The 288,358-nt window shown below is 42.9% G+C and overlaps 4 protein-coding genes and 1 non-coding gene across 11 annotated transcripts; 1 reads left to right on the plus strand and 4 right to left on the minus strand.

Annotated features, from left to right (window-relative positions):
• Positions 1-59,740: 59,740 nt before the first annotated feature.
• NHLRC1 (NHL repeat containing E3 ubiquitin protein ligase 1) lies at positions 59,741-60,928 on the minus strand. Its single transcript, XM_028107571.2, has one exon. The coding sequence runs from the start codon at positions 60,926-60,928 to the stop codon at positions 59,741-59,743; it is 1,188 nt and encodes a 395-aa protein (XP_027963372.1).
• An 8,709-nt stretch (positions 60,929-69,637) lies between these two features.
• Positions 69,638-94,159, minus strand: TPMT (thiopurine S-methyltransferase). 3 transcript variants are annotated; one of them, XM_028107573.1, is made up of 9 exons: positions 94,099-94,159; positions 88,830-89,013; positions 87,494-87,586; positions 83,322-83,454; positions 80,351-80,403; positions 79,664-79,738; positions 73,665-73,750; positions 70,926-70,970; positions 69,638-69,969 (listed from the first exon to the last, which is right to left on the minus strand). In XM_028107573.1, the coding sequence occupies exons 2-9, from the start codon at positions 88,967-88,969 to the stop codon at positions 69,857-69,859; spliced, it is 738 nt and encodes a 245-aa protein (XP_027963374.1). In that variant the 5' UTR covers positions 88,970-89,013; positions 94,099-94,159; the 3' UTR covers positions 69,638-69,856. The 3 variants fall into 3 exon arrangements, with proteins under 3 accessions (XP_027963374.1, XP_027963375.1, XP_027963376.1); XM_028107574.2 differs by lacking the exon at positions 94,099-94,159 and adding an exon at positions 93,931-94,016; XM_028107575.1 differs by lacking the exon at positions 87,494-87,586.
• A 228-nt stretch (positions 94,160-94,387) lies between these two features.
• KDM1B (lysine demethylase 1B) lies at positions 94,388-149,873 on the plus strand. Of its 5 annotated transcripts, XM_028107381.2 has the most exons (22): positions 94,388-94,498; positions 94,811-94,854; positions 97,943-98,042; positions 99,488-99,615; positions 100,314-100,403; positions 100,961-101,072; positions 105,874-105,990; positions 117,728-117,766; positions 121,325-121,529; positions 123,527-123,711; positions 126,592-126,768; positions 127,166-127,240; positions 130,850-130,987; positions 131,954-132,125; positions 135,015-135,142; positions 136,239-136,370; positions 136,896-136,970; positions 140,328-140,444; positions 141,366-141,491; positions 142,322-142,444; positions 143,973-144,125; positions 148,011-149,873. In XM_028107381.2, the coding sequence occupies exons 3-22, from the start codon at positions 97,956-97,958 to the stop codon at positions 148,092-148,094; spliced, it is 2,463 nt and encodes an 820-aa protein (XP_027963182.1). In that variant the 5' UTR covers positions 94,388-94,498; positions 94,811-94,854; positions 97,943-97,955; the 3' UTR covers positions 148,095-149,873. The 5 variants fall into 5 exon arrangements, with proteins under 5 accessions (XP_027963182.1, XP_087880257.1, XP_087880260.1 ...); XM_088024131.1 differs by lacking the exons at positions 142,322-142,444; positions 143,973-144,125; positions 148,011-149,873 and adding an exon at positions 141,630-142,315; XM_088024134.1 differs by lacking the exons at positions 142,322-142,444; positions 143,973-144,125; positions 148,011-149,873 and adding an exon at positions 142,062-142,315.
• Positions 145,227-145,360, minus strand: LOC114212644 (small nucleolar RNA SNORA1). Its single transcript, XR_003610026.1, has one exon. It is a non-coding gene; the product is annotated as a small nucleolar RNA SNORA1 (small nucleolar RNA).
• Positions 149,874-150,239: 366 nt separating the features above from the next.
• DEK (DEK proto-oncogene) lies at positions 150,240-183,796 on the minus strand. Its single transcript, XM_028107412.2, has 11 exons — positions 183,616-183,796; positions 183,081-183,240; positions 180,075-180,176; positions 179,713-179,822; positions 178,558-178,652; positions 177,022-177,142; positions 172,278-172,466; positions 157,133-157,268; positions 156,752-156,900; positions 152,167-152,235; positions 150,240-151,710 (listed from the first exon to the last, which is right to left on the minus strand). The coding sequence occupies exons 2-11, from the start codon at positions 183,229-183,231 to the stop codon at positions 151,699-151,701; spliced, it is 1,134 nt and encodes a 377-aa protein (XP_027963213.1). The 5' UTR covers positions 183,232-183,240; positions 183,616-183,796; the 3' UTR covers positions 150,240-151,698.
• Positions 183,797-288,358: the final 104,562 nt, after the last annotated feature.

The raw sequence follows: 288,358 nt of genomic DNA on the forward strand, positions 1-288,358 counted from the left end.
AACATTTAAAAAATCTACTCTTTGAGCAACTCTCAGTACTGTTACAACCATCATGCGCTGAATATTGGATCCCCAGAATTTATTTTTCTTACAACTTTGTACCCTTTGACCGCCTCCCCATTACCTGCATGCCCCAGTGCCTGGCAGTCACAGTTCTACTCTGTTTCTATGACTTCGGCTTTTTTAGATTCCATATGTAAGTGAGATGATACAGTATTTGTCTTTGTCTGACAGAACCAGTCAAATGGAGTAGTTGCTGAGCTTCTCAGCATTATGGAGCTGTTTCTGGGTCTGTAGCCAGGACCACGGTCAGCCGGTCAGGTGTCTTGGCATGAGCCTGCTTTCTCAAAACAGCTCTTCCTGCTCTTGGATGTACTGGGGTTTCAGAGTCTCCCACCTGGATCACAAAGCTCCCAGAAAAGCCCTTTTGTTCATGGATAGATGCCCGGTTATTGTTGTTGAGGAGGAATACTAGCAAGGAATGTCTTGTTAGGCCATCTTGCTGAGGTCACTCCTAACCCCTGAGATTTTCTGAGTTCCTTAGAGCATGGGACCTACTGCTCATCCTTTGCAGGCACACAAATTGGTTGAAATAGCTCATCCCCAGTTGTCGCTGTTGCCTTTCTCTTTGAAAATTTGTCCTTTTTTTTTTTTGGTAGCTTTCATTGAGTGGTTGTAGATAACAGAAGTCTTTTTTTTTTAAGATTTTATTTATTTGAGAGAGAGAGAGAGACTGCTCGTGCATTAGTGGGGGAGGGGCAGAGGGAGAGGTAGAAGCCGACTCTCCGCTGAGCAGGGAGCCTGATGCAGGGCTTGATCCCAGGATTCCAAGATCATGATCTGAGCTGAAGGCAGCCTCTTAACTGAGCCACCCACGCACCCCAGATGACAGAATTCTAAGATGACACTCAAGATTCCCACCCCCTGGGGCGCTTGGGTGGCTCAGATGGTTAAGCGTCTGCCTTCGGCTCAGGTCATGATCCCGGGGTCCTGGGATCGAGTCCCGCACCAGGCTCCCTGCTCCTTGGGAGCCTGCTTCTCCCTCTGCTTCTCTCTCTCTCTCTCTCTCCCTCTCTCTCTCTCCTCCTCTGTCTATCATGAATAAATAAATAAAATCTTAAAAAAAAAAAAAGATTCCCACCCCCTGTATATATACTTTGTGTAATTTCCTTTCCCCGGGTGTGGGTGGGGCCAGTGAAAATGATAGGATATCACTGCTATGATTAGGCTGCTAATTAGTTGACTTTTAGTTAATCAAAAGGGAGATTATCCTGGGTGAGCCTGGCCTAATCAGGCGAGGCATCAGAGAGACACTCCTGTTGGTCTGGAAGAAAGCAAACTGGCATGTTGTGAACTGCATATGGAAGGATCCACATGGTCAGGATGTTAGGTGCTTCTAATGCTGAGAGTGGTTCCCCGCTAGTGGCCTCAGCCCCATAACTGCAAGGAACTGAATTCTGCCAACAACCCGCAGGAGCTTAGAAGAGACCCCTAAGCCTCAGATAATGTCACTTTGATTTTAACCTGGTGACACCCTGAGCAGAGAATTCAGTCTGTACCCAGACCCCTGATATACAGAAACTGTGAGGTAATAAGTTTGCCTTTTTTACGCCATGAAGTTTGTGGCAATTTGTTGGTAGAAATAGACAATCAATACAGTGGGGCTTCAGAAGTACAGGAACTAGATCATACCTACAGAGTAAACATGTTTTTATTTACCAGTATCTTTCCTTGAAGAAAACCACCCTTGCGTTCTATGTAGTGCCAACGGGGATGTCAGCGGTGTCCCCTCCTCCCTGGCTATAAGGGTATATGGACTCCAACCCAGCCACAGCGATTATCCTAGGGATGGGCATGTGATCCCAGCTTCGCTCCTCAGAGGCTCCCCCAGAGACAGATGCATGTTTCCCCCTGGGGTTGTTCAACTAGGAGATTATGAGCTTAGAGTGGCTGCGTAGATTATCTTCTGTTGTGTTTCTGACATCACAACCAAAGAATCTGGCAAATCTATTTCTGTTGGACAGATTCAGAAACAATATTCAGGGATCCTGAAGGGTTTGACCAAATTCTATAACAAGACAAGTAGTTAGGTTGCTATGGGCGAGCCAAGAGCCAGAAATGTCTGGCACGGGAAAACTGTGAGACAGCTTGACTGCCCTGCCCACTATCCTTGCATCTGTCACTTGGCCATAATTTTCCTTTCTCATCTTTGGCTCTGTTATGTTTTTCTCTGCATCTGATTGGATCACAGAGACAAGGCAAAGGCCACTCTGCTATTATAAACATGCTGCTGGCTCAACTAGCAAATTTGTCCGTACTCAGCCTGACTCCCATGTGCAGAATCACATACTAGTCCAAGAGCGAGTCTTAGAAATCTTATGGGTGCATTTCCTTCATTTTATAGACGAGCAAGCTAGTGCCTGGGGTCTTATCCAAAAGATAGGCAGCTTCTTGGGGAAGTGTGAGTAGACTACAGGTCACCAGATTTTCCGCCCACGTTGGCCTCAAGGGAAAGTTGGAGAATCCTGATATGAATGGTTGAGGCCAAGGGTATTTTGTGACTTTGGTGTGAAGGAGTGGAATTTGGTGTGACAATCAGACAGTAAAACTGTTGAGAGTAAGTGGTGGGTCCTCTTCTCAGATGGACCCTTTTGGATTGGTTTCCCCTACGTAGCTGACCATGCCAGGGTCGTCTCCCACCTGAGGGAGGAATTGGGGGGAATATTGGGGGCAACATTTTAGATTGGCTTTGCTCAAGGCTTTACATTACAAGAGCTTTCTTCTTTTCTTGGTGCATTTCCCTTAAGCATGCCTCTTCTTGTCTCCTCTTGCCATCAGAACACTGAGATCTAGAAGACTGATAATAAAATGAGGGCTTGGAGCCGGGATGATAAATGGGTTTCAGCTTGTTCATGAGTCTAGTTAATTTCTTGTAGATACTTAGAGCGCTGTTTTGAGTGGGACCTTTAAGATTTCTCCAGGCTCAGCAAGAAAAAGCAAGAGAGACAATTAACTGGTCCTGTATTGTGACATTGCCACTGTTTTGGATTCCACAGAAACAGAATGAGACTCAGAAAATTGCTTGCAGGAGGTTTATTGGGGAGTATACTTGAGAACTACACTTGTAAGAAGTGAGGGAAGCAAGATGAGACATTGCAGTTGCAATGAAGGCCTCAGCCAACCTCGTGGGTGATCTCTGGAGCCCGGTTGTCTCAAATAAGACAAAGTGCCAGGCCTTAGCATAAATCTCCAAGGTGATTCCTAGCTCTGAAAGTGCCAGGCCTTAGCATTAATCCTCCCCACCCCACGCTCTCCCCACCATTGACCCTGGAGGGCTGTGACCTTGGGGAAGTCAGCTCCCTTTGACCAAAACCATTCTCAGGGAAGATGCAATTATGAGCCTCCAGTGGCCAACACTCGTGGCAGCTGAGGGAATGCATGCATGGGTCCTGAAAGGGGATCCGCGTGGCATACCAAGACATTCCCGATAGCCCCAGAAGTGGGAGTGGCCATGCATACGTGAGAGATTTGTCATTCTGGCCTAGGGAAGAAGGCCAACGAAGTCACTCTGGTGCTTAAAAGTGTGAGCTCCAGGCCAGAGGAGCAAGATTAAGATCATGCAACATACAAGGTTGAGTCTATGAGGTCTGGGACCCAGAGTCATTGGTCATAAAGTGTTCCTGCACCTGGTCATGTCTGCTGTGCATATACTTTCCTTGGGAAACTCACATGGGGGGGTACCTTCTTCTTTAGCAACGGGAGAGGATTTAGGAATTTGCGGCCCCGAATTCTGGCCATCTTTCTCAATATCTTTCTACGCTGGAGACATGACTAACATCTCTTTCATGCCAACTCATCAAAAATAATGATAGGATTCCCCTTTGCTTACCCCACCCTGCCTCTCCTTCGTGCCTCCTGGCTCTGGATGTGTCCGTGTCAGAGGGTGTCAGCCCAGCTGGGCTTTTAGCAGAGTCTCCACTGGCTGCAGAAAAATTGCAGGGATGATATGGGTCTTAGCCTTGGAGAGGGAGTCATTTCAAGCCTATTTATTTACAATTCTATTTATTCCCAATCCCCCCAAATTCCTTATATTCTTCTTCCAGACTTCAACTATAAGAAACTCCAGGTATAGCTTGTCTGTGGGGCCAGAGTTAGAATCAGAATGTTCTATAAACTCACAGTGCTTAGTCTTCCACCCAGGTGGTCATACTGTGTTACTGCCAAAATTTCAACATTCCCCAATGTAGATGATGGATAAACTCACTAAGAGCCCACCATTTATACTTCTTTGATTAAGCTTAAATTCTTTTCCCCCTTATGATTAAAAAAATAAGCAAATAACCATAGACCTAAATAAAACTCTAAAGCTTCCAGGAGAAACCATCAAGAAATGTTTCCATACTTTTGGGTGGGCAAATATATATTTTTTAAAGATTTTATTTATTTATTAGAGAGAGTATGAGTGGGGCAGAAGCGGAGGGAGAAGCAGACTCCCCACTGAGCAGGGAGCCCAATTCAGGGCCTGGAGGTGGGGATTGATCCCAGGACCCTGAGATTGATCCCAGGACCCTTAACTGACTGAACCACCCAGGTGCCCCTCCTTTTTTTTTTCCCTCTCCCTCTGCCCCTCCATGCTCATGCTCTTTCTCTCTCTCAAATAAATAAATAAAATCTTTAAAAAATATTATTGCTTGCACATATTTTACTTTGCTTTCTCCCCTTATCATTACATTATAAGCACTTCCCCATGACATTAAAAACTTCTCATGAACATGATTATAAATGGCTATCTCATACTCTATCATGTACAGTGAATTTCCCAACCATCCCTTTAACGGTTGGATTTTCTGTTTTTGCTTTTCACTGCTACAAATCATGCTTAGATAAAACAACAACAACAACAACTGTGTACCTAAAGTTTTATTGCCTGCATTTTAGGTTATCTACTTAGGTAACATTCCCAGACATGTATTAGCTTTTTTTTTTTTTTAAAGAGTTTAAAAGAGTTCTTTTTTTTAAAAAAGTATAAGAGGTAACAGCAAAAACCTCCATCTAGAACTTCTACCCAGTGGTGTGGCACCCTGGCACTGTACTGACTTGGATGAGTGCGTCACCAGATGTTACTGATATTCAGAGGAGAGTCTACTCTGTGCCAAACTTTGGGAAAGATGGAAGACAGACCCAGATGGGGATGGCACAGTCTCTGCTCTTATGAACTGATGGTTCAGGGAATACGGGAGAATTCAGGAAAGCTTGACAGAAGAAGTGATGTTTTAACTGGCTTGCTGGATGAGTAGAATTTTAGCATAAGGAATGAGCAAAGACATAAAAAGACAATATCCTTCGGAGCTGGGGTCATGGAGGGGTTTTTAAGCATTAAAGTAAAACCAACATATGGGTGCTTTAGAATTGTTCTTGGGCAAAGTTCTAGGTCTAAGAGGCTGGATTCAAAGTGGAAATGGAGACAGATATTAAGGATAGTAGATAAATTAGGGACTCTTGACAAATAGGCAGGATTAATAGAATTGGGGTGGAGGAAATGTTTTTGGGAGGCATTTGGGAACAAACTTTTAGAACAATAGGGTACTGGGGATCAAGGGGAGAATTTTATTTAAGAACAATTTCCTACTGAGTTTACTGTGTTCCTAGGAACCCCAGCTATGCTAGTGACTCATTGTGTGGCTTCCACAAGTCTCTTAATCTCTCAGATGTTCAATCTCTAACCTGTAAAATGAAGAGATTGGACCAGATCAGGACTCTGTTGAACTCATGACATCTCTTTTCCCTCCTGTATACAAAGGGACTGGACAGGGTCCTTTTCCCTCTTGAGTGGAGTGGGACTCCAGGCAGCCACAGCAAACCAGGGGATTCTGAAGAGCTGAAATCTACCTGCTTTCCCCGGACACAGTAATCTCCAAGGTGGTTCCTAGCTCTGAAAGTATGATTATAAACTCATATCAAGTGCAAAGTGAATTTGAAAAAGTACTATTAAAAAGGGACCTCTAAACAGTACCACACTTACAATTCTGTGAGCTCATTCCCATGTTTGGGGGTTTGATTTTAACAAGAGAAACGTCTCATCGTCAGACCGCTGATAACCATCAATAGTGAACTGTGGGGCGCCTGGGTGGCTCAGTTGGTTAAGCGACTGCCTTCGGCTCAGGTCATGATCCTGGAGTCCCGGGATCGAGTCCCCCATCGGGCTCCCTGCTCAGCAGGGAGTCTGCTTCTCCCTCTGACCCTCCCCCCTTTCATGTGCTTTTTCTCTCTCTCACTGTCTCTCAAATAAATAAATAAAATAAAAAGAAAGAAAATATTAAAAAAAAATAGTGAACTGTGAAAATGACACTTGATTTCCTATAATAAAAGAAGTTCCTCTCATTTTTCACCACCATGTTATCAGATGACTTTTTTATCTAAAAATATATTTTATTTTAAGATTTTATTTCTTTGAGCAAAAGAGAGAGAGAGAGAGTGAGAGAGCAAGAACATAAGCAGTGGGGAGGGGTAGAGGGGAGGGAGAAGCAGGCTCCCTGCTGAGCAAGGAGCCTGACTCTGGCTCGATCCCAGGACCCTGGGATCATGACCTGAGCTGAAGGCAGATGCCCAACCAACTGAGCCACCCAGGTGCCCCACATTTTGCTATCTTTAATCCTGAATTCAAGTATAACCAAATAAAAGAACACCGTGCTTATAATTTGATATTTTTAAAGGAAGAAGTGAGCAGTTTCTGAAACTTACATGAAAATATTTTACTTTCTTCAAATAGGAGTACATCTTTAGGTTTTCTCTCTCTCTTTTTAACATTTAAGTGATTGTTTTTTTTAAAAATATTTTATTTATTTATTTATTTATTTGAGAGAGAATGAGATAGAGAGCACGAGGGGGCGGGGGGGGAGGGTCAGAAGGAGAAGCAGACTCCCCGCTGAGCAGGGACTGTTTTCAGTGTTGACTAATAATAGCCTCATAAAAGTGAAGGAATGGCAGCTAATCCATTCTTTTTTTTTTTTTTAAGATTATTTATTTATTTATTTGACAGAGAGAGACACAGCGAGAGAGGGAACACAAGCAGGGGGAGTGGGAGAGGGAGAAGCAGGCTTCCCGCGGAGCGGGGAGCCCGATGCGGGGCTTGATCCCAGGACCAACCTGAGCCGAAGGCAGATGCCTAACGACTGAGCCACCCCGGGCGCCACCCATTCTTACATATATCTAAGCATTAGGGATATTAACAGGAGTAAGAACAACTGTGGTAAGCCAAAATTACATAGACTCCTGATAGTGAGCCTTGACCCTTCCCTCTCTTGTTCCAAAGCAGGTTGGGAGAAAGCCCTGATTTGCAGTGTTGGCTGGTTTTTGTGGTGTAAGTATCTCCACCACGACGGCTGATTTCAAGCTGCAGGCTTTATGGGACACAACAGAGTTGCAGAGGTAATTAAGTGAAGGATCTTGAGATAAGATCATCCTGGGTTATCTAGCAGGCTGGAAATCAAATGACAAGTGTTCTTGTAAGATACAGAAGAGCAGAAAACAGGGACACAGGGAAAGAGGCCACGTGGCCATGGAGGGAGAGACTGTGGTGGGGCTACCACAAGCCAAGGAAAACCTGGAGCGCCAGAAGCTAGAGGAGGCGAGGAAGCATCCTCCCCTAGAGCCTCCAGAGAGAGCATGGCCCTGCTGATAACCTCGATTTCAGACTTCGCTCTCCAGAACTGTGAGGGAATGTTTCTCTTGTGTTAAGCCGCTAAATTTGGAGTCCTTTGCTATGGCAGCGATAGGCAATGAATGTATTCCACCATACCCATACCGGAGTTTGAAAAATCACAATTCTGTCCCATTTGCTTCATCAGTTTTCTTGCTCTCCTCTGAAGCCTTACAAAAAAATTCCAAATACCATGTAGTTTCAACGCTGTATACTTCAATATGCATCTCGGAATCTATGGACATACAAAAATTTAACCATGGTGCCATTATCGACTGGATACATCTGAACAACACAACAAATAACAGTAAGTCCCAGGTATCCAAAATGTCTTTTAATATATTCCTTTAACTCTAACTCTAAAATCTTATTAGATTGATCGTCCTCTGTGAATTACCCTTTGTTTTCTAGCTATCTTTCTAGGAAAAAAAAAAAAAAGCCTGGGATTAAATACAGCATTATAGGTTTGGGCTCTTAGGTAGATGGGTGGCAAGTATCTCAGTGTCTTCCCCACTCAATGACGAAAAATTCTTGGAATTTATTCACTCAATAAAAATAAGGATTTCGGGCGCCTGGGTGGCTCAGTTGGTTGAGCGACTGCCTTCGGCTCAGGTCATGATCCTGGAGTCCCGGGATCGAGTCCCACATGGGGCTCCCTGCTCAGCAGGGAGTCTGCTTCTCCCTCTGACCCTCTTCCCTCTCATGCTCTCTATCTCTCATTCTCTCTCTCTCTCAAATAAATAAATAAAATCTTAAAAAAAATAAGGATTTCTTGGGGGGTGGGGGGATGGGTTAGCCTGGTGATGGGTATTAAAGAGGGCACGTTCTGCATGGAGCACTGGGTGTTGTGCACAAACAATGAAACATGGAACACTACATCCAAAACTAATGATGTAATGTATGGTGATTAACATAACAATAAAAAAGAAACCAACTTAGAAAAAGGAAAAAAAATAAGGATTTCTTTTTCTCCTCTACAATATGAGCTTCTGTCTAGGATTCACATTCGGAAGCTTCACTTCAAAGTCATGTTGGAAGTGGATAAGAATAAAGTCAGGATAGACAAAAGTAAGCTGGATTCTAATTTTTGCCCCACATGCAGAAGAGCTTTGCTTTGAAAAATGAAATAGGAAGGAAAAAAGGGTGAAAACCAGGAAGCTGGTCTGCACTGGCTTTTAAATAGTGCTCTTACAAGTTTCCCTTTTCTCCTCCGAATTTTGTGCTCCAAATGATTGTATCTGGCAGTCTTTTCAACAAGTGTGGGACCTGTGGACTGTTCTCTCTCTCTTTCTCTGTGTCTTTTTAAAAGATTTTATTTATTTGTCAGAGAGAGAGCACATGCAGGGGGGGCAGCAGGCAGAAGGAGAAGCAGGCTCCCCACTGAGCAGGGAGCCGGATGTGGGGCTCAGTCCCAGGACCCTGGGATCATGACCTGCGCTAAAGGCAGATGCTTATCCAACAGAGCCACCCAGGCGCCCCTGGACTGTTTTCTCTTCAAGAAGCATGCTCCTTCAGCACTTTACCTGTGTTCCCCAAATTGCTCTTCTCTTCTAAGGAGATTAATATTGATCATTCTCCCTGCCCTCTAATAAAAGGGGTAAAGGGTAAATCATTCTTAAGAAAGAGAGGATGGGACGTACAGGTACGTCCCTAAGGTAGGATGACCGCCTGAAAAATAGACTCTCTATATCCTAGGTTACTGTCTTGGAAGCTTCTCCATTCAAAAGGAAGTACCCCTTATCAAAATTTAAATACTCCTTGGAAAGGTCATCCATGTTGCATGTTCTGAGATATGTCAGGGACTGTAACAAGAAAGTCAAGATTGCTGTGGCTGACCATCAACGCTGAGAGCTAGACTTGCAGAAACTGGGTACTGAATATTTTGGGGAAACAGAAGAGAGGGTAGCACCATAGGAGTCCAGAAAGGTAGCCTGAACAATAGAAAAGTGTGAGGGTGCCAAAGATAAACCCCTCTAGCTCCTCCCATTGTTCCTCTTTCAAACCCTGTGCCCTTGGGCTCAAGGCTGACTCCTAGGGCAATTGCCGGATGCAACTTTTTCTGTCTGAAAACAGATGAACCTCATCATCTAAAGCGAACTTAGTCAGATCTTGTGATCTAGTCCAGTGACCACTCCTCCCTTGTCTCCACTTACATATATTCTGTGAATGGCTCTTTCCACAAGGTAACTGCACCCCCCTGCCATCGACTTTGAAGCCCTTGATTTATGCGACGTGTTTGTTCATGCTTAAATGAAACCTTTGGCAGAGCAGAAAAACTTGTTCAAATCTCTTTTCCCGGTAATATTTTCTTATATCTTAACCCAGTCAAGGGGAGGGAGGAATGTTCTGACAAGCACACAGTTTACAGCATCAAGAGTTTGGAAGGAAGAAAAATGTAGCTTGGATTCCTTCACTTGCCTACCCTCCTTGGTAACTTTCTTTCTTGGTGTTCTCGGCACTCTACCCAGAGGAAGGCAGAATAGCTTAGTAGAGATCTTGCAAAACACGTTGTGTGGTTTTAGCTCTGACACGTCAAAGGCCTAGTATTCATCATTCCTGCCCTTACAAAAGAAAAGGCTGAATATATTGAGAATCAGTGATCTTTGTGAGACCTATCAGAGAAACGAAGTCACAGAGCACACTACCATCCTGAAATCTGGAGACACAGGTGAATACAGAGAATTACAGATCAGCTCACCTGGAGCAGCAGCTTCTAGAACCATCAACTAGCAGGGATATTTAAAAAAAAAGCAGTTGGGATGAGTTGCTAAAGGCTGAGTGTGGACTCGTTTGAGAGTAAGAAATTCAAGGGGACACAGTCTAGGGGAACCTCCCCACCCCGCATGGGTTTTACCTCCAGGAATCCCACCACGTTCTCAAGATGAAGATCTGAGAAAAGTGCGGTCATACTTTCTGGCAGGGAAAGGAAAGTAACCATTTTGAAATTCACCTAGAGCACTCCCTATGGGTAACAACTTTATCAACTTTGTCAGAACCTTATCTACCTGGGAAAGGGCAATTAGCCAACTCCAGCTCCTCTATCCCTGTTTTCTCTAAGGGGAAGAAAGGAAGGATAAGAAACATTTCTGAAGGTCACAGCTCAGGGACCCAAGCCCACTAAAAGACTGAAATTCAATTAGAAGATTATGGAGCACTTCCCCTCCCCCATCCCTTACCATCAAGCCAACAGGCCTCCAGCATAATATCAGTAGGTTAGAACTAAAGACAAGACAGACTCTGTTTAAGTTCTTAGGGAAGCCCAAAGAACATAGGAGAGAAAAAAACCAAAGGACACCAAAGGAAATTGAAATCTCTGGCACCTACACCTACTGAAAACAGTCTAGTTCCTAGCCAGATTAACATAAAACCCCATCATCGGGTTTGTTTACTGCAGCTCCTATTGTCCAAAACATCATGTCCCTCTTTCAAAAAAAAAAAAAAAAAAAAAGACAAGCCATGCAAAAAGACAAAGAAAACACAGTCTAAAGAGACAAACGAAGGATCAGAATACGGATGTTGGAATTATCAGAGAGGAAATTTGAAACAACTCTGATTAATATGTTAATGGCCTTAATGAAAAGAGTAGTCAGCATGCAAGAATAGATGGGTAATGGAAGCACAGAGATGGAAACCTTCAGAAGAACAGGAAGGAAATGCTAGAAATCAAAAGCACCAATGAAATAAAGACTTTGATGGGTTCATCAGTAAACTAGCCATGGCCAAGGATAGAACCAGTGAACATGAAGATATGTCAATAAAAATGTACCAAACTGAAATGTAAAGAAAAAAAGAACGACAATAACAAAAACAGAACAGAAAATGTAAGAATTGTGAGTAAATTGTAAAAGGTATAACATGGGTGTGACGAATATCAGAAGGAGAAGCGGAGAGGAAGGGGCAGAAGTATTTCAAGTAATAGTCCCTGAGAATTTTGCAAAATTAATGACAGATGTGAAACCACAGACTCAGGGAACTGAGGTTGAATACCAAAAAAATCTATACCTACCTATATGATATTCAGACTGCAGAAAACCAAAGACAAAGAGAATCTTGAGAAAAGCCAGAGGAGGGGAAACACCTTACCTATAGCAGAGCAAAAATAGGAATAACATCCGACTTTTCATCAGAAATCATGCAAGCGCGAAGAGTGAAATGAAATATTCAAACTGTTGGAAGAAACCCCCCACCAACCTATAATTCCCCATCCAGTGAAATGATCTTTCGAAAGTGAAGGAGAGGGTGCCTGGGTGGCTCAGTTGGTTAAGCAATTGCTTTCGGCTCAGGTCATGATCCTGGAGTCGCGGGATCGAGTCCTGCATCGGGCTCCCTGCTCAGCAGGGAGTCTGCTTCTCCCTCTGACCCTCTTCCCTCTTGTGCTCTCTATCTCTCATTCTCTCTCTCTCAAATAAATAAATAAAATCTTAAAAAAAAAAAGAACGTGAAGGAGAAAGAAAGACTCACTCAGGCAAACAAAATAAATGAAGGCATTCCTCACCAGGAGAGCTGCCTGTAGGAGAGGTAGTTCTTCAGAGAGAAGGAGAGGATAGAGGTCAGAAAGCCAGATCTACATAAGGAAAGGAAGAATGTTGAAAAGGAATAAATGAAGGTAAAATAAGATCTTTTATTTTTCTGATTTTTAATTTATCTAATAGATAACTATTAGATGAGTATAGCATACAGCTAAGTGAAATCAATGATAGCAATGTTATACAGGATGGGAGGACAGAATCAGGAATACTCCATGAAGGGGCGCCTGGGTGGCTCAGTTGGTTGGGCAACTGCCTTCGGCTCAGGTCATGATCCTGGAGTCCCGGGATCGAGTCCCGCATCGGGCTCCCCGTTTAGCGGGGGGTCTGCTTCTCCCTCTGACCCTCTTCCCTCTCGTGCTCTCTGTCTCTCATTCTCTCTCTCTCAAATAAATAAAATCTTAAAAAAAAAAAAAGGAATACTCTATGAAAAGCTACCTACACCATCCACGAGCTGTAGAGTGTTATTTGAAAGTGGATTCAGGTGCAAATGGATTTAGGTTAGGTGCAAATATGTATTGCAAATTCTAGGATATCCACTAAAGAATGTTTTTTTGGAAAAGAAGTATAATTGCTATGCTAAGAGAAGAGAGAACATGGAATCACATAAAATGCTTGATTAAAACCAGAGAAGGCAGAAAAAGAGGCTAAGAAACAAAGACCAGGTGCACCAAACAGAAAACAGTTACAATCATGGGACAAATTAATCCACCTATTTCAATAATCGCTTTATATGTGAATGGTCTAAAAAGTACCGCTTCTCCAAACCAAAGGTCCCACTTTTTAGTGGCAGTTAGCAGGGAGGGTATGTAGGACATAGGGTGGCTCCTTCTCCAGGCCCTCCTCGTTGGCCAGAAGGCTTTTGTCTGCCACTTGTTAACTCGGGGACATTTACCCATTCTTCCAGTAGCTTTTACTGAGCACCTGCTGTGGGCCAGGCACTGCCCCCAATGACTACGGATATTCAGATCCATTGGTGGGTCATTAACACCACTATATACATCAAAACAATGATGACAGGGGCACCTGGGTGGCTCAGTCCATTAAGCATCTGAGCCTTTAAGCGTCTGAGCCTTCTGCTCAGGTCATGATCTCAGGGTCCTGGGACCAAGCCCTGCATTGGGCTCCTTGCTCAGTGGGGAGCCTGCTTCTCCCTCTCTCTCTGCCGCTCCCCCAGCTTGTGCTCGCTCCTGCGCTCTGTCAAGTAAATAAATAAAAATCTTAAAAAAAAAATGATGACAGATTAGAAAAAAAAGAACATTCTTAGCACAGGTTTTTGTTTTGTTTTGTTTTGTTTTTGCCCAAATGAATTTTATTAAATTCATTTTTTCATTTAAAGTTCACGAAGTTCTCCCAGCCCACATCAAACCCTTGGCGAGCTTCCTCTAGGACTCTGGGAAATTGTATTCACTCATTCCTTCACTTGTTTTGTGCTCACTAAGTGCAAGATGCTGTGTTGAGGGTTATCCAAAAGGCAAAAATAAACCTCAGACAGTTCCCTCTTGCAGTTTTTACAATCTACCATCTTCTCTCTATTTAGTTCCTGCAAGTTCTTACCTACGTCTTGTATTTCCCAAATTTGGTTACATTCACTTCATCATGGTTTCTTCTTCACTCTTCCTATCTTTTGGAAACCCTACACATGGTATGGGAATAATATAATAATCTATCTTTGCATGCATATTTATAATTCCATAATCATCAGCAAAGCAAAACAAAACGCTCTGTAGCACAGATTTAAGAATCAGAAAATCTGGGTCTGAGTCCCATCCATGCCTGTGTGGCCTTGGACCAGCCCCCTACCCTCTCTGCATCTCAGTTATTTTGCCTGTAAAAATAAGACTAAATATTTCTGCCTTATCTATTGCACAGTGTGTGTGTGTGTGTGTGTGTGTATGCGTGTGTGCGTATTAAATAAGCAAATGAATGTGCAATCATTTCCCACAATATAAGATGATCCACAGTCGTAAATTGTTATTAAAATTTGTAATGGAATCAACCTCTGGGTTTGCTTATGTGTATAATATGATTGCCATAGAGATAGTAACTAAGGGCAGAATTTGGCCCAGGGCATTGGACTACAGCAGTTTTTTTTTTTTTTTTTTTTTAAAGGGCAGAAGGAAAAAAAATCAAAGCCGTTTTATTCAAAGCAGAAAACTTTCAAACAAGAGTCAGTACTTGCCAAGGACATGGTTACTAAGTGGATCTCCTTGAGGGAAGTTCAGAGGATGAAGGCGAGCTTCAGAAGCAGGAACTGAAGGAGAAAAACCTTTTTTAATGCTATCATCTTCCTCCTCCACCCTTGCTTAGAATTCCTTATCTAATCAACTGGACACACACCTTAACAGCCAAACAATAAAAATGGGATGCAGTTTAAGTGAGGATCACTACAGAGGCCAAAAGCACATTCCCAGCCAGGCTGCTGGGGGGCGGGGGGGGGGGGGCGCAAAGGGCACTAGAGGTCACTTTCACTTTTAAGGGAACTACAGATAAAATGCCTTTCTCTCCTGAATTTCTGAAAGTGTTTTTGTGGTTAAATCTGGTAAAAATTTCTGAAAGTGTTTTTGTGGTTAAATCTGGTGCTGAAAAATTCGTTATGTTCACAGGACCTAGCAAAGAAGCAAAGCTTATGCTTGGTTCCCCTGATACGAATTGGCAAGTAAAAGGGAACGCAGTGAGGGGGTGAGGGGAAGGAAGGACCTCGGACGCTCCTAATTTTTCCAGTTGGGACTCCTGTGTGTTCTAGCCAAGTAGAAACAGGAGGGGTTAGCGGAAGTCAGCTTGGTGTAAGAGATTGGGATGGTTGAAATGAGAAGGGGCCAAAGGAATTAGAGCATATTAACTACTTTGATTAAAAAACAAAGAAGAGGGGCGCCTGGGCGGCTCAGTCGTTGGGCGTCTGCCTTCGGCTCGGGTCCTGATCCCAGGGTCCTGGGATGGAGCCCCTCCGCGGGAAGCCTGCTTCTCCCTCTCCCACTCCCCCTGCTTGTGTTCCCCTCTTGCTGTGTCTCTCTGTCAAATAAATAACATCTTAAAAAAAAGAAAAGAAGAAAATCTCACACCAGTTAGGATGGCTACTATCAAAAAAGCCAGAAAATGACAAATATTGGTAAGGATGTCGAGCAACTGGAGCCCTTGTGCATTTTGGGTGAGAAATATAAAAAACAACCAGTATGGTGGTTTCTAAAAAAACGAAGAGTGGGATTTCCATAGGACCCAGTAATGCCACTTCTGGGCATATATCCAAAAGAATTGAAACCAGGATCCCAAAGAGATATTTGCACTGCCATGTTCATAACAGCGTTATTCACAACAGCCAGGAGATGGAAGCGACCCAAGTATCCATCTGTGGATGAATGGATAAACAAAATGCACGCTCATATAGGATATAAGCATATGATGGATATTACTCAGCCTTAAAAAGGAAGGAAATTCTGACCCGCGCTACTACGTAGATGAACCTTGAGGGCATGCTAAGTGAAATAAGTCACAGAAAAGACAAATACTGTATGATTCCATTTGCACGAGCTACCGAGAGTATTCGAATTCACAGAGACAGAAAGTAGGATGGTGGGTGCCAGGAGCTGGAGAGAGAATGCCACGGGGGCTGTCTCACGGGCACAGAATGTTAGTTCTGTAAGATAAAAAAGCTGGAGAGATTGGTTGTGTCATGGTGTGAGTACACTTAACACTACGGAACTGGCCATTTAAAAAATTTTTTTAGGCAATTAAAAATTTTTAAAAATTGTTTTCAGATTTTTTTAAAAAAGAAGAAGGCTCAGTGAAACCTCGCTGCCCAGATTAACTTTATGGCTACTGCCCAAGTCCTATGATGGTAGAGTCTTACAGCTCCCCATGCCGATCAGGCCCAAGCTCTTTAGCACAGCCTTCAAGGGCACCTTGGAGGCACCTGGGTGGCTCAGTTGTTAGGTGTCTGCCTTCGGCTCAGGTCATGATCCCAGGGTCCTGGGATCGAGCCCCCCATCGGGCTCCCTGCTCCGCGGGAAGCCTGCTTCTCCCTTTCCCACTCCCCCTACTTGTGTTCCTTCTCTCGCTGTCTCTCTTTCTCTGTCAAATAAATAAATAAAATCTTTAAAAAATACTTGGAGGTGTGTCGCCCCTCGCCCCCCCCCCCCCCCCCGTGACCCATCCTGCCCGGATCTGCGCTACCGTCTCCTCGCATCATGTTCCTTCTCTGTGGTGCCTTCCCTTCATCTTTCCAAAATCCTATCCACACCCTGGGTCCACTCAAATGTCCTGCGGAGCCTGCGCACATGACCTCCGGGGCCGAGCGCTCCGCGTGGCTGGCCTTGGGGTTTGGAGCGCATGGCGTCCTGCCCTGTGTTCGAGGAGTTCCTGCAACTCACGGGTGGGCAGCTGTCCCCAGGCTGGGTCGATGCCCTCGTCATCCTGCATCTTCACAACACAGACAGCCAATGCCTGTTTAACTTAAGCAAATCATGTCCCTCTGCCTGAGAGTCCGCCGGTGGCCAGGGGACTTGGGCGAGGGCTGCAAAGCGGTGGCGTGGTCTCCCCACCTGCACCTCGGGCTCCTCCTCGTTCTCACCTCCCACCACTTCGCCCCCACCCTCCTGCTCCCAGCTCCCGCTTCCTTGCTGTTCCCTGGACCCCCGGGGTTTGTTCTCACTTTAGGCCTCCAAATGCCTTCATTGCTCTGCCTGGAATGTTCCTCCCCCAGGCTCCTACCGGGCTCACTCCTGGTACCGCCTTCAGGCTTTTGCTGGAAGCACCCGTTCCTAACCATCCTACTGAGAACTACAAGCCAGTCCAGCTCCACCCCAACGCCTGCCACCGCCTTCCCGTCTGTTTTTCTCCCCTGCACTTAAGCACCAGGTGAGGTAGATCTTGTTTGGTCCTTCTTCACTGGAGTGGAAGCTTCACGAGGGCTGGTGTTATTTTTTAACTGATTTATTTTTAAGATTTTTATTTATTTATTTGAGAGAGAGAGAGAGAGAGAGAGAATGAGAGACAGAGAGCACGAGAGGGAAGAGGGTCAGAGGGAGAAGCAGACTTCCTGCTGAGCAGGGAGCCCGATGCGGGACTCGATCCCGGGACTCCAGGATCATGACCTGAGCCGAAGGCAGTTGCTTAACCAACTGAGCCACCCAGGCGCCCTAACTGCTTTTTTTTTTTTTTTTAAATCCTCATTACCTCCTACAGTGCCAGCACATAGCGGACTTCCAACAAATAGTCGTCCAGTTAACAAAATGATTGAACGACCAGAGAAAGCATTTCCAGTCTAAGGTATTGAATACTAATGGTTTGCAATCTGAATCTTTTTTTTCTGTGAGCACTCCATCCTGGGTTTGGGTCCGGGAGGGACATTGCAATACAATCCCTTCTCTGTCTTTACTGCATAGGATTCAACCTGTACTAAGTAGCAACCGAATGATGTTTTTCTGTTGGCACACTTTTTAATCGTTTCCTGTCAAGAATGAAAGCAAAGGTCATCTCAGAAAAGCACTCAATTAAGTCTTTAGAGGTTGGTGATGTGTAAACAGACTTGTTAGTCCATACGTGTAGTTAATTTTCTCATTAGCTCACAGGTGGCTTTAACACTGTGGTACCAGCATTCCTGATAACTTGCTATCTGTATCACATTATGAATCCCAATCTTTGGGTAAGCCCTCCCTCCCAACATTTGGTTGGGAAATTTCAAAAGTATAGGCAAACGGAAAGATTTTACAGTGAATCTCCATATACCTGTCCCCTAGATTCTATGATTAACAACAGCATATTTGCTTCAACATTTATCCATTTATCCATCCCTATTTACATCTTTGGGGAGGCTGAGTACAGTTGTACTGTATTGGTACACGGCAAGGGAGGGCTCCCTAAGCCCTTCCCCTTCTTCAGGGGGTCTGGGATGAGAACTGTGTTGAGGGGATCGAGTGGGGGGCAGGGACTCCCCAGCAGCCGAGGGCCTTTCTCTTCCTCTTGTGCGCCTCCTGGGGCCTGTGGCCCAAGGGAATCTTACTCCTTAGAGGCCATGTGGACCATAAGATTCACTGTTCCGTTGCTGTAGCCAAATTCACTGGTATGCCAGGAAGTGAGCTTGATGAAGTGGTGGTTGAGGGCACTGCCAACCCCAGCTTTGTAGGTAGAAAAGCCCTTTGGGGGGCCCTCTGTCACCTTCTTGATGTCATCGGAGGTCATGGCAGTGGGGAACTTCCCCTTCAGCTCAGGGATGACCTTGCCCACAGCCTTGGCAGCACCAGGAGAAGCAGGGGTCCTCTTCTGGGCAGCCCCTCAGCCATCATGCCACAGTTCCCAGAGGGGCTATCCTTGGTCTGCGGGGTGGCAGGGGTGGCAGGGACTATGGCCATGAGTCCCCCCACGATGCCAAAGCTGTAGTGGACGAACTTGGCCAGTCTTCTTTTAAACTTTCTATTTTTCCATCCCTACTTAAGTCTTTTTCCCCCTCAAAGCCTGGTACTGAGTTAGAAATGCAAATTACCAAATATTCCCCTAAACTTAAGGAATCCCAAATTGGGAAGGGGCCTGGAGGGTGAGGGAGGGATCATAACCTGGTTTTTCAGCAAATCATTTTGCAGGTGATTCTGAGGTTCACCCAAGTTTGAGAAGCACTATTTTAAATAAACCAATATGACTTAATCTGTTCTGTTCCCATAGAAGTTCTACTCACCTTGTTGAACCAGGGAGTCTCTTAGGGTGCTTAACCAAAGGAGACTCCAAGGTTATGGCTGCATGCACAAGCCTTCCCCTGCCACGCACCCTCCAACTTGTTTGTCAGCATAAGCTGGTGCCATGCCGTTTTAGTCAAGTGGTTAAGAAGTTCGGGCTCTGGAGCCACACAGATCTGGGCTGGAGTTCTAGTTCTACCAAAAGCAAACGATATGACCTGAGCCAAGTTACTTTTCCTCTATTGGCCTTGTTTTCTGATCTATACAATGGGGTTTAGATACAAGAATGCATACCTCACAACAAATAGCTGCTGAGTCTCTCCTATGTACCAGGCATGGTAGGTGCTGGGGGTTATGGGGGTGGTGAGGCACAGCTCCCCTTCTCCTGGAACCTCTATTCCACTGGGAGAGACTGACCACAAACACACACACAAAATACGGCATTTCAGGGAGTGAAAAATGCTAAGGAGAATATAGAATAGAGTATTGAGACAGCGTGATGGGGAGGGGGGAGGAGGCTTACCTTATTTTATTTTTTTAAGTTTTTATATAAATTTCAGCTTGTCAACGTACGGTGTAGTATTCGTTTCAGGTGTACAATATGATGATTCAACACTTCCATACCACACCCTGTGCTCATCACAGGGCCCTCCTTAGTCCCCATCAGCTGTTTCACCCATCCCCCCTCTCATCTGGCCACCATCAATTTGGTTTCTAGAGTTAAGAGTCTATTTCTTGGATTGGAAGGAGGCTTACTTTAAAACACATGGTCAGAAAAGGTCTCTCTGAGAAGGTGAGGAAAAACGGAGGGGCAGAAGTGTGGGTGCACGACAGTGGGAGGAAGTGGGCAGGAGACAATGCAGAACCAGCTTGCATTGTGGGGAGTGTGCATTTGCTTTTCATTGCAGTGGGGAGCCATTCCTGCTTCCTAGCCATGCCCCATGCCAGCCCCTGAAAGAACTGTTTCAGGTGCATACTTCTTAATGTAGTTCCAACCCAGTTATGCATCCCTCTTTCCTCCTTCCCTGCTCCCCGACCGGGCCTTTGTATCAACATCAAGCACCTAAGAAATGTCTTTGCTACATTGTAGGAATACAAAGGGGATGTTTTAAGGACTAAAATCTATTTGGAGACATAGAAGATACACTTAAAGAGAATATTGCAGGGGCACCTGGCTGGCTCAGTCGGCAGAGCATGCAACTTTTGATCTCGGGGTCATGATTCGAGCCCCACGTTGGGTGGAGAGATTACATTTGAGGGAAAAAGAGAGAGAGAGGGAGACTGACGGAGGCCTTTTTTTTTTTTTTTTTTTTTGGCAAACGTATGGGACAGTGTCAGTAATGTGTACTCTGAGGGAGAGCTCACACATCTGGGCTCTTCCCTGGGGTCAAGTGACAGTGATGTTGAGTGAGCCTTTGTCCAGGTGAATGGGTTTTTAAATTCTTGTGCCAGGGAGAACCAAAACCAAAATTAACCTTGCATACAATTCAATTCTGGCTTATTTTGTTAGCAACTGATCTCCAGGCAATGATTCTGGAGTCGTGCAAGTCCATAAATGATCAGGTGCTCCCGCAAAGAATCTTTTCCAGTTTTTTTTTTTTTTAAGGGAGGTTTTCTTTTCTTTCTTTCTTTTCTTTCTTTTTTTTTTTTAAGATTTTATTTATTTATTTGACAGAGAGAGACACAGCGAGAGAGGGAACACAAGCAGGGGGAGTGGGAGAGGGAGAAGCAGACTTCCCGTGGGGCAGGGAGCCCGATGCGGGGCTCGATCCCAGGACCCCGGGATCATGACCTGAGCCGAAGGCAGAGGCTTAACGACTGAGCCATCCAGGCGCCCCGAATCTTTTCCAGTTTTAAATGAACACGTAAGCCCTACTTGACCAATCTCGAATTGCCTAAGAATTCGCAGAGCCAAGACACAGAGCTGCTACAAATGAAAATGTTAGTGGGTAATTAGAACTACGGTAGGTAAAGCAAGTTAAGAGGAGATGTTACATTTGCTTGATTTTAAATCACCTATGCTAGTATCTTTTGGTGAACTTTAATTGAAGTAAAATTTACACAGAGGAAAGTACACAATTATAAATGTACACAAATCCTAAGCATGCGTTTTGGTGAATTTTTCAGCATTCCCAAAGTTTCCCTTGTCCTGCCTCCCCAATCTGAGCATTCCTTCATTCCTTCACTCCCTGCAAATGTAACTACTACACTGACTTGTGTGCCATTTTACCCATTTTAATTTTTTTTAAAGGGGGCCATGTAGTATGCACTTTTTTGTGTCTGGCTTCCTTTGCCTAAATTCATGATTGTGAGATTCGTTTGTATTGTTGTTTGTAGCAGTAGGTAGATAGAAGACATAGATGTATTGAATTCCATTGATACACCAAATTTCACTCTAAGAATATATCATAATTTAGCTAAGCATCTGCAATTGATGGATATTTGGGTTATTTCTAGTTTCTTGAATATTATACATAATGCTGCTATGAACATATGCATGCAGGGGCACCTGGGTGGCTCATTCGGTTGGGCGGCTGCCTTCGGCTCGGGTCGTGATCCCAGGGTCCTGGGATCGAGTCCTGCGTCGTGCTCCTTGCTCGGCGGGGAGCCTACTTCTCTCTGCCTGCCACTCTCCCTGCTTGTGCTCTCTCTCTCTCTCTCTGTGTCAAATAAATAAATAAATAAAATCTTAAAAAAAGTTACTTTGAATATATGCATGCATTCCTCTTGGCTAGATGCCTGTGAGCAGAAATACAAGGTAACTCTAAATTATACATACGTTCGGTTTTAGTAGATGCTGCCAAAAAGTCTTCCAAAGTGCCTACACCAGTTTACACTCCCACCAGCAATATCTGAGTGTTCCAGGTGCTCCACATTCTCTTTCTAAACTTGGTATTGTCAATTTTTATTTTTATTTATTAATTTTTTGATAGTGTCAATTTTTAAATTTTAGCCACTCTGGTGAGAATATAATATCTTATTGTGGTTTTAATTTCCATAACTAATGTGGCTGTGCATCTTTTCATATGCTGATACTCTTTTGTTGTAAGATGTATGCTCAACCCTTTTGAATATTTTTTTAAAATTGGATTCATGGGGCGCCTGGGTGGCTCAGTCGTTAAGGGTCTGTCTTCAGCTCGGGTCACGATCCCGGGGTCCTGGGATCGAGCCCCGCATCGGGCTCTCTGCTCTGCAGGAAGCCTGCTTCTCCCTCTCCCACTCCCCCTGCTTGTGTTCCCTCTTTCGCTGTGTCTCTCTCTGTCAAATAAATAAATAAAATCTTTAAAAAAATTTAAAAAATTGGATTCTTATTTTCTTGTTGATTTAGAGAAGTTCTTTGTATATTCTTGGTATGGGGCACCTGGGTGGCACATTTGGTTAAGTGTCCAGCTCTTGGTTTTAGCTCACATTGTGATCTCAAGGTGGTGGGATCGAGCCCCAGTTGGGCTCCATGATCAGCGGGGAGTCTGCTAGAGATTCTCTCTCCCTCTCCCTCTGCCCCTCCTGCTCGTGCTCTCTCTCTCTCAAATAAATAAGTAAATATATCTTTTTAAAAAGATATATATTCTGGATATGAATCATTTTTCCAGATTTTATATATATATAGCATTTATCTTTTCTCACCCTTTGACATGCCATTATACTTTATAAATGAAATCTTTTCATGAAAAGAGGCATTATAATTTTAATGAAGTGCGGTTTATCAGTCTTTGATCTTATGCCTAGTGCTTTTGTGTCTGGTGTAAGATATCTTTGGCTACTTTACAGTCATGAAGATATGCTCTTTTGTTATCTTCCTGGAGCTTTATTGTGTTACTTTTCTTTTTTTTTTTTAAAGATTTTATTTATTTATTTGACAGAGAGAGACACAGCGAGAGAGGGAACACAAGCAGGGGGAGTGGGAGAGGGAGAAGCAGGCTTCCCGCCGAGCAGGGAGCCCGATGCGGGCTCGATGCGGGGCTCGATTCCAGGACCCTGGGACCATGACCTGAGCCGAAGGCAGATGCTTAATGACTGAGCCGCCCAGGCGCCCTGTTGTGTTACTTTTCAGTGTTGTATTACCTATCAAAGATCTAAAATTCCTCTGGAGTTAATTTCTGTGTATGCTGTGAGGTAGAATCATGTTTATTTTTTCACTTTAAATTTATTATTGTTATGTTAATCACCATACATTACATCATTAGTTTTTGATGTAGTGTTCCATGATTCATTGTTTGTGCATAATATCCAGTGCTCCATGTAGAACGTGCCCTCTTTAATACCCATCACCAGACTAACCCATCCCCCCCTCCCCTCTAGAACCCTCAGTTTGGTTTTCAGAGTCCATTGTCTCTCATGGTTCGTCTTCATGGTTTGTTTTTGTTTTTTATATAGATTTTCAAGTATCTAGCACCACTTAATTGAAAACATGTTTTTCCCCATTAAATTTGGGGACAGTATATGTGTGGGTCTATTCCTGAGCTTTCTATTCTGTTCTACTAGTCTATTTGTCTATCAGTGATTCATTAACACACTGTTCGAATGTACATGTTGCTTTATAATAATCTTCATATGAGGTAGTTAGTCCTTCACCTTGTTCTTTAACATTTTTGGCTATCTTGGTTTTTGTGTCTTCTTTCTTTCTTTCTTTCTTTCTTTCTTTTTTTTTTTTAAGAGAGGGAGAGACAGAGAGAAGGGGGTAGTGGGGCGGGGCAGAGGGAGAGAGAGATCGAGAATCCCAAGCAGGCTTCATGCCCAGCACAGCCCGACCCGGGGCTTGATCTCGCAACCCTGAGATCATGACCTGAGCTGAAATCAAGAGTTGGATGCTTAACTGACTGAGCCCCCCAGGAGCCCCTTTTGTATTTTCATATAACATTTAGAATCAGCTTGTCCATTTCTACAAAAAAATCTTAAGGAAATTTTTATTGGGGTTAGATAAAATCCACAGATTAATTTAGGGAAAAGTCTTTATAATATTGAATCTTCCAATCCATAAACATAGTAGATTCTCCCATTTATTGAAGTTTTCTTTAATTACTCTTGGTAATGTTTTGTGATCCTCTGTGTAGAGTTCTTATACATCTTTCATTATATTTCTCTTAGCTATTTTGATGCTAATTTATATTGTTTAAAAGCATTTTCTTTTTTTAAATTTTTTATTTAAAATCTAGTTAGCTAACATACAGTGCAATATTGGTTTCAGGAGTAGAATTCAGTGATTCATCACTTACATATAACACCCAGAGCTCATCATAACAAGTGCCCTCCTTCATCCCCATCACCCAGCTAGTCCATTTCCCCACCCACCTCCTTCCATCACCCTTCAGTTTGTTCTCTATCATGAAGAGTCTCTTATGGTTTGTAAAAGCATTTTTTTTAAAGATTTTATTTATTTATTTGAGAGACAGCGAGAGCGCATGAGAGGGGGGAGGGGCAGAGGGAGAAGCAGACTCCCCGCTGAGCAGGGAGCCCAATGTGGGACTCGATCTCGGGACTCCAGGATCACGACCCGTGGCAAAGGCAGTTGCCCAACCGACTGAGCCACCCAGGCGCCCCTGTAAAAGCATTTTCTAATTGTTCATGTCATATAAAAACTGTGTCAAGCAATCTTGCTAAGCTCACTTATTAATTCTAATGGTTACCTGCAGATTCTTTTGAAATTTTATGTATACAATTATGTCACCTGTGATTATGACAGTTTTACTTCTTCCCTTCCAATCTTTATGCCTTTTATATCTTGTCACCTTTTTTGAAAAAAGATTTTTATGTTTTTGAGAGAAAGAGAGAGAGCACGAGTGAGTCGGGGGGAAGGAGGGGCAGAGGGAGCGGGAGAAGCAGGCTGTCCGGCTGAATGGGGAGCCTGACTCAGGGCTCGATCCCAAGACCCCAGGATCATGACCTGAGTCGAAGGCAGATGCTTAACTGACTGAGCCACCCAGGCGCCCCTTGTCTCACCTTTTTGCACTGACTAGGACACCCAATAAACTGTTGAATAGGAGCAGTAATAGGGGAGGGATATCCATGTCTTGTTCTCAACCTTAGCTGGAAAGCTTCCAATATTTCACATTAAATGTGATACTTGTGGGGCGCCCAGTTGGTTAAGTGGCAGATTCTTAGTTTTGGCTCAGGTCATGATCTCAGGGTCATTAGGATGAGCCCAGGTTGAGCCCTGCATCGCTCCACACTCAGCACAGAGTCTCCTCGAGATTCTTCCCCTCTCCCTCTGCCCCCCATTCCCACCTGTGTGTTCTCTTTCTCTCTCTCCTTCTCACATGAATAAATAAATCTTTAAAAAAATGTGATACTTGCTGCAGCCCTTTTATAGACACTGTAAGATGAAGGAATTCCCTTTTATTTCTATTTTAGGAGGAGTTTTTATCGTAAATGACTGAATTCCATCAAAAGATCTTTGGGATCATCAAACAGTTTTTCTCCCTTGTTCTACTGTTGCAGTAAATTGCAATGATTAATTTTCAATTGCTATACCAACCTTATATTCTCAAAATAATGTAACTTGGTCATGATGCATTATCTTGTGTGTGTGTTTACATTTTTTGCATCTATGCTCACAAAAGGAATCGACCTGTGATTTTCTTGTAATGAACTTGTCGAATTTTGTTATAAAAAGTTATTCTAGGGACGCCTGCGTGGCTCAGTCTGTTAAGCATCTGCCTTCGGCTCGGGTCATGATCTCAGGGTCCTGGGATCGAGCCCCACATCAGGCTTCCTGCTCAGCCGGGAGACTGCTTCTTCCTCTGCCTCTGCCCTTCCCCCTGCTTGTGCTCTCTCTCTTTCTCTCTCTCTCTCTGTGTCTCTCAAATAAATAAATAAATAAATAAATAAATCTTAAAAAAGTTATTCTGGCCTCAAAAAATAAGTTGTAAGGTCATGTCATCTGGATAACTCTATGGTAGATTAGTAATATTTCTTTATTAGGTATTTGTAAAAATTCCTGGTGAAGCCATCAGGTACTAGAGTTTATAAGAAGGCTTTTATTTATCAAGGCCTTCAATTTCTTATTTCCCTTTTGGTAAGTTATGGTATTCAAGAAATGTGACCATTTTATCAAGATGTTCCTTTTATTAGCATGAACTTGCTCATAATATCTCATTATCTCGGGGCGCCTGGGTGGCTCAGTTGTTAAGCATCTGCCTTCGGTTCAGGTCATGATCCCAGGGTCCTGGGATCGAGCCCCACATCGGGCTCCCTGCTTGACAGGAAGCCTGCTTCTCCCTCCCCCACTCCCATTCCCTCTGCTTCTGTTCCCTCTCTCGCTGTGTCTCTCTCTGTCAAATAAATAAATAAAATCTTTAAAAAAAATAAAAAATCTCATTTTCTCAATATGCTTAGGATCTGCAAAGCTACTCTCGTTTTTATTCCTGGTGTTGATAATTTGTGCTCTTTATTCTTGATCAGCTCTGCTAGAAGTTATCAGTTTTTCAAAGGATCACATTTAAACTTTTTAAATTTTTTCTCTGGTGTATTTGTTTTCTATTTCCTTAGCTTCTGGTCTCATCCATATTATTTCTTTCCTTCTCCTTTCTTTGGATTTAATTTGCTCTCCTTTTCTCTAGGTTCTTGTTTGATCATTTGCTTTTAGGCTTTCTTCTTTCTTACTACATATCCTTAAGGCTATAAATTTCCCTCTAATCATGATCTTAGCTGCATGTCAAAAGTTTTGACATATTTATCAAACAAATCCTGGGGGTTAAGACTTCAACATATGAAGGGGGTGCATAATTCAGCCCCTAACAGTCATTTGATTCTGTTTGGCATCGACTTCTCAGATGCCAGGTTACTCTAATAGGAGATATAACCAGGAGAGGTGCTCAAAATGACCAGTGATTCTCCTGCTCTAGCCTGACCCCATAAATGGAATCAGAAAAGAGTAATAAATATTAAAAAAAAAGAAAAAATATGTTTTAATTATGAAATCAATCTCGTTTCTTGGGACCTCCCTAATCCTTCATAAATCAGTAAAAGAGCTATTATAACACAGAAAGGAATAAGCACCAAGAAAGGAGTAATTCTTTTTTTTTCTTTTTAAAGATTTTACTTATTTATTTATTTATTTGAGAGAGAGAGAGAGAGAGAGATCGAAAGACAGCATGAGTAGGCAGGAGAGGGAGAAGCAGACTTCCCGTGGAGCAGGGAGCCAGACGCCGGACTCGATCCCAGGACCCTGGGATCATGACCTGAGCCAAAGGCAGACGCTTAACCAACTGAGACACCCAGGTGCCACCAAGTAAGATTCTTCTTATCAGTGGCCCATCTAAATAGAGCAGATGACCTTCAGGTCAGTAGTATTTCAAGTAGTATTTCAAGGTCAGTAGTATTTCAAGAGGCCAGTCCTTTTGAGTCTCACACTGAATTTCCATCACCAGCAGGGGAACAGTCCGCTCCAGCCAACATGGCAGACGCAAAGTCTAAAAAGCTTGGGTTGGCAAGAATGTGAGTGAAAAATAAACTCTAGCAGAAATTTGGTGACTGTGTCATTTGTTGGCTGACATCTGAAAATTATTGGCTGTTGTAGGGCATATTTTACTTTAATGAGTAGAGAAAATGCTTTAATTGGTGCCCTTTATTTACAGCTTTCATCATTCATGTCCACGGAAAATTCCATCTTCCATCTTCATAATTTCTGGGGGTTTGGCAGTGTACCAGGCTGGCAACTGTTTCAATAGAGAGAAATCTCTTCTCTCACTCAACAAACATATTTTATTTCTTAGAAGATTGTGCTCCATTAATACTACCTGGTACATCTTAAAATGATCCTCACAGTTCAGGCTATCCCCCCTCATAATTGTTTTTGCTATCATCCCATCTTCTGAGGGTTTCAGCATTTAATGAGTGCTCACATTTACGGCAAATTTTACACAAGTCAGGATTGGGGTTGCTCAAGGGTGATAGAGTCTTTTTACACAGCCTGTGTTGTAGTTTTTCTTAAAAATCAGAATTTCTTAACTATACTAGGGTGACCTGGTTATTTTTACTTTTTTTTATTGTGGTAAAATACATATAACACAAAATCGGACATTTCAACCATGAAGTGTAGCATTAATTCCATGCACAATGTTGTACCACCATCACCACCATCTATTCCAAAATTCTTTCATTACAGAAACTCTGTACGCATTAAACAGTGACTTCCCATTTCCCCCTCCCCCGAGTCCCTGACAACTACTGTTCTATCTTCTGCCTCAATGAATTTGCCTAATCTAGATATTTCAGATAAATGGAATCTGACAATGTTTATGTTTTTGTGCCTGGCTCATTTCACATAGCATAATGCTTTCAGGGTTCATTCATGTTGTATCATTTCCGTTATGGCTGAGTAATATTTCATTGTAGGTGTAGGCCACATTTTGTTTATCTGTTCATCTGTTAGACAATTGGTATTGTCTTTTGGTTATTGTGAATAATGCTGCAATGGACATTGGCATGGAAGTTTGTTTGAGTCCCTGCTTTCAATTCTTTTGGGTATATACATAGGAGTAAAATTGCTGGGTCTTATGGTAATGCTGTGTTTAGGTTTTTGAAGAACCACCAAACGGTTTTCCACAGCGGCTGCTCAATTTTACATTCTCAGCAGCAATGTATGGGAGACCCAATTTCTCCACATCCTCACCAATGCTTGTTATTTTCTCAACATATCACCATCATCACCATCATCATCATCACCACCCTAGTGGGTGTGAAGCGGTATCTCATTGTAATTTTGGTTTGCAGTCCCTTATTGGCTGGTAATGTTGAACTTATATTTTCATGTGCTTATTCGTCACTTACATATCTTCTTTGGAGAAATGCCTATTCAAGTCCTTTGCCCATTTTTTTAATAGGGTGTTTTGTGGTTAGTGTCCTTTCATGCAAAAAAGTTTTTAATTTTGCTGAAGTCCAACTTATCTATTTTTTCTTTTGTCGCTTATGCTTTCAGTGTCTGATTGAAGAATCCACTGCCAAATCTGAGGTCATGGAGATTTATGCCTATATTTTATTTGAAGGATTTTATAGTTTTAGCTCTTATATTTAGGTTGTTCATCCATTTTGAGTTAATTTTTCATAGATGGTAGCAGGTAGGAGGGAATCCAGCTCTATTTTTTTTTTTTTTTTTGCACATGGATAACCAGTTGTTTCAGTATCATTTGTTGAAAAGACTATTCTTTCCCTATTGAATGGTCTTGGCATCCTTGTCAAAAATCAATTAGCCATAGATGCATGGATTTATTTCTGGATTTTCGGTTTTATTCCACTGGTCGATGTGCCTATCCTTATGCTACTACCACACTGCTTTGAATACTGTAGCTTTTTTTTTTTAAGATTTTTATTTATTTATATGACAGAGAGAGACACAGCGAAAGAGGGAACCCAAGCAGGGGGAGTGGGAGAGGGAGAAGCAGGCTTCCCATGGAGCAGGGAACCCGACGCGGGGCTCGATCCCAGGACCCTGGGATCATGACCTGAGCTGAAGGTAGACGCTTAACGACTGAGCCACCCAGGTGCCCCTTGAATACTGTAGCTTTGTAGTGAGTTTTGAAATAAAAAAGTGTGAGTTCTCTAACTTTGTTCTTTTACAGTATTGTTTTGGCTGAGACCTCCTGCACTTCTGTATGAATTTGAGGATTGGCCTTTCAATTTCTGCAAAAAATAAAAAAGACTGACATTTTGATTGAGATTGCATGGATTCTGTAGACTTGGGCAGTACTGACATCTTAATAACATTAAGTTCTCTAATCCATAAACATAGGATGTCTTTCCATCTTTTTTTAAAGGTGTTCTTTCATTTCTTTGACCAGTGTTTTGCAGTGTTCAGAGTACAAGTCTTATACACCTCCTTGGTTAAATTTACTCCTAAGCATTTCATTCTTTCTGATGCTATTGTAAGTGGAATTTAAAAAATTCACCTCTTTGAGTGTACAGTATGAGTCTTAATAAATTCATACTGTTGTGCAACACTCACCACAATCTAGTTTAGAACACTTGCGTCAATTCCCTTGTGTCTATTTGCAGTCAATCCCTGTCCATACCTCCCAATCCCAGGCAGCCTCTGATCTGTTCTCTGTCTCTGTACTTCTTCCTGTTCTAGACTTGTCATATAAGTGGGTGCTTACGTGTATATAAAATGCATTTATAAAGAACATACCATCTTCTCTTTTTCCTTCCTTTTTTGCTCTCTTTCACTCAGGACACAAAAACATGTATCTTAGTTCATCTAAATCCTGGCCTGCCCAAATGACCTCACCTCTTATAGCTTCGACTAGTTACCAAATGAGAAAATATTGGCTTCCTTATGTCAGAAGATGTCAAGAGCCAGGCTAAGCAGAGCAGGATCTGAGTGGGCTAGTTCTTGAGAAAACACCAACGTCTATGTCTAGTCCTCCACGTATTTGAGGCTTGCGGGTGTGTGCTGAGTTTCTGTTGGACAAATCCATTGCAGAAAGAGAATCTGTAGGACTGAGGGTTGTTACGGGTTCTTTTACATTTTGAAAATCCAAAATCAGAGGCATTGTTCAGCCATTGTTTAGAATCCATTTGAAACTGCTAATATGTGGTTATCTTATTAGTCATGCTCCGACTGAGGTTCAAAAACAAAAACTTGAGGGCGCCTGGGTGGCTCAGTTGGTTAAGCGACTGCCTTCGGCTCAGGTCATGATCTTGGAGTCCCGGGACTGAGTCCCGCATCGGGCTCCCTGCTCGGTGGGGGGTCTGCTTCTCCCTCTGACCGTCTTCCCTCTCATGCTCTCTGTCTCTCATTCTCTCTCTCTCAAATAAATAAATAAAATCTTTAAAAAAAAACGAGAATTATGTGAAATATGAAGTTGCATTATTGCAAGATGAATGAAATGAAGATAGGGGCTGGGTGGAGGATGGGAATCAATCACCAATTGCCAGTATTGGATTCAAATACAGCTCCACAGTCCAAAGCTAAGCTCTCTGGATGATGGCCCAGGTCCCATAATAATTCCCACCGCACAGCTTCCCACACACCACCTTCCTCTGTAGCCTGTGCTGACCTTCCCTTTGAATTTCCAAGTTGCCTTATTTGTGTTTTTGCTCAATAATTCTCGTAAGGAGGGCCACTCCCTGGCTAACAATGACTCCAAGTGCTTGCATTAGCTCAGATAAAAAGCTCAGTTACCTTAACCTACTTCTTCCTGTCAACCACAAAGGCAACAGAAGGCTCAGATGTTTCTAGGAGTCGCTGAACACTTTGCTCTTCAAAAGAATAAGAGCAGATTTCTTAGAATACAACCAAACCTCTTATCCTAAGATTTATAAATTGCTCAAAGGGTGGGAGCTGGGGTAGTATTTTTGGTTGGGATGAGGAGGAGAGTGCCTAGAAGTTTGAAATTTGTTTGAAATTAATTGGGGAAATATGGAGTCGGAATTCATCTGAGTTATGGTTGTAGCCTTGTCAGCTCTCCGGGGATTTAAAAACAAAACCCCAAACCCCCAACTCTGGAAATGATGAGGTGGCTATGGGCAGGCACAAACAGAAACTTATTTTAAGATGGCTGCATCTGATTTCTCTACTCACAACCTCACTCATGTTGTCACTGCCTCACTTGGCACTCTGAAGGGGGTGCCCATGGCCAATAGAAGAGTCTATGCTTGTGAGCTGGACATTCATTCCAGCCCTTCTGTGATCTCCATAAACTACTGTCCCAGCTCATCTCTCACTATCTTCCGGACTCTCTACTCTCAATTTAATGTTGCATTCAGCAATCCGCTGTCCTTTGGATGGTCCAGAATGCCTTCCCCTCCATCATCTTACAGCACTCCTTCAGCCCAGAAGAGAAGAGAGAATCATTACAGGCAAGAGGAACCACACGGAGGCAAAGCTTCTAACTCTGGCACGTATCCACAGAACCCAGAGATGATGAAGGTGTCACACATTTCAGAGGACCACAATCATAACATGTCCCCTCCTTGCCAAGAGTATTCAGTGGCTTCCTATTTCCTGTGGAATCAGATATCAGATCATGAGACTGGTAATTAAAATCTTCCAAGACACAGCCCCGAAATACCTTTGCAAAACCATCTCCCATTACATTGCCCCTTGGCCCATATATTTTTGTGCACAATCTACTGGCACCTGTCATTGCCATCTATGTTCTTTGCTCAAGCTGGTTCTTATTCCTGGAATGTCCTTGTCTTCTTTAGCCATTTATCAAACCCCGTAGTTTAAAGAGGTTCAGCAACTTGCTCAAAGTCACAGAGTTTGGGTAAATCTCACTTTTTCCAGGAAAACTTTTTAGGTCAAGTTCAACCTTTTCCTCCCGATACTTTTGTAGTCCTAGTCTGTATCAAACCCTACCTTGTTGTTTAGTTATTTACCTATATAAGAAGAAATGTAAGCAAATGGCTCCAGAATTACACAGCCTTATTATGTTCCATCCATTAGAATGAAAAGAAATATGTTTAAAAACAAGTAATATCATCATTAATAACAAGGTTTATGAATAGCAAGTAGTGCAGGACAATGATGTGGGACGTGGAATTGGGAGAAATTAACATTTTAAATGAGGAAATAGGAGTTTTCTTTTCTTCTTTTTGGGAAATATGAGTTTTCTAAAGGTTAAACCTTTGACGGTCCCACAGAAGCTGAGGGTACTGTGATCTGTATAGCATCCTGCATATCGTCAATGCATCGTGATACTGCAAACTGTCACATTTTAGACTAAAATTTCCGGAGGAAGAAAATTGTAAACAACAGGATGTTAAAATGAGACTCTCACTGGCTTCGTTTTAGCCAAGCTCCCCAAAGCAGAGGACAATACAATAGTGCCAAGTGTGCCCCTGATGATAAAGGGGCGTGTCCCCTTGCAGGGCACGGCCCTCCCACGCATGACATGTTAAGAGGATCAGAAACCAGTTTTGCCAGCATTAGCCAATTACCTGCACTTACATTTTCAAGACTGAATTTGAATGATCTATACTGGAAGGAGACGTTTTTTGATGAGAACTTTCAATATGCTGGGCATCCAAACCCCACAAACAGGAAAAAATGGGCTTCAAGTCAGAGAAAGAGAATTTGAAGAGAACCACATGCAAAGCTTCCGGTCTGGGGACTAGTGTCTGACTCTTGCCAAGGGAAATCTGGAGGAGGGAGGACATGGCTGGAGCTACTCCTCTCTCGGAGTGGAGTGAAGGCAGGGTGCCTTTTGGGTTAGCTGTATTTCCACTGCATTCTGGTATGAACTGTCTTTGAAGGCGGCTATCCTGGGATTTGCTTAAACATAATTCTTCCCAAGAGGCCTGCCTAGAGGGGCAGAGGGAGTGGACACTGGAGGCCCAGGGGTCGTGAGCAACCAGTGGGGAAGCACATCGTCTCCATCGAGGAGTTGTTAGGCAGATCTCCAAGGAGTCTGCAAAAGCTCACCGTGAGAGAAAATATCTGCCATCCATTGGGACCAGCAGCAGGGTCACAGCCGGCCAACCGAGCGCCGCTGTGTCCCTGTCCCGAAACCCTCTCCCCGGGCCGTAGCTTGGTGAGGCTGCACAGGGTAGCTCACAAGCAGGGGAGCAGGACAAGCGGGAAAGGGGTTGAAAAACTGACTCCACCCTCTGTCCTGCCTCCTGGCTTGGGCCAGGCCCAAACTCGAGAAAGAAAGAAGTCCTAATTGGGTAAAATAGAAAAGTTCTGATTTTTATACTGGGCTCGATGAGAATTAGGTGATTATCAAACAGATTTACTTTTTAATGCCCAAACAAGGGGCTTTTCATTTACTCTCTGAAAAGGACTGGGAAAGCCATAGGGGATGCCCATGATTCGTCCTCGGGCAAGGAAAAATTAGACCCGGGAGTGGTTTGAAGGGGCAGGGGAAGAAAGAACAAAGTTATTTTATGCTTATACTCCGCCAAGTCCAGCTCTTACAACAAACTGACTGTGAGTGTTTATGAAAAGAAGGAAGGGTGGGTCCTGCTGCCAGGAACCGGCCTCTGGCCACAGACGATCCATGGATCACCAAAGATAAGAGTTTCCCAGGGAAGATCCTGGATGTCTTCCTCGTGGGTAGAAATACCCCTGCCCCACTGTGCAGGCCCTCAGAAAGACCCAGGGAGCACGAGTTCCAACAGCTGCTGAGGGCATCTATCTCCTTGAATGAGAAGAATTCCAGTTTCCAGGAGGGTCAGGCCTCTCTTCACCTAGTACAAAGCGCACATCTGTGTTTTCACCAACAGTGTTTCCACAAAGCATGACATCCACAGGATGTGAATAGACATTCTGAAGGAGAAGAGGGTTCCATGGTCAAAAGGTTTGAAAAATGCTAAGTTTAAACAAAGCTAAACAGTTGTTTTCCCTGCAAGACTTCTCAGAGCCTTTAATATGCGAAAGCATGCTGGTCATGTTTCTCTAAAAAGAGACTGTGGTGTACAACATTTCCTGCAGCTTCTTTTATTGCAGGATACTTTTCTTCACTCCAAGGAATACACCTGAGGAAACACTGATCTAGAGAGTTCTACCCAGGAATGGCAGTAACCAGATGACCCACAGCTGCTGGAGAGTATAGCTTATGGTCCTGGGGGATTGGGGCAACGGATTTTTGGCACCCTTGGTTCTTGTCCTAGCCCCCTTGATGTATCTGCTTTTCCCACCCAGCCTCTGATGTTTTCCTGCCAGCCTCCCTCTGGCTCCATGAATTACCTCTGATTTTTGTCCCTTTAATGCTATACCTACCCCAACTTGATGGATTGTTCTCTGATAAAAGCCCTGTGTCATTGTGTCCTGGATGTCTACTCCAGCTTGCTGGGGCTTGCAAAGCTTTGAATTAAGGAGAAATTTCATCTCCCCAAATAGCGTATGTTTATGCAAGATATTTTGCTGGAAATTCAAGCTCTAGGGGATAAGCTAAGATTTTTATGTTTAAATCCCTGCTTAAACATTTCCAGACCCCCCTTGTTCTACCCCCATACCCTAGCCACATGTCTGGCCCTGATTACCTCCTAAGCCTCATCTTTTGTCCCCTCCAACACTGTTCCCTGAGCTCTAGCCACATTTCTCTATTTCAACCCCTTGCAAGCCCTTGTTCTTCCTCTTTCTCTCCCTCCTGTTTTCTCCCTCTCTGTCTCTCTCCCACACCCAGGAGCATGGGTACATTTCCCTGGTTTGGAACATGCTCTTCCCCCCTCCTAATTATTTGGAAACCTCTTACCCATTCCTCGTGTCTCACCTTTCTTATTCAGCTAACTCTTATGCCTGTGAAGTACAGTCACCTGCCTTCCGGTCCATATTTTCCTCTAGACTGTAAACCCCTTGAAGGCAGGAATTATGTCCTGCTCACTGCCTCATTGTCTCTGGCACATTGTAGGCGCACAGTAAATAAATAAATGGGTAACCATTTTATTGGATGGATGTAAGCAGAAAAAACTTTATTCCATTTCTAAATTCCACTCCATTAAAAGTTGCCTGAAGAAGCAACCTTCCCCATCCCTAAATGTGTAGCAAATGGTAGATCTTCTTTGTTGGAATAAAAAAAGTCCTCAGGTCACTGGCCAAGAATCCAACCTAGTCTGATCATGTAAGTCCAGTCTAGTACGGTATAATATCAAAACTGTAAAATTATCTGATGTTAAAACTTCTCCCATTCTTCACGGAGGCCTCCTTAAGCTTGGCAGCCCAGAGTGGGAAATGAAGGGGCATGGTTGGCTCCTCTGTTCTCCTTACTGTCTTCCTCCCTTAGTAAAGAGGTAATGTTTCTGTACCATCTTCTATCCTCGTCTCCTTTCTCCCAACCCCTAAGAGTGACAGACCCAGAGGGAGGGGAGATTCGTGGAAAAGGCCATGGTCTTCAGTGGCTGGATAAGTTGTGCCTGGCCTTGGTGTCGTTTCGGACATGTACCTGTCTACGGCTTGTGGCTGTGGGCACTTTTCCAGGTTCCTGTGAGATTTCCCTACTGGTGACCACTAATATTATATATCAGCGATCCATTGCTACATAACGAATTACCCCAAACCTTAGTGGCTTAAAACTAGAAATGTTTATTATCTCACACAGTTTCTGTGGCTCAGGAATTCAGTTGCTGCTTAACTGGGTGGTTCTGACTCAGGGTATCTTAGGAAGCTATAGTCGGATGTTAGTAGGGACTACGGTTATCCGAAGGCTAGACTGGGGCCGGAAGATCACTTCTCAGGAGGCTCTGTCACATGCCTGGAAAGTTAGTTCTGATTTTTGGCAGGAGGCCTTCATTCTTTAACATATGGACCTCTCTTTATGGTTATTTTCCCCAGAGTGAGTGAGCCAAGAGAGCAAGGAGGAAGCCACAAAGCCCTTTATAACCTGGTCTTGGAAGTCACACACCATCACTTCTATTGGTCACTGTCTTCGTCAGCTCAGGCTGCTATAACAAAATACCTAGACTGGATGGCTAGAATGACAGAAATGTATTCCTCATGGTTCTGGAGGCTGGGAAGTCCAAGATCAGGGTGACAGCATGGCCAGTTTCTGGTGAGAGCTCTCTTCCTGGCTTACAGATGGCTGCCTTCTCCCTGTGTCCTCTCATGGTGGAGAGGGAGACAGCAAGCCTTCTTGTATACCTACTTATAAGGCTCTAATCCCATCATGAGGATCCCACCCCCATGACCTCATCTAAACCATAGACTTCATCTTCAAATACCATCACTTTGGGGGTTAGGGCTTCACAATATGAACTTTAGGGAGACACAGTTCAGTTCTTAGCAATCACACAGCCCAACCCTGATATGATATGGGAGGGGACTGCATGGGAGCGTGAATACCAGGAGGCAGGGATCACTGGGGCTGTCTTGGAGGCGGGCTCCCACACAGGCAAATCCTGTCCTCCAGCTGGCCCCTTATGTTTCCTAGCTCAGCCCCTGGGCTTGCGGAAGCCCCCCACCCCAACCCTCTGTCAGAGGCTCTCTGCCCTTCCGAGAGACCTCTTGGTAAGATTCATTACTGCAAGCTCAGGCTAGCTCCCTTCTAGAGGTCCCCATGTCATCCCTAGGAAATATGCATCTTTACCGTGTGGCAGTTAGAAGTGCAGCTGACTCCCAGTGCAGTGCTCTCCTCCTGGTTCTGTCAGCATCAGCCAGACTTGCCTTCAGTTTTCTCAGGTGTGTTTTCCAGACCAGGTCCTGAATCTCCAGCTCTAGGGAAATATGTCCAGTTCTTTGAGTGCTCTTCTTGAACTTCTATTCTTACTTAGTTCAAGGTACAGAAGAGAACCCATTGATCTTCTCCTTTGGAGGGCGTATTGGAAATTTACTGTACACTGAAAAATTCTCCCAAATATCCCAGTTTCTTTCACTGCCTTCTACCATGACTCTTTTATAATCTGGGGTGGACAAATTCCAGTTTCTGGGTCTCTCCACCTACCCTACCGAGGTGGTTATAGCAGACGCTTTTGGTGCCCTGCCCTTGGCCCTCATGCCTGCCCACCCATTGTCTTACGATAAGAGCCCATGACTCTCTGCCTGGGGGAACATGATCAGCCAGGGCATGGGGAAAGCCAGCGTGCCTGGGAGTTAACACCCTCCAGAGCAGCCATCAACTAATGACAAATGGGAGTCGGTGATTATATTACCTGGCTTCCTTGGATGGGACATCTCAGAGTCATAATCTACACTGTCTCCCAGAAGTCTCCAGGGGGAGACTTCTCCGGTAGCTGAGCACAGCGGTAACCTGCTTACTAATGCACCCTAAACTGACTTCCGACTTTTCTCTGTGTCACTTCCTCACTCCTTTTGACACTTCCTGGAATTAACTCCTCAAACTATATCCTCAGGGTCTGCAACAGGAAGAACCCAACCAGGGCCAGCTGTGCAGGACCTTGTTAGGGTTTAATTTGCTGTTGCTATCTTGAAATTATTTTTTTAAGATTTTATTTATTTATTGGGGTGAGGGGGAGGGAAAGAGAGAGCGAGCACAAGCAGGGGGAGGGGCAGAGGGAGAAGCAGGCTCCCCGCTGAGCAAGGAGCCCAATGCGGGACTGGAGCCCAAGGGATCGTGACCTGAGCCGAAGGCAGATGCTTAACTGACTGAGCCACCCAGGCATCCCACCATCTTGAAATTATTAATAATTTTTTAAAAAAGCACCCCACATTTTCACTTTTGACTGGGCCCCACAAATTTTGTAGACACTCCTGAACCCAACCTAAGACAGTAGTCCAACGCTTCCATTTAGGATTGGGGTCCTTGATGCTTACTGTAATATGCATGGCCTTTGGGATTATAGTTCATCATTCTGTTATAAATGCACAACTGAGAATTCGGAGAGCCACTGAGTTTTACTGTTTGGTAAGGTGTTACTCTTGATTTTGTGTGAGGCAATTTCCATTTGTTGCCACATAGCTTGGATTGTGATTATTCCTTAAAGTTCAAAAGAAAGCTTATTATATCATAATGTGTTTTCATTAGTGTTTCACTAGGCCTACATTCATTACAGTAATTCCACAGGCTTATTTCCCTGCAGAAAAATTTCCATGGCTTCTTATCACTTTTCTCAGCTTTTTCAATCAATTCCTAAATGTGTGGAGGCATTTCATGTGGGAATAGTCAGTAGGTTCAGATTCTTCCGGTTCTCATCATATTTGCATTAATATAGACTCTTAATCCATAAAAATCCGTTCTCATGATGCAGCGATTAAAATGTGGGACAGTCTTACTATGCAGCTGGGCCCACTCTGAAAGACAAAACGTGTAGCTTAACATTCAGACTTAAGCAAAAAGAGAGAATCCTTCTCATTTGTTGGTGGTTGTTCAAGCCATAGTCCTGCAGGGGGTTTGTAGCCGGGGCTCAGGGGGAAAAGAGCGCCTGGCTCTGGGGGTCCCACACAGACCAGGTTCGGCTGCTCGCCACTCACAGAATCCAAAAGCGGAGAAATGAGCGGTGGTGGGATTAGGAAGGAATTTATTTCGGTGAGGCTACCACCAGCAAGACAGCGGACTAGCATCTCAAAGACTGTCTCCAAAGTGCTGAAAATACTTCGGGTTTTAAACATTTTATTTATTTATTTGGAGGTGGGGGGGGACACAAGCAGAGGGGACACAAGTCTGCTTGTGTCCCCCCCCACCTCCAAATAAATAAATAGAGGGAGAGGGACAGGGAGAAGCAGGCTTCCCGCTGAGCAGGGAGTCCAACTGGGGGCTCTATCCCGGGACCCTGGGATCATGACCTGAGCCAAAGGCAACCGCTTAACCTTCTGAGCCACCCATGTGCCTCATTTGGGCTTTAAATAAGGAAAATATGGGACAAAGATTGGTGGGTACGTGCATGTGGGTAGGAACGGTCAGATGAGTCATTGTCATGGGCAGGGTCCTCCTGATGTCAGGGCAGTCCTTATCGCTTGAGGGGGACGTTTTGGTTCCCATCATGGAATGCTTTGCTTCAGGGTCTTGTGTGTGTGTGTGTGTGTGTGTGTGTTATGTTAGGCCTACCATACAGTACATCATTAGTTTTTGATGTAGTGTTCCATGATTCGTTATTTGTGTATAACACCCAGTACTCATCGCAACACGTGCCCTCCTGAGTTAAGGGATAAGCTGTCAAGAACTTAATCGATGAGGAAGTACAGTTTAAGGGGCAAAGTGGGGGTAGTTGAAGGCTCTTTTCAGGCTGAGGGGGGGATCCCCGCCTTCAGAGCGTGAAAACACCTATTCAAGAAACCTTTCCAGTTTCCATATAGAACATCCACGTATAGATTTACTCCTTTGCTCTCACTGCGCATGAATCAAAGAAGAGAGTTTCAGGCGTTCCAACTAAAAATGTCCTCCCACAGAATGTCTAAATATTAAGAAATTATTGAAAGCAGGGGGGAAAGGGGAATTTGAACTCTCTAAACTTGAAATGGAAAAAGAAAAAAAACACAAAACACCAAGGCGATTTCGGCATGGGAGGGAACGGCGGACCTTCCAGCTAATTTTAGGGTTAACACGGGGGCCAGGAAAAGCACCAAGAGTAATGGCCGAAGGACCTTTGGGGAAGTAGTGTCTTTGGAAAAATCTGCTAAAAAATAACATGCTGGTCTAGCCGTATGGAAATGGTCGGTGGGGCCTCGAGGGTAGACGCAGTTTTAGTCTTTGGGTCTGAACGCCATGTTATTTCTGCTGTGCTGGCTGCTGCACCAGCCCCCCTTCATCTAGTCACTCCCACTCACTCCCTTCCAAGCTTCCGAAGCCTCTGTGGAGACACGATTTCCTCCAGGAAGCCTTCCCGCCCTCTCCGGCTGCTCAGTCCTGGGTTGGGCCCCTAGGATTACTCATCGCTCCATAGTGTTCCCCAAACTCCATTGTCCATATGCACGACTACAGAAACAGACCGTCTGGGGATCCGGTTCCCTCGCTGGGTTATATGCTCCTTGGGAGCAGGTGTGCGACACCTTCTTCACCTTTCACTTCTGCACATGGTTGCAGCTTCTTCCTAAACCTCTGTGGAATGACTCTGAGAGAACACAAGATCCCCTTCCCAAAACCATGGCCACCTGAGCCTCACCAGGGTGGAGGACGTAAGGGAAGAGGCTTGGACTTCACAAGGAGCTCCGAAAGTCGAACTCTCCCTGGTGAATGAAAACAACAGCTGTTCAAAGCCCGGAGTGTGAGCTGAAAGAGAACATTTGCTCTCAGACCACACCCTTGGACTTGGCTCCCTTCTTCCTTGTTTGAGTGCGTGCCGCTCCCTTTTGTCACATGTCACACCCTAGAAGGAGTCATTTGCTTCTATTTTAAACGAGGGAAGATGCAGGGGCCCCGAGGGTCCTGGAGCCTCATAGGGAGTGAAGGGCTTTCATTACAGATATACTGGTGTCTGGGTATAATGGACTGAACTGAATACAAGGCCTGAAGGTAAATATGAAGCCGCTACCTGATCTCTACCAGTTATCATCCCCTAGGCTCCCCTGGTACGAAAAAGTGGACAGATTCTGGGATTGAACACATGGATGGGCTTTCGCTTAGAACTGGATTGAAGTGCTAGTTTTCTTGGAGTTCTTGGATAAGTCACCTAACCTCGCTCAGTCTCCCAACTGATCAGCTTTAAAGTCGTGATTCTGATATACCTAATTTTATAATACTGTTGGGAAGTTTAAACAACATAACTTATATTAGTAGTTACTTGCAAGGAGATCACTAATCAATAAGCTCCCTCCTTTGCCTCCAAAAGATCTTGTTTAGCATAAGATCATTCACTCTGCAGGTTAGCTCTGGCAACTTCCCTCTGAAGATTATTTTTCATCCACGGTGGCTGAAGAATCACTCAGGACCCTTGTTCAAAGGCAGCTTCCTGGCCCATCCCCTGAGATTCTGGTGCAGTGGGTCTGGGTTACAAGAAGTGTCAATTCTCACAGTTGTCCCAGGTAATTGTGAGTCAACACTTCTAGAAACATGCTTTGAAAACTGCAGTCTTTTTTTTTAATCTTATCACCAAGACTATTATTACTGTCCTTTCATCAGTAACAGTCTGAAGAAAAGCCCCTTTAAGCCAAATATTTATTTATTTTTTAATTAAAAAAATCTTTTTCATTATGTCCAATTAGCCAGCATGCGAAACATTTAATTATATACTCTGTCCAGGGGAGTTGTGAGAAAGACAGACAGTAAGCTGAGGAGGAGGCAGAAGTGATGGTGGGCGATGGGGAAAGTCTCATCAGCCTCCAGAGCGCGCTGTCCAGACTCTTGGGAACTGGAGAAACAGAGCAGGCGGCCTTTATGGGAAGTGGGGATGCAGTGCAGGGAGCTAGTGGGGCTGGAGGGCTTGCAGCTTACGCCAAGTCTGTGCACAGAAGTAGGCCTCTGTTATCTTATGGTAAGGGCTATAAGTTCCCTCTACGTCAGACCCATTCGAACGTAAGCATCTGTATTCATACATGTCCCAAACCGAACATACAAGACTTTGCTACCAGTGGTTTGGGGTTGTTCAATCCCGGCAGCTGCATTAAAATGGGACCGTGAGAGAGGAGTAGGTATCTGCTCTGCCTGTGTCTTGCAAAATCCCCCACAGAGGCCTGCAGTAGCACATCCCTGGGCTGCCTCTTCTTGCCAGGCGCTCAGCAGGGAATTTTGCCCGAGAACACCTGGTGGGGGCTCCCAAACAGGCTGATCACCTACCAGGTGCAGGCTATTCCGGGAATGTCTCTCCCAGTTCTTATTTCCCACCCACCCCCACCCTTTTTGAACACCATTGGAATTTGGAATTCAGTACCCTTTAAAGAAATGCAATCCGCTGCCTTCAGGCTTTGCCGCCCCCATCCCCCCATCCCGTAGCTTCCCTGCCTCTGTACCACTGCCACCGAGTCACGGGTCTAGAGAGCAAGTGGCTTTCTCAGGTCTGCATCTATTCAACAAGTAGTAAAATATACTAGTATGAAATTTACCATCTCCAGCATTTTTAAGTGTGCAGTTTGGAAGTGTTTAATATATTCATCGTTGTGCAGCCAGAACTCTTTCCATCTTGCAAAAGTAAAACTGTCCTCGTGAAACAACTCCCCAGGAACCCCTTCCTCCAGCCCCTGGCAACCCCCACTCTACTTTCTGTCTCTACGGATTTGCCTGCTGTAGGTACTTGATGTTTAAGTGGAATCATGACGGTATTTGCTTTTTTTACGACCGGCTTATTTGACCAGCAGAACATCCTCAAGTTTCAGGTATGTTGTAGCGAGTGTCAGAATTTCCTTCTATGTGAAGGCTGAGTCATATTTCATGGTAGGTCTGTCAACGGACACTTGGAGTGGTTTCCACCTTTTGGCTGTTGTTGAATAATGCCCCTATGTACACTGGAGGACAAATACCTCTTCAAGACCTTGTTTCCAGTTCTTTAGGGTATCTACCCAGAAGTGGCATTGCTGGGTCATACGGCAATTCTAGTTCTAATTTTTTGAGGAACTATCTCGCCGCCATTTTATGTTCCCTCCATTGGGGCCCAAGGGTTCCAATTTGTCCCTGTTCTGCTAACACCTGTGATTTTCTGGTTTTTTGATAGTAGCCAGCCTAATGGGCGTGAGGTGGAATCCAATTGTGGTTTGGATTTACGTTTTCCTAATGACTAGTGATGTTGAGCATCTTTTCATGTGCTTGTTGGCCATTTATGTATCCTCTTTGGAGAAATTCAACAAATATTTTTGGTCATCTGTGGGGTGCCTATCCACGAGCCATTGCCTCTCATCCTCCTGGTTGACCTTTGATTTCATTTCCCCCAATGTGGTTCAGAGATAAATCCTAATTTATCTAAGTTAGTGGTTCTCAATTTCGGCTGCACATTAGAGTTACTGGGGGTAGCTTTAAAAAAACACCCATGCCTAGGCCTCCTCCCCAGACCAACTAAATCAGAATATCTGGAGGTAGCCCTGGATATGGTATTTGTAGAAGTTTTTCCTGTTTAGTCCCAGATATTAAAATATGCTGTCAGGAATATGAAGCATGATTCTAAACCAGCCATGGTGTTCCCATTCCTCTTGTCAGTGATTGGGTTAGGACTGGCCGTATGTCTGGGTTATACGCAGTGGGATATGATGGTTTCTAGGGAAGAGTTACTCTTTCCTAAGATGAGACATAAGACTGAGTAGGAGGCAGGATGGAATGGTTTCTCTTCCTCCCTTGAGCATGACTCTTGGAACTTGGGTGGTCCTCCCACAATTGTGACAGATCTTGGCCTGAGGGTGTCTGAGCAGGAAGACAGGATAGAACATGGGTAGCTGATGATGTTGAGCTGCTGACTTGACTCCCCTTGGAGCCAGCCTACTTCTGGGATTCTGATGTAGGATAATAAAGACCCTTCTTACTTAGGCTGTATTGAGTTGGGAGCTTACAGCAGAAAGTATCCCAACATTAAACTTACTACGGGCTGGGAATTTCAGGAAGGCATAGGGCTATCTTTATGGAGTATCTGTTATAACAGGAAAAAGGAACAGAGACATGGTCTTGAACAGACTTACACCCTGGACTCTCATGGTGAAAGTCTGAAGCTCTACTGTCCAAGGTTTTAAGCTTCATTCAGATCCCCGGCGAGCTGGGCAAGCTGTATCATCAATAGTCAGAACGGAACAGGAGGCCCTCAGCTTAAATCCTGTCTCTGCCTCAACTTGCCCTGCAGTCCTGGGCTAAGTCCTTAAACCCGGGTCAGTTAACACGAGAAGGGAAAGAAGTTGTATTCATGAGAACATTCTGAGTCCAAACCGCATAAGTCTTTAGAGATTAAATTTAACACCTTGGTGTGATACCTGAGTGCAAACAAGTAACTTATTTAAGCCAGCCAGGTAGTACTTACAAGTTACATGATTCTCAGGTTTAGAACAGGAGTAACCTTTTTTTAGATTCTTTCCTGGATCTAGGTGTTATCAGGTCAGGCATCCTTTCTGCTAGTTTCCAGCAATTATACCTGTGGGCGTGGCTGCTGAGGATGTCCGCATTCAGCGAGTCCCAGAGGCAAAGCTGAGTAAGGGGGCACGTGAGGTATTGTGTTAGCCGGTCACTGTTCTCCACCCGTGTGCCAACGAGAGCTTACGTTCATGACTGACAAACCCCAAGACACACTAAAATGTTGGAAAATGAAAATGATCAGCTGCTACCTAACAGGTCTGGCTCAATATAAAACAGGGAAAAGGGTGTGCATGTCTCTAGGAAAGCCATCAAAGGGGGAAATGTTAAAAACATACTTACCATCAACTTTTCAGAAACTACTTTCTGATTTATTCTTGTAGATAGTATCAAACTTCGAAATGAACACCGGTGAGTGCAACATGTGTCCAGAGTACCAACCAACCGTCAATAATTCACACCCGGCCTTTGAAATCTGGTCTTTCTTTGTCTTCCCAGGTCTCTGTAGTGAAGCCAAAGGGCTGCATTAGGATTCCTGAAAACACCTCAAAAGAGAGATTTGCATAAAATGCATCTCAGTTTCAGAAAGAATGTGGAAAATGTTGGGGGGGGGCGGAATGTGAAGAGAAGTCATGGGGAGTTCATTTTTTTCCCTTTAAATTTTTTTATTGTTATGTGAATCACCATACATTACATCATTAGTTTTTGATGTAGTGTTCCATGATTCATTGTTTGTGCATAACACCCAGTGCTCCACGCAGAACGTGCCCTCTTTAATACCCATCACCAGCCTAACCCATCCCCCTACCCCCTCCCCTCTAGAACCCTCAGTTTGTTTTTCAGAGTCCATCGTCTCTCATGGTTCGTCATGGGGAGTTCATTTAATTGGATCAGCAGTAATGTTGGTTCAAATATGACTCTGTCATTAGGTCTGTGAAGAACTTGGAAAACAAGGGAATTTTGAGTCTGAAAACCATAAATGAAGGTAAATCCCCCTCATTTGCCAAATGTATTCAGAACGGCTGCTGCAATCTTGAGGACGCAACGAGGCAAATGTAACAAACACAGAACACTTTAGAAAGATAAAAGAATCCTACTCAGTGACAGAAGCTGCAAATATTCATAAAGGAGGTGGATTCTTTTTTTTAAAATAGAAATGCCATCCCGGACAGAGTGTCACTTTGTCAGGAGAGAAAAGGCTGAATGCTGAGCTGGGACTGACTTGACTCGGAGCTACTGGAAGTCAGGAGAGAAGCTTCTGATGACTGGGGAATTTGCAGAGATGTTTCACTGCCATCCTTGTGTCTGGAAAGGAGGGTAGACTCAACAAGGGGGACAGAGGTTTTCGTGGCACTTCTGGGCGAGTGCTGCTTGAAGGCATTTGTACAGGCTACTCTTTCCCGCAAGCCCACTTTGGAGGGTGGGAATACTGAGCTATAATTAAGTCAGGGGGGTGAGTCCACGTTTAAATCTGCCAGAGATATTGCTCCACCATATCTCTTTACCCCCCAAATAGAGGCCACATACAAAGAAGCTGAGAAAGACAACTACCCCTGGAGAAGCAACCAAACATAGACACTTGCAGAGATGGAGGGGGAGTACCTGGGGAAGTGTGTGACTCTTGATCTCGGGGTCGTGAGTTCAAGCCCCACGTTGGGTGTATATTACTTAGATAAATAAATATTTTTTTAAAAAAGGAAACTTTCAGAGATAGAAGGGTGGGAAGAAGCATGAGAATTGAAGGTAAGAATGAAAAACTGGGGCCTCAGAAAGAACACCAGAGAAAAGGGCAGAATTGAATCACGTAGAAGGGTACCTGTTCAGTCACGGAAAAAAATGTGAAAATTCATGTCTCTAATACAGCATTTCCTGGAACACTAGACCTATGATCAGATAAGTTTGGAAAACACTGTGTCCTATCTAACCACCCCTATCTTTTGCAATTTATAATGCAAAATAGCTTATTAATGGCTCTGAGAAGGGCTCCGATATAGACACTCATTTAACTCATAAATTTTTATTTTTTTAAAGATTTTATTTATTTATTTGACACAGATAGAGACAGCGAGAGAGGGAACACAAGTAGGGGGAGTGGGAGAGGGAGAAGCAGGCCTCCCGCCGAGCAGGGAGCCCGATGCGGGGCTCGATCCCAGGACCCCGGGATCATGACCTGAGCCGAAGGCAGACGCTTAACCGACTGAGCCACCCAGGCGCCCCTAACTCATAAATTTTTATATAAACACAGGGCCCCTTTCTCCACACTAGCCCACTCTGGTGACATCTTGTGGGGCTAGCTTCCCACACTACGCCTTTGCTGTATGCTGCTCTAGAAGATTAAGTAAATGTAGCAGCCACACATGAAGCATTTATTTTTCAGGAAGAAGAATGCTACGATGGGAAAACCAAACTAGGTTAAGAGTCAGGAGAGCTGACATCAGCTGATGGCTGTCTCCAGTTTCTGCATATCTATGGAGGAAAAAAAAAAAATGCTGTGCTCAGCTTATATTGCTGAAAATCCCAAATCAGAGAGAATTCAAATGGCAGCAAAATTCAGAATTCTGGGTTTTCTCCTAAGAAGATGAATCACTTGTCTATACATTACTTAGCCTCTCCAGGCATCAATTTACTCATTTAGAAAATAAAAGAGCTGGACATCAAGATCTCCATGATCCCACCAGACTTGAAAACCTTACACATCAAAGGAGCTCTGATAATCCAAAAAATCCTTTTAACTGGTACCAGGTGACTCTCCTCCCACTTGTCAAAAAAGTCAAACAACTTATTAGTAGTTGGATGGCCCACTCAAAACTCAAGGGGAACAAATTATTTTCTTCTGTTATGGAAGTCTGAGCACAGACTGAAAACCAGCTTCGTGCAGCCTTGACATAGGTGTGATGTTTCTAGAAGCGTCTGCCTTGGATTCTCTTAAGGCTCCTTTAGGTGAAAGTCACAGATACCCAGTTCAAACTTACTTAAAGAGAATGAGGAATTTACCAGCTCAGATAACGAGGACATCCAGAGTCACATCCAGCTGAGGGAACAGAAAAATTGTGGGACCTACACAATGTTACAACAGAAGTTGTGTTCCTCCATCTCTCAGCTCTGCTTTCTCTTCTTTGGGCTTTGTTGTCAGGCAAGCTCTCTCCACATGGGAACAAAGATGGTTTCCTACAAGTCCGAGCTTCCTAATCATTAACTTCTTTGCTTAAAAAAAGAGATATTGCCTTACCCCAAATAGTTCAAGCAAAATAATAAGTGCTATGGAAAACAGTATGGGTGTTCCTCAAAAAATTAGAAATAGAAATACCATATGATCCAATAATTCCACTACCGGGTATTTACCTAAGAAAGTGAAAACTTAATTCGAAATGATATATGCACACCTATATTTATTGCAGCATTATTTACGATAGGCAAGATATGAAAACAACCTAAATGTTCATCAATGGACTAATGGATAAGAAAGATGTGGAGTGTGTGTAGGACTATTATGCAGCCATAAAAAGGATTTGGGATCTTGCCATTTGCAACAACATGGTTGGACATAGAAGGCATTATGCTAAGTGAAATAAGTCAGACAGAGAAAGACAAACACCATATGATTTCATTCATACGTGGAATCTAAAGAACAAAAGAAATGAGTACACAAACAAATAGGAAGCAGAATCAGACCTGTAAATGCAGAGAACAAACTGATGGTTTCCAGAAGGAAGGAGGTTGGGGAGATGGGCAAAATGGGTGAAGGGGAGTGGAAGATGCAGACTTCCAGTTATGGAGTGAATAAATCATGGTAATAAAAGGCAGAGCATAGGGAACACAGTCAATGATATTATAATAGCATTGCATAGTGACAGATGGTAGCTACACTTGTGGTGAGCATTGCATAATGTACTGAGAAGTTAAATTACTATGTTGTACACCTGAAACTAAAGTTACATTGTTTGTCAACTATACTCAAATTTAAACAAAGAAAGGGGCACCTGGCTGGCTCATTCCATAGAGCATGTGACTCTTGATATTGGGGTTGTAAGTTTGAGCCCTATTTTGGGCACAAAGATTATTTAAAAATAAAATCTTTAGAAAGAAAGAAAGGAAGGAAGAAAAAAAGAAAAGAAAGGAAGGAAGGAAGAAAAAGAAAGAAAAGAAAGAAAGAAAGAAAGAAAAGGAAAGAAAGAAAGAAAGGAAGGAAGGAAGGAAGGAAGAAAGAAAGAAAGAAAGAAAGAAAAAAAGGAAGGAAGGAAGAAAAAAAGAAAAGAAAGGAAGGAAGGAAGGAAGAAAAAGAAAGAAAGAAAGAAACAAAGAAAGAAAGAAAAGGAAAGAAAGAAAGAAAGAAAGAAAGGAAGGAAGGAAGGAAGAAAGAAAGAAGGAAAGAAAGAAAGATATTCATAATGGTGATTTTAAAAATACCAACCTGGGTGGCTCAGTTGATTGGGCATCTACCTTCAGCTCAGGTAATAATCCCGGGGTCCTGGGATCAAGCCCCACATCGGGCTCCCTGCTCAGGGGGGAGCCTCCTTCTCCCTCTCCCTCTACTGTTCCCCCTGCTTGTACTCTCTCTCGCTCTGTGTCAAATAAATAAAATCTTAAAAAAAAAACCCCAACCATTGCATGTTGCTAAAAAGCATTTGAGATGAAATATATTAAAACTTAAACTTTCAGACTATTGTAAAAAATAACAGTAATGATTACTAAGAATTATTGAGCACTTACCATGTGGCAGGTCCAGTTCGAATGCACTTACATAAACTTATTTAGGCCCCATGACAAGTTTAGAAAATGGCTACCGTGCAATCTCCATTCTACAGACTAGGAAACTAAGGCTCAAAGAAATTAGTTTGCCTGCTTTCTGTATGTGTGGTCTTGGGCAAATTATTTGACCCATCTGTGCCTCAGTTTACTCACCTATAAAAATGCCAATAGCAACTATTCCCTAGGCTGTAGTGAAGATGAAATAAAGGTACACAAGAGCCGAAGGATGGTACCCAACATGGAGTCACTGTAGTCAACAAGAAACCAATCATTCTTGGCACCATTTCTACTTGCTATTCTCTTACCCTTTGCCGCTTTCCCTATAATGGTCCAAAAAAATTCAACCTCATACATTCCAAGATCTCTAACAGCATTAGATAAAATAGAAAGTGTCATGATGAAAAAAAAAAAAAACCACACAAAAAAGGGCGCCTGGGTGGCTCAGTTGGTTAAGCGACTGCCTTCAGCTCAGGTCATGATCCTGGAGTCCCGGGATCGAGTCCCACATGGGGCTCCCTGCTCGGCGGGGAGTCTGCTTCTCCCTCTGACCCTCTTCCCTCTCGTGCTCTCTATCTCTCATTCTCTCTCAAATAAATAAATAAAATCTTAAAAAAAAAAAAAAAGAAAGTGTCATGATGGCTCATAGCTATGGATATAGGGAAGGAAACCCAAAGCCAAAGTGCTAGGACAAAGCTGGGACCAAGATGTAGGACCATGTTGGGATGATGGAGCTGAGGGAAAGAACAGATTCAAGGCTGCCAATCTAGCCTAGGAGGGAGCAAATTACGAGGTCAATGCCCTGGATGGCAGACCCCAGGCACCAGACAGGGAAACCTTTAGTTGGACGCTTATACCGTTCCTGCTGGGGCAGGAACCAGCTTCAGAGTGTGCCAGCAGGAGAGCTGTGGGTGGGAGCCCACTCTCCCCACGAAGGAGATGGTAATGAGCTAAGTTGGCTGGAAGAGAGAGTATGGAGCCCAAGCGAAGGTCATATCATGACAGGAAGCCTTTCATTGATGGTGATTACATGAAGGGATGGTGCTAAATATTATTCATAAATCATTTGGCAAGTTTCACAACAAAGATAGGATCTTGTAGACACTTTCACATGCTGCCTGGCAAAGGATAGTTCTTAACTCTGTTGTGAAATATCCCATCAACACATGATTTAGGGTGGTTTCCATTGGAGTGGGAGAAGCTTTTCTGGATTTCCTTGCCAAGTGATGGGTGCCTGGAGTCAAAACTATTCTAAGTCTCCATGTTTCTCCTATGTTGTTCTTCAAAATTAGGGACACCTGGGTGGCTCAGTTGTTAAAGCGTCTGCCTTCAGCTCAGGTCATGGTCCCAGGGTCCTGGGATCGAGCCCCACATCGGGCTCCCTGCTCAGCCAGGAGCCTGCTTCTCCTTCTCCCTCTGCTGTTCCCCCATGCTTGTGCGTTCTCTCTCTCTGACAAATAAATAAATAAAATCTTTAAAAATAAAAAAACAAAATTAATCAATGTTTCTGACCTCTTTTTTTTTAAGATTTTATTTATTTATTCATGAGAGACAGAAAGAGAGAGAGGCAGAGGGAGAAGCAGGCTCCCCGCCGAGCAGGGAGCCTGATGCGGGACTCGATCCCAGGACCCTGGGATCATGACCTGAGCTGAAGGCAGACGCTTAACCATCTGAGCCACCCAGGTCCCCGACCTCTGACCTCTTTTAACACACGTTCCCAATCTGTTAAACAGAGCTAGCAGGTGAAACCTTGAAATCCCTTTATCGTGAATATTTTTCCTCTCTTTGGTCACTTGGCTGGTGTGCGGAGCTATGTCATCTGAGCTGCTGAAGCTCGGTAAAGGGAGGACTCAAGTAATGCCCTGGGTGCCAAGGCATCCAGCAAAGTCCCGATTCCACCATGCCTGTTGGCAGGTGCCAAGCATCAAGAGGCGACCAGAACACAGCACGGAATAGGAGGACAACAAGCATCTCTGAACTGGGGAAGTATTTATGTCAATTTCACTCTCCCTCCGCAGGATCTGTGGTTGCCATGCTGATGGGAAAGGACTATATGTGGGAGAGGGTTATAAAACGCTGTGGGAAGAACTTTATTGTAACATAAATAAGCTTTGTTCAAAAGGGCATTTTTTTTTATCCATCCCCCCATCCACTTCCCCTCTGGTAACCATCTGTCCTCCATAGTTATGCAGTTTGTTCTCTATAGTTAAGAGTTAAGGGCACTTTGACCTAAGTAGATATTAATAAATTTACTACTGTGGTGTTTAGCGAAATGGGCAAATATCAGTAAATACCCTCAGATGCTCTGAAACACCTGTCATTTTCTCTTTTTTATATAATCCCAGAGATCCAGAGACTAGAGGAGATCCCAATAATGGTAACACAGAGAATCAGTGCAGGCTTAAATCTGTTTCCTCTTACCAGTATTGAGGACATTGATCAGTCTGGAATTCCAGGCTGATATGTCTTCCAACATGCCTTGTGTGCTGTAGCCATGTGGGGCCCCCTCTCCCTCTTCAGAGTGCCTTGAACATGTCCTTACATAGCACTAACCATTCCGTACTGTATTCTCCTGAGTATCCTGCCCATCTCCACACCAGACACTTAGTGCCCGAGAGCATCTTTATATCCCCACCGCTTGGCACATTGCTTAACACAGAGTGAGCACATGGGAAATATTTATTGAGTAAATTCTTGCCAAAAAAGAAAAATCAAAGAGATTTAAAAGTTTTGTGTTTTTATTTTATTTTTTTATATATTTTTTAAATCTATATCTTTCCTTTTTTTTTCCTTAAAGATTTTATTTATTTATCAGAGAGAGAGAGAGTACGCACATGAACAGTGGGGAGGGGCAGAGGCAGAGGGAGAAGCAGGCTTCCCACTGAGCAGGGAGCCCTACTTGGGACTCTATCCCATGACCCCAAGATCATGACCTGAGCCGAAGGCAGACGCTCAACTGACTGAGCCACCCAGGTGTCCCTAAAAGGTTTTTTTTTTTTAATTGATAGACTTCCTTTTCCAGTATGGTTAAGTAAGCTCTAACTGGTCAATCTTTCTTTCTTTTCTTTTTTAAAGATTTTATTTGACAGAGAGAGACACAGCGAGAGAGGGAACACAAGCTCGGAGAGTGAGAGAGGGAGAAGCAGGCTTCCTGCTGAGCAGGGAGCCCGATGTGGGGCTCAAACCCAGGACCCTGGGATCATGACCCGAGCCGAAGGCAGACGCTTGACGACTGAGCCACCCAGGCGCCCCTGGTCAATCTTTCTAGAGAAAACAACTCTAATCTCCTGACACACCCAAACACCAAGAAACCTCCCTGGCCACCAGATTTTGGTGAATTCTACCAAACATTTAAGAAGAAATAACATCAATATTATATCAATTCTTTCAGAAAATAGAGGAGGAAAGAACATTTCTCAACCTGTTTTATGAAGCCAGTCCTACCCCAGGGCCAGAAGCTGCTGAAGACGTGACCAAAAAAAGATAAACTGATAAACGTCATACCCGATCGAAATGCATTTGGATAGCCTCACGTTTACTTGTACACACGGTACTTCTAGCAAATTTAGTAAATTCACATGAAGTATTTCTTACTGATTTATCAGATAAGAAAAATTGCTGGTTTTAAGATCTATACTTCAGGGTCCACCAGGCATGGGACAACTTTGTGGAAATTAATTCCAAAATGTAATGGAATTGGCCCCTTGTTTCATCAATTTCACAGTGTGTCACAGATACATCAATCAGCGGTTTGAAAATGGAAATAAATTGCAGGGAGTTGTATATCTGGGGAGAAAGGTCATGTGGCTGAAGCCTATTTTGGAGCGCTTTGCTCATCAAAATGCAGAAATGGCTGATGTGAAGAAATTGGAGCAGGAGGCTCCCGTGATTCTAACATGCATCACCGTGCAACTTCACCCAGCACCACGCAGGCCACAGCCCTGCTAATGCTGATTTCACATATTTATAGCAGCTCTTCCTGCTTGCTATGTAGCAGGGCCAAACTACGCTCCTGATTGGCAAAAAAAAAAAAAAAAAAATCCTGAAAACATATGCTAACCTGAACTTTCCTGGTGATAATGCAAATTTCAATATGATTGGAAAGACGAGGAGCTGAATTAGAGCCCACTTAAATTTGTGTAAAATCTGAGTATAGTATTTTATCTCTGTAAATAACGATACTTTCGTTATGAAACTTGGGACCCCTGCTTCACCTTGACACGTTCCTGTATCTTTGCTTTTCCTTCGTTCTCAGTTCATGGAGATTCTACTGCTTCGTCCTGGGTTCTGCTCATAGCTAGAGCTAGTCGCATGGCCATACTGAACCAGAGAGACTGGGAAACGTGGAGGGCAGACAGAATATTTGGTGAGTACCCTTCTCTCTCCCTCTACCGTGGCGCTTTTGCTTCCCATGTTTTGGGATCTCCAAAATTGAACTTCAGCTAAATGCCTCCATTTAAATGTACTTTGCAGAAGAGCTTGCAATTTACATGACACATTCACTGTTTTGCAAAATCAGGATCTATGAAGTGATTTCCAGGAATACTCATTCCACAGTGATGAGTCAACTCAATTCAAACATGGTAACAGTAGTTTTCTCTAATTAAAAGTGATTAGATATCTTGATGCTCGTTTGTGTTTTCCAAGTCTACTATGAACGTATGTTGCTTCCACAATTGGTGGGGGCGGTGGTGAGTGCCAAGAAAAGGGAGCCCAGCAGGAGGGAGAAATGGAAGAGAACATTGGGCCCCAGTGTTTCATAGGCCACAAGTCTGCCACTCAGCACTTGACTTTGGAAGTTCCTCTGCCACTTAGGAGGGAAGCCCTGCACGATACTCCATGTCAGATCAGAGAGCCCCAGGCCACGGTGAGCCAGGCAGCTAAAGCATTACATTCTCTGATTTCTTAAAACTCACAAGCACATTTCATTTTTCTTTTACAAATGGGTCTCCGGGAAACACTAAAGCTCAACTTCCTTCACTTAGAGCCCTCCTAGGGCCCAGTCAGGGCTTCTCACTCTTGCCATGGAAACAGGCCTCTCTCCACAGCACCTCAACAAAGGCAGCGTGGGGCAGATTGTGGGGCCCTTGGGAATTGACAGGACCCCTGGAGCTGGAGCTCTGAAAGCTGGGGGGTGACCTGGTGCTGATGCAAATTGATGTCAGTGGTAGATGTGAGCCCACCAAGGGATGGCCGGGATTTGTTTGTTCTCTAGAGCGGTGGGACCCAACCCCGGCTTCACAGAGACTCACCTGAGGGAGATTTAGAGAAGACACTTGCTACCCACCCCTCAACCCTGAAACCCAAACACAACAGGATCTGGCAGCGGAATCATGATATGATTCTTTCTCTGTCAGTCTCTCCTCCTCCTTCTTTTTTAAGACTTTATTTAGAGAGAGTGAGCGAGACAGAGAGAGCATGGACGGGGATGGGGGGGCAGAGGCAGAGGGAGAAGCAGGCCCCCCCCGCTGAGCAGGGAGCCCAACGTGGGGTTCAATCCGAGGACCCTGAGATCATGACCTGAACTGAAGGCAGTCGCTTAACCAATTCCATCTCTGTCAGTCTCTGCTTCCTTATTGGTCAAGTCACCCTGACGAGACCGGCCCTGTCTACCTCAGAGAGGCTGTGAGGGTCAAATAAATGAACAGCTTTGTGGAGGAATTTTCAAGTGTTATGAAAGTGTTAGTTATGTTTCAGTTTCTTCATCATGCGGCCTTGGAACCAAAGGGTCCTTTTTATAACAGGGACCATGAACTATTTGGTGACCATGAAATGCAATGAAGCTATGTGGCCCCTTTGGGGCAGAGCCTCATGACTCTGGATTCGGGGGCCTACTATGCAATGATAAAGAGACTGGCCTCCCGGTCATGGTCTCATTGGTAATTTGGAAATACCATGGTGTTTTCTTGGGCCAGTGTGCGTACAAACCTGGGTGCTATTTGAGAAAGAAACAGGGCCGCCTGGGTGGCTCAGGCGGTTAAACGTCTGCCTTTGGCTCCAGTCCTGATGTCAGGGTCCTGGGACTGATTTGACCCGAGTTCTTTGTCAGGAAATTAGCCCCCTCTTAGGTCATTATTTCTGTGGGAAAATATGAGCTGCTCTTCAACTACTGTATTGGATATACCATCTATTACCATTTGCAGCCAGTCAACAAACATCCGTGGTTGGGCAGCCCATGCTGTGTGAGTGGCTCCTGGAAGCTAGAATCTTCTTTATGGCTTATTCGCCAACTTAACCCTGAGATGACGTCAACAATGTTCCGAGCCCACCACCAGGTGAGGGGGAGAGGAGCACTTTCAGTTCCTCTCTTCCCTCAGATATTGATACCACTGCTGGATTTTGGAGAACCAGCACACTGGGGTTGTCTCTGCTCTTCAGGATCAGACAGAAGCCGTGACTCAGGCAACCCCATCCCTCAAAGTCCTGTGTGCTGGGTGAGATTGGAAATGTGGTGACTGAGAACACGAGGTTCTCCACCCAATCCCGACCAAGGCTACCGCAACATCACCATAGGGCATTGTGACTCTCTACAAGTTACTCAGCAAACTCACCACAAATTGTTTTAATTCTGGACCAACTTCCCCAAACTGCCCAGCTACCCACCGCACTTCCCTTTTATTGGTGAAAGGAATACCCAGTCTAGAAAAATTCCTTGAGATAAACATATTAATTTGCCGAGTATTTTTGAATGCTTGCCATGTGTCAGGCAGCGTCCTGGGCACGAGGGATACTGCCTGGAACAACACAAACATCTTTGCTTCGTGGAGTTTACATTCTAGCTGTTAGAGGCTGACACAAAACATGCTGTTTAGATTCTTCTTCTGAACTTTTATTTTTTAAAGTTGATTTATTTTTTGTAATCTCTACACCCAACGTGGGACTCGAACTCACAACCCCGAGATCAAGAGTTACATGCTCTTCTCAGCCAGCCACGTGCCCCTTCTTCAGAGCTTTCAAACATCCTCTGGTTTATCACGATCTTTCTTTAAAATGCGACACCCTAAAATTGAACATAAACTCCATCCAAGTAATTCTCAAATAAACCTGGCTTCCCAGGCAGTAATGAAAGTGCATTTTAAACATTTATATTTACCTTTGTTAAAGGAGGAGGATCAGATGTATTTTATTTGACAGGTTTTTGGCTCCATTGGTAACTCATATATTTAGACCTGGGGCTTGTGGGGCTCCATGTGTATACCTGTGGTCTCAGGCCCCAGAGTGTCAGGGGTGGGGGTGTTGAGGAGAGTGTGGCCGCCTCAGAAAACATTCCCTACTCCTGGCATCAAAATCAGTAGGTTCAAGCTCAGTTTTCTCCAAACAAATCACCCCACGGTGTAACTTTTGTTAGGCACTATCTGTTGCAAAGAACAAACCCGCCCACTTAGCTTCTCTGGGGGCTTTTTCTCCTCCCATTCCTACCTGGATTCCTACACTTGGATCTTTTCTCTGCCCTACGGCCTCTTCTCATTCGTGAATTTGGTCTCCTCACTGTAGCTCTGCGCCCCGCCCCCCAACTCGGTATGTGCTCAGCATCCTCCCAGGCTGCCATCTGCATGATTTGCTCCGTATTTCTCAATGTACAACTTCAGAGACAAAATTCTAATCAGATCTCTTTGCCCCTTTTTGGGAAAACCTGTTCGTCCCAGGCCAATTCATAGGCCAATTTTCCGGTCCATTTAGTACGTTTGGTGGGATGTTGATGGATAGGCTGTAGTTAGGGATGCATTCCTGTCCAATCAGCGACCGCTGGAGAGGGTCAGGCTCATCAGCAGGGCTGGGGGAGGGGCACAGCAGATGCCATGACAGTTCAGTGTGGTAGTTGTAGTGAGTCGTGGCTGTCTTCTTCTCATATTTTCTACATACCCTTCAAGAAAAGAGTTCCTCTCCCTAGTCACCATGGTACACCTCCGTAGCGTACCTCCATTAGTGGAGGATTGACCACCAGTATGCATTTCTCCTTCCTGTGGCAGAGGTAAGGATAGTTAAATCTGCACTCACCAGTGTGGTTCTCCTCATTTTTCTGAGGTATATGGAGTACTGCTTCTTCCACAGAAAGATGCCTAATTCCCTAAGTGGGTGCAGACCCCACCTGGTGAGGAGCCAGGAAAGGTCTAGATAAGGCTCTAGCAAAATGGTGATGGCTTGGGTTCTGGGATCCAGAGTGAGGACTTGCTCGAGGGGAGGTTTATGAATCTGAACCTGAAGTTTTTAGAAAATGCCAAGGAAAAAGACTGGGAAAACCAGTCCAGGTGGCGAGTCCAGAGGGCTGAACAAGGTCAAACAGAGGAGAAGATTCAAGGATCAGGAATCGGGCAAAACTGGAACAGATGGAAGATGGTTTCAGAACTGCTGAGCCCAGAGCCAGAGCGTCTACACTTGTTTTGAGGGACTCACCAGGTGCTCCACGGGGGGTTAGTGCCGGCCTAAAGGCACACCGTTGAGGGGGACCTTCAGGAAGAGACTGTTTCTTCTACATTTACTCCTGGTCACGTTCTTCTGTCTCCAGTCTCGGAAGAGTCATTCCAGCTCTCCTCCATCACCTCCGAACCTTTTACCTTCTGTTGCAATCAGCTCTTCCTGCCTCTCTCAGACACTCCAATCTCTAATAGCCTGGAGTTGGGGGGACATGTTTGCAAGCCCTTTAGCCAGCTGGCTCTAAAGAATGCAGTCCAGTAAGATGAATTTGGCATCTGCCATGCCGGTCACTTAGCCAGTTCCCTCAGCAGACGCATGCTTGGAGACCAGCACCAGAAGCTTTGTGTCTTTCCCCGGGGAAACCCTGCTCCTTCATGATACCATTCCTGGGAGGAGCTGTTTGTCTTTCTGTTGTGGGTTCTATCCTACCCACTCCCAAGCCGGCTTATCTGCCAAGCAGAGGTAGTAAGCAAGGTCACTCACTCTCATCTCTCTGATTCGCTCGCACATCCTCTCAAGGACTCACAACACCCCATCCTTCCGGTTGGGTCCTGACACGGTAACAAGTCACACCGGGGCCACACGCCTCCACACGCGCTGCATATTCTCCTCCTGGCCTACCAGTGCTGGCTGAAAAAGCCCGAAGCCCAGCTCTCTAGTCAAAGATGGTGCCATTGATAACTGCAAATAGGAGACAGTCCCTTGAACTGGCAGACCCTGAGGCCAATAAAGTGTCGTTGTTCCTGAGGAAAACTTTTTAAAGGTCACCGTTGTCCCACCTGCAAATGACCAAGTCTGAACCTACATCTCTGCCTGAAGCGGCTTTTCTTGCTACACAGAGGAGGCTACCTGTGAGGTCACTGACCTGAGGATGGCTTCTAAGGGTGGGGGGGATGAGGTTGTCCCCAGAATCCCTATGTGGAATGCATTTACAAGTGGCGGCCCGGGGTCCCTGCGATCCTAGGGTGACATGAGGGAAGCACTGAAAGCACAGCGGGTTTTTGGGGCCTAGCACGGACCACGGTCTCTCTTTCAGCTCCAAAGGACAAACTTAACCTTCTGGAACACAGCCTACTCCTAATTTGGGGGCTACCTCCAGTGCATCTGTTATATCTATTAAACCTGTTTGTACAATAGAAACCTATTGTTGATAAAACATCAGCTATTACCTAAAGCAAACTCTTACCTCTCAAAACCACTATGTTCTCCCCGAGAAAAAAATTTATTTTGCTCCTGCTTCTGAGGTGCCCGTGGTTTGGTACTATACCAGCAACCCTAAACTCGGGAGATGTTGACATTCGCTAAGAACACCATTTATAGAGAACCGGCCACTTCACCTGAAGTTTCCCCCTATTCGCTCAATCGACCGCCACGTTAAAGAGCAGGCCTTATCTTGGTCAGAGCTTTATTTCAATTCCAGAAGGATTCACGGGTTTCCCAGGGGCCTGGCTTAGCATCAAGGGAACCGGTTATTGAGGACACAGTGTGTGCAATGGGATAAATTTATGGGGCATAGAGAAAAAGGCCACCGCAAAAGTGCTTCAGGTCACCACTGGTTATGAAGAGGCAGGCAAACTCATTCTGCCCTGAGCCAACTGTGGGGACTTCTCTCTCTAGGAACGCACACATGGGACAGGCCTGCCTTCCAGGCCTCTCGCACGAGGTGTGTGAGTGTGGAGTGGTCTGCGGTGGTTCCAAACTTATCCCCACACAGGCTTTTCTGCACCAACCGACTAGTATTTCCTGAGTGCCTGTGGTGGAGGAGACCCGGGTCCTAACAGACACCTTTACCTTTTCCACAGGCAGTTCAACGGTTTTCCTTAGTCAAGTAACTCAGGACCCACAGTTCCTCCATCTAAGGCTCCATCAAAGGAGCTGCAAGTTGAATGACACCCTTGCCCACGCCCATCACACAACCCTGACTTTCTCTTGAATGCTCTAAAGTCTCCTTTCTCTGCCCATCCAACCAGAAGAAACAGCTACCAGTAAACACAGTACACCGAGTAACAATACACAGTCACATGTTGGTTTTTTTCACATCTGTTATCTTATTTAAGAGCAAGGGGTTGGGGAGTCCGAGTTGAGTTCCCGTTGTGACTGTCACAGTAAGTAAATGTGACCTTGGGAACGTCACTTGAACTCTCAGGGTCTCCGTTTTCCTCATCTCTAAAATGGGATTAATCATAGACATTACCTCCCTGGGTACAGCTGTAAGAATACACTGAGCTAATATTGGCAAATTTCTCAGCACAGGGAGCACATACTCAATAAATGGTAGATTTATTATTTTTCTTTAAATAATTACCTCAACCTCTGTAAGTTTGCCAGGCAGTTATAATTATCCCTGTTGGAGAGAGGAGGTTAATTGATCCAAGGTTAAACAATTCATTAGTGGCCTTCCAGGGCTTTTGACTGCAGACCCCAGAACCCCCACCTACCCCTTTACCCCCAGTCAGCTTTGTAGACTTTTATAGAATGGGCTGCACTGTCCAGCACGAGAAGAGCATTCTCCTTGGTGAAGGTCAGTGCCACGGGATGGGAGAGACCGTGCGTGATGATGGGCTTCAGAGCTGGAAATTCCTCAGGTCTTCCTAGGCATAGGACAGCCTGACTAGTAGTATCTGCTACAATCACATTCCCCTGGTGATCAAAGGTCACGGCTGAGGCAGTTATCCTGGAGGGAAAAAAGAGGCTCAGCCCAAAGCTATCCACCTGGCCGATCAGCTGCATACTTGGGCTGAACACCTTCACCGTGGTGCTGCCAGCCCCAGTCCCCAGACCCAGAGGGTGCTCTAGGACCGCAATGGCCCCGGTGAGCCAAGACACGGCCACCCCTCGGGGACTGCACAGATGAACTTGCAACCTTTCCGTCCTCTGGAGGACCCCTTCGGGAAAGTCCACTTCCAGCAGGTGCAGCGACCCTGCCTCCGCATCAGTTACCACGACCCCATTCTGCGGGGTGGTCTCCACACCCCAAGGTAAGGAGAACTGGCCTCCTATGACAAGCTTGATCTGGCCAAAAAAATCAAACACTTTGATGGAACGGTCGCCGGCGTCGGTGACAACCACATGGCAGTCGTTGGTGACGGTGACATCGAGGGGGTACCTAATGTCCTGAGCAGCCTCCCCCTTCTCTCCAAACTGATGAGCACATCCTCCCCCGGAGTCAAAGATCTTGACCCGCCTCCTGCCGTCGTGCACCACCACGACTCGCCCCGTCTTGGGACACAGCGCCAGCCCCGTGGGGTTGACCAGGGTCCCCCAGCCTCCGAAAGCGCGGTGGCAGGTGAGGGCCCCGGGGGCGCAGGGGGCGGCGCGGGGGACGGCGGGTTCTGGGCGCAGCCCCGAGCCCAGGAGCTCCAGGAGGTGAAGCACCGGCAGGCAGTCGCTGGTGTCGCAGCCCCGGCAGGCTCGGCGGCAGAAGGGGCACTCGAGGGCCAGCGTCCGCGGGTGCGCCAGGGCAGCCACGCAGGCCAGGCACACCACGTGGCCGCAGGGCAGGTTGCGCGGGCGCCGCTGCTGGCGGTGGCCGAACCTCTCAAAGCACACCTTGCACTCGAGCAGGCTGATCTCGGCCTCGCGCACGAGCTCCTGCAGCGCCAGCCCGCTCCCCGACGCCTCGGCCCCCATCGCACGGCCGCCGGCGTTCCCGTTGCGCCGCGGGTCGGCGGGCCGGACGCGTCCGGGCGCCGCGCTGGGTCACGGTCACGGGGCGGGGCGCTGGTCCTGACGTCGCGGGTCCAGCGCGCAGCCGCTGGGCGGCGCGGCCTGCTGTCCCCTGGTGGGCGCGCGCGGCACTGACTCCGGAGGGCCTGGGAGTGGACCCTTGCTTACAGGCTGTATCCACAGCGCGCGGGCAGACCCGTGACCTTCACGACAGTCGCGGGTGGGTCAGCTCCACTTTACGCGCGAGGAAGCACAGCTGTTGACGAAGCACGAGCAGGTTGCCCCCGATTACCCAGGCTGTAAGTGGCAAAGCCAAGACCTAGAACACAGTCTTCCACCTGTGGTACCCCGCAGTTTCCAATCCTCGGCGCTGGGTGCCAGGGCGCGCCAGGCACCAAGCGTGGTCTCACAGCTCGTGACGCTTGTGATCTCATTGGGAAACGCAGACCAGTGAGGGAAGTTAAAAACCGAGGGGGTCAGGCAGGTGTGCCTTATTGTCTTCCATCACACCTGCAGTAAAGGAGCTGCTTAGTGAATTCTTGTAAAAATGAATTCGTGTATGAACAAAGCAAGGATACAGGACAATAGAAGAAACCCTCTAGGTGAATGAGTGTCAGATGGGGGAGCAATGGCTGGGAATGTCTTCCAGAGGAATATGAAATAAGAAAGCTGGTGATCATAATTGCTATGGAACTTAATCTGTGCCTGCCTTCTTTTAAGTGGTTGACATAGATTAGTTTATTTAAAGCTCAGGACAATCCTATAAGGGTTTATTATTTTCCTCACCCCGTTTCTGCAGTAGAGAGGTTAAGAGTTCACAGAGGCTTAGTATCTTGCCCAGGGTCACCTGGCTGGGAAGTGACTGGGCTGGGATTTGAAGGCAGGCAGTTTGCAGAGTCCACCCTCTTAACTGTCCCAGAGGTTCTCAAACTTGGTAAACTTGGCACATGGTGAATAACTGGGTCTCATGTGGAGGTTTCATTGGTTCAGAGTGTGGTCTCGGCAGCTGGAAGTTGTTAGAGCTCCCCAGGTGATTATAATGGGCAGCCACATTTGAAAACTGCATTACAACAACCCCTTCAAATCAGCAGCAGGCTCAAGTCTTCCAACTTGAGTCAAGGCTGTAAACAGACAGCGTACCATGTGTGTGAAGGTCTGCAAACAGGAGATAACATGAGCTCTCTCAGGAATCCGTTGTGATGCTACAATTTCTCATGTTTAGGAGTCCTCCCCATCCCTCCCCATAATGCCTTACATGGACATTGTTTTTATAAGACCACGTACTAGATCACTTCCCTCATTTAAATCATTATATTATGACCTTCATCCTCTTGTTTGCTATACTTCTGAGAAAACGGGATTTGTATCCCCTTTTAGGCCCCTGAAGGGAGCTTTAATGTAGCTAAAATCACATCAAATAGAAATTAGTTCCTGAAGTAATCTTTGAGTCAAGAGAAACATTCAGGGGCAGCTGGGTGGCTCAGTTGGCTAAGCGTCTGCCTTCAACTCAGGTCATGATCCCAGGGTCCTGGGATGGAGCCCCGCATCGTGCTCCCTGCTCAGTGGGGAGCCTGCTTCTCCCTCTGTCTGCCACTCCCCCTGCTTGTGCGCTCTCTTGCTCTCTCTCTCTCTCCCTATAATAAATAAATAAAATCTTTTAATAAATAAAAAATTACCAAATATATACATTCAGGGGGAGCCTGGCTGGATCAGTCGGTAGAGCATGCAACTCTTGATCTCAGAGTCCTGAGTTCCAGCCCCATGTTGGGTGTGGGGTGTACTAAAAAAAGCAAAAACCAGAAAAAGGGAAGAAATGCATTCAGGACACCAAAAATAGAATCTTTTTAGAACTAGTGTTGTCTAATAGAAATACAAGAGGGGATCCTGGGTGGCTCAGTCGGTTAAATGTTCAACTCTTGATTTTGGCTCAGGTCATGATCCCAGGGTCATGAAATCATGAAATCGAGCCCCGAGTCAGGCTCCCTGCTAGGCGTGCAGCCTCCTTGAGATTCTGTCTCTTCCTCTGTCCCTCCCCGCTCGCACTTGTTTTCTCTCTCTCGCTCTCTCTGAAAAAAGGAAAGAAATATGAGAGCCACATTTATAATATTAAAATTTCCAGGAACCACCTTTTAAAAAGTAAAAGAGAAACTAGTGAAATTAATTTGATGCATATTGTATTTAACCCCCAAATACCCCAAATATTATCATTTAGAGATGTAATCACTGTAAAAATTATTAACGAAGTTTTTCAGCCATTTTTTAGTACTAAGTAAAATCTAGGGTGTATTTTACACTCACAGCACATCCTAATTCAGACAGACCCCACGTCAAATGCTCAGTTTCCTCATGTGGCTGGTGGCTACTGCATGGAACAGGAGAGAGACAAAGTCTGTGCTCTAATATATTGCCTTCCCGAGATGCTTTCCAGGCTGATTTCATTGAGCCGGGACTTTCTTCTAACTTGTCTCTGCTCTAAGATTGTTTTAAGATATGCCCGAAGACCCCAGCTCATCGTTGACTATGGCCAATCTTCAACGGACCGGTCCCTTCTGTGTGACTCAGGCCGCCCCCCGCCCGGGAATCCTACCCGCTTCTTCTTATCCTTTGCTGCCCCCTGCGGGGTAACCGGTAGTACTGCATCAAGAGGCGGAGGTGGTCCGCGAGGCAAACCAGAAAAAGCGTCAATAAATCCGAGATATTTGGGGCGCCTGGGTGGCTCAGTCGTTAAGCGTCTGCCTTCGGCTCAGGTCATGATCCCAGGGTCCTGGGATCGAGCCCCACATCGGGCTCCCTGCTCCGCGGGAAGCCTGCTTCTCCCTCTCCCACTCCCCCTGCCTGTGTTCCTGTTCTCGCTATGTCTCTCTCTGTCAAATAAATAAATAAAATCTTAAAAAAAAAAATAAATAAATCCGAGATATTTGAGAATGTTAGCAGTATTTGCTCTGCCACATGGTGGTTAGACAGCACAGTAGTTCTGGAAAACATCGTGGCACGCACGCAGACCATCAATCCCAATGACGTACTGTCAAGACTCTAGTGCTAAATTTAAAGTATGGAAATCTAAGTTTGTGGTGTTTGATCAGGGGTTCAGGTTTTCTCGATTACACAAGGCTTCCGAACTAAAAACGTGTATGTTTGAGTCTCAGTTGAGGATCTGCACGTTCTAGCCGGGTGTCCTTAGACATCATTTTCTTCATAGTTTGCTGCCTCTCTGTGCAAAGAAATACAAACTATTCCAGGGTCCCATCTATCTATCTCAGCCATTCCCTCCCTCCCCACCTGTGGTTTTCCTGTTTTACCAAAACATAGAGTCCAATTTTCCTTTCTGTGCAATCCCAAAATTACTCTTTATCTTCAATTCCTCTTTCTTTTGCTCTTATCTCTGGAAAAGATAAAGTCCCAGGAGAGCAGGAACCACATCTGGTGTTGCGAGACACCATATCCCCAGTGCCTAGCACACACCCAACGCACGGGAGGAGCCCAACAAACGTTTTATAGATGGACGATTGGATGAATACTTAAAAGCATACAACTTACAAGTATTCAACCCAGATGCACCTTCTTGTTCATGATTGTCTAGTATTATAGGAAGCATTGTGTAAAAAGTAGCATTTAGGGGCACCTGAGTTGGCTCAGTCGTTAAGCATCTGCCTTCAGCTCAGGTCATGGTCCCGGGGTCCTGGGATGGAGCCCCGCTTCGGGCTCCTTGCTCAGCGGGGAGCCTGCTTCTCCCTCTCCTTCTGCCTCTCCTCCCCACTCATGCTTGTTCTCTCTCTCACACTGTCTCTCTCAAATACTTTTTTTTTGAAGTAGTATTTATCCAGGAACTGTGCTAAGCATTTTGCTTATCTCTAGAGTCAATGCTGATAGGTTTCTCAAATACCTTATTGAGTCTAATCCTCATACATACATTAATAAAAGGAATGCCCTGTGTCTGGCTCCAACATTTGGAGCTTCCTATGATGAATCTTTCCTCCCCTGCGGCCGGCTCTCCGTGGATTTCCCCGGTGCTTCCCTCCAACACGCCTCACTCCTCACTTAGAAGGTTCTGGAATAGCCTCCCCGTGCCTTCCTGCTTCTGCCCAGAACAAGCGCTGAGGGATGTGGGGGCAGAACAATCTGAAGAACAGGACTTGCGGTCAGTGGCTGACCTGTGTGCAAAGTACCACCTGTCCGGGGGGGGGGGGGGGCACTGAGACCCAGTTCAGGGTGCTTACAGCAGAGGTGAGGCTGAGGAATCTGAGGGGGGAGTTATTTGCTCAGGCACGCGGACTCCTGGTTTTGCGAGTGTGGCAAGATGTGCCACTTACCTGCAGTCTTGAAGGAATCCCAGAATGATTCCAATGACACCATCACATCCCAGTCTGTACCTGACAGTGACTTTAAAGAAAGGAAGAGGGGAAAGCCCATAGAAAAGAAGCACCTCAATCATGGAGGAGATGCACAACCTTTTAAAAGGGGAGCAAAGACAGCAGGAGCTTCAGGACGGGCTCGTGAGCTCCCAAGAGCGAGAATGCCCTTTGCCAACCCGAATCCCTCTTGCGCTGGTCAGGTGTGAGTTTCGGGCCAGCCTGTGATTCCTTGGACCCTGCCCTGGGCTGTGGCAATGTCTGCAGGTTTGCTCTCCCCCAGGCCGTCTTGTCTACCAGCACCCGATCTGACCAGCGGTCTGATTTTGTCACTCATGCCGTGTGTGTGTGTGTGTGGTGTGTGTATGTGTGTGGCTTCTCAGGGGTGAGGGATTTGGTGGGGAGCAGAACGGTGTCTTCAATGTCTTGAGCACCTGCAGAATAATGAGCTGGGGATGTATGGCTGGTGATGGGAATCTGGACATTTTAATGTTTCTCAATTTGAAAAACGTGTTTCAGGATGCCATCCTTGATGGTCTTCTCCTCTCCCCACCTGCTCTCCCTGAGCAGTGTCCTCCTTGCTCATGGTGTGAGGGGCCTGCATGCACCCCTAATGTAGGCTTACGACACAGTGCAGTAACGTTCCATGTGCAGTCTCTGCCCCGAGAGTCTACACTTCCTTGGAACAGGACGGCCTTCAATTATCCGTCCATCTTCCTCCAGGACTTTCAAGAATACTTGTATTTGCTGAATGAGTCTAATCGCAGGGGAAAGAGTAGATAATCATGGTACAGCCATATGGTAGGACATGATGCAGCTATTAAAAAATCTTGTTTTTAAAGAATCCTTAGTGACATGAGGGAAGGGCTGATGAAACACCAAAGAAAGAAAAGATATAATACTGTCTCGTGATTGATCTCAGCTTTGCAGAAACATACACGTCTGCAACATACTGGCGTGGGAGCAAACAGGAAAATGCAACACAGAATTAGTAGTCATTCTCTCTAGTGATAGGATTTGGCCACTTCTGTGTTTCTTCTTTAGACTTTCCTGTGCTTCCCGAGTTTGTTTGCAGTGAGAAAGTATTATTTTATGGTTATTTACTATTTCACGGTCTATTTTATTGCTAAATACTTCCCTTGATTATCCTCGTACTAGCTCCTAGAGTTAACACCAATATTGAAACGAATTTCTGTTAAGACCCAGTGGTTAGGGATCACGGATTTTTAGAGATATCTTTTCAGTTCACGCATTAAAGCGACACACAACGAACAAAACTGGGATATGATTCTTTGTCGCGACCCAGCAGAGTGACTTTAAGCTTTAAGGTACGTATATGGAATTCTATTCTTGTCCCCATCAACTTAGCCACTCTGGTGAATTTGTAATATAATGCTGGGTAAGAAAAAAAGCACATCAGATAAGAAAGGAAAGTCAGAGCTGTCAGGATGAGAGACCATTTTTATTTTTTTAAAAGAGGTCAGAAGACTTTATTTATTTATTTTAAAGACTTTATCCATTCATTCGAGACGCAGAGATACAGAGAGAGAGAAAGAGAGAGAGAGAGAGCGCAAGAGCAGGGGTTCTCAAGCAGAGGGAGAAGCAGAGGGAGAAGCAGCCTCCCCGCTGAGCCGGGAGCTGGACGTGGGGCTGGATCCCAGGAACCTGGGACCACGACCCAAGCCGAAGGCAGACGCCTAACCATCTGAGCCACCCAGGCGCCCCAAGACTTTTTTTTTTAAAAAACCTTCAAAGAAAGTGTGCCATATACATTTATATACATGTTAGCATTAACATTTCTAAATTGCTCTTCCTTATTCACATAAACAATGACAGGTATGCACTATAGTGGAGAATGGGAAAACTTTACTTGGACTACTTCTTCTGTGGGTCATGTTTTTAATTGTCTCTTCATTCTTTTGCCCAGAAACCCCCTTTCTGTGACAGTATCTCTCACATCTTTCAGGCAACCTTCTGTGGTCCCCACACCATTAACCCTTTAGAGAACCCAATCTCCAGCTTGCCACAGGTAGGTGATAAAGCTTTGAAAAGCTTTGTATTTTTCTTTCCAAATCCATCTAAGTAGACTATTACACACTTTTCTTGTTTTGTCCTGCCCGCCACGAAAACACTGAGTGTACCTGCTGGTGCATTCATGTCTACAACTTAGGCAGGGCAGGGCGTTTCATAAATCAGTTTGCAGGGCACAGAGGGTCAGCAGATCTATTATTTAAAATACAAAATTAAATAAAAGGCATTTTTAGAAAATGCTAAAAACAATTCAATTGCTCTAAAATAATCTATATACAGTATCTCTCCCATCCTGAGACTTTTTAAATGGTCCGTATTCTCCCAATGACGGCACATAATACGTAAAAAATCAATTACAGAGCGCCTGGGTGGCTCAAGTTGGTTGAGTGCCCGACTCCTGATTTCAGCTCAGGTTATGATCTCAGGGTCGTGGGATCGAGCCCTACGTGGGGGTCCACATTCAGTGGGGAGTTTGATTCTCTCGCTCTCCTTCTGCCCCTCCCCCCTGCACTTTCAAATAAATGAATCTCTAAAAAAAAATCAACTACATATGAATATCTCAATTTTATTTAAGATTCTTTGGGTGCAAGTTGTAGAAACCAACTCTAGCCAGAGAAAAAGAGGTCTATATCCTAGGGACACGAGGTGCTCTCCCCATTGCAGCTGGGTTTCAGGAGGGGGGGAAATAGAAACCCAGAACACCCAGGGCCCCTCTCCAGCTCCCATTTCCACTTCTCTTTCTGCAGATCAGCATGTTCTAGTTCTCAGATCTGTATGCTGGGGTGCGGCTGCCCCACAGTCCCTGGGGTCACATTTCAGGTGTGTCCACTCTACCTTGCTTTTCCCACCACAATCCTAACAATCCCCAAAGAGAATCGGATTGGCCCAACTCAGGTCACTTGTCTATCCTTGGTTCATTCAACTGGCTATAGAGGTGGAGTCTAGAAGCCCACCCTGTGGATGGGGGCAGGTCGCAGAGAAGCAAGGACCTTGTGAGACGGGAGACTCCAAGTTAATCACCTTGTAAGTATTAGAATAAGACCAGTGCCCGAGAGCATCTAAGAAGGCAGTTAGTTCCTGCATGGGGCAGAAGAGGTGGGGAGGTCAAGAACTCTGAAGCCTAAGGAAGTTTCCACAGTATTCTGCTTATGACATATTTCTGGGAAGAGTGTCTGTAGATTTCATCAATATTGAAGGGGTTTATAAACTTCCCCATTACCAAGAGCACACACACACACACATGCACATACACTCTCTCACACACACCATCAAGCAACCGCTTTTTTATAATACACACCATCCTATTAACATGAGCTCAACAATCCAAATCATTTAGGTATGAGGTTGTATGGTTAGAGAGAGATGTCTGAGTTAACAAAGTGAGGCTAATGAAAAACAGAGAAGCTGTGAATCATAATGAACAGTCATGAATCGAGCCCTAAGGACATTGTACTTCATAAGATGTTATCACTTAAACAAGATTAAACTAAGAAAAAAACCCAAACAAACAAACAAACAAAACCCTGCTAAACTTAGAGAGAGACCTTCGTAAAAATTTTTATTTTTTACAGTTTGGGAAAAAATGTCCTTTCCCATATAGGTTGGTTTATTAATACATTTTAAAATATGCTTCTTGATTCTGTTACCATAAAATTATATAAGGAGAAAAAATGTGAAAAGGGCTCCTAGGATTGAGGATAAGATGAGGGTTTGCAGTAAAGCTAATATTTCATATAATTTCTTGGTCTTTTACTTTGAACACTAGTAAAGTGTTACATGACCTCAGTGATTCTAAATTTCAGGGAGTGTCCATTTCTCTGCCTATTCTGTTTCCTTAAGTTACATGCATTGCGGGGCGCCTGGGTAGCTCAGTTGTTAAGCGTCTGCCTTCGGCTCAGGTCATGATCCCAGGGTCCTGGGATCGAGCCCCGCATCGGGCTCCCTGCTCCGCAGGAGTCTGCTTCTCCCGCTCCCACTCCCCCTGCTTATGTTCCCTCTCTCACTACATCTCCCTCTGTCAAATAAATCAACAAAATCTTAAAAAAAAAAAGTTATATGCATTGCCTTTTACTTAAGTTACTTATTATTTTTAATTTTATTTTTAAAAATTATTTTTAAATTTTAATTACTTACTTCTTAAAAAGATTTTAAAGTAATCTCCACACCCAACGTGGGGCTCGAACTCATGACCCTGAGGTCAAGATTCGCATGCTCCACCAACTGAGACAGCTGGGAGCCCCTTTAATTTTTAAAATTATACAATACATGCTGGTTGTAAAAGATTCTTGCAATCTGTAAGTAAAACAGGTTTATTATTTTACACTTTCTCAAGGTAGCTACTTTACCAATCTAGTTATGTTCTTTTCTATAAAGTTATACACATTTGTGAACAAAGATCTGTAATGTGACTTGTAAACAATTTTTTTCCAAGAGCCATCCAGGGTATTTTCATGCCTTAGCGTAACTGTCAATTGCCCAAAAACATGTTATTACTTGTTTTTACTTGTCTCATTTACTTTTCCGTACACAGATATAACTTTTCAACAATGTAGTCAATCCCCCAACTTTTATGTTCTTCTTCAAAAACATCAGTCTTCTCAAGGCAATGAATGTTGCATACTGAACCTATAACAAGAAGAAAGGGAAACAAGTGAGAACGTTAATGAAGAATGCAATCGAGGGGCACCTGGGTGGCTCCATTGGTTGAGCATCTGATTCTTGATCTTGGCTCAGGTCTTGATCTCAGCCCCGTGTCGGGCTTCCCACTCAGCATGGAGTCTGCTTCTTCCTCTTCCTCTGTTCCTCCCCCTGCTTTCACTCTTTCTCAGATAAATAAATAAAATCTTAAAAAGAATGCAATTGGGGTTCTTCTACAACTCATCAAATCATTTTATAAAAGCAGTGTTACTGAAGATTTTTTCTTTTTTTTAAAAGTTTTGTTTATTTAAATAATCTCTATACCCAACATAAGGCTTGAACTCATGACCCTGAGATCAAGCGTCAGATGCTCTTCCAACTGAGCCAGCCAGGCGCCTCTCTCTTTTTTTTTTTAAGAACTTATTTTTTAAGGTTTTATTTATTTGACAGAGAGAGTGAGCAATCGAGAGCGAGAGCGAGAAGACATGAGCAGGGGAGGGCAGAGGCAGAAGAAGACTCCCTGTTGAGTGGGGAGCCCATGTGCAAGGGGCTCCATCCCAGGACCCTGGGATCACGACCTGAGCCAAAGGCAGACGCTTAACCTGCTTAACCGACTGAGCCACTCAGGCACCTCCCCCTCTTTTGTTTTTAATGAAAATGGGGAAATGCTAAGGGCAAACTGTGTGAACTCTGAATTGCTATTACCACTGATAACTCCTAAGACCTAAATTAAACATACCATCTCTCTGGAAGAATTCAAATGCCTCTCACACAAGCACACCACTTAGCTAAAAAGACATATGACAGAGATAGGTCCCTTTTCTAGGATAAAACAGTCTTCAGTAAAAGGGTTTCTTTCAGATTTTATAGACTTCTAGACACGAATAGCTGGTAACAGCTTAAACAGTTAATTGTTGACTTTATTTAAAATATAAACAACTTACCCAATAATTTTTTAATTTCAGCATCTGGAACGTAAAATGGTGGGCCTAGGTAAAAGAGAAACAGGGTGAAGAATAATTTCTATAGATCTAATTCTGAAAAGAGATTCTCAGCTGATCTCCAGGGACTTTGGTAGAGTTATTCCATATACAACATCATTATCAGATTGGTGAGGTGACAGGTTCCTCTGCTTCTTTTGCACGTGTCATACCAAAGAAGGAGACTGGCTTACTGAGGGGATGCCAATGTTGGGTGCCCATCTCCAGCTTAGATGAGACGGCTGGGCCAGCCATGGGACTTGGGAACTTTCATTTCTTTTTTCCTTTCTCGAGTTTGTATTTAAGTTCCAGTTAGTAAACATACAGTATAATATTAGTTTCAGGTGAAGAATTCAGGGATTCATCACTTACATACAACACCCAGTGCTCATCACAAGTGCCCCCTTAATCCCCATCGTCCATTTAGCCCAACGCCCCACCTCCTCCCCTCTGGTCACCATCAGTGTGTTCTCTGCAGTTATAAGTCTGTTTCCTGGTTTCTCTCTTTTTTTTTGCCCCATATGTTCATCTGTTTTGTTTCTTAAATTCCACATATGAGTGAAATCATATGGTATTTGTCTTTCTCTGACTGACTTACTTTGCTTAGCACAATATACTGCAGCTCCATGAACATCGTTGCAAATGGCTAGATTTCACTTTTTTATGGCTAATATTCCATCGTGTGTGTGCGCACATATATACACATCTTCTTTATCCATCTATCAGTCGATGGGCATTTGGGTTCTTTCCATAATTTGGTTATTGTAAACAATGCTGCAATAAACATTGGGGTGCATGTGTCCCTTTGAATCAGTATTTTTGTATCCTTTGGGTAAATTCCTAGTACTACAGTTGCTGGATCATAGGGTAGCTCTATTTTCAACTTTCTGAGGAACCTCCACACTGTTTTCCAGAGTGGCTGCACCAGCTTGCATTCCCACCAACAGTGTAGGAGGGTTCCCCTTTCTCCGCATCCCTGCCAACACCTGTTGTTTCCTGTGTTGTTCATTTTAGCCATTCTGACTGGTGTGAGGTGGTATTTCATTGTGGTTTTGATTTGCATTTCCCTGATGATAAGTGATGTTGAACATCTTTTCATGTGTCTGTTGACCATCTGTATGACTTCTTTGGAAAAATGTTTATTCATGTCTTCTGCCCATTTTTTAACTGGATTATTTATTTTTTGGGTGTTCAGTTTTGTAAATTCTTTATAAATTTTGGGTACTAGCCCTTTATCAGATATGTCATTTGCAAATATCTTCTCCCATTCCAAAGGTTGCCTTTTGGTTTTGTTGATTGTTTCCTTCGCTGTGCAGAAGCTTTTTATCTTGATGAAGTCCCAATAGTTCATTTTTGCTTTTGTTTCCCTGCCTCAGGAGACGTATCTAGTAAGAAGTTGCTACGGTCAATGTCAAAGAGGTTACTGTCTATGTTCTCTTCTAGGATTTTTATGGTTTCAGTTTTCACATATAGATCTTTGATCCATTTTGAATTTATTTTTGTGTATGGTGTAAGAAAGTGGTCCAGTTTCATTCTTTTGCATGTTGCTGTCCAGTTTTCGGGACTTGGGAATTTTAAAAATCAGAATGAAGTTCATTAACAAATTCCTTGGCATTTCCTTCATCTTCTGGAGTACTGATTTCCCATGACTCCTGCACTCACTCTGCATACATCCCTCCCACTTTGCTGCAGGCCATTTACTTTAAAGGAAATTTAGCTTCTGCTCCTTTCAAAAGGTATTCTGAATTCTAGCCCCAGGCAGAGACTGTTGTGTTTTCTGCCCACAAGCCCTGCCTTAAACTTCCTGTTCAGGAATGGAATTTAAATCAGATTAGCAGAGCTGAGGTCTGTCTCCATTAATTTCTAGTTCCATCTGATTGTTCCAGACTTAATTATGGGACACTAGATCTCATCTTTTAATGAACTTTTAAGATCTGATTTACTCAAACAGAAAAAATACCTAGCATATGTAATTATTTATAAAACGCCATACTTAAAAAAAAAAAAACTCTGTTAAAAATCAAAAAGGGGATTATTTTACAATAAAAGTCTATATATTTGGTTTTCACTTCTTCCTGAAAATAAAGTTCAGTCATGGCAAAGGTTAAGCTTACAATGTTCAAGCACATCGAAAGGAGTCCAGAAGAAAACAATGCTTTGATAAGTTCAAAACAAAGATCATTCTTAAAGAACGCAATAGATTGTAAAATTTCAGAAATTAAAAAGCCATAATAGTTTAGAGATATTTCTGCACACCTCCTATTGCCCCACATCCATGTGTCACCCATCGTCCTCTGAGGGCGTGTCTGCGTGCGTATTTGTAGGCATGCACCTACCACATCCCCACCAGCATGGATGAAGTATATATGCTCTATTCAAAGCAGGGCAACCAGCCTCTCTTCCTCCTACTCCAGAGCTCATGAGACTTCACTTTTATGTTAGGGCTATCTGTGTCTCCCTCTCTTCTATAGTCTGAGCTGTGAACGGTGAACGAAACGGAAGACAAGAAAAACGCATATCAAGTCGGAAGAAGAAAAAAATGTTTATAGTTTCCATTTACCCAAACCAGACTTTTCTTCCTATATAAAAAAGCAGTATTCTTCCCTTGATCTAAATTAGGAGCAGATAACACTATCCGTGTCATAGAATTAAATCAGGAAATGAGGCAACATCTTAGAAAAAGAAAAACAAAAGAAACTTTACCTGCGTGTTTAGTGGGATCGTAAGAAAGAACAGCCAAGAGGTACCGAAACCCTTTTCGAGTTAGGGACAGCATTATATCTGCATAGCTGAAAAGAACACAACAGAGTAAGGTGTTAGAATTCTCCACAAAGGAAAAGCCTGCGGGAGGGAGAGAGGCAGGGAGGGAAACCAGGCTCACTGTCCTCTACATTACTGAGTTTAATTCTTTCTTTGAGAGAGAGACAGAGAGAGAGCGCACAAGCAGGGAGGGGAGGCAGAGAGAGAAGCAGACTCTCTGCTGAGCCTGGAGCCCAATGCGGGACTCGATCCCAGGACACTGGGATCATGACCCCAGCGGAAGGCAGACGCTTAACTGACTAAGCCACCCAGGCGCCCTGAGTTTAATTCTTGAATTGACCCCCTGAAGTTGATTTGCATTCTAAATCTCGGACAGTTGGCAAATTCCGTCCCCTGCCTAAGCTGGGAAATAGTAAAGAAAGGAATCAAAAGAGGGTGGGCTTCCAGAGCCCATCAGACAGGAAGATGTCACATTAAGCTGAGCAGAGGCTCCTTCCAGCCTGTTGCGGGACTTTGAACACACACATCCCAGAGCACTCCAGCTCTGGGGCAGCGCTTCCCAGACCAGGCTGGGGATCAGTCACCTGAGCACTTGCTGAAAAAAAGATGCTTGAGCTCCATCTCAGAGTCCGATTCGGCAGGTTTGCTGTAGGGCCTGGGATGCTGCAGTTCAACAATATCCTGGGAGTCTGCTTGGGATTCTCTTTCCCTCTGCCACTCCCGCCCCCCCCCCCCCAAATAGATAAATCTTAAAAAAAAAAAAGACAAGCAAAAATTCGGGTGGGAGTATGAAATCAAAGCTCTGCAAGTACTGCATAAACCACGAGTGCTATTGGCACAGTCCTTTGTGGGGGTGTTGCGGGGTGCAGGTGAGGCCACGTCCCACGTGCCTGATCGGTTCAGAATGGGGGGTACTGACTGGGACAGGGCCCATCAGCACAGTGACTGGGAGTGGCAGCTCAGCCCGTACAGAATGCTGAGCTGTGCTGGGAAATGGAATCGAGAGACCCAGAAAGGAGGTGCTGCTTAGTTGTCATCACTGTGCTGGGACTGGAGCTTTAGTGGGGTGTGTGGGTTGGCACTGGAGGTTGTGAGAAGGCAGACACGCAGAAGCAGAGGTGGAGGAGGCAGAGGAAGCCGAATGGGCAGGGTAGGATGACAGAGGAGACGGGCACAGGGATGTAGAGATGCCATGAGGGACAGGCAGACAGAGACGGACAGACTGCCCAGCTCTGAGGGAGCCACCTTGGCTCTTGGCACACGGATTTCCCCTGGCCTTGGATGGACTGCGATCCCGGTCCGGGGCTCTGTGAGAAACTGGGGGGTGGTGGTGGCGGGGGTTAGCATGGGGGTTAGGAGTATGCACTTTGCCAGATGCCGGAACTCAAAGCCCAGCCTTTTCACATAGTGGCTACATAAGCTTGACACATTCTTAACTTCTGCGTGCCTCAGTTTCCTCATCTGTAAAACAGGGATGAGACTAGTAACCAACTCACAGGTTGTGGTACATATTCAATGAGTTTACACACATGAAGTGCTTAGAACGTTGCCTGGTTTGAGGTAAGCGCCCAGGTTAGTGTTATTCTCTTTAGCAGACTCCCCAGCTAGGGCTGGATTGAGGGGGTCACACGTCCTTGTAAGAAAAAGTCCTGGACCAAAGCAAACTTTTGAACAAAAAACCCTGGGGCGCCTGGGTGGCTCAGTCGGTGAAGCATCTGCCTTCGGCTCAGGTCACGATCCCAGAGTCCTGGGATCAAGCCCCGGCATCCATCGGGCTCCCCGCTGAGCGGGGAGCCCACTTCTCCTTCTGCCCTTGCCCCGCCCCCTGCTCATGAGCAGGCTCTCTCTCTAATAAACAAATAAAATCTTAAAAAAAAAAACAAAAAACAACAACCTTAATTTTCTGATTATTGGTCTTAAGAAGAAGGAAGAAGCGGGGCGCCGGGGTGGCTCAGTCTGTTAAGCAAATGACTCTTGATTTTGGCTTAGGTCATGATCTCAGGGTGGTGAGATTGAGCTCCATGTTGGTCTCCCCACTTGGTGGGGGGGGCTCTGCTTAAGATTCTCTCTCTCTCCCCCTGTTCACACTGTCTCTCAAAACAAATAAATAAATCTTTTTTTTTTTTTAAGATTTTATTTATTTGACAGAAAGAGATAGCAGGGAGCCAGGAACACAAGCAGGGGGAGTGGGAGAGGGAGAAGCAGGCTTCCCGCTGAGCACTGAGCCTGATGTAGGGCTCGATCCCAGGACCCTGGGATCATGACCTGAGCCGAAGGCAGATGCTTAACGACTGAGCCACCCAGGCGCCCTAAATAAATAAATCTCAAAAAGAAAAAGAAGAAGAAGGAAGAAGTCACTTGCCGTCCCCATGAAGGTGATCAGTCAGACTGGTTTGGCAAGGTTTCCTAGGACTGACACACTTCATTCCCTTTGGAATGTGGACTTTCTCAACCACTTTCAAAAAATTCAGAGAAATGAGAGAGGTTTGCCCCACTGATTTATGTTAAGCCAGGCATCTGAGGGGCCCAGCAAGGAAACACCTCAGGACTTGCCTACATGCAATCAAAGCAGAAAAGATGCCCAGTATTAATGACAGGAATGAGATAAAGTTCGAACATGTTAAGAACCAGGACGAAGATAAAGAAATGCATTTTTCTATTGGCTTGAAGTAAGCTGTTATTCTGGTAACGAAGGTCAACATGTTCTCCGGCGTGCTTGGGGCTATGCTCATGTGCGCACACACACACAGACACGCACACACAGATGCGCGCACACACGCAGACGCACACAGATGCACACACACACAGACGTGCGCACACACACGCAGACGCGCGCACACACACAGACGCGCACACACACGCAGACATGCACACACAGATGCGCGTGCACACACAGATGTGCACACAGACGCGCACACACGCAGATGCGCACACACAGATGCGCACACACACGTGCGCACACAGATGCACGCACACACAACCGCACACACAGACATGCACACACACACAGATGCACACACACACAGACGTGCACACAGAGACTTACACGTGTGCATACACGTGGCTGGGCTGTGAGGAAAGAGAGAGGGGGATTCAGGGAGTACACAGAGCCTGTGGCTAAGCTAGAACTGCATGCCCCAAACAAGACTTCTAGATGGGGTCTCACTGCTCATTGGTAACTATGAAACAACAGACCAGAGGCCACTCAGATGGCCTTTATATCTGGGACAGAGGAGGTGGTAGTGGCTGGTCAGAAACAGTGGGTTTCCTTTGCTCTGAGTCTAGTTTGCTTTCATTTGTTTATTTGACAGGTATTTGTTTAGCTCCTACTACGTGCTAGACGTATACTCTACCAGCTGGTGGGGAAATAGCACAGTGTGCCTGGTCTGCCCTCGTGGTGAGCTCTGTGACTTCCAGTTTGCTCCCCACTTGTGGATCTGAGCCACACAGATCAAAGCCCCTGCAAGGACTAGCCTCAAAGAAGAGGATGAACATCATCAGGGAGGGGGAAAGACCCACAAAGGGAGACCTTCAGCAGGTGTGGGTTTAGTAGACAGACATCCATGGTGTATTATGGAAACAAAGAGGCCGCACAGGATAATGTGAGTTGCTAAAGGACACCGAGGTCACACAAGAAACGCAAAGCAGACACTGAAACATGATGGGGACGTCTGGGTCTGGGAGGAAGAGCAGAGCTGGAAATGTAACAATGAGAAGGGCAGGTACGAGGCATGATTTGTTCTGTTATTTCCCCCAACATGTGGCACAGTGTGTATTTAGAACATGGTAGGAACCGAGTACGCGTTCGTCGAATGACCGATTTAAAGCGGCAGACTTGAAGGGCTCAGTAAAGAAGCGAGGGCAAGAGACAGGCAGGCACGAGCAAAACTGAGGATGGTCCCTTAGGGAATGACAACCTCTAGGCGCGTGAGGAGTGGCAACAGAAAGAAAAAGGAACACAGGAGTGTGAATTACTGAAGGAAAATATATATTAAGAAAATGCGTGGGGCTCTTGGGTGGCTCAGTCAGTTAAGCGTCTGACTCTTGATCTCAGCTCAGGTCTTGATCTCAGGGTCGTGAGTTCAAGCCTGTGTTGGGCTCCAGGCTGGGGAGACTACTTAAAAAAAAAAAAAAAAAAAGGAAAGAAAATGTGGCACGAGGGGCACCTGGCTGGCTCCGTCAGTAGAAGAGGGGACCCTTGATCTTGGGGCTGTGAGTTTGAGCCCCACGTCGGGGTGGAGATTACTTAAAAATGAAATCTTTTTATTTTTTTTTTTAAAGATTTTATTTATTTATTTGACAGAGAGAAACCAGCGAGAGAGGGAACACAAGCAGGGGGAGTTGGAGGGGGAGAAGCAGGCTCCCCCTGCGGAGCAGGGAACCTGATGTGGGACTCGATCCCAGGACCCTGGGATCATGACCTGGGCTGACGGCAGACGCTTAACGACTGAGCCACCTAGGCGCCCCTTAAAAATGAAATCTTTAAGGAAAAAAAAGAAAATGTGGCATGGTCTACTTAAAGATTAGGTTTGGCAATCAGCTTGACTCATGAAATAATTTTTAAGAAATAAAAATTTTATTTCACTGATGTGGATGCAAGCCTTTGGATATGTGTTAGAAGTCTGCCTCCATACCACAAACTAATTCAACATTTATATGCTATCTCCAAGTAAGTACGTGAGTGATATTTGGATCAGAAAGTACATAGGAGCGGCCATCTTTTACTCTGTATGCTTTCTCATGTTTTAATTTTATTTTCTCATAAGAGTAGGTACAGTAAGAATGGTCAAAAACATCACTAACCAAAGCTCTGACACAATGGCAGCTAATACTCAGACAGTTACGGACAGTAGCCAGACGCTTTCCACGTACATCCTTTCCTTTAATCCCTACACCTCCTGTAGGGAGAATAATGTAGGGATCATGAGCTTGGGCTTTGACCAAACTCCCCGGGTCTGAGTCCGAATTCTGACTGCGGTCAAACAACCTGATCTCTTTGACCGTAATTCAAGCCCTGCGTTGGGCTCCACCCTCCATTGTTCTTCATCTGTAAAATGGGAATAACGGTGGCATATGCCCCACAGCGTTGTTTGGTGGGTTAAAGGTGTTGAGAGAGTGTTTCAAGCCACACCTGGCATATGGCAAGTGCCCCAAACAGCTACCATGTAAGGTTAGTGGAGGTGGTGGGAGCGGTTTTAGCAGACATGCCCCCATCTGGCAGAGGAATCGGCTGAGACCTGGAGAAGTTGAATACTTGCATCAAGGCATCCCAGCTTGGAAGTGACAGAGCCACAAGCCTTGCACCAGCTCCCCACGGCCATGGCCAAATCCTATCCTTTTTACACAAAGATGGTACTGAATTTAGGTCTTCGAATTCCGGATACAAGAAGCTATTTCAAACTAGTGAAAGTCTTTTTTTTTTTTTAAAGATTTTATTTATTTATTTGACAGAGAGAGACACAGCGAGAGAGGGAACACAAGCAGGGGGAGTGGGGGAGGGAGAAGCAGGCTTCCCTGCGGAGCAGGGAGTCCGATGCAGGGCTCGATCCCAGGACCCTGGGATCATGACCTGAGCCGAAGGCAGACGCTTAACGACTGAGCCACCCAGGCGCCCCAAACTAGTGAAAGGCTTAAGTAATTTTCTGCAGCTCATGAAAAGTACAGCGCGTTAAATGAAGAAGGCCAAAAAGGAAAAGCCAGCGTAATTAAAGAAAGCAAATTACTGGGCGCCTGGGTGGCTCAGTTGGTTGAGCGACTGCCTTCGGCTCAGGTCATGATCCTGGAGTCCCAGAGTCGAGTCCCGCATCGGGCTCCCTGCTGAGCAGGAAGTTGGCTTCTCCCTCTGACCCTTCCCCCTCTCATGCTCTATCTCATTCTCTCTCTGAAATAAATAAATAAAATATTTAAAAAAAAAGAAAAAAAAAAGAAACCAAATTACTCACCGTTCACGATCGCCTGGGTTAATAGCAACTAAAGCTCCTCTGTCCCAGATCCGGTCGAATTTGCCAATATTGGCTCTGTCAGGAAGAAAAAGAAACAAAAATACATCTTATATAAGAAAAACCGAGTCTAGAACAAGCAGCACAGTGTTCCCAGTGGGGAGTGCTGGTACTTCCCTAGCTGTCAAGAGATTGGGATCTCCAGCTGCTTTTCTCCGGTCTGCAGGGACATGTGGACGTGGGTGTGAGGAGCTCCTTCCAGCTTTAGGAGCTGGTGGCAGTAGCCTCCCCCTTCTCTGACTTGGGAGCACAGGGGAGAGCTACAGGACAATTTGGGACAACCGTCTCCCAGCCCCCTGAGGAAGTATCAGGGCCTTTCAGGAGATAAGGAGATTCTGCACTTGGAAATTCCTATTACCAATCAGGTGGAAAGCGAAGACACTGTCTTGCTCTTCCTTCCTTTTCCCGACCTGCCTCAAGTCATAACAATGTTCTCCATATTTTGGAAGCTATCCAAGGACGAAGCTATCAAGTATGCCGACAGGTAGGCTGCAGTCCAAAGAACTGCAGGACAGAGACTCACATTCATGCTACTGCAAGTGGACGAGGTAATCAAAAGCCCTCCCTCACCCAGCACTGCCTGGTGAGCACTCAAGTTATTCAAAGTGCAGAGGTGGGATTCAGTCCTACCTGGGAAGATCAAAAAGGTTGCAACAGTACAACGAAATGTTCCCTTTAGAGCTCTGTAATGAAAGTCAAGAAAAAAAAAATGCTGTTTAGTTAGGAGCTCCCTGGATGGTTAAGGAAAGACAAGAGGGTAGCAAAGCACAGCAAAGGTGGTGGGGAGAGAATATGTAATTAAACATGAAGAATGTAATTGTACTGCAAAGAATCTTTTTAATGGAAAATAAAACCTTACTACAAATAATTTTTTTTAATGGCACTGTGTTTTTTAGTTTAGTTTTGTTTGTTTGTTTTTTTAAGACCTGTCTGGGGTTCTTTGGGATCAACTCAAAGAGAAAAATCATAGAGAGGTTAACCCCGAAGATGAGTTAGCTATTATTTTCAGAGCTTGTTCCGTTTTAGCAATATTGACTTTAGCAGAGTCCTGATATTTTGACACTGTTAAAGGTAAATAAACCAGTCAACCAACGACCAGGCAGGCTGATAGAGGAAGGTCAGATACTTTTAAAGTCATTCGTACAAAGTACAGTTGTGTGGACTCCTGGCTTTTCTCGCTTTCATTCATCGGCTAGTGGGCACTTATTGCCTGAGCCCCTGGTGGACGGGACTACCCTGGGTTCTAGAGAGTGGGTGTGAATCTGACCGCAGGGAGGACAGCCTGGTAGAGCAGAGAGGCGTGGGCGTGAGATGCATTAAGGAAGGGATGGCCTCTGCCGTTCTGGTTGCATGCCCGAGAACACAGGGACTCAGAAGACGGAGCAGGGAGCTGCCTGAGAGCACCGGGCAAAGCTCAACAAGAGGCAGCCTCTGAAAGGGTGTCTGGATGCATCTGCTAACATTACAGGATTGGGGAGCTGGGGGTGCAGTCCAGGGGGCGTAAACAGACATGGATTCCTCTGGGTCCAGGGGATGTGAGAAGCCTGGGGGGTGGGGGTGAGGGTGAAGGGCAAGGAAGGAGAGGTCAGGACATGCAACTATTGGATCGTATCCTGAACTGAGGCACCAACAGGGGTTGATGAATAGAGGAAGGGTCTCTGAAGACCAGCCTGGAAGCACCCTGGGGGTCAACCCAGAGGGGTGGGCGAGGTGGCAGAGAGGAGAGCCAGTGAGTCTCAACTTTGGGGAGCTTTAAACAGTACTGATGCTGAGCCCCACCCCTAAAGATTCTGATTTAACAGGTCTGTGGTGAGCCCTCGGACTGGGAATTTTGTAAGATCCACAGGCCTTTGCAAATGTGCCCCCGAGGCTGAGAACTAGTGCTCCAGGAATAGCCTCTTTGGACTGAGTAAACTCATGGGATGATTTGAGAACAGGGTGGGAGGAAGCTATAAAATAAAGTACTATTAAGCCTCCTACTGACCTGCCATTAGTTTCAGTATTTAGAAAACAGAGTACCTTGTGAGAGACTGAATGTACCAACAGGGACGATGACCAGACCACGTAGGACCAGAGAGCTTGGAGCCATTGTGGCAGCCAGCCTGGGAAGCCAAGCCACAGTCTCGGCCTCGATGATGTGTCAGTGATGGCCAGCCTCCCTAATTTTCATCCCTTTTCCCCCTTCCAACTCAAGATCAACCAGAGAAAGCCAAATATGCTCCCCAAACCAATCCCGCAGGATGCCCCCTCTCCGCAGCCCACCTCCGCCTCCCCACGCCAACAGCCTCCAATCAGCCTCCCTGTGGTTTCCAGCACAAAGCTCTCCCACACCCTGCCTGCCTCTGAGCACAAGTAGCTGGCCTCTCTGAAAAAACACCCTCTCGTGTTCTCATTTGGGTGGTCTTCTATTCCCACATTCTTATCCTCAGCAGGCGAAGCAGTTCCCGGGGCTCGTTGTGGTCACAGGATGAAGACAACTCCCAAATCTATGACTTCCAGCCCAAAGGCCCCCCACTGCCCCAGAGACATAAAGCCATTTGCCAGCTACACCTTCGCCATTCCACAGCTCTCTTAAACTCATCATCTTTTTTTTCTTTTTTAAGTGATTTCTACGCCCAACGTGGGGCTCAAACTCACAATCCAGAGACTTAAGAGTTTCATGCTCTACCCACCGAGCCAACCAGGCGCCCTAAACTCATCATTCTGAGAACAAAACTCATTTTCTCTGCCTCTTCAGCTTGCTTCTCTTTTATTCTCTGCCATCCATTCTAGTCATCTGGGCTGGAGATGCAAACTCAGCTCCAAGCTTCATCCCCACTCAGTTAATCCTAAATCCTGTCCGTCTGATAGCCTAAACATTGCTTTGATCTGTCTGTTCCTCTATATGCCCTATGGCCCTCCAAGCGCAAGCCTTCAAGGACTCTTCCCTGGACCTCTGCTCACAGCCTCTCATCTGGCCTCTCTTCCAGGAGGCCACCTCCCTTGAGGCCCCAAGGGTGGTTCGTCTCAAAAGAAAATCCAGCCGGGTCGTGCTCCTCCTTAAAATCCTTCCTGCTCAGGATGAGGGACCAGCCTCCCAGGGCATCTGACACCACGCACGGGCCTGCCTATCTGCCTGTCCGGGCTCTACCTGTCACCATGCTTCAGGAAGCATCCCGAGGCTGGGTTAGGGGACTCCTCCTTATTCCTTCATACCCTGCGTCATTACGCTTAGCTCTGTGTATGACAAACAGCTTTCTCTGTTTTAATTCTCTCCTAAGCGAAGAGATTCTTTAGGACAGGGACTCTTTTTATCTCTTCAATGTCTTATGCAGGGCGTGGCACAAAATATTCTCAGAAATGCCTGTTTATAAATAAAAAAAATCAAACAAACCCAAATCAAAGCCATGAGTCTAGATAGACTTTATATCAGCGGTTATATATATTTATGCGTATCTAGTGATCACCTATCTTTTTCAGCCCTAGCTCCTTAAACTCCGTAACGTTCAGGTGAATCTGTGTGAGAAAGTGGGGTCATGTGACACTCATATAGTAACCCAGGCAAAGAAAAATCTTTCTTATGGGGACATGGAAATCATTATTTACCAAAAACAAGACAAACCTTGAAAACTTTGGCTCCAGGAATTTCCATGATGGGTTCTTCTGAGTAAGAAAGATTCTGCTCTGTAAAAAATTCCTGTATCCCAAGTTCACTGATTTCCACACCTACGACACTGTGTCCTAGGTCTGCAAACCTGCATGAAATCATATATTTACACTTAAATTTTTCTTCCAAATACAGTACTAAATAAAAGGGTATATCCCAATAAACATTCATTTCCCTTAATTTTAAGGGATTTATATGAATTCAGGGTCACAGGGGTTCATAGAACTTATAGGGAAGTGGGTCTATTTATTCTGAAACCTAATAGTACATGAAATTCTGAAAAATTGATTTATATGGCCTTAGGAAACTATACCTTAAAATGTTGATCTACTTACAAGTGGGTTTGATTAAAAGAGTTTCTAATTTAAAAGCATCCTGTGGATTAGAAATGCTTTTTAATTTCTCTAAATCAGCCCCGTCCATCAAAACCTTCTGTGCTGATGGAGGTGTCTACACCTGTACTGTCCAATCCAGCAGCCACTAACCACATTGGCTATTGGGCACTTGAGATGTGGCTAGTGTGGTTTAGTTTATTATTTTATTTTTTTAAAGACTTTATTTGAGAGTGTGTGTGCATGCGAGTGTGGGGAGGGAGGGGTAGAGGGAGAGGGAGAGTCTCAAACAGGCTCTGCACTCAGTGGGGCTCCATCTCACTACCCCGAGATCATGACCTGAGCTGAAATCGAGAGTCAGAGGCTCAACAGACTGAGCCAGCCAGACACCCCTAGTGTGACTTACTTTAAACTGAAATAGCCACATGTGGCTAGTAGCCATCATGCTAGAGAATAGGGCTCTAGAACATTAGCATCCATTTCTATAATCTTACAATTTCCATTTACTTACAATAAACACTATCCAGAAATTTATCTACCTGCCATATGCAAATAACTAGTGTTTTCCTGGTAAGCTTTATAATTACAGAATCCACAGTCTTGGGATCTTGGACTCCAGAAGAAACAGTGCTAGTAGCACAGTACTGATTTTGTCAAATTAAATAAACACATACAATCAGTTCTGCTATAATGCAACATAGGCATCCCTAAAAAAAATCACTGTGCTATGCAAAATCATGCAATAAAAACTGAAAGGCTTATGGGGAAAATGGGGAGTGGGGCCAACATGGAAAAACTTAGCCACAGCAGACTATTACTCAGCCCTAAAAAAAAATGAAGTCTTGCCACGTGTGACCACATGAACGGACCTTGAGGGCATTATGCTAAATGAAGTTAAGTTAAAGTAAAAAGAGAAAGACATATACTGCGTTGTTTCACTTCTATGTGGAATCTAAAAAAAGAAAAAAAAAAAAAAACCAAGTTCATAGATCCAGAGAACAGATTGGTGGTTGCCAGAGGTAGGAGTGGAGGGTGGTCAAAATGAGCGAAGGGGGTCAAAATTCCCAGTTATGAAATAAAGAAGCCCCATGGGGATGTAATGCACAGCATGGGGACTATAGTTAATAATATTTGAAAGTTACTAATGGAATAGATCTTAAAAGTCCTCATCATAAGAAAAAAATTTCTGTAACTACGTCCAATGATGGATGTTAACTAGACGTATTGTGGTCATTTTACAATATATACAAATATCAAATCATTGTCTTATACACCTAAAACTAACACAATGTTATATGTCAATTATACTTTAATTAAATTTTTAAGAAAGCTGTTACACATTTGCCATAACTTATCTCTGTGAAGCAGGATTTTCTCAAAAATATACAGTTAACACTTTAGAAATAAACTGAATAAATGCATAAAAAAACCCAACCTTGTCAGTACCACATTAAAAAGAAGAAAGACGGGGGCACCTGGCTGGCTCAGTCGTTAGAGCGTGTGACTCTTGATCTCCGTGTGGGTTGTGAGTTCAAGCCCCCGTGTTGGGTGCAGAGATTACTTTAAAAAATAAAATCTTAAAAAAAAAAAAAGGGAGAGAGAGCCAGGAACCTAACAGAAATGGTGGCACAGTGTTTTAAACATGTTAAATGGTTACAAAATATATAAAAACCCCAAAGCGTTGGAAGGGCCATAGCTTGTGAGTTATTGTGCACTGACTGGGGGGGATTACTGGAAAGTTCTAACCCCAGCTGTGGATGGGAGTGGCTCACAGCACACAGGTCAGCTGGGCTGTCCGGGAGCTGCTGGAGGCGCGTGCACCGGGTCCTGTCCCTTCACACGAGACTGCACTCAGCTGCGTGTGGTTTTCTGCTCTTACCTCATGCTTCTTGCACATGAAATGGCACATAAGCGAATGTGAAATTCACATCATGCCCAATTTGTTCCCTGATTTATCAATGGGGTCCGAGTGAAGTTAGCATTTTCCAAAAGAAGAGGTAGAGTGGAACTGATTGTATCTATTGCCCACACAAGACAACCACTTCCAACGAGATCCGAGCATCAACTGTTTACAGTTCTAAAATAAACATATTGGGGCGCCTGGGTGGCTCAGCTGGTTAAGCGACTGCCTTCGGCTCAGGTCATGATCCCAGAGTCGCGGGATCAAGTCCCACATGGGGCTCCCTGCTCAGCGGGGAGTCTACTTCTCCCTCTGACCCTCCCCCCTCTCATGTGCTCTCTCTCTCTCTCATTCTCGCTCTCTCAAATGAATAAATAAAAAATCTGTAAAAAAAATAAACATATTAATAACTTGTCTAAATATGTAAGTTAATATACAAGGAATATCTTTTAATGCTTTATTTTATTCTTCATTCATTTATTAAATAATTGAATTATTTTATTTTATCTTATTAAGTAGGCTGTATGCCCAATGTGGGGCTCGAACTCATGACCCTGTGATTGAGTGCTGCATGCTCTTCTGACTCAGCTAGCCAAGTGCTTCCACTTGAGGAAAATTTAGTATTTTTTAAATTATCCATACAAAGTTATCCAAACTGGCTGTGAGGATTCTTTTTTTAAGATTTTAATTATTTATCTGAGAGAGAGAGAGAGAACGAGGAGGGGCAGGCAGAGGGAGAAGCAGGTTCCCCGCTGAGCAGGGAGCCCGATGTGGGACTCGATCCCAGGACCCTAGGATCATGACCTGAGCAGAAGGCAGATGCTTAATGACTGAGCCACCCAGGCACCCCGGCTCTGAGGATTTTTATTTACACTGAAAATTAAAGCAGAGCTTATTATAGACTGACAGTCTGGATAATATTGGACTATATCGTCCTTAAAAAAAAACAACAGCTAAGGAAATGTGTTAAATGTTTTATTTTAATGCTTTTGGGCCTTGCCTCATAGTTATCTATTTACATCTGGTATCTGGGCAGACCTCAGTACACAAATTAGGTATATAAATGAAAAATCCTCTAATATAAAAGCTTACCTGCAATTGCAATAGCTGAGTTCTGGTATTTTTGTTACAAATAACGTTAGACTCCAAATATTCGACAATCACATTTAATTGTCTGTCTTATCATTCCATTTCCTAATCTTGTCTCAAAACCTCTGCTAGTGCTAGGTTGTTAACACTTAACGACATGGCAATAAGACATTCTGTCTATAGAGTTAATGTTTTCCTTGCAAGTAGTTTCCAAAGCAACTCTTCTGGTTCAGCGAGTTGGTTAGGTGCAAGTCTAATGATATAGTTTAAATATTCTCAATTTCATGGCCACACTAGAATTTGACGCCACGGCTGCCGTGTCCCAAATGCTCAGCTAGAAGTTGTGCTCGTAGGGGGAGGGGAGAGCTGGGCTGAACCGTGGGCTACACACTGTCCTGCCAAAGAGTTGTAATTCATTTTGAATTTTTCTGTCCACCTCTATTAAAAATATCTAAAACTAACTCAGCCAAATTCCTAAACCACCTACGAAAATGAAACTGTGCACAAAGATGTTGCACATATAAGAGGGAAGGCTAGTCCTCTGTACCCCCCGAGACCCCCACCATTGGTTCCAAACTCTATTTTTTTTTCTTAGCAACTCAATAAAGACTAGACCACACCAGTGATTTGTGCTGTGTCTTACTGTTTGAGAATATTATCTCCATGAACCCACAGCAATAGTCTACTAAAAAATAAAGAATACCTGTGCATTTCCTGAGAATGGAATTTTTAAACCTATATCCTATTAAATATTCACCCAACATATTTGTCATCAAGAAAGTGTGTGAATGCTTATCTGCTCTTACCACTTCATCTCAACTGCTTTTCCACAAAGAGGAAAAAATACTCTCAGTCCATTCTCGCCCTTAAGGAAAGTATCCAAATGCTTCTTTAATAGCCTGGGGAGGAAAAAATATATTTTTGTTTTCGTTAGCCCAACGCATGGAGGGAAGGACTATACTTGTATGACGCTAAGTACTCTTCACGCATTATCTCTGAATATTCCCCACAACTTTACAAAGTAGAAAACAAAACATTCGTTATTATTCTCTCTAGTTTATATATAAAGGAAGAGGGAGGTGAACTAAGTCGCTTCGTCACACAGCTAGTGAGTAGGTAACCTGACTTAACCCTGGGGCTTTCCTCATTAGTAACTTAAAGTTGTTTTTTCTTGATGCTTTGAAAATTCTTTATTAATTTCCTGAATGTGTGTGTGTGTGTGTGTGTGTGTGTGTAAAAGAGAGAAAGAGAGAGAAAGAGAGATGGGGAGCCTCTGGACTCACCAAGTTTTATGGCAAGCTCTCTAAACATGGACTCAGGTCTCAGACTCTGAAGCTCTGGGAAGTTTAATTCCCCCTGTAGACACGTGGTTCTTCTAAGGTCACCCGCATGACAAAGATAACCCATACAATGGCTCTGGGAAGATGCCCCAACTACCACTCAGTGTGGCCCAGATATAGCCCTGCTGTTCTGAAGCCTACTACTACTAACACACTGCTCAACACCCTTGCTCATGTATTAACTTCTCTCAGCTTCTCTTCCTCCACCACATAGATAACACTTTACGTTTGAACACATGCTGTCGGAAAGCAAAGTCAGAACACCACCACTTTTCATGGGGCGCCTGGGTGGCTAGTCGGTTAAGCGTCTGCCTTCAGCTCAGGTCATGATCCCGGGGTCCTGGGATCGAGCCCCGTATCAGGCTCCCTGCTCAGTGGGGAGTCTGCTTCTCCCTCGCCCTCGGCCCCCCATCCCCCGTTGTGTTCTCTCTCTCTCTCTCTCTCCCCCCGCCAAACAAAGAACACCACCACTTCTCAGTATAAAGAGATATACACATTAATGTGGGCATCTGCTGTATATATAAACATGCATGACCAATACCCAGATGCTATGGGGGCTTAAAAGAAAGACGTATTTCATAAATCTTGGATGCCTGCAACTGTAAGTCACACTATTATTTATACACCCTGGGGAGAGGTAAGATTGCCGATTAACCCGTGCCGTGCCAGAGATGCTGAAACATGAAAAACTAAACACGTGCTTTGTAAAATCACTCCAATAACGTGTACTATATTACTATTTCTGTTTCCAAAGCCAGTTTCTGATACAGCATTTCTCTATCATAAAACAAACATTTCTTACCGATGTCCTTGCTCTTGATGGAATCTAATTTTACGGCTCACCCACTTTTCTTGCCATTCTTCCAGAGTCAATACTCGGTCTTTCTGTACCTCGGTATCGGGGTACTCTTTAATGTCAAGTAAAGTTCTTGTATCATCCATGGTTGCGGAGACACCTTTGCCTTGCAAGCGGATGACTCCGATGCCTGTGCAGAAAATATTTGCAATGTTGTCATTTAAGGACATTGCAATTCTATTGATGAACGAAAGAAAAACCGATTATCCTTAGCAGTCTGGCTTTTAACAATATTTCAACATCCAAGGAAAAGCCATCTGAAAAATTACTTCCCAGTGAGTCTGATGGTAGAGGCATACCTTATATTACATATTAGGAAGGAGCTTTAAAGAAACAGAATTATGTCCTTTTAAGTTTTTATTTATTTGAGAGAGAGAGAGAGAGACAGTGAGAGAGAGAGAGCCCAAGACGGGGTAGGGTCAGAGGGAGAAGCAGACCCCCCGCTGAGCAGGGAGCCCGATGTGGGACTCGATCCCTGAACTCCGGGATCATGACCTGAGCTGAAGGCAGTCGCTTAACAAACTGAGCCACCCAGGCGCCCTAAAAAGAATTATGTCTTAATGTCAGAGTCCAAAGGGCTTAAGTTTTAAAAAAAGGAGAGAACAAAAGAAAAAAAAAAAAAAAGAAGAAACAGGCAGGCCACACTTTATCATTTTTGTAAGCTTAGAATTTTTTCTAGCATCTCACTCTTTAGTTTTTAACATTTCATTTCAAGCTTACTTATTTTTTATCCATTATAATGCATATGATTTAAAGTTTCAGAGTTATTTATTTTTAAGATTTTGTTTATTTGAGAGAGAGAATGAGACAGAGAGAGAGAGAGAGCACATGAGAGAGGGAGGGCCAGAGGGAGAAGCAGACTCCCTCCTGAGCAGGGAGCCTGATGCGGGACTCGATCCCAGGACTCCAGGATCATGACCTGAGCCGAAGGCAGTCGCCCAACCAACTGAGCCACCCAGGCGCCCCAAGAGTTTCAGAGTTATAAAGATAGCAGTCTCTATTCCCAATGAGAAAGGCAACCATCTTGAACTCTTTTAGCTGAGTCTTGAAATCTCTGTATCTCAAAATAGCATGCTTATTTTCTATCTTCTTGATTTTTCATTTCTAGGTAGCATCGAGAGAATATACCCATTTCGCTCTCTTTCAACTTCCCAACACACACACCACCTTCTCATTTTCCCCATCCTTTCAACATAGACACAGCCTATTTTTTTTAAAGATTTTATTTATTTATTTGAGAGAGAGAATGAGAGAGAGAGAGAAAGCACATGAGAGGAGGGGAGGGTCAGAGGGAGAAGCAGACTCCCTGCTGAGCAGGGAGCCCGATGTGGGACTCGATCCCGGGACTCCGGGATCATGACCTGAGCCGAAGGCAGTCGCTCAACCAACGGAGCCACCCAGGCGCCCCAGCCTATTTATTTTTCAAAGTTTATTTATTTAGTTATTTAAGTAAGCTCTCCATCCAATGTGGGGCTCAAACTCCCAACCCCAAGATCAAGAGTTGCTTGCTCCTCCAACTGAGCCAGCCAGGCACCCCCACATAGACACAGCCTATTTTTGATTAAATATTTGGGGTACACATGATTATGACCAGGTAAATACTATTCACAGCAAAACCACATATTCTATGATTACTTTTCCTTTTCTGTACAACTTTTTTATTCTGCAGTTAATCACTGCCTTGCTTTTTCATTTATAAGATTCCTATGAACTGGTCACTAACTCAACTCCAAGCTCCACCAGTTATCCTAATATCCTATCAATACACTCTCAATCTCTGCAGTTATCAGATATCCTACCAATATCACCCTCTTGGAGAAGACTCTCCAGAGACTTCTGACCTGGATGCTCTCCACTCTTATTGCATAGCTAGCATTCTGGGATCTCTCTTGATCATCACCCTGGAGAGTTCTTTATCTTTTGATGAATCTCCTTTTTCTTTTATTCTATGCTTTCCTCTTTTTTTTTTTTTAACTGTCCTTATACTGGTGAAGCACAACCTCCAAAAGCTTTCTAAAAAGGGTGCAAAGAAGAAAAGGTTTTTGCGACTTGCATGTCTTCATACTAGTCTCAATTCTTGATTTTTTTTTTTAATATATAATGTATTATTTGTTTCAGAGGTACAGGTCTGTGATTCAACAGTTTTGCACAATTCACAGCGCTCACCATAGCGCATACCCTCCCCAACGTCTATCACCCAGCCACCCCATCCCTCCCACACCCCACCACTCCAGCAACCCTCCGTTTGTTTCCTGAGATTAAGAATTCCTCGTATCAGTGAGATCATATGATACATGTCTTTCTCTGATTGATGTGTAGTTTCGCTGGGTATAGAATTCTTGGTCAGAAACCATTTTTTCTTCAATTTTGAAAAAGTCATTCCATTGTCTTCTAGCTTCCAGAGATATTGCTTAAGGTCAAAACTGTTCTGATCCTGATATTTTCCATGAGGCCAGTATGCTTTTTTCTCTTGCAAGGCTTTTCTTTGCCCCTAGTTTTTCCAATTTCATAATTCTATGCCTTCTTTTGGGTCTATTTTCAACCATTTGGCTGAATTCTTTTAATCTGGAAGGTCCTATCCCTCAATGCTGGAAAAAGTCTTGAATTATTCAGATAACAATTTATGTCCCTCTTGTTTCTATTTCTTTCTGGGACCCCTTTTATTTGGCTGTAGAACCTCATGACCTAGTATTATAAATTTCTCATATTTTTTTCTATTTTCCAGCTCTTCATCTTTTTGCTCTATTTTCTCAGAGACTGCCTTAATTTTTATCTTTCTACCTTTCTATTTAGTTTTTAAATAAACATTTTTGTTTTTTTTTCCTATCAAGGCTTTAATTTTCAAGAGTTTATTTTTTTTGTTTCTGATGTTCTTTTTATATTATTTTCTTATTTCATATATAGAATGGATATAGTATTTTATCTGCATAGTCGGCTGCTTGCGAGTCACTTTTTCTGTTGGTTTGTTTTCTGTCTTTCCAACTAGTGACTTTCCTCAAATGCTTACAATTATTATTACCTGCTCATGTTTAAGAGTAGTACTAAAAAGCTGATTAGATGTTTAAGTATGTGCGTAGGCTCACTGACTGCAAGCTTCACTGGAAGGATGATATGAATGGATTTCATGCGGAAACCTAGATGTCATTATTTTTATTTTCTTTTGACTGGTCAGACTTTCCACAGATGGCTCTCCCAACCCCTGTTGTAAGGATCAAGTCCTTGGGGGCCTTGTCGAATACTCACGTGAGAAAAGGATAGAAGTGAGAGAGGGTCCCAACATTTGGTTTGCCTGTGTTCAACTAGTCTCCATTTTCAATATGGTACTCAAAGCCCCAACTGTGTATTTGTCTCTCCCCAGTCCAGAGAGTCCTTACCTTCTGCAGGGAATAAAGCCTCCCCCCAAACTCTGCTGGTGCCACAAGAGATAGGCAGTTACCTTGTTGCAGGGAGTTGGGAAAGGGATGTGGGGATTTCAAGCAGTGCTTCTAGTTTCAATCATACCCCTTCCACCTCCTGGAGGAACCTGGTACAGCTAATTCCTGAGCATTTGGGGTTTCTATAATGCAAATCGGTTTGTTTGTTGGCTTTCCCCATTGCTGGTTTAGAATTTAGCTTTCTTCAGTCTGCAAAATCCTTTAACACTTGCCCATCTGCTTTCTGGATTTCAAAATTTTATTGCATTTGTCTCCTCATCTGTTCTCCCTACCCTAGTGATTTATGCCTTTGTTGTTGTTTTGATGGGGTTTCAGGAGGGAGTGAAAGTAGATATGTGGGTTGGATGTCCTATCTCTATTCCATAAGTTTGTATTTTCGAATAATTTTCTTGTAGTTCCTTTTTTGCATGGGAAAATGCACACAAAGGAACTGAGGAAAAAAAGGACACCTAAACATAACTGCAAATCTATCTGAAGGTATGAGGAAAATGTCTGTCCTTTCAGTGTGAACTCTGTAATACTAAGGACAACATAACTTGATTAATTCTAACATTCCCTTTGAATCAGTGATACTAATTTAGTTTGTATTATACTAGCATGGTATTATCGGCGAGTCTAATTTAATGATTTATCAGTGAGAATAGCAAACATCACCTCAAGCAGGTATCTCAGGAAAAGTTCCCTTTATTGCAAAATTTGGTTTCAGGGGCTAGAAGGCACACCCCACACCCCCACCCCTCTGGAACTGGGAACAAAATTCATTTCTCAGAAAATATCTGTTAACAAATGCTTTTGCAAGGTCCTGTTGATGTCAGGAGGTGACTCTCAGTTTTCTGAGAGGTCAGAGGGAAGCATCTGATTATATTGGGTACAGAAAAGCAAAAGAGTTACAGTTTTCCCATCTACATTTTCAGTCAGAAACTGGAACCTGAGGTTGAGCCTTCATAAAGCAGTTCTCTACTCGAAACAAAAGGGAAGCATAATTTCATCGTAGAGCCAGCGCAACCTGGAACTGGACAATTCTATCTCTTTCACACAAACTTGAAATATAAGTTAACATCATGTATATAACTTAACCACTTCTTAGCTGTTCTAATAGCATCTCAATGTGTACTTGCCGGAGTGCTTTTCGAAAGAAATAAAAAGTTTCTTTCTATAACAAGGTGAAAGTGCAAATTATAAGAATCAGGAAAGGCAAAGTTCACAACTGTTCCTACCCACACACGGAAGCAGATGTGCCAGTTTGGGCTCCCTAAGTCCTCTTTGAATGGACTCTCAAGTCTGGCTTCCTCTGTCACCTTTCCAAAAAACATGTTTCTGCTTTAGATTTATTTTTAAATGTTAAATTGAGTAATAACTTCTCTAAAGTGCGCAGATTTTGAGTACGACTCAGTGAATTTTTAGATACGCATACACGTGTGTAACAACCTTGGAGCAAGACAAAATATTTACAGCACCCCAGTTCCCAATCCCCCGCCCCCACCCCCGCCCTCGCCCCCAAAGCATCACTCACTATTTAGCAAGTACTTCTCTTTTCTTAAAAACCACTAATACAGAGCGATGCTTTGGAGGCGCTTTAAATCATGAACTCAGAAAGGTATTAATTGCCCGACCTCGTTATTCCCAGGTCCCATTCTGCTTCCTGAACCCCATTTCCGGGCGCGGATTGCTGGGCTGCCCACGCTGGTCAGGATGCCCCAGCCCAGAATCCCGATTACAGGTTCGCACCTAGCAAGTCGTGCCAACTCTCCCGCACCCTCTCTGCGCCCGGGCAAGCCTACCTCGCGCGCGTCCGGCAGCCAGCAGCTGGTTCCGGCGCGGCCGCCGCCGCCCGCCCCAAGGCCCCTGGCCCGCGCGCCCCGCCCCGGGCCCGCCCCTCCCCGCGCGCAGATCCCGCCCCCCGCCCCAGGCGCCCCGGCTTGCGCAGCGGCGGAAATGGCCAGGGCGGGGCGAGCGCCGCGGCGAAGGCGAAGGCGGGGACCCTACTCCTCCCTGGTCCCGCCGGCTCCTCCCACCCCGGGTCACGCCGTGACAGGGGCGGAAGCGGCGGCGGCGGCGGCGGCGGCCGAGCTGGGGCTGCGGCTCGCGGCGCGGATCGTGCTGTCCTGTGCGCGCGGCGCGCGGCTCCGGAGAGGCGCCGGCAGCCCCGGGCGGCGCGCAGCGTCTCGCCCGCGCTCCCAGGTGCGGGGCACGCGGCTCCGGGGGCGGGCGCGGGGGCGGCGGCGGATTTCGGGTGACAGCTCCGCACAAAGCGGCTTGGCTGGGGTGCAGGCTGCCCTTCTCCCCCTGTGCAGCGCCCCTCGCCCGGGTGGGAGGTGGACCGGTGCACCGGGGGCTGCCCCCGCCCTCCCCGGATTGGAAAGGGGGTGCGGGGTCTGAGGGAAGGGGGGGGATTCCCGGGCTGGCTTGTAGAAGCGACGGGGTTCCCCGATTCGTCGCGGGGTTGAGGGTCTCTCCTAACCGCCCGCCCTCCCATGCTTCCTTTCTGTGCAGTGGTGCCTTCTCCCCCCGACTCCTTGCACCCCTCCAGCGCAAAGGTGAGCCCCGGAGGCTGTTGCTTCTCCGACTTGGGAGAAGAGACGAGAAAGCTTTTCAGAGAGCGAGGCGGCTGCAGCTGGCGCCGGGAACGTGGGGGCTCCCTCCTGGGGACTGTCAGAGCCCTGTCAGCTGGGGAGTGTCTGCGGCCGGCGGAGAGCCCCCAGTCCGGGGGTAGGAACTCCCTGGCGTGTGCTTCCCAGCCGAGGAGCCCGCGCAGCCGTGCAGGTGTTGTAGTAATAGTCGGGCGCAGCCACCACGCGTTCAGCCCCGAGCCGCTTTGCCAGATTGCTAGGCTAGCTCCTCGGGGCCTGAGCCCCCGCAGGGGGCGGCCCGGTTCCCGGAGCTCGTAGTCAACAGCCCGGCCGCTAGCAGGTGAAAGAGGAAGGAAGAGAGGCAGGCCCAGCTGTAGAAAGTTGAGGTTCCGTAATGTGGGATCGAGCCAGATGGAGGCCCAGCCTTCCCTGGGGTGGGGTGCGGGAGTCCCCAGACCACTCCGTTTGGGGAGCGCGTCGCTCTGCAGGTATGCACACCACTCAGGGCTGCTGCGTTTTGTTCGGTCTTTTTTTTTTTTAACCTATTGTAGTGGAAGAAGGGGACGGGAGGGAAGGTTTCTTCAGGACGTATAGGAGAAAATGACCATCAAGAATTAAATTGTCTTTCGGGCAGGGAAAGTAGTCAATAAAGCGTTCAGGCAGTTGAACGGGATCCATATTTCGGAAAATTTGATGAGCGTGGGTGCAATAAGGTGCTGGTCCTGCCGTATTTTCAGCGGCCCTGAGGGCAATTCTTGTTTCTGTTGTCTCTGAAGAAGTTTCTGGTAGTTTGTCTTATTTTTAGAAATTATGCTGATGCTACCATACATTTTTATTCCAACCTGAAGTCTTTTTGGATTCATATTTTTGTGAATTCTGCGTTTTTTAAAAAAATTATTCAATAGGCTACTTCAGAAAAAACCTTGGGAATTATTAAAATAGGAATCGAGACATTGATATATCCATGTATATATTTACCTCCCCCCAAAACCTCACTTTTTTCTTTTTGTCACTTTAAAAGAAAACCAAAGCTATACATTTAAAATTAGAAAGAAATATGCTTATATAATTATATTGAACATGAAACAGATTGGTTATATTTAGTTAGGTGTGTTTATCAATTTGAAAAACCAGGTGAGAACACTTTCAGTATACTAATTGTTAGCACTTGTGATCAGTATTTCTAAGATTATATTGAAAAGCACAAAAGCTGTTGTCCTTCCAACTTAAAAATTTTTCCCTTCATCTTAAGCCCCAAAACCCCAGCAACAGTGAAAATACAGAAACTATAGTGTCAGAAAAGGATGAGGGAATATCACCATTAATTATATGCTTAACGGTGGAAGTGTACGAACACTAAAAAAATCTTTACTTGTATTTTTCCTAGATAACAGATTTAACAGTGGCTTTTATAGTCACTGTTTTCCTTTTCTCTTAACCATTTCTTGAATTATATAATTCTTCATTGCAATTAAATATATATTTTCCAGTACACAGTTGGATTAAAATGTTTGTTGAAATTTCCAGAAACTATGCTTTCTTTTGAGTTGCCAGTATTCCTAGGTGACAGGACCAAATGTTGCATGAAACGAGGCTGATTATGCTCCTAAACCCCACATTAGACTCAAATATTTTTGCTGCAATCTTTACATAGTATGCATTTACATATATGTATGTTTATATGTGCTTTGTGGCTCATTTTATGAATAATGTAGAACATATGTATTATTTAAAGAGATTCGTTAGATTGGACAGCCTTTTGAAAATATAAATGTGATCCAGAAAGCCTTTGGGTGTAAGAATTATAGGTACACAGTTGTTCTGTTTACATTAGTAGTACTTTATCCAGCAGTAGAATGAGCGGTATAGAACCAAAAGGCAACTTATTTAATGCTTAACTGTAATGTATTTCAGAATATGTATAGGGTTTGTGCGTTCATAACTAACATGGTTTTGAGAATGTGAAGACTGAGAGGAAGGCTCTCTACCTTACCACCGATGTCAGGATTTCTCGAAGTCCGTGTAGGTGGCGAATGAAGTTTTTGCATGTGATGTTAATAATCCGTGAAAAATGCTCTTATGAATGTTAGTACAACTCATGGATAGGAAACAGTAAGATTACAAGGCCCTCAAAGCTTTTCTCCAAGATGAAGATTTTATTTGTGGAATTTGTATCTTATAACACTTTTCCACTTTGAAATTCCTTACCCATAGGTATGTCCTATTTTCATGTTATTGTGTGTGTGTGTGTGTGTGTAGTAAATACATGGATCAGGGAAGGAATTGTGATGATTGTAAAATCTGTTTGTTATTGCATGCTTATGGTAAGCATTTTTATTTCTTAGTTGAAAAATACTAATTCTATAACTCAGTCTTTCATGGTTACTACGCATTATTTTTCTTACAGACTTTGGTTCTTGATGCTTATTTAACTGTGTTGTTATTAGGCCAGTTTGAAAGCTTGTAAATTTTTCTAGTAGAAGATACCAGTGACTGTCTAACCCAGAGTCTTAAATCCAGTAGTGACTGGATAGCGTGCCTGAGATTTTACTGAGAGGGAGCAAATGAGTTTTCTTTGTAGAGTATAATGAGGATGAAATTCAGGAGCTACTGAGAAGGCAGTAAGATGAAGAGGGACAGACAGACAAAGACCAGGTGTTTTTACTCATTGAATTTTACAAACAGTATAATTGGTTTATTGGTCATCTGTGGGGTGTTTCTTATTTTTATATTTTTAAATGTATATACTACTAATGGACAGCACTTATTAAGTACTTATAGTGTGCTAGGTCTGGTGCTTTAAATAGATTATCTTACTCCTCACACCACTACTGTGGTACACACTGCCGTGCCCATTTTATATACGGGAACACCGAGGCTTAGTCTCAGATTAAGTAACTTGAAAGTAAGGGCTTCATACTAGGGCAGTCTAACTGCAGAGCATATGATCTTACCTAGTAAACTACGTCATAACTTTGCTCCAGAGTGTTGAAAGTATTACTGTTTACTTATCTCATTAAAAAAAAAAAAATTTTTTTTTTTTTTTTTTTTGAAGATTTTCTGAAACAATGGCGACACCCCGGAGGAGGACAAAGAAAAAAGCATCTTTTGATCATTCTCCGGATAGCCTGCCTTTGAGGAGCTCCGGTAGGCAGGTATTAATTCATTTGTTCATTAATGCACCTGTTGGGTTTTGTTTGTTTGTTTTTAGAGAAAGAGTGCGAGCAGGGGTGGGGGGGCCGAGTCAAAGGGGGAGGAGAAGGAGAGAGAGAATCCTAAGCAGGCTTCCCGCCCAAGCACAGGGCCCCTACACAGGGCTTGCTCTCACGACCCTGAGATCATGACCTGAGCCAAGATCATGACCTGAGCTGAAATCAAGAGTTGGGACGCTTCACTGACTGAGCCACCCAGGTGCCCCACGTTTTTTTATTTTTAAGTCATCTCTGCACCCATCGTGGGGCTTGAACTCCCAACCCTGAGATCAAGAGTTGCATGTTCCACAGACTGAGCCAGCCTGGCACCCCACAACGTTAGTATGATTGGGACTGAAGTATTAGAGATGAAGAGGTACAATTCTAGTCCTCAAGGAACTTGTAGCCTTGCGGAGAAATTCCCCTTGGAACAATCACGGCACAGTGTGATAAAGTGATAGAATGTAGAAAAAAGTACCTCTGGCAGAGGGAACTGCAAAGACAGGGGCATAGAGTGTGAATCAGCATGAGCTGTTCAGAGAACCACAGCTGTGTGGTTGCTCCCAGGATGTGAGCTGAGGCCAGATTATGCTTGGCTTGGTGTCATTCATAGGAATGTGGACTTCAGTTTGTAGCTGGTTGGCTGCTCTTGGCAGGTTACTTGCTGCCATCTCTTTTCTAGGGCTTTTTTTTTTTTTTTTTAAGAAAAATACTGAGTGATGTAACTCTTTTTCTAAAATTATTCAGCTTTTGGGGGCACCTGGCTGGCTTAGTCAGAAGAGTGTGCCACTCCTGACCTTGGGTGGTGAGCAGCCCCATGTTGGGTGTAGAGATGACTTAAATACAAAAGCTTAAAAAATAATAAAATTATTCAATTTTTTTAAATCTGCAGTACTGAGAGGATATGACTGTTCTAATTAAAGGAAAGAAAATTGGGGGGCTCCTGGGTGACTCAGTGGGTTAAGCATCTGCCTTCGCTCAGGTCATGCCAGGGTCCTGGGATTGAGTCCCTTGTGGGGCTCACTGCTCAGCGGGGAGCCTGCTTCTCCCTCTGCACTCCCCTGGCTCATGCTCTCTCTCACCATCTCTATCAAATAAAAAAAAAATCTTTATTTCAGAGTGACTTCTGTTTTGACTGGTACAGCTTTTTTCTAAGAAAGGCCCACGTGCATTTTGGCTCTGTCCTCAGAGACCTGTCGTTCACATGCTGCTTCTGTATTTCCAGCAAGTCTGTGAATTATTTGCACACTGCAGGCTCAAGGAACTTGCTGTATCGTCAGCCCCTCACCTACTGGCAGGGTGTTGTTGAGTTTCACAACATGGAAGTTATTTCAGTCACGAACCTTCTACCTCCTTCACCCGGGGCCCTTCTGGGGGAAATCGTGTAACTTCATCTGGTTCTTCCTCAGGCGAAGAAAAAAGCAACAGAGACAACAGACGAGGACGAAGACGGCGGGTCAGAGAAGAAATATAGGCGATGTGAGAAGTCAGGCTGCACAGTAGCGTGTCCCGTGTGCTTTGCAAGCGCTTCTGAAAGGTCTGTGAAGCAGGCGCGTCTCGGCCTCTCCCCCGCCGCCCCCGAGAGCATTCTTGGTGGGAGCATCATCCTCCCAAGATAGTTTTCCTAAAAAGAGAGATCTGACCTTTTACTTACCGAGAAAAATCTTCAGTTAAGGCTTCCGAGTCAATAAAACCTGGAAAACAAATCCCATTTTTGTGTTTTAACCACAAAGAGGTGGTGGTGGTAGTGTTCACAGTGGCACCGTAGGTCATTCTTTGGCTACATCATTGGCTGTTTTGACAGGTTCTGTTCGCCGGAGAGCCTGCTTGGTGGTCAGATTGCAGCTGGCTATTCAGCATTGGGCCATATGTTACTGCTAGAGACTGCCCAGGTCTCCTCCATACACATGCCGCGCGCAGCAAGCACAGCGACATTCCTTGTTTCGTGTCCTGAAACTCATTGCTCCGGGGAGTCCTGAGAAAATTTCTAAGCCCCAGGCCCTTGTTTGCAGCTGGGTTAGGTACCACGGGTCTTTAAGTTCCTGTGTCTTCATCAGGTTTTATTATGGATCAGACGTCCTTTTAAGTTTCCCCGGTCATCAACTCTCAGTGGTTAGGATTCTAAGTGGAGATGGTACAAAATGGGCTCATAGGATGTGCTCAAGACCTGTTTTTAAGAAATTGAGAAGAAATGCTTATTCATTACCAAAGCTACACATTTTTTGCTATTTTCAGATGTGCCAAAAACGGCTACACATCCCGATGGTATCACCTCTCCTGTGGGGAGCATTTCTGTAACGAATGCTTTGACCATTACTACAGAAGGTTTGTTCACTAATTGTTGGAGCTGGCAGAGGGGATGGTGGCAGCGGGGGGCGGCTGCAGAAGGGTTCAGACAGTTAAGATGGAACCCCCGGGCTTACTGGATTATTTCACCTCTTCAGCCACGCCTGAGCTGACTACAGCCGTGCCAGAACTCTGGTGCAGTGGCTGGGTGTGTGCTTGCTGTGTGTGTGCACGCTCAGGGCTCAGAAAGTACCTGTTACGAGACAGTTGTTCTTCCTAGTCTGCAAGTTCTGAAAAATCTAGGCCCTGCTTTGCTGTTCTGTGACTGTGCATGGGGGCAGTGATGCAGAGATTTGGGGGAGGATGCTGACAACTCTGGGGTGCTGGACAGACGGGAAGCCATTCCATCTTAATAGTTTTCCATACTAGAAGGAATGCACCCCTCCCGACCACTTGTTTGGCGGGTGCGGAGATAACTTTCCCTCTCCTTATAAAATGGCCGGTTAAGTCCTTGACGAAAGACTTACTGACCTGCCACCTGTTTGGAAAACCTAGTGAACTTCTAGCTTGATATATTTATTTTTATTCTTTTTTAGCCACAAGGACGGATATGACAAATACACTACCTGGAAAAAAATATGGACTAGCAATGGAAAAACCGAACCTAGTCCCAAAGCTTTCATGGCAGACCAGCAGCTCCCCTACTGGGTAAAAAGTGTAATTGCTGTATTGTCCTTGAAAACATTTGAGGAGCGAAAGGCTGGAATGGATGAAAATACTGATTTTTTTAGGAAATCTTTATGTTATTACACTTATTCGTCTTTCTAGGTCTGTTAAAACATCACTTTTTAAATTTCTGTTGAAAACCTTGATAATTCACATAGTACAAAGAAGCATACAGATCTTAGGTCGAAAATCATACTTTGCATATAATTTTTTGTAGCTTTTAGTTTATCGATTTTACTTTCCCGTGTAGCCATTCTTTGAAAATTTATTTTATTTTTTTTAATTTATTTTTTTTAAGATTTAATTTATTTGACAGAGAGAGACACAGCAAGAGAGGGAACACAAGCAGGGGGAGTGGGAGAGGGAGAAGCAGGCTTCCCGTGGAGCAGGGAGCCCTGATGCAGGGCTCGATCCCAGGACCCTGGGATCATGACCTGAGCCGAAGGCAGACGCTTAACGACTGAGCCACCCAGGCGCCCCTGAAAATATATTTTAGTGATTGTTTATATTAGATAAATGTACTACCATTTAGTAAATGATTTACTAATTTTTAAAATATTATAGGTAATTTTGAGCTTCTCGCACACTTAAATTTTTTTTATCGAAGCAAAGTTCGCATAAAATTAACTATTTTATTTTTATAAGTTTTATTATTTTAAGTACTCTCTACACCCAGCATGGGGCTTGAACTCGTGACCCCAAGATCAAGAGTTGCATGCTCTTTCCCTGAGCTAGTCAGGTTCCCCCACATTAACTATTTTAAAGTGAACGATTTAGTGGCATTTAATACATTGATAATATTGTGCAACCAAATGCTAATTCCAAGGCATTTTCATCATTCACAGGGGAAACCTGTGCCCATCGAATAGTCACCTTTCAGTCCCCCTCCCCTAGCCACCACTGATCTTTGTCTTTGTGAGATACCTATTTTGGATGTTTTATATAAAGGAATCATGCAGTATGTGACCTTTCATCACTGGCTTCTTTCAAGTAGCATGTTCTTGAGGTTCGTCTATGTTGTAATTCATTCCTTTTCATGGGTAATATTTCATTGTATGGATTGGTCAGATTTTATTTATCCATTCATCAGTCATCTGTTGGACATTTGGGTTGTTTTCACTTTTTAGTTATTGCATATAGTTGCTGGTATGGACCTTTGTACATGAAGATTTGAATACCTTTTTTCAGTTCTGTTTGGCATATACCTAACAATAAAATTACTGGGTTGTGATGGTAACTATTTAATCCTTTGAGGGACTGCCAGACTCTTTTCCATAGCGCACTGCTGCATGGTCTTCATTCCCAGCAGCACTGTGGGGGGTTCAAATTTTGCCACATCCTCATCAGCTCTTGTTTTCCATTATTTTGATTCTAGCTGTCGTAGTAGGCATGAATGAGAGATACCCCTAGTGGGAGTATCTCATTGTGGTTTTGATTTGCATTTTTGTAATGATTAATGCATTTTTTTGGGTGCTTATTGACCATTTGTTTATCTTCTTTGGAGAAATATCTGTGCAAGTCTTTTGCCCATTTTTTAAAAATTACTGATTATATTCCCTATGCTGTACATTTCATTTCTGTGACTTAATTTATAACTGGAAGTTTGTAGCTCTTAGTTGCCTTCACCTGTTCCACCCATCCCTCTACCCACCTCGCCTCTGGCAACCACCAGTTTGTTCTCTGTATTTAAGAGTCTCTTTGTTTTCTTGTTTGTTCATTTTTTTAGGTTCCACATATAAACAAAATCACATGGTATTTATCTTTCTCTGATTCATTTCACTTAATACAGTGTTCTCTAAGTTCATCCATGTTGTTAAAAATAGCAAAATCTCATTCTTTCTATGTTTGTGTTGTATTTCATTGTGTGTATCTCACTTCTTTTTTATTCATTCATCTATTGATGGACACTTGGGCTGCTTTCATATCTTGGCTTTTTAAAACAGTGCTACAGTAAACATAGGGTGCATATATCTTTTCAAATTAGCATTTTTGTTTTCTTTGGGTAGATACCCAGGAGTGGAATTACTGGATCATATTGTAATTCTATTTATTTTTTGAGGAAACTCCATATGTTTCCCACAGTGGTTGCAACAATTTACATTCTTACCAACAATGCACGAGTGTTCCTTTTCCTCCACATTCTCCCAACACTTATTATTTCTTGTCTTTTTAATAACCATTCTGACAGGTGTAAGGTGATATCCTTGTGGTTTTGATTTGCATTTCCCTGGTGATGAGTGATGTTGAGCATCTTTTCATGTGTCTGTTGGCCAACTGTAGGTCTTCTTTGGAAAAATGTCTATTTGGGCCCTCTGCCAATTTTTAATCGGATTATTTGTTTTCTTGGTGTTGAGTTGTAGAAGTTCTTTATATAGTTTGGACATTAACTCTTTATTGGATATGTCATTTACAAATATCTTCTGTTCACTGGGTTGCCTTTGGGTTTTGTTGATGGTTTCTTCACTGTGCAAAAGTTTTTTATTTTGATGTAGTCCCAACTGTTTATTTTTGCTTTTGTCTCCCTTGCCTCAGAAGACATACCATAAATATGTTGCTAAGGCCAATGTCCAGGAACTTACTGCCCATGGTTCCTTTTGGAAGTTTTACAGTTTCAAGTCTCACATTTAGATCTTTAATCCATTTTGAGTTTATTTTTGTATATGGTGAGAGAGACTGGTCCAGTTCCATTGTTTTGTATGTAGCTCTCCAGTTTTCTCAGCACCATTTGTCGAAGAGACTGTCTTTCTCCCATTGTATAGTCTTGCCTCCCCGTTGTAGATTAATTGATCATATAGACATGGGTTTATTTCTGGGCTCTCTATCCTGTTCCACTGACCTGTGTGTTTTTGTGCCAGTACCATAGTGTTTTGCTTACGACAGCTTTGTTGTAGATCTTGACATCTGGGATTGTGATAACTTCGGTTTTGTTCTTTCTCAAGACCGCTTTGGCTATTCGAGGTCTTTTGTAGTTCCATGCAAACTTCAGGATTATTTTAGTTCTATGAAAAATGCTGTTGGTATTTTGAGAGGAATTGCATTAAATCTGTAGATTGCTTTGGGTAGTATGGGCATTTTTCTAAAGATTTTTATTTATTTTTTGAGAGAGAGAGAGCACATGAGCGAGGGGAGGGTCAGAGGGAGAAGCAAACTCCCTGCTGAGCAGGGAGCCCGATGCGGGACTCGATTCAGGGACTCCAGGATCATGACCTGAGCCGAAGGCAGTCGCTTAACCAAGTGAGCCACACAGGCGCCCCAGTATGGACATTTTAACAGTAGTCTTTCAATCCATGAGTATGATACATCATTCCATTTGTATCATCTTCAGATTTTTTTCATTAACATCTTACAGTTTTCAGAGTACAGGTCTTTCACTTCCTTGGTTAAGTTTATTCCTAGGTATTTTTATTCTTTTTGGTGCAATTGTAAATACGATTGTTTTCTTAATTTTTTTTCCTGCTACTTCCATTATTAGTGTGTAGAAACACAACTGACTTCTTTATATTAATGTTATATTCTGCAACTTTCCTGAATTCATTTATTCTAATAGTTTTTTGGTAGAGTCTTTTAAGAGTTTTCTATATATAATATCATGTCATCTGCCAATAGTGAAGGTTTTACTTCTTTCGTACCAATTTGGATGCCTTTTATTTCTTTATGCAGCAATCAGACAAGAAAAATAAATAAAAGGCATCTTTTTTAAACAACCCATTTTTAAATTTTATATACGTTCTCCTACGGGTTGCCTTTTCACTTCTTGATAGTGTCTTTTGATGTGCAAAGTTTTTTATTTTGAAGTTCAGTTTATCCATTTTTTTTTTCTTTTGCTGCTTGTGCTTTGGTGTCATATCCAAGAATCTATTGCCAAATCTGAGGAGATCGACTCCCATGTTTTCTTCTAAGAGTTTTATCACTTCGGCTCTTTATTTAGATGTTTGATCCATTTTGAGTTCATTTTTTTTTTTAAAGATTTAGAGAGAGTGTGCATGAGCAGGAGCAGAGGGAGAAGGAGAGAGAGTGCCAAGCAGACCCCCAACTGAGTGCAGAGCCCACCACGGGGCTCAGTCTCACGACCCATGAGATCATGACCTGAGCTGAAACCAAGTGTCAGACGCTTAACCGACTGAGCCACCCAGATGCCCCCATTTTGAGTTAATTTTTGTATGTGTGTGAAGTAGTCATCCAACTTAATTCTTTCCATATGGATATCTGCACACTTTAAAAAAATAAACCTTATATTTTGGAATAATCTTAAATTTACAGAAAAGTTATAAGGATAGTAACAGAGAATTCCCATATATCCTTCATCCAGTTTCTCCTAATGTTATCATCCACCAACCGTAATGTAAAGCTCAGAAATTAACATTGCTGCAGTACTAATAACTACATTACAGACTTTATTTGGATTTCATCGGGTTTTTCTCCAGTGTCCTTATGGTTCCAGGATCTAGTTCAGGATCCCACACTGTACTTAATGTGCATACTTTTTGACTAAATTTAACTCTGATCATTTCCCTAGGTTAGAGCTGGAAAGCCTTTCTGACAACAGTGCTTAGATCCCCTTTGCACTTTCCTGGTGCCTGAGCTAGTATTGAATCAGAAGTCATTATCCCCGTGGGGTAAAAGTGGATTATGTGGGTGGTGGTGATGCAAGGGGGAGGAAGAAGTACTCATGGGAAGGTTGGTCAGATCTTATGGAAAGAATGGCAGAGTGAGTGGTGGAGGATAGACATGCTAGCTCATGATTAGCCAGCTCACTGACCTTGACATCTTGCTTTCCATCTAGGTTCAGTGTACAAAACCTGAGTGTAGAAAATGGAGACAACTTACCAAGGAAATCCATCTTACTCCACAGATAGCAAGGACCTACCGATGTGGTATGAAATCAAATACTACCATTAAGGTATGAGCTCTGTTGGTTTTCCTTTGGAATTAATACGTAGGTTGATTTAGTTGTAACTAAATAGTGATGGTGTATATTTTTCATTTATTGTATTGATCATTTTGTCGGGATTGTATCAGTCCACGTATAACAGGACCCCAACTGTGATAGCTTAACTGATTGAAGACTTTATTTTTTTCTCACGATAAGCAGTTTGGAAATAGCCTGTCCAGGGCTGGCGTGGCTGCCCAGGGAAGTCTCCATACCAGTTTCCAGTCCCACCAGGAGATGGTTGCTGTACCATCAGCCATTGTGTCCAAATTCTAAGCAGAAAAGATGGGAAAGGCAAAGGGGCAAGAGGGGTGTGTCAGCTGAGCCTCTCTGTCCTTTATTGGTAAAATAGTAGCTTTCCAGAAAGTTCCAACAGATTTCTCTTTACATCTCATTGCCAGAACAGGATCATGCAACCACTGTGAACAACAGTAGAGAGATGAAGGAAGTGTAACTGAGCATGTTGCGGTATCAGTCAAAACCAGGATCCTTTTAGTAAGGAAGATATGTTTGGGCAATTTTTTTACCTTTTTTTTTTTAATGTGGCAATTACTTAGTATTTAAAATGTCTAACTTTTATATTAGTTTCAGGTGTATAATCTAGTGATTCAGTAATTCTGTACTCGGTGCTCATCATGATAAGTGCCCTCCTTGATCCCCATCACCTATTTCCCCATCCCCCACCCACATCCCCTCTGGCAACCATCAGTTTGTTCTGTATATTTAATAGTCTGTTTCTTGGTTTGTTTCTTTCTCTCTCTTTTCCTTTGCTTGTTTGTTTTGTTTCTTAAACTTCACATACGAGTGAAATCATCTGGTGTTTGTCTTTGTCTGACTGACTTACTTCACTTAGCATTATACCCAATAGATCCATCCATGTTGTTACAAAAAGGCAAGATTTCATTCTTTTTTTTAGGGCTGAATAATATTGCATTGTGTATATATACCACATCTTCTTTATCCAGTCATCTATTGTTGGACACTTGGGCTTCTTCCGTAATTTGGCAATTGTAGATAATGCTGCAATAAACAAACAGGTGTACATATCCCTTTGATTTAGTATTTTTGTATTTTTTGAGTAAATACCCCCTAGTGCAATTATTGGATCATAGGGTAGTTCTGTTTTTAACTTTTTGAGGACCCTCCATACTGTTCTCCACACCAGCTGCACCAGTTTACATTCCCACCAACAGTGCAAGAGGGTTCCTTTTTCTCCACATCCTCACCAACACTTGTTTCTTGTGTTGTTAATTTTAGCCATCCTGACAGGTGTGAGGTGATATCTCATTGTGGTTTTGATTTGCATTTCCCTGATGAGTGATGTTGAGCATCTTTTCATGTGTCGGCCATCTGTATGTCTTTTTGCAGAGATGTCTGTTCACATCTTCTGCCCATTTTTGGTTGGATTATTTGTTTTTTTTCGGTGTTGAGTTGTATTGGTTCTTTATATATTTTGGATACTAACCCTTTATCAGCTAAGTCATTTGCAAATATCGTCTCCCATTCAGTAGGGTACTTCTTAGTTTTGTTGATGGTTTCATTCATTGTGCAGAAACTTTTTATTTCGATGTAGTCCCAATAGTTTATTTTTGCTTTTGTTTCCCTTGCCTCAGGAGACCTATCTAGAAAAATGTTGCTATGGCCAATGTCAAAGAAGTTACTGCCTGTGTTCTCTTCAAGGATTTTTATGGTTTCCGGCCTCATGTTTAGGCCTTTAATGCATTTTGAGTTTATTTTTGTGTATGGTATAAGAAAGTGGCCTAGTTTCATTCTTCTGCATGTAGCTGTTCACTTTTTCCAACACCATTTGTTGAAGAGACTGTCTTTTTTCCCATTGGATAGTCTTAACATAGATTTTTGCATCTATGTTCATCAGAGATATTGGCCTATAGTTCTCTTTTTTGTGGTCTTTATCTGATCTTGGTATCAGGGTAATAATGCTGGCCTCACAGAATAAATCTGGAAGTTTTCCTTCCTTTTCTAATTTTTGGAATAGTTTGAGAAGAATAGGTATTGACTCTTCTTTAAACGTTGGGTACAATTCCGCTGTGAAGCCATCTGGTTCTAGATTTTTGTTGGGAGTTTGTTGTTGTTGTTACTGATTTCTTTGTTGGTAATTGGTCTGTTCAAGTTTTGTGTTTCTTCCTGCTTCAGTTTTGGTAGGTTATATGTTCCTACAAATTTATCCATTTCTTCTAGGTTGTCCAATTTGTTGGCATATTGTTTTTTATAATAAACCGTTGGAATTGTTTATATTTCTGTGGTGTTGGTTTTTATTTCTCCTCTCTCACTTGTGACTTTGAGTCCTTTCTCTTTTGTTCTCGATGAGTCTGCCTAGACGTTTATCAGTTTTGTTGTTTTTTTTTTTTTTCCAAAGAACCAGCTCCTGGTTTCATTCATCTGTTCTGTTGTTTTTTTTTTTAGTTTGTATATCACTTATTTCTGCTTTAATCTTTATATTTTCCTTCCTTCTGCTGGCATTAGGCTTCATTTATTCTTTTTCTAGTTCCTTTAGGTGTAAGATTAGGTTGTTTGAGATTTTTCTTGCTTCTTGAGGTAGGCCTCTATTAGCTATATATTTCCCTTTTAGGACTGCTTTTGCTCTGTCCCAAAGGTCTGAATCATCATGTTTCACTTTCATTTATTTCCATGTACTTTTAAAATTTCTTCTTGTATTTCCTGGTTGACCCATTCATTGTTTAATAGCATGTTTTTTAACCTCCATGTATCTGTGCCCTATCCAGATTTTTTCTTGGGATTGACTTCTAGTTTCATAGCATTGCGGTCAGAAAAGATGCATGGTGTGACTTTGATCTTTTTAAATTTGTTGAAGCTTGTTTTTTTTTTTTTTAAGATTTTATTTATTCATTTGAGACACAGAGATAGAGCACGAGCAGGGAGAGAGGCAGAGGGAGAGGGAGAAGCAGGCTCCCCACTGAGCCAGGAGCCTGATGCAGGGCTCGATTCCAGGACCCTGGGATCATGACCTGAGCCGAAGGCAGATGCCTAACCCAGGTGCCTCTGTTGAGGCTTGTTTTGTGGTCTAATATGTGATTTGTTCTGGAGAATGTTCCATGTACACTTGAAAAGAATGTGTTTTCTGCTTTAGCATGAAGTATTCTGAATATATCTCTTAAGGATTTAAGAGATACTGTTGTCATACTGTTCCAGTGTAACACTCAAAGCCATTGTTCCCTTGTTGACTTTCTGTTTAGATAAGCTGTCCATTGATGTAAATCAGGTGTTAAAGTCCCCTACTGTTTTTGAATTATCAGTTAGTTCCTTTATGGTTGTTATTGTTTTATGTATTTGGGTGTTCCTATGTTGGGTGCATAAATATTTTTTTAAAAGATTTATTTTAGAGAGAAAGAGTGAGCAGGGGGAGGGGCAGAAGGAAGGGGAGAGGCAGAGAATCTCAAGCAATCTTGAGTGAGGAGCCCAACATGGGGCTTGGCCCCATGACCCTGAGACCATGATCCAAGCCAAAACCAAGAGTCGGACACTTAACTGACTGAGCCACCAAGGCCCCCGGGTAAATAAATATTTATAATTGTTAGGTTTTCTTGTTGGATTGTCCCCTTTATTATAGTGTCCTTTTTTATCTCTTATTACAGACTTTCTTTTAAAGTCTGTTTTGTCCAATAGAAGTATTGCTACTCCGGCTTTCTTTTAACATCCATTTGCATGATAAATGTTCCTCCATTCCTCACTTTCAATCTGCAGGTGCTTTTAGGTCTAAAATGAGTCTCTTGTAGGCAGCATATACATGGGTCTTGTTTTTTAATCCATTCTATCACGCTGTGTCTTTTGAGAGGAGCATTTATTTCACGTACATTCAGTGTCATTATTGATAGATAAGTATTTATTGCCATTTCATTACTTGTTTTGTCATTTGATTTTGAAGATTTTCTCTGATCCTTTCTTTTTCCCTCTCATGGTTTGCTGGTTTTCTTTAGAGGTATATTTGGATTTCTTTCTCTTCATTCTTTGCATATTTGTTGTTGGTTTTTGATTTGTGGTTACCATTAGGTTTGTATATAACCTCTTTGTCATGTAGCAGTCTGTGTTAAGTTGATGGTCATTTAGGTTTGAACCCATTATTTTCTCCTGTCTTCCCCACGTTTTAGGTATAGGGTGTCATATTTTACATCCTTTTATTTTGTGTGTTCCTTGACTAATTTTTTATAGAAATACTCATTTTTATTGCTTGTGTGTTTCCTACCCTCATACAATCATTTTTGGTCTTTCCACTCAAAAAGTCTCCTATAATATTACTTGCAAAGCTGGTTTAGTGGTCATGAACTCCTGTAGGTTTGTCTGGGAAACTCCTTATCTCTCCTCCCAAATGATAGCCTTGGATTCTTGGCTGCAGGTGTTTCCCATTCGGCATTTTGAATATATCATGCCACTGTTTTCTGGCTTGGAAAGTTTCTGCTGAAAAATCTGCGGATAGCCTTATGGGGTTTCCTTTCTCTATGTAACTGTCTTCATTTATATTATTGCTCTTAATATTTTTTCCTTATCACTATATTTTACCATTTTAATTACAGTATGTCGTGGTGTGGATTGGCTTTTGTTGATTTTATTGGGGGTTCTCTGTGCCTCCTGGATCTGGATATTTCATCCCTTCCCCAGATTAGGGAACTTTTCAGCTGTCCTTTTTTTTTTTTTTTTTTTATATATAAGATTTTATTTATTTACTTAGCGAGAGAGAGAGAGAGTGCATGTGCTGGCCGGGGGAGGGAGAAGGACAAGCAGACTCCACACTGAGGGCAGAGCCCGACTCGGGGCTCGATCCCATGATCCTAAGACCATGACCTGAGTGGAAACCTAGAGGATGATTCGTAACTGACTGAACCACCCAGGTGCCCCTCAGCTGTTATTTCTTCAAGTAAATTCTCTGCTCCCTTTTCTCTCTCTCTTCCTCTTCCGGGATGCCTATCATACGAATGTTAGTACATTTGCTGAAGTCACTGAGTTCTCTAAATCTGTTCTCATTTTGCATAATTCTTTCTCTTTCGTTCACCTTGATTATTTTCCATTACTCTGTCTTCTGTGTCACTAATTCTTTCCTCTGCTGCTTTCATCCTGCTGTTCATTCCAAGTGTGCTTTTCATTTCACTTTGCTATGTTATTCCTTTTCTCTGTGTCAAGGGTCTCAGTGTTGTCCTCTACTCTTTTCTCAAGTTCAGTGAATATCGTTGTGATCATTGCTTTAAATTCTCCATCAGGCATGTTACTTATATCTGTTTCCCTTAGGACTCTGGCTGTGGCATTGTTCTTTAATTTGGGGCACATTCCTCTCTCTTCCTATCTTGTCCAAGTCTCTATGCCTGTTTCTTTGTGTTAGGAAAACCAGCTACATCTGTTCTTGAGGGTAATGGCCTTATGAAGAAGAGGTCCTGTAGTGTCTTGCTGTGTAGTGTACCCTGTTCCCCAGCCTGGTGCTTCTGGGACTCTCTCCAGTGTGTGCTGGGAGCGTTCTGATGTTGTGTCCTGGACACTATCCTTCAGGCCAGTCATCTGCAGAGGCCCTCTTTGCTTTTGTGGGCAGTGTTTGGTTCCTGGCCTGAGGTGGTGCATTTTAACTAGATGTGTTCTGGCTTGCTTGTGAAATGGGACCTGTCAGCACTGCCACCAGAACTGAGGCCTTGAAAACGTCCAGGGTGGGGAGATGTGGTGTGGACAGGGGTTTGCACTGGCCTTTGGCAGTAACATGCCTGCCATGCTGGGATTTAGGCAAATGTGACTGGCGAGGTTGGTTGCTCTGGAACACAGGGCTGGGGAGAGGCTTCACGTAAGCAAGTTAGGTAGCAAATGTGGGCACTGGGCTGGTTCCTGTGGGTGACTCTGTGTTAATGCTGAGGACGGGCGAGAGAAATGGCTCCTGCCAGGTCCTTTGTTGCCAGAGGCACCTCTCCGTGATCGCTGCTTCTCTGGGACACGCTCTGAGACGAACAGCTAACCTCCCCACCTTGTGCCCCAGGTGCTCTTCAGATCACTGTTTTTTCCATGCTGTATGTCCGAGGGCTTTTCACCTTGCCTTCTCTCCAAGAGTAACCCCGATAACCTCCGGGCTGTATCCCAGCCAACTCCATTGACCTTTAGAACTCCAGGCTTTCAGTCCTGCTGGTTGCAAGAACTCACGAAATTCCGTCCTCCGTACTTTCCAAGCCAGTTGCTATGGGGATTCGTTTTCCCTGTGCACTCCCCCGCGTGCTAGTGTTCTCTTGCCCATCTCTGCAACCACAGCTCCCTCCTCCCTGCTGCAGCAGCCAGGATCCATTTCTCTTCCAAGCCACATCTCTGCACTTCTACGTTCTTCATTGTGGCCTTTTCTCTCCTTTTAGTCGTGGAGTTTGTTCTCCCAGCCTTCAGATCAATTTCCGGGGTATTTAGGATGATCTGATCGTTATCTAGTTTTATTTGTGAGACGGGGCAAGCCTAGGGTCATCCTCCTGTGCCGCCATCTTCCCCCTCTGAAAATAAAGTTTTATTGGAATACATCCATGCTCATGTTACGTATCGTCTGTGGTTGCTTTCATGCTACAGTGTTAAGGGGTTTGTGATGTAGACCATACGATACACAGGATTTAAAATATTTACTCTCTGGCCCTTTACAGAAAATATTTCCCAACCTCTGTTCTGATCCATGAGCATGGTATATCTCTCCATCTTTTCTTTAATTTCTCTCCAGAGTTTTTTTTTCTAGTTTTCACTGAGGGTGTCTTTTATTAAATTTATTTCTAGATATCTTGCCTTTTTCTGTAATTATAAGTGGAATTTATTGTTAACTTTATTTTCAAGTTGTTTATTACAATTATATGGAAATACAATTTACTTGTATATCTACCCAGAGACTTTCTTGAATTCTTACTAAATTTTGAAGAACTTTTTGTAGATTCCTTTGGGGTTTCTACAGTCATAGCAACTGTGAATAAAGACTCTTGTGCTTTTTTAAAAAAAAACTAAATTTTTTAGCTCTCTCTTCTTCTTGCCTTATTAGTTTGGTCAGGATCATCAGTACAGAGTTGAGCAGAAGTTGGAGAACAGCCATCTCTTCTTGGTCCTGACTTAGGAGGAATGTGTTCAGTATTTTATCATTATGTACAGTGCTGGCTGTAGCTTTTCACAGACGTCTTTGATCAGACTGAGGAAGTTCCTCTCTCTCCCTAGTTTGCTGAGAATGTTTTATTATGAGTGGATGTTGGATTTTGTCAGAAACTTTCTCTGTGTCTTTTGTGATGATCATGTGGATTTTTCTCCTTTAATCTATTAATGTGACTTGTGCGGATTCTAGCATGTTGAAACAATCTTGCGTTCCCTGGGGAGGGGGGGAGAATCCCACTTGTTATTAATACATTATCCTTTAATGTATTGTTGGATTCCGTTTGCTCATATTTTGTTGTGGAATTCTGCACCTGTGTTCATGATGAAGACTATCTGTCATTTTCTTTTCTTGTAATATCCTTGTCGGGTTCTGGTATCCAAGTTATGCTGACTCCATAAGACAGAATGAGAAGTATATCCGCCTCCTCTGTTTTGTTAAAGAGTCTGAGTAAGGGTGATAATGATTTCTTTTTTACTGTTTGGTATAATTCCGTAGTGAAGACATTGGGCTAGTTTTCTTTGTAAGAAGTTTTGATATGACAAATTCAGTGTCAATGTCACAGATATGTGGCTAGTCACGTGGTTTATTCTACCAGTTTTAGATTAGTTGTGTTTTGTGGGTTTATAAAAAAATTTTTTTTTTTTTAATTTGTCAGAGCACGAGCACAAGGAGGGGGAGAAGCAGGCTTCCCGCTGAGCAGGGAGCCCAACGTGGAGACTTGATCCCAGGACCCCGGGATCATGACCTGAGCCGAAGGCAGAAGCTTAACTGACTGAGTCATCCAGGCATTCCCAAATTTTTTTTAATTAAAAAAAATTTTTTTTTTTCCAGAGAGAGGGTGTGTGCGTGCATGTGTGCGTGCAAGTGGTGGGCAGAGGGGCAGGGAAAGGGAGAGAGAATCTTAAGCAGTAAAAAGCCTGACTCGGGCCTAGATCTCACCACTCTGAGATCATGACCTGAGCTGAAATCAAGACTAGGGCACCTAATCGACTCAGCCACCGGGGTGCCCCTAATTATTTTTATTTTTAAGTAATCAGTCTAGTGCAGGGCTCAAACTCACACCCGGAGATCAAGAGTCACACGTTCCACTGACTGAACCAGCCAGGCAGAAGAATAGTTTCTAAAATCTCCCTGAGGGGCGCCTGGGTGGCTCCGTTTGTTGAGCGTCTGCCTTCGGCTCAGGTCATGATCGCAGGGTCCTGGGATCGAGTCCCTCGTGGTGCTCCCTGCTCAGCGGGGAGTCTGCTTCTCCCTCTCCCTCTGTGCTCTCAAATAAATAAATAAAATCTCTAAAAAAAATAAAATCTCCCTGAAAGATTAAGAAGATACGTGATGAGCATGTTAGGTTGGAATCGCCCTAACTTCTTTTTTAAATTGCATGTCTCAATCTTAGATGCTCATTGACATGTGACCGTGAAAGAGGAAAAAGTAAATTACATCACACTTCAGGCCACCACGCCTTTTCCTCACTCCCAATTCCTGTTAGTGTTTTGGGTCATTTATTTTCTGTCACCGTAATGTCTCCATTGTTTACTCGTCCGTGTTTGCGTGGCTTTGCTGCACCCCGCAATTTCTGTACCACAGTTCCTTCTGTCCTCACTTCTTTATTGTGATTCCTCACATGGCTGAATGTATTTTAACAGCAAGTACTTTTTCCCAGTAGGGGCTCTGAGGTGTCAGATCCCTTACGTTTTTGAAAATTCAATTGTCTTTCTCTCCTCCTGCCTCCCACCATCTTCAAGTTGAAGCTTTTGAGGTCTTAAATTCCAGCTTCTGACCCTGGTATCACATTTTCTCATCTCCTTCTCCCCTCCGGAGAGCCCCCTTTGAGACCTACTGCTGCAGTCTCAATTGATTGCTATCTATAACCTGAACTTTTGCAATATTTATTTAAAGGGTGTTCATTGACCCGGAGTCACTTTGGTCTTCAGCTCGGTATTCTGTCAAGGACAAAGTCTGGAACGGTTTGTTTGTAAACCAACATTAAACAGAACGGTAGTGAGCTATACCTGCTCTTTTGGAGCTTGCTTTTGTTGGTTCATGTATCTTTTTGGGGGGGGGGGTGCGGTGAGGGGCAGAGGGAGCGGGAGACAGGGAGGGAGAGAATCTCCAGCAGGCTCCACGTCCATCTTGGAGCCCGATTCGGGGCTCGATCCCACAACCCTGATATCCCCACCTGAGCCGAAATCAAGAGTCAGACACTTAATCAACTGGCCACCTGGGTGCCCCTGTCGGTTTATATGAAGATGCTTCCATATCAGTACCTAAAGATCTCTTTTTTCTTAAGGACCATATAATACATAGTCCACTGAATTGGTGTATCCTGATGAATTTAGCCTGACTAAAGTGTATTTAGATGACTTTTAAATGTTTACTGTTAGTGACAGTGCTACAGTGAATAGCTTTGTATCTGTGGCATTTTCAGTCTGCTTGTAGGATCAATTCCAAGAAAGGAAATTTCTGTGTCAAAGTATATATGGTCATTTTCCTCCTCCCTTTTTTTTTTTTTTAAGTAGGTTCCCCGCCCAATGTGGAGCTTGAACTCCCAGCCCTGAGATTAAGAGTTGCGTGCTCTATTGACCAATACAGCCAGGCACCCCGATATGGTCATTTTAATATGAACTAATACATAGACACAAAAGAGGGTTTCTAATGATGCATAAGGAATAAAGACTTAAAGCAAGCCCTCAGGTACCCAGCACCCAGTTTTAGAAGCAGAGCATTACCAAGGCCTCTGTAGCTCCCCGGGGGCCCCTCCGTACTTCCCTTTCCCTCCCTCCCCTGCAAGTATTCTGCAGTGTTCTGAATTCTGCACTTATTATTCCTCTGCTTTTTGTTACAGAGTTCATGCATATTTATGAAACCAAAACAACATGTAAAGTTTTCTATATTTCTGTACTGGTTATAAATTATGTCCTGTTGTTTGTGTTCCTCTGCAACTTGCTCTTTTTACTCAACAGTGAGGTTTTTCACAAGCATCCATGTTGAAGCTTAAGCTCTAGTTCGTTGATAATCCCTGCTGTGTAGTATTGCCTTGCATGAATCTACCCACCACAGCGTATCTGTTCTCCTGTTCATGGACGTGAAGGTGGTTTCTCGTTTCAGGCTGTTAGATACACGTGAGCATTCTTGCACGCCTCCCCTGGTGCATGCATGCAAGAGTTTCTCTGGAATATTCCAGGGGCCAGATTTGCTAGGCCATATGGTATGCCAGTCTTGAGTTTATTTAGGTAACTTTTTTATTGAAGTATAACATACAAACAGAAAATGCACAAATCAAAATGCAGAGCTCAGTGAAGCGTCTGAGAGTCCCTCTTTAGCCAACTCCCAGTAGAGAAATCGAACTCTTCCCAGCCCCGCAGGAGCCCCCCCCACACCCCTATCACTCACACCCTCCTTCCCTTGCTCTTCTACTCATTCTGCGGGCTTACTGAACTTTATGTAAATGGAATCTACAGTATGTGTTTTTCTGGGCCTGGTTTCTTTGTCGCCATTATGTTTGTGAGGTATGTCCATGTGGTAGTGTGTAGTTTGTGGTTGGTTCTTTCTCATTGCTGTGTAGTGGGCTGTTGTTTTAAAGATTTTTATTTATTTGAGAGAGAGAGAGATAGCGAGAGAGAGTACACGAGTGGGGAGGTGAGGGAGAAGCAGGCTCTCCGGTGAGCAGGGAGCCTGATGCGGGACTCGATCCCAGGACCCAGGATCATGACCTGAGCCGAACGCAGATGCTTAACCCACTGAGGCATCTAGGCGCCCTAGTGGGCTGCTGTTTGAACATAACACTGTTCTACTCTTGGTGGACTTGTGGGCTGTATTTAGCCTTTTTCTATTACAAATAGTGCTCCTTTGAACATTTTTTAAGATTTATTTATTTTGGGGCACCTGTGTGGCTTAGTCGGTTAAGCCTCTGCCTTGGGCTCAGATCATGATCTCAGGGTCCTGGGATTGAGCCCCACGCAGGGAGTCTGCTTCTCCCCTTCCCTCTGCCCCTCCTCCCTCCTTGCCCCCCTCCAAAATAAATAAATATTTTCTTAAAAGATTTTATTTATTTGAGTGAGAGAGAGAAAGAGACCAAGTGGAGGGAGGGGCAGAGGGAGAGAGAATCTCAAGCAGACTCCTCACTGAGCCAGGGGAGCCCTATGGGTACTCAGTCTCATGACGCTGAGATTACGACCTGAGCTGAAACCAAGAGTCGGATGCTTAACGGACTGAGCCACCCAGGCGCCCCTGAGCATCTCTGATACTTCTGTGGGTGCACATGTTTGAGGGTTCCTCTTGAAAATCTAGCAAAGTTTGAATTGCTGGGCATATAGTATGTATGTCTTCAGCGGTGCAAGATAGTGCCAAATTATTGTGCATTTAAATGTGTATTTTGTCAAATTGTCCTCCGAAGTTCTTCCATTCCTTGAGCCTTCCACCCGGCACATCTTTATGGGAGTAGCTGTCTCCTCCACACCCTCACTCCTACAGTGTTTTATCCCACTTTTCAGTTTTGCCCGTTGAACAGGTGAAGAGAGGTATCTTACTGAAAGTGCATGGACACTTAGGCCTGTATTTTATAAGTAAATCTAATTAACACTTGGTTTTCTTTTACAGCCCGAGACCTCAGATCATTGCTCCCTTCCAGAGGATCTAGTGAGTATTTGTGCACATCCTAGACTAGAGCTCGTGCTTTCGGTGATAACAGTACTATACGTCAGCGACAGTAACAGTTTTATGAGTTTCTGTTTGGTTGCTGATCAGAGGCTTTTCATCTAACCTGACGTGTGTACGATGAAAATGTTAGCAGTCATGGTATCATGGGTGATCCTCCCCTACCTTAAAGAGAAAGAAATATGGTTATATTGCCCCCCCGTTGAAAGGGAGAAATGGATAGCTTGCCTTACGACAAGGATCAGCATTTTATTATCCTTGTTTCTCATGGGTGGCTTTTGTGACTTTATCTCCCTTTGAATCCTTCCAAGAAAAGAACAAGAGGCCCGTAATTTGATGGTCTTGGCCCAGATTCAGCTGCGAGAGAGTGTTCTTGTGTGTTTTGAGCTCAGTGTAGCTGCTCACTCCTGTCTCTGCCCCGTGCGGGGAGGAGAAGCTCATGTCCAGCAGGCTGAGCCGCCTCATGTTTCATTTCTCATGTGGAACTTTGCTACCTGAGCTGGCAGACCCCACGGCTGTTATAGGAAATGATGTTTTGCATTTCTGAGTTTCTAAAATTGCGAGATTCTAAGCTGTTCTGCATTTCCCTAATACAGGGGTGGTAATTTGCAGTTTTTCTTCATGTCTGAAACTCAGGGACTGTGATTGATTTTTAGGCAAAGGGAGAATTGACACCTATGAATTCTACTTGAAATCCATTCTGTTACATAAAGGGGTGTGTGAGATACACACTTTTTTTTTTTTTTTAAGATTTTATTTGACAGAGATAGCGAGAGCAGGAACACAAGCAGGGGGAGTGGGAGAGGGAGAAGCAGGCTTCCCGCTGAGCAGGGAGCCCGATGTGGGGCTCGATCCCAGGACCCTGGGATCATGACCTGAGCTGAAGGCAGACGCTTAACGACTGAGCCACCCAGGCGCCCACATTTTTTTTTTTATAGTAGCCTCCACGCCCAGCGCAGACCCCAAAGCAGGTTTGAACTCCCAACCCTAAGGTCAAGACATGAGCCTAAATCAAGAGTTGGATACTTAACTGACTGAGCCACCCAGGCGCCCTCTCCACACACATATTTTTAATAATTAGTTGTACCCTCAAGCATTTCCATAGGAAAGCAGTGGCCCAAATAATTTCTGGATTTAGGGTAGAAAGAATGAGATTATAGATACAAAGGAAAACATAACTGTAAATACATTTGCAATACCTGATGAGTCTGTCCCCTAACATTCAGAGCCTTTTGCACACAGAACAATCTGAACTTTAGGACAGAGGCTGTGTTCTTGGGATATAAGAACATTAAAAAGTGTGGAAGAGTTCCTGGATTTCATCCACCAGTTATTTTTGTGAATGGCTAAGAAAGAGTCTAGAGCAGGTGTATAGCCATATCACCTACTTTACCTTTGTTCTATTCCTATAGATTCTGGGGTCACTTGTATTTAAAAATTTTTAAAAAAATTTTTTAATCTTTTTAAAGATTTGTTTATTTTGAGAGAGAGAGCATGAGCAGGGTGAGGGGCAGAGGGAGAAGCCAATTCCCCACTGAGCAGGGAGCCCGATGCGGGACTCGATCCCAGGACCCTGGGATCATGAGTTGAGCCGAAGGCAAACGCTTTACCGACTGAGCCACCCAGGCGCCCCTAGGGTCACTTTTCAAGCAGGTTCTAAGTTTTGGTGCCTGTATTAGTTTCCTGGGGCTGCTCTAACAAAATATAATAAACTCAGTGTCTTAAAGCAACAGAAGCATGTTGTCTCCTAGTTTCAGAGGCCATGAGTCTGAAGTGAAGGTGTCCTGAAGGTCTGAGGGAGCGTCAGTCCAGCCTCTTCCAGCCTCTGGTGGTGGCAGCACCCCTTGGCATTCCTCGGCTTGTCAGCGGGTCGCTGCAGGCTCACGTGACTCTCCCCGTCTGTCTCCCCGGCTTTGTCTCTTCTCTTATAAGGACACTGGTCACACGGAGGTTAGGGCTCACTGTAGTGTGACTGATTTGTAAGGACCTCATTTCCAAATAAGGCCACATGCTGAGGTTCTGGGTGGACACGGGTTTTAGGGGAACACTACTCAACTCAGTGTAGTGGCTATTTCATTGAATATGCTGATCGACTGACTATATCAAGTACGATTTCTTCCGTGGTATGTGTATTGAAGGTGAGAGGGCGGTTCTTGATGGTGTCTCGACAAAATGACAGCCAGGTGTCCCGGGAATGACGAGTGTGCTGGGAGGACACGCTCAGAACGGCAGGACGGAGTGCAGGTTCATCAGTCTCTGTTGGAGCTGCTCACACTCCCGTGCAGAGGCTGGTGGGAGCACCCTCAAATGTGCTTCCTGGGGAGGAAGGACTGGGAGCAGGTAGCAGGAGAGCAGGGCCTCTGTTGGGTCCTGGAAGCTGAAGAGCTTGGGTTCGTGTTCACATGAGGCATTTCCATTCTGACTCTCTGCGGTCCGTTTGGAGTGTCGGGATCTGAACTCGCAGTTTACTCTCTCCTTGGGGCTGCACCAGCAGGGGCTCCATAGAGGCAGCCCTGGCGTGTTGGGGGTGGAACGGAAGCTTCTCTTCTTTTTCGGTACAGCCCAGGCTGGCCCTGGGTAGCCTTGATGACAGATAGCAGACCGACATGCCTTCAGGGCCTGAGCAGGTAAATGAATGTGTGAAGCAGCTGCAAGTCCTTTATAGCAGGTGTCGGGGCTTGTCGTAAACTGAAAAATGCTTGCCCCAGACTTGGACCCCGTGAAAGCCAGGAACAAACAAAATACATCTGCAAACTGGATTCGCCCTCTGGACCTCGAGGCCACAAACCCCTGCTCCATGGCAGGTGGCATCTGCTTGGAGCCCTCAGAACTGACATCAGAGGGTCCCGGAGCTCAGGGTTCTCCTATATCAGATTCTTAGAATTCTTGGAACGTGCGTTCAAGATCATGTTTAGAAAAGGCCGTTGAACATAGGCTTGGCGGGCAGTGTTGCTTTAGAAGCCAAGTAAATTTTATTCTTATTGCAATAGTTAGTCATCATGGGGATGCTTTGATCTGATGACTCCATATGTTAAATCAGCTCTGGAATGTGATCACAAATTTTAAGACCAAAAAGAGCTTTTTTGTTCATTTCTACATTTAGCATCTTATTTCGATAGTTGTAGCGTACTTCTTGCTCCAAAAGTGCTCAGTAGCTTCTAGCAAAAAGGAGTCCTGCTTGACTGCTTCTCAGGAGGACGATTTTTTCTGCCCAGTTTCATGACCTCAAATGAAGGTGGGGGGAGTATGGGTAATAAGTGATTACTGAACAGAAAGAAGTTTCTCGTGTCAGGCTGAAGCCTAGACTTGCAATGTAGGGGATTGCACTGGCTTTTACATTATTTGTGATGCTGCTGCTAGGATGGAAGGCTGTACCAGATGCAACTGTGGGATTGATCTGGTGTTGGCGGGGGGTTGGCGTTCCAGGGGGAGGAGGGTGCGGGTGAATGCCCTGAAGCCAACCGCCTGTCCTTGGCTGGGCCCGTGTGTCCATTTCTTGTCTGCCATTGTACCTCTTGGTCTCACTCTGCCCTGTTTCAGAGAGTGTCGGAAGTTTCCAACCACTGGTGGTACTCCATGCTCATCCTCCCTCCTTTGCTGAAAGACAGCGTGGCGGCACCCCTGCTCTCTGCCTACTACCCCGACTGCGTGGGCATGAGTCCCTCCTGCACCAGCACCCACAGTGCAGCTGGCAGCACCAGCCCTGGGAAGCTGGAGCACTCCAAGGCTGTCCCCTCTGCGCTGGGTGAGAGCTGGTCCTGGCCCTCTCTGCTTTTCTTTCCCCCTCTTTCCCTGGAAATGGGGGTTGGGGAGCAGAACACAAAAGTTTGCGTTTTTTTTTTTTTTTTTAGCGTGTGCCATATGATCTAAAGCACCTTGTGATTTCTTGGATTGTGTTATGCCGTCCTCAGTCATATCATTTGTATATATCATGCGGTTCATTTCCCGTCCAGAGTGTGGGAAGTCTGTAACACTGGTCGTAGGAATTGGGTCTATGGAGTTTGATGAGTTACTTATTTGAAATTTGGGTGGCTGCATCATTTCATGATAACCCAAAAGTCTGACATGCTAGAAGAAAGTTTTGACCATATGAGCAGCCCTTCTTTTTTTTCTCAGTCTTTTTTGCTTCTAGTTATGCCATGGAAAATCTCAGCAAAGTTGATCAACTCTTGAAAAAAATCCAAAACTTCAGCTCAGGCCAGACATGCCATTGACCACTTACTTTAAATGGATCTTTAAAATTCTCCACCAGATTTCTTGGTGTCCCCCCAAGAATTCTAGACCTTCCCTTGTTCACACATTAACAAACTTTATGTTTGATGGTGCAAATAGATTTTGACCTAGAAGCCCTATTTTAAGGGTTTCTTTAATTTTTATTTTTAAAAAATTTTTAAAAAGATTTTATTTGAGAGTGTGAGCAAGCATGGGGGTGGGGTAGAGGGAGAAGCAGGCTCCCCTCTGAGCAGGGAGCCCGGTGCAGGCCTCGATCCCAGGATCCTGAGATCATGACCTGAGCCGAAGGCAGATGCTTAACCGACTGAGCCCCCGACGCACCACCCTATTTTAAAGTTTTTAACTGATAACCCTGGGCCCTCTAAAAAGGTGGTTGTGGTCTGAATCAAAGCCAAAGTGATAAGTCCCAGGGTTAATGAAGGTGCCGTGAAACAGGCACGCAAATGCTATTAGTGGGTGTGGACATTTGTGAGGGACAGTTTGTCCATGAACCAAAAACCTAAAAATAGACACCCCTTTATTCTAGGAATTTGTCGTAAATAAATTCTCAAAGTAAATTCTCAAAGGTTAATCCGAAGATTTATATGGCATTGTTTACAGTAGGGAAATAATTAGATGAAATTTCAGTGCCCAGGAACAGAGGAGTGGTTAAATAATAGGAAAATATTCTGTGTCCATTGAAGTCAGGTTCAGTGACATGGGACAATGGTCTTGAAAAGCAGGTTCGGAAACAGCATGTTTTTCTGGCTTTTAAAAAACAAGTGCCTGATATATTAATAGTCTCTGTGAGTAGAAATAGCACAAAGGATAGACTGTAGCCTTAAATGTTGCCCCACGGCTCGTGGATTACCAGGGGTTAGTGATTGTCACGTACCTCTGTGAACCGATTCATGTTTTAATCAGAAAAATTCCAATGAAGGTTACTTTTAAAATTTATTTCTGTGGGGAGTTGGTGTTCACAGAGTTTCAGTCTTACAAGATAACAAGTTCTGGAGATGTGTTGGACAACAACGTGGATATACTTCACCCGTTTCAACACTGAACTTAAACACGGTTAAGGTGCTCGATTTTAGAACAGGTATTTAATCCCCATGAAAACCTTAAAAAAGGGGGCGCCTGGGTGGCTCAGTTGGTTAAGCGACTGCCTTCGGCTCAGGTCATGATCCTGGAGTCCTGGGATCGAGTCCCACATCGGGCTCCCTGCTTGGCAGGGACTCTGCTTCTCCCTCTGACCCTCCCCCCTCTCATGTGCATGCTCTCTCTCAAATAAATAAAATCTTAAAAAAAAAAAAAAACCTTAAAAGTTTTTTCCATACCATGGGCATTCAATTGGTGAAGAAAGAGCAGGAGAAATATGCAGTTCACGTGTATTCCGTCTAACTGGACAGAGGGAGCGGGAATGTGTCGTGGGACAGACCGTAGCCCTGGCTGAGGCTGCCCTTTCCCGTGTGTGCCCACGTGGTCACTTACCTGGGTGTGGGATGTGTGCGTCTACACGTCTTCTGTCAGTTCCAGGCATGAACCGGTACTTCCAGCCTTTCTACCAGCCCAATGAGTGTGGCAAAGCCCTGTGCGTGCGGCCGGACGTGATGGAGCTGGACGAGCTCTATGAGTTCCCAGAGTATTCCCGAGACCCCACCATGTACCTGGCTTTGCGGAACCTCATCCTTGCGCTGTGGTACACTAACTGCAAAGTAAGTAGAGGGAGGGCCTGCTAATCCGCTGATGCACACGGACCGGGGCTGCCGTAGCTGTCGGCGGGGAAGCCTTTAGATCAGCGATTCTCCGCCTTCCCACCGTGGACACTGGGTGGATAGTCATTGTGTGGGGGGCTGTCCGGTGCCCTGTAGGATGTTTTGCGGCATCCCTGGCCTCTACCCACTGGAACTCCCCCCGCCCCCTGGTTGTGACAACTCAAGATGTCTCCAGGCATTGCCTTCCCGGGCGCTAAGTCTCCCCATCCTGGGAACCCCCACTTCAGATCAAATGTCATCCGAATTTTTGACTCTCTAGTGAGTATAAGGTGCAAAGTTTGGTTCAGAGAGTTCCAATGTGAATGTAGAGAGAAAAAATATAAAACATTAAAGATTGGGTTATAATCCCTTGAGGGCAGGGACTCTTACGTTACTATCCTCCAACAGCTGAGACCAGTGCTTTGCTGTCTGCTGGGACTGAATCTATGTTAGGGGCCTCATACAGCGCCCCCCCTGGAAGAGGGGGAGGCCAATTAAAGGGAATAGGAGCTTTTTAAATTATTATTATTATCTAAACAAAAGCTTTCCTGACCCTGGTATTTTTCTTTTCTTTTCTTTTTTTTTTAAGATTTTATTTATTTGAGAGAGAATGAGAGCATGAGAATGGGGAGGGTCAGAGGGAGAAGCAGACTCCCCGCTGAGCAGGGAGCCTGACTCGGGACTTGATCCTGGGACTCCAGGATCATGACCTGAGTCGAAAGCAGACGCTTAACCAACTGAGCCAGGCGCCCCGTGACCCTAGTATTTTTCTGATTTATTAATTTCTTCTGCAATTATTTGAGTGATTGCTGGATGCAGAACATTTGGCAAGACTGCCAAAGTAATCTTGATTCAAGAAAGATATTCCGGATCCACCTTGGTGTTTCACTGGATGAGAATCCAGTATGAGATGGCCTGATTAGGTTTATGGCTGTTAATGCAATTTATACGAATTCTGTGAGTGGGTTGGACAAGGCAGAATTGTTCATTTCCTCCCCAGCAGGCTTGAGGTAGGTGCTCAATAAACATTTGCTAACTTAACAAAATTGTGGTCAGAATTTCCTGTAAATAAGTTGTAAAGATACACTTTTCAGAAACAGCCTTGGATTCATTTTTCTTCACGTTTCTTTTCGTTCGACTTTGAAAATTGATTTATACTGGTGAAGAACCTAACAGAAAATAATCCTGAACCTCGTCAGCTTGGATCTATTTTAATAAAATAGTATGACTTATGTTTAATACTCCAGTGGAAAAGCACATATTTGTGAAAGAATCAAAGATTTTGAAATTATTTTCTTTTTAAAATTCATGACTACAAATAAGTTTTTTTTACCTTTTGCACCAACCCAAGCCGATGTTATTTCTTGAATATGGTTGACCCTTGAACGATGTGGGGGTTAGTGGCATTGACACCCCCCCAACCCAGTCAAAAATCTGCATATAACTTTTGGCTCCCCCCAAAACTTAACTATGGATATGTTGACTCGAAGCCTTACCAATCTTGTAAACCATTGATTGACACATATTTTCTGTGTTGCATCTGTATTACATACTGTATTCTTAGGGTAAAGTAAGCTACAGAAAATGTCAAGTACTGCACTGTGCTTATCAAAAATGCCCATCTGTGAGTGGACCCACACAGTTCAACCCTGTGTCATTCATGGGTCTACTGTAAGTCCTCTTCCTGCCTTGGTGAGGTTCTTTCGGAGCTGGGGGCTTGGTGACAAGTAGAGGATGAGCCAGAGGTTGGGACTCCCACTCTTGAGGCTGTTCTAACTTCACGACAGTGGGTCAAGGCTATGTTAGTCTTGTATCTTTGAAACGTTCCAAGGCCTTGCCAATGCTGGGGCGCAAAGGGAAAGAGAGTGTCTTTTTTTTTTTTTTTTAACACATTCCTAAATCTGTCTCCTCACATCTTATCAGTGATGAGAATCCAGCTTTTCCTGCTGCCGGTTCAAGTGGCAGTGTGGGCTTTTGCTGTGGTCTTTAGCGTGTGGTGTATTGAGTCAGGAATGCGTTTGCGACTTGGTCAGCCCACACTTCCCATAGCTGTCCTTCTTGGGGAGGAGAAGATGAACTGATGAAACACAAATTGCTGTCCCTTCCTTTGGTCCCTTTTTTTTTCTTCAGGCAACCCCCCGACCCCCCTTTGATCCTACTAGGTCTTAGTGACACAGGATGGACTTGAGTACCCTGAGTGGGTTTTTGTTTTGTTTGGTTGGTTTTTTATTGTGAAAACACAACATAAAATTTACCATTTTTACCATTGTAAAAGGTACAGTTTAATGGCATCAAGTAAATAGTGTATAATCATCCTCACATCTCGTTCTAGAACTTTTCATTACCCCAGGAGGAAACCCCACAGCCATTAAGCAGTGACTCCCCATTCCTTCCTCCCCCCAGCTTCTGGCAACCACTAATCTACTTCCTGTCTCTATAGATTTGCCCATTGCGGGTTGTTCATATAAATGGAATCCTACAGTATGTGACCTTTCGTAAGTAGCTTCTTCACGTAGCATCATGTTTGCAGGATGCCCTCACGTTGTAGTGTGGATCAGTACCTCATTTCTTTTTATGGCCAAGTAATGGTCCTTGTATGGATCTACCCCATTTGGTTTATCTGTTCATCCGTTAATGGACACTTGGATACTTCCCACCTTTTGGCAATCTGAGTATAGTGCTGCTATGAATTTTGTATGAGCCTACGTTTTTAGTTCTTTTCAGTGGTTACCCAGGAGTGGGCTTGCTGGGTCACAGAGGAATTCTGTTTAATTTTTTGAGGAGCCCAGAGTTATGTGTGTTTGTTTTGTCTTAACAGTCTGGTTTTGTTTCCACACACAGGAAGCTCTTACCCCTCAGAAATGTATTCCTCACATCATTGTCCGGGGTCTCGTGCGTATCCGGTGTGTTCAGGAAGTAGAGAGGATACTTTATTTTATGACGAGGAAAGGTCTCATCAACACGGGAGTTCTTGGCGTTGGCACCGACCAGCATCTTCTTCCTAAAGATTACCACAACGTAGGTGACTTTTGCTCTCGCGGTAACACCACTGCCATCATGATAAATGCTAGTATGTGACATCAGTGTTGGGGGATCCTCGTTAATAATACTAGTGACAGACACGGTATTGCCACACAAGTTACAAAGCAAGACTTGTGTAGAATATGTGCTTCTCTGGGGAAGAGAGTATCAGGCACCAGTTTCCTAGACTGTGGAAAACGGGGGATTACTTATGTGCAACCTTATTCTTTAGGAAAGTACCTTTCTATGAACATCAAAGAAATGTAGATGTACTAAGTGAACTAACGTGGCTTGGCAGTTAGTACCTTCTTAGAACAACTAAAACAATATATTGCTTTCATTTCTCTAATTGGATCCTTCTTTTTCAAAAAAAATTTTATTTTATTTTTTTAAGAAATCAGTCATCATCATCGGGGCTGGTCCAGCAGGATTAGCAGCTGCTAGGCAATTGCATAACTTTGGAATTAAGGTAAGATTTTTGGGGACATGAAGTTGACAAGAGATGGTTAACTGTGCCTTTGGTCCAAATTTTCTAAGATTTAGAAACCAGTTTCTGATTTTAGTGGAGAATGTGAAACACACTGTATCTTTATATCTTTTAAAATCTTTCTAATTGATCCTAGAAAAGATAAAACATTTGAAATTAGTTTGATAAAAGAAAGGTGGGGGGAATAGCAGTTCTCAGCAGCTTTAGGAGAGATTTTAGGCTCCTAATGAGCAAATCAGAAGAGAGTATGTGCAGAAACTAAGGCAGAAATTCTCCACGGGGTGTTATCGACCCCATAGAGGGCACATTGGGAAAAAGTCCTTGTTTTTGTAATAGTTTGAAACAACCAAATAGTAGCTTGGAAATTCACCGTTTCTTGTATTAAAGTTTCTGAAACACCCAGTTAAATTTTCTTATGCAAATCAAAGGTATCCTTTATTTATTTATTTATTTATTTTTGAGTAAGCTGTGTGCCCAGTGTGGAACTTGAACCCACAACCCCGAGATCAGCAGTTGCACGCTCTACTGACTGAATCAGCCAGGTGCCCCTCAAAGGCACACTTTGAGTCTTACTCTGGAAAACAGTCTGCTTTTGGAAGCAAGATTGAACTGGTTAATCCATGGTTCAGACAGAATTATATGACTTTTAAAGGGCTGTACATATTTGAGGTAGCCTGCTTCTCCAAGGTAGGGTAGTTTTTAGCTAGTGTGTGGCCTTAGTCCAGTTGTTCAACATTAGCCCAAATAGAGACTTACAAAAAATTATCGTGCAGTTCAGAATCTCATTTCCATTAGATTCATTCGAATTAACCATCCCTCGATTTGTGACTTTTAGGTCTGACACGTCTCCTTTTTAAAAACTAATATTTTTTCAAGGACTTTGGTTTTCAGTTAAACCAAACGTGAAGATCAATTTGGTAGAACTGAATTAGTCTTACCACTTATCTCGTCTGGTTGAAAGAAATGACAACTTTTTCACAATGTCGTCTCTGCTCGAGGAGTTTCAGAGATGAGAAAAGTTTTCAGTAGCTATGTCTAAGAGAAGTTTTCCTCAGTTGATTGGAAGATGTAAGTCTTGGATTACATTATTTTGCTCACAGAACCAAAGAACCTGAGTTGGACTTATGGGAAGCGTGTTTATATTTCAGAATATTTTCTGAGTGGTATTAAGCTAGGACGTGTTTTAATTGATCACTTTTTTATTCCACCATTAGATATTAAGGGCCGAGATCTCTTGTTTTTGTTTGGGAAACTCACAGATGATATTGCAGGGGAGGTTATCAATATCCGAAATCTAGGGGGCTGTCTTTAATGTCCTGCCTTCCTCTTACACTAAAACAAAACCAGACACAGATGGGTCTGTGTTAATCTGAATGAAGTCAGAGAAAAGAGGGTGGGGAGGGTTAGAACCTCAGGTTGTAACCTACCTTGTCAGAGAAAATGAGGAATCAGAATATTCAGAGGACCCCTCCCATTCTCCCTTCTCTCTCGCCAGGTGTTGAGAGAGACCCCACAGAGACCACTGATCCTTCTTAATGTTAGGAAAGAGATTCCCTGGAGTAACCAAGATGGTTGACTTGGGGAACCTCCTTGAGCAATTTGAAGGAGTGCTGTTCGGGATCCGGAAGTGAAATGGCAGAGTAGGACTCCCATTTTCCCTGGGTTACTGCAACGCAGGGAAGTATGGCTGTTGTAGTCGGAGCTGTCCAGCAGCAGCTCCTCGTGCCCTCCGAAATTTGGGGGAGGTAAAGCTGTTTGCCTGTGGGGCCAACCTGCTTAGGCCACGCCCACCAAGTCATACTTCGATAGTATGATCGACATACGATGTTATTTTTAACAGTAGTCTTTTTTTTTTTTTAAGATTTTTATTTATTTGACAGAGACACAGCGAGAGAGGGAACACAAGCAGGGGGAGCTTTTTTTTTTTATTTTTTTTAAAGATTTTATTTACTTATTTGACAGAGAGACACAGCGAGAGAGGGAACACAAGCAGGGGGAGCAGGGGAGGGAGAAGCAGGCTTCCCGCAGAGCAGGGAGCCCGATGCTGGGCTCGATCCAAGGACCCCGGGATCATGACCTGAGCCAAAGGCAGACGCCTAACGACTCAGCCACCCAGGCGCCCCTACTGCAAGTAATTTTTAACAAAGAATGTCCCAACGTTCTGTCTTTAACTGTGTGTGACAAAGCCAAGATACCCCACCAATCCGATACAAAAGGGGGGTAGTTTTAACACATCATTGTCATATGCTGTTTGTTTTTTCTAGTGAAGACAGCAAAGCTCATTCACAACTGACGGACAGAGGAAAACTTGGGTTTTAGCCAACTGCTAGCTCTCGGAAGACAGACCTGGTGGTTCCACACCCTGCCATGTGGGAAGCTCCCCTCCTTCCCTGCCAGACACCTGCTAGTTGAGAGTACAAAGGTCATTGCGATCACACACACACACACACACACACACACACACACACACACACACACACACACACACACACACACACACACACACCCCGGCGCTGAGACTCTCCGTGCGCCGACAGCCCCCAGACACCTGCTAGTTGAGAGTACAAAGGTCATTGCGATCACACACACACACACACACACACACACACACACACCCGGCGCTGAGACTCTCGGTGCGCCGACAGCCCACACGTGGGAGCTTGGTCAGGCCGGCATGGCAGCATGGGGAGCCATAAAGGGAGAGGATGAAGGCATTCCCTGGGAACACAAGCAAGGGGAATGACGGAGGGAGAAGCAGGCTCCCCGCTGAGCAGGGAGCCCGATGTGGGGCTCGATCCCAGGACCCTGGGATCATGACCTGAGCCGAAGGCAGACGCTTAACGACTGAGCCACCCAGGCGCCCTATTTTTTTTTTTATTTTTTTATTGTTATGTTAATCGTCATATATTACATCATTAGTTTTTGATGCAGGCGCCCTATTTTTAACAGTAGTTTTATCTTAGGGAAGTTAAGTCCTATTTGCAATGCTGAAGGCATTTTGCTCCATCCAGAGACATTTTATAGGACAAACTCACCTCTTTAGTTTCTTATAGTGCTTTTTAATTTATGGAATAGTATTTTTTTTTTTTAAGATTTTATTTATTTATTTGAGAGAGAGAGAGTGAGAGATAGAGAGCACGAGAGGGAAGAGGGTCCGAGGGAGAAGCAGACTCCCTGCTGAGCAGGGAGCCCGATGTGGGACTCGATCCCGGGACTCCAGGATCATGACCTGAGCCGAAGGCAGTTGCTTAACCAACTGAGCCACCCAGGCGCCCCTAATTTATGGAATAGTATTAAGTAAACGCTTTCAGAGTATGTTTCATGTGGTGGTTCATCAAATCTTATCATTATGGGATTGGAGAGGAGACAGTGTGAGGGATTTCTCCAGCAGACCACTCACTCACTTCTTGCTGAAAAGCTGGATGGTTTGTTTTAACATCTACGTTGGCTTCTGTTCACACTGCCTTCTTTTTAAAGTTTTTTTCTCAAGTGATATAATTAACCAAATATGGAATTTATTTAACTGTGTGTCATTCTGTTTAATATGGTTTTTCTATCCTATTTAGCTTCCCTGATTGCTTGTCTTTTTAGGTAACTGTCCTGGAAGCCAAAGACCGAATTGGAGGCCGAGTATGGGATGATAAATCTTTTAAAGGTGTCACAGTGGGAAGAGGAGCCCAGATTGTCAATGGCTGTATCAACAACCCAGTAGCACTAATGTGTGAACAAGTGGGTTTCTTTAAAATTTGTGTTGTAGATAATCAGAAGAAAAAATGGTCTCATTTTGCTTGTGTGTGGTATTAGTAATGCTTCTAGATGATATAGAACCACCCCCAAATGATTTCTTGCCCCCTCATCCCCTCTGAAAAGTCAACAAAAATAGTTACAGTTCTTCCTTTCGGAGAAGGTAGAACTGTAGCGTGCATAAAAGATTTTTTTCTAAGATCTTTAATTATATTTGTGTCTTATTTGCCGGCCACTCGATTAGCTCATCACTGTATGGTTGCCAGATGGAGCAAATAAAAATACAGAACGCCTAGCTAAATTTGACTTTTGGATAAATAAGTACTTTGTTTAGGATAATTATGTCCCAAATATTACATGGGATATTTTGCATGCAATATTTGGGACCTACTTATGCTAAAAAAACAAAAACAACAACAGATACCCAAACCCAAACTACTCATTGTTTATCTGAAAGTCAGATTTACCTAGGCATCCTGTCTCTTATCGGGCAACCCTCTATAATTTCTTTGAAGACCTGGTAGGCCTAGGGTTTTTTCCTGAAGTATTTATTGATGGTAAATTCAACATCACCTTCCATGAGTGTCTGTGTGGTTGCGTGCTCATTTATGGGAGAGTCCACAGCGGGGCTGGAATGTCAGAGCAAGGAGAGGCAGTGCTCAGCCGTAGCTTCAGAAGCATTAATTATTATTGCCCGAAAAGCTGTAGAGTGCATGGCATGGACGCTGTTGCTGTCACCTCACCTTCTCCTGTAATAAGGTCTCGCAGATTTCATGCTCTTTTTTTCTCACTGCCTCACTTTGCTGCCGTTCCCTGGGAAGCATATTTAGCTTTCTCTTCGAGAGCTGCTAGACCATTTTCTCCATGAGAGCTCTGTCTAATTTCAGCTTAGAACCTGTAAGTATTTTTTCCAGGGCAAATTTTCACCTTCTTATTCTTATTATTTTGAAGCTTGGCATCAGCATGCATAAATTTGGAGAGAGATGTGACTTAATTCAGGAAGGTGGACGAATAACTGACCCCACTATTGACAAGCGCATGGATTTTCATTTTAATGCTCTCTTGGATGTTGTCTCTGAGTGGAGAAAGGATAAGACTCAGCTCCAAGATGTTCCTTTAGGAGGTATGGGAGAATGGCGTTCTGAATGTTCCATTGGAGTCTCCTTGTAGCCCTGGCTGATGAGCACCAGCAGCGTCCGCCTGTGTGGTTGGATGTCTGCCATGGGAGGAGTCCTGTGAAGGGGCCCCTGGCTGGCTCAGTTGGTGGAGCTTGTGACTCTTCATATCGGGGTCACGAGCTCAGGCTCCACGATGGGCGTAGAGCGTATGTTAACACGCACGCACGCACGCACGCACTCCCGTGAGCATTCCTTTTGGACTGATGAGTCCTCCGGACTGTTCTGCTCTGCGGAGAACTTCCTGAAGGACCTTTAGAGGCTTGTGTGAGTGAACACACTCAGATCTTACTTTGCATAAAATAGCTGATGTTTAAAATAATTATTTAAATGTTTAATTTTCAGTTTCCCAGAGGAGCCTCTTTTAAGGAAATGTGTTCTAGGCCCTGTGTGAAGAGTCCCTACATGATGTCCATTCTAGATAAAAAGACTTTCTGTATGCCAGGATTTCCTTTCCTTTTTGGGGGACAATAGCTTGAGATTTTTTTTTTTTCCAGTATGTTTAAGAATGCAAGAATGTGTATTGCAATTGGAACATTTTAATTCAGAATCGTTAGGCTTTGGTACTAAACGGACCAAAACGTACTCAGTTAATTGTACTCCTTGGAAAACTTGACTGTACATAACCACTCATTTCCACGAGGGTGCCAGTGGAGATTTGACGGTACTGCTTCTTGAGTTGAGGTTTGTTTAACCTACAATTCTTATGTCCTGGATGTATCACTCATAGTTCTTGGCGGCCTGTCGGGGTTTCGGGGTTTCTTCAAGTATGGTCATTTGAACTCTGTTCACAGGATGTTAATTTGCTTCAACGATGTGTTTCCTCGTAAGGGTTCATAAAGGTCTGCATCCTGGTGCGTGCCCCCTCATTGTTCAGGGTAAAGGTCTCAGTAGCAAGCACCGTCCCTTCTCTTTCCCCTCCCCTTTGCACTCCTGCTTGAGACCCATCCCCTCCAGTTGCCCTTATTCGTAAGTGTTCACCTACAGACTCTCACAGAACATTTTCAGAAATTGGGATGTACAGGGATCATTTAATCAAATGTAAGTCATGTCCAGACCCAGGGGCAATTGTTGAATTTTTTGGAGTTGGGGAAAGTTACTAGGCTGACTTGGGGAATGTGCTCAGATTTGGGGTAGTGTTGTGCCTGTGGGTGGTAATCGTTGGATGGGGGTCTTCACCCTTTCTTCAGGGCCACCAGGTAAAAAAGTTAATAATGTTGCTTTGTCTTGGCCAATTACTTAAGAAAAGTTATCAAAGGAGGGTCTGCAACACCGACTGTGCAAGTTGTTGTTTTTTCTAATATTTTTTTGGAAAAGCTTTAATAATGGTGCACACATGTCTGCATAAAGAAGGTCTCAGTTCTCTCCTGCCTGGTAGTATCTGAGCTGTGTGAGATTCTACCTCATTTAGCACTTAGCTGAGAACACCCAAAGAGAAATACTAAGAAGCTAGAGTTAATTTCACAGAGCATATGTACTAAAGCTTTTAAATATAATTTACATAAAAATCACATTAAGTCTTCTCTCAATCTCTCTATACTTAATTTTATATACAGTTCTAGCAATCTTGGTTCCTCCCAAATCTCCTCAAAACCTAAAGGAAAATAGAAACCCCGTAGCAGGAGGCAGGAACAGGACTGCAAGATGGTAATGAAGGTAGCACAAAGGCCCTGTGGTCTGGGGGCCGAAGCCCAGCACAGATCCAGAGGCACTGTGGCCATCCCTGTATTACGATGTAGCATAAGAACGGAAAATTTTAATGAGAGTGTGGAGTTGTCAAAAAAATTTTTTTCCTTAACTCACTTTCAGTTCCGTTTCTAGTTAAGCAAGTGCACAGACTTGATAGAAGCTTTGAGTCTGCAGCGTACATGTGGGCTGGTGGCCATCACGGTAGAAGGTTACGAAGAAGCACCCTGTGCTAAGAGGCTTACAATTTGTCAGACATGAGCCTCCCCCCCCCACCCCCTCCCCCGAAAAGGGAATCTAAGACCAGAGTTGGAATGATGATACCACAGGGCTGTGTGTCTGTGTAGCTGAACGTTCCAGTTGCATGGGATGGATGAAGGTTGGAGTTGGCAGCAAGCAGCATTCCCAAGGCGTGTGTTGGCCCGCTGGTGCTGGGCTGGAAGGGGGCTGGGCCGGGGGGGCGGCGGGCGGCCAGTGAGGCGAGTGGTGGCAGCAGGCCCCCCACGGTTGGAATGACCAGGAAGAGGCTCAGCGGCCCGCTCAGCAGAGCGTGTGAGTGGGCAGGTAGTAGGGGCTATCTTTAGAAAGGCTGATTATGTGCTAGCTTGGTCTGGCTGTGGGTTTTGGAATTTTTTACCCAGGCAGTAGAAAACCAGTAATTAAAAGGTATCGAGGCAGAAGGCTGAGGTGACGAAAGCCTGTGATGGATTATTCTTGTTTCGGGGAGAATATAGCCAGAAGTCTATTGTAGGTCTCTTGAGTTGAGGTGAGATGTTCTAAGAACTTGACCTTAGGTCGTCCCAGTAGGACCAGAAAGGGAAGAGGAATTTTCTCTGGGGGTACAGCCGGTACTCACCCCAACCCCACCCCCACCCTGAGCGAAAAAAGAAAGTTTTTCAGCTAGGCAGAAACGAAACATGGTTGAAGCTGTAGAGCCTACATACTTTGTTTCCAGTTAAGATAAGCTTTTCCTTCCTGAGTGAAACCAACCTTATCAAGATGTCCTCCCCCCCCACCTCCCGACCCCAGGTTTACTTGGGAAGGGACTTCCGAACTTTGGGGGTTTGCGGGTCACAGGAGGTGCAGAGCGACAAGGATTTCGGAACTAACATGACCTCTGTTTTCTCTGCTTTGCTCCCTTCCCGTTGCAGAAAAGATAGAGGAGATCTACAAAGCTTTCATCAAGGAGTCTGGTATCCATTTCAGTGAACTTGAGGAGCAGGTGCTTCATTTCCACCTCAGCAACCTGGAGTATGCCTGCGGCAGCAACCTCCATCAGGTGTGCGCGTGCTGGGGGGTGTGCGTGCGTGTGTGTGTCCGCACTCAACCCAGACTGGTTTGGGTAAACAGGAAATACTAGTTCTGCTGTTGGGAAGTTCAAAAATCATGACTGCTGAGCATAGTCACCCCACCGTGGTTTAGACTTTGTGTTTTGTTTTTAAAGTAAGAGAAACCATCCTTCAGAGAGCGTGTCTAAAGCAAGCGCAGGTGGGCAGGCCTCGGGCTGGATCGGTGAGGGGCCCAGAGCCTGGTGCGCTTGCCGCCCTCCTTCCCCTGTGCTCCCCCCCCCCCCCCCCCCGGAGGCCCTGCAGGCCTTTCTGTGGAGCCCTGCGTGGTCTGAGAACCCTGCTCTCCAGACACCAAAATAGAGGAGCCTTGCAGTTGTGGTCTGTGCATCTTGCTGAAATAAATTTAAACTTGCCTCACTCCTATAACCACTGTGGTCTTGATACTTGGATCTTCTATATTTTGAATTGAGGCTCCATGGATGACCCCGACTTACTGTCCTCTCTCTGTTTTCATTTTTTTTTTAAGATTTTATTTATTTGTCAGAGAGAGAGAGAGAGGGAGAGACAGAAGGCAGAGGGAGGAGTAGGCTCCCTGTTTGAGCAGGGAGCCTGATGCAGGGCTCAGTCCCAGGACCCCAGGACCATGACCTGAGCCGAAGGCAGACGCCCAACCGACTGAGCCACCGAGGCATCCATCCCTTCACTCGATTCTTCATTGCCACTGGAGTAACTGTTTTCCAAAATCATGCGGGGTTTCAGCCTCTGTAGAGATGCCATGTTGAAGACGAACAGTTGGCATGTTTAACGATGGAGTTGTTCAAATGCAGTTTTATTCATAGAGTTCTCCTTTTCCAGGATTGTTACCACATACTCTACCTTGTGTCTCTATCAAGGAGTGGGACCCATGCCCAAATCATGTCTACCTTTTGTTTTAAAATAAGCTCTCCTGGAGAGGCTGGCTGGCTTAGTCGGTAGAGCATGCCACTCTCGACCTTGGGGTCGTGAGTTCAAGTCCCATGTTGGGGCTAGAGTTTACTTAAAAAAAGAATAATAAAGTAAGCTTCCCTACACATTATTGTTTCCCAGGTGTCTGCTCGCTCCTGGGACCACAACGAATTCTTTGCCCAGTTTGCTGGTGACCATACTCTGCTAATGCCTGGCTACTCCGTAATCCTTGAAAAACTAGCAGAAGGCCTAGATATTCGGCTCGAGTCTCCAGTGAGTATCGACAGCGGCGGGGAGGGGTGGGCGGCTTTGGATTGGCCTTGTGTTTGGAGGATGCGAAGCGTGGGGTACGTGGATTACACAGGAGACAGGTGTTTGTGACCTTGTTTGTTAGGTAGCCCTGCTGTTTGGAGGCAACAGTGGTGACTAATGTGTGCGGGAGTCTCATGACCTCCCCGACACAGTGCATTTATGTTCACTCTAAAATGTTCCCTTCGCATCTTTGTCCCGATGTGTTTGTACTGTGCATTGCCCTAATCACAGAGGCTGTAATTTACGTGTTTATTTTGCTTTAGATAAACGAGCATAAAGATTTTCCATATTCTGACAAAGTGTTTATAAATTTTAATGACTGGGTGATAGTTCCCTGAAGTAAGCTGTAAATGTCATTTAGATCCTGAATGCCAGAGATGATTCTTTGGAGTCTTGGAGATAGAAATTCACATGATAGACTTGGAGAGGATCCTGGATCTTATGGCTCCATCCCTCGTGGTTTTCATGATTGTTTTTCTTGAGCAGGTACAGAGCATTGATTATTCTGGAGATGAAGTGCAGGTTACCATCACGGATGGGACAGGGTGTACAGCACAAAAGGTAGGTGATAGAATTTCACGAGGTGCTGCCAGGGGTCTGTGGGTCTGGGAAAACCGTGTTTTCCACCAAAATGTTTGCCTTTGGCAATCTGCCTGGAGCCTTGTTTGGGTCCTGAAGAGTTCCCTATCTGTACTCAGTTATGTGTGGATCTGCAAATCTGATTTAATTGATCTAACACTGTGTAGATTCATGGTAGGTGGAATTCTGAAAAGTGTTTCTTTAAAGTGCGTTCTATGGTACATCAGTCCTGAGAGTTGAATAAGAAAAATCCTTTGGCCAAATAAGTTTGAAAAGTGTTGTATACTGCAGTCTACTTTTTGGGTTAAATATGAATGTGTTAAAGGCTCTGAGAAGTTGTGCATTACAAAAGTGATTTTGTTTAATTCAGTACTTTCCAAGTTGGCAGTGGGGGTTTTTTTTTTTTTTTTTTTAGTTTGTTTTGACATGGAATCATTTTTCAATTCAAGACAGCTCTGTGTTTTCATTTTGAAACTGGCAGAAGTACTTTTATATTATTGGAATTTTTTGTAAACAACTTCAGTAGGTGGACAGTGGCCACAGTGTTATACTATGTGACATCACACGGAGATTTCTTTGGTGTTGGAGAGCAAAGGTGCTTCCTTGCGGCGGCGGAGGATTAGTAAGCCCCGTAAATTTATTTCAGTTTATTTATGTCTGAAATGAGGACCACAATGTGTAACTGAGAGACTATCACTGGTTCCTAGATTAGCTGTATTCTGCACTTTCCAGTTATATCCAAGTACTCTACAGTCCATGATACTCATACAGAAGTAAAGGATCGCATGTCAAATGAAGAGACGGGGTCTAATGTATAAGCCCACGGGGCAGGTCCTATTACTCCTGCCATTGACTCTCGGAGTTAGGAGTGGTAGGATCTAGTCTTTGGACTGGTAGTGCTTCTCAGTCCTGGCTCAGGTTAGAATCACCCAGGAGGGGCTTACAAAGGAAGGCTGCAGAACCCCACCCCGCAGAGATTCTCAGTGAATTGTGCTGGTCATGTTTGTAACACTTCCCCAGGTGAGTCCAGCATGTGGCCAGGCCAGCGACAATGTCCTTATGTGTGAGCCGCAAAGTGAGAATCAGGCTAATATCTAAGGCTCCTCTTAGTGGTAAAATTTTTTTTAAATACCTCTTTTTAAAATTGCAAGTCAGCTGATGGCTCAACCACTGGGATTTCGTGACTCTGCCTCTTGTGGCCTCTGCCGCATCACCCTCTGCCTGACCCTAACGAGGCAACTTTGCCTTTCTTTCTTTGAATCCGGCTCTCCAGGGGTATTAGGGCAGAGCTGTGTTTCAGAGTCTGCTCCGAAACATTTAAAGGAAGTCTTTTTGTGGTAGTCTGCACACATCACACGGTTTGAATTGGAAGTTTCCAAACCAACTTATAAGTGGAAGATTACCACCCCAACCTGATACACCGATAAACATTTCACGAACTGTGGTGTGGTCTCTAGGCTGCTTGCACGGAGATCTGTTGGGAGTCCCTGGCCTGTGTATGTTTATCTCTTTCGCCTGTTTGTTTACCTTCGCTCATGTGCTCTTGAAAGCTTTTTTGTTGTTAAGAGTATATCTAGATCTGGGACGCCTGGGTGGCTCAGTCGGTTAAGTGTCTGCCTTCGGCTCAGGTCACGATCTCAGGGTCCTGGGATGGAGCCCTGTCAGGCTCCCTGATCAGCAGGAAGTCTGCTTCTCCCTCTGCCCCTCCCCCTGCTTGTGTGCATGCTCTCTGACAAATCTTAAGAAAAGATTTAGATCTTATTTCCTTGGAAGTTCTTACGCATCCAAGAGAATAATTGTTTTTTTTTTTTTTAATTTATTTGAGAGAGAAACAGAGTGAAAGAGAGCACAAGAGCAGGGTGAGGGGCAGAGGGAGACGCTGACTCCCTGCTGAGCAGGGAGCCTGACACGGGACCTGATCTCAGGACCCTGAGACCATGACCTGAGCTGAAGGCAGATGCTTAACCGACTGAGCCACCCAGGCGCCCCCCCACCTTTTTTTTTTTGATTGCATGATGATGACACAGAAAATGCTTTATACTTTCTAAAAGTTCCCTGTGGCAGAAAATGGTGACACAGTCACAGGAAGAACTCTGGCCTTCCTGGGATCCTGGAGTTGGGGTTTAAGCCAAACACACTAAATCTTTGATAGGGCTCTGGTAGCTAGGGTGCTTGACACTCGGTTCCATCACACACACACACACACACACACACACACACACACACACACACACACACACTCGGTTCCATCACACACACACACACACACACACACACACTCGGTTCCATCACACACACACACACACACACACACACACACTCCCCAGACTCCTAGCAGCTGAGGTTCTAGATATGAAAGGTACAGCCACTCAGCTACGCTAGCATGAGACTTGGAAGGTGTGGTGTGGCGTTTGCTTCACTTCTGGCAAGCGTGACGGCCAGGGTGTCGGGCTCTTCTGCAACAGGGCCACTGGAGGCCCCAGGGTCCACTCACCATCAGGGAGTCCCGAGTGGGGCATGAAGAACCCATTTTGCTGGTGCAGCTTGTTCTGTAAGCAACATGATTCTGGAGCTGGCAGCAGGACTGATGGCTTCTGGCTGTGGTTGTGGTAATATGGTTCTGACGCCAGAAATTTCCTGATTGTATGGAGAGACAGCAGCTCTTTGATGGCCGGGTTTTGTGATGGGACTTGGAGAGTCATTCTTGAAGGCTCCGTTCGCACCTCTTACTTCAGTTCTCTTAAATGATTTTGCGAGCCATTGGAGAGACCCTACAATAAATTGTTTTCTCCTTAAAATTTTCTTGTGGTTCTTTGTGATAATACTCCATACTGCTTTTGACGGGCTTTACCATTTCTGAAACATATTGACGTATATTGTGTATCGTAAGAGTTTTCGTTTTAAGCATTACCTCAGTTCTTCGAGGTTAGTAGGGCAGGGACTGACCACACATTAGGTAGTGTTGGTAATGAGACACAAATGTAGTTCTCCTGACTCCATATTTAGGGCCATTTCCTCTTACAGTACTGCTTTTCAGGATAGGGATCTATTGACTCTTTACCCAGGGTTATTCTAAACCATCAAGACCTTTCTGTGAGTTCTTCCATGTGGATGTCACTTCTGCTCAGCCAGGCACCCTTGTGCAGTGAACAACCTGCCCGATGGTACATGATAGCCCTTGTTCTTCCCAATATAACATGGGACGTTGACAGTCTCATGATTGGCAGTAGAGAGGAATGTCCTTTGTGTGTTGAGATTTTCCTGAAAATGAATCCACTGAGTAGATGTGGTGTTAGGTTCAGTTGCTTTTGTGTGTTCACTGTTCATTTTTTCTCACAGGTATTAGTCACTGTCCCCCTGGCCTTACTGCAGAAGGGGGCCATTCACTTTAACCCACCGCTGTCAGACAAGAAGATGAAGGCTATCAACAGCTTAGGCGCAGGCATCATTGAAAAGGTGACTATGTTACTCAAGCCTCAGAACTAAAGAGATTAAAGTCAGATGACTGGAGTTCCCTAGCTTCTGGTATTGGGAAGGAGTGGATAATTTTTTTTTAAAGATTATTTGAGAGAGAGAATGAGAGAGAGAGAGAGAGAGCACATGAGAGGGGGGAGGGTCAGAGGGAGAAGCAGACTCCCTGCCGAACAGGGAGCCCGATGCGGAACTCGATCCCGGGACTCCAGGATCATGACCTGAGCCGAAGGCAGTTGCTTAACCAACTGAGCCACCCAGGTGCCCCAATAATTTTTTAATTCAAATAAAATTCGAAGATTTTCTTTTCATTTGAATAATCGTTCATGAAGAATACAAAAGGACTTTATCAAAACGAGAGGAGGAGAGCTGGCCGAGGTCTGAATTTTGACCTTAGGAAAATGAGTCTTGTTACTCAGAATTTGAACTTGGCATATAAATATGTAAATAAGGTAGTTCTTTTTTTTTTTTTTTTTGGCTGCTTTCTATGCCTGCCCTTCATTAATTGGTCCCAGTGAGGAGAGAGTTTTACTTCCTCTGCCTTTAAAATCTTCTCTAGCAGAACGTGTCAATGCTACAGGGGATCCTGGCAGCCCTCGGGGTGGCTAGAATTGATCTTAGGGACATTCGCTTCAGGACCAGGTCTCAGGGATGCTTTGCATCTTCAGATCAGCCTTATCCGGTTGTCGGTGGGTCCCATCATCATCGGTGGGAGTACGGGACTGAACAGCACAAAAAGCCAGATGCTCACAAGAGAACGAACGAGACAAGTACATGGAAAGGGAGCATTTAGGTTTTTGTTTTTGTGCATAGCTCTTTAGTTAAAGACTATAGGGTGCTTCTTAGAGTTTGCCGTACTTCTGATTCCAGAAACGCCTAACCATCTTTCTCTTGCTCACTTTCCAGATTGCCTTGCAATTTCCTTATCGATTTTGGGACAGTAAAGTTCAAGGGGCTGACTTTTTCGGTCACGTACCTCCTAGTGCCAGCAAGCGGGGGCTTTTTGCTGTGTTCTATGACATGGATCCCCAGGTAAAGTCGCTAGTGAAATGTGGTTTGAATTTCCCTTCCTACAGTTTAGAATTCGGTCAAGCTCAGGAACTGATGGGCGTGGTGGATGCTCTAGACCTATGTTGATATGCTTGAGGATACTTGGATGTTTTCCTACAGGAAAGGAGCCCCAGCATCTGCCATATTTTCTTCAAGTGTTCATGTCGCTCCCCGGGAAGTGGATTAGTGTTTCAGGCTGGTGGGGCGGTCTCTCAGGCAGAGTCCACACAACACAGTAATGAGCAGTACCTGCACAGCACTCCCGAGGGTCCTCCTGTGAGCTCCGAAGGGCGAGATGTGATTGGCCCGGAGGAGGGCGGGCTCGGCGTTGGCGCGTGTGGCCAGAGGGGGCGGCGGGTGGGGGACTTGAAATGTACTATTGATGTCCTGCAAAAGAATCACCCTGGTTGTTCCCTTTTCTTCTTCCTTCCAAGAAACTGCACCTTAAAAGGTTTCTCTTGGGAGCCACTGGCAAAATTTCTTTACCGTTTGAGAAGGATTTTTCCCGATTTTATTTGCAGATGTTCCTTCTCCGTCTTCTGTTTTTTCTAGAACAAGTTCTTATAAGGGAAAAGCCAAGAGCAACCCTGAATTTGATATTTACCCTTCCTCCTGAGCTTTCCAGCCGCGAACAACAAAATGTATAGATGCATAATGAGTTTTGTCAGGGAAACGGACTGGGGATGGAAAGGAGGAGGAGATAAGGAGGTTTGTGAGCACGGGGTCCTTCCCGATTGGGAGCCGTGCGTCTAGGGACCGCTGTCCTGAAAGCAGAGAGTGTAACCTGCCCATGCCTCCTCCTGCATCTGCAGAAGCAGCACAGCGTGCTGATGTCGGTGGTCGCCGGGGAGGCGGTGGCGTCCGTGAGGACCCTGGATGACAAGCAGGTGCTGCAGCAGTGCATGGCTGTCCTCCGGGAGCTGTTCAAGGAGCAGGTCAGAGAACCCAACGTGCTGAGCCAGCCATGCTTGCGTTGCTGTGGACGAAGGGGATGGGGCATGGGCTGCGTCCGTCCTCCTTCCCATGTCCAGCCTCCCACCTCCAGACCTGGACCTGGCCGCGCTGGGGGCCCTAAGTCCGAGATCAGGTGCAGGCAGGTCTGGTTTCTTCCGAGGCGGCCCTCCTTGGCCTGCACATGGGCCGCCGCCTCCCTGTGGCCTCCCCGGTCTTCCCTCTGTGCTGGTCTGTGTCCTCTCCTCTTCTCCTAAGGACACCAGTCCTACTGGGTTAAAGCCCACCCTGAGGACCTCATTGTGATGTGAGTGCCTGCGGACGGCCCGTTCTCAGCGTCCCCTTAGGAGGTACTGGGGGTTAAGGGCTTCAACCTAGCAGTTTTAGGGGGACACAGATGAGCCTATAGCAGTATTCCGTACCACCTTTCACACCATTGTCTTCCTTTTTTGCTCACATCACACACTTCCCTCCCTCCCTTCCTTTTTTGTGCCAAACCCCAGAGGGGGGCTGTTCGCCGGGGAACCGCACCAGATGTGGAAGGCTTCACGAATTTGCACGTCAGCCTCACCCAGAGGCCGTGCTCATCTCCGGACGGTTCCTCTTTCAGTGTGTGCTGCCTCAGCGAGCACCACACCCCCTCGTTTGCCCAAGGACGTCAGAGGCTCAGCCTTTTCCCCACGTCCTGTATTAACCCAAACCCCAGCCAGCTTTGACAACTTTCCTTTCAAAGGGATTTGGTCCAGAATTTTCTCCCACCCCACAGACGCAGCTCATCCCTTTTCTGTCTTTTCTCCAAGGAGCTCAGGGTACTTCATATTTGTCAGTTTACCAAATCTCACGATCTCTGGAGATCTGTCAGTGGTGTGGCTTTTATCTTTTTCGAGCATAAAGGAGTAGGAGTAGAAAGAGTTGAAATGACTCAAAAGTAACATAAATTAGAGAACCAGAGGCCCCCGGGAGGGTGTTGGCTTATTTTACGTGATGTGATTACATCTCCCAGTTGTCGGTTTTTGCCCCAAAACTTGTTTTCACGCCCGTTAGTTGGAACTTCACACATTGTTTCTGTGGAAATATTTTTCATGCTGGTGCCTGTCAGAGGCACAGAATTCATTTGACGTGAACGTGAAACCGACCAGCCCATGGCCGTTCGGTGGAGAAGGCTGTTGAGAGTTCCGGTCCGGCCCAGGAAGGCCCCTTCCCTTCCGCTCCGGGCACCATCCGCGCCTGCCGGGCATCGGGATGTCGGCCGGGGCGCACCCGGGTCCTAGCTGCTGGGGAGGGCCCGCTGGGGGGTGTGGTGTGCGTCTCTGGCCGGGGACGCTGTAGACGTGAGGCCTCGGGAGGGCACGCCACACGAGTCCGGGGCCTGGGTGGATGCTGGCGGCAGGGGGTGCAGAGGGATGGATCCCCGTTTCTAGAGGCGGCGGGACTGGGTGTCGCTGCTCTGGGGCCACAGCACGTGTCAGTCCCTCTTTGCTCCTGGTTCATGGTTCCTCCTTCTGGACACAGGAAGTCCCAGATCCCACGAAGTATTTTGTCACTCGGTGGAGCACAGACCCCTGGATCCAGATGGCGTACAGCTTTGTGAAGACAGGTGGGAGCGGAGAAGCCTACGATATCATTGCCGAGGAAATACAAGGAACGGTCTTTTTTGCTGGCGAGGTGCGTGTCGGGATCCTGAACGTGACCACTTTCATTTTGGTTGCTTTCTTTTCATTGAAGGGGAGTATGTCCAGGGTTTCAAAGCAAAGTCAAAAGTGTTATGACACCAGGGGCGTCTGGGTGGCACAGTTGGTGAGGCGTCTGACTCTTGGTGGCAGCTCAGGTCCTGGTCTCAGGGTTGGGGGATCGAGCCCTGCATCGGCTCTGTGCTGGGATGGAATCCGCTTCAGAGTCTCGCTCTCCCTCTCCCTCAAGTAAATCTTAAAAGCATCATGACACCAGACACCTCCTCACGATCCCAGGACAGCCATTTTTAAGCCTGTCGTTTCTTCAGGAATTTGCTTCCTGTTTTCCGACATTTCTCTTGCTGCCTTTGATTTGACACGGCGGACCTTGGCTGCTGGCTTCCTCAGCTTGAAGATTTGGCCCGTGTAGTGTGGCGGTTTCACCCGAGAGGGGCGGCGGAGCGCCTGTGGTGCGGCTTCCCGCAGAGCCAAGGCGTCCCCGACCGCTCGCACGGCTTTCCGGACAGTCGTCACGGCCCCCCGCACTCCTCAGCCCCACCTGCGGCCTACCCCGCAGCTCCTGGGGTGCCCGGCAGCTGGCGTGTTCGCTCCACTTCTTGAAACCCCCTTCCCGGCGCCTTCCTGCTCTGGGCTGCACTGGGCTGCGCTGGCTGACCTCCGGGACCCCTTACCCCTCCTCCGGGGTTGGCGTTTTTATTTCCTACATCCCTCTTTTTTTTTTTTTTTAAACGTATTTTTTCAGTTGTGGTAAATTACACATGACGTACAATTTACCATCGTTAACTGTTTTCAAGTCGGTAAAGAACTTTTGTTCCGTCGGTGGTTGTCACGGTCGGTCAGCCCACGGTTCTTATGGCTGGGCTACTCTGATCTCCACTTGAACATGGACAGACTTCACAGACTCCCCACCTGTAATCTTTGGGATCCAGTTTCTTTACGTTAGGGCCCGAGAAGTCAAACCGTAGGAAGTACCTGGAGTGCTGTTTTGGCAAATGCTCTAAAATTATTTTTCCTTAATTGTTTCACATATTTGAAGGGTCTCGTTACTTCCTCTGTACTGCATGAGCCTCGCAGAGACCGTTAGGGGTCTCGTGGTCACCCCTGCAGTACACTTGCTGGGATGGAAGCGCCCCTGTGTCCCGGTGTAGCCACAGTCACGGTATCCGGACACCATCAACGACAGTGCCTGTTTCCATCTAGAACGAGGCTTTGACCATCTTGACTGTTTTTAGGTGTATAGCTCAGTGGCATCATATACAATGACGTTTGCTGTACCCCCATCACCACCATCTCCAGAACTTCCTCATCCTGCGAAACTGAAACTCGGTCCCAGTGAAGCAACACCGCCCGAGCCCCCTCTGCCAGCCCCCAGCTCCCACCTTCTCCACCTTCCATCCGTGGGTTTGTTCTGGGCGCCTCTTCCTCCCAGGATGAGGATCCTGCAGTGCTTGTCCTTTCACGACTGGCTTATTTCACTCAGAATGTCCTTAAGGTTCATCCACGTTGTGGCACGTGTCAGAATATCCTTCCTTTTGAAGACTAAATGTATTCCACCACATGTATAGATCTCATTTCTTTTTTTTAAATATTTTACTTATTTGAGAGAGCAAGAGAGGGATCACGAGCATCCTATAGCAGCGGCATCATTTTACACTCCCACCAGCAGTCACAGAGGTTCCAACACTTGAGATTGTTTTAAGATTGATTTATTACTATTTTAGAAAGTGTGTGTGTGGGGGTGGGGGGGGGCGGAGGGAGAGAGAATCTCAAGCCGACTCTGTGTTGAGCGGGGGAACCCAATGCTTGGTTCAATCTCACGACCCTGAGGTCATGACCTGAGCCCAAATCAAAGAGTCGGACATTCAACCAACCGAGCCACGCAGGGGCTCCATGATTTTCGGGGGTTTTTTAATGCCATCGTAATGGGTATGAAGTGGCCTGCCTTCTTTCTTGATTTATTTCTGTTGAGAAATGTTATGCTGTTTTGATCACTAATTTTTTCTGTGCCTGTTTTTGCTTCTGTGTTATCTAGATGCTCATGTCCTTCAGTCTTTGTTTTTTTCACTTCTGATCATTTTCTCCCTACATTTTTCCTTATTTCTAGATCTATTGCATATATTGGAACTCCTGAGTTATCTGATTTGCTTCTCTTTGCTGTTACTCACCTCTGTCTTAGCCTGTTGTTGTGGTGGGAGAGTCATCTTCCCACCCTTGAATTGACTTTGGAAATTTTGGCTCTTTTATGAGCATGTTCTTGTCCTCGGATTATTCTCGTAGCGTCCTTTTCTTGCTTCATGACTCCTGAGTTTTTGTTTTGTTTCCTTTAGCCTCTGCCTCCCGCATGTCCAAATATCCCATCCTTGACCGTCTTAGATTTGAGCAAGGCGTTCTTATAAAAGCCTGCTGAAAGCTCCTGCAAGCTTGCCAGTGGGTGGTCGGGGCCCCAAACGTCTGTGTATCTGTAGCTCTTTCCTCTGGGAACATGTAATTTGTTTGGTGGCAGCTCCTGACATTCTGGGAGCTGGAAGCTTTGCTCTTAGTTACGAAGACTTGACTTAATCCCCATATTGTTGGGTGCCTCACCCTTGCCTCCTCAGATCTCTGGGTGGGTGGTGGCAGTGGGAGCGGGGAACCTGGTGAGGGACCAGACTGCTCTCCGTAGCCTTCAGTCCTGTTTTCACTCATGCCCGACCTCTGCCTCTGCGGTTCTTGATGCCTCCAGTGGCTGAGATTTTTAAATGATGCTTTGGGGGTGAATTGGTTGCTTTTGGTCCCCCCACCCCACCCCCCTTCCCAAATGTAGCAGAGTGAAGGGAATTGTCAGCACTCTCTCGTCTGTTTTCATACTTTGTATGTTAGCTCAGGGACCACACTTGTCTTCTAGTGTCATTGAAAATGGGAGTTGGTGTTACCTTTTCTCTTCCTGACTTTTGGAGGATTACAAAAGGTCATTTAAAATAAGCTGGCTTAGATTCGTCCTTGGCCTGCAGAGAGCCAGCTCCGTGGGAACAGAGCATGACTGCATGCCGGGCAGCAACTATCAGCTGCTTCCAGAAGCTCTTTTAGGCTCGTGTGATAGTTACCTCACAGAGAAAAATTTTAAACCCATTTCTGTGAGGTTTCTGCCCCTCCCTCCCCGCTAGTACTTGCATCCTTGCCTCCTGATCATGATGCCTCCATTTATTGAATTCTTTGGCGCCGGACGTCTTCTCTCCATCCCAGCCATCGATCTAGGTGACATGGCACATAGCTTGGTTCACACGGAGCTTCCTGTTTCATATCCTTCCCCATCTTCGGAGGTCTGCTTAACCACCGTGTCAGCGGCTCTTCCCCACAGCTACATCCCAGACCTGGTCATTGCTCCCACCCCCGAAGGCACAGATCAGGATTCTTTTCTTCCTGTCCTGGCTTGCTGGTTCTCTTCCAGCTACAGCCTCCTGGAAGTAACTCCCCTGTCCTTCTGTTCCAGCCATCTAGCGCAACTCCCACTGTGGATGGATTGGTTCATGTTCCGTGCCTCCCTCATCACTGATTCTAACAGCGAGATTATTTGTCTGATGGGGGTGGGGCAGGGACTGTGCCTTATTCATTATTAGTTCCAGTACGTGGTATAGAGAGGTCATAGCCTAAGGATCAGCACACAGTACTTCACAGGACTGCAGAGTAAGTTGTGGAATGATCTCATGCGGTATGGTGGGATAACCAAAGAAGTTCAGGGGCAGTGATGGGGGAGTAGTGTTCATAGGAGCACAAAGTGCTCTCCGTCTTTGAGGATCAAAGAAAGTTTATGCTTGTATTCTGTTGATTATCATCTGAGTTCCTTAGACATGAACTCAAATTGTACAATTATCTCTTACAGGCAACAAACAGGCATTTTCCACAAACTGTTACAGGGGCATATTTGAGTGGTGTTCGAGAAGCAAGCAAGATCGCAGCATTTTGAGTAGAGTTTGTCTGGACCCAGCTTTCTTCTGTGTCCCAAATGGTAAAGTTTGAAACACATGTTAAACCTCACTTTCATAAAACCAAACAAAAAAACCTTCTCTGAGAGCATTCTTAGCCCCAAGAATCCGTTTGAAGCACTTATATTTAATTGCTTTTTCCACAGGCTGATTAGGGCTAAGTCCTCTGTATTTCAGAATAAGGCAGAACAGAACCTTAAATTAAGATTTTGGATTGGATTTCTTCCGTGGTTGGAGACTCCCTTTAAATTTGATATTTTGTTGGGCTCATCAGTTTTCAAACATTGAGAAACCAAGCAGCAATTGCTAAAAAACCAGATAAAGCCATGTATTTTTCTTCTGTGGCAGTTTATCAGTATCTTTGCCAGTGAGCCTTAAGACTTTTCTATAGCTCCAATATTGAACTTTTACTTAAAATTTAGATAAGAATCTGTCCATTTCGGATACAGCACAAACTTCAGTTAAAAGTAAATGAAACTTCTAGACTATTTTATATTGTACATATTTCTTTCCATTGGGTTATTCAAAAATTTAAATTCAGGTATCTTTTGTGATACATTTTAGATTTGTGCACTCATTGGCAAAACAACATTTTCAATTCCTTAAACAGCATAGGTATTCTGTCATTAAGAATGGGGTAGAGATAGTCTAGTCTTCATACTTTAGACCATTTAGAATATGGCTATTTTTCTAAGAGCCAAGTTTGGGTGGATGGCACACTTTAAAGAGCCTTAATTTTGGCACCCACTAGCAAAAAGATCTTTCTTGTCAGAATACTTTAGTAAGAAACTCCCTCTACTGCTTTTTAAAATAACAGATTCAGACTTTAGGAGTATTTTTTACAGCATTATGTTTTCAGTATTCCATAGGCAGGTCCACTGGAAAACTGCAGAAAAATGGGATATCCTGGTAAATATTACCCATTTAAAGCCATATCTTAAAAGCCTGAGAATATGGCAGATACTTTTTCCTTTTTTCACTCATGACAAAATAATTCAATTAAAATAAACACTGGTTTCAGGGTCTTCAGGATGCTTATCTTGCCAAGAAGTTAGAAAAGTGGATGGTAACTTAAGTGCTTTTGTTTTAAAAAGTGTGAACAGTTCTTTCAATTATATTAGTCTGCTTCAAAAAGGGACTCAAAATGACTTTAAAGACACGTTGCAAAATATTAGGTATTTTTAAAATTTAAAGTCAACTTCTAAGTAGAAATAGTATTTTATGCAAACTTTAGACAGAATTTAGACACATTCCCTCCCCATCAAAGTATGATACACAGAAAAGGCAACAGCCGTAAATTGGTTTCAAAGTTGGGTTAACCCAGGAAAATGTTGATATTTAGATTATCTGATGAGACTCACTGGTACTGATTGGGAAGTATTCTGCTTTAAAATGCTATGTTTTAAAATGTTTAAAGAATAGCATGTGTTCAGTGATAAACGCAAAATATTTTAAGTTTGAAATGGCTCATGATTGTTTAGTTTCTGGGCACTTAAACTTGTACTGTGCTTAGAAGCAAACTGCGGAAAAACCTAGTTAGCTCAAGTACAGTACAGTAAGTATGTACGTAAAAAATTTCCTGTCTCAAGTGACTCATTTGACTTTTTGTTCGTTAAGGAACCACGGTACTTTTCTTGAGTTTGTTTTTCACTGTTTGAAGATTCTGTAATTGAATAGCAGTGAATACAGTGTTTTAACTGCAGATTGTGAACAGCTGGTTGTGTAAAACTGCTTAATAAAAACTAGACTTGTTTTTCAAATACACTGTGCACTGTAGTGATGAGCGCACTCGTATTAGCTACACCTTACCCACGAACTTGCAAGCACCCACCAGCAATCCCCTCTCCTCCAAACCTTCTGTAGATTTTGCTCACCCCCTTTCAAATAAATGATCATAAACAATTGTTAACCATAATCACCCACCTTCTATGAGATCACTTCCCAGTTTTCCTTCGTGACCTCTCCATACAATGTGAACGTGGTCCGTTATCACTGAACGGCACTCCAAAATAAATGGGTCGTGGGGCTAAATCCACCTAAAAAAGCCCTGTTCTGAAATCCACAGCTGTGGGGGGGGGGGGGGTTGCTACAGGAACCGTAAGACATTAATGCAAGAGACAAGAGCATGGATTTATTATTTTTATTGACAAGGTTTATAGGAACAAATTAAATATTTAAAATCAAAGGCCAATTCTTAGGTCTCCTTTAGTTGTTTACTCCATTCATTTGTATTTATCAAACAAGTCAAACCTGTTAGGTTTTTTAAACAGTCAACACATACCATTTTTATGTATTTCTATGGATGGATTTTTATTTTAAACACTCAACTGGTTTATCAAAGGCCTAATTCTCTCGTAAGTAGCATTGTTTTATTTTAAAATTCAGAGATTATTCAATAAACTGATTAAGACAACTTAAGAGAGAAAAATAGTCTCATTCAGGAGTGATCTGTTTGATCACCTAGAATCCTGATTGGCCAAAATTTAAAACCCAAAAGCCCTGATTCCACAAATACATTAAACTTCTTTAATGTTAAAAATAAGTCTTTTAGCACTTTTGAGAAATACTTTGTCAGAGACACATTATCTTCTAGCATTGTACTCCATACATTTATCATAATTATAAAGGTGGCCCTTTTTCCTGTAAATATCACCATTTTATATGGGCAAAAGCAGTTAATAAAAATCAGTTCACTTATTATAAGCCAAATGTGCTTGTACTCAATCCCACCCTGTCCCCAAATTTTGAAGTTCTGATGTACTGATTTGGTTGATCCCTAATATAAAATGTATCTACAGACACTTGCAGAGTTAACACTAAAACTACAAATTGATGACACTTCTGAGGCAAAGCAGAGAACGATCTGTTCCTTCAGTGTTTTCTCCACTGAATTCTTACTTTCACTGCTCCGTCATACCATCTGGCTGAACACTGACATTTCATAGTTTAACTGTAAAGATACCTACCTAGAGTTTAAAAATTGATCTGCACAAAAGAAATAAAAAAACTTTATATACAACAAATTTGTTTTTAAAAATACAAAAATAACATCTGTCACTTTTGTCATGCTGACAATTTGACATATATACACATGCAGAAAATTTCCAATTTAATCTCAATAGCTGAAGCCTGTATATTTTTAATATGATGAACACACTGCCACTGACAGATGTGTATTCAAAATATTTCGTGTACTAAATACTGCCTTAGTCTCTGCATGTATAAATGTCAGTAATAGTTTGTTCTACTTGATTAAAAGTTCTTTCCGAAACAAGTGAATACTAAGCGCGCTAAAAACTACGACAGTTCGAGAATCTATGATCTCATATAAAGAAATCCAAAATGTACAAAATACAACTATAAAAGCAAGGAACAGTTACTGCCATGCAAAATTTTAAACTAAAAACTGCATAGAAATGCAATTTAAAACAACAAACTCAAATTTACTTAAGATAAAAAGATCAGCAATAAGTTCTACCAATACAATGCTTGCAGGGATTTAGAAAAGGAAATACATTCTCTTTGCTGGTATAATGGTATAAATCGGATCTTTACATCCACGGGACAAGTCATGTCTCCTCTGCCTCAAGAAATCAGCTGCAACAAGAGAAACATCATTTTCCTATACTGAAAATACATTAGGAACACAAAAACCATAACCTCCCCCCCACTTTTTATATTGTTTTTTACCACTGCAACCTTGGGAAATCTGTTGGGACCAATAGCAAACTCTAGCTACTGTTGATCTGCTCTGGTGCACAGCGGCTGTGCTCGCTATGAGAGTGGCCGGGACGCACCCAGCTGCCTGTGGACCTTGCAGGCCTGAGGTCCGCTGCGGTCCGTTCGTCTCGTCACTACTGTTCACACTGTACTTCTAAGCTTTACAATGGGAAAGAAAAATATTTTCCCCATCTATTTTGAGAAAATTTGAGGATCAAACGTGATATATTTGGTGACATGAGTATTTTGAAACGTATGCAATATTTGATAGACATCATTCCTTTGTCTTAGATGTTCAAAATGACCAAAATTAGAAAAGGTGGACATATTTACCTCTTTAACAGTTGTTTTTATGAAATCTTTTCTTTCAGTTAAATCATAAGCAGGATAATTTTCATATACCTATAGTGAAAAGGAACAAGATTAAAAGTAGATTTAGAAATCCAGTGATATTCTTTCCACCTCTGCATAAAGAAGAAATGGATGCCGTGTACACACAGCTGCACGTCCGCGCAAGGGTTCCCGCTCAGCAGACTCAACTGCAATGAGCAGACGGTAACCTAGTGTGCGGACAGTCTCGCCGCTGTGCCAGCCACTGGGAATACCGCTGCGGTAACAGATGCGGGCCAGGTGAACAGCTACACAGCGCCCTTCTGTAAGGGGACCGAGCTCTTTATGTCGGCAGGGGACCTGTCAGATGTCTCCTACAGGCTTCCTTCCGCTTCCTCGTTACGTCCTCCAACACTCCTGACGCTCCTCAACTTGAACTCTGATGAGCTTCAGCCTCCACTCCACCACTCCGTCCCCTCCCCTAAGTGAACTCCCCGAGATCCAGGTGGTCTCAGGAGTCCTCTACTCCTAAGCTTTTCTAAATGTCCCTCTCTTCTGTCAACTGGCTCCCTGCTGGCTGACTTCACGAGGACTCCTGGGCTGACTCCACGAGCACCCGCGCGGGCTTCACTCCTGAGGGGCAGTGAAAGTAAGCAAACCTTTTCAGTAAAGGGCCAGAGAGTAAATGGTTTCAGCTTTTCCAGGAACACAGTTTCTGTCAGAACCACTCAACTACGTCACTGGAGTGTGAAAGCTGCCAGACAACGCTGGAATGAAAGGATGTGGTTGTCAACATTAAACTATTTACAAAAACAGATGGGAAGATAGATTTGGCCCACAGGCTGCAGTCTGCCAGTTCCTGCGAATAGAGTCAATCATTTACATCACTCCAGTTGTTCGCCCTTGTTCTTTCTCTGCAAAACTCTAACCTTGAACTGGTCTAACTACCAACTTTTCTATACTACTTTTACAGGACTGGTCCCGGGGTGTCTGGGTGGCTCAGTCAGCTAAGCGTCTGCCTTCAGCTCAGGCAGCTCAGGGACCCTAAGTCAGGCTCCCTATTCAGCGGGGAGTCTGCTTCTCTCTCTGCCCCTCACCCCTTTCTCTCTCAAATCAGTAAAATCTTTAAAAAAATAAAAAATAAAAGACTGGTCCCATTTCAAATTCATGGTATCCACTGCCAGAGCCTCTCCGGCAATCCCTCCAAATACCCCGTCAAGTCCTCTGTCATGCCATCATTCCCGTCAATGGCATTTTCACCCCTTCCTTGTTTTTCGCTCTTGGCCAAGAAGCCACTATTACGCCTTCCTTCCACTTTCTGACATACCTCCTCCCCTCGAGCTTATTGGTATCCGGGTCTATCAATATTCCCCATGTCCTTTACCTCTGCGGGAACCCTTTCCGTAACTCTCCCCTGCCGTCCCAGCACTGTCTCCAAGCCTAACATATGCATGTGCTTTCTTTCCCTAATCTGCTTAAAAATCTTTTATCAGCTTGTATCCCAACCCCCCATTTAGCTACTATTTCCTTTCTAAAGCAAGCTGCTTAAAACAGAAGCTTTAATTTATTCACTTTCCTCACTAGTCATTCATTCTCAATCCAAGGGTGAATAACCCCTTGCATTTACCATCCTCGAAATTGCTCAAAATTATCTCCTACTTGCTGAGTCCAAAAAACCCCCTCAAGTCCTTCTCACCTGACCTCTCCATGTTAATCATCCCCTTGAAAAATTACGTAAGTGTAGGGCGCCTGGGTGGCTGAGTTGGTTAAGCGACTGCCTTTGGCTCAGGTCATGATCCTGGAGTCCCGGGATCGAGTCCCGCATCGGGCTCCCTGCTCAGCAGGGGGTCTGCTTCTCCCTCTGACCCTCTTCCCTCTCGTGCTATCTCTCACTCTCTCTCTCTCAAATAAATAAATAAAATCTTAAAAAAAAAAAATTACATAAGTGTATTCACAAAAGTCAAAGGCACAGAACTTTCTCTCCACTCCACTCTGCCCTTGCCCCTCCCCTCAGACGAAACCAGTTATCAGTTCGCTATGTATTCTTCCAGAGCTTTAAAAAACGAGTTTTTACACAAACACATAAATGTATCAATGGCAATATTGTTTTTCTGTATTTACATAGATGGGGTAATATTCTATATGTTTTATAAAGTTGACAATACCTGGAAGGCTTCTCCATGTTCTTCTGAACTGCTACATAAAATTCCAAAAATACAGATGTACCAGTTTAAACATTTCCCTATCGATGGCCAGTTAGGTTCTGATTTTTCAATATTAACAGACATGCTGAACATTATTGTAATCATTTTGTGCAGATGTGACTATGTCTTTAGCATAGAGACCTAGAAATGGAATTGCTAGGTTAAAGGGCATTTGCAATTTAAATTTAAGATACTGCTTAATTGTCCTGCAAGGCTGTTACAACTTTAAGCATGAGTATGTCTCCCTATACCCCTGCCAAGCATGGAAACTGTTAATCTTTATAAAGATTTTGTCAAGCTAATAAGCAAAAATATTTCAACTTTTATCTTCAAGTACGGAAAATGTGTTTTCATGTTTACAGGGCATTTCTATTTTTCCACCCGTGAGCTGTTTTCCATAGCCCTGGACCACTGTCCAGTGGAAGGGCATGACCTTTTCTTAACTGGCACTGCCCTTCCCCTTCTGGAAACTGTCTCCTCTCTCTCTTGGCTTTGATAGCACCTCTCTCTGTACAATTTTTTATATTTTGTAGAAATCACTTCTCAACTCTGAGGTGAATGGTCTCCAGGACTGTCTGCCCTTTGTTTTCCTCTGTCTTCTTGCCTGGGCCACCTTATCTAAGCTTCTGGATTTAACTCCCAGCAGTAGCCCAGTCTGACTTTCTCTCCTACCTTGGAAGAATCACAATGGTCACTTTCTCTCACCTGAATGTTCCCAGCACCTCATCTCATAATGTCTAGAACAAAAGTCTTCTTCTCAGTGTCCCCTTTGCTCTGCTCCCTAGATGGTTAAGGCAGGTGTGCCCTAATGCCCACAGCTGAGCAAGCTCTGACGAGGCCCTCTTGATTTCTGACGTGGATTATGGCCACCATGTAACTTTGATTAGGACAAACTTTGGTTTCTTGCCTCTCATCCCATTCTTTTTCTGTCCGTCTCGATGTGTCTGGGATGACTCTTAAAAATCGGATTGTGTCAGGCCTGTGCCGATCGGCTCCCAATACCCCACTGAGCCTCTCCATTCTCCCATTAGTTTCAGGGAAAACACTGAACTCCGTCACGAGGCATACAGGAGTTCTACAAAACTTCTCCTTTTCTTCCCTAACTCCTGTGAAGACTTCCTTCCAACTCTAGTCTTCAGTCAAATTAAACTATTATTCCTGTGGTCACTGTTCTCTTTTACGCACAGGTGTCCACGTTGCTCACCTGTATGGCACAGCTGATGCTCTAGGCTCTCCCCCCGCCTCCCTGGCCCAAGCAGGTGCAGCTCCTTCTGTGGTGGTGTGGCACCTTCTGCACTCTTCCAGCCCAGCCCCACCAACTGTCCCCAACTCACAGCAACAGCCGTCTCCTCCTATCTCACCTCACAGTAAGCCCCCAACAGCCAAGTAACGGATTCCCCAACTTTACCCCCAAACCTATGAGTGCCTGGTACACAGTAGAGGCTCAGTGAATGCTGAATGAATAAATAAAACAATAATCAAGGTCTTAAAAAAGTATAGAATATTTCACCTTTAGTACATTTGAAATTTTAATTTGGTTTTACCAGGAGAAACTAGATGGTAAATCTCCCAATTTTGATCTAGGGTATGGAATCTCTGTGGACTCCTATTCAAGACTAGGTCATTTTACTTTCCGAGTGTCAGAAAAACTTCACAGAAGTCCGAGCTAAAAACCTGATCTATACCACCTTCTTAAGAGTAATGCTGAAAGGGGAGCCTGGGTGGCTCAGTCGTTAAGTGTCTGCCTTCGGCTCGGGTCACGATCCCAGGGTCCTGGGATCAAGCCCCACACTGGGCTCCCTGCTCTGCGGGAGGCCTGCTTCTCCCTCTCCCACTCTCCCTGTGTCTCTGTCAAATAAATAAAAATCTTAAAAAAAAAAAAAAAAAGTAATGCTGAAAATAAGGGTGGTCCATGAGATTCTGTTTTTTAAAATACTGATCTACGTAAGTAATCTTAATCTCTACACCCAATGTGGGGGCTCGAACTCATGACCGCAAGGATCAAAAGTCACAGGCTCCTCCAACTGAGCCAGCTAGACGCCCCGAGATTTTTTTTTCTTTTAAACTAACATAATCTAAGGATGCATCAATAAAAAGTTTCCAGATCAGGAAAAAATAAGTTTTCTCTGCAGTTTGGAATGTATCACTTTAACTTTATTCACTGTACACGTCCTACTGTTATTTATGGAGTAATTTCAATAGGGCAGAGACTTTGATTTATTTAATGCAGCATCCCAGCTCCTCTAAGAATGCCTGGCATTTAACAGTTCAGCAGACATTTATTCAGTGAACGCATGCACGTAAGAATCTTGCTTTGAACTGAGGTCTGAGTGGAAGAATTTTTCAAATAAAAGCAAAATGATCCAAGTTATTTGTCCAATTACCTCCTTGCAAATCTGCTTCATCGTGACTTCCTCCAAGTTGGCACTGGCCAGTAATTTCTTCACGGTTTCCTTTAATTCTTCATCTGTAGGAGGTTTCTTTAATTTTTTAATTAAAGGTTCATCATCTGAACTATCCTCAGATTCACTTTCTAAAAGATAAGCATTCATTAGATTCTCAAAGGGGTATCACCACTCTATAAATTAGGTACATAACATGCACTGACATTTTTGTCAATTTTGAAAAATTACAACTATGAAAAAACTGGTATACCACTTCCCCCCAGCCAATTTTTTTTGCAGTTTATCTATTTTCCACACACACTTCAAAACTGTTAGAGTTCTACCTGTAGAGTTGCTGCAAATGCGTCATTTCTAACATACCTTTTTTGGAACTGTTTTGATTCTTCTTGGTGGTGCTGCTATCTGCCTTCTTAACGTTAGCACTTTTTACAGTTTTCTTACTTTTAGAAGTAGCTTTCTGTTTAGGTTTTTCTCTTTTAGATGTCTTTTTTGGTGGCTGGTAGAAAGGAAAGCAAAGAACATAGACCGATGATTTTCATTCCATTCCTCTATTCCTCTCAACAATATTAGAGAAACTTAATGTATTCAACATCACCAATGAAAAATTACTAGTTATCAATTTCTGAGATAAATATCCTCAACAAACTTCACTTTCAACAAAACTGGTCACGAGAAGAATCAAACACTAAAAAGATGCCCAAATTTATTGCACACTACAGATAGAAAACTTCATATGCACTGCCTTACCTTAACCTTAAAAAATACCTCTAGCATATAGATGCTAGTAGCGCTCTCCTACTGTCTCTCCCAGCTAGAATGGAAGTTCCAGGAGGACCAGGATTTTTTTTTTTAACACTCTATAAAGTTCACTGATGTATCCCTAACTCCTAAAATAGTGCACCAAGCACAGCAGTTGCTCAGTAACTATTTCTGAATATATGAGTAGACTAAGGCTCGAGAGGTATTTTGTTCACAGCCACATAACTAACAAAATACACAAGTGAGGTTCAAGTAGATCTGACTCCAGAACCTGTTTTCTTAAACACGGACTCATAGCTGATTAAAACAAAAGCAAAGTATATACACATGGATAGATTAAAATGACAAAATTGTAATTTATACTTTATCCCAACCAGGGTCTTTGAAATTAGGGAACATTAATTCATTTAATTCATTTTCCCAAAGTAGAAGCATCTTATATAAGCAAATAGCTCAAGATAACCTAAAATCTCATCTTTACACACCAAAAATACTGCAAATCACTTCTGACAGAATGTCTCTCCAAATGTCTTATATTTTAATTTGATTATCATAATTCTTTTTTTAAAAAAAAAGATGGATATTGGTTTGAACTTACTTTTAAAATTAAAGTATATAGATCAATCTGTTCCAGGAGGTAAGTGGGTTCAGCTCTATCTCTTTCCTCTTGCCACACTGCCATCACTACGTATTCACACCAGGCCACCACCAGCAGCCTGTCCCTACTGCAGTAACGTACTCTTGGCAGGCAGCTGGCTAAGCTGGCTAGTTTCACTGCCACTAAATAATGCATTTGAGATGTGGCAAGGGGCCGAAATGCTTTCTAAAAGTAAAGTAGATGAGCTCTACCTATGCATTATTATTTAGAGGACACTTTTACTTATTTCCTAATTCTTGGAGGTGTTCCAAATAGTGGGGGGTGCTGGAAAGGTTATCACTGGTTCATCAATTCTCTATGACTAACTTGACCTATGTTTTATTAAGTATCCACCTAATTCAGAAGAACCACACTAAACTTTAAAAGGGAATTCTAAAATTTCCTAAGTTCTTTTGGTATATTTAATAGATAGCATAATCACTATTATGGACATATCACATTTTAGTCAAAGTTTAATAAAATCTGGATCTGTAGGTGATTAAAGTACTTTACAAGAAAATAAAGGGTTGGGGAGGGTGAGCAAGGGATAACAACATTATAAGCATTATTACTTGATCCCCACCCAAATTAGATAATTAGAATCACATACTTAAAATACTTCCAGAGCCTTTTAAGGCCAGGGTATACAGCTGTCATTAAAATTCTGGAAGGCACACAATATGGCACCATTTAAAAACCTGCAAATCGGGAGTAGTGCTAGTTTGACAAAGTATAAAAATTCACAGTGATAAAGGATAATTAAGCCATCTCCACAAGATGTCACCACTGGACAAACACAAAGAATTAAAACTATGCTTCTTCCTATATCTCACATCATCTTCTAGCAGAGACAGTGTTCCCCAGTTTTTTAAGTGAACAACTAGCCTATTAAGAGAAACACTGTAAACATATGGTCACACGCACTATAGAAACCTAACAGGTAAGAGTGTGGGCTCTGGAGGCTAGCTGCCTGGTTTCAGATTCTGGCCCCACTTCCCTTATTTACAAAATGAGGGAAATATGATAGTACTTAATAAATGCATTAATACAGGGGCGCCTGGGTGGCTCAGTTGGTTAAGCGACTGCCTTCGGCTCAGGTCATGATCCTGGAGTCCCAGGATCGAGTCCCACATCAGGCTCCCTGCTCAGCAGGGAGTCTGCTTCTCCCTCTGACCCTCTTCCCTCTCGTGCTATCTCTCATTCTCTCTCTCTCTCAAATAAATAAATAAAATCTTTAAAAAAAAAAAATAAATGCATTAATACATTAAAAGTACTTTTTAAAAAAATTTTATTTTGTTATGTTAATCACCACACATCACATCATTAGTATGGTGCCAGGCTCATAGGAAATGGTTAATGAATATTAGCTATTATTACTATTATGAGTGCTTCCAAAATTTTGTAAAGGAATTCTTTTGTTAAACACATGTAGTAACTTGGAAGTTTTAAAGTTTTCTTTAAAAGCAAGGCACATATAAAGGATACACAGAACCAAAGCAGTAAGATAGACTGTGTTAACTAACCATGATGTATTGTGCTTATTTCATTATATTCTCGTAGATAGTACTGCACCCACAAACATCCCTGTTATAATAAACTATGTTATTTATACCGGATTTCACTTATCTTTAGTAACCAGTTACAAGTTATTCTGTGACAAGTTGAAGGTAGGAATTAAAAAAAGTGATAAAATGTTGTTGGCATGGAGTAGCAGTGAAAATGGGAGTAGTAAAATAATCAAACTCTATAGAACCACATATCTTCAGGTTTCATCTTGAGCAGAGAGGCAATCAGACTAACTCCCACTAGCTTGCTGATGTAAAGAATCACCTCCGTTGCCCTAATGATAAGTTTCAGGTATGTATAGAAGAGGTCACTATGAAAAATGGGGCATCCCAAAGGACCTTGGTACTGGGACGCAATGGATAATTTCCGGTAAGTAAGGTGAATAATCTGGTATTTTGGAGGTAAAGAGGCCCGGGGAGAGCGGAGGAGAGCGAAAGTGTGCCCACTTATACTCTATAGGAACTTTCAAATCCTCATTACCTTACTTCCCTCCTCTCCTTAGAAAAATCTCATGCATAAGTCCAAATCCAGCCACCCCCTCTGAATCTTTCATTTTATCACCAACTGATTAATCTGTGGTCCCACAGTACTTGGCCTACAATTCATGTATCCCTACTTCCTGTGAGGCAATGAATAAGAACACAGATTTGAGAGCCAAATTTCCTGGTTCAAATCCTGACTCCACTACCGACCAATTTTGTATTCTCAAGCAAATCACTTACCTTCCCTGGGCCTGTTTCCTCATCTGTAAAATGGAGGTAATAATACCAGACTTTGCTGAACTTAACATTTTTTTTTCACATTTTCTCATCTCAGCAGTATCTGACTGGGGTGCATTTTATAATTTACATTAAAATGATGCCTTATAGGCATCGGAGATTCGATGAACTGTGGCCTTATCTGTAGAATTGTTGTGAGGATCAAATGAGTAAATAAATATCAGGTAGCAGAGAAAACAAACATTTAATATACAGCTTTATTCAACTAGTTATTTACAGCCTGTTTTCCCACCCTATCACAAGTTTCTTAAGGGTGTATTGACAATCTCCATGGGAACAGACACGCCGCGGCCTTATCTATTAGCTCTATCCGTCCCCGGCAACCTTAAACATGTTGGGCGTAGAGCAGCCATTTAAGTATTTGTCATGTTCACCTCTGTATCGTTTTTAGGGTATGGTTTACTTGTACTCTGAACCCAGGACATGGTTAAAATGTAATTAAAAGGAAAAGGAAAAAGGCATCTCTATAGTACACTATCTTATATGAGCTAAAAAAAAAAAAAAAAGACAAAACAGTTTATTTCATTACAAAGGAGGAAACTGTATCTGAGTAGTTGAGAGCCGATGCCTTTACAGAGTAAGAAGCAAGACCTCTGATTCTTCAGTTCAGTGTGCCTCCTACCATAGATTAGTTGCTTATAATGACTAACATACCTACATATCTCTTTTAAGCCAGAGTTGAAATGACAGAAATAAGCCAGTGATATGACCTATTTATGTTCTTAAAATTAACTTTGTCCATTACATACAAATGTTACCAATGATAACAATAAAAAAAGTTGGCAGAAAATGCAAAATAGTAACAAAGGATCACCAAACTCTGTTATTAGGGCTCTCTGGCCTTTTACCCTCCAAATTTTATAGGGGCCCCAGGATCATTTCTTTAGAAATTTTTTTTAAAGCTAAGATGGGCCTTAGTGTAATCCAATTTTGTATAGTTTTTACCAAATCTCTTTCACTCTGCTGACCTCTCCTATTTACCCTTTAAAAGCTCAAATTGTTACCTCCTGTGAAACTTGCCTGTCTGATGTTTGCTCCCCACATGTCCCTAGAAAGAGGTAAATACCCTTTATCCTCTGAGCCTCCACATTATCTTGTCCAAATCTCTTTTTTAGCTTTTAAGTTACATTCTACTTTTTTCCTCCCAATCTTTGACTTCTCCCTTTCTACCAACTGCTGACCGCAGACACCCTGTCTTGTTTCTTGATCTCCGGCGCACGGCTCAGAACCAGTACTTAGGTGGTTGCTATGTAATTATTGGGAAGATGAAGATGGGAAAAGATTCTTGCAAACTAGAGAACTGTTCAAGATCTACTCCAACCCTGAGGTTCTGTGTCATCAGCACCACTCCGCTTGCTAGGAGAACATGTTTGCTACTAACAGCAGCCAAACTTCTTCATTTTTTAATATAACTGTCTTCTGGCACAACTTACCTATAAGGTTATACATGTAAGAAAAGGAAAAGAGACCATTAGGTAAATCATCAAGGGTGAGGGCTGGGGACATACGCATTTTTTTAAAGCCCTGCAGCAGACTCACCCAGCTATAAGTCTTCTAAGATGATAAATTTATAGTTTGCATCTCTCACCAAGCTTTCTCTATAAGTGCCAGAGAGTAATTAATTTAGGCTTTGCTGCCTACATGTGCTTACTGTTGCAATCTTCATTTTTTATTTTAACAAATATTTCAAAAATGGAAAAAAACCATCCTCAGTTTCTAGGCTGTACAAAAACAGGCGATAAGCTGGATCTGGTGTATAGGGCTATAGTAGCCAATTCCTGGTCTAGATTATAAATTATTGGAGCTATATAGGTTAAAGGCAGGAACTAGATAAATTAGTCAATAAGATAATTTAAGTTATATATTTATGTCAACAGCTTTTAGGTTTTTTTTATAATCAGAAGTGGATATACACTTATTAACTTATCTAAAGCTATTGCTTAAATCAAATTTCAATCTAAATCAGCAGTTCTATATAGACAACTCTGAAGACAGAAGCATATGAACTAGCAGCTCTGGAAAGAGTAATATGGACATTAAAAAATATAAGTGTACACCTGAAACTAATGTGACATTGTGTGTTAACTGTACTTCAATACTAAAAAAATACATATATATATTTATTATATCCTTGGAGTACAAATACGAGGATATATCATCCTCTCTCGGGAGTCAAGAATGACTTAGATATAAGATGTGAAAGTACACGGCACATAGGAGATTCTCAGTAAGTCTGCTCCTTGTATTTACCAAGAAATGCTTACTCTCTCCCCAGGTAGACTGTTCCTAGAAGACAGAGGCCAGGTCTCTCTCTTTTTTCCTTCTCAGCAAAATTCAGGTAGAATAAGACCATCATTCTGAATAAACAAGAATGATGCATCTATTATTTATACCAATGCCCAACCTCCTGAGTTCTCCAGAGTCTGGCGTCAGTGCACACTGCTCTAGCTTCATCTCTCACTGCTTTACTTCTGGACCCATTACCTAACCACAAACAAGTGTGTCTGTCAGAGAGACCCTGGACTTTCTCGCTCCCCATCTCTGTCCACATGTCCAACTTTCCTTTCTATTCCCCCAAGGTAAGTTTCAACTGGTACCTCTATCATTTCTCTCCAAAGCTTTTCCTCAGCAATAGATAGAAATATTTTCTTTTGGAATCCTGTATTAAGTATCTTTCAAGTGGCATTTGGGTAGAAAATATTTTCTGGAACCTCAACAGCACTTAGTGTACTCTCAATTTATTGAACTGAATAATACAGAAGTAATAACATGAAAAACCCCTGCTTTAAAATCTCTCGTAAGTGGTGCCTGGGTGGCTAAGTCTCCCTCTCCTACTCCCCCTGCTTGGTTCCCTCTCTCGCTGTCTCTGTCCAAACAAAAACCAAACCTTAAAATCTCAAAATATTTTGAAAATTTTAGTAATTATAGCAAACCCATTATGTGGCATTACAAAGGAAAAATGTTGGGAGGTACTCATGAGAGTTAACTATGTTATTTAATCAAACAAGAGTCAAGACTTGAGTCTTTCATCAAAATATACAGGAAAAAATTAGGTAGTTCAGTTCAAAAAAAATCAAGAAAAGGCTAGTTTCCAAATTGTCATGGGATTTATTAAGATTCTGGCTTGTTATTTTTGAATCTGCTGTGAGTGGTTCAATCAGAACCATCCAGTATTATAGTAAGTTTTAATGCAAAACAGACAAAAGGGAAACACAAAAATTGACAGCTGCCATTAATTTCAATAGTACCATGTACTGTGATCTAATTTTGTAAAAGATTAGTAATAGAAATTCTTTAGAATTTGAAGAGGATTTTCTGTATCTCTGATAACCGTGAAGGCATAGAATCAGAGGAATGACACAACAAGCACTTTTTGAAGGAAGTCAAAAAAAAAAAAAATCTTGGGAGAAAAGGCTTACCTATCTTTTATAGGCAGCAGGGCTCTTGAAGGAGGGTCTCCAAAAAAGACGCCTGTCACAGAGCCAGAATCCTGTCCTCACAGCAGAAAGGTTGTACTGGGTGAACAGATGAACAAAATAAAAATTAGCTTAAAATAATTCTTTTAACAACTTGGCTGAGAAAACTCAAGAGTGCCAAGAGTAAAGAATGTGTGAGGCTCATTATATTTCACAAAAGATTCTGAAAGCGAGTTTAAGTCTAAGATTTTATTATGGTGATTATTCAACTTTGCCTTCCAGCAAAAGATTTTAATAATTTATATGGTTTTGGGGGCGCCTGGGTGGCTCAGTCGTTAAGCGTCTGCCTTTGGCTCAGGTCATGATCCCAGGGATCTGGGATCGAGCCCCGCATCGGGGGAAGTCTGCTTCTCCCTCTCCCACTCCCCCCGCTTGTGTTCCCTCTCTCACTGTGTCCCTGTCTGTCAAATAAATAAATAAAATCTTTAAAAAAGATAGTAATTTATATGGCTTTATAAATCTGCTGATCAACTTATGAGATGGAGGTGGGGGATTCTTATTTTTTAGAACATAATTAAGGACTAACAAAACTTTTACATTCACTCTCTCACTGCTACCAAGTAATTCCCTGAATGGTCCAAATATTTAAGTTTACCAAAAACTAAAACTGAAAGTTTCTCTGATCTGGCAAACATTGTAGGATGGCTCACTCAACATCTTTATTTGCTTTCCTCCCCAGATGCAAGACAGCTACCACCTGGACCTCACAGCCTCCCCTGTAGCTAGAGGTAGAGAGGTGATAAAGTTCTGGCCAAGGCAACTTACACGGAGATCTCTGGCAAAAGGCATCCCTTCTGGGGGAAAAAAAAAGTGAAAACATTCCTAGAAGAAAGCCCTTTGCTCGTCTCTATCTGGACCAGGGATTTAATGCCTAAAGGTACAACCACCATCTTATGATCATGAGGTTAAGTGCCACCTATGCAGATGGTGGCTCAGGAAGAAAGGGGTTATTCAAGTTCCTGAAACTTTTCTCAAGCTGATGTACTGGCCCCAAATTGCCTGTCTGTGGATTTCTTGTCATGAAAGAAAAAAGAACTTCCACTAGTAAGGTTTTCAGTTGAAGACATTCCTGATACATATGGGAACACTCATATTTTAAATGCCAAATAATAATTCAGTTTGTTGTATACTTTTCTAGCTCTAAGAATGTTATAAAAACACTAAGAAAAACAGAAGGAATATAAATTTTAAAAAACTAAGTATGCCATTAAGGGTCTAAGAGATTATCAGAACTGTGTTCTCCAGTGTGGGAAGCACGACTCCTTTCTGTACTCTCCAGTACTTCTCTATGCCTAAGGTCTAACACCAGTGGTACATTTACCATACCTAAGTATGGTTTAATCTCACTGGTTCATTTTAGCAATCTTCTCCTAAAGATGCTAATCCAATATAGGAACCAGATGATCTTCAGAATAAGTTTATAGAAAATAACAAAACCTGTCATTTTCCTATTCCCCCATTTTTAAGAAATTTCGTCCTAATTCTAAACTGCTCTCCTCCTACTGCCCTAACTAAGCAAATGTCCAAGAGCCAAGATGGTAAGTTTAAAACAGCTCTCTTGGGCGCCTGGGTGGCTCAGTTGGTTAAGCAACTGCCTTCGGCTCAGGTCATGATCCTGGAGTCCTGGGATCGAGTCCCACATCGGACTCCCTGCTCAGCAGGGAGTCTGCTTCCCCTCTGACCCTCTTCCCTCTCATGCTTTCTATCTCTCATTCTCTCTCTCTCAAATAAAAAAAAATAAAATCTTTAAAAAAAAAAACAGCTCTTTTATGAAGTCACTCTTGGAAAGAAAGAGCAACTTCTTATTGGAGTTACTTCTAAAGAAAAGGAAGATTTAAAGCCGCCGTGAACCACTCACAGCCTATCATAGAAACAGCTCCAGGTACAGCGAACCTCCAACAAAGTGTCTGAGCAATTACACGCTAAGAGACTTAAATATGACACGTATTCTTACAAAAGACTAAAAAACCTGACATTTCAAACTATGTGGTTTTCAGTGACTTCAATACTACCTTTAAGAGATAATAAATTTACTTATAAATCTCCTACTCTGGGGCGCCTGGGTGGCTCAGTCGTTAAGCGTCTGCCTTCGGCTCAGGTCATGATCCCAGGGTCCTGGGATCGAGTCCCACATCGGGCTCCCTGCTCAGCGGGAAGCCTGCTTCTCCCTCTCCCACTCCCCCTGCTTGTGTTCCTGCTCTCGCTGTCTGTCAAATAAATAAATAAAATCTTAAAAAAAAAAAAGTCTGATAACCTTTAAAAAAAAAAAAAACTCCTACTCTGCCACACAGCTAAGTATGAAAATGAGCAGGTGAATAAGTAACACTCAACCTCACATAACTGGTCAATGGACAACTATAACTTGAACTGGATTTCTGCTTGAGAGTCCTGACTTTAGCAATATGATATTATTTAGTCCAAAGCCCTCAATTTACAGAGGAAACCAAAGATAACATTAATCTACCCAACTTCATAGTTACTTACTCCAAGAACCTAAAATAAAACAAGAAAATATTAACAGGGGACAAGTCTTTTATTTATAAAGGAAAAGTCTGTCTCAGGAAATAAACAGAGTAAGTAATATTAACTTAGTAATATTCTATGAAAAGAATCTACAAAAAAATTCTATCTACAGGCAATCCACAACTTTTCCAATCAACCTTTACCTCTTCTTTATGGCCTCTTAGAAAAAGAGGTCCATGGGGCGCCTGGGTGGCTCAGCTGGCTAGGCAGCTGCCTTCAGCTCAGGTCATGATCCCAAGGTCCTGGGATCAAGCCCCACATTGGGCTCCTTGCTTAGTGGGGAGCCTGTTTCTCCCTCTTCCTCTGCCGCTCCCCCCTGCTTGTGCGCTCACTCTCACTATCTCTCTCTCTGTGTCAAATAAAATCTTAAAGAAAAAAGAAGAGGTCCTTTCATAGTAATAATCAAAAGCAATGCCACTTATGAAGTCCCTAAAGAAGTTAACACTTAACTGAGTCCTTGAAAAAATGGAAAAATAAGGGAAAACAGGCACCTGGGTGGCTCAGTTGTTAAGCGTCTGCCTTCGGCTCACGTCATGATCCCAGGGTCCTGGGATTGAGCCCTGCACCCTGCCCCGCAGGAAGCCTGCTTCTCCCTCTCCCTCTCCCACTCCCCCTGCTTGTGTTTTCTCGCTGTCTTTCTCTGTCAAATAAATAAATAAAATCTTTAAAAAAAAACGGGGGGGGGAAACACAGCAGAGAAATTCTGTTCCTACTGCTAGTACTTACCTTTCGTACGAACAGAATCAGAAATAAAGTTTTTGAGAATAGTCCTAAATTTGAGATAGCCTTTAGAGCCATGAATAATAGACTGAGGAAAAGGAAAAAAAAAAGTATTTCTCAGTCCAGATTTTACTGGACTGTATTTTACGAAGTTTGTCAGTATCAGCCCAGGTAGAAAAACCAAAGCAGAGAACAGAGCATTATGATACAGCATTTATGTTGTGTGACTTTATATAATGTCTGTAAAAGCCTATTTTGTTTTCTTTTTTTCCTACGTGGATTTTCACCATTTGACCTGAGTTTCTAGCAAATGATCCTTTTTTATGGTCCTGCAGAAAGGCTTTGATTTATAAGTGGGACAGTTCCACTTGTGATCACTGTCCAGGAACCAATATGGTTATAAATCAGAGGTCATCTATATTCACAAGCTTCAAGTAATTCTACTTAGAATAGGACAATAATCTGGAAAGCAAGTAAGAAAATGAGTATAAAATGCTTCCTCACCTTTTAACCTGCATCTTAGTAATGACAGGAAGACTGGATTTAGGAGTATTACATATGATAAAAGGTTATCTTAATACTAACAGTAATAGCAGCAGCTAATACTTACATAGTACTTGTGCAAAGCACGGCTCTAAGTGCTTTAAATAAAGTCACTGAAAAGCCTTTGAGGCTGCTACTGTTATCAACCCCGTATTACAGATGAGAAGCTGAGGTATGGAGTTTATAAGTAATCTGCCCAGTCATACTCGAAGGTACAGCTGGGATTTGTACCCAGATAGTTTCCAAAGCCCATGCTCATAATCACATTGCCTCTATGGAAAAATTAGATGTTTATATTCTATGACAACTTTTTATGCTTTAAATCTGCCTCTAAAAAGGTTTTAGGAAGCATAGTGAATACATGTAATAACAACCCAGAATCTGTTGAATGAGGATGATTATTACTGCAAAATTGCTATTGTTATAGATTCACATATGAACAAACATGTTTCCCTCTTGATGTCCTTAAAATCTATTCCATAAAAACCTTAGGGCTGAGATTACTCATCTTCCCTTGCTCCAAAAATATATTATGAAATACCTGCTAGACTTGTAATATCCTTTTGTAAATTATGAAGCATTTCATACTTAGCTTTATAGAAGTCTTTATAAAATCTGACATTAAAATAATCATGGGTTTTAAGTACCTAAAAACAAATACACACACATATAAAATCAGAGTTCATTACATCTTTATTCCTTCTAATCCAGTAGTTACCAACTAGAGGTGATCCTCCCGCCCCCACCCCCAAGGACATTTGGCAATGTTTGGAGACATTTTTGGTATTCACAACTAGAGGTTTGGGGCGGGGGTAGGGGAGGATGTACTGTCCCCTAGTGGGCAAACATTCTATAATGCACGAACATTCTATAATCCACAAGAAAGAATCACCTTGGCCCAAAAAGTCAAGCCAATTAATCACGTCCCTAAATAAGACAAGGGAGATGACCCAATTTACAAGAGCAAGTTCTGACAACTGAAGGAGACATCAAAACAAAGTTAAAACAGAGTCTACCAACCAAACGTTTAAAGAAGAATTAATGCCTATTCTTCTGAAACTGTTGCAAAAAATAGAAATGGAAGGAAAACTTCCAAACTCATTTTATGAGGCACCATTACCTTGATCCCAAAACCAGACAAAGACCACCCCATCAAAAGGAGAAGTACAGACCAATATCCCTGATGAACATGGATGCAAAAATTCTCACCAAAATACTAGCCAATAGGATCCAACAGCACATTAAAAGGACTATTCACCATGACCAAGTGGGATTTATCCCTGGGCTTCAAGGTTGGTTCAACAACCACAAATCATTGTGATTCAATATATTAATCAAAGAAAGAACAAGAACCGTATGATCCTCTCAAGAGATGCAGAAAAAGCATTTGACAAAGTATAGCATCCTTTCTTGATCAAAACTCTTCAGAGTATAGGGATAGAGGGTACATACCTCAATATCATAAAAGCCATCTATGAAAAACCCACAGAGAATATCATTCTCAATGGGGAAAAGCTGAGAGCTTTCCCCCTAAGGTCAGGAACACAGCAGGGATGTCCACTATCACCACTGCTATTCAACACAGTACTAGAAGTCCTAGCCACAGCAATCAGACAACAAAAAGAAATCAAAGGCATCCAAATCAGCAAAGAAGTCAAACTCTCACTCTGCAGATGACAAGATACTTTATGTGGAAAACCCAAAAGACTCCACCCCAAAACTGCTAGAACTCCTACAGGAATTCAGTAAAGTGGCAGGATATAAACTCAATGCACAGAAATCAGTGGCATTCCTATACACCACCACCAAGACAGAAGAAAGAGAAATTAAGGAGTCGATCCCATTTACAACTGCACCCAAAACCGTAACATACCTAGGAATAAATCTAACCAAAGAGGCAAAGGATCTGTACTCAGGAAACTATAAAATACTCATGAAAGAAACTGAGGAAGACACAAAGAAATGGAAAAACGTTCCATGCTCATGGACTGGAAGAACAAATATTGTGAAGATGTCAATGCTTCCTAGAGCAATCTACACATTCAATGCAATCCCCATCAAAATACCATCCACTTTTTTCAAAGAAATGGAACAAATAATCCTAAAATTTGTATGGAACCAGAAAAGACCCCAAATAGCCAGAGGAATGTTGAAAAAGAAAAGCAATGCTGGCGGCATCACAATTCCAGACTTCAAGCTCTATTACAAAGCTGTCATCAAGACAATATGGTACTGGCATAAAAAGAGATACACAGATCAATGGAACAGAATAGAGAGCCCAGAAATGGACCCTCAACTCTGTGGTCAACTCATCTTCGACAGAGCAGGAAAGCATGTCCAATGGAAAAAAGACAGTCTCTTCAACAAATGGTGTTGGGAAAATTGGACAGCCACATGCAGAAGAATGAAACTGGACCATTTCCTTACACCACACACAAAAATACTCAAAATGGTTGAAAGACCTAAATGTGAGACAGGAGTCCATCAAAATCCTAAAGGAGAACACAGGCAGCAACGTCTTCGACCTCAGCCGCAGCAACTTCTTCCTAGAAACATCGCCAAAGGCAAGGGAAGCAAGGGCAAAAAGGGATTTCATCAAGATAAAAATCTTTTGCACAGCAAAGGACAGCCAACAAAAACCAAAAGACAACCGACAGAATGGGAGAAAATATTTGCAAATGACATATCAGATAAAGGGCTAGTATCCAAAATCTACAAAGAACTTATCAAACTCAATACCCAAAGAACAAATAATCCAATCAAGAAATGGGCAGAGACATGAACATTTTTCCAAAGACGACATCCAAATGGCCAGCAGACACATGAGAAAGTGCTGAACATCACTTGGCAGCAGGGAAATCCAAATCAAAACCTCAATGAGATACCACCTCACACCCGTCAGAATGGCTAAAATTAACAAGTCAGGAAACGACAGATGTTGGCGGGGATGTGGAGAAAGGGGAACCCTCCTATGCTGCTGGTGGGAATGCAAGCTGGTGCAGCCACTCTGGAAAACAGTATGAAGGTTCCTCAAAAAGTTGAAAAGAGAGCTACCATACGACCCAGCAATTGCACTACTGGGTATTTACCCCAAAGATACAAATGTAGTGACCTGAAGGGGTATGCGCAACCCGATGTTTATAGCAGGAATGTCCACAATAGCCAAACTGTGGAAAGAGCCAAGATGTCCATCGACAGATGAATGGATAAAGAAGAGGTGGTATATATATACAATGGAATATTATGCAGCCATCAAAAGGAATGAGATCTTGCCATTTGCAACGACGTGGCTGGAACTGGAGGGTATTATGCTGAGCGAAACAAGTCAATCAGAGAAAGATATGCATTATATGATCTCACTGATATGAGGAATTCTTAATCTCAGGAAACAAACTGAGGGTTGCTGGATTGGTGGGGGGTGGGAGGGATGACACTGGGGAGGGTTATGTGCTATGGTGAGCGCTGTGAATTGTGTAAGACTGTTGAATCACAGACCTGTACCTCTGAAACAATACATTGTACGTTAAAAAAAAAAAAGATAGTAGGAAGGGAAAAATGAAGGGGGGGAAATCGGAGGGGAAGACGAACCATGACAGACTATGGACTCTGAGAAATAAACTGAGGGTTCTAGAGGGGAGGGGGGTGGGGGGATGGGTTAGCCTGGTGATGGGTATTAAAGAGGGTACATATTGAATGGAGCACTGGGTGTTATACGCAAACAATGAATCATGGAACACCACATCAAAAACTAATGATGTAATGTATGGTGATTAACAAAACAAAAAAGAGTGGTGCTGGGGGGAAAAAAAAAGTCTACCAAAACACTATTAGCTATAATACGAAGTCATCTCCTTTACTGAGGATATGTATCAAGGAGAGGGTAAAGCTAACTTTTTAAATGGTTCGGCAGCTCTTCTCTTCCTGAAGTTTCACTTGGGAAACTAAATATTCTCAAGTATTCTCAAAATTTTACAGATACGCCCACATAAAAGAAAACAGCAGGCATTCCTAAGTGATACAAAACTTGCCCACCCATCAAATAAACTTCAAACACCGTTTTTCTCTTAATCTCCAATGGGTTGAGAATAACTGGGGTCCTTAAACCCCTTTTTTGCATAAAACAGAAAATGGCTCAAATCAATGATAAAATATTAACATAAAAAATTCTAAAGCAATCTGTTTCTTTGGATTCCTGTTTAGTATATGCACTGCCCCCCTTCCCATTTACTTACTCTAATCTTCAAGGTCCAGCTCAAATCCAGACAACCTCACTCTTCCAACTCCAAGCTCTCACATGGCCATAAAACCAAAAGCTCCATAAGGGAAAGAAAAGATCTATTCTTAACTATTTTTGTGTCTTTGGAATTAAAAAAACCATTTTGGTACTAACAGTTTCTAGAATCTGTTTTCTGGCTATATTTATCACCTGACAGGAATATTTAACTCACCCCATGGAAAGAAATGAGAAAAAAAAAAAAACCCACAAACCCCTAACATTTTACCTCCTCTTCACTTTCTTTATCTTCATCATCCGAAGACTCTTCCTTGTTTTTCTTTTCGTCTTCATCACTGCTAGATTCATCTGACAGAATTTCAGGACATTTGGTTCGCTTAGCTTTCCTTGCCATTCCAGAACTGTTCCGTTCCTTTTTGTTGCCTTTGCTAGAACTTTTTTTAGATTTTGGTAATGGCTGTGTACAATAAAATAAAGATAACACCAATGGGCTATTATATTTCCAAGTCAATCATTTTTTGATAACTTATCAACTCATTCTTGTTCCTGTCTCAAGAAGTATTTCCAAACTTAGCAGTTTTACAGAGAACAATTCACCTTTAAAGTGTCAAGTTGATCTTTTTGTCCACACCATCAATACCCTTTCATTTGTGTTCTAACACCTAGGCAAGACTCTTCACAAATGCTGAAATAAATACTGTGTTCTGACATGGGATTAGAAGCCCAAGCACATACTGCATTAAGCTCAGTTATTTACAATTTATCAAGGCAATATTTTGAGTTAGACTTGTAATTTATTTCATTCCTATTAGCATTAAAACCGTCAATGCCAGAGGAGCTTCTTGCTTTAGGGGAACCTCCAATCAAAAGACTGGAGCCATCTGTAAAGGAAACAAAACCTCACTTTACACATCCTGAATTTATGATCTATATAGTTTATATTCATATTACCTCTGGGCTCTACTTTCAGTAATGCCAGGATTATATTCTCATTGATGATTCTAAATACGCAATTAGTGTTGGGTATGTTAATTATGAAGCTGATTAAGAACCACAAAATACATGTATTGCTTTTGCTCTGATATTTAATTAAACCACACATATTTAAAAAGCAGAGATCACATGAGGAAACAATTTGATTACATTATCCAGCAAATTTAATTCTTAAATGCTTTCTTAGGGGAGTATTTGCTAACTTTTGAAACTGAAAACCATAAAGTAACCTTGCATAAAAGATCTGAAAAGATATACTCTGAGGAATTGAAATTTCCAAAATTATAGGTATAGTTTGTTTTTATTTTTGCCTCTATTATTTTCTACAATAAGCAGAAATAGTAAGGAAAATTCCATAACATAACCTTATGATATACAATTGTGTAAATGTTAGGGGTAATTTTAGGCAAAATCTTTCACGAAGCTAGGAGAACCATGGATTCTTTCTCTCCTAGAAACTGCCAGTCTTAAAGGTCACTGTCACCTGCACAAAAATTAAGAAAAGGTGGCTGTTTTGTGTATGTAGTGTTCTCAGGCTATGTACAATCCACAAGATAGCCTCCAGCTGCCCAAAAAAAATCTATCCTTCCTATAGGCAGACTGGGCAGCAGCCAATGTAGGTCACTTCAGGAATTTAAGTTAGTGGATGAATGATATTTCTCAGAGGGGTTCTCTGTAAGTTTCCATAAAAAACTTCCTTGAAAATATATAGATATCCTTGTTATGAGACCTGTTACTATTACCAACTAGTACCAGGAACTAAATCCATTTGGATAAATTCTTTGATCTCATTGGAGAAAAGGTGACTCTCACTGTCCAAACTCTCCCTATTCATTATATGAAATCCAGGACTCAAATATATTAGAAAAATGTGGTATCCCTTACTATCTCAGTTCAGGAACCAGATAGAGGTAGTAAGAATATAATCTGTATATGGAATCAGTAGAAGACGATGGGTGCAGGATAATCTATACAGGAAGTGGGAGAACGTTAAATCATTCAACCAATCAACCAATTTCTTGATTGGTTAATCAAGAAAATTCAACTTCCAAAAATAAAGGAGCTTTAAAAAAAAAGTAACAATACATAAATGTTTTAAAGCTTTCCTATATTGGTTCTAAAAATAGTTGAATCTATTAACCAGAATCTAGTGTCAACAGCATCACCCCTTTTTAGAACAAAATCTGAAAAACAGATAATCAAGGCAGAAGTACAAAATAAGGATAGTAAAACAATGTTAATTCAATAATTTATTATTATGGAGAAAGAAATCAGTACTAATGAGTTTATAGTGTTTTTCTTAAATGACAGAAAGGTATGGTGGTGTAGAAAATAACTTGAGATTGGCATCATTAGGTTAAAGAGTAGTTCTCACAGAATCAGATACGGAAAGTGGATGTAAGAGTTGGATTCTGTAAGGCTGTAAGAGTGGTTCTCAGAATATGGTTCATGCACCTGGCGTTTCCTGAGGCCTTTTCAGAAGCCCACAAGGTCAAAACTATTTTCTATAATAATAATAATATAATAATATCAAGACATTATTTTCACTTTTCAATCTGTTGCTACTTGTAGTGACTCTGCAAAAGCAAGGGTTGTAAAATTGCTGGCACATTAGCACTAATGAAGGCGGAGGCAGCCAACTGTGCTAGTAGTCACTATATTCCTCACAGCCACAAACTAGAAAGAAAGAAAAAGTGTTTCCTTTAAGAATGCCTTTGATGAAGCAGTAAATATTGTATTAACTCTCAACCTGTGAGTACGTCTTTACGCAATCTGTAACAAAACAGGAGGTACACATAGAATATGTCTGCTACTTACTGAACTTCACTGGTTTTCTCAAGAAAAAGCACTTGCACAACTGAGCTGTGAGCTAAGCTAGCTACCTCTCCCATGAAACACCATTTGTAAAAGAACTGTAAAAGTCTGCCTATTCAGATTCAGGTATTTAAAAGACATGTGTTCAAAATGAGCATGAGCTTGTCACTGGAAGGAAAACAACTGACGGTATTTATTGCCAATGGCAAATTTCAAAACTTCACAGGGATAATTCACATCCATCACCATGAACTAACAGCCTCCCAATACCTAATGATTCTTCTGATGAGATGGTGATTATATTAATGAATGACTTTTTGACAGTGTTTAATGGAAATGTGCCCATATTTGGAAGATCTGCATAATTCAGAAAACCAGTAATTTCCAAATGGTGAATGCAATTACAAAATCATAGATAAAAGGTCTGAGTTCATTGACTTGGTTTCAGACACCACATTACAACTAACCTTTAGATAAACTATCACTGTGGAGTTTTGGTATTGTATCAAAGAATACCTGTAATTATCTCAAAGCTTTTAAAATATTCCTTTTTTTTTTTAAAAGATTTTATTTATGTATTTGAGAGAGAGAATGAGAGAGAGAGGGAGAGCATGAGAGGGGGTTGGGTCAGAGGGAGAAGCAGACTCCCTGCTGAGCAGGGAGCCCGATGCGGGACTCCGGGATCATGACCTGAGCTGAAGGCAGTTGCTTAACCAACTGAGCCACCCAGGCACCCTAAAATATTCCTTTTTCTAATTACTTACCTGTGAAAAGCTGATTTTCTTTACATACTTGAAGCAAAAAAATAACATGTGCAATAGACTGAAATGCCGAAGCAAATGAGAATACAGCGTTCTTCTCTTAAGCCAGACATGAACAGACTTGCAAAAATATAAAACAATACCATTCTTCTAATTTTTTTGAAGGTAGTTATTTTTCATACAAAGTATTACTTGTGTTTACATGTAATAGGCTGTTATTTAAAAGTTTTTCAGTTTTTATTTATAATACAGTAAATATCAAAATAACCCATATAAAAGCTTCTGGAGTCCTCATTAATTTTTAAGAGAGTAATCAGGTCCTAAATCACTGAGGAAAAGAATATAAACACATCCCTCATAACTTAGGCAACTTAGTAATGTCTTCTGGAGAAATGGTTTTCAATTTGTCACATGAAATTTTTAAGTAGAAGTCTGGCCATAGTAAGAGTTTAGAAAAATAGATAATCTCTTATCTTTAAGCCAATTCAAAATATCAAAAACAAAACAAAAGATTCACCATGGCCTTTGGGTTTTTAGTTGCATGACAATTTACAAAAATATCCTTTATCAGTCTTTGCTGAGCTAAGGGTAAATTGGACCAACAGCAGATAAAACCAAAGTCCCAGAGTTATTTTCTGATTCCTAATCTTTATGCCCTCTCCCCTCACCAGTGGTATTCCCCTGAACTCCTAGATCCTCTAGATCTCTTCATAATTTCTTTGCTATCAAAATAAGGAAGAATACGAAAATATATACTGACAAACTTCAAACTAAAAAGCAAGGTCATGTAACTAACACTTCAATAGACATTTTAAAACAGTGATGTCATTTGTTAAACAATTCGGGCAAACCTAATCTAAATTTAGGGAAGAATGGGGGAACGTATAAGGCCATTTTACTTCCCTGTCCAACTCCTGGGCTCTGCTGATTCTGGAAACCCAATCCAAGAAACTTGTAAGAGTCAGTTTTTTTTTTTTTTTTTTTAATGTTCTAGTTTCATAACCTTCTTCCAGTGTCTAGAAAGTACCCAGTTCTAATATACCCCCATCTTATCTTTCCTGACCTAGTTGAAGGTTGCATACCCTCCCTGCCCAACCCAACACCTCATCCTCAACTCAACCTGTTTCTGTTCTTCCAGTGCCTTCTAGATATATAACCCTGGAATTTAGTTTGTATTTCTGTCCATTTAACATCAATTTAGTGAATATTTTTCTCAATCTTATACCTTTTTTAATCTGATAAGAGGATAGCTGTCTGGTTTCTATGTTATTTCCATCATGAAACTGTTGCAGATATGTCAACAGAGGTATATTCTTTGAATGCAGAAGGCAATACTGAATATTGACAAGCAATGCTGCTAACAAATTAAATTGTTCCATAAAAAAAGGAAGGAGAGGCTATAAATAATTGATTTGTATTGAAATAATAAAAATCGGTCCTCACTTTGCCAGAAGGCTTTGGATGCATCAAGAAATTCAAGATCCTCTTCACCAGTTCACTATTTACACCTGATCTCTCCAAATCAAGAACCTCACAGATGCTCTTTAACATGGCATTTCTAAATCTAAAACAGAAAATGAAAGAAACCAAGTTTATTATGTAGCAAAGTTTATAAATATTCTCCACAACATAAACACAATTGCTAACCAAACTGGCGCAGGTACAAACATTAAAAAAAATCCAATGTTTCTCCGAATCTAAAAAGTACTTTCCTAATAATCTTGACTAATGTACAAAATACAACCATATACCAAAACTGATGATTAATAAATTGAAAACATCATTTACCAATTAAGTTTTATTTTTTAAAAGATTTTATTTATTTATTTGACAGAGAGATAGAGCCAGAGAGCACAAGTGGAGTGAATAGCAGAGGGAGAGGGAGAAGCAGGCTCTTCACTGAGTAGGGAGCCTGATGTGGGGATCAATCCCAGGACCCTGGGATCATGCCCTGAGCCGAAGGCAGATGCTTAACCATCTGAGCCACCCAGAAGCCCGTAAGTTTTAAAGATAGTAAAAAGAATAAACTAAGTTGGGGCGTTTGGGTGGCTCAGTCGGTTAAGCAAATGACTCTTAGCTCAGGTCAGGTCTCAATCTCAGGATCATGAATTCAAGGCCCACGTTGGGCTCCATGCTGGGCATGGAGACTACATTAAAAAAAAAAAAAAAAAAAGTCAGGGGCGCCTGAGTGGCTCAGTCGTTAAGCGTCTACCTTTGGCTCAGGTCATGATCCCAGAGTCCTGGGATCGAGCCCCACATCAGGCTCCCTGCTCTGCGGGAAGCCTGCTTCTCCCTCTCCCACTCCCCCTGCTTGTGTTCCCTCTCTCGCTGTGTCTCTGTCAAATAAATAAATAAAATCTTAAAAAAAAAAAAAAGTCAATTCACTAGGAAATAATGTAAAAGGTTTTCAGTACTACAAAATTCACGGATTTGACAATTCTTCGGATTGGTGATTAAATACTACATTTCCCCTCAGCACTCCACTATGACAGCATCTTGATAAAGGAATAATCATCTTTATTATTTATAACAAACTATAGTGGACTTAACAAACAAAAGCTCTTAATACAATATCTTGCTCGCATTATGGTGAAGAACACTGTTCCTATCAAATTGGTTATCTTCAAAATAGTTTAAATGGTACCTATAAGTTGGGGAAACAGTGGCTGGCAGGAAGCAAGAGTGGGGGAGTTTTTTCATTATATTCCCCTTAGACCTATATTTTGGACAATGTGAACAACTTGTGTATACGGTTCTTCTAAGAAATAGAAACGTCTTTAGTGAGTTTTCAATACTCTTAATAGTCACTATTGGAAAGTAATGAACATCCCAAGTTGATAGTTATGAAGAAGTCAGATCTTGGCATTTAAAGCAAAGAATTAGCAGTTTACTAAAAATGTCTAAATGGTCATATTTACTTGTTTAAAAATAAACTTATAACACATTGATCAAAACACAACACTTATGAAAATAACTTACTTTTTCAACATTTCTTCCTTCTTTTTATATTGGACACTTCCTTTCTCAAATGGAAAGCCACTGAACTGACCCACATTCTTCTTTAATGAGGACACCTGAAAATGTTTCCCTTATTATTAATGCTATTACCCAGTAATGTACATAAAAAAAATTCAAAGCCAACATCTTTATTTTCGTATCTGTCTCCCACTTATAATAGTGGTTTATTCAAAATTTCTTATTCACAACTGAAAACTGTACTTGTTACTAAAATATTAACGTTATAAAAGGCTTGTAAGTTTAATTCTTTAAAAATAACAATTTCACTTTGAATGAATTTCCATCTGTGAATTTTTACTGGCAATTATAAAACTACAACTAAATGTTACCTGACAATACTAGGGGATGTGGAAAGTTACTTCTTGGAAACTTGGAAAAGGAAAACTCCCTTTTCCTAAGTAATACAAGTTACTAGTAATATTTATTTCCCAAATCAGAGAGTCATGGATTTTACTCTTTAAAAATAACAGAGGACCTCCAAAAGTTAATACCATTTTAGCAGTAATAAGACTTGGGTAAATTAGATTATAGTCAGGATGACATGAAATTATACCATGCTTCAGACATTTGATTCTAACAACGTCAAACTTCACTTTGCCCATGCATAACCCAAAGCAAAATTTCCTCTCAATTATATGAAATACTGAAGTTGTATGTACAGTGTAATCTGGTAAATGAAAATACTGATTTGTTCTGACAAATTCCCTGACAAAGAATTACCACCTAATTTATCAGATATTTGCTCAAAATGAGATACAATTATACTGTATCATTTATTCTGAATAGCTAGAAACATCCAAAAAATAAATTTCTTCTAATACATTTAAAGATCACTAAAAATCACCACAATTTGGATTTCACATTTTAAAATTTCAGTTTGGCATAAAAACAACTATAGTACAAGGCCTGGATATTATAATCCTATCTGCTAATATCTATGTATTCTATGATAAATCATTTAATAAGTATGTGTCTCAGTTTGTTCACTAGTATGGTACAGAAACTGGAACTAGCTGACTGCCGAAGTCCTTTCCAGAACTAAAATAATGCTTCTATTGTAAAGTATTGTAATACATAAACATGTTACCAGGTTAAAGATAGAAAAATGGTCTTAACTGTGCCTGGTCTGTTGTAAAGCAGTTTATGTAGATTTCGTAGTTCATCTGTTTTTTTTTTACTCAGGAAGAAATGTATCCTTTCAATTTCACAAAGTTTCTGCCCCTTTCCTAGAAAAAAAGAAGAAAAAAAAAACCACCATAATAATTAAATACCCATTACATGTTAATACATTTACAAAGTTATTTTAATCACAATTACTTTAAAGCATAATTTACATATAGCTTTTGCTGAATAGGGCAAGCTAAATAAAATTATACTCATAATACATAACTACTTGGTAAACAGTAAAACTGAGCACTGCTGACCATCATTTTGTATATTTAGGCATTTTTACCATAAAATGAAAAGAACAAACTTACCTTGTGCAATGGTAAATGGTTCTCTCTGTAAGGAAGAGACTTGCATGGTCAATCTCTCTACTTTTTTCTTTTCCCTCTTGCCTTCCACGATGAGACTCTTTTCTAGAAATTAATTTAATACTTCTTAAATAGCTAAAAGCTTAAAAAACATATTTACTGGATAAACTTAGAAAAAACTGCAGAAACCTCTAATACCTTACACTTCTTCTGAGCATGACTTTGAGAAGCAAATGATGAAAGAGAGATGAAAATACTTAATGATAAGCTAATAGCATCACTGAATTTTTAGAGTAGCATTTTACTTACCTGGCAAACTCACAAGGGATCCAGTTAAAAAAAAATCATAAAGCAAATAAACTTTCACTGAACTACAATTATTGCTAATGAAAGTCCAGTCACTTTGTGAAAAATCACCAAGGCCCTCACTAAGCCTACTCTTTGATTAGACCTAATTCTGTTGATTGCGATTTAGTTTATGGTACATCATCAAACAGCAAGTTTAGACTAAGATTAGACTAACAACTTCAAAAACATAAAAAGAAAAGCAGTAATTCAGTAAGCAGATGAAAGAAAAACAGGTTGCTATAAATAGGGTAAAATTCTACAAGTTTACATTTACTGCAATGGACTGGGAGGACATTACTTTGTAGTTTAGTAAATGCTTATAACAATGGTCATAAATCATTCTAAAAAAGTTAAATTGTTTACAGACTGCTTTTAGAAAAAAAGGCTAGAAGATATAAAACGTATACTTAAAAACGTAAAAACACTGAGATTAAAAATCCAAACAATTTACCTACTGAGATAAGTTCAGATAAAAAAGAGGACACTGTATCACTGAAGGTCCTTTCCTTCATTCAACTGAATGCCTGTTTTGTGCAAAGCTTCACTAGATACTAAGGGGGGGGGTGAACACTGAATAACTCTTGAAAGAGATCACGTCTACACAATCATACTCCAAGCAGAAGATGATAAAATACTAAAGAAAATCTACAAATAAAAGTTCTCTGCGTTGAAGAAAGTAATTATTTCTGGATTAAGGGAAAACGATCAAAACACTGGAGCTGGCTTTGAAGGACAGGTAAGATTTGGAGACATAAGGATTTGCAGAGAAAGAATTAGGAAGGATAAAGGGAATCCAGCAGGTACAGTCTGGCAATGGTGTCCAGAGTGAAGACAGTGCACTCTAAAGCAAACCTGTTATTGTGCTACTTCCTTTCCCTGAGTGATTTAAATGATTTGTTCACCTCTGATTACCAACTATAAGCTAATGACTTTCCTGATCTCTCTCTAGTCAAGAGTTTCAAATCAGCTATCAGGGCCAATAACTGGACAGCTCCACTTCATGTCCTACAGGCACCTAAAGCGGTGGATCAAAACAGAAGTCACAATCATCTCCAAATCTGCTCACCTTTGTGAGTTCTATTTTTCAGAAAACAGTAATATTGTCAACTCAGTTGCCGAAAACAGAAACCTAAAAGTCATCTTTTACCAGCTCCTCCCCCACCAAGTCAAGTCAATTCCACCTTCATTTGGAATGGACCACACTGCCTTATTTCTGGGATGCCTCAGCAGCAGAATTAAATTTTCAGGGCTAACTAACTAGGATAAAAACCTTTACAATCTTAGTTGTTCCACAAACACCTCAAATCAGGGAACAGAACAAAAAGCATTAGAACTACAGAATTGCTTAGGGGTAATTTTGGATAAAAAAAAAAAAAATCACAATTTGACTATCATCAGTCCCCCAAGCATTACTCTGCCACTTGTAGTATTTTTACACGATTTCTATAGTTTTTCCTGACACATAGGAATCCATCAGCTAAGTGGTATCAAAACCCTGTCTTTAGAAAGAGACTAAAAAACAAAAAATTGGAGGAAAAAACGCTGAGAAAATTTTGGACTAATAGTTGAGATACTGCAGCCAAATTTCAGTTACTGCATTATGAATAATTTAAAAGTAATTTATATTTTTTCCTAAGCATTTTTGAACTTAAGTGTGGAAGGGCTCCTTTCTCAGAACACCTACCACTTTAAACAAACGAAAGGCATACAGTGTAATAATCTCAACCCAGATTGTATTTACAAAATGCTGACCACCCGCGCACGTTTGGACTTTAAAGAAACTGACAGTTAAACCTGGGTCTGGAAAGAAAACTTCAAACTTCTTCCCCAGTATGGCTGAGCTGGAGCTTTATGTTAAACCTGGACTGGGCTAATAACATCATCAGAGGACGCTAAGAACCGTGATACGGATTTTTAAGTGGCTGCAAACGTTTTGGGAAGCGGGCATTGCCCATGTGTGCTGGATAAAGCAATGCTGTACCTGTATTCTGTAAGGTTCTTCTGTTTCATGCCTCCAGGTAAACAATGGTTAATACTGCTCTTCTGCAACTCCAAAACCGAGACAGCTTTCGGAACTCTTTCACAGTTCACTGCTTTCATATTTAACTACTTTCTCAAGGAGCAACAGCTTTCACTGGTGTTTCCCCGTGAAAGTTAACTCCCCCAAGCCTCTGAAAAGGGCCTCTGCTGAAGTTCAGCAAAGATGTTAAAGTTGTCGAAATATTTCCAGGACTAGCATAGTAACTTCATTCCTGGTTTTATGAAGGACCTCGCAATAACGTCAAGAGGCAAAGCACCGCTACTTAAATTAGCAGAAGACGAAAATTAAGAACGGCTACCCTAGCAACTTCAAAAGCTAACGGTTTTAAAAACAGATCTGAAACTTAGAAACATCCTGTCAAAAGAGAAAACGTCACGCACACACACTGCTGGCCAGAAGTCAACCGCACTCCAAGATACGTAATGACAACGCTAACAAATATCTTCTACCAACGGGAATTCACCAAGTTCATTGTCTGCTACTGCTCAGCACCAAAAAGGGATAAACCCCGCAAACCTCGCCAGAGATCCCTCCGATTTAGCGTTTCCAGGCGCAAAAAAAGGGGGGCAAAAGAACGGTTTTCTGTGAAATCCATCACCAGGGACGCGACTTTCTCCCACCTTTTTCTTCCTCCTCCTCCTCTTCCTCCTCCTCGTCCTCCTCGTCCTCCTCTTCACTTTCCTCTCTCGGGCCAGGCATTTCGGGTTCTTTCTCGGACGCGGGCTGGGCGGGGGTTCCCTCTCCCTCTGCAGCTGGGCCCGAGGAGGACATGCTGTGGACCTGCGGGCGGGCAGGAAGCCACACGTCTCGGTCCCCTCGCTCCCCGCGGCAGGGACGGGGCGGCCGCCGCGACCCGCCCGACGCTTTCCGGCCCCAGGACGCCGGGGGCCGCGGGAAACCCGACCTCAAAGTTGCCTCTTCCCGCGGCCGGGACAGCCGCGCTCACTCCCCGGGGGCGACTTCCCTGCGGCTCCGGGCATTCCCGAGGCGGGAAACCGCGGGCGCCGCGCCGCCCCTCCCTCCGCCCGGCCCGCCGCCGCCGCCGGCCGCCCCGCGTCCCCTCCCCCCGCCCCAGGCCGCCGTCCAAATGGCCGCGGCGGTGCGGACGGGCCCGCGGCGCCCTCTCGTCCTCCCCAGCCCCGACGCAGCCCTCACCGCCGGTGCCGGCCGCCGCGGGCCTGGCGCGCGAAGGCACGAAGAGGCTCCCGGAGGCGGCGGCGAGCGCCGGAGGAGGAGGCGCGCGGGCCGCTCTCTGGCGTGACGCTCGCGCCGCGCTCTCCGCTCCTCCGAATCAACAAGATTTTCAAAATGGCGGTTCGGGAAGGAAAGCGGGAATGCGGCGGCCAATCAGGGCCGCGAGCTGGGAGTTGGCGCGCGCGGGTGGGGGAGGCGGGGCGGCCGGGCGCCTCCGCGGGGAGCCCGGGCCGGGGCGGGGCCGCGAGGGGTCGCCCGGGCCGGGGGCGGAGGGGCGGCGCGCGCCGGGGCCGCCGGGGCTGCGAGGCCTGGCTCGTCGGATCTCTGCGAGGGAAGCGTGCGGGCCGCGTCCCGGGCGGGCGGGCGGGCGGCCGGCCGACCGGCCTGGCCGGACTGATCGCGAGAACGCTAGGGGGCCTGCCTGGGTATTGTCTTCTCGGTTCCTTCCCGGAAAAGGGGGGCCGCCTGCGCCCGGGAGGGGGCGGGCGGCTGGTGGCGGAGAAGTTTCCATCCCAGGAAGTCGCTACCTACAGTGTGTCACAGAGGCTGAGGGGAATTACTAAGTGAGTGGTCTTGTATAGGTTCCAGAGATCGTGCTGGCGGTGAGTCCTGAAACCCGTATTTCTGAGGACCCCATGGATTGTAAGTTGCACCGTAAGGAAAAAGACCCTACGACGTTGAAAGTTCACGTCACCCAAGACAAATCTATTCCCAGACATGAAATGTAGGGGATGTGTGCGCGCGCGATTACCAGACCTGTACATGCAGGGGTGTGAGAGAGGAAGAGCCATAATACAGGAAATACGGTATGGCTCAGTCTAGACTTGTAAATGGGGTGGGGGGGGCGGGCGTGTGCGTGCGTGTGTGCGTGTGTGCGTGTGTGTGTGTGTGTGAGATAATAGAGGAAGCACGGTATTGCCTAGTCCAGACCCGTAAATATGGGGAGATAATAGAGTAAATACGGTAATGCCCAGTCCAGACACGTAAGTGTGGGGGGGGTGTGAGAGATAATAAGAGGAAACACTGTATTGCCCATTCCAGACCCGTAAATCTAAGGGTGTGTATGTGTGTTGGTGTTTGTGAGAGAGAGAGATAATAGAGGAATCACGGTATTGCCCAGGTCAGACCCATAAATGTGGGGGAGATTGTACAGTAAATACGGTAGCGCCCAGTCCAGACCCTTCTCCCGAAGTTCTAGGCCAGCTCTGCACGTACCTTTGAAACTCACCATTTCAATACCTGAACGCAGTGTTGTCGCCCCTCAATAGCTCCCCCTTTCTGTATGTGATTCCCTTCGTTTCTTCTCTCTACACCTCAACCACTAGTGCCCAAAGGATCCTTTTAAAAAAGTCAGTGGACTTAATGGAAATAAGATGAGTTAAATTTGCCTGAATGGATCCGGATGGCATGGCAAAAATTCGACATTTTCTTGGAATCCTCTTTTCCTTTCGTGCCGCTACCAAAAACATAAGCCAATTCTGCCATTTCTACCTTCAAATTTTATACTCTCTTTCCCACTGTTCTGATGCCGTTCAAATCCTGTCCACCCTTTTGCTTGGATTTCGAAGCAGCCTCTCATTGGTCGGGTGGCTTCCACGTTGCCACCCCCAACCCCCTGCTAGTGCCACAGCAGCCAATGTGATTTTGTTTTTGTTTCTGTTTTTGTTAATTATCAGATTGGGTACTCTCTTGCTTAAAACTCTCCAGTGGTTTCTCTTCATACTTGGAATAAAATTCAAAATACGGTCATAAAGTCCTATGCAGTCCAGCTCTTAACAGTATCACCTCTCTGACACCTTTGGCTGTTGCAGCCACAAGCCTTCCTTGATGTTCCCCCAGAAAGCCAAGCTCATTCCTACCTTTCAGTTTTTTGCTTTTCTGCCAGGACCACTTTTCCCTCAATCTTAAAATGATTTACACTTTGACATCATTTAGCTTTATGCCCAGGTGCTTCTGCTACCCCATAGTACCATCACTAGTCCCTTTCCATCCTTTTTCATTCATTCATTCATTCATGTATTCATTCAAAAGTATTTGCTAAGCACCTACCTCCTACTCATCACTAGGAGCTAGAGATCAGAAGTAGGTCTCTGTAATCTTCAAGCTTGCATTCTGGTTGAAACATAAACAAATAAGTGAAAATACTGAATGACTAATTGTGATAAAAATAAAGCAGGTTAAAGGAGATAGGAAATACCAGTAGGGTGGCTGGGATTTTATTTTACATATTTGATAACTGTTAATAAGATGACATTTGAAAAGAGACCATAAGTAAATGAGAACACTGGAGAAAGACCGGATAAATTCTAAAGAATTCTTTCAAGTATTGAATATGGGGTATTAAGAGGCAGAGAGGAGTCGATGATGACTTTCGGTTTTTGGTTCAATAACCAGAAGAACCAAGTAGCTAGTTACTGAAGGATGAGGAAGACCTTAGGGGTTGGGGCTGGGAGGACAGGGCTTCTTTTTTCTTTGGTGGGGGGGAAGGGGGAAGGGAATCAATTGTTTTGTTTTGGACATACTAGGTTTGAGATTCCTCTTAATCTAAGTGGAGATTCAGAATAGGCAGTTGGATGCGAGAGTCTGGCATTCAGGGGAAGAAGCTCTAGTCAAGACATATTTAGCAGTGGTCAACATGTAGATTATTTAAAGCCCTGAGACTGGACGAGATTATTAACAGAGTGAACATCAGTACAGATGAGGAGAGGGTAAAAATTGTACCCTGGAGCTCTCCAGCATTTAGAGGTTCAGGAGAGGAAGAAGAACCAGCAAAGGAGAGGAGAGGAAGCTACTGTAGCCAGTGAGGTGGGAGGAGAATCAGGGGTTGTGAGTTATGTCTCAGAAGCCAAATGATTCAGAAGTGTCTAAAAGGGAGAGCGTGATCACTTGGGTCAGAAGCTGCTACAAGGCCAGGTGGGATGGGAACTAAGAATTGTCCATTGGATGTAAGGATGCTGAATTGTCAGCAACACCGACAACAGCTGTTTCTGGGGAGGTAGTATGTGGGAAGGTGCCAGGAGTGGGGCTCTAGTGAGACAGGTAGGCAAGGAATGGATTCAGACACTTTCCAGGAATATTTGCTGTTCAGCAGAGCAGAGAAATGGAACAGTAGCTCAAAAGTTTGGTTTTTAAGAAGGGAGATATTACCAAATGTTTATATGATGGTGGGAATGAATCAGTAGAAAGTGGAAAGCTCGTGGTGAAAGAGAAGGAGGAGCCGATCTCTGTAAGGGGAAGTTGGGGTGCCAGCTAGTTATGGGGACCAGTACCTGTGAAAGGAAGGGGGAGGATGCAAGACTGGGCAGAGGAGGAGGTCAAACTGAAGCAGACCTGGCAAAGCCTTAGTCAGTCCCGTGGAGAGCTCTGGAATGAGTGAGTACTGCTCTTCAAAGTGTCCTTCCTCATTGCACTTTAACACTGCCTTGCTCAGTCACTGCATGCAAGCTGCCCCAGGAAGGGCATGACTTTAAGCAAAGTGACTCCATGGCTGAGGCAGACCCTGGGGGACTCTGCAGCTGGGTGGCAGGCCTTTCCTTGAAGGGGGATCTGGGTGGCACATCTCCATGTCTACCACAGGTAAGAGGAGATGGGTTCTGGTACACAGAGTAGAGGTCGTCCTTAGATGGGATAGTGGGCAGTTTTTACAGAGTAACAAGAGGGAAGGTAGAGCATACGGGTACTGATGCTGGGTGGGGATTGGCACATGTAGTGGGAGTTTTAGAAGTTCTTATTCTTTTAAGTTTCTCAGTGAAATCAGGAGCCAAATCACTGACCGCGAGTGTGGGAGAGGACTGTTGGAGGTTTCAGGAGAGAGGAAATGTGAGCTAGTAATGTCAGAGAATGGGGAAGAATGGATTAGGGAAGGGAGTATGGTTACCAGGCTGCTTCAAGGAGAACCCAGTGAGATGGGTGGCCGTGAGGTCCAAGTAAGGACGAGTTAGGATTCTGGTTTTTGTCCAGCTACGTTCATCTACTTGGGAATAGCTGTGAAGATGGTAAAGATTTGGGTTTAACCAGGTTGGGATTTTGCCAGGCAAGTATGAAGAAAGGAAAGAAGGGGGGGTGAGGTGAGGGTACGGACACGACACTGAATATAATGATGGAGGAAAATAAGGCAACAAGAGACTGGGTGAAAATGGGGCAAGCTCAAGAATTTCACTACCTGAAAATTGTCTGTCTTCCCCACTAAAATATAAGCTCCTTGTAGCTGCCCAGACTTTGGATTACTCATCATGGTATTTTCAGCCCCTGTAGCAGTGCCCAACACATAGTAAGTGGTTAATATTTACTGAAGGAATGCATGCCAAACTCTTATTAAACTCTCATTACGAAGATTCAGAATGCTTTTTGTTCAATGTGATGAGACGATGTATTAGGACAAGACAGGTTATTTCAGCAAAAGTTCACTTAACAGCAGTTCAACAGTTTTGTTTAACCTCAAAGGTTTATTTCTCATGTTGTAAAGCTCTCTGCCAGTGGAGACAGCTCCCAGCCTTCCCTTCATGCGGGTTACTCATGGCTCTGGGCCACTTTGATCTTGTGGATCCACCATCTCAACCTAACTGCTTGGAGTTCACAGTGCTAGGGGCGTAGAGCAGGAGGAGAACTCATTCCTGCTCTTCTGGGGTTCTGCTGAATGGCCAATGGCCAGATGAGTCACCAGACCCCACCGAACTGCAAAGAATCCGGGCAACATGGGGGCAACACCAGGAAGAATTGGTCAGCATTGCTGTCTCTGCACACAAGGGGCTGATAATTGCAACAATGGAGATGAACAGTGGATGTGTGTTGGTTTTATTTTGGAAATACTAAAACCCTGAATCTTACATTTTTTTTCACTTTGGCTTGAGAAAGTTTTTACATACACTGCACACATATATCTCCCTTTCTCATACACATAGCTAGCCCTTACGCACACATATCTATCTTTCCCAGACTGTAAGCTTCATGGGCAGAGACCAAGCCCATGCTATTTATTATTCTCTCCCAGTTCCTGGCACAGTGCCTGACATATAGTAAATACTTCAAAAATATTTGTTTAATTGAAATGAACCCTTTTGTTTCTTAGGGGCATGAGTCTGTTGTCTGAATGCTATTTAAAGACCTTCCAGCAATATCAACTCAGTAAATTAACATAGCTTGAGTAAACTGATGACCAGATTCTTATTTAAACCTGGTCATAAATATAAATATAGTGACACATTTGGTCCTTCTAAAAACAAGATATCATACTCTATTTTGGTAGAAAGAGTTAGCCAAAGTACACAGTTTAGTAATTTGAGATTAGGTTTGAAAATACGTGACTCGAACAGTTGGTTGATAAACTGGATATTCCAGCTCTGACAATGGCCAGGGAAGACTATTCAAGATAAACAGTAGGAGAAGTTGAGGGAAATGGTGGTGAGATTATAAAAGTTGGAGGACAAAGGATAAGTGGTTACCAGATTTTGGCCCTGGTACCTAATTTTGCTCTATATTTAGCAAGTATTGTTTGTAACACAGTTCATGAATATATCCCTATCAGCTGTTCCATTGAATGAGACCAAAGAAATAGAGAAGCACAGAGATTTGGTATTATTTCCCTTGTTCACTGTAAAATAAGGAAATCATCTCTGGTGAAGGGGGGCGCTTGGTTTATGGATTAACATTCAGTGCTTAGATTATATTTAGCACCATCTCTGTTGGCCAGATCATAATCTCAGAGGCAGTAAAGTGTTTTCCACTACAAGTTGGCTAGAAATCATCAACACTGCCACAAGATTATTGAAATGGGGGTTATATTAGGTAGTAGATATGTCTAGATCACACCCATGTTTGTCATTCTCAGTTGGCCCCCCATTACACATAGGACAGAATTCAAACCTGCAACAAATTGCATGACAATCTAAGCCTGAGTTTACTTGTTCAACTCCATCACCTGCTCTTCCTTGCTATTCATATGGGCAACCTGTTTTTTTTCTCTCTCTCTTTCTCTCCTTAAAATTTATTGGGGTATAATTGGCATGAAATAAAATGTACATAATGAAAGTATCCCAGGGGCACCTGGCTGGCTCAGTTGGTAGAGAGGCAACTCTTGATCTCGGGGCTGTGTGTTTGAGCCCCATGTCGGGGGTAGAGTTTACTTAAAAAAATAATGAGGGGCGCCTGGGTGGCTCAGTCGTTAAGTGTCTGCCTTCGGCTCAGGTCGTGATCCCAGGGTTCTGGGATCAAGCCCCACATCGGGCTCCCTGCTTGGCAGGAAGCCTGCTTCTCCCTGTCCCACTCCCCCTGCTTGTGTTCCCTCTCTCTCACGGTGTCTCTCTCTGTCAAATAAATAAATAAAATCTTAAAAAAAAAAGTAATGAGGGCCCCTGGGTGGCTCAGTTGGTTAAGCGAATGCCTTCGGCTCAGGTCATGATTCTGGAGTCCCTGGATCGAGTCCTGCGGCGGGCTCCCTGCTCCCCGGGGAGTCTGCTTCGCCCTCTGACCCTCCCCCCTCTCATGTGCTCTCTCTCTCATTCTCTCTCTCTCAAATAAATAAAATCTTTAAAAAAAATAATGATAATTTTAGAAAGAAAGTATCCTATCTGATGAGTTTTGACATATGTTTACAGCATGGAACCATGACCACAATGAAGATTGGAAACATACCCACCACCTCCAAGTTTTTTTGTGCCCCTTTATTTTGCTACCTTGTCATCTCTCCAATCCCTACCCCTGGATAATGACTGATATCCTTTCTGCCATGATAGGAAAAAAAATACATCTAACTCTAAAATCATCCTGTAAATTTTATTTTGAATCAAGACTTTTAAAAATAAAATATTTCTTTTTACAACTTATATTCTAAATGAGCTAGAGAAGGCTTGGGCAAGTATTTATCCCATAGGCATTTTGCGTTTATAAAATTAAATTTATAATAAACACATACTTGCAAATTAGAAAAAGAAAACGGTCCCATCCACATCTCAATTTAATGCAGTAGTTCTGAAGTGGGATGGGGGCGGGAATTTTGCCTGCAGGGGATTCGACATTGCCTGGAGACATTTTCAGTTGTCACAACTTGGGGAGGAGCTACTGCCATCCAGTGGGGAGAGGCCCAGGATGCTGCTAAAAATCCTCTAATACACAAGACAGCCCTCACAACAAAGATTTATCTGGTTCAAAACCTCAGTGTTGCTGAGATTGAGAAACCCTGATAGAATGCAATGTATTTTCCTAGTGCTCTGCAAAACTGCTCTCATTAAGACCAACAATCATCCCCAAATAGGCAATCGAAAGGCTTCTTTTGAATAGTCCTATAACATTGCTTAGTTTCTCTACAGCATTACGACACTACTTACCATCCCCTTCTTTTTTTTAAGTTTATTGATTTTTAAGTAATCTCTACACCCAATGCGGGGCTTGAACTCGCAACCCCAAGATCAAGAGTCACATGCTCTACTAAATGAGGCAGCCAGGGGCCCCACTATCCCCTTCTTTCAAAAACCCTTTCTCTTGCATGACAGTGTCCTCACATGACATTGCTTTCTCTTGGTTCTTCTCCTCTGCTGGGTATCTTGCATCTGTTGATGTTAATGTTCTTCAGGGATCCCCATAGGCTCTTGGCTCTTTTCCTTACATATGATTTCTCTGGGTGCTCCCATCCGTACCCATGGTATCAATGACCTCTGAATCGATAAAGTCCAAATCAATGTATTTAGCAATTTACTTTCTCTTTGAGTATCCTACTCATCAACTGTTGGATTTCTTCACTCAGTATCCTGTCAGTATCTGAAATCAACATATCAAAAATGAAACCCATTCTCTTTAGCAAATCTCTCCCTTTTCTACTGAATCATTTCATCACTTTGTTGTCCACCTTGTGGCTCACCTTGTCCTCCTTGGCTTCTCCCTTTTCCCAACTCCCCATGTCAAGTCCTCTGGATTCTAAATCTCTAGATGTTTCACACACCTCTCCCTATCTTTCAGGCCATATTAGCTCTTTCCCTAACTGCTGTCATAGACTCCTTTCTGGTCTCAGCCTGAAGTCTTCACCTCACTGAAAAATCTTGCAAATTCTACAGACTAGCTAGTGCGTTGTCTGGCAAACATAAATTAAGCTGTCATGACTCAAATCATTGCCTTCTCTGAAACATTCCTCGTGTCTCTGAAGTTGAGACTCCTCCTCCCCCTGCACTTTGTCCTTTTAGTACCTTTGTTCATATCTTTATTACAGCACTTATGAAATTATATTGTAATTATTTAGGTGTCTACCCTTAGAGTAAACATTCATTAAGTTGCCTGCCTAGAGCTCTCTTTCCGAAGAGCTGCCTTACTCCTGACTCCTCAAACACCCCTCCCTTTTCATCTCCAATTCTGTGCTGGCCACCATCTATGTAGTTCCATGAAGAACTCTTGCAGGCATGTGTTTACATCATGACCCTGACACCTCGTCCCCCCGACTGACCAACTGACCCAGGGAAGGCCGGTTAATCCCCTCAATCTCCATTTGGAATTGAGAGAGAGAGAATGTAGATGAAAGTGAATTAGGATAAGGGAGGAACAAAGATACTTCATTCCCTGTTCTCGATTGTTGAGAAAGCCTGTCTGTATCCACGCCTTCAGTTTTCAGGTGACAGGCCTGCTACTGCATTTCTGTTACTGGCAACCATAGTGTCCTAATTCATACACCTACCGACTACAAATTCAAGGATAAGGACCTCCCTTGGTCATCTTTGTATATCCAGCACTTCCTATTGAGATAGAAAACGCTACTCAATACAAAAATATTTGTGGAATGAATCAAGGAAGGAAGGAAGAAAGGAGAGAGGAGAGAGAGAGGAGAAACAAATGAAAAAATAGGAGGGAAAATTAACGAGAATAGAACTGGAGAGAGAGAGAAGGCAGTAGATCATCTTAAAACAACAACAACAAAGACTACTGAAGAGAGTGCTCTAGGGGTAAAACGTTTGTCCTGAGGTGCCCGGCTGGCTCAGTGGGGAGAGCATGCTACTCTTGATCTCGGAGTTGTGAGTTCTGGCCTCACTTGGATGTAGAGATGACTTAAAAATAAAATTAAGAAAAAAAATGTTTGCCGGTCCTGCTCTGGCTCTGCTGACCTAGGGTCAGCCTGCTCCCCAGTCCTCCCCCCCCAGCTGCTTTCACCTATGCCCATTTGCTCTCAGAGTCAGGTGGGGGGACCCAGCAGGAGCCCCAGTGCCTCCCAACACCCCAGCCCTGGCACTCACGCTTTCCTTTAGACCTGATTACAGCCCACCATGGTTGCAGCAAAGTAATTGAGCTCCCAGCCATAGATGTCTAGACCTTAGCAAATCCAGAGAGCGTGGCCTATAGAAGTAGTGTGAACCTGGATTTCAAACACATGGGTTCAAACTGAGGAGGGTCATAAAATGATTAGATGGTAGGAGCAAAAGATAATAGGACTCAAATAACTCTCAGAAGGAGAGAGGAGCTGGGGCGGGAGCATGCTTGTCTGCTGTCGCACAGTAGGGCCTTTGAAATATATATCAAAGTGGTTTCCTGTGTGTCAAATTCTCCTTTATTCTACCAGTCAGTTACAAATCCAACATGCTTTCTATCCTTGAACTGTGTGAGTTACTGTATAATAAAAAGTTTCATAAACAACATTTTCTATCTCTAATGTCCGTTTACCTCCGTTGTTTCTCATTGCTTACCAGCGCGGACTTCCACGAGTCCCTTCAGGAAACGTTTGTCTCTCTAGGGACTTGTCATAGGACTGAACTTAGATGCCTCACAGGCATGAGGATCTGTATCGTGGTAGTCACTGAGCATGTGGTCCTTCTAGAGCTCTTCTCCAAGTCCCTCAAATCCCTACCCCCCACCCTCAACTGTTCTCTGCTTGCAGCCCATAGTCTTTCTCAAGCAAAAAGCTGATCTCATTGTGACCTTGCTTGTAACATTTCAGTGCCTCCCTGTTGTCTGTGGAATCAAATGCAATTTTAAAAACATGGCCTAGCGGACTCTACACGATCTCGCCTCTGCTTACCTCTAGCTGTGTCTCCATTCTTCCTGCCAACCGCGGGCACTCCCTCCTCCAAAAAGGAATCCAACAGCCATAAGGAGCTTCTTGAAATTCATTGAATTGCCATGTACGTTCTTACCTTTGGCTTTCTGTCCACGCTCTCCCCTTACTAGGAAACTCTCCTCCTACTCTCCTGTCCCTGGCCAAGTTACAGTCACTCTTCATGTCTCAGCTTAAAAGCCACTTCCTCTGGGCTTCCTGTATACTGCCCTGCTTGTGCGCCACCCGCCATCAGAGCATCTGCTTTTATTTATTTATTTTTTAAGATTTTATTTGAGAGAGAGAGAGACTGAGAGAGAGAGAGAGAGATCGAGCATGAGCAGGGGGAGTGGGAGAGGGAGAAGCGGGCTCCCCGCGGAGCAGGGAGCCCGATGCCGGGCTCGATCCCAGGACCCCGGGATCATGACTTGAGCCAAAGGCAGACGCTTAATGACTGGGCCACCCAGGTGTCCCAGAGCATCTGCTTTTAACAGCCTGTTCACGTGTGTATCCCTCTGTTCACTTCCGAGGTTAGGGATGTTGCCTTTCCTGTTAACTCTTCTACCCCTAGCGCCCAGCAGTATCTCGAATTAGCAAGCATTTGATAAATATTGGCAGAATAAATACAAGGGTCAGAGTCTCTTTAATAGCTATTTGCATTTTCCAGGCTCTGTTACAAACCAGTTGTTTCTTAAGGTAACTCCTAGCCTCATTGAAGTTATCACTGGCATGACTGACTATGAATACACCGCCTCTAACCTACTCCATAAATATACATCATATTGATAGGTAAATGAATGAATGAACACATGGAGTGCCATTTAACAAATCACCGTCCACATTCCCAGTAGCGATTATGTCCCTCCGAGCCCCCGCATATCGATGATACAGTGATGTTTTCACAGATGCCTTCTCATGGTTCTTATCTTTTGTGTTATTCGGTATGCTCTGCCCAGTGCTAGTTTGTCGGCCTTCGAACTCTGAATACATCCACCGGCTCCTTCCCAGAATTTTGGTTTCAGGAGTGTCTCTCTTCCTGAGAAACGGAGGCTGCAGACGTGCTCAGTAACCACAGCCAGGTGTCATTAACTGCCCTCGCCTAAACTTGGGCCCTAACAGGTGGCAGGTATCAACAGTGCTGGCAAGTGACCTGCCCTGTCTTGTACAGCTGAACATAACCTTCTCAAGGCCAATCTAAAGTCCCGGCAACCCAAGTTTAAGTAGTGGAGACGTCTACATTTTTAAAACAGTAAAATGGAAGGCGTTCTTTTGGAAAAATTAAAACGACTGGCCGGAGATCCTCAGAGCACAAGCTCCACGAATATCAAGCGTTCAGTGATGTTGTGGGGGGGATGGAGGCAGGGACGATTGGAAATGGAGCCTCCCTTGAACCTCATTGGGTAGATCCAAGATTTTAAAAGGGTTTTTCTGAAATCGCCCGTCCCAGAATTTCCAGGACCACCATCGCTGCCCCTTAAGAGCGCGTTTTCTGGGAGGTGTGTGCGCGCACGCGCTTGGGGAGGGAAGGCTCGGGAGAGGGGCCATCGCTCTCCGGAATAAACAGCAGGGGGAGAAGGGGAGCGCGGCGGAGGGCGACCGGAGGGGGGAAGAGCGGGCGGGCGCCGGGGGCGAGGGCCGGAGGAGGGGGCCCGGGGCGCGCGGGGCGCGCGGGGCGGCGGGTAGCTAGGAGACCCGCACGCCGCTGATACTTGAAGCGCTGCCCGGAGGAGCTGACGGCGGCCGCTCCCTGTGTCCCTGCTCGGGACTCGGACCTCGCGCGCAAGGTAAGCAGGGGCGCGGGGTGCGCCCCGGTCCGAGCCCTGCCCCGCCAGCCGCACCAGGTGCCGGTTCGGCCTCCGTCGCTCGCGCCGCCGCCCGGCCCCACGGGTCTCCTGCGCGCCGGGCGAGCCCCGGGCCGGGGCGGGGGGGTTGCGGGCGGCGGGGACCCCGACCCTCCGCCAGCTGCGCTGTTACCCCGTGGCCCGCCGGACCCCCGTCTCCTCGCCCCCCTCCTCCCTCTGTTGTCCCTCTTCCCCCCGCTCCCGGCAGCCCCCGAAACCCCGCGATCGGGCTCGAGGGGAGAGGGTGGGAGGGCAGGCGGGAGGTCTTACCCCCTCTCCAGGTGTGTGGCGCAAGCACCCGCGCACCGTTCTCCCCTAGACTCCGCAGTAATTTCGAGCTTGGAATATCACAGCTGCGCTCCTTCCAAAACATACCCCCCGCTTCTGTTTCTCCCCTAACTTTTAGGGGGGTGATAATAACCCTTGGTCAAAGTAGGTGTGCCGTCTTATCTTTCCCTTCTGCACCGAACAATAGGTTGAGGCTCTTTGGTTTTTTTTTTTTTCCCCTGAAAATTAAATACTGTGATGAGTTTACTAGGTTTTCTGGGCGACTGCGGTGTTACTAGAACTTTATCACACCTAAAGCAGTAGCTCCCACTCCAGCGCTCAGACACCGATTCAGAAACCGGGGCGGGGGGGGGGCGGTGTGCACCCGCAGGCTTCTGTGTCTGCGATGTGCCCTCCCCCCATAATCTCTTCGAAGTATCTTAAAGGTCCGCAGAGGAGGGAGACGGGACTCCAACTCTTAAGGCTGATTTCTTTCCAGTTGATGAATTTGGTGGGGTGGTTGGTTATGAGTTGGCAATTTTGGGAAGGGAGGGTTAACGTTGATTTGAAACTCAAACAGAAGGTGGAGAGAAATAGCATACTTCTAAGAGCCCTCGTTAAAGAGTTAGCTTTTAAACATCAATTTTTTTTTTCCAATGTAAGAATTCCTTCAAAAGTATGCTGGCGATTAGAAAGGACTGAGGCCTATTCCCCTGGAAATCAGAAAATCTTCCTTCACTGTGTTTGCATCAATGATGGCTGGCAACTCTACATGTTGGTTACTTTAAAGCCGAAAATCCAAATGCACTATATCTCTAGGAACCAGAAGGAAGAATTATCATATAAATTAATTTAGATTCTGTTCACATTCCTAATTATTTGAACCAAGCTCTTCTACCCTGAAATGGTTAAGAACGTCTGTAAATTTTTTTTTTTTTAATTTTATTTATTTGACGGAGAGAGACACAGTGAGAGAGGGAACACAAGCAGGGGGAGAGGGAGAGGGGCTCGATCCCAGGACTCTGGGATCATGACCTGAGCTGAAGGCAGACGCTTAACGGCTGAGCCACCCAGGCGCCCCAAGAACGTCTGCACATTATGTTGTACTTGAATTTACACAGATACTAAATGTTTCTCCGTCTTGCTCTTTGTCCTAGATGTACTTCTGCTGCTTTTCATATATATGTGTATCTGAACTATTCTAAGTGCCTACCAAACTCTCAGAGTAACTACCAGGGTAAAGAAATATTTTTATTTTATCTGTCTTTGGAAAATTGAGGTAAAGGACTCATTAAAAAAAAAATACTGTTCAGTAGGTATCATATTAAATCATACCACTTTTTATGAAATGAGATGCTCATTATGAAATAGGAATGGTATTTGGTACCTGCTTTCAAGGATATTAAGGACAAGTAGGAGACTGTAAAGCATTTTGAACTTTTAAGAAAAGAGTCACCGTCTAGGTATTGAGCCAATATGATTGTTTTCCTGGCAAACTTTTTCTCCTTTCTAAAATTAACTTTCCCCTAGGAAAAAGAGTGCAGATGCACACGATTCAGCCAACCAAGTCGAGAAAGTACTGTTTGAATTTTAAAAGTGACCTTAATTCATCCCTATAGATCTAGTGTTTGCAGCCTCTGCCACAAAATATGCAGAAATATTCATTGTTTGCTGACCTTTTCAAAGCATTGGCTTAATGAGGGGTGTTATAGATAATATTATGTTATGAATTTTGTTGGCTTAGGCAAAGCTATTATCATTATTTTCTTAAGGTTTTTGTATAGATGTGTGTACACTGGGTCTGGGACTTACATAATTATGTGTGTGTGTGTGTGTGTGTGTGTGTGTGTGTGTATATATATATATATATATATGTAACACATGTTTTTAATAGCAACAAAACCCCCACAATATTTTTCTCTGTGGCAGGATACTGTAAGCATTAGGTTTTGATTACTTTTTCATGGAAATTTTAATATGACAGAACTAAAAACTTCAAGGAAATAATTCCATAAAGATCTATTTGGAACTGAAGGCCTTTTTAATAAAAGATATTTGGAGCCCTTAGCTGTGTGCTTAGCATACGTGGAGCAGTCCTTTGTGAGCGAGTAAGGGTGGTAGATCCAAGTCTGGCAGCTCAGACCGTGGATGATTAGACCCTGCCACTCTTTTTCAGACCTTTAATTTGGTCTGTAACTTGATGCTTCACTGATCCCCACACTCTCCCTGCCACACCAGCTCACAGAGGAATTGCTGGTGCTCTGGATCGAATTTTTTTTCCCCCTCCCATCAATTAGAACATGTTTGCATTGGTTGCAGAATGCAGTTACATTTTTAGCACAGTATTCTAAAAAATACCTTTAGCTGCAAAGAGGGTAGCCTCAGTGTAGCCTCCATCACAGACTGCCTTATTTAATCAGGTTATATTAATTTCCACCCTACTGATAAAGACAAGAAGTGCCCTAAGAAGGATGAGTATATAGAGAGAAGAGTAGGGTGGTGGGGCACATACTGGGGACTGGCTAAATCACTATATCATTCAGGAATGGTTAGCCCTCAGAACGTTCCTCAGAGATTGCAATCTGAAATAATGGAAGCAATCATTGGAGTTTCTAGCCTTCAAAAGCCTACTTAATTAAGGCTTGAATTTTGGAAGTCCAACTTCTTGATGTCTGTGACTTTCAAGATCTTTTGTCTTAAAGATCTATCTTCCCAAGATCCTAGTGTTGAGATCTTTTTCTTTTGTCACTTATAAAAGAATTTGTCCTGATATGTAGGCACCAGTCTTAAGAAACCGTATAGACTCTATGGAAGTATTCTTGTCAATGGTACGTCTCACTGCCAATTATTTATTGAGATGCTTTATATACATTAAAAAAACCTTCACAGCCTTCAGAAGTAGCCATTATTGTCCCCTTTATATAATCTGTGATTCAGAGAAGTTAAGCATCTTGACCAATGACACATATATCACTCTCGATACCCCACACCACTTCCCTAATGAGTGTAAACTATTGACTGAATCTGTAGATGGTAGGATGCTCATTTGGGGATATCTGACAAATACCCTAATTCGGAAAATATTTTATAAAGTCTTCACATCTGTTTAATGTTTCAGTTTAGGTGTATTCAGTGTGGGGAGCTCAACATTCTTACATTGGTCTAATGATTAAAGACAATTTAAATTATGTGTTCCAAAGTGGAATTAATCGTCAACAATCAATAATCAGGATGTCTTTAAAAATACATTTTCTTTGTAATTTCATGAAATTTTGGTGATTTACAAGACATCTATAATATGACCAATTTGCCACGTGTTCATTGCTGTCCGCAAGCAATTCTCTGTTGTATAGCACCATTTCCTTCAAGGCTTTTTAGAAATTTTGCCTTCCTGTGTCAGCCTGCCAGAGCAGTTATATTTTAAATTATGTATTCCTTTATTAAATTTACTTTCTTTTTTTATATTATCCTTCTTCATATTATCGTTACGATGGTATATTTGTTTGGCTTTGAAACTGTGTATGTAATTAGGCTATATTTCTGTGATTATCATAGCAAGATAGCGAAGGGAAACTTACAAAATATTGTAAAGATGAGCATCAGTCTGATAGGGTTGAGAGTCATTGCCCTACAAAGAACATCTTACTGAATCTGATATAAATATAACTGTTGAGCAGTAAAATTTTACCTTTAGTTTCATGAATCTATATATTTTAATAGGCTTCTTTTGGCTTTTGTTATTTATTCTACTGGATTAACATTTAGCTTTACCAAAAAGTTTGTTTGTTTATTTATTTTTACAGTGGGCTCTATGCCCAACGTGGGGCTTGAACTCAGGACCCTGAGAGTAAGAGTTGCAGGCTCTACTGGCTGAGCTAGCCAGGCACCCCTTGTAGTTTCATCCTCAAGCTTCTATCCCAGGAGAGTCTTTGTGCCTGTAGAATTCTTTCCCCTTGGCTACCAGGCTTCCTCTGCAGTCATATCCCTGAAAGCTGAGGCTGTTCTCTGAATTAGGGGGTTCATAGAAAACCTCTGCAAACCGTTGGAAGGCCCTGCTGCTGGACCCAGTACCTACAGCAGCTGCGCCTTGCCTCTCTGCTCTTGACACAGCCCAGCTTCAGGATCTGTAGTTTGGGAAGGTTGCAATGAGCAACTCAGGCAGAGTGTGTAGCCCCCTCCTCACCCTGCCGCCTCTTCACGTATAGAAGGGCCTCGTGAAGTTTTGCTTGAAGTTTTCAAAGAAGTTCTTGTAACTTAATGCTTCTTTCCCATCATACTTAATTAGTGCAGACTCTTCTTTCTTTTTGAAATCCTACTCTCCATTAGCATACTTTGGTATTATATCACTGTTTTCTGGGAAACCGTGTGAGCAGAAAGACGTAAGTGTTTGGAATATTGTATATAAATGTGTATATAAATATATTTAAGTTTGCATGTAGGCTTATTGAAAAAGGCCAAGGAGCAGATCAGACAATGGAACTAATTTTACATTTTGGTTTTGGAAAACAACGAGGAGTATAGAGATGACTATCGGAATCATCTCTGATCTCACTACCCAGAGATAACCACATCTAACATTTTGGCATAACTTTTCTGGCTTTTAACTATGCATGTGAGTATATATGCATATATGAATGTTGTTACAGAATTAAGATTTTTTTCTATGCATTATTTTTTTTTAAATTAACAGTGTAAGAATTGCCCATGCTATTCAACATTTTTTTTTTTAAGATTTTTATTTATTTGACAGAGAGAGACACAGCGAGAGAGGGAACACAAGCACGGGGAGTAGGAGAGGGAGAAGCAGGCTTCCCATGGAGCAGGGAGCCCGATGCGGGACTCGATCCCAGGACCCTGGGACCATGACCTGAGCCGAAGGCAGACACTTAACGACTGAGCCACCCAGGCGCCCAATTCAACATTTTTTCTTTAGCTATCTGCACTACATTGTATTTGCTCATTCTTCTTCTGATAGATCATATCTTTAAAAAATTCCAACTATTGCTGCCTTTAAGGTTTTTTCTTGTTTTTTAATATAGACATGAGCTCGTTTTCCCTAATCAATGCCAGGAAAAAATATTTAACAGCTTTCTTTCTGTAAGGTGAGAAATTGGACACATTTACTTTTACTATTTCTCTTTCTCTGTCTCCTCCATGTCCTGGTTTTTTGTTGATAAAATCTAGTGAGATAATCTAGGGTTATTAAAATCAAATGCTGAAATTATTTATTATTTTTTTTGTTTAAAGAATTACTTTTAACATTTCTTTAAGGTTTATACCCATATTGACCAAATTTGTTTAGTCTTAACTCTGTTTAAATCATTCTACTGCTTATACCTGGTTAATGATATTACAGTTCCTTGATCCTTAAATTCATACCATAACAAATCCAAGTATATATTCAAGTAAATTTTGTAGGCCATGTGTAGCTGAGGATATTTTTAAGAAATTGCTTTCAGAAAGCCTTGCACAAATGAGATTACTTTCTGTTTTTCTTGCTTTATATAAAATGTGAGGGTCACAGTCCTTATCTCAAAGCTCTCTAGATATGGCTTGATTGAATTCTAGCAATGAGGGTAGCAGAAGAGAAGTCTGAGGTCTTTTTGATTACTATTCTTTTGTAGGTAATCAGTTTTTCTGTCTGTTTTTCTGTCTGCTTAAAGCGTTTTCATTTCTCTAATACTAAAAAAAATTTTTTTTTTTTAACCAGACTATATCATGATGATAGTCTATTTTATTTTTTCCTGGTACTCTCTGAGTAGTATTGATTTGAAGACTTAATATCTATTTTTCATCTCAGTATTCAATTCTTCTGATGATTTCTTTACTGATATCTTTCTTTTTGGAATTATGCATACATTTATGCATTCATCTCCCGTATCTCATGTTCGTTTAATAAATGTAATCTTTTTGCCTTTTCTCTGAACATTGGCAGAATTTCTCAAGCCTATCATCTACCCTGTTGAGATTTTCAGTTATTTCCCTTATGTTACTGTTATTTCCCATATTGCAACTTTTGACTTGGCAATGATATTTTCGGTTGTCTGTCCAAATCTCAGATCCTTCCTGCTTTGTGATTACCTACCTTGGCCTCATAGCTATGATGCCCTTTTGCTTCTTAATGAGTCCACCACATAGAAGATCCATCCAAATTTCAACTGTACAGCAACTTTATTTACATACCATTTAGGGTAATTCCTTAGAAGAGTCTCTTTTGAAATACAGTCTTTTCATATACCTAGTATTTTCTGTCTGCTTTCTCTGCCTTGGAGAAGTAATCTCTATTGGTTGAGAATCAGGAGTTAAGATGGAGTCCTGTACCTATGGTGTGGAGCCCTGGCTGATTCCATGGTTGGCAAAAAAAGAAGGAGAAGGTTGAAATGTGCTGTGATTTACTTTACCACTTCAGAGAGAAGGGAGGGAGCAAGACACTGATGGTATGAAGGAAAAGAACTTTGGCTCTTCACAATTTTTTTTTTTTTATTATACAATGCCTGAACTTCATTAATATAGAAACCTTTGGAAACGCCTGGCTGGCTCAGTAAGTAGAGCGGCAACTCTTGATCTTGGGGTCATGAGTTCAAGCCTCATGTTGAGTGTAGAGATTACTTAAAAAAAAAGATAGAAACCTTTGTCTCAGTTTTCAACCACTTTTATACATTACCTTATTTTATCCTTAAAATAATTGTTTTTGAGTTCAAAGGCCATGGCCTTTGGGTTCTGAAGATTGTGGGTTGAATACATTCCTTAACACTAGCAACAGAAGCTTTGCAAATGACTTTAATGTTCCTAACTTCATTTCTTCACCTGGAAGAAGTAATGTTTACCTCATAGAATGGTACAGGTTACAGGGGATAATTATATAGGAATTGTCAGAACATAGTTTGTGGTAGAAGACATGGATGCGATGGCCCCAGGAGAGCCTGGAGCAGGAAGAAACCTTCAACAGCCCTGAGGGCACAGAGGAAAAGCCAACAGAGGAGATGAGCAGGGGGGCGCCTGGGTGGCAGTGTCCGTTAAGCATCCGACTCTTGGTTTCGGCTCAGGTCCTGATCTCAGGGTCCTGGGATCGAGCCCCAAGTCAGGCTCCACGCTTGGCTTGAGTCTGTTTGAGTCTTCTTGAGATTCTCTCTCTCTCTCTGCCCCTCCCGCTTGTGCTTTCTCTCTCTTTCTCTAAAATAAATAAAGAAAAATCTTTAAAAAAAAAGGAATTTAGAAATTTCAGGTGGAAATTCCTCTCATTTGCGGTATGAGCATTGGGTTTGGCAGTTGGTTAGAGTGGTTAGAGTGACCTCAGCCACAGACCCTGTGAGTAGAGAGGTGCAGTAGGAGGACAGCAGTGGAATGATTAACAAGTGTAGGGAGGAAGATAGGAAGTGTAAACAGCCAATGAAAACATGCTTCTCCCTTAAGGGAAAGGGAAGAGATAGGAAAGGAGAGAGAGGATTCAGTAGCTAGATGGATACTCAAGATTGCAGATTACAATCCGAAGGAATAGCAAAATTTCAGAAGAAAAAAATATGAAAGTTTGCCAAGTAAATTTTTTTTTCAAGTAAGGGCATTAAAACTACTACCATCTGATACCAACTTATTTCCTAAAAGAAAGAAAATATTGACATGAAAAAATTGAATAAATGTAGCTTTATGAGAAAGTCAGTATCTCAGATGGTACAGTTTTTTTTTTTTTTTTAGATTTTATTTATTTATCTGACAGAGACACAGCGAGAGAGGGAACACAAGCAGGGGGAGTGGGAGAGGGAGAAGCAGGCTTCCCGCTGAGCAGGGAGCCCGATGCGGGGCTCGATCCCAGAAGCCCGGGATCATGACCTGAGCCAAAGGCAGACGCTTAACGACTGAGCCATCCAGGCGCCCCTGGTACAGTTTTTCTTTTCCCATCCAAGACTTACTTTTCCCCCCTGGGTTCAAGATTCCATCTCTTCTTCTCCTTTAGAAATCTGGCGTTACTCACGGTCTTCTCTCTCAACTGTTTTCAGTCTCTTCTTCTCTATTGACTCTTTTCCATGATCATATAAGCACGTCCCACTCCATCTTAAAACAAACGTAGGTAAGAAGTAATGAGGACCCACATGGAAATAGTTGCGGGGGGTTGGGTGGAGCGGCTAGATAGGAGGGAGGATTATAAATAGCGTTAATAGGCCTTGGTGACTGATTGGAGGTGGCGGGTGGGAGACAGGGAGGACCCTAGGCTAACTCCCAGGGTGGCAACGCTACCTGGTGCTGTCATGGACTCCGTCCAGTGTACAAGTGGGCTGTTCAAGCTGGGAACTCTGTCTTTTACTCTTGCTTCGTACACACTCCAGCTAGTCCCCTCCTCACTTCAGCCATTGTCTTCTTAAGCTTTGTGGGCTGGTGCCTACACCTTGCTTTCTGCAATTATTTAACTCTTGGGAGTTCAAACCCTGCATGCAGGAATTTGTGAGCTAACAGATTACGTGTATTTTCTACTGGAAGAAAGTAAAAATGAACCAAATGATAGAAATATGAGTCCGCATGTCAAGATGAAACCTTTTGAGTTTTCGGTTTTAGCTGTGACTCAAGACGGTGAAGGCCATATTCCAAAGTCAGGTGTAAGACCACAGTGCCGAGTTGGAAGAGGAAGCACAGGAAAATCAGCTTACCGTTGTTTGTGGTTAGCTCATTGGCCACTTCCAGCTGATGCAACAGGCTGGAGAGGCTAAGAAAATAATGATTAGAAGATCATTTTTAGAGAGGCGTTAGTGGGTTTGAGTCCCCACTCCTGACCACTTTGAGAGAGGGGTGTGAGGCTGTATCTGTTTCACTCAAGTCTAGAGAACAGGGTTTTGTGCAGGCCATTTGGAATGTTTAATGATTGAGGGTGTAGTAGATGAGAGATTGGTGCCTGAGAAATCTAAAGGAAGGAGGCTGGCTAGCTCGTCTACTGGTAGATCAACAGAGCATTGTGCCATAATTTGGGAGAGCATGGACTGCAGGGTTGTTCCCCAAGGACCTAAAGGTAGCCTGTACTGGAGAGTTAGCTACTTACTCTGGGGTCATTTCAGGTCATGGGCAAGAGGGCCACCTGGACCCCAGCAGGTAAACTGCAGAAAGAGCTATAAGTAACCATGTGCATCAGGGGATCTGCAGGTGATGGGGGTAGAGTTGAGGTTCTCTATCTCTTGACCCCCATTCCCCTCATCACCATCCCCAACCCTTGCTCAAGAGGAAAAAGTAAGCTTTAAATACCACCAAGCTCCTAGATCACCAGCATTAGATTGTTAGTCAAGGGAGAATTTTCCTGCTGCCTCTTCCCCCTGCCCACTCCCCATCTCATCCCTCCTTTGGTATCAGGAAGTGGCATAACCTATGTTAGCAATCTGGCCAAAGAGAGAGGACTCTTTCCCTGTCCACCTTTCCCAGTACAAGGGGCAGTTGTTCAGTAAAGGAGTTCAGTAGGTCATAGCCGAAGGAAGAAGGGTAACTTTCCGCGAAGTTGGAAGTTTGAGTGCTGTATTAATGGGACACATTAGTTATAGGATGGCAGTCGATTTGGGGGATTTAGAGTGACTCCAGTGTCCTCATGATTTAAGAGGAGCTGAAAAAGTCATGACAATTGTCCTGAATTTCACCCAAGGACAAGGGAAGAACAAGTCACACATAGTAAAAGGGGCGATGGAGAAAACAGATAAAGTCATTTTCTGATGCGATCCCATGAGTCCTGTTTGTTTGCTGCTCTGGTCGTACAGATGAAACCATCTGCGGTTTTTCAGTGGTCCAAAATTGACAAGAGAATGGAAGGAGAGCGCGGGTTCTTCCAGGAATTAAACAGAAATGTCATGATAACTATTTTCATTTCTTAAAAGGACGCTAGGAGAATTTTAATCAGTCAATTAAAATATGCATCAGGTAATTTAAGAATAAGGTTTGCAGTCTGTTCCACAGCTGGGGAAATGATCTGAGATACTGCCTTTGTGAAATAAGTCCATAAGACATTTTCTCCCTTCTGTTTCCAAAGAATCACAGAAGCCATAAATGGCTGAGATTAATTGTTCACCATTTGTATTCTGCCATTGATCAATTAAAAAACAAAACAAAACATGTGTTCCTGTAAAACAATAAAGATGATGCCCATAAGCCAATACACTCTAGAATAAACAAAAATGCTAATGGATTTCTCTTTTCTGCTTTTGGGAATTTTAAAAGGGCTTTAAACTATTAGCTTCCATATTATCTTCCCAGAATTTGCGAAGTTATTCAGTCAAAGTCTTTAATGGTAAAGGAGTGACAAGGGAACAATCTAAATGATGTTTCTATTAATGTGTTCCTAAAAGTGGAAAAGACAACTTGAGAAATACGTATGAGTCACCCATGAAGTATTTACACTGACCGAGAACAAGGGCAGTTTATTCCATAGAAGTGGAATTTTGGATCCAGAAGTAGGATATTAGATTGACCCGAATAGATGGAAGAAAAGTGGTGACTTGGCATAGGGATATGAGTCATTCTGCTCTGGGTCTAGAGGAAACCCAGCTGTGCCCTTAAGGATCCTGAGGGTGATGCCACATGGTTCGAGTGCTCTGCTAAATGCTCCAAGCAGTTCCTTTCGCCCAAGGGGAGGAGCAGAGAGCTCGGGGCCGTATATGACCTGGGACATATTACTTCTCAAGATGTCTCCCAAGATCTTTGCACCCCCCCGCCCCCCCGTAAACCCCTTCCCTTGAGCGTGGCTGGAGCCTGGGAGGATAAAATGTTACTCCCATGATTTTGTTCCATTACCCTCATTATCAAGACTGGAGAGAGCCTGGAAGTGTTGAGTTGCTATATTGTACACCTGAAACGAATATAACACTGTTAACGATACTGGAATTTAAAAAAAGGGGGGGGGGATGCCTGTGTGGCTCAGGTCATGATCCCAGGGTCCTGGGATCGAGTCCCGCATCAGGCTCCTTGCTCGGTGGGGAGCCTGCTTCTTCCTCTGCCTCTTCCCCTGCTTGTGCTCTCTCTCTGTCAAATAAATGAATAAAAGCTTAAAAAAAAAAAAAAAAGATGAGAGAGATTCACCTGCTGGCTTTGAAGAATCATGTTGCCACGTTGTGAGAGGCCATGTGACTAGGACTCTGGAGAAGCCACTGAGTTTGTGGTGAGCTGTTTCATGGCTACGGCAAACTAACATATCCCCCCATTTTCTCGAGTCTGTACTCTTGGCATGATGACAAGCATATGCTGGATATTTTTATTCTAGCCTCATGTCTCTCAATGTCCTCTATTGTGCATTAAACTTCTCTGTTTGTGTCCTGGGCTTTCTTCAGCTTTATCTTGAATTTCACCGATTCTCTCTTCAGCTGGCTGCATGGATTGGCTCTTGCTTTAATAATACAAGGGCACAAACAACCTGCAAACCTCAGTGGTTTGCAACAGGTGTCTCTTTCTTGCTCACACTGCACATCAGGGCCTGCAGGTCAGATGTACTGTCTTTGCTCCAGGTGGCGGGTCAAGTTCAGCCAAGCCTGTGGTGAGATCCAGGCTGGCGTAGGAGAGCAGCCATCTGAGGTGTGAGGTTCTTGTGTGCAAGAGGGCTGGGGGGCTTGCCCTGCTTCCGAAAACTTCTGCTCACAGCTGGTGTGGAGTCCCTTCACGCCATTGACCGAATCAAGTCAGTGGCCAAGCCCATGACTGAGATGGAGAACCAGACCCCTTCCCCAAGGGAAGATGAGAAGAAGAAAAATTTTAAACAATACAACATATGAAAATGGCCTACTTTTGTTTTTCCATTAACCATATTTTAAATTCTAGATGTCTACGTGACTCTTTTTGAATCTTGGTCTTTTACTTCCTGATAATCTTATTCTTGACTTACCTGTTCTATTCCAGCCTTTATCTTGTCAAACATTTTAAAAACATTACAATTCTTTTTTTTAAGATTTTATTTATTTGCAAGAGAGAGAATGAGAGACAGAGAGCATGAGAGGGAGGAGGGTCAGAGGGAGAAGCAGACTCCCTGCTGAGCAGGGAGCCCGATGCGGGACTCGATCCCGGGACTCCAGGATCATGACCTGAGCCGAAGGCAGTCGCCCAACCAACGGAGCCACCCAGGCGCCCAAAACATTACAATTCTTAGAGTGCCTTGTTACCTGTAACTTTGGTGGAGTAAATTCTCCTTTTTGATTCATCTGCTAATTTCTCTCTCTCATCGTGGTTTGCTTGTTCATGTGCCTTATCATCTTTGTGAGTTCACCATGTGAGTTACATGCACCCTGGGTTGTTATGTTTCTTTTGTTGAGGTCTGCATGCTTCCTCAGTTTGGGATCTGGTTTCCAATCCTGTGTCATTAGAGTTCATTTGAATTCCTTTCTGTGCCTTGAGCAGGCTAAAGTCTCTGATTTCTTGCTGCTGACTCCTTTCCGCATGTATAGACCAGAGCCAGTGGCCTGCTTTTGTACTGCTTTTCTCCTGAGAGGAGAGAGTTTTTCTAGTCTTCCACCCTCCTGACTTTATGCGAGGGGCTTCATTCCAGTTCCAGGCAGCCTGATGCTCCAAGGTATCTGTTCTCGTATTCCTCCTTTGTCTTCAATTCTTAATCACCCTTGTGGGGTTTGAGTTTCTTTTTTGTTTCTGGGAGATTTCCCTGTCTTGCTTTCTGCCCAGCTACACATTTAAAAATAATTCATTATATTTTATCTAAAGCTTATACGGGTTAGCAGAGAAGGCTGTGGGATGGGGTGGCCAGGGTGGAGATGGACTGGGCTTCCCAAGTCACCTTGGCATGCCTTATTGACTGGTCCTTAACACTCATTTTGTGATTCCCCACTCCCCCAAATTCCATTTTACTTTTGATTGGAATTACATTGATCTGTAGATTAATTTAGAGAGAATTTATGTATTTACAATGTTGAGTCCTTTCATGTATGAATCTGGCTTATATCTCACCATTCACTTTATCCTTCTCTTTAATGTCCTACTGAAATCGTGCAAATAAAAAATCAGTATTATATACGTATTATTAAATCTAGTTCCAGATTTTATACTTTATTCCTAGGTATTATTCCTGGCTTGCTGAGTAACCACAAACGAATTATCTAATCATTATAGTTTTATTTTGGCTTGAACTGTTTAGTTGCTATTATTTAACTCAATTGCTTAGTGAATATAAAGTAACAAAACTATGAAATAATTCAGTTGAACATTTTCCTTTATGAGTTTGGTCTCAATATAGTAGAGGCCAGAGATTGTAAATATGCATTTATCAAAATTACTCAAAATACATAGAAGCAAACCTTTTTGAAATATAAGTAAAAAATAGAAACGACTAGCAGTCCTCTAAATTAATATGTATGGCTTTGTTACTTGATGCATGCCAGGATGGGGATATGTAAAACCACTGACTGAGAGAAGGGAATTTTGGAGTCTAGGCCTGTTGCTAGACTGGAGAGCTTGGCTTTAGGCAACAGACAGTAAGGGAGCGGGGGTGGGGGTGGGGGTTCTGTAGTGCTAGGATATGGTAAAAGGCAGCTCAGACACAAAAGAAATGTTACGTCCCTGAAGAGGCCTCCTAGAGCCATTAGTACAAATTCAGGATGGTACCCTCTGTGGACAGCAGAGTAACTGTCTACCCAGGTTTCAATGACCCTCAGTTTTAAAGGATTTTACAAAATTGTTATGAAGATTTATTATTTCTTTCAATTAAAAAAGAGATGTATGGCACCACCTGTCAGGATAGAAGAACCTAAGGAGGCTCCCCCAAATCAATCCAGACTAAGTGGGCAAACCTTAAAATATATTGGGGATTTCTGGGCTGCAATATTCTCTCTCTTATTTCTAGCTCTTCTGGTATGCTTAGAGAGCCCCCTATATTAAAATTTGTTCATTTTAGAAAATTGTACCTTTGCTATTTATTTTTATTGTTTACAAATTACTGGAAAACATTGAAAATATAAAGTCTTAAAATATGTGTATTTAATTGTGATTCCACAAAACTTCTGAGAGCAGCATCGGGGAGCTATGGGAAATAAAAAAGCCTCAGTATGTAATTTATTAAAATGAAATACACACACAATAAAAACCAAACAGGATATCCATTCTTGAGGTTAAAACTTGTATATGATATTCAGTTACAAATTAACTTATCATTGGGTAAATATACTGTCTTCACATTATGTTGGTTGGTTTTGTTTTTACTATCTCCCTTATAACATGGGGATGGAAGAAGAAGATGAGGGAAAGCAAGTCACATTTGTCAAATCTGAGAAGCCTGGCCAAAAGCTGTTAAGAGCTGCTATGTACTAGCCCCCCCCTTTATATTTGCATAATGTTAAATGTACATTAAATCACTTTGATGCACATGATCTCATTGGGCTCTCTCGCAGCAATTCCCTGAAGCAGATATTGACAATATTAACCTTCCTACTTGACACAACGAAAGTCCCTAAGATGAGATGACTTGCCCAAGGCCTTCTCTTTAGAAAACTGGAGGGTTTGACCTGGAAGAGATGACCAAGGTGAGGTGTGGGGTTCGGGAAAAAGTAATAAATAAGCTGATGCTTGTGCATTATTGAGTGTAGTGGTTCCTCTCTCTGTAATACACCTTTCCGTTATTGGTGGGAATAATTAAGACTTTACAGTTTTTCTCTCTTTAAGTCAAAATGTTTTACTAGCTTTATAATGGAGAAAAGGCTTTGGAGACTACAGGAAAAGGCTTATTTTTAGAGAAATGAGACAGAAGTAGAAGGAGGCATGCTATGTTTTAGAAGTTATGTGTAGCCGACACCTGTTGTATGTCAAGCCCTGTACGAGGCACTGTGCACAAGTGAGGAAGGCAGTCTTGATCCCATTTCACACACCACAAAACTGAGGCTCAAAAAGATTTAAGTTTATTTTTAAAATTTTTATTATTTTTAAGATTTTGTTTATTTGAGAGACAGAGAAAGAATGGAGGGGAGGGGAGAAGCAGGTTCCCCGCTGAGCAGGGAGCCCGATGTGGGACTTGATCCCAGGACCCTGAGATCATGACCTGAGCCTAAAGCAGATGCTTAACCGACTGACCCACCCAGTTGCCCCCAAATTTTATTATTATTTTTTTAAAGGTTAATTTATTTAAGTAATCTGTACACCTGACATGGGGCTCGAACTCATGACCCGAGATAAAGAATCACATGCTCCTCTGACTGAGCCAGCCAGGCGCCCTGAGGTTTAAGTTTAGTAACCAGTGCAGGTTTAGGTATCCAGGTACTAATGAAGAAGCAAGAATCTGAACTTGGGCCAAAGCATCTTCCCCTTGTCTACTCAGACTCTCAGGGAGGTGCAGATCTAGTATAAAAGCCTTGGCGACAACTTCTCTCCAAGATGGAGACCAGGTGTGGGTTCTCTCTCATGGCGACGCCACCAGGTAATCAATAAATCATGATTGCTGGCAGAGCCTTATTGATTCGACTCTGTAGAGCTCTTTTCTCATTGGCTCTGCTTATTAATGTAGAGTTTAGAGCTGGAAGGGCCTTCAGAGATTAGAATTTGCAGACTAACGGTGTATATCAGAATCCTTTTGGGGAACATTTTCAAGATACACATGCTGCCTTCTGAGTTGGCGGGTCTGAGGTGTGGATGGTGTGGATGGGTCTGTGTGTTTGGAAGGTTTCCCTGGGGGTCATCTGATGTACTTTTCTGGTTAAGAATCCTCTCTTTAGCCTAACCCTTGAATTGGGGGCAATGTAAGAGTTTCCTTGGAAGGCAGAGAAATGCTTCTCATTTAAGATTGTCTTGGTGAACGTAGGTAGTTAGACAGTTGAAGCCTCGGTGATTCTATTTCTCTAGTTCTTTCTGAGCTCCTCTTTCATTGCCACCAACTTGCAATTTAGCTTCTGATTTAATGACTTGGGGCTTTAGGGAGACTTTTATTTTCAAAACAAACCTCTGCTTTTCTGTAATGCAGATGAATGAACAATGCAGTGCACTGTGCTTTGGGTTCAGAAATCATGAGAGGCTCTTTAATGATAATAATTCAAGTTAGTTGCAAACAGCTGCAGCAGGGGGAGACACACAGAGCTGCAGGGTCCACACTGAGGTTTGCACAGTGTCTGTGGAACCAAAACTTGGCTCCAGGCAGGAAAATAATTTCTTTAAACCCACTAAGTTTATTTTACATTCATATATATATATATATATATATATATATATATATATATGCACAAAGTGTGATTACCAGCATGTGCAATTTATGACTTGGCATCATCTTCTACCCTGGTCATGTTTAATGACTTTGAAACATGATTTCACAAATCTTGAGGTTTATGTGAATATAAAAGTTTACTTTTTCAGGGAGATAAAGCAGGTTCCTGGAGACAACAGGAAAGCAAGAATGTCTTTTCCTTACATTGGATGGTTGGAAGAAACCCCACGGAGGAATCTGTCATCTGTAGAGGAGAAAAGAGCATAGTTAGTTTTAACTTTAGTTGAGACCATCCACCTGAGTTGATCAGTAGCTAACTGGGGCTCTATTTTCATTCATTAGACCCCAAATCCATTTTTCTTTCTTTCTTTCTTTCTTTCTTTTTTTTTTTAAGATTTTATTTATTTTAGGTGGGGGAGAGAGCATGGAGGGGGCAGAGGGACAGAAGCAGAGGGAGAAGCAGACGCCCTGCTGAGCAGGGAGCCCAACTTGGGGCTCGATCCCAGGACGCTGGGATCATGACCTGAGCTAAAGGCAGACGCTTAACCAGCTAAGCCACCCAGGCGCCCCTAAATCCAGCTTTCTTAACAGCACAGATCAAGATATTTAATAACATAGAATTCAAATGAAGTATTTTTGGGCTCACTTGACTTGCTTTATAATCTACCTTTTATTAAAACAGATTCACTGTTTAAAGGAAGTCATATTTGTGATTTCACATTTTCCTTTCTCAAAGAGGAGTTTCTACTGCTCTTTCCATATCACGTAAAACAAAAATTTTTTTCTGTTAATATTCTTAATGATTGGGGGTAAATATGAGTGTCCTTATCTCCTCAGCTGGTTGAACAGAATGACTTTGGTTCAGATAAAATGTCACGGGCTGATCCCCCTAAGGAAAAAGTATAATGCTACATAATTGCCTTGTAGAATTTAGGATTCTCTCAACCCTGTAAGAAAAGACACAGATAAAAGCAGAGGGAAACAAATAACAGAAAGATAGTGCATTTAAGCATAGTAAAGTATTGTCAGGTCCAGAATGAACAGAAATCTTTTGCTTTGGTTAGGGAAACTATTCCTAGATGTTGGTGTAGGATTCTTTGGGCAAGCTATATGCCATAGTTCCTTGAACAAAGTGAGATTTTCTACTTTTGTGACTGTTTGGAAAATACAACAAAGCCAAAAAAAAAAGAAAGAAAAAAAGAAAAGCAACCAAATAATTACCATTTTTGTCTGGTTTTTGGCAACTGAGACTTCTATATTTGAATGATGCATCTTCAAGAGAATGTATCTTGATTTTAGCATTGTTAATGCAACCAGTGAGAAGTCTTCCTGTACAGACTCATTAACTCAGTCAGTTGGGAGTGTAGGTCACGTAAGGCTAGATGAGACCTTAGAAATCACCTTTTCTCATCTGGTTATTTTACAAGAGAGAAAACTGATGTGGCTTGCCAGGGTCATTTGTTATCTGGTGGTTGAACAAAGGCTCTTGCTGGAGTTCTCGACACTTACATTCTTTTTAGCTTCTTTCTGCTTATGATTAAAAAAAATAGGTACTTCATAAATATGTGTATTCAGTCAGAGACGGTCAGTCTCCAGTTTTTCACATTTCAGAAATACAGGGTGTGGTAGTCATGTTCTTCTCCAAATACTTCTGGTGTTCTGCCTTCAATATCGCATTTCCTGAGCCACACCATGTGGTGGGTTTGACCAGGGATTTGCAAGAATTATGCGTCGCTTCTGAGTATTTAATCCATGGTCTAAGGGCCTCTGGGGATGTGTCTATTTTTTTTTTTTAAGATTTTATTTATTTGAGAGAGAGTGCGTGTGCACACAAGTGGGGGGGAGCAGAGGGAGAAGCAGACTCCCCGCTGAGCAGGGAGCCCGACTGACTGACGTGGGGCTCAATCTCAGGACTCCGAGATCATGACCTGAGTGGAAGGCAGATGCTCAACTGACTGAGTCACCCAGGCGCCCCTGGAGATGCGTCTAGGGTAGATGCTCCATTGGGCTGTGTCCCTGAATGATAACGATGTGCAGCACCCCCTGCTGAATTGGAATGGACATTTAGCCTGAGTGGGAAAACCTTTTAAATTTTTGAGTACAATTCACACAGTATTACGCTGGTTTGAAGAATAAGCCATTCTGATTCCACAAGTCTATATACATTGCAGTGCGTTCGCCACAGGTGTACTTCCATCTGTCACCATACAACAGGATTACAAGACCATTGACTGTGTTCCCTATGCCCTTACCTTTTATTTCCATGACTTATTCAAAAACCTTAAAAAAAAAACAAACCAAAAACCTTTTTTTGTTTTAAGCCACTGAGATTTGGGACTTGTTTGTAACCTCAGGGTACAAACCTGCTAAAGGGTGTTTTCTTTTAAGGGAGAAAATGTTTCTAATTTAAGCTTATAGCATTAAAGGAAAATGAAAAGTTTAGGCAACACATTTAACAATTTAGGGCAAAAAACATAATATGAATTTTTTTGCTTATTGAGGGTACCTCTTTTTTTTTTTTTTTGATGGATAGTTGTTTCTGTACCATTATCTTGATTCTCCACTTTGGTTTTTTAAATCACTTATGGTAGCAATCCTTGCATGGGATGTCTGCTGCAGCCAATTTTCAACATTTTTTGAATTATTGTCATTTTAAATCACAACGAAGATTCAGTAAATGCAGCTAAGAATCAGGGACTCGGTCCTAGTTTTCATATTGCCACTGCATGACCTTCATCCTGTCTGGGTATCAGGACACTTATCTAAAAATAGGTGTTGAAATAAATCATCCCGAATATCTTTCTAGCTCTGTTGGTCTATAATTCCAGGAAATCAGAGTAACATGCTGCTAACTATTTTGGGTTAGGGCTCTTCAACAAAATTTTAAAATATAAGACCAGATCTAAGTATATCTCGGAATAACAACAACTCGAGGAATAAGTGATGCTTAAATCATCCAAATCTTAAACTGTCTCAGAAGATGATACATTGTGCTGTCAGAGTCCTCCTTCTTTTGTAAGTGCTATCCATGATTTTTTAAAAATAGATTTTCCAGGTTTTTCTGATATTTAAATTATTTTCCTTGTATTTAAGAACTTTTTTCTTCTTTGGCACTCAGAAAAAGTTTCCTGGGGATGTAGTGCAACTGTATGTCTGTTATGTTTAATTTGCCTTTTTAGTTTCTCCAACTTCTTATATAGAGATGTGGATGCCAAGATCTTTAACGCTTTTTCACGAGTTTTGCCAGTTTGATCAAATTTGCCTTGCTCTGCCTGAGTTCTAGGACTTTGGGAAAGGGCTGGCAGGTGAACATTAATTAGCCTCTCATTTTGATAACAGGGCAACAGTGGGTGTACTTAAAGCCTCAGCTCTCAGATCATCAGGTTGCTTTGTAGTCAGTTTGGATGGAAGGCTCATGTGACAAAGCCTTCAGGATCAATTGCCATCCTCCTTCATGGTGGAAACTGTCACTGGTTTCTTGCTCTGGCTTTTGACTTTTGTTTTCCCAGAAGCCAAAAGTGGGCATCTGGGTGGCTCAGTGGGTTAAGCATCTGCCTTCGGCTCAGGTCGTGATCTCGGGGTCCTGGGATCGAGCCCCGCCTTGGTTTCCTTGCTCCGTGGGGAGCCTGCTTCTCCCTCTGTCTGCTGCTTCCCCCTGCTTGTGCTTGCTCTCTCTCTCTGTCAAATATAATAAATAAAATCTTAAAAAAAAAAAAAGCAAGTGGGCCACAGAACCATCAGACCACAGCCCCTGGCCTCTGGGAGGTGCCCAGCTAAGTTATGTTAATTTCATTGCTGTACTGATGGATTGGTAAAGGGTCTAAGGGATCTCTGCAAGCCAGTTCAGTTTTCTTTCATGTAGACAATGTTCTGGTTTGTTCATTTTTATTTATTTATTTATTTTTTGTGTTGCAAGGGGATATAGTCAGTATTGTAGCATGATATTTTTTGATCTCAGGGAGATAAAATGATGGGTAGAGTTACACATAATGACTGTCATTCTTGTTGGTTGTAAAATACACTTCTAAGAATCAGAGACTGCCTGAAAATAGAAGCCAACTGACTTGCATGGAGCTCCTGGCACTTACTTAAATTCAATGGCAAATAAAATTATCTTTATGTAAAACTCAATTTTTAAGAAAGCAGAGGTGTGGCATTTTGACTAGTGTTACCTATTTTTGTATTCCTAAAACACTTCCATTTTTTACTTTCATCTGCATCTTAAATATATAGCTCAGGGCATTCGATATCTTAGCTCAGTGCCTTTACCCAAAGAAATAAAAATAACACAAATACAGTCACAAGAATTCTTATTGAACTTGAAGTCCCACGTACAAAAGCACCCTTCAGTACTTTTAAATGCTGATCTTAGCAGGGATAATCTTGTCATCTTTGACTAGTCCTCTTACTTCATCTTAAACATTGGTGACTTACAATGAAGTGCAGTGTTAGAAAGGTGATCCAGCGTCTTCAGATTTCAGTGGACTCTAAGGAATGCATAAGCCCCCAAGGCCAAGTTCATGCACTGTAAGCTTTCTGTATGTTTGTGAACCACAGTCTTGGGGTCTCTCCATAGGTATGTAAGGTATGTGGGGTGAGGTATTTCCCTGCCTCTGTGCCACTGGGCTCCCAGCACTCCACTGAGCTGAGCCAGAATCCACATGTCACAACTTGGGTGGCTTAGCTAGGGAGGAGAGTAAACGGGATGGAATGCAGTGAGCAGGGGATGTCTTGAAATATGTTCAGATTTGATGGTATGAGAGATATGTGCATTTTGCATGATTATTTTCAGTGGGATTCTTGCTATTTTAGACATTCTTTCCTAGCCTTCTAGAAGCTAGTACTTTTGTTTGCTTGAGGTGTTACCGTAGTTATTTTCTCCAAGTCGGATGGAAGATATTAAGAAAAGAGCTGATGGGTGTTAACCAACTGTGTTAATCACTTCACAATATATGTAGATCAGACCGTTGTGCCGTCTGCCTTCAACTTACATAGCGATGTATATCAACTACTTCCCAGTACAATGGGGAAAAAGGAAATCCTACTAATTACATTACTCTGGACTTTCAGTGGATAAACCTCTGTGGTTTCTCTTAGCTCACCAGCTATGTACAAAGGGAGTGAGCTATTTTCTTCCGTTACTTAGCATTTGAGGTAAGTGCAGATTGATTTTTCATTCACACTTGAAAGGTTTTACAACACACTTAAGTAACTGTACCTACATAGGGATGTTGATAATAATAGGTTTGATTTTTTTTTTTTAAGATTTGTATTTATTTATTAGAGAGAGAGAACATGAGCAGGGGACAGCAGATGGAGAGGGAGAAGCAGGCTACCAGCTGAGCAGGGAGCCCAATGCCGGGCTCGATCCTAGGACCCTGGGATCATGACCTGAGCCAAAGGCAGATGCTTAACCGACTGAGCCACCCAGGCGCTCCGATAGGTTTGATATTTGGGCAAAAAAATGTTTGAGCTCATCAAAATGAAAGCAAATTAAAGAGCAAGGAAGCAATAATTCTTGCATAAATGTTCTGTAACCTGTCTCTGTTGGGTTCTGAGGTCAAGAGTGAGCCATTTCTCCCGGGTGAGGGGTGGGTGCCCAGCCTGCGTCAGCGGTTCCTGCTAAGTGCCAGTTATGTGGGGCCCCTGACCCCTTTCCACTTTCAGAACCAGAATAGAACTAACTGTAGCATCAGGATGCAGTGCATTCCAAAATATATTTACTCTGAGCCAGTAATCTCTTCCACATCCTGCAGAGCCATCGAGGTCATATTTTTTTGTCCCTTAGAATTTTTTGACATTGGATTTGAAATTCTAACCCTCAAATAATGCTGAAAAAAAAATAGTGCAAATAATCCAACTTGTATATTGTTCAGATCTTTTAATAATGAACTTTTATGGAACCGTTCACATTCTTTTACTACAATGGAACTGTGCTGTGTTAGGCTTCACTTAAAACAAGACTTACTTTAGAAGGCATCTTTTGACAATGGTATTTACCATTATGGCACTGGGTCTCTGCATCTAGATCCAACTCTTGGCTAAGCCATAAATTGGCAAAGTTTGCATCTCTTTTATTCATTGTCTTTGTTCTTTAAACTTTATCTCCTGCTCAGAAGCCCTCACCCTCATTGCAGTAAACTTCCAGTATTGGACAAAGTCCCTCTTTAACCACAGTAAAAAAAATGTCTGATCTTCAGAAGAAACATAAAACGAATATACACGAAAGTATAACGAATCAATAGTGAGGAGCAGAAATAGGAAACCTCTAACTTTGCCGCTGGACTAACTGCATCAAACAATGGGGCTGTATTTTTTTGTAGCTTATGCTGCCCAGAGCCAGAAGACCTGCATCTGAGCCTGGCTGAGTTTCTCTCTCAGCCCTTCATCCTTCTCAGCCTCCAATTAGTATATACTATGTTGTTCTATCTAGATTTGGATTATCATTTACTTCATTTTTATTTTTTAAAGTTTATTTTTCTTTTAGTCATCTCTGTGCCCAACGTGGGGCTCAAACTCACGACCCCAAGATCAGGAGTCGCTTGCTCTTCCAACTGAGGCTGCCAGGCACCCCTGGATTACCTTTTATATTTATTACTTGGATTTATCTAGACTTTGATCACCATTTATTTCTATTACTAATTACTAATTCTATTTCTATTACTATTACTAATTTCTATTACTAAATTTATTTCTATTACTAATGATTCTATAAGATGGTGTGTACAGATCTGTTTTGTCAAACATGAAGCCCTTGCCAAGTGTTCGTTTTAAAAAGATTGCTTTGAACTCATGCAAGGAACTCTAAGAAGTCAGAAATCCTAACCTTTGAGATCTTAGAAAAGTCTTTTAACCATACCAGGCCTGCTTCCTTGTCCTAAAAACCTGCGGGTTGAATTAGAATATCTCTAAAGCCCTTTTCAACCTCCAGCGTTTCACAATCCCAGGAAATAAAATTATTTGCAAAGAAAACCCTGTGCCCCCCGGGGTCAGGAACACGGAGGGTGGCATGAGTGTGGACTAGAATGTAAGCAGAGGAATAAAAAAAGATGGTGATTATGGGGGAATCGGGCTTCATCCTTCTAGAGGAGTGCCGATGGCCACTACAGAGCCTCGAACACGGGGACATTCATTGGGACGGGTTTGTGTGTGGGCTTGGGCTGGGAGTTTGCGGGGACGTCTGGGAGCTGAGTGCCTAGGGCCATTCCACTTTTGGGGGCAGTGGTGTCAGGTGGGTAGGATCTAAGGCTGCAGGGAATTTGGTAGGGGACAAATACAGGGGTGAAAGGCAGTCTTGCTGTTCATAATACAACAGCCACCCACCCCTTGTCTCCCCTCCAATCCACTGGGCAGTGACAATGACCAATTTAAAATAAAAACCAGAAGACTTCTCTCTGCTGCTTAAAATCCTTTCCTGGCTTTCACTGTATTGAGATTAAGACGCAAATTCCTTATCTTGTGCTTTCAGGTGCCGGAAGCAAGGAATTGGCACTTGCTTATCTCTCTAATCCGCCCCTCTATTCCACTCTGCTTCTTTCTTTCTAAATGTCAGCTCTACTGGTCATCTTGACGTTACCAAGGTCTGCACCAGGGTCTTAGCACGTGCTGTCTCCCCACTATTCTTCCCAGGGTCAGCTTTGATTCTCAGTTTTAAGTGTTTCTTCAGACCAGCCTTCTTTGACTGCTCCCCATGTGGTGCTCTCCACCCCTAATCTAAGCCTCTTCTCTGTTTCCTTAACGAAGACAACCACAATCTAGAGTTGTACCCTCGGATCATGTCTGACTAAAGAATTCTTTGTCTAATGAATGGAGTTCACATTCCTTCTCCTCTTTTTTTTTTCTTCTCTTCCTATGTCTTTTCTCTACGTATTTTTGTCTTTCCCTCCTTTTTTCAAAGTCAATATAGCTTAAGTAATTTTTTTAAAAATATTTTATTTATTTGATAGAGAGAGAGTGCACAAGCAGGGGGAGAGGCAGAGGGAGAAGCAGGCTCCCCGCTGAGCGTGGAGCCTGATGTGGGACTCGATCCCAGGACCCTGAGATCATGACCTGAGCTGAAGGCAGACACTTAATCAACCAACTGAGCCACCCAGGTGCCCCTAGCTTACATAATTTTTTTTCTAATTATAAAAGTACTATACATCCATGTCAAAAAATGAAGTGATACTAAAGTATGTAAAGAACATGAAAATCACTGAACTTCCATCACCCAGAGAAAACCAGAGCTGACATTTTATTGTATATACATAAAAGCTAGTTCTTAATTTAATTTAATTTTTTTAAGAATTTTATTTATCGGGGCACCTGGGTGGCTCAGTCGGTTGGGCGTCTGCCTTCGGCTCAGGTCACGGTTCCAGGGTCCTGGGATTGAGCCCTGCATCGGGCTCCCTGCTCAGCAGGAAGCCTGCTTCTCTCTTTCCCTCTGCCTGCCCCTCTGCCTACTTGTGCTCTCTCTGTCAAATAAATGAATAAAAAATATCTTTTAAAGAAAAGAATTTTATTTATTTGAGAGATAGTGACAGAGAGCGAGAGAGAGCATGATCGGGGAGGTGAGGGAGAAGCAGGCTCCCCGCTGAAAAGCTAGTTCTTAATTTTAAAAAGTGGAGTGCAATACTGTTCTTTCCAAAATGTAACAAAACCACCTTGTTTTCCCCTCGAAAGGCCTTCAATTAGTCAAAGCTGTGCATCCTTCCCAGAAACCGTTTCCTTCATTGACATTTGTGCTCTTCTCTGCCTAGGAGTTCGGCTGACCCCGGCTTTTTTGCAGGCATGATATGGCATTTATCTTTGGTTGAAAAAAAAGGAACTGTTATTCTTGTCTCTCACTGCCAGCACTGCAGACCGGGCATTTAAATGCCTTGCACTGTGTATTTGGAGAAGCTAACAGCTGCGTGGGCTATTTCCAATACTCTTTGAGATCCACCCAGGATGTGACCATGGGAATGCTTGGCATTTTGCTTGCTGTAAGGGGATAGATGTCAAATTGGTGAGTGATATGCAGCGGTGAAAATTAGGTGAGAAATTCTTCAACACATTGTAGACTTGCCATCTGGTATCTGGAGAAAAACTGCATTCCTTTCAGTGGGTCTCAGAATGCTCATCTGCCTGACCTTGGATGTTTTAGAGACTCTGTTAATATCAGTGTTTTCCAGAGAAACATAGTACCTTCACTCCTCTGAGTGTGCGTGTGTGCGTGTGTGTGTGCGTGTGTGAGAGAGAACAGCACTGTTGCATAGTCTGTAAATTACCAAAAACCAAATGAAAACCTTGATTTTTCTTTTTCTTAAGTTTTATTTATTTATTTATCAGAGAGAGAGTGAGCGAGCACAAGGAGGGGGAGCGGCAGAGGGAGAAGCAGGCTCCCTACCGAGTGAAGAGCCTGACGAGGGGCTCGATCCTGGGACCCTGGGACCATGACCTGAGCCGAAGGCAGACGCTTAATGACTGAGCCACACAGGTGCCCCGATTTTTCTCTTTAAATAAGAAAACCATTTGGATCAATGATTAGGGGACCATGGACAGGTCCTTCCCTTCTTTGACGAGTGGAAATACACAGCTGAATTGTGTTTCTAGTCGTTTATACTCACCTCCAGCTCAATCCAATAAACGATTCTTTGAAACTCTTTTGGATCTGACTAGGCTGAGAAATCCTTGTTATATTCTGGTAGGGCCAATTTCCTGGATTTTCTTAAAATCTTTTGCAACCCAAAGCATAATAGAAATTAAAATTAGGGGCACCTGGGTGGCTCATTTGGTTAAGTAGGGTCGTGGGTGGGGCTCTGTGCTCAGCGGGGAGTCTGTTTGAGACTCTCTCTCTCTCTCCCTCGGGGCCCCCTCCCCGCATGCACGTGCATGCTCTCTAGTAATAAATAAAAAATTAAAAAAAGTTAAAATTAAATATTTCTGTCCCTTTCATATAATAATATTAAATTGTTTGATATTCTAGGATTTTTTTGTTTGTTTGTTTGGGAAAGGATGTTTAAAATTGGAACTACGGGGGGCACCTGGGTGGTTCAGTCATTAAGCGTCTGCCTTCGGCTCCCGTCGTGATCCCAGCATCCTGGGATCGAGCCCCGCATCGGGCTCCCTGCTCACCAGGAAGCCTGCTTCTCCCTCTCCCACTCCCCCTGCTTGTGTTCCCTCTCTTGCTGTCTCTCTCTCTCTCTCTGTCAATTAAATAAATAAATAAAATCTTTAAAATTAGAACTATGGTATTTTCCTTAGCTATAAATACTGAAAAAAAACCCCAGCCACTGTTAGATTTTGACTATTTGTTTTGGCGTGGGGCGGGGGCAGGCTGTTGGTGTATTTGCATTTGCCTGATAACTGGGTGTCAGAATGTATTTTATGTTTGGAAGGGTGGGACAGATACTGTCAGAGCCCTGCCCACTTCCTATAAGACCTTATCATTTATTGCACTGGCTTGGGGACTTTCAGCAGCAGGTGTCTGGAAAAGCTGAGGAATTAACACCAAGGCCCAGGAGCCCTGAACCGGTAGCTAATAGGAGTCAGGGTGGAGCTCCCTCACCCCTCGGGTGGGAGGATTGGGAGATCTGTGTTTGTCTCTGAGTTTCCTGGTGGAGTTAAATTCTAGTTGTGGCTTCCCGATCCATCTTTATCTTCCCTTTTCTGTTCCTCTGTCATCTCTGTACCTCCCTAATGGACTATTTGCAATCAAACTTTTGTCTTAAGTCACACCTCATCCCCACTTTGGGGGGGACCCCTGATCTAAATCAAACCTCTTGCGTTTAGGCATCATTGGTAGATAAAAAAAAAAATTCTTGGCTTCATGCACTTAATTGGTACTTTATATATTTTCTTTAAATTTTTTTATTGTTATGTTAATCACCATACATTACATCATTAGTTTTTGATGTAGTGTTCCATGATTCATTGTTTGTGCATAACACCCAGTGCTCCATTCAGTATGTGCCCTCTTTAATACCCATCACCAGGCTAACCCATCCCCCCAAACCCCTCCCCTCTAGAACCCTCAGTTTGTTTTTCAGAGTCCATCATCTCTCATGGTTCGTCTCCCCCCCCGATTTACTCCCCTTCATTCTTCCCCTCCTGCTATCTTCTTCTTTTTTTTTTCTTAACATATGTTGCATTATTTGTTTCATAGGTACAGATCTGTGATTCAACTGTCTTGCACAATTCACAGCGCTCACCATAGCACATAACCCTCCCCAATGTCTATCACCCAGCCACCCCATCCCTCCCACCCCCCACCACTCCAGCAACCCTCAGTTTGTTTCCTGAGATTAAGAATTCCTCATATCAGTGAGGTCATATGATACATGTCTTTCTCTGATTAAATTATTTCACTCAGCATAACACGTTTCAGTTCCATCGACGTTGTTACAAATGGCAAGATCTCATTCCTTTTGATGGCTGCATAATATTCCATTGTGTATATATACCACCTCTTCTTTATCCATTCATCTGTCGATGGACATCTTGGCTCTTTCCACAGTTTGGCTATTGTGGACATTGCTGCTATAAACATCGGGGTGCACATACCCCTTTGGATCCCTACATTTGTATCTTTCGGATAAATACCCAGTAGTGCAATTGCAGGATCATATGGTAGCTCTATTTTCAACTTTTTGAGGAACCTCCATACTGTTTTCCAGAGTGGCTGCACCAGCTTGCATTCCCACCAACATTATAGGATTCCCTTTCTCTGCATCCTTTCCAACATCTGTCATTTCCTGACTTGTTAATTTTAGCCATTCTGACTGGTGTGAGGTGGTATCTCATTGAGGTTTTGATTTGGATTTCCCTGATGCCGAGCGATGTTGAGCACTTTTTCATGTGTCTGTTGGCCATTTGGATGTCTTCTTTGGAAAAGTGTCTGTTCGTGTGTTCTGCCCATTTCTTGATTGGATTATTTGTTCTTTGGGTATTGAGTTTGATAAGTTCTTTATAGATTTTGGATACTAGCCCTTTATCTGATATGTCATTTGCAAATATTTTCTCCCATTCTGTCGGTTGTCTTTTGGTTTTGCTGACTGTTTCTTTTGCTGTGCAAAAGCTTTTTATCTTGATGAAGTCCCAATAGTTCATTTTTGCCCTTGCTTCCCTTGCCTTTGGTGATGTTTCTAGGAAGAAGTTGCTACGGCTGAGGTCGAAGAGGTTGCTGCCTGTGTTCTCCTTTAGGATTTTGATGGACTCCTGTCTCACATTTAGGTCTTTCAACCATTTTGAGTATTTTTGTGTGTGGTGTAAGGAAATGGTCCAGTTTCATTCTTTTGCATGTGGCTGTCCAATTTTCCCAGCACCATTTGTTGAAGAGACTGTCTTTTTTCCATTGGACATGCTTTCCTGCTCTGTCGAAGATTAGTTGACCACAGAGTTGAGGGTCCATTTCTGGGCTCTCTATTCTATTCCATTGATCTATGTGTCTGTTTTTGTGCCAGTACCATACTGTCTTGATGATGACAGCTTTGTAATAGAGCTTGAAGTCTGGAATTGTGATGCCGCCAGCTTTGCTTTTCTTTTTCAACATTCCTCTGGCTTTTCGGGGTCTTTTCTGGTTCCATACAAATTTTAGGATTATTTGTTCCATTTCTTTGAAAAAAGTGGATGGTATTTTGATGGGGATTGCATTGAATGTGTAGATTGCTCTAGGAAGCATTGATATCTTCACAATATTTGTTCTTCCAATCCATGAGCATGGAACGTTTTTCCATTTCTTTGTGTCTTCCTCAGTTTCTTTCATGAGTATTTTATAGTTTTCTGAGTACAGATCCTTTGCCTCTTTGGTTAGATTTATTCCTAGGTATGTTATGGTTTTGGGTGCAGTTGTAAATGGGATCGACTCCTTAATTTCTCTGTCTTCTGTCTTGGTGGTGGTGTATAGGAATGCCACTGATTTCTGTGCATTGAGTTTATATCCTGCCACTTTACTGAATTCCTGTAGGAGTTCTAGCAGTTTTGGGGTGGAGTCTTTTGGGTTTTCCACATAAAGTATCATATCATCTGCAAAGAGTGAGAGTTTGACTTCCTCTTTGCCGATTTGGATGCCTTTGATTTCTTTTTGTTGTCTGATTGCTGTGGCTAGGACTTCTAATACTATGTTGAATAGCAGTGGTGATAGTGGACATCCCTGCTGTGTTCCTGACCTTAGAGGGGAAACTCTCAGTTTTTCCCCATTGAGAATGACATTTGCTGTAGGTTTTTCATAGATGGCTTTTATGATATTGAGGTATGTACCCTCTATCCCTACACTCTGAAGAGTTTTGATCAAGAAAGGATGCTGTACTTTGTCAAATGCTTTTTCTGCATCTATTGAGAGGATCATATGATTCTTGTTCTTTCTTTTGTTAATATATTGTATCACGTTGATTGATTTGCGGATGTTGAACCAACCTTGCAGCCCAGGGATAAATCCCACTTGGTCATGGTGAATAATCCTTTTAATGTACTGTTGGATCCTATTGGCTAGTATTTTGGTGAGAATTTTTGCATCCATGTTCATCAAGGATATTGGTCTGTAATTCTCCTTTTTGATGGGGTCTTTGGTTTTGGGATCAAGGTAATGGTGGCCTCATGAAATGAGTTTGGAAGTTTTCCTTCCATTTCTATTTTTTGGAACAGTTTCAGGAGAATAGGTATTAATTCTTCTTTAAATGTTTGGTAGAATTCCCCTGGGAAGCCATCTGGCTTTGGTTTGTTGGGAGATTTTTGGTGACTGCTTCAATTTCCTTAGTGGTTATAGGTCTGTTCAGGTTTTCTATTTCTTCCTGGTTCAATTTTGGTAGTTGATACATCTCTAGGAATGCATCCATTTCTTCCAGGTTATCTAATTTGCTGGCATAGAGTTGCTCATAATATGTTCTTATAATTGTATTTCTTTGGTGTTGGTTGTGATCTCTCCTCTTTCATTCACGATTTTGTTGATTTGGGTCATTTCTCTTTTCTTTTGGATAAGTCTGGCCAGGGGTTTATCAATCTTGTTAATTCTTTCAAAGAATGAGCTCCTAGTTTCGTTGATCTGTTCTACTGTTCTTTTGGTTTCTATTTCATTGATTACTGCTCTGATCTTTATTATTTCTCTTCTCCTGCTGGGTTTAGGCTTTATTTGCTGTTTTTTCTCTAGCTCCTTTAGGTGTAGGGTTAGGTTGTGTATTTGAGACCTTTCTTGTTTCTTGAGAAAGGCTTGTATTGGTATATACTTTCCTCTTAGGACTGCCTTTGCTGCATCCCAAAGATTTTGAACAGTTGTGTTTCATTTTCATTGGTTTCCATGAATTTTTTTAATTCTTCTTTAATTTCCTGGTTGACCCATTCGTTCTTTAGTAGGATGCTCCTTAGCCTCAATGTATTTGAGTTCTTTCTGACTTTCCTCTTTTGATTGAGTTCTAGTTTCAAAGCACTGTGGTCTGAAAATATGCAGGGAATAATCCCAATCTTTTGGTACTGGTTGAGACCTGATTTGTGACCTAGGATGTGATCTATTCTGGAGAATTGTTCCATGGGCTGTATTCCGTTGCTTTGGGATGGAATGTTCTGAATATGTCTGTGAAGTCCATTTGGTCCAGTGTGCCATTTGAAGTCTTTATTTCCTTGTTGGTCTTTTGCTTAGATGATCTGTCCATTTCAGTCAGGGGGGTGTTAAAGTCCCCCACTATTATTGTATTGTTGTCAATGTGTTTCTTTGCTTTTGTTATTAATTACCTTATATAATTGGCTGCTCCCATGTTAGGGGCATAGATATTTACAATTGTTAGATCTTCTTGTTGGATAGACCCTTTAAGTAGGATATAGTGTCCGTCCTCATCTCTTATTACAGTCTTTATTTTAAAATCTAATTTGTCTGATATAAGGATTGCCACCCCAGCTTCCTTTTGGTGTCCATTAGCATGGTAAATCGTTTTCCACCCCCTCACTTTCAGTGTGGGGGTGTCTTTGGGTCTAAAAAGAGTCTCTTGCAGACAGCATATCAATGGGTCTTGTTTTTTAATCCAATCTGATAGCCTGTGTCTTTTGATTGGGGCATTGAGCCTATTTACATTCAGGGTAACTATTGAAAGATATGAATTTAGTGCCATTGTATTGCCTGTAAGGTGACTGTTACTGTATATTGTCTGTGTTCCTTTCTGGTCTATGCTGCTTTTAGGCTCTCTTTTTGCTTAGAGGACCCCTTTCAGTATTTCTTGTAGGGCTGGTTTCGTGTTTGCCAATTCCTTTAGTTTTTGTTTTTCCTGGAAGCTTTTTATCTCTCCTTCTATTTACAATGACAGCCTAGCTGGATATAGTATTCTTGGCTGCATATTTTTCTCATTTAGTGCTCTGACTATATCATGCCAGGTCTTTCTGTCCTGCCAGATCTCTGTGGATAGGTCTGTTGCCAGTCTAATGTTTCTCCCATTATAGGTTACATATCTCTTCTCCCGAGCTGCTTTCAGGATTTTCTCTTTGTCTCTGAGACTCGTAAGTTTTACTATTAGATGTCGGAGTGTTGACCTATTTTTATTGATTTTGAGAGGGCTTCTCTGTGCCTCCTGGATTTTGATGCCTGTTTCTTTCCCCACATTAGGGAAGTTCTCTGCTATAATTTGCTCCAATATACCTTCTGCCCCTCTCTCTCTTTCTTCTTCTGGGATCCCGATTATTCTAATGTTGTTTCGTCTTATCGTATCGCTTATCTCTCGAATTCTGCCCTCGTGATCCAGTAGTTGTTTATCTCTCTTTTTCTCAGCTTCTTTATTTTCCATCATTTGGTCTTCTCTATTGCTAATTCTCTCTTCTGCCTCATTTATCCTAGCAGTTAGTGCCCCCATTTTTGATTGCACCTCATCAATAGCCTTTTTGATTTCGACTTGGTTAGGTTTTAGTTCTCTTATTTCTCCAGAAAGGGTTTCTCTAATAACTTCCATGCTTTTTTCAAGCCCAGCTAGTATCTTTAAAATTATGATTCTGAACTCTAGGTGTGACATCGTACTAATGTCCGTATTGAGTAGGTCCCTGGCAGACGGTACTACCTCTTGTTCTTTTTGTTGAGGTCATTTTTTTCGTCTTGTCATTTTGTCCAGAGGAGAATAGATGAATGAGAGAACAAAATGCTAACAGGTTAACAACGTCCCCAGAAAATATACTCTAAACAAATCAGAAAGGACCTGAAACCAGGGGAAAAGAAAGGGAAAGAAAGAAAAAAGAAAGAGAAAAAAAAAGAAAAAGAAAAAGATAAAAACAAGCAAAAACAGAACAAAACAAAACAAAAAGAATGTGATCAAATATGATCAGGGTGGTGCATAAATCAGTGCTACACACTAGATTTTGGGTGTATTTTGGTCTGTTAGAAGAAAGTTTCTCCTACAATTTTAAAGAAAGAAAGACTTATATATGTACAAAATAAGGGTTGATACAATGAAGGGATGGAATATGACTGTAAAGGTGAAAATTACAAAAAATTTTTAAAGAGGAATTGCTAAGAAGGTGTTTGAAAAAAGAAAGAAGAGGATTAAAAAGAAAGAAATAAAGAAGAAAAAAGGGGAGAGAATGTGATCAGGCAGGAGAGTAGAACAAAGCCATACACTAGAGATTTAGGGTATATTTTGATCTGTTAGAAGAAACTGTATCTCAAAATTTTAAAGCGAGGACAACATATATATATATGTATATACCAAAAATAAGGGTAACTACTATGAAGGGATAGAATATGACTAAAAATGAAAAATAAAAAATTTTTTTTAAAAAAGGGCGCCTGGGTGGCTCTGTTGGTTAAGCGACTGCCTTCAGCTCAGGTCATGGTCCTGTAGTCCCGGGATCGAGTCCCGCATCGGGCTCCCTGCTCAGCAGAGAGTCTGCTTGTCCCTCTGACCGTCTTCCCTCTCGTGCTCTCTATCTCTCTCATTCTCTCTCTCTCAAATAAATAAAATCTTAAAAAAAAAGGGATTGATAAGATGTTGGTTGAAAAAGGGAAAAAGAAAAATTAAAAAAAAAAACAGTTAAATTAACTTTGAAAGACTAATGAATCATGGTAAAAAAGCCATGAATTCTATGTGCAGTATTCCCCTAGCCCTGGAGTTCTCCCGTTCTCCTTGATCGGTAAACTTGGTCTTGGCTTGCTGGCTGTTCGTGCTGATCTTCTGGGGGAGGGGCCTGTTGCCGTGGTTCCCAAATGTCTTTGCCGGAGGCGGAATTGCCCCACCCTTGTCGTCCAGGCTAAGCAAGCTGCTCGGGTTTGCTCTCAGGAGCTTTTGTTCCCTGCAAGCTCTTGGTACAGCTTTGGAGGACCAGAGTGAAAGTGGCGGCCTCCCAATCTTCGCCGAGTAGGAGCCCAGAACTCGGGGCCCCACTTCTCAGTGCGCCCCCAGAGAAAAGCAGTCACTCCTGTCTCCCCGGTCTCCGGCCGCACTCCGTGCTCACCCAGCCTGTGACCGAGCGTTTGTATCTCTGGCACCCGACCCCGCGCGGAGTCTCCAAACCCAGCAGATCCCTGCGGTGCGCTCCCGCGCCGCTCCTCCCGGGGGAGGAAGGGGAGTCTCCCCAGCTCTGCCGCTTGTTGGGTCCCTGCTGGAGGAGCCGTGCCCCGACTGGGCCGCGGATCACAGTTTATGGCCACCCCGAGCTGAGAGCCCGCGACTCTGCTCCGTATCTGCAGCCGGCTTCCCCGCTCTGATACCTGGGAGCTCTGCCGCACTCAGGCACCCCCGGTCTCTCTGTGACCCCGAGGGTCCTGAGACCCCACTGTCCCGCGAGGGTTCCACCCCCCGCTTAGCCACTGCAGCGACGTCCCTCAGCGGAGCCGACTTCTAAAAGGTCCGGTTTTGTGCTCCGGGGCTCTAGCACTTGCCAGAAGCGGCCGACGGAGGCCCCCTCCCCCGCAGGCCCCCCTCCCCCGCCGTCTATCCTCCCGAATATCGCCTCGGATTCACTTCTCTGCACGTCCTACCTTCCAGAAAGTGGTCGCTTTTCTGTTCAGAGAGTTGTTGCTACTCTTTTCTTCGATCTGTTGAGTTCGTAGGTGTTCAGAATGGTTTGATCCCTAACCAGCTGAATTCCTGAGACCAGACGAAATCCAGGTCTCCTACTCCTCCGCCATCTTGCTCTGCCCCCCTACTGTATATATTTTCATTGTCTGGTAGCACATTGTTAATTGTCTCCTAAATAATGTCTTTATTGTTATTTTCCTTGGTAAAGGGAAAGCTTTTATACATCTCAAACATGATTAAGACACAATGAAAGCATCAGGAAAAAAAGGTATACAATCCTTGGTTCCGAGTTTCCAGTCTCATCAGTGACACTTAAGGACAGAATAGAATATGCACCACATGCGAAATTTAATGACTAAACTTATAAACTTTTATTCTTGATTTTCTTAGCATTTTCTGTACCATAGGATAGCCAGGGACTTATAAAGAATTTGTGATTTTAGTGACTGGAAGGTCCGAGGTCAAATACGATTTAATTCACGTTAATGGAAGAGCTCCACCTTATAGTTTGGCCTCTCGTGTCAAGATTACCACTGAAAGCAAAATACAAGATTTTGCAGAACACAAGAGCACACATGCAGAAGTCACCAGCACCTTGAAAGACATGGGCTAAGTGACTCTCATAGGTTCTTTGGGACAGTTAACTGTCTGGGTTTTCAGCTGTAGTCTGGGCCAGCTGTGCCAAAGACAACAGAGCCTTGGCCATGTGGGTAATGGGTTCAGAGGTCACAGTGGAACCCAATTCACTCAGTGGCTGGAAGCACATTCTGTGTGGACCAGTAGTGTGTCCCGTAATTCAGGGAGAAAGGCTGCGGAACATGGTGATTGGGGGGTACAGGGCAAAAATCGTTTCATATGGCTAGGCCTCTAGAGTAGGTCTGTTTACAAACTTAAGAAATGCATTTCTTCCCAAAAACTAAAAATAAATATCCATGTGTATTAAAGCAAAATAAAAAAAAAATAAAACCTTTGTATTGTTTGAATGTGAAAAATAAGTGGAATGATTATTTTTATTACATTTTCACATACTTCATGAGTTTTTAGTCCTATCTGTCTCTAATGTGCAGGTTCCTGGCATTTTTTCTGAGGAATGATCTTTTTCTGGTATGGACATATTATTTTTTAATTATTCTTCATATCTGCAACATTTCTTGAAGTAACTTTATGTTAACAGAGTTGAAATTGTTGGGCGTCTGACTCTTGATTTCAGCTCAGGTCATGATCTCAGGGTCGTGAGATCAAGCCTCGCCTTGGGCTCCACACTGGGTATGGAGCCTGCTTAAGATTCTCTCTCTCCCTCTCCCTCTCCCTCTGTTCCTCCCCATCCTCTCTGCCCCCACTCATGCATGCTCTCTCTCTCTAAAAGAAATAAAAAAACAAAGTTGAAATTGCTGACACCTTCAGTTGACTCTTGTCTGTAAACCACAATATTTTTTATTTAAGAAACATAATCTCTTGGGGTGCCTGGCTGGCTCAGAGGAGTGTGTGACTCTCAATCTCGGGGTTGTGGGTTTGAGCCCTACATTGGGTGTAGACATTACTTAAAAATAAAATCTTGGGGAGCCTGGGTGGCTCAGTTGGTTAAGCGACTGCCTTCGGCTCAGGTCATGATCCTGGAGTCCCAGGATCGAGTCCCACATCGGGCTCCTTGCTCAGCAGGGAGTCTGCTTCTCCCTCTGACCCTCTTCCCTCTCGTGCTCTCTATCTCTCATTCTCTCTCTCTCAAATAAATAAATAAAATCTTTATAAAAAATTTAAAAAAAATCTTTAAAAAAACCAAACAAACCCTACTCTCTCTACAGGAACTGAGTTATCGGGTAAAAACTAAGTGCATTCTGCTATATGGAGAGTATTCTCAATTGTAATATATTTGTCTTAAAATAAGATAAAATATGATTTGTTGATACTGATTTTTTTGCCTCCACTTAAAGTACCTTTTTTAAATTAAGTTTTTAATTTTAATTCCTATGCAGTTACCATACAGTGTTATATTAGTTTCAGGTGTACAATACAGTGATTCAACAATTCTGTAAATGACTCCGTGCTCACCATAAGTGTACTCTTAATTCCCCTCATCTATGTCACCCATCCCCACACCCACTTCCCTGGAGTACCTTTTCTTGACAAATATTTCTAGAAGACAAAATTCATCAAGATTCTTTTGATATTTCCCCAAACTGAGATGCTACAAAATTACAGACCCTCTTGATTTTGTCCTATTCCAGTGGGCATTATAAAAGTTTCTCTCCATAAGCGAATTTATTCTAAAGAGCCATGATGGAATTGTAAAAATTAAATCTTGGGCATGATTTGAATGCTCATCATTTAATTTATTCACGTCTTTGCTGGGGTTGACATGTTTCAATGTCTTCCTTTTTGCTGATTGTGTTCAATAATTGTAATTCTCCCAAAGCTTAAGAAGCTGAAGATTTTTGAGTGCTCCTTGCATTCTTTGATTAAAATTTCTGATATTGAACAAAATGCACCCCACATCTAGAGGGTTCATTTACAAAAAAGCTCAAGACCATCTGGAGGTGGATGCAGATTGATTTACTGAGGATTCCACCTGATGACGGCAGCAAAAAGAGAAGCCTAGCACTGCCATGCTGAGGTGGCCTGGTTTTTCCCCACTTTTACTGAGAAATGATCGACATGCATCACTGTATAAATTTAAGGTGTTCTGCATGATGGTTTGATTCGCATATATTGTGAAATGATCACAGTAGATTCAGCTAATAACATCCTTCTTTTCATATAGGTACAGTAAAAATAAAAGGAAGGAAAAGAGGAAAAAAATTCTCCTTTGATGAGAACTCCTAGAATTTATTCCTTCAACAACTTTTCTGTATGCCATTCAGCAGTATTAGCTGACATATCATGTTGTACATTACATCCCTCCTGCCTGTTTACCTTCTAACTGGAAGTTTGTACCTTTTACCGCTTTCCTCTAGTTTCTCTTCTTCCTACCATCTGCCTCTGATAACCACAGATCTGGTCTCTTTTTCTATGAGCTTGCTTGCTTTCTCTTTCTTTTCTCTTTTCTTTTTTCTTCCTTCCTTCCTCTTTCTATCCATACATATGTGATATCATACAGTATTTGTCTTTCTCTGCCTTATTTCATTTAACATATGCCTATACGTTTTCACAAATGGCAGGATTTCCTTGTTTTTTTTTTAATGGCTGAATACTATTCCATTGTACATTATACCACAGCTTCTTTATTCATCCATCCCTGGTGGACACTTGGGCTGCTTCCACGTCTTGGCTATGGTCAGTAATGCTGCTATGAACATGGGGGTGCACATACCTTTCCCAGGTAGTGTTTTCATTTCCTTTGGATATATTCCCAGACGTGGAATTGCTGGATCATATGGTAGTGGGTTTTTTGGTTTGTTTTTAATTAGACATCTGCTTCATCACAAAAATTATGCAGTTTAATTACTCAGCATATTCAAAATTTGTAAAATTTGAAAAATATAGCTTCTATTTGCAATGTCTTTGGGTGAAATTATGACTTACGTTTATACCATAACCAATTCCAATTATAATTCTCTATATCTTTTTTTTAGAAAGATTTTCTTTATTTATTTATGTATTTGAGAGAGAGAGGGAGCACACAAGCACATGCGGTCAGGGGGTGGGGACAAGGAACAGGCAGACTCCACACTGAGTGGGGAGCCCAACGCAGGGCTGGATCCCATGACCCTGAGATTATGACCTGAGCTGAAATCCAGAGTTGGCTGCTTAACTAACTGAGCCACCCAGGTGCCCCAATTCTGCTCCATATCTTAATTTAAAAATGAGATATCTTAATTTAGTAAAATACTGATTTTTACCATGGATGCCAGGCTCCACTAAAATTATTTATGTTATTACTTCAGAAATACTTAAATTTTTAAAAAATGTTTTAAAGATTTATTTATTTCAGAAACAAAGAGAGTGTGGAGGGGGAGGGGCAGAGGGAAAGTGAGAATCCTAAGCAGACTCCCCGCTGGGTGCAGAGCCTGACCTGGAGCTCCATCCTACTACCCCTGAGATCATGACCTGAGCTGAAATCAGGAGTCTGAAGCCCAACTGACTGACCAGGCACCCCCAAAACACTTTCATTTTTAATGTTGAACTTTATTTACAGAAAGAGTGACAATAATGTCAGATATTTCATCTCAAACAGCCGAAATTTCCAAAAACTTTACTTTGATTCCATGACAAAGAATTCAAACCGTTCTTGGGATTAATTGATCTCTCTAGGCAAAGCCGCGCTGATAACACTGGAATAAAGTTAGCAACGTTGAACTGTTTATAAAATTCTTCTGTCTTCACTATCAACACATTATCGCTTTTGCTTCATTTTTGTACATGAACACAAAAACTTGAAATAAAAAAATTGGCAAAGTCAATTTAGAAGAACAATCACTGGATCTAAATGTTATGTAAGCATCTTCCATAGCTGTATGTGATAAATCATAAACTACAAGAACAAGGTTCTTAAGACAGCTAGTAACTTTTTTGAGCGAGCGCGCGGTGGGTGAGCAGAGAGGGACAAGGCAGGGGCAGAGGGAGAGAGAGAGTCTTAAGGAGGCACCACACCCAGCACGGAGGCTGACCTGGGGCTTGACTGGGGCTCGATCTCACAACCCCTGAGATCATGACCTGAGCCAAAATCAAGAGTCAGTCGCTTAACTTGACTGAGCCACCCAGGCGCCCCTAGATAGCTAGTGACTTTTGATGTCCGTTATAATGCTTCTTTGGCAGATTCATGCTTTTGGGTTTTCACCCAGTTATTGATTGCACTCTGTCCCCACGGCAGTGTGTGTTGGGAGGGCAAGCGATGACATTTGGTGCAATTTCACATTCAGCATTAACTGACCTGAGAAGTAGAAATTCAGCACATAATATTTTACTAAGTAGAAGCTTCCCTTTTGAGCTTATTGCTGAAAGAGCTTATTGCAAAATTAAAAAAAAAAGCATCACGGAACAACACATATTTAGTTGTAGATATGCATCATCTAAGAAAGGACCAAATCATTATGGCAAGAGTGTCCAGATTGGAGTCTGTGCCCTGCAAGTATCTCACACATCCCTGACCCGCAATTTCCCTGTCACCCTGTCACCCTGTCCCCGCCGACTGGGCCTCTTGCATCATGCATCTTGCAGAGCTCTGTGGGCTTGACACTCCCAGCTGACAGATCCAAAGAGCACACACAGGGCAGTTCTCAGTTCTCTCGCCATGGCCAAGAGGCTGGACGGGTTGTTAAGTGTCCCCAGAGGCTCCACTTGGAGTGCATTTTCTTTCGTAAGCGAATGCCCTCAGTTCTGAAAAGGAAGCCTTAGTTCCATCGTGTTTGGGAAAGATTGGGGAAAATGGAGCTGGGTCGTTGCTGGTCATCCTTCAGATTTAACCACGTGTTAGAGTGACCTCTCTATTCACTGTTCGCCTCAGGTAGCTCAGGCTGCCCTAACACAATATCGTAGACCTGGTGGCTGAAACAATAAAAACTTACTTGGGGGCGGCTGGGTGGCTCAGATGGTTAAGCGTCTGCCTTCGGCTCAGGTCATGATCCCAGGGTCTTGGGATCGGGTCCCACATCCGGCTCTCTGCTCCTTGGGAGCCTGCTTCTCCCTCTGCTTCTCTCCATCTCTCTCTCTCTCTCTCTCTCTCTCCCCCCATCTCTCATGAATAAATAAATAAAATCTTGAAAAAAATAAAAAAAATAAAGCACATTGTCTTAAAAAAAAAAACACAAAACTTGTCACAGTTCTGAAGGCTGGGAAGCGCAAGATCAAGGTGCTGGCAGATCGCGTGTCGGGTGAGATCCCCCTTCCGGGTTTGCAGATGGCCGCCCTCTTGTTATATCCTCACATGGCCTTTTCTCAGTGCGTGCAAATGAGAAGAGGGAGAGAGGGAGGAAAGGAGAGGGCCGGAAAGCGAATGAGCACACTCTGACACGAGTCCCATCATGAGGGCTCCACTCTCATGACCTCATCTAAACCTAATTCCCTCCCCAAAGCTCCACCTCCAAATACGTATCATCACGCTCGGGACCAAGGCTTCAACATAGGACTTTTGGGGAGGACACAAACGTTCATTCATAGCAATGCTCATGCACCTCACACAGTCCTGGACCGGGCAAGACCCTGGGGAAGCTTGGAGATGCAAAGTTGAGGGCTACTCAGCCAATTCCAGCTTCTTTTAATGTGACTATTAGTAGTATTTCTCTATTGTAGTGAAAATATCCAGCAGATATTAGATCCATAGAGTAGTTATTCTCCATTAAAGTAAAAATATCCAGCATATATTGGTGGGACAATAGGCCCTAAACCAGGACTGTCCCAGGCAAAGGGGCTCTAGCCATTAGGACGGCACCTCATCCTACAAGAAGTTTTCACATAAGAACACTAGAGGGCACTTTAGACTAATTAAGAATCCTGCTTTAATTTCCACAAGGAAGCACATACTGCGGCTCCACATTGAGGTTATATATTTCAATAGTGAATGATGGTCAAATTTAGGTAAGTCCAATAGCAGGCAGTTTTGACATTCCAAAAACATGAACAAACTTACTACAAATGTTATGGTGTGTTTTCTCCCTCCCCCGGATGCTGGAGATTGTGATTATCCTGTTTTTGTTTTACATCAAAATGTTTTGTTTTGTTTCCCCCAGAATGTTCTTCAAAAAAAAAATCTTCAGGATGTCTTAAGGTGAAAGTTAGGGTGGCTATTTGTCCTCCCTAATTGAGATTTTGTTTTTTCTTGGGGCAGAGCAGGGAAGGATGTGCTATATAGCTAATTAAAACAAATACAGTGTTGTCCTTTACAGATGAACCGAGTGCTATTATCTGAGATTACATGGCACCCACTGTTCTTATCATAAGTGTTGATAAGTGAGGGTGGATTTTTAAGCAGATTCTCTGGTCTTCGGGGAAGCAGTGAGAATAGAAAACATTTGGCCTGACCTCGGGTCTGGAACCTGTGGGTCTGTCCCCATGTCTGTGACTTTGGGCAAATTCTCTAATCATTCTGGGTCTGTTTCTTAGTAAAGTGAGGGGCTTGAACTAAACTCCTCAGTCTTTTTCAAGTCTGGAATTCTCTAATCCTGAATTTTACAAGTACTTTGATTAGTCTTAAATTTGTGTTTGCATATAGGTGTCATGGCTAGAAATTACCTTCAAATCCTGAAATTGAGTGACAATGTGAAGAATTGATTCAGGAGAAAGCAGGAGGTAGGTGGCTCTCTCATTTGGGGCCCCTAATCAAGTTCTTTATAATGGCTTGCTTTCCATTAGAAACAGCTAGAAAATACTCAAAGCTGCTGCCCAACCTCAAACTTCCCTTGAGACAAAAATGGTGGTCAGATGTTTCTATTTCATGGAATTTTCTGCTGGACTTCAGCCTAAATAAAAAGTGAGAGGTTAAAATTACTTGAGATTTTAAATTAAGTCTAATTTGTCCATTTCTGATGCTGTGAACACACGGGAGATAAACGTCAGGCAGATATGAGTGTCACCTGCCCCTCATGTAATTGGGGTCAGACTGTTTAGTGATCTGGAGTTTGATTCAATATTGTTACACAGTTTTGTTTGGTTTTTTAACTTCTGTAGAACCCTGACACTCTTGACTGAGTCGTACTTCTAAAATAAACATGTTGTTGAATGGTGTACTCATTACATGGAAAAATGAGATGTTAGCAACATTCATCTCTGTTGGAAGGAAAATAATTTGGTGGGTGGAATTGTACCAGTCCTGTCTTACAGACATAAAAAAAATGATCCTTAGTATGTTTCTAAATTTGTACAATTGTCAGTAATCTTTGTGTGTGTGTGTGTGTGTGTGTGTGTGTGCATGTGTTGATGTGTCTCTTGGGCTCATGCTTCAAGGGTACAGTCATTTACAATTAGTAACTCCTGGATGATAATTCATTTTAGATCTTAAAAGTTTCTCTGCATTTCATAGTTCCCATCTGTGATCGTGAAGTCAAAATTAAGGCGATCCCAATGGGAACTTGCATCGCTGGACAATTTCCTTCATGACTCATGCCTGCACTGAGCCTTGGGAGCCAAAGCAGAGTAGTGGAGGAAAGCACACAGAGGCTGAGCCAGAGAGCGGGCTATAAGGCAGGGCCAGGATGCTCTCACTCCATGGAACTTGGGCAGGAAGGTGGAGGCTGTAAGGTGGTCTCCAGGGGAAGCCTAAGGAGGTCGGCGTCAGGAAGACTCAATCCATCCGTTCATCAGCCCTCTCTTCAGCACCTGGTCTGTGCCAGATGCTGTGAGGCGGGAAATGAATGTGGAAGTTTCTTCCCTCAGGCACTTTAAGGACTAGTGGGTAAAACAGACATAGACGTAAACCATGATGAAAATCCGAAATGCTGGGGCACCTGGGTGGCTCAGTCGGTTGAGCATCTGCCTTTGGCTCAGGTCATGATCCCAGGGATCAAGCCCTGCATTGGGCTCCTCGCTCAGCAGGGAGCCTGCTTCTCCCTCTGCCTGCCGCTTCCCCTGTTGTGTGCTCTCTCTCTCTCTCTCTGACAAATAAATAAATAAATAAAAATCTTTAAAAAAAAAAGAAAAAAGAAAATGCTAAGAGGATGTCTGGGAACCCCAGGAGTTTGGACTATGGGCGGGAGAAGACATCACTGAAGAGGTAGTACCTGATGTCTTCCAAGGGAAGACAGGCTCCCCAGGTGGACAGCAGTTTTTCCTCCATGTGGATGGAGGGAGCCTGAGCCGCATCCTTTGTGCAGGGTGGCCGAGGGGAGGATACAGATTGAAACGCCTGTAAGAGACAAAGCTCTTGGTTCTTCTAACACTTCATAGTCTAATGAACACGCTGGCTTTGGTTCAAGATGTGCTTTTTAAACCCATTTCCGCTGTTCCTTAGAGAATCTTCATTTACTGAAGGAGGGCAACCATTCCCTTGGCATTTATCCAAAAATTAACTTTGTTACTCTTCATTAAAAATGGGTCAGAAATAACACCAGGGGAAGAGAGAAATCAAATGGATATGAATATTTCCACGTTAATTTTTTTTTTTTAAGATTTATTTATTTTAGAGAGAGTGAGCGAGAGTGCAGGGGGGAGGGGCAGAGGGGGAGGGAGAGAGAGAGTCCCAAACAGACTCCGCACTGAGCGTGGAGCCCAATGCGGGGCTCGATCTCATGACCCTAGGATCGACCTAAGCTAAAACTAGAAGTTGGATGCCTTGACCGACTGCACCACCCAGATGCCCCTCCACTATCATCTTTAAGAAGATCATTTATGAGATTGTCCGTCAAGACTCTGTTGCGAGTGCCCGAAACCCCACTCTAACTGTATCCGTAAAAGGGAATTTTGGAGTTCACGTAACTGGAAGTGTTAAGGGAGTGGGGACAGGAATAGCTGGGTCACAGTTTCAAACATTGCCATAAAACACTTCTTCTGTGAACACTTCCTCTGTGCCACTCCTCTCCACTCACCTCCGTTCGCAGTTTTGGATCCTACATTTTTTTTTTTTTTTTTTGGTATCTTTCTTGAGAATTCTAGAGAAATGGACAAGTTCTGTTGGACAGGACCTGCCAAGATGGCTGACTGGATTCTGACCACTATAGTACCAGCTATGGAAACACTGTAGAGAAAATTATACAAAGTCAAGTCATCTCCTTGCATGCTGTTCCTCTGCTTTCGTGGGATGAACGTGTTTAACACCGGGAATAAATATTGTCACGCATTGGCAATGAGCAATGAAAATTGAGGGTGACATACTGATTCGGTTCAGAAGAACAATGACTTGCTTTGAGTGCTCCATACGTGCTAGGTATTTTTCCTAAATCTCTGAGGTGTGGCACGTTGAACTGTCACCATGATGCCATGAGAGAGGCATGATGATTATCTCCACTGTATGGATAGGGAAAGGGAGGCTCTGGAAGTTGAGGAGACTGCCCAGGGCCACATGTTTAGTGCATAGAAGCTTGTCTTTGGACTTGGGTTCTTAATCATTAGGCTGTACGACAGTTACATGGCATATGATGGCATTAAGTATATTTACACTGTTGTGCAACGTCACTATCTGTTTCTAGAACTTTTAAGTCATCCCCAGGGCGCCTGGGTGGCTCAGTCGGTTAAGCGTCTGCCTTCGGCTCGGGTGGGCTCGAGCCCCGCATCGGGCTCCCTGCTCAGAGGAGAGTCTGCTTCTCCTTCTGCCCTTTACCTCGCTCATGCTCTCTCTCTCTCTCTCTCAAATACATAAAATCTTTTTTTTTAAAGGATTTTATTTATTTATTTGAGAGAGAGAATGAGAGACAGAGAGCATGGCAGGGTCAGAGGGAGAAGCAGACCCCCCGCCGAGCAGGGAGCCCGATACAGGGCTCGGTCCCGGGACTCGATCCCGGGACTCCAGGATCATGACCTGAGCCGAAGGCAGTCGCTTAACCAACCGAGCCACCCAGGCGCCCCATAAAATCTTTTTTTAAAAAATGAGTAAATAAGAAATCTTAAAAAAAAAAAAATCGGGCGCCTGGGTGGCTCAGGCGTTAAGCGTCTGCCTTTGGCTCAGGTCGTGATCCCAGGGTCCTGGGATTGAGCCCCGCATCGGGCTCCCTGCTCGGCGGGAAGCCTGCTTCTCCCTCTCCCACTCCCCCTGCTTGTGTTCCTGCTCCCTGCTCTCGCTCTCTGTCTCTCTCTGTCAAATAAATAAATAAAATCTTAAAAAAAAAAAATCATCCCCAAAAGAAACCTCCCATCCCCTCCTCAGTGCCCCCAGCCCCTAGTAGAAACTTCTGTTCTACTTTCTGTCTCATGAATTTGCATGTTCTAGGTACCTCCTAGAAGTGGAACCGTATAACATTTGTCCTTTTGTAATTGGCCTCTTTGACTTCGCACAATGTGCTCCAGATTCATCAGTGTCGCAGGCTGTGTGTGAACTGCATTTCTTTGTTGAAAAAAGAAGACTGGAGAGGAGGTGGCCCGAGGGGTCTGAGCTTGGCCCCCTTGGGCAGTGGTGGGAGAAAGTAGAACAAAGGTGCAGTTCTTCCTGCCCTTTGGGAAGTTCCAAGTCCTCCCCTGGTGCTTCCTTGCTGTTTCCCTAAGACCAGAAAGTGGTGTGTGATTGATCCGGCATCAGGGACACAAACCAGCCGCACCCCAACCCCTCCCCAAATTCCTTCTCTTTACTGCCTGGAAGCCAGAGATGAGCAGGTTGGATTCGACCTTGAGAGAGAGCTGGGAGTCGAGGTGGGGGAGAGCGAATGCAAAGTAGCATCACCCGCAGGGCACTCAGCAGATCGGAACTGGTGGAGAGAAGAGTGAGGCTCAAGTTTTGGAGCTTGTGGACGTGTGGAGGGCAGCTTTCTGAGCCCTGGGCCCCTGGGGGGAAGGAGGGAGAGAAGAGGAACCTGGGATTGGGAGGAGCTGGGTTGCTCTTGCCAGTCTTAACCAGGACCGGATGGGGCACCGCCCTCGCCCACTCAGTGGCTGCCGCGTACCGTGGCAAAGGTCCCTGGGCCACCTGGAGTCTTGAAAGGGAATGGGGAGAGCTGGGTTTTGCAGCCTCCCGCCCTCTTCTGTGGATTCTCGGGTGATGGGGGCACGGGAAGAAGTTTCCAAGGCCGACTCTGGGGCACAGGCAGTGCAGAACAGAAGGCTTTGGGGGGCCCGTGACGTTCTGTTCAGGGGGACTCACACGCTCACCGCCACTTCTAGATGTCTGTGGCCATGACTTTGAAAAGGCTCCCATCAGAGGTTATATACTTGGCTACTCTCTGAGGGGGGCAGGGGGCTCCTCTCACCTCCGTGTTCTTTCTTAGCCTTTTAACACTAGATTGGTAGGTGAAAAGGTAGCCAGCATTGACTGAGGGATGTGTGAAGTGGGGAGACAGGCAGGATGTTTCTAGGTGTGTGTCACTGACCTCATTCTGCATTATGTTTTTATTGAATGAGCTGATTATTTTTATATCATTTCCTGGTAAGTGAAGTCAGTTTTTCCATGTCCCAACTTCTAGTTCCTTACCACGTTTTATATGTACTTGGAAATTCCCTTCTTTTTTTTTTATTATTTTTTTAAAAGATTTTATTTATTTATTTGAGAGAGAGAGAGAATGAGAGAGAACACGAGAGGGAAGAGGGTCAGAGGGAGAAGCAGACTCCCCGCTGAGCAGGGAGCCCGATGCGGGACTCGATCCCGGGACTCCAGGATCATGACTTGAGCCGATGGCAGTCGCTTAACCAACTGAGCCACCCAGGCGCCCTTGGAAATTCCCTTCTTAAGCTCTTTTCATTCTTTTAACCCGGTAGGAACAATGTTCCCTGTTAAGTTTTTTTTTAAGATTTTATTTATTTATTAGAGAGAGAGAGAGAGAGAGAGAGCACAAGCAGGGGGCGGGGCGGAGAGGCAGAGAGAGAGTGAGACAGACTTCAAGCTGAGTGGGGAGCCCGACCTAGGGCTCGCTCCCAGGACCCTGAGCCGAAGGCAGGTGCTTAACTGACTGAGCCACCCAGGCACCCTGTTAATTTTTGAGCAGGAGTGTTGCTGTTGATATCATGAACACCCTGGTCTCACCTGTAATTTGTATGAGGAATAAGTTAATATTTATTGTCAAAGCTTTACAGGACCTGTGTTCTTTCAGTAGTACTTTAATCTTTAATATACTGATGGAATCTTCCTGAAGTGATTAAATATGCATCACTAGATCTGGCCTTTCACTAACTGAAAACTGGTTTCTTACTTAACAGGTTAGTTGTCCCCCTAAGTCATGTTCACCGTCTACTGCAATTATTGGCATTGTTTTTTTGTGTTTTGATTTTGATCAACACATTAAAACAAATCACTTTGAAAAATATACGTTCTCTTCGTATTTTGAAACAATGATACTTGCGTTATCTTGAGGTTAGTCTGAGCCCTGGAGAGACATTCTAAGTTTAAATTCAAACTCACGGGCATTATGACTTTCCTTGTTTCTAAAACTCGCTCAGGTATGTCCAATTTCTGCTGGTATGACATAATAAAGACTCTTTCGTCTTGTGTAAATGTGATTTCTGCATCCTCCACCTCACTTTTTAGTAAACTTTGAGATTCTTTTCAGTCCTAAAAATTAAGTGGGAATAGTAATTCGATTAAGCAGGGCTTTTTAAAATGTTTCATAAGGAAGACATCATCAATTACTTAAAAATTATTTGAAAAGGCCAAGACATTTCAAAAGGAATGATTCCTTTTTTTTTTTTTTTAAAGATTTATTTATTTGAGAGAGAGAGAGAGAGTAGAAGCCAGGGGGAGGGGCAGGGGCAGGGGCAGAGGGAGAAGCGGGCTCCCTGCTGCAGGGCTCCATCCCAAGACCCTGGGATCATGACCTGAGCTGAAGGCAGATGCTTAACCAACTGAGGCACCCAGGCGCCTTCTAACAGGAAGGAATTCTTAACACTCACTTAAGAATCATGCCTTTTAGGGGGCGCCTGGGTGGCTCAGTTGGTTTAGCGTCTGCCTTCAGCTCAGGTCATGATCTCGGGGTCCTGGGACGATGTTTCCCCGATCAGTGGGGAGTCTGCTTCTCCCTCTGCCCCTCACCCTGCTCTCGTGCGCACACTCTCTCTCTCAAATAAATAAATAAAATCTTTAAAAAAAAGAATTCTTTCCTGTTACATGCATTGTGAGTGTGATGGATTGATTGATGTGTGTGAAACCTGTGTTAAATGTAAATAAATTCATTTAGTAATGCTTTAAGGAACAAGTTCCCTTCCCCCATAAAAAGGATAAATTTATTTTGTAATAAGTGATAACATTTACATTTTGACAGAAACACAATTTTAAAGCTAATGTCAGTTTTGCACATTAAGGATGCGATAGAGTATTTATGTTTCCTTTTCCTGTCACCAAAGAGAAAAATGACTTTAGTGGGGAAAGCAGAAAAAAAGCCTTCCGGTCTCTGTCCTTAACTGTATTCCTCCAGTGTAGCTCTATTAACTGGGTGGGTTGCTCTAATTATATAGTTCATCCTTGCCGCAGCTTCAACCAATTCAGTTTAAAATCAGATTAAATTCTTGTGCATCCAAACCCATAATTTAGACTGTGCTGAACTTTTAAAAGAATGCCTAGCCATTTTTTTTCTCCAACCACAATTTGATATAATTTCCTTAAAAAGCAAGGAGGTTGTGCCACATTCACAGATCCCAGACTTCGTTGTTGAGGGGCTGTTTCTGATGATGAGAGAAATGAAGTGGATCACCACATAGGATTTCCTTTTTTCCACAGGGAGGAGAAGCAGGGCCAGGACCTTTAGGGTTGGGTCTTAACCAACTCAGAGGAAGAGCAGCGGAGCGTGGGATCCTCCATCTCTCATGTGAGCATTTCTTTGGCTCTTTGATTTCTTATGGTCTCTTCCCCTCCCTCAACTCCTCCCCATTTTTCCTTCATACAAAAAAAAAATTTTTTTTTTAAAAGATTTTGTTTATTTATTTGACAGAGAGACACAGTGAGAGAAGGAACGCAAGCAGGGGGAGTGGCAGAGGGAGAAGCAGGCTTCCCGCGGAGCAGGGAGCCTGATGCGGGACTCGATCCCAGGACCCCGGGATCACGACCCGAGCCGAAGGCAGACGCCCAATGACTGAGCCACCCAGGCGCCCCCTCAAAAAATTTTTTTAACTTGGTAATATTCAGATGCACTCTGAACTTTTGAAAGACATTTTCTTTGGATTCAGTCCATTGGGACCACTTAGTTCTCTGTTTTCATACTGTATTCATCAGAAGAACCTTCAGTGAGGAAAGCACATGAAAGTATTCAATTATCTCAAATTCCTTCTTGAGTCCTTTCAGCTGGAAGTTTCTCTTCCTTTTGCTGCTTAGAAAACTGGGGGGGGGGCTCTGGAAGTGGGAATCCCCAAGCCACGAAAGCGCTACTGCGGCCCACATCTGTCTGTCCTGCAAACCAGACTCCTTTCCACTTCCCCTTAGGACTCGGGCATTTGCCATACGGAAGGAGGGGCTCTGGTTTAAGTCGTAAGGAGAAGGAATCAGCTGTAGTCCTACAGCAGAGCACACGGAGAGAATAACCGTATTATGTTAGTACATAAGCAAGGGATTGGTTTAGACATGTAGGTGATTTGTAGAGAGGAAATGTGGGGTGGTGATCAAGACCTTGACCCTTGGCATTAATTAAACCCCATGCACAATCTGGCTCAGCCATCCACTAGCCAGGTAACCTTGATCTATCTACGGGGTTCACACTGCTCAGGGGATGTTGGAGGACTAACCTAGCTATTTTGGCATACAGCACAATTTCAGTCTTCACTACATGGGTCCTTTATTCATAAGTGGACTTGTTCATAAATATGTTCATGTGTATGCAAAAAGAGAAATAGACATTACAGATGTCTTTGTCACTGTCTAGTTGAAATCAGATGGATGATTTCCGATTGGGGTTCCTGGATGGCTTAGTCGGTTAAGCATCTGCCTCCAGCTCAGGTCGAGATCCCAGGGTCCTGGGATCAAGTCCTGCATTGGGCTCCTTGCTTGGTGGGAGCCTGCTTCTCCCTCCCGTGACCCTGCTCGTGCTCTCTCTCTTGCTCTCTTTCACACATAAATAAATAAAATCTTTTTAAAAATTTTTTATTTGTTTGACAGAGAGAGAGAGCTGGTGAGCCTGTCCAAATGGATCGAATACTTGTTTTCAAACTTGCCAGTAGCCGTGTGTCTTTATTTGTAGCCTCTGCTGAGACATGGGTTTACTTTTGTGTCTGCAGTATCTTTTTCAAGAAAATGGGAATAAGTCATTGCACGTACAATGGCAAGTCAAAAATATGAAAGATACCTATGTTTGAACCATTTTTATATGGTTGCCACATCTGTGGTTGAAGTGCAGTTTCCTTTGAAGTATTTTGGTATTCTTGAGAGGGAGGCATTATTATTATTATTATTAAAATTTATTTATTTTAGAGAGAGAGCGAGAGCAAGAGCATGAGTGCACTCAAGGATGGGGAGGGGCAGAGGGAGAGAATCTCCAGCAGACTCCCCGCTGAGTTCAGAGCCTGATGTGGACTCAATCTCATGACCCTGGGATCATGACCTGAGCCGAAACAAAGAGTCCTTCACTTAACCGACTGAGCCACCCGGGCACCCCAGGGGGCATTGTTTAAATATATGGTTTTTCTACCTGTTGTAATTCTTTTTTTTTTTAAGATTTTATTTATTTGAGAGAGAGAGAGAGTATGAGCAGGGGGGAAGGGCAGAGGGAGAAGCAGACTACCTGCTGAGCAGGGAGCCCAATGTGGGGCTCGATCCCAGGACCATGAGATCATGACCTGAGCCAAATCAAGAGTTGGCCACTTCACCAACTGAGCCACCCAGGTGACTCATGTATAATTATAAAACAATAATAAAACTGACTAAAAGTTGGTCTGCTTTTTTTTTTTTCTGGTCTGCTTTTAATATCACCATGCAGTGACAGATCTAAACAAATGTCAGTGATAAAATACACTTCCCTAAAAAAACTCTTTTTGTTGGCCCAAGTTCTAAACAATTACTGTGGTTACCATTCCATGTTAACAATATTTATGTAAACTGAATTAGCACATTTGTATTACTCTTTCTTTGATAAAAATTGTTTTTATGTGGCAGTTAATTTGGAGAACTACTTAAACATTGAGCTACCCGCATTCACTTTTTTTTTTTAATTTTTATTTTTTTGAAGATTTTATTGGTTTATCTGAGAGAGAGAGAGAGAGTAAGCACAAGCAGGGGGAGGGGCAGAGGGAGAGGGAGAAGCAGACTCCCTCCTGACCAGGGAGCCGGAGGTGGGACTCGATCCCAGGACCCTGGGATCATGACGTGAGCCGAATGCAGATGCTTAACTGGCTGAGACACCCAGGTGTCCCCCCCCTTTTTTTTAAGTAATGAACATTTCTTGTGGCAGGAGTTTCTGAGGGTCAGTACTGGAGCCGCTTAGGTTCAGGGTCTGGCTCAGTGTCTTTCATGAGGGCTGTGGTGAGGAGAGTGGCCACGGCTGCGGTTGGTAGAAGGCTTGCCTGGGGTTGACCGGGTCCCAGCTCAGTCTTTGGCTCTCCACTGACTGGGTGGGACGCCTCAGCTCCTCACCAGTTGGGACTCTCTCCACAGAGCTGTTCATCATGGCATCCGCGTGAGTGATCTGCCCACACTCATTCTGAAAGTAAGTTCCTGAAAGTTCAGAATTGTTTGAATTTGCTTCAGGTGCAGCTCTGACCCCGTAATACGACAGGTTTCTGTGTTTACACGGTAGATTCAAAATAAACAACGATGGCACAGTGAGGCTACCAATGAAGAAACCTGCTTCAATTCTGTCAGTCCTTGTGACCACTTGGAGTTTTTATTTGCATTTAAAATTGGAAGCAATGGGAGGGGTGCCTGGCTGGTTTGGTTAGTGGAGCAACCGACCCTTGATCTCTCGGTTGTGGGTTCGAGCCCCACATCGGGTACAGAGATTACTTGAAATTTGAACAGTAATGGGACAATGGAACAGTGCAAACGGCAAGGGGTCCAGTTTTTTTTGTTTTGTTTTAAGTAGGCACCACACCCAGCGTGGAGCCCAATGTGGGGCTTGAACTCATTACCTTGAGATCAGGACCTGAGCTGAGATCAAGAGTTGGATGCTTAATCAACTGAGCCACCCAGGCCCTCCAAGAGGTCCAGTTTTTATTTGTAAGTGTAAATTTTAGTTTACATGTGACATTTTATTGAATTTGAAATACTGATTTTGAAATAAATTTTATTTTACTTTAAAATCCTTTTTTAAAAAGATTTTTATTTATTTATTGAGAGAGAGAGTGATAGAGAGCATGAGAGGGGGAGAGTCAGAGGGAGAAGCAGACTCTCTGCTGAGCAGGGAGCCCGATGCGGGACTCGATCCCGGGACTCCAGGATCATGACCTGAGCCGAAGGCAGTCGCTTAAACAACTGAGCCACCCAGGCGCCCTTATTTTACTTTTAAAATTCCTGTTTTATTTATTTAAGAGAGAGAGTGTGTGTGTGCACAAGCAGGGGAGAGGGGCAGCAGGAGAGGGAGATGCAGATTTCCTGCTGAGCAGGGAGCCTGATGCAGGACTTGATCCCAGGACCCTGAGATCATGACCTCAGCTGAAGGCAGACGCTTAACTGACTGAGCCACTCAGGCGCCCCTAAAATCCCTGTTTGTTTTAAAACTAAGGAAGAAACCAGAAAATGCCATGTTATATCAATATGATGATTTAGTAGTTAACCTAAATTGTTAGTACCTAAACCTAAGTTAACCTAACCTTTTTCAGACACTTCATTTTTACTGAAACTAGCTTGTTTGGTTACTGTAATATTATTATGCATAGATAAATTAATATTCATCATTCATATATAAAGATAGGCTGATACATAGATATAAGATTTTCTCTCTTTATTCCAAAAATACATTAAAGTCATTCAAGGGCATTGGTCCACCACTTTTCTTCCTGTTTTGAATGGTAATCTTCCTTTTCTTTTTTATTCTTTATTATTGGGGTGCACAATTACATACACTGAGTTAAGTAAAATAAAAGTGTCCCTGCCTATGCTTCTTTTTTGGCCATCACTGTTATGTTGCCTTTTGCTATTATAACTAAAAATAGTTTTGTCATATAGAGAAGGGTGGTATTGGATAATTTACCCCAGGTCGAATCCTCTAGGTTATGTCATTGCTCCTGGGATAATTTCCCACATAAACTCTACCATCACTAATAATTTCCTCTGTGCTCTGTACTTAGTTAAATAAGCATATCCCACTTCTATATAATGACATGTTTTGAAAAGCCTGTATGTAATCAGGATCTTTGGAAAACAGATATTTAACATCTGTTCCTTCAAACATACAAGTTATGTATTTTTCCCCTGGCATGCATATATACCTCACTTACCTTTTTTCTCTTCAAAGCAAAGCAGGAAGCAGCTCTCAAGGGATATTCTTTTTTTTAAAGATTTTATTTATTTATCTGAGAGAGAGAATGAGCGAGAGAGAGCAGACTCCCACTGAGCAGGGAGCGAGCCCGACGTGGGACTCGATCCCAGGACCCTGGGATCATGACCTGAGCTGAAGGCAGATGCTCAACTGACTGAGCCACCCAGGTGCCCCCTCAAGGGATATTCTGTGTTCTGAGCCAAGAACATCAGATGCTTTTCTCACCCACCCGACTCTTTGCTCTGATCAAGAGAGTTGAAGCTTCTTTTAGCCCTGAAACAACTTTGTTCCAGCCTCCTGGATCCTCCCTGGGCTTAAAGACTCTGCTTCCTCTAACCGTGAAGTCACAGGCCATTATCTTCCCTAGCTAGAACCAAAACAGCCCATGAACTATTCAGGCCAAAGATGAAGACACTTCTGGTTTCCCTGATGGAGTCTGGGGACATGGTAGATGGAATCGTATCAGGGCACAGGCACATAACACATGCTTGAATATAGTGGTTAAATGAACGAGCTCCCTCAGACTTAATGTTAACACTCAGCCAGGAATTTCTGAATGTCCCTTAGCTGTTCTTAAGGAGTAGCAAGCAGCAGGTTCTTTGGGTCTCTTCATATGCATAGGATATATGCCCTTGTGAATTTCACGAATGTATTTACAGAAGAGCTCTTTTAATAGAAGGGTTTGGGCCAAGCCTCTCTGTAATTCGTGTAGTTAATTCCAATATGAAAAAGATACCTATGATGGGACGATGGTGTGCTTCCTACTGCCAAAGGCTGGCTAGACCCCCAGTCCTTTCATTTTTTTCCCTGGCATGGGCAAAACCTCCCTGTCCTATGGCATCTTCCCACAGAGCCTATTTCTGTTGGATGGCAGTAAATTGTTAATCAGATATGCTCGTCTCAGCGAATGCATTAGCCAAAGAGTGTGTCACCGTCTCAGATAAAACAGACGCATTTTCTGGAGATGTTTAAGGAGAGCAAACAAAGTTGTGAATTTCAGGTGAGTCGGGGTGGGAGGAGGGATTCACAGGATATTTCTGGAGAAGGAATTCTGGCTTCAGCATTAGAAAGGTCAGGGTTCCTTATAAATCCTGGCTCCTTAATCTATTCGCTAGGTGATTTGGGGCAAATGGCTGACGTCTTTGGAGACTTTGTTTTCTCATCGCAAAAATGGGGATGATAATTCCCAATTGGCACGGTTGATGTTCGGATGAGGTGGGATACTGGATGGTAAATTACGTAACACACAGTAGGCTCTTTTAATTGGCAGGTGTCATTGTGATCATTTGGGCCATTTTAGGCTTCTCTGAAGCCTCATCCCATGGGAGAGTTTCTGCCTGGAGAGCTGATCCAAAGCACCGGGTTTCCTCGGAGGCAGTAGGAAAACTCTTAATTGAAAATGGTATACAAGGACTTGGGAATTATTTCTGTGGATATTTGTTTTATTATTTGCTTCCTGTAGGTTGTTTTATTATTCTTAAATAATCTCCCTTTGAATTTATTGGCGTCTCTTCCAGTATGTATGCTGCTGATCACTGAATAATTTCAAGGTTAAAGGGATAATGCATTCAGTTTGGTGCAGGAACATCTCTCCAAAAGAGGGAGAGATGTTCCTGCAAACATCATTGCAGGAACAAGCATCAAAGTTGCCATTTAAAGATGGGGCGGTTTTATGTATGGTCACAATAAACCTAAGAAAATATTGTTTTGGATGAGCCTCTTACATTTACATATACAGGGTCTAGTGACTACCCCAAGGGAGATGCAGAATCATCACTTGAATATGTGTTAAAATATGAGCCTCAGGATTTTCAAGTTGTGAGGGAGAAAAAGGCCATTACTTTCCCTCATGTGAAAAACCCCGATTGAAATAGTAAGAAGCTTTAGAAGTTTCTGATTGAAAAACCCTAAGAAGGTGAGCCAGGTTATTTATTTAACTCTTTAATTCCATGTTTTTAATTTCTTTGGGCTAAATTCCTCAAGAAAGTAATTTCCAGGGGCACCTGGGGGGGTGCTCAGTTGGTTGAGTGTCCAACTCTTGATTTCAGCTCAGGTCATGATCTCAGGGTCATGAGATCGATCCCCGTGTTGGGTTCCTTGCTCAGTGCGGAGTCTGCTTGAGATTCTCTCTCCATCTGCCCTCCCCCACACCCCTCTTAAAAAAAAGTAATTTTCACATTAAATGAAACACTTAGACTCTGGCGTCCATTTTTAAGGAACGAATATGGGAGCTGAGAAAACCATTTAACTTGGTTGTGTCAGTTTTTTCTCTATGAAGTGAGGGAGTTGTGCAGGTGCTCAGACCTCTGCCTCCCAGGCTCTGCTTTGTAAGATGCTCTGTAAAACAGAAAGGACTGAATGATGCTTGAACATCTGTCCATCACTCCTACCCTTTAAAGGAAGGTTGACTGGCTTCTGGAAGAGTCTGTACTTTTTAAAAAAATTTTTATAATTTTTTTTATTTCCTTAAGTAATCTGTAAGACCAACATGGAGCTCAAACTCATGACCCCGAGATCATGAATCACATGCTCTACCGACTGAGCCAGGCAGGTGCCCCGAGATTATATACTTATAATATTCCAAGGGAAGGCATCATTATATTATACCTGGTAAAATTATATATATATTATATATATAATAATATATTATATATATTATACCTGGGTAAAAAAGACAGCAAGAGAATTTTGATTTTTCATTCGTTTTTGTTTTCTTATCAAGCAAGTGATGCCTCCTCACTGAAGTCAGTAAATGGCTTGTTTCCACTGAGTTTTTCTGGGTGGTTTTTTGGGGTTGTTGTGCTTTGCTCTGATAGAATGTGCTATTTAAGAATTTCTTTTTTTCCCCTCTCTGGAAATTTATTTTTTTAAGTAGGCTCCATGCTGGGAGGAGATCAGCACCTGAGCTGAGCTGAGATCAAGAATCAGATGCTCAACTGACTGAGCCACCCAGGCGCCCGCACCCCCTTTTCTCCCCACTCTGGAAATTCTTAACCTTTGCCTATTGGCAGCCAAGCTGCTCTATTTTCTTTAGGCTTTGTTACAGATTTGCTTTGGAAAGCTTAAAAATGCAAAGCTCGGAAACTCGGCATTAATTGTTTAAGTGACATTTTAAGTTTATACTTTCTATCAAATTTGACTTTCTGTTCTATCCTTAAATTTCACTTCATTTTTTAGTGTCCTGGTGGTAACGTGGAGAGGGACATTTACTTATGTCACCCTGTCTGAGAGTTTACACTTAGTTAGCACATACATTACATTTTAACAGTTTACCGAGGGCTTCACTCATACCTAAGCTAATCCTCACTGAAACCAGTGTAAGTCTCACAACAGGTTTGTAAATTAAGCACTGTTATAATTATCAACTTTTTATAGGCTAAGAAGCTGGGGTGTAGGATGGTGAAGTAACTAGCTGGACCTCAGCAAGCTTGCAGTGATGCACTCCCTTTTCCAGTTTAAAAGGGTTTTGGAAGAGAAATTTCCAAAGAATGAATTTGTAGACTTTTACTTATGACACTTTGGATTTTCTTTCTTAAAATTCTATGTAGGTCATTCTTCACCCTTTGCTAAAGCTGGCCCTGTAAAATAACCATGATGCGTACTTAAATTAAGAATATCAAAATGTGGGCGCCTGGGTGGCTCAGTTGGTGAAGCGTCTGCCTTTGACTCAGGTCATGATCCTGGGGTCCTGGGATCAAGTCCCGCGTGGGGCTCCCTGCTCAGTGAGGGCGTCTGCTTCTCCCTCTGCCCCTGCCCCTCCCTACCTGTGCTCTCTCTTTCAAATGAATGAATGCATCAATCAGTCAATCTTTAAAGAGAAAAAAATTTCAAAACATTCAACTTAGGAGGATTCCTAAGGCCACGGCCAATTCATTTATTCAACAATTTCAAATGAAGGCCCATTTTTCTTGGAGCAGGGGAAACAGCAGTGAACTGCGGAGGGAAAAATCCCAGCCTTCAAGGAGCTGACATTCTAAGGGTCTGGGTTGGGAGACAGAGGGTAAAATAAATAAGTGAAAGCAAAGTATATCATCAGATGGGGATTTGTGCTGCGGGGAAAAAAAATAAAGGGATTGCAGTTTTTTTAAAGAGTGTGATTGAGATGATATTTAAGTGTGGACCGGAAGGAGGCAGGTGAGGGAGGAGCCTCTGAATAAATGGGAGAGGTAGGCTCCTGGCAGGGTAAATGGCAAGTGCAAAGGCCCTGAGGTGGACACCCTTCTGGCACAAAGAAACCTTTATAAATGGAAAGCAGGAGGCAAAAAGAACCAATGTAATGATTATATTAGAAACTTCAGCATGTATTAAGCAGGCACCAGGATGGGTCTTTATGTGATTATAAGATTTCAGAATGCTTTTAGTGCTAAATCATGGAAATGATACTCCCCCAACTCTTTACATAAGGGGTAGAGTATTACTGATTTTTGTAAACTCTTATACCCATTTCAGTTTTCAAAAACCCTTTTTTTAGTATATTATTTTTTGGAATAGGGAATATATCCATAAAGTATAAAGTTCAAGGGACATAGCAGGGTATATAAGTTACAAAGGATCCCTTTAGTGTCCCAGACATCCAGCTCCTCTCCTGAGGGGCAAGAATGAATGTTGCCGCTTTATTTTTCTGTTCTTAGAGACAATCTAAGCCTACTGACACACATATGGCATAGTGGGCTGGGGGGCTGGATTTGGAGCCAGATTACTTGCATTTCAGTCCTGCTTTTGGCGTTTGCTACTTGTGTGGCCTGGACCAACTAGCTAAATGTCTAAATGACCTCATCTGGGGAAGCTTGGGTGGCTCAGTCGGTTAAGGGTCTGCCTTCGGCTCAGGTCATGATTCTCAGAGTCCTGGGATCGAGTCCCACATCGGGCTCCCTGCCCAGGGGGGAGCCTGATTCTCTCTCTGCCTGCCACTCCCCCTGTTTGTGCTCTCTCTCTCTCTCTCTCTCTGGCAAATGAATAAATAAAATCTTTAAAAATAAAATAAAAGTCCTCATCTATAGAATGGAATTAATAATCCTAGGGTCATTGGGAGGATTCCATGAGATGACATATTTATATAACATAAATATAGAAAATATTATGTTCATAGCATTTAGTACAGTTCTAGCAAATAATAAATACACAATAAGTATTAGCCATTATCAGTATCTTTCATTTCCATTGGAAGCTTTTAAGATAATCCTGTAATACAGATGAGAGAAATGAGTCTCAGAAAGGCCAAACCATTTTCTCGGAGAAATGTACATTTTGGCTCCGCGATGATTCTCCGTGGGAATTCTAACAGCACGTTCTGCCCCAAGGTTTCCTAGATGAGTGTCATTAAGTCAGACGGCTCTTTTCTGTGTCTTCCTTTCAACTAAATAAGGTATAAACACCACATGACTGTGAACATAGAAAGACATGTAAGTGTGTGCTTGAGGGCCTAATCAGAGTCCTATCTGATTTGTGGTTTTAGGCAAGGATGGTTCACAAATGCATATAAGTTTTGTTTTTACCTTAGGCAACTTCCATTCTTTTCACCAGTGTTGACTGAGCCTTTGAGCCTTTGTTCTGTTCCATATAGAATATGAAGTGGGGGGGGCAACTAGACAAAGTTCCCATGTCCCCCATGATTGTCATAGTTAAGTGAGAGACAAAGAGACCTATAAAATACCCAATGCAATTTGCTCTCATAGGGATTTGTCCAATTCGTCATTTCCTTAAGCTAATCGGTGTTTTCGAAACCTTTCTTTTGGTGGGAGGGGGGAGGGGGAAGAAATTCACTAGGTTTGTCGCTCATGGGCAAGCACAAATAATTCTTAGAAACAGTCAGCTTGTTTTTCATCTGGTATGTCTGAGAACATACTAAACACTTGGTGTGACTAGCTTTGAAGGTTCAGTGGGCTGCAAGCAGGTATCGCATTGTTTGCCAATGGAGAAATCATTATTATCAGGACAGCACGTAAAGGAGATTATGACCTTATAGTGTACAAAGGGAGAGCAGTAGGTACAGGTTTTACAACATATTAAAGATGCAACATATTAAAGATGGGAAATGTGAGTGTCATCTGCCTTGATACAATTTAAATTATAAATATTGCCAGCTATTATTTCTTGGATTCAGGAGGTAAAACCAAAACCAAAACCAAAACCCACACATACACACACAAAAAACTTGAACCATTAATTTGCTTGATATATATGCTTAGCCCTACATGCCCGGGGAAATACAACACATAATGGAAGGTTTGAAAAATTATAAACTCCTCAATCAGCTTCAATCAGGCTTTTTTCCTTTTTTTCTTTTCCTGTTAGTAATGCTTGTTTTGCGAACTTGCTGATAAATCATGGTAGGAGCTCAGTGAGGAAGGAATGAAGTATAGAACGATCTTAAATATTCATTTATTCTTATTATTTATCGCCTTCAATGAAAATCATTGCATTGCTTCCTTTTGCTCATTGGACCTTCTTGTAGGCTTTATTACACTTTGTTGCCTTATCTACTCTCCTCACCCCTGGGTTTCTCTTTCTCTCTCATACCTAACTCAACCTGTTCTTGGCCTTGAAGGGGAACACATCTCTCATGGAAACATTGAGCATTTCCATCCCTACTTTGGTTAAGAGTGGGCTTCATTCACCTGCAGAATTTTGCCTACCTTTCAGGTCCCGTTCTTTGGACTCAGAGCTGTCGGCAGCCCATGTGAAAAGACTGAAGAGCTCATGTTCTAGAAATCTCCTAGACTTCCCATTTTCAGCCTCTCTGGGACTTGTCTGTGTCTCTGAGTCTCTGCTTGCTTTTAGACCCTTTCTGTTCAGCTGTTCAGTATCGAGTTCCAGTACTTTCAAGACCCCAGTGTCCCTTGTGACCTGGCAAATTGCACTGGAATTCTTGAGATGTCTTTGGTGCAAAAAGGTGGTTTTATTAAAGCACAGGGACGGGACCCATGGGCAGAAAAAGCTGCACTGGGGTCATGAGAAGTGAGTGGCCCATTCTATACTTTCAAATTGAGAGGGGGTTCGGGAAAGCGTAAGTCTCTAAGGAATGTTGGAAGCATGGTTTCCAGGACCTTGAGGGGGCTAGCTGTTGTTGAGAAAAGGTCATTTATTACTGTCTAATCAAACCTTAGTCATGAGACCCTTCAGATGTATATTGGTGGGTCATATGCTTGGGGGATGATTGCCAACATGTATCTTGGGGAGTAGAGATAAAGGAAGTTTCCAAAGGAATTTTTATATGTTATAGTAGACTTACAGGATCCTGGGGGTTGGGCTAAGATTGCCTTTTGCCCCTAGCCAAGTGTCAACTTTGAGGCAGTTGAGTCTCTAGAGGAAGGTCACTCTGCCTGTTTCAAGGAATTGTCAATGGGCTGTAAGTAGTAAGGAAATTTAGTAATTTTTCTTCTGCCTTTGTTCCCCACATTACTTGGACAGATGTGCTGCTTGGGACTGGTGTCACGTGATGCCCCTGAACAGGGAGAGGAAAAAGGTGGTGCTTAGCAGCCACTCACCACTCTTTCCCCTAAAGACACAGGTAGTGTGTGCCACTTGCCAAATGCTTAAAGTTCTCAGAGTTAAAGGCCCTGGATCTGTAGCCCTTTCTCTGTCCTGTAGTGCTACCAGGGAGAAATCTCAGGCAGGACAGAGGGAATTGCCCTTGTGTTTCCTGCAGGAGTTGGAGACATCAGCTTATCTTTAAAGGCAGTGTCCTGTCATGTCAGTTCTCAAAGTGGGTGGACCTCACCATCTCTCCTGACTTGTTCAGATCTGCCCTGAGAAGCAGAATGTCTGAATGAAACTCCTGTTCCTTCCCAGGACTTCAGGAAGCCCTGTCCTTTCTCTGAGCCAAAGCTGCCCACGCTTCCGCCTCCTTCATGAACCCTTCCACAGCCAGCCCTGGTCACCCTCCACTCAGCCTCCTCTCGCCCAACACGCACCCCCACGGCTGGCTCTTTCTGCAGGATCCAGTCTGCCAAATCCACTTGGAAAGGTTCTTTGGCTGCTTTGTGGGTTTTCTTTTCTTTTTTTTTTTATGCATAATATTCTACAACTGTTAACTGTTCCCATTACTGAGTGAGGTAATATAGTGTGTCCATGACAATAGGGATTTTATCTGACTCTTGAACTAGATGCAATAATATACATAAAGCCCTTAGCCTAGCGCTTGGAACACAAGGTAGGGATTCAATAAACATGAGCTTCCTTGGGTCGCCTGGGTGGCTCAGTCGTTAAGCATCTGCCTTTGGCTCGGGTCATGATCCCGGGGTCCTGGGATTGAGCCCCGCATCAGGCTCCCTGCTCAGCTGGAAGCCTGCTTCTCCCTCTCCCCCTCCTCCTGCTTGTGTTCCTTCTCTGTGTTTCTCTGTCAAATAAAAACAAAAACGAAAACAAACAAAAACATGAGCTTCCTTGATTGGATCCGTTCTGTGTTCTTTTTCTGGTGGCAAGCGATGTGCAAGGAGGCTCTTCAAACTCTTGTTTGCTGAGCTCTATTATAGCATTATGGGTGAGAGAGTGGACCTTGGTCCCCTGCTGTTTGGGTCCAAATTCACCCTCTAGGTGACTTTGGGAGCTTAGGCCACTTGCTTAACCTCTGTGCCTCGGTTTCCTTACTGATAGATTAGCACTAAGAAGAGTTCCTATCCATATCGTTGTCATGAAGATTATATTAGTTAATATCTTAGGTGCTGTTAAGACCACATGCCTGGTACATAGTGCTAAGTAAGTGGGAGAAATTGGTAATTTCGTATTACTAATAATATATTAGTTATTATATATTATATATTAGTTATAGAAGTTGTGTGAGCTATAGTAGTGACAGAAGTGGGGCTAACGAAGCCACTGTGGTATAAAGCAGGGGGCTTTCATCTCTCTCTCTTTGGGAAAATTCAGGCCACTAGATGCATGGAATGGGGTCTTTAAAAACTGCAGTCAAGAGGTCCATTGGAGCAGACATGCTGGAGATGGAGGTTTCTGACTCAGCTAAGTAAGATGGACTCATTTCTCAAACCCTATCATGGAAATCACCCGGGGCACTTGTTAGACAAGCAGACTTGAGGGCCTTGCCCCAGACAGACCTACTGAAGCAGAAACTTCAGGGAGGGGCTTGGAATCTGATGTCTAACAACCCAGGCAAATAGTATCACCTGGAAACGCTGAACACCAATCACCCAGAAAGCTTGAGAAAACACTGATGGCGTGTTCTCAGACACTGGACGTTCTGATTTGATTGTTTTGGGGTCTTGGTGTATAGGCATGGGGACTTTTTTTTTTTTAATCCTCTCACAGAAATTGAATGTGAGCCAGGGTTGAAATCCACTAAAACAGAGAATCAGACTTAAGTCAGTATTTCTCAGGATCATTTGGGGTGTGGGTTAAAAATGCAGATTTATAAGCCTCAGCCCCAGCCTACTGAATCCAACTCTGCGGGTGGGGGAGAGGGGGTAGGGGGAGTGAAACCCTGCAATTTGCATTTTTTAAAAAGATTTTATTTATTTATTTGAGAGAGAGAGAGCTCGAGGGTAGGGGGCAGAAGTGGACTGCCCCGATGCAGGGCTCAATCCCAGGACCCTGAGATCATGACCTGAGTTGAAAGCAGAGGCTTAGCCAACTGAGCCACCCAAGGCACCCCTAGAATTTATGTTCGCAACAGACTTCCAGATGATTCTTTTGCATGCTGGACTTTGAGAACCACACACTGAGCAGTGTTTTCCCTAAGTAGGCGTGTGTGAGAGTGGCTGAATCGTCCCTTCCTTTCCTGCTATACCAATCTGTTCGAAACTTGTTTCTTCATGTACCTCATGTAAATGCATTACCTGCTTGCCTTTGATGGGCCTAGGGTTTCAATATGCTCTGATTTGACCTGGCGGACGCTGATGGGCGTTATTATTGGGTTTCTGCGTGGCCAAGCGAATGTGACAGGCCAGATGTGGAAACCAGGGAAAAGTGTTGTCCGATGAGGTTGACCAGTTTGGGCAGTTTGTAGTTTGGCAGGGAGTGCCTGTGTTAAACCAAGGGATTTTAGAAGAAGAAGCTGAAGCTGGCTAAAAGGAGAAAGAAGTTTGTAGGATGAAATGTTGCATGTAGCTGTTCTAACAACAAGACGCCCTGCTTTCCTCAGATGACCACCTGGCAGGAGGGCTGGAATCTTGTCGTGTTTGCTCACCACTGCATCCCCAGGGCCTCACCCGTGCTTGGCACTCCCCTGCGTCTCCATAAACAGTGTAGGAACAAGAATCTTTTCTATTGCCGCCACAGCGTAAATGCAGGGTCCCCTCTTTTTCATGAAGACTAAGAGAAATGACCATTTCTTTAGAGAGCTAACTAGGAAAAGTTGTACACACCAGGTCAGTGCAGAGATGTAGCAGTTTCCTTTGGAGGGAATGACTCCTCAGTCTGCAAAACCAGCTCATAAAGTTATTGCAGGCATTTTATTTGTATCTGTCAAGAATCTGTTTCTCCCACCAGAGGTAGGAGGAGGAGATTAAGTGTGGAAAGGTAGATAAGAAGAGTCTCTGGAGCTGCAAATAGGGGGTGTGCACACAAGCCCCATCATGGGAAAGGCTCAAGGGCCGAGGATAATGCAATCCCTGGGTGCTCCTAGTGGGCTTGTCTCTGTCATGGGAATGGATGCCTCAGGCATTTTGTGGCATTTTGTTTTCCTATATCGTAGTCACTGGGGTTTAGTTAGGATGAGTCAGCGTCCTTGAGTTTGATTAACTTCAAGATACGGATGAAGGTAGTTGCTGAACCGGTAAGGGCTGAGAGTAGACTCAGGGCAGAGGAGAATTCACCAAGGGAATGTCACTGAATGGGTGGCGACCAGTTGGCCTTTGTCAGATGGCCGGCCTTTTTGTTGTATGCTCCCTTTTAATTTCCGCATTGACCCCCGCTGCAAGTTGCCTCGGATAACCGTATGGGGCTTATTTCCGTTGTGGCCCATGCACCATGATGAACCCCTCTTCCTTCCCAACTGCATGAGCAAACCTGTTTCACCTGCGTTGCAGCCAGCCAGGACTCCAGCAGTTTCTGAGAGTCTTCACAATGGGGAAGAAAGGAATCCGACTTGTGGAAATTCTATAGGGCACATTTGTCTGCAGATTCTTATTACTATTTTTTTTTAATTAACTAAAGGTCATACTTTATTCAGACTTCTTTAGTTTTTACCTTCTGTCCTTTTATCCTGTCCAAATTCCCACATTGCATTTAGTCCTCATCTCTCCTTGGGCTCCTTTTGGCGAAGTGTCTCAGGCTTTCCTGGTTTTTGATGACCTTGACAGTTTGGAGGACTAAACGGTCAGGTGTTTTTATTTTTTATTTTTTTTAAAGATTTTTATTTATTTATTTGAGAGAGCGAGAATGTGAGAGAGAGAGAGAGAGAGAGAGAGAGCACATGAGAGGGGGTAGAGTCGGAGGGAGAAGCAGACTCCCTGCCGAGCGGGGAGCCTGACGCGGGACTCGATCCCGGGACTCCAGGATCATGACCTGAGCCGAAGGCAGTCGCTTAACCGACTGAGCCACCCAGGCGCCCACGGTCAGGTGTTTTTAAATCGTCCCTCAACTGGGATTTGGGATTTGCCAGATGTTTTTCTTATAATTAAACTGGTGTTATGGCTTTTGAGGAGGAGGACCACAGAAGGAAAGTGTCATTCTCATTACATCCTATCAGCAGTAGATAGGATCCACATGGCTTGTCACTGTTGATGTGGGCTTGATTACCTGGTTGAGGCAGCGTTGGCAAGCCTTCTCCACTTGAAAGTTACTCTGTTCTTTTGAAGGAAGTTACTATGTGTTGTCCATACTTAAGGAGTGAGGAGTTACGCTCCGTTTTCTTGAGGCTAAAGTATCTACCTCTATTACCTGGCATGCTTCTGTATGGAAGGTTGGACTATTCTCCATCATTTATGTACTCAGCCATCTATTTATATGGTAGTGTGAGGAAGACACACTGCAGAGCATGACCCATGATTGCCCCTTCTAGTTAATGTCTGGTGAAAATGTGTATCTATCAGAGACTCTGCTCTTTTGAAGGAAGTTACTATGCGTTGTCCATACTTAAGGAGTGAGGAGTTACGCTCTGTTTCCTTGAGGCTAAAGTATCTACCTCTATTACCTGGCATGCTTCTGTATGGAAGGTTGGACTATTCTCCATCAGTTATGTACTCAGCCATCTATTTATATCAGTATGAACTCATGAATGACTATTTTACACTTTATGCTAGAATCCAGTACTGCTTTCTTTTGTGCTCAAATTATAGATTTTTTTAAAAAAAGTAAATTCTACTGCCCAACATGGGGCTCAAACTCACAACCTTGATATTAAAAGTTGCACAGTCTACTGACCAAGCCAGCCAGGCACCCTGGTTTTTTTTGGGGGGGTTTTGTTTTTTTCATGTCCATTAGAAACATAAGACTTTGCCATTGCCTGCCTGCAAGCAAAGAACTGTTCAACTGGTCTAATTTCAGTGGGGCTGACCACCAATCCAAAAATTGGTGCCATTTGAAATACTTAGTTATCTTTGTATTTGTGTGCTAGAGCTGCCATGACCAAGTCCCACAGAGTGGGTGGCTTTAACAACAGAAATTTATTTCTTAGTTCTGGAGGCTGGAAGTCTGAAATCAAGATGTCAGGCCTCCCTCTTTGGTTCGTGGATGGTCATCTTCTCTTCACATGGTCTTCCCTCTGGACATATTTATGTCTTAATCTCCCCTTCTTTTTTTTTTTAAGATTTTATTTCTTTATTTCAGAGAGAGAGAGAGAGAGAGCATGAGCAGGGAGAGGAGCAGGAAAAGAGGAAGAGGGACAAGCAGACTCCCTGCTGAGCATGGGGCCCGATGTGGGACTCGATCATAGGACCCTGAGATCATGACGTGAGCCGAGGGCAAATGCTTAACCGACTGAGCCACCCAGGAGCCCCTTAATCTCCCCTTCTTATAAGGACACTATCATATTCAATTAGGGCCTGCCTTCGTGACCTCATTTCAACTTGATTACCTTTTCCAAGATCCTGTCTTCAAACATAGTCACATTCTGATGTACTGGGGGTTAAGATGTTAATGTATGAATCTTGGGGGGACACAGTTCAGCCCATAACATTCCTTAATGGAGTCTCTGATAGATACACATTTTCACCAGACATTAACTAGAAGGGGCAATCGTGGGTCCGGCTCTGCAGTGTGTCTTCCTCACACTGCCATCACCACTGGGAGGCAATAGTGTGCATCCTCCAGGATGGTTTGAAAAATTGGCAGTTAGGGTGGGGGATTTGGAATCAGCTGCTTTGCAACGAGAATGCCATGATTAGGCCCCTAAACCATGGGCAGCCTGAGGCCACTGGGCGCCTAGACAGGTATGGGATAGGGAGAGGAGTTTCAGGGCAAGCTGCATACTGTAGGTAGTGGGACACTGAACTAGGAAATTTGCGGTGACCTACTTTCTGTGCAACATGGTTCTGCCCATTATTGAAAGGTATCTTGCTTTAGCTGCTGCATCACACACAAAGTCTCTAAGAATGGCCTCAGGGTCAAATATATGTAAGAAAATTGTGCAATTTATATTTCAAGAGTGACTACCTCTTTATATACCTGCTATTCAATGTGATGTAGAAGAATCTCAGTCTCTATTTTTAGCTGAGGGTTATGTTAGAAAAGACCCGGCCTGATGTGTACCTTACCCAGAAGGGGTATGGGTATTGTGCACTGAATGCATGTCCCTTGATCTTAAACCCAGTCTGTGAAACTAACTGAGCCCATTGTGACATTTTAGACAACAGATCCTGCTGGTGCATCCGGCTAGGGTGGCATCAGAGTTTATTCAACCATGGCAGAAGATAACGGTGTCGAGTTTTAGAACTTCATGTTTCCTCTCACTTTTGTTTTCTGAGGCCAGTAATGATTTGGGACATCCTATGACAACAAGGTTGATTCAAGCAAAAGAGAGCAAGACGGAATGGAGGGAGCCTGAGCTAAGTTGCTGATTTATTCATCTGTGGCAGAGACTACAAGTTGCTTTCCCAAATTCCATTTTCAACTTCTCTTTTAGTAACAGAACCTTAGCCCTGTGAAAAGCTATACTTGCCTGCCCCCATTGCAGCCAAGTGTGGCCGCATGATTATGTTCCAGCCAATAGAGGATAAGCATTTGGAAGCTTCCAGAAAGGTTGTCCAAAAGGAGGGGCACACGTTCTTTTGTTCTTTCTCTTTCCCCCCTCCTTCTAGTCTTGAATACGACGGCTGGAGTTGCAGCATCCATCATGGACCAGGAAGTGCTCTTTTTTCTTTTTTTAAAGATTTATTTATTTGAGAGAGAGAACACACTCGAGGGAGAGGGCATGAGCAGGGGTGAGGGGCAGAGGGAGAAGCAGGGAGCCTGATGAAGGGCTTGATCCCAGGACCCTGAGATCATGACCTGAGCTGAAGGCAGACGCTTAACCGACTGAACCACCCAGGCGCCTCCCAGGAAGTGGTCTTAAAAGCAGAACCCCAACACAGGGTTATAGAGTAAAAAGAGAATGCGCTCAGGCCCTGGATGACTCAAGGAGCTGTAATATGTGCACTAGTATGGGAAGACTTTAAAAAAAAAATCATTTCTAATATGAAAGAGAAAAAAAGCACTTCTGTCTTAAGATACTGCTATTTTTTCCTTTAAATGCAGTCAACACCTAATTCTTAATGAACCTTGGGGACCCATTAAAATTGTTCAGTGAATCTATTTAAATATACTACTTCTGGGCCCTACCCCCAGGGATCCGGATTTTACTGGTTTAGCAAAAAAGACAGACCAGTGTTGTTCTTAAAAAGCACCCTTAGGTGATTCTAGTGTGTGACCTGGGTTGAGAACCACTGTCTTAACTTACGCTCTGTTTCTCTAAGTAACTAGGGTGTTTTAAGAATTGTGATTTCTGATACCACTGGGACACTTGTTCTATTTCCGTAGCTCTGTTAGGGAAGGGAACAGTACCAGGGATAATCTAAAATAACTAATTTGAAACAGTTCCTGTTTTAGCTATTGAGACCAATTTTGGGGACTAGAATGATAATGTAGATATCAACATACTGTGAGAACCCAGAAGCCTCATAACAATGACAGTATCCATGATGGCGACACAATGTACCTTTATTTCTGAGGAAAGAGCGAAACGTTAGCTCTCCACACTTCCTTTCCCTTTACCAAATTCAACCATACTTCCCCTAGGGATTACAAAGAGTTTAGCAACCGAGTGCAGGGGGGTAAATACATTTCTTAAAAGCTGAGCTGTAGCTGAGCTGGAATGAAGGAGAACAAGGGCAGCTTTAGATTTTTATTTTCCATTAATACTATTGATGCTTAGGCCTCTGAGAAGCTTTGATGGGGATAAAATCTCAACCTAATTTCTCAGAATACCAATTATACCTATTTGACAATGATTTCTCCCTTCCCTATAGTGTTCTTTTAGTTTTGGTCCTTTTTTCAAGAACATAAGCTTGCTAACCCCTAGTTTTATTTTAGAATGCATACTATAAACATTGTGATTTATAGATCGATGTCTAATACTCCTGACTGTGTTTGTCAACAGCAAGATCAGTTTTTGTCTTGTGGTAAGAGAAGTTTCAGGTGTGACTGTGGTGTCAAAACTCACCTTCCTCCCAGTTTCTTTGGGGTTATTTACCATCAATTTCCAACAGGAATTCGAGAGTGAGAAGAAGTAAATAACTGAGCAGTGTGTGTAATCAATTTGACTGTGAATGACAAAGAAAGTTAACATACTGTGTTTTATTCTTTTGATAGCAGTTTCCATCTGAACATCTTAGTATTTTGGAAATAATGAGCATTAAATGATACCAATTATTATCACATTAAACATAGTAGGTAAGAAATATACTGAGAGACAAAAGTGCCTTTTGGGGAGCTGTGGGATTCGGCACCATAGACCAAGGGAACTTGGGAGGAGACTTGACACCCTGCACATCAGGTAAGAGGCAGCTAGACCTTGGTGCAGTGGTCCATGAACCAGCTCCAGCCTCTCTCAGCCATGGTCCAGGAGCCCCTGGGAAGCACTGTCTTAGACAATCACCCACGGACAGGAGAGCCTTTGGGGAAGTCCAGGTGTTCAGAGAAGTTTCAGCACATTGTTGGGACAAAAACATATAAGTCTGGACACATTATATAATGATAAAGAGGTCATTCATCAAGAAGATGTAACAGTCATAAATATATATGCATCCAAAGTCAGAGCACCCACAGATCTGGAGGTTATTTAGCAAACACCAACAGACCTGAAGGAGGAAACAGACAACAATACAATAATAGAGGACTCCAGTACCTCACTTGATGGATAGACAGATCAGTGAGACAGAAAATCAACAAGGAAACATCGGATTTGAACCATACTTTAGACCAAATGCACCTAACAAACATATATAGAACATTCCGTCCAACAGATGGAATACATATTCTCCTCAAGTGCACATGGAACACTGTCCAGGATTGATCATCTGATAGATCACAAAGTAAGTTTTACAAATTTAAGAAGATTGAAATCATACCAACTATCTTTTCCAAACACAATGGTATGAAACTAGAAATCAATAACAGAGGGAAAGCTGGGACATTCACAAATATGTGCAATTAAACAACATATTCCTGAACACTAATGGGTAAAAAAAAAAAATCAAAAGGAAAATTAAAAAATCTTAAAATGAAGGAAAATGGAAACACAACATACCAAAACCTATGGGATGCAGCAAAAGCAGTTCTAGAGGGAAGTTGATAGCAATCAGTGCCTATATTAAGAAAAAAGAAAGATCACAAATAACCCAATTTTATACCTCAAGGAACTAGGGAAGAAAATGAACAAAGTACGCTTAAAGTGAGCAAAAGGAAGAAAATGTCAAAGACCAAGGCATAAATAAATGAAATAAACACCAGAAAAACAATGAGAAATATCAATGGAATTAAGAGCTGGTTTTTTGAAAGGATAAATAAAACTGACAACTTTTAGCTACACTAAGAGAAAAAGAAGACTCAAACTCAGAAATGAAAGAGAAGACATTGTAGCAGATAACACAGACATTCAAAGGATCATAAGAGATTATTATGAACAGTTACATGCAAACAAATTGGAAAACCTAGGAGAAATGGATACATTCCTAGAAATATACATTGTAGCAAACCAAACTATGAAGAAATAGAAAATCTGAACAAACCAATAAGGACATGGAATTTGTAATCAAAAACCTCCCAACAAAGAAAAGCCCAAGATGAGATGGCTTCACTGGTGAATTCTACCAAACATTTAAAGAAGAGTTAACACCAAATTCTTCTCAAACTCTTTAAAAAATTGAAGAGGAATGAACACTTCCAAACACATTTTTTTAAAAAGATTTTATTTTTAAGTAATTTCTACCCCCAACATGGGGCTTGAACTCATGACCCTGAGATCAAGAGTCACACGCTCTACCAACTGAGCCAGCCAGGTGCCCCCCAAACTCATTTTATGAGGCCAGCATTACCCTGATACCAAAGCCAGGTAAGGCCACTACAAGAAAAAAAAAAAAAACAAGAAACTAAAAAACCAAAAAACCCCACACAGCTATAGGCCAAAATCCCTGATAAATATAGATGGAAAAATTCTCCAAAATATTAGCAAACTGAATTCAACAGCACATCAAAAGCACATGATTAGGCAGGATTTGTCCCTGGGATGCAAGGATGGTTCAACCTACACAAATCAATGTGATACATCACAGTAATAGAATGAAAGAAAAAAAATCATAATCTCAATATACACAGAAATCGACAAAATGCAACATACTTTCGTGATAAAAACTCCCAACAAATTAGGTTATAGAAGGAATGTACTACAACATAATAAATGCCATATATAATTGCTCCACAGCTTACATCTTCCTCAACAGTGAAAAGCTGAGAGCTTGTTCTCTAAGCTCAGGAACAAAACAGGATGTTTGTTCTTGCCACTCCTTTTCAGCATAGTACTGGAAGTCCTAGCCAGACCAATCAGGGGGGAAAAAGAAAGCATTCTTGGATAGAAAGAAATAAAGTTATCGATGTTTGCAGATGCAGATGATATGATTTTATATATAGAAAATCCTGAAGAGGGGCGCTTGGGTGGCTCAGTTGGTTAAGTGTCTGCCTTTGGCTTGGGTCATGATCTCGGGGTCCTAGGATGGAGGCCCAATGTTGGGCTCCCTGCTCAGCGGGGAGTCCACTTCACCCTCGGCCCCTCACCCCGCTCATGCTCTCTCTCTCTCTCAAATAAATAAATAAAATATAAAAAAAAATCCTAACGAGCCCATCAAACAATTAGGACTAGTAAACAAATTCAGTGAAGTTGTTGGATACAAAATCAGCATCCAGAAATTAGTTGCATTTCTATACACTAAACAACAAACTATGAGAAGAAATACAATAATCCCATTCACAATAACACAAAAAACAATAAAATACTTAGGAATAAATTTAACCAAGAGGTGAAAGATCTTTACACTGAAAACTGTAAGACCCCGATGAAAGAAATTAAAGAAGGCACTACTAAATGGAAAGTTACCCTGTGTTCAGGGATCAGAAGAATACATACTGGTAAAATGTCCATACCCTCCAAAGCCATCTATAGATTCAGTGCAAATCCCTATCAAAATTCCAATGAAAATAGAAAAAAAAAAAGCCTAAATTTGTATGAAACCACAAAAGACCCAAATAGCCAAAGCAATCCTGAGAAAGCATAACAAGGCAATAGTATTATGCTTCCTGATTTACACAACTATACTAAACTATAGTAATTGAACAGTATGGTCCGGGCATAAAAACAGACACATAGACCAATGGAACAGAATAGAGAGCCCAGAAATAAACCCTCACGTGTACAGTCAACTAATATTTGACAAGGGAGTCAATAATACTCAGTTGGAAAATAATCGGCTTTTCAATAAATGGAGTTGGAAAAACTGGATATCCATGTGCAGAAGAATGAAATTGAAGTCTTACTTGAAATGGATTAAAGACTTAAACACACGACCTAAAACCATAAAACTCCTAGAAGAAGACATAGGGGGAAAAAACTCCTTGTTGTTGGTCGTGGCAATGATTTTCTGGATATGATACCAAAAGCACAAGCAACAAAAGCAAAAATTAATAAGTGGAACTATGTCAAACTGAGAAGCTGCTGTGCTTCTTCTTCTTTTTAAAGATTTTATTTATTTATTTATTTGACAGAGAGAGACACAGCGAGAGAGGGAACACAAGCAGGGGTATGGGAGAAGCAGGCTTCCCACGGAGCAGGGAGCCTGATGAGGGACTCCATCCCAGGACCCCGAGGTCATGACCTGAGCGGAAGGCAAACGCTTAACGACTGAGCCACCCAGGCGCCCCAAACTGAGAAGCTTCTGCATGGCAAAAAAAAAAAAAAAAATCAACAAAATGGAAAGGCAACTTATGGGAGAATATATTTGCAAATTATATATCTGATAAGAGCTCATACAACTGAGCAAAAAACAAAGACCAAAACAAAAACCTAAAAACAATCTGATCAAAAAATGGGCAGAGGAACTGAATGCACATTTCTCTAAAGAAGACATACAGACTGCCAACGGGTGCATGGAAAGAGGCTCAACATTATTCATCATCAGGGACATGCAAAGCAGAACCACAGTGAGATATCACCTCACACCTGTTAGAAGGGCTATCATCAAAAAGACAAGAAATAACAAGTGTTGGCGAGGATGTGGAGAAAAAGGAATCCTCCTTTGCAAACTGGTACAGCCACTGTGGAAAACGGTATGGAGGTTCCTCAAAAAATTAAAAATAGAACTACCCTAGGATTCAGCAATCCCACTCCAAGTACATATTGAAAGGAATGAAAACCATGTATCAAAGAGATATTTGCACTGCCACGTTCACTGCAGCATTGTTGACAATAGCCAAGACAGGGAAACAATGTCAGGCCCATTTATGGATAAATGAATAGAGATGTGGGGTGTGTGTGTGTGTGCACGTGCACGTGCACACACGTGGGTATAGTGAATAAGTTTGGAAGATCTAATGTACAGTTCTCATCCCCCCCCCAAAATGGTAATTATGTAAGGTGGTAGAGGGGTTAGCTAAAGCTACATGGTAATCACTTAGTGATATGTAAGTGTATCAAATCAACACGTGACACACCTTAAATTTATACATTATGTCAATTATACTTAATAAAGCTGGCAAAACAAATATATTACTTAGAAATATCAGTACATTAGTACTTCTGAAAAGCACTAAGCTTTGTATATAATCTCTCCTATTGAGACTGTTATTTTGTGGTGAAATTGTCATTTGGCAATTTATTTTAAATTTATGAATTAGGCAATTTATATTTGTAATAGCATCTTATTTTAGCTAATTATTTTTAAGTCGATTTACACTAATTTAATTCTTTTATTTAAAATGCTCTGGCTCCTCCTTGTCCTCCAACAGTCATTAGATTTATTAGTAGCCTAACCTTAGGTTCCTTCTGGATTATATTGTGTACTGTAATGAAAATGCCGAATCATTCTATACTTAGTATTTATGTATCTGATGTAATTTATTCCTCCAGGGCCTATCCAGTTAGCAAAACAAGCAAAAATTTGAATTATTAAGGGCTGAATAAAATATTTTCTTTCTGTTGTGGATCAATTATTTTTTTACTTTGCTTTGAATAATCATTTAGTTTTCTTAAAAGCGCAGAAAATTTCAGCAGACCTATAGCCGGACTTGTACTCTAGGACATTCTAGGTTCTTTTTTTAAAGATTTTTTTTTTTTTAAGATTTTATTTGTTTATTTGACAGAGAGATAGAGAGCACAAGTAGGCAGAGAGGCAGGCAGAGGGAGAGGGAGAAGCAGGCTCTTCACTGAGCAGGGAGCCCAATGCGGGGCTCGATCCCAGGACCCCGGGATCATGACCTGAGCTGAAGGCAGCCACTTAACCAACTGAGCCACCCAGGCGCCCCCATTCTAGGTTCTTATAGAATGAGATTGGACACAGAGCAAATGAATTATGTCATTAGCCTTGCCTCTTACAGGGTCTATGAAGGGAATAAAAAGGAGTTTTACTTTGCCCTGTAAGCAGCAAACTCTAAGATTTAGTTTGGGTTAAAAATATAAATAGGTAAGTTTGGTAATTTATTATTTGAAAGGCTAACTGACTTATTATGGGAAGGGAACATATTGCTAACATTCACAGGGGCTGAATTTGAGCTTGATCTAATCTGATCACTTGTTCTAGTTTGCTGGGACTGTGGTTTTCTGGGACACAGGGATTTCAGTGCTAACTCAGGGAAAGTCCTGGGCACACTTGGGATGAGTTGGTCACTACCTTGTTGGTCTGACCGGGGTACCATCTCTTAGGTTCTCTGGGGCTTGTCTGAGGATGTACATTGAAGCTCATCGATGCACCAAGAGCTCCGAGTAGGATTCATTCTCAGCAGTTCCCATCATAATGGTAATAATAGTATTTGCAAATATTCCAGGGTTTGTAATCACTCTTCTAATGAAAACATGGAAGCAAAGTGAGTACAGATGTGTGTGCCCCCTTGTGAAGTCTCACCCAGCGATGAGTGCTTAAGGAAGAGGTGTCCCTTCTTACCTTGGGCAAATTCTACTCTTGGGCTCAAATCCAGACCCTTCCCACCTTCTTAGTGGCCTTGTACTGGAGTCTCTCCTACGCTCCTTATTCTGCCACTCCTCAGCATCTTCTCTGTCTTCTACATTTGCTCTTGACCATGCTTTAAAAAAAAGTATTTGATGAATTCCACATCCCTCTCTAGGTATCAATTTATGTCCTCTTTATAATCAAATTTCTTGACTATGGTAACTACTTGCTGTCTCCATTTCCTTACCTGCAGCTTATTTTTCAGCACAATTCCAAGCAGGATTCATCTCTTCCATTTTCTGAAACTTCTCTTGTTGAAGTCACTATTGACTTTCTAATGTCATTGATCCAGGGGACCCATCTGGTCATTACCTTGCTTAAACTTTGACCAGCATTTGATTCTGTAGGCTTCTCTTTGCTTCTAAGAGCTTTTTCTTTCTTTCTTTTTTTTCACCCAAGATTTTATTTATTAATTTGAGAGAGAGAGAGCTAGAGAGAGGATAACAGGAGGAGGGGCAGAGGGAGCCTGACGCGGGGCTCGATCCCAGGACTCTGGGATCATGACCCGAGCCGAAGGCAGACACCCATCCAATTGAGCCACCCAGGTGACCCTCAGAGCTTTTTCTTACTGTGGCTTTCATGTACTACATTCACTTGGTCCCTTGGTTTTCCTCCTACCCCTCTGACTATTTTTGTCTTTGTTACCCCTTTCTCCTGTATTCTTTAGTGCTCCCAAGGGGTTAGGATCTAAGTCCTCTTCACCTCAAACTTGAATTACTCTTTAGGTTATGCCATTCCAATCCATGGCTTCAATACCATAGATGAGCAGATGACTCCTAAATCAGGGCTTTCTATACCTCTTGTCAAAGAACCTACTAGATGTTTTCACTCGTACATACCACCTTGAATGCAATGTGCTTAAATATCAACTTGGGTTTATCTACCCAATTGCTCTTATCAGAAACATGGAAGTTGGCACTGAGTTCTTGAACTCCCAGATCTCCAACATCCTACTAATCCCCTAGTCCTGTCAATTCTATTTCTTTCTTTCTTTTTTTTAAAAAAAGATTTTATTTATTTGAGAGAGAGGGAGAGATTGAGAATGAGTGGAGGGGCAGAGGGAGAGGGAGAGAGAATCCCAAGCAGACTCTGCACTGAGTGTGGAGCCCCAAACGTGGGGATTGATCCCAGGACCCTGAGACCATGACCAAAATCAAGAGTTGGAGTCTCACCCGACTGTACCACCCAGGCACCCCGATTCTATTTCTTAATAATGGTAAAGGTGTTTACTTTTCTCCAACTGCGTTGCAACTGCTGGTCTCATTTCTCACCTGGACTACTGAAGCAGATTCTTACCTAGAGGCACCTGTATTAAATTTTGCTTCTGTTCAACATATTTCTACACGGCAGTCAGGGTGATATTTAAAAAAATAAAGATCTGGTGGCTTACAAAGACTTTCCATGGATTTTTAGTTCAACTCTTAAGCTTACAAATTCCTTCTCAATCATCTGATCTACCTTTTCACTCTACTCTCAAAGCAGTCTTCCTCAACTTCTCTATAATCCAGCCCCAGTGAATTCTATAAATTCTTCAAATTTTCTGCCCTCTGCCCTTTAAACATGCAGTTTTCTCTGCCTTGAAACTCTTTTTTAGTATTTATTTCCTGACTCCTGTTCATCCAGGTCTCAGCTGAAATGTCATTTCCATAGGGAGGTCTCTCTTCACTCCATGGACCAGTATCTCAACCCTCGCTCTGCAGTAGAATGACCTGGGGACATGTTAAAATATCAATGATCTGATTTAACTGTGCTGGGGTTGGGTGTGAATCAGAATCACCTAGAGGGCTTGTTAAAACCAGCAAGAAACTCTGATGCTGCTGGTGTGAGGACCATACTTGGAAACCATTGCTCCAGATTGGAGCAAATTTGGGCTCCAGTGAAGTGCTTCTACAGAATCTCTGCATCTCTTAGCATGACACTCATATGCTTTATTATTATCACTTTTAAAAAATTGTCTGTTCTGCTAGAAAGGAAAGACAGTCTTTTCTCTGTGAAGTCAAGCAGCCTGGCTTTCTCGTTTACCTTTGTATCCCTAGGTTCTAGCACTGTGCCTGGTACACAAGGATTTATTTAGTATTTGTTGAATGAATGAAAAGGCTATGTTTGAGGAAGAAGGTGGTATCTAGATCATCTAGGATTCAATTAAGGCGCTAATAATATAGAGATAAAACTAAAGGTTGCCCCCTATTATCTATCTTTAACTTGTTTCAAGTTTGTTTTTGTTAAGTATTCATTCAAAATCTTATTGGGGGCTGTGTCTTAAAGTGTCTATATTCTAATTCTCCTTCTCATTGCTACCACTACCCTTAACATATATAAGAAACAACAAATGAATATATTTTGGCTGACTGGGGTGCAAGACATTTCCATGAAAGTCTGACACTTAAATGTTGTGTGTACGTGTGTGTGCTCACATGTTTGTATGCATGGTGATGTATATTTTAGAAATATCTTAGAGTAGAAGAGAATCAAAGAAGACCAGGAATTGTGCATTGGGTAGAGCTCCATTGCCAAAAAACGTAATTCTCTAGAATTGACCAAGCAGAGACTTTCTTCAGCCCTAGTAGGGTTGTAGAAATGATATTTGGGGGGATGTTCTGGACCGGATTAAAATTCTTTTGTTGCTTGCAGACTATCTTGAATTTTCTACTTCTTGAGTCAAAGACAAGCATAAGTCATAATTTGTATTTATAAAATACCATATGCTTATTTATTTACCATTCATTGAATATTTACCATATAAAGCATAATCCTGGAAATGAAAGACACAGTTTCTGCCCTCATTCACAGTTTAGTATGGGAGACATGCAAGTAAGTCAATGCTGAAAATGTGGTAGAGTAAGTGCTGTGGTTAGGTATGTAAAGACTACCTTGGAATATCCAAGACACATGGGGAGCTGCTGTATTGCATTTCAGTAAGGGTATTAGCCTGGGAGTTGGTGGGGGGCTTAATATAGGTTATCTCTTATTTGTGGGTCATACCTGACTTATTACATGCAGACTTATTTAAAGAAATACCAGGTAAAGAGGTTTGTTGGACTGTTCAATTCTTAGGAATTCATGCATGAGATTCACAGAACCATGCACACTAGAAAACGTGCAACATTTTATGCATGTATGTGAATCTTCAGAAGGGAGAGCTCATAGCTTTATGCTAGTCTCAAAAGGGTCCATGATTTCCACAAGGACTAGAACCATTTCTTTAATGTGTCAGCTGATGGAGAAGATGAATTGATAAAGATGTATTCTTTGGGGGCACCGGGCTGGCTCAGCGGGTAGAGCATGTGGCTCTTCATCTCAGGGCTGTGAGTTCATGCCCCTGTTGGGTGTAGAGATAACGTGAAAAAAAAAAGAAAAAAAAAGAAGTGATCTTGTAGTTAGAGTTGCTACAGGAATTTCCCTAGGATTTTCCCCATAATATATAGAAGTTATCTGTGAAAGAGGATACATTCAAAAGTATTTGAAAATGAAGTCATACTTTGCATTTACTAGAGTATCTCAGTAAAACAACTTGGATTGAATTATTTTATAAACTAAAAAATTTTTCTGTATTCATAAGATTTTTTAAAAAAGATTTTATTTATTTATTTGAGAGAGAGCACAAGCAGGGGGAGCGGCAGAGCGGGGGAGAAGCAGGCTCCCTGCAGAGCAGGCAGCCTGATGTGGGGCTTGATCCCAGGACCCTGGGATCATGACCTGAGCTAAAGGCAGAGGCTTACCTGACTGAGCCACCCAGGTGCCTGTATTCGTAAGTTTTAGATATAGCCTTTCTATTGAGGTATCCATGGTAATGCCATACTGCTACCTTAATTACTACTCCAGTGAATTTCACTAAGACTTAATTATTTAATCTGTATTCACTATGTGCCAGGGGCTCTAGATTGTTTTTCTGATTTTCACAAACTACACATGGCAGTCATTATCTGCATTTTTTAGGTGAGGAGATCAAGGCCCGAAGAGGTTGGGAAACGTACTCTAGATGAGACAGCTTGCATTCAGTAGAGCCAAGATTTGAACGTAGCACTGGCAGATTCACAAGGCTATGTTCTTTTCATAACATGATGCTGACTTACTTTATGGTAATGTGGTTTAATCAAGGTGTTTCTGATTTTAAATAACTGAAGTAAATTTGAACTAGCTTTAACAAAAAAGGAGACTTTGGTATAAGGACAAGGAATGTCTTGAGGAGCTCAAAGATAGGAACGCAGATGGCTTCTGGAAGGAACTGGAACTGAGGACTGGAAACCCATTATTCTCTTTCTCTGATTCTTATGTTACCTCCTCTCTCACATCTGCATTATTGTTTTTTCTCTGGATTTTTCTGTAGCTCATATAGATGGTAGAATATTACGGCAGAGATTAGCGGTCCCTAAATCCAAATTCCAAATTCCAGGTAGAGAACATCTGATTGGCTCTCCTGCAGACAGACTTCTGGGTCCAATCAGCTTTAGACAAGGAGGCAGAATTACATCGTCTGAACACGGCTACCGTGGGATTTGAGAGCAACATCATTTACTGGTAGGAATGTCTGACTCTTGTCTTTTCTCACTCATCTGGTTTGACTACAGCCCATTCTGGGTACTCTAGTTATTACATGGAGAAGTCTAAGAGTCCCTCTACCCCCTCCGCCAGGTTTGACCCATGATTATAGTTCTTTGAAACAAGTTTATGACAGACTTGGCCAATATGTTGTTATGTCACTGATTTTCCCCTTTGGAAGTACATTATATCATCCTTGTCCGTCCCTCCAGTCTTGTTCCTTAATTGCCTTTATACACACACACACACACACACTCTCTCTCTCTCTCTCTCTCACACACACACACACACACACTCTCTCTCTCTCTCTCACACACACACACGCACACACACACACTCATATAGGACTATACTTACAGTATCTGCTCAGAAGAAACCACCTGCCTTCTTGGAGCTCAACTTCTGACTCCCTTTGCCAATATAAAGCAAATAAAACCCTTCCAACCTGTTGTCCTTACTATCTCTTTATGATAATGTTGAGAGCCCTTTCCCTTATAGTCACTACTTATCCATAAGTGGATCTGGTTACTTTCATCAGGCACAGTGGAAAGAATAAATTCACCTAGGGCTCTTCAGCACAAATGGTCACCAACTCCTTTCTCAGCTGAAGGAGCATCTAAGGAAGGAGGTCAAACATCATCACTCAGTTATATACATGTATATACTTTCTATATTCTTCTGCAGTGGCAAAGAGAGAGAAACTCAAGGAGAAAAATTTATTGTTACATTTTTTGGTAGGTGGGCCAAACCTATGAATATTAGGTGTTCTGAAAATTTGTTTGCAGGTCTGTTGTTTAGAACTTGGAACTCATTTTACTATGGAAACAATATTATACTTGGCAGTTTAGGATTGTAGCCCAACCATAAATGATCATTTGGTCTACAGTATAGCTGAAATGTTAATTATTACCTTGTACTTTACTTGCTCTTAAAATTGGAGTCTGGACTCCTTTGGGTTTAAAGCCCTGAATTTGAGCACCTGGGTGGCTCAGTTGGTTAAGGATCTGCCTTCGGCTCAGGTCATGATCTCAGGGTCCTGGAATCAAGTCCCGCATCGGGCTCCCTGTTCCAAGGGGAGTCTGCTTCTCCCTCTGCCCCTTCTCCCACTTGGTCTCTCAATCTCTCTCTCTTAAATAAATAAATAAAATCTTAAAAAAAAATAAAGCCCTGAATTCATTACCTTTCTGAATACTAATTCCCCTGAACTTCTCTAAAGTTCGATATTTTCTGGAACCTTCATTTTCTCTCCCTCTGAAGGAGGGAGAGAGAAACCACGGAGGCATGCAGGTGAATGATAGGTGTGGGCTCCGGGTGTGGAAAGGTACAGGTGTACTAGATGCCACAAAAAGAAGGGTAGTAAGATGGAGCCGAGAGTACTGAGTTTGCTGTCCCTAGTGACTCCCGTAGGAAAGATGAGAGAGTCTGGGGCGGAGGACTAGGGAGGGAAGAAGGCCTGGCTGCAACATTTGGTAAATAGGTATTGTTATGAGTTGTTTGCTGCCTGTGTGTAAAATATTTAGTAACTATTTTTTTCTTGCATGCAGTTCTTTGAGTTGTTTTTTGCCCCCTCGATTAGCCTGCAGTCGATTAATAATGAGTTTTACAGCATTCCCCATTTGTGCAGCTGAATCCCTGAACTTACCTCCGTGGGGTGAGGCATCATGGCCACACAGAAGGCCAGACAGGTAATGGGAAGGTGAGCACTGGCCTCTAATTGCATGGCCGTGTTGTGTAATCACAGCGTATCTTCATGGAGATCCTGCAGAAATGTTTTTAGTAGATGACTTCATCCCCTTCTCTGACTTGGACCCAGACAACTTTACATTCTCAGCAAACAGATGGACACCAAGGTTGAAACAGGATCTTGTACTGAAATAGTCTTTGAGTCATACGCTTTGACTGTTCCCTCTTCCAGGAAACTTGCCTCTTCCTTCTTGCAGGAGGCCAATGCTGAGAATTCATGTACTCAGAGTTGTTGGACTCTTTTCCCAATGTATGTTTTCTATTTTTCTTCTTGCTTAAGATTGGGCTTCCACTGAGATAAGGAACATTGTCTAATTTGTTTTGGCAAAACAGCTGGCCTTTTGCCTTAAGTAGGTGTTTAAAAATGGAATTAAAATGTTTTATATCAGCCTTCTATTTTTGGCCTCCTTACAAAATTTCCTGATGAGAGAACAAGGGGAGCTTGATTTCACCTATAAGTTTACTTTAGGAGGCCGGCATGTGCTAGCAGAATGTTGCTTGACCTGGTTCTTGGGCTCTAGTCTGTGTCGTGCCAGTCACTGCCTGTTTGAGCGCAGAAAAGTCTATTCAAGGGGCGCCTGGGTGGCTCAGTCGGTTAAGCGTCTGCCTTCGACTCAGGTCATGATCCTGGCGTCCTGGGATCGAGCCCCGCATCGGGCTCCCCACTTGGCGGGGAGCCTGCTTCTTCCTCTCCCTCTGCAGCTCCCCCTGCTTGTGTTCTCTGTGTGTGTGTCAAATGAAATCTTAAAAAAAGAAAGAAAGAAAGAAATTCTGTTCATTCCTCAGTGCCCAGTTTCCTCACTGGTAAAAGGGGAATGACAAAACCAGCCGAAAGGGTGTGGTGCGTGGTCAACAAGATGATGTTTGTGAGAGCCTCAGGTGCATTAGCATTGCTAGAGTAACAGGTTTCAATTTGTTTTCAGAGTTGGAAAGATCCTTCCTCTATAACAAACTAGTTTATAATGAGTGTGCAGTAATTCACATAGATTTATTGGTTCCAAGGTGCGAGTACTGTACTCGAGGCCTTTTACTCTGTCCTTGCAGGAAAGGGGTACTAGTCATCACTCCTTTGTCATTTCGGCCTCATTTGAATTTTTGAGCGCAGCATAAAATAAAAAGCACCGTGTCATTCAGGGCATGGTGTAGACCACAGTGCCTGCCTCCTGCCCATTTGGAGCATGTATTGTTATGTTTTCGGATCAGAGGCAGAAGTTGACGTGATTATCGAAGGAACATCTTGAGCCGCCTGAACTGTCGAAACGGAAACAGTTAGCCTGAACTGGGTAGGTGGGCACTCAAGTTTACCGTGTTCTTTTGAGGTCTGATTTCTGCCTCCCCGCCTCCAACTTTGGTAGCCGGAGGTAGGACCCGTGGCCTCTGTGCTGTCCCAGGCCCTGCAGGAATCTGTGTAACAAGGAAAGGTTGAAAAGATGGGAAGTTTTGTGTTTGCTTGTTTTGTTTCTCAGAATTTAAGTAACAACATCATACTCTGGGGGACTCTGAAAAGTTTTGTCTCTGTTGCTCAAAGAGGATACGATTTTGGGTCAGTGAGGGGAGTGCTTCAGCCTGGGTGGGCCCATATGGTCAGAAGAAAGGAAGATGGAGGGACGCCTGGGTGGCTCAGTTGGTTAAGCGTCTGCCTTCGGCTCAGGTCATGATCCCAGCGTCCTGGGATTGAATCCTGGGATGGGCTCCCTGCTCAGAGGGGAGTCTGCTTCTCCCTCTGCTCCTCACCCCACTTGTGTTCTCCCTCTCTCTCTCAAATAAGTAAATAAAATCTTTAAAAAAATTAAAAAAAATCCAAAGTAACAAAATATTAAAAACATTAAAAAAAAAAAGGAAGGAAGTTGCTTGACAGGGGCCCCCTAATGCCAGTAGGATCGTTGGGGAGCCTTACCCCAAAGTTTCTATCATTTGTCTTGATTTGTTCTCTCTCCCCTTTACATGAGGAGGGGAGGGAGTCTTCCTTCCTTACCCCGTTTCTCGGTTCACTGTGTCAATGTCTCACACGGCTGAACTATTTATCTTCAGTCACGAATGCTTATCAGGGCAGTCAAAAAAGCGCCTTTTGGTCTTCAGATAAAATCTGGAAGTTTTAACATATTACTAATTAGCCTCATTGGAATTAAGAAAGCACTGGATATGAATAACGATGGGGAATAAAGAGGTGACTTTCTGTGAGGATCATCTGCTTTTAGTATAGCCTGAAAAAGTCTATAAAAGAGTAGTTTTAGAGTTTTTCTTTTCTTTTCTTTTTTAATGGCATGCCTTGGCTGGCCAAATGTTTCCTGCCACAAGCAGAGCTTATCTGCTCTCCATCTCTCCCTGTTCGCTCATGCTGTTCCTTTTCCCCAGTGTCCTCTCTGTCGGCTTCCCACACTTCTGCCCAGACTCTTCCCTGTTCTCCAGGGCGGGGCTCGCAAAGCTGCCTCCCTGGGGCCACGTGGCACCCACTGTCTGGTAGACATGACTGACTTCTCCTAATGCCACGTGAAGTGTTATGTTCTATTCATTGTTGTATTGCCAGCACCTCATAACGAACCTGGTAGGTAATAGGACCTTAATACCTGTTTGCTGAATGAGTGCCTTCATTCAGGGTAGGAACCCTCTCCTAAAGGTGGAAGACTGGAGGAGACAGACCATCCATTGAGCCTGATGGGGGAGAAGGGAAGTGCCAGTGGAGAGGGTGTGTCACCTTGAGTGACATTTTGGACAGGAGGAGCTGCTCATCAGGTGAAGAAGGTGGGGAGGGAATGGCATGGGTATGTGGAGAACCAGGGGAATTTGTGAAGGAGAAATTTGGAGGGCCTGAAAATAGTTTCGTATGGCTGGTACTTAGATGCAAAGTGAAAAGGGGGCAGAAGGTGAATCTGAAAAGGTAAGGAGGTTATATGCTACTTTGCATTTTGTGCCAAATAAAAAAGTCATTGAGGTGGCATTGGATCTCGTAAGGTCATTTGATTCAGTGAGTCATTATTTCATTAATTTTATGTAACAATTACTTCACAGTAAATGGGTGCGTCTGTTGGTCTGTGTTTGAAACAAAAGTTTGCTGGGATCACAAACTAAGATCTTAGAAGTTTTAGGGGATTCTATCTGACCTAGGAGTCATAATTTAACCCTAAATGGTCTATATCATGAAACAGCTTTATAGCCCAATCTGTATTTTAATGAGCCTTTTCTGATATATCAGCTACTAAACATTTAAAAATGTGATTAAACTTAGATATTTTTCTATAATGACTACTTCTGTGAAGATATGAGGTACCATATACAAAATACTTAGTACCAAGTACCTTGCCTGCACACACTAGGTGCTCAACACTATCATCTGTTTCTTCCCCCAACTGGCCAGACCTGGGGAAGCTTCCACTTTATGAACTTTTAGGAGAAACTGTAAAAACAAACAAACAAACAAAAAAACCCCACAACACTCCATCTCCAAGTGTCTATTTGTTGAGATATCCGCTAATTCTTTGGTAAGAGTTTGGAATTTCCTTGGTGATTTTAAACAAGATTTCCTCTACTAAATGTGCTCATTGTGTGAGTCTTAGATCACTAGGGCTGATCTGATGTGAGCATAGACTCTTCAAAGCCTTGGTGGGACTACCTGTCTTAGCAGTTGCTTACATTTAAAAATAGTTCTAGCCCCTGGCACCTCAAGGTTTCAGTGAATCATGCTGAGACACTCTAGACATGCAAGAATATGTTTTTCTCTTGGATTTGTAGGTGGGCAGCAGGTTTACCTGATGTCTACCGGTGCCTATGAAGGCCGAGGAGGAATTGAGATGCCAGGTTGGAAAATGAAAACTTGAACTACGTGTTTGCTGGGTACCGTCCAGGAGTATTGCATGCCTTTGGTTTGTTCTGATTAAATTCCAAGGTGATACAATCATCCGGCTGTTAAAAATAATTAATTGTCTTGTTTTCTACTTAGAAGAGTAATGCTTCCGGATTTGCAAGTCTGAATTCTTTTGCAGTGGGCCACTGGGACACAACCATTGTTACTGGACTGAGCCTTTAAGGTGAGCAGGACAGCTCACCAGGTCACATCGTCAAGGCACCTTTCAGAGAGCATTTATTTCTTTGGAGATGTGAGATTTTTCCAAACCCCAATTACTAGAAGTAATAGAATTATTAACCCGCTTGGACAAAAACAAAGCAAAGCCATACCAAATATAAAAAGTAGAGATTTTTAAGATCACATTTCCTAATGATATATTCCAATTAAATTGGAAATCAATAATAAAAATATAACCTCCCAAAATACCACTTGAAACTAAGAAATGCTCTCCCAGATAAACCTTTGATCAAGAGTAGATTAAAAAGAAATAGTACATTCTTTAGAAAGCAGTAAAAATTATACTTTGTACCTCAATTTTTAGGGCATAGTATATACCCAAAACTTGACTCAAAGGAAAACATAAAGCAGTAAATATACATATGTAATATATGTTACATATATAATATATATTTTATTCATGAAGAAAAGATTAATAGAACACCTGCTTCCCTCAAAAAGAAAAAAAAAAGGTACTAATGAAGTTAAAAGTTAGAATTAATAGAATAGAAAAAAAAGCATAAAGGCTAAATAAGACAAAAAATTGGGAAAAGTAAAAATATTCAAGATTATGATTGAGGAGACACACAAGCGCAGTGGCAGGAGGGTGCAAAAGAATTATAAGAAATATATACGAAAACTGTGCAAAACTCTATAGAAACACATTTGAAAATATAGAAGAAACAGACAGTTTGTAACTAAAATGTAAATGACCAATATCGACTCATGTAGAAGATTCAAACAGGTCATTGGAAGTCTCAATTTGTTCCTGTTGTCCTGTCCCATTTGACGTTGGTTCTGGGCTTTATGATTTTAACATGCACTGAAATAGAATGGGATGGTAACCCTCTACCTTATAATGTCAGGTTGTGCTGTGGTCTCTAATTGTGTGATGTGTGTGTTGTGAAGAATGTTTTTACTTTAACACATGCTTAACTATAACCCTGTATCCCCCCCAGTTCTCTCCAAATGCAAGTTAGCTTGCACCCCCTTTAAAGGACAGCATGTAGATTGCTTGCTAATAAAATGAAACGCGTTCCTACGTTGGTGGCTAAGGACCACTAACTGCTCCCAGGCCTGCTGGTGGTGGGAGAAGTACTCAGTGCTGCGAGTCCTGCTCACAGGTGTACCAGATGGTTGTACCATCTCCTCTCCACCCCGCCCCGTGGCCTACAAAAAACACGAAGCTGCCCGGCTGACTTCAATGCAAAGTGTGGGAAGTCTGAATGTTCTAGGTGCAGTGGTTTTGTCATTTTTTTGTGGTGCAAATCAAAAACTAATTGTTTAATAACTTTAAAATTTACTTGGGAATAATCCCCCTTTTGCAGAAAATGAGCTAAAGAGGTGCAAAGTTTCATGAAAAATTGAGTACTGAATTTCTGTTTCTTAAGAAAGATGGAAATGAGGGGCGCCTGGGTGGCTCAGTCAGTTAACTGTCTGACTTTGGCTCAGGTCATGATCTCAGGCTCCTGGGATGGAGTCCTGTGTCCTGCTCCCTGCTCAGTGGGGGTCTGCTTCTCCCTGTGCCCCTCCCCCTGCTCCTTCTCTCTTTCTCTCTTGCTCACTCACTCTCTCTCAAATAAATAAATAAAATCTAAAAAAAAAATGGTGATGAATATGTAAGTCACATATTTACTGAAGCAACATCCATATCTACTTTAAAAATTTGTAATTATTTTAAGAATGCTTTGCCCAAAGATCATGATTTAACATCTGCAGCCACAGAAGGTGCCATTAAATTTTATTCTGTGAAGCATGACTTTTCATTTAGGTCAAATGGCTCTTCTAAATCTGTTTTCATGCATTTTCGACTTTAAGTTTGCTTATGCACATACAAAAAGTGACGCTGTTGCTATTGATCTGTTGGCTCCATTAGCAGAAGATGAGTTAACACACAGATTATACTAGTTTCATATAAATGTTACCAGATGCTAGAAAAAGAAAATCAATTAAATTTTGTACCTGAATGGTGTAATTATTTTTGTATAATTCAGAAAAGCCTTTAGAAAAATCATTCCCCTGAAGTTTAAATATTTAATATTACTATGAATTCTATTTAAATTTGTTTTAAAAGTTTACCATCAAAAAAATGAAATTTATATATGTATATATATTTTTATTTTTAAGAAAGGGAGGGAGGGGAAGGGGCAGAGGGAGAGAGAGAATCTTTTTTTTTTTAAGATTTTATTTATTTATTTGACAGAGAGAGACAGCGAGAGAGGGAACACAAGCAGGGGGAGTGGGAGAGGGAGAAGCAGGCTTCCCGCTGAGCAGGGAGCCCGATGCGGGGCTCGATCCCAGGACCCTGGGATCATGACTTGAGCTGAAGACAGACGCTTAACAACTGAGCCACCCAGGCGCCCCTGAAATTTATATTTTTAACAGCTGTATTGAGGTAAAATTTATGTACCAGAAGTTTTACCCATTTTAAGTGCACAGTTGGAAGACTTGGTAAACTTGTGCAGTCGTACAGATATCACTGCCATTTAGTTTTAGAACACTTCTAGTCACCCCCTGCAGAAACTGCCTGGTGCCCCTCTGGAGCCGACCCCCATATTCACATTCAGCCCCTGGCAAGTGCTGAAAATGAGAAAAATGCTTTTTCGGTGAGAACACAAATAAGGATTTTGGTGGGGCACAATGTCAAATTATACATAATGGAATTACTAGAATAAGAAATCTGTGGAACAAATAAAATCTTTAAAAAAAAAATGGCCTGATCTTGTCTGGGCCTCTGGGTGGCTCAGTCTGTCAAGCATCTGCCTTCCACTCGGGTCATGATCTCAGGGTCCTGGGAAAGACCCCAAGGTTGGGCTCCCTGCTCAGCGGGGAGTCTTCTTCTTCTTCCTCACCCTCTGCCCTTCCCCCCGGCTTGTGCTTTCTCTCTCTCTCACAAAATAAATAAAATCTTAAAAAAAGGAAATCCATGGAAGAGAAATGTGCATATATAATTGCATTTCTTTCAAACAAAACTGCAATGAAAATAGAAATAACAGCCAAATTTTACAAATATTTTTCTACATACACTAAGTTGGTGAACTACAACATTTTTGTGATGAAACTGATGTCCAGTATGAAAAGTCCTTTAGCATGCAGCATGTGTTTTCTGTCCTTGCATCTCATTATCAATCAGATTTTACAAATATTTTGAGTCTTTGAAGACTGCTTTGTAAATCAGTGCTAATCGATAGTATTGACCATTTTTTTTTGCAAAGGAGTCCTCTAAATTTGTATTTTGTTTGAGATCAGTTAGAAATTTTTAATCAAAGTATTAGTTAACAGAGCAAGCAAAACAAATATTCAGGTTTTGAAGTTTTACAAATTGCAGTTATGGAAAACAAAGCTTGCAAACAGGAAGGTACTAGAATTGATCCTTATAAGGTAGGGACTGAGCAATGTAAATGATAAGAATTCAAATACAGTATACAGGGTTTAATTTTGAAATTTTATAGCTGCATTTAGAATATCTGGACTTGAGGGAAGATTCTACATTTGTGTTTTCCTCAAGAATTCAAAATAGATTGAATTTTAGAAGGTCTGTGATTTCAAGGTACCTAACTTTGATGAAACAGTAAGAATGATAAATAGAATTCATTTGAAGACTTTTTTTGCATAAATATTTCTCCAAGAAAGATATTAAAAACAACAAAAAATACAGTATCTTTTAAAATACTTTGGCTCAAATAATTACATGTCTCAATATAAAAATAAAAATTAAGAATATACTCCATGCAGTAGAATTTTCTTACTGGCATTTGGGCACTGAAGAGAAAATATCTCTTAATTAAAAATATTATGGTCTACAGAAAAGAGTCTATTGAAGGGTTCAATAATTTCAAATGTATTAACTATGAAATATACCTTTGAAGAACAGTGCAGGAATTTTTATAAAAAAATAAAAAATAAGATTATATTGAAAATATAACATCTTTCGTAAGAATAGCAATGACTCAGTATTAGTAACAAACTGATTCAGTACTTGAATATGCACCAAGAATTTCTCTTGCCGTATTTTTAATATTAACATAAACCAATATAAAGAACTTTAAAAATTGTTTTAATGAATACAAACATGTTATTTTATTTATTTAAAGTTTTATTTCTGAAAACAATTTCTGAATTGAACCATTCTGTCAGTCCACCAATATATTTGTCCACAAATCAACTATTTTGTCAACCACAATATATTTTAAAAGTTATTTGATTTTAATTTTTTTAAAATAATTTACTTATTTGACAGAGAGAGACATAGTGAGAGAGGGAGCACAAGCAGGGGGAATGGGAGAGCGAGAAGCAGGCTTCCGCCGAGCAGGGAGCCCAATGAGCCCCATGCAGGGCTTGATCCCAGGACCCTGGGATCAGGACCTGAGCTGAAGACAGATGCTTAATGACTGAGCTACCCAGGTGCCCCTTGATTTTAATAGTTTATTAGCATCTTCTCTCATTCTCAGAGTGTCCTGGTTTGAATGAGAAATTTTATGGTCATTCTGTCTTTTTTGTTGTTGTTGTTGTTATCTTAATCACCATAGAGTACATCATTAGTTTTTGATGTAGTGTTCCATGATTCATTGTTTGTGCATAACACCCAGTGCTCCATGCAGAACATGCCCTCTTTAATACCCATCACCAGGCTAACCCATCCTCCCACCCCCTCCCCTCTAGAACCCTCAGTTTGTTTTTCAGAGTCCGTCGTTTCTCATGGTTCATCTGGTCATTTGGTTTTTAAGAGTCAGATAATTAGGGGCACCTGGATGGCTCAGTTGGTTAAGCGTCTGCTCTGGTCATGATTCCCTGGTCCTGGAATAGAGCCCTGTGTGGTTGTGGTCGGGCTCCCTGCCCAGCGGGGAGTCTGCTTCTCCCTCTGCTGCTCCCCCTGCTCATGCACGCTCTTTCTCTCTTGCGTGTGCACGAGCATGCTCTCTCTCCAATAAATAAAATCTTAAAAAAAAAGTCAGATAATTATACTTTTATTTAAACATTTCCAGATCATAGAAAAAGATAAGTACCTCCCCAATTCACTTTATGAAGCTAGCATACCTTTAATACCAGTATAAGACAATACAATATGGTCAAGATGGTATTATTGCAGGATATAAATTTGGTTCAATATGAGAAAATCCAGCTACCGAATCCATTATATCAAAAATTTAAAAGAAAAGTAACATGATCATATTAGTCGTTACTGAGAAGACATTTAGTAGACTTCAGTAGTACTCCTAATAAAACTCTTAAGGAGGAATAGAAGGAAACTGGGCATAATAAAGACTATTCGTGAAAAACTAACAATAGCTTTATTTTTTTAAATTAATTAATTAATCTATCTGACAGAGAGAGACACAGTGAGAGAGGGAACACAAGCAGAGTGGCAGAGGGAGAAGCAGGCCTCCTGCTGAGCAGAGAGCCCGATGCGGGGCTTGATCCCAGGACCCTGGGATCATGACCTGATTCGAAGGCAGAGGCTTAACAACTCAGCCACCCAGGCGCCCCACAACAGCTTTATTTTATATGGCGAAATATAATTAAATAAGGATCTAGATTAGAATGCCTACGACCAGCATTTTCTTTATCATTGTCTTTAATATTATAGGAAATGCAACAAGACAAATTATATTGCTGATCTATTTACTGTAATGGAAGAGATTTAAAAAAACATTTTCTTGTTGCTGAGATGACTGTGTATACACCCCCGAACGTGAGACTAAATTAGAAACAGAACAGCCACTCTAGTAGAATTAATAAACTGTATGGGGAGATGGTTGGATGTGAGATAAATGTAGAAATTGAAAGCTTTTCTCTAAGCAATGAGTTCTAAGAAATGGAGGAATTATTCCCCTAAGTAATAAAACCATAAAAATATACATAATATATGTTTCCCCACAGTTCAAAAATAGAATAGCTACATGGGTTTTTATATAAAATGATCATAAAGTTTTATATTGATAAAATACCCTTTTGAAGCTAAGAAAAATATGAAATACAGGAATATTATCAAGGCACTATAATCAAGACAGTATTGGCCTAGCAACTGACAAATAGACCCTTGGAACAGAATAGATTCAGAAATAGATCATTCAGATCTTTGGGAAACCTTCTTAATCAAGACTGGAAACCCCAAATTAATATCTAAAATATATAAAGAACTCTTCAAGTCATCATCAAAAAAAACAAAGTTCAATTTAAAAAAAATGGGCAGAGGACCTGAATAGACATTTTCCCAAAGAAGACATGCAGATGGCCAACAGGCACTTGGAAAGATTCTCAACATCACTCATCATCAGGGAAATGCAAATCAAAAGCCACAGTGAGATCTCATTTCACACCAATCAGAATAGCTAGTGTCAAAAAGACAAGAAATAACAAGTGTTGGTGAGGATATGGAGAAAAGGGAACCCTCATGCACTGTTGGTGGGATTGTGAATTGGTGCAGCCAATGTGGAAAATAGTATGGAGGTTCCTCAAACAATTAAAAATAGAGCTATCATATGATCTAGTAATCACACTACTGGGTATTTATCTGAAGAAAATAAAAACATTAATTTAAAAAGATGTGCACCCCTATGTTTACTGAAGCGTTATTTACGGTAACCAATACAGAGAAGCAACCTAAGTGTCCATCAATAGATGAGTGGGGAAAGAAGAGGTGGTATACATGTAATGGAATATTACTCAGCCATAAAAAAAAATAAGATCTTCCCATTTCCAACAACATGGGTAGATCTAGAGAGCATAATGCTAAGTGAAATAAGTAAGACAGTGAAAGATGAATACCATATGATTTCACTTATATGTGAAATCTAAAGAACGACAAATGAACAATCAAAAAAAGAAAAAACAAAAAAAACCCAGACTCTTAAATACAGAGAACAAACTGGTGGTTGCCCGGGGGTGGGGGGCGGCTGGGCAAAGTAGGTGAGGGGGATTAAGAGCTACAGACTTCTAGTTATAAAGTCAATAAGTCACAGGGAGGAACAGTGCAGCATAGGGAACATAGCCAATAAAACTGTAATAACATCGTGTGGTGACTGAGGGTAACTGGACTTACTGTGGTGGGCATTATGTAAAGTAGATAATTGTCAAATCACTCTGTTGTACAGCTGAAAGTAAGATAGGTGAACTGCACTTCAGTGAATTTAGAAAAGACTGGAAACCCCAGAAGCTGGTTAAGAAAAAGGAGGCATATCTAAATATGTATAACCAAAAACCATTTTGTAAAGTAGTAACAAAATAAACCAAGACATCAAGAATTAACAAGATTGATAAACCCCTGGCCAGACCCACCAAAAAGAAAAGAGAAGTGACCCAAATCAACAAAATCATGAATGAAAGAGGAGAGATCACAACCAACACCAAAGAAATACAAACAATTATAAGAACATATTATGAGCAACTCTATGCCAGCAAATTAGATAATCTGGAAGAAATGGATGCATTCCTAGAGATGTATCAACTACCAAAATTGAACCAGGAAGAAATAGAAAACCTGAACAGACCTATAACCACTAAGGAAATTGAAGTCAGTCATCAAAAATCTCCCAACAAACAAAAGCCCAGGGCCAGATGGCTTCCCAGGGGAATGCTACCAAACATTTAAAGAGGGATTAATACCTATCCTTCTGAAACTGCTCCAAAAAATA

The sequence above is a fragment of the Eumetopias jubatus genome, unplaced genomic scaffold (genome assembly GCF_037043125.1).
Source record: "Eumetopias jubatus isolate StellerSeaLion01/CBP00866 unplaced genomic scaffold, mEumJub1_p1.0 scaffold_6, whole genome shotgun sequence".
Lineage (NCBI taxonomy): Eukaryota > Metazoa > Chordata > Mammalia > Carnivora > Otariidae > Eumetopias > Eumetopias jubatus.

Excerpts from the sequence above, each read along its gene's own strand:
- NHLRC1 (XM_028107571.2), bottom strand. The coding sequence starts at position 60,928 with ATGGGGGCCGAGGCGTCGGGGAGCGGGCTGGCGCTGCAGGAGCTCGTG.
- TPMT (XM_028107573.1), bottom strand. The coding sequence starts at position 88,969 with ATGGATGATACAAGAACTTTACTTGACATTAAAGAGTACCCCGATACC. Across the intron at positions 80,404-83,321 it reads CTGGAGCCAAAGTTTTCAAG|AGCTCTAAAGGGAACATTTC; the intron begins GTTTGTCTTGTT and ends CTTTCATTACAG. Across the intron at positions 73,751-79,663 it reads AACCCAGGCGATCGTGAACG|CTATGCAGATATAATGCTGT; the intron begins GTGAGTAATTTG and ends TGTTCTTTTCAG.
- KDM1B (XM_088024131.1), top strand. The coding sequence starts at position 97,956 with ATGGCGACACCCCGGAGGAGGACAAAGAAAAAAGCATCTTTTGATCAT. Across the intron at positions 121,530-123,526 it reads GGCTGTCCCCTCTGCGCTGG|TTCCAGGCATGAACCGGTAC; the intron begins GTGAGAGCTGGT and ends GTCTTCTGTCAG. Across the intron at positions 123,712-126,591 it reads TGTGGTACACTAACTGCAAA|GAAGCTCTTACCCCTCAGAA; the intron begins GTAAGTAGAGGG and ends TTCCACACACAG.
- DEK (XM_028107412.2), bottom strand. The coding sequence starts at position 183,231 with ATGTCCTCCTCGGGCCCAGCTGCAGAGGGAGAGGGAACCCCCGCCCAG. Across the intron at positions 178,653-179,712 it reads TTTACAACAGACCAGGCACA|GTGTCCTCATTAAAGAAGAA; the intron begins GTTAAGACCATT and ends AAACATTTTCAG. Across the intron at positions 172,467-177,021 it reads ATCCAAAGCCTTCTGGCAAA|CCATTACCAAAATCTAAAAA; the intron begins GTGAGGACCGAT and ends TATTGTACACAG.